Source organism: Rattus norvegicus, chromosome 8 (genome assembly GCF_036323735.1).
Source record: "Rattus norvegicus strain BN/NHsdMcwi chromosome 8, GRCr8, whole genome shotgun sequence".
NCBI lineage: Eukaryota > Metazoa > Chordata > Mammalia > Rodentia > Muridae > Rattus > Rattus norvegicus.
This window is the reverse complement of record NC_086026.1, coordinates 39,303,391-39,591,748: the sequence shown is the minus strand read 5'-3', so window position 1 is coordinate 39,591,748 and position 288,358 is coordinate 39,303,391. Positions and strand designations below refer to the sequence as shown.

Sequence of the window (288,358 nt, the reverse complement as noted above, 5' to 3'; positions counted from 1 at the left end):
ACTTTCTTTGGTCTGTAAAGGTTCTGGGAAAGTCCACTGTCTGAACTTTCAGAATTCTTGCTAAAGTGAATGCATCCCGACCGAGCCTTTCTGATAGGAATATCAGTCTTGACATTATAAAACTGCTGAGGTTCGATACCAGCTCAGTTCATATGTAACTGACTGCAAACCAAGGATCAAACTTCTCCAATCACAATCACCACCACCACCACCACCACCACCACCACCACCACCACCACCACCACCACCATCAAACAAGACTTTCGGGGGAAATAATCTGCTAGGTTTTTTTTTCTGGTTTAAAAGTTCCATGATTTCTGTCTCTTTCTAGAAAAAAAATGTGAAATGTTCTATCTGCTGGCCTAAAAGTCAAAAGAGAGAAGCCTAAGTTATATGCAGACAAGCCTGGGGTGCCTAGCTGTACCGTGTAGGAGGAAGACACTTTAGAAGGAAACACATTTCATTTTTTCTGCCTGATATGGTTATCTCTAAGGCTGGCACCCATGCAAACAAGATGAGGGTGCAGAGGAAGGGGAGGGGGGGACACGTTTCCAAATGTCAAATGTTGAGCGAGGGCTTTGAGCTCTGACAATTGAGGCTTCCGGTAACTTTGGTCTCCACCTTTGTGGAGAGAGAGAGAGACAAGGAGGGGTAAGAAGGAGAAAGTTGAACATGTTCCTAACAATGAGACAATTATCATGTAGGTCTGAGGCAAAGATCAGGCCCATGATACCTGACTTACTTGCAAGTAATCTGGGACTCTCCCCTTACTATGTCTTTAAGAAAATCCCTGGTTAGAACTCTGAAGTGAACCTGAACTTTAGACCATGTGATTCTCCCGTGTGGCTCTTACATAAAGTTGGCACACCTAACGGGAATTCTGCCAACACAGGATGAGAGCATTTGGAAGCTTCTATCTTCAGGGACCGTATACCTGTTTGAAGGACGTAAGACACCTGAAGGAAATAACAATATGATTTGATTATTTAAAAAAAAAGATGTAGGGTAAATGGTTCATGCAGGCCATGGCAAAATTGTATGAAGGTCAATCGATAGAAAATGCATCTGTAAACTATGGTGTAGGAAGGATCATCACTGGGGTAGAAATGAATGTTAAGTTCATGAGTTTACACACACACACACACACACACACACACACACACACACAATCTATGTACAAGTTTTGAAGAAGAAAATAAGTTTTTAAAAAAATCACAATTGCTTCTTACCTACCCTTTTTTTTCTACATGTGTCACTAAACAAGTACATAACACCGACTATCTGTCCTACATCTCCACAGTACAAACCAGTATAAGGCCCTCCAAGTTCTTTCCAGTATGAAGTCTAACCACTGAATACAGGAAATCAGCAAGATGGCAACTCCATTGTAAATGAGGGCTCCCTGCTTTGTGAGCCTGGGCATGTCAACTAATACTTGAAGCAGACAAGTGAATGTAATTTTTCTGTTAAACCTAGCACCACATGTCCTTTGGCAGGGTCAAGAGCACCATGCCCAGAGAACTTTTAATCCTGCAGTCACAGCCTGAAGTTGTCTGGAACTTCTCCATCAAGTGAGCAAACTCAGAGGGTTGTGACTATGTCAGAGAAGAAAAGCCAGCACTCACAGGGGACAGGGATGTCACGAAGGCAGGGAAGCACATTGCACCACAGAAGAAAAGCTTGCTGGGAATTGAGCTACTGAAGGAATTTGGGGAGGAAGGGCTGCAGTTGAGAGCAGCACGGGCTGTTTATAAGTGTTTTGGTCTGTGACACCAGGATTCGAGGAAACTGACTCTGCCAAACTCTGAGAGGGAAAAAGAAGATTCCCAAGCATTTCCCTTGGAAATCACCTCTGAGTGAGCACCAGGCTCTTCTAGAATCTGCACTGCCACTCATGTACACTGCAGAGGTAAGAGGTGAAGTGTGGCTCTGATGGAAAATACAGAAGAGACCACCTATGACTATTCTTCAGCCTGCGCTAATCAGCCAACTGGACTACACCCAGTGTCCCATCCTGTACATTTACAAAGACATCCCCTTCCCCTAGACAGGAACAGAAACCACTAGTGAATGCTGGAAATGGGGCTTTCCTATGTACTTCACAGCCCCTAATATATGCCTCGAACAGGCAAGTGTAGAAACTACAGAAAAACCTACCTCTGCTCTGGCTGGGCTGCTGGTGGGGCATCAAATAATGACAGACACTTGGTTCTTCAGGTCTATCCTGTTCTCTGTCCTACCTTATAACCTCCCAACTCCAGACAAAAAGATAGACAGACAGACAGATGTCTGTGGCAAATGGAGAACAGATTTACTCTCTAGAGGGAGAATGTACCAAGATGGGGGTAGAGTGGGGGTTCTCCAGATCCTACAACTCTGTTCAGAGAGGTAGAATCACCTGGGGACCATGGCATCTTGGAACATCCAGAAATGAGTTCTCTAACTAAGGGGCAATAGAAGCCATTCCTGGGTACTCCATATGTCCTCCCCCAGGGGTGGGGGTGGGGCACATGCTAGTCACACTAAACTTATCTTGCTCCTTTGTCTCCTACCTCATGCCCACCCTGCCTGCCCCCAGCTGTCCTCGTCCTCAGGAGCCAGCTGCAGCGTGTAGGAGAACCAGGCCCTGTCACGGCTGTCTCTAGTGTGTTATTGTTAGTGTTACGTTACAAATCCTGTTTCCATGCCAGGGTCCCTCGGGGGTCATAACCAGAAGAGGCCGTGACCCTGTCAATAAACAGTACCCCAATCCTTAATGTAACCAGCTTGCTTTCACTGCATCTTTTCCACGGCTTTATGGTTGCTCTCCTAGGTTGAATCACTTCAGCAAGGGCTCTTGGAAGCATAAGAAAGTTTAGATGCTGATCATTGTGGCAGGAGGGAGTCAAAATGGGGGATGTCTTGTGTCTCTTCAAAGTTACCCACTGAACAGAACAGGGTTTCTTAGAACAATTAGTTCAGTCAGGTTGCTTTGTGTGCCTCCTGGCCAAGGTTCTAGTTTCCTTGGAAGATTACCCTCTACAGAGGTCTGAGCTGGTGTGTCAGACAGTGTGTGAGGTGTGTGTGTAGGAATGGAACAAATACGAAAAGGAGTGTGGTATACCATGGCCTAAACCACAGCTCTGGGATATGTGCTTTACTGCAGCCCACTCACAATCATTTTCTACAATTTTTCTTCTCAGAGCAGAGGCAGGTGATAGATAATGGGTGTGAAAAAGAACAGAGAAGACAGCCTGGTCTATCTTATGCCAGAAAAGCAGATCCTACTGACACACAGGTGCCAGAGAAGAGAAAGAACACAGGGCAGTCTGATTGGAACCATGCATGGAAGAACAGTTTTCTTTCCTCTGCCTTACATCTCTCAGCCATACACCTCAGAAGTCCCAACACCCATCTCTGGACCTCTGGTGCTGCCACTTGTCATACACAGATCTCTTGGCTAGACCTAAAAATCAAAACATTCTCAAGTATATACCATTGGGACCGTAGAACTGACAGATGGGAGAAATAGTTGTAGGCTCTTTGATACAGTTTCAGAGTTAGCCCCTCTGGACTTGGGTGTATGGTGGAGATGAGAGCATATGAGGCAACTGAGGTACATGGGCCATATTCTTTCCACAGAGTTCACTAGAGCAATTACAGAGCGGAAAGGAGACTTCCTGATGGAGACTTCAAGCTCTCTATGTAAGGAAATGAGGAGGTGGAGAGATGGCCATTGGTTAGGTGTTCTTGTAGCTCTTCCAGAGGATCCAAGTTCAGTTCTCAGCACCTACATTAGGTAACCCAGAACTGCTTTTAGGAATGTTGCATGAGCTCATGCATGCACACACACACAAACACACACACACACACACACACACACACACACACAGAGAGAGAGAAATGAATGAATGAATGAATGAATGAATGAATGAATCTTTAAAATAAATAGTAAATAGGAAACAGACATGGATGAGAAAAGTGTTTGTCTACGGTCACAAACTCATCTCTTGGTCCTGTAAAAAAATGTGTCATAGACTAGAGAAAAGGGTCACCAACAGAAAGGACAACAGAGCTAAAAGAGGAGACAGGAAGCTTGGGGTTTGAGTTGGCCCAGTTCGTAAGAGCACTTGTTGCTCCCATAGTAGAGCCAGGTTGAATTCCTAGTACCCATCGACACCCATGGCTCACAACCATCTTTAACGCCAGTTCCATGGGACCCAAGACCCTCTTCTGACTTCTGCAGACACCAGGAAAACACGTGATCCATCCACGTAGGCAAAACTCCCCATGCACAGAAGATTAAATAAATAAATCTAAATCAAGGAAAAGTTTAACAGGAAAGAGAATGCCCAAAGGAGAATTTCCATCTCCATTCTGAGTCTTCCTAAAACACTTAGGATCATAGCAGAAGGAGCAACTTTGATTAAGTGAGATCCATGATCTTGGGCCTGCGGCTACCAGAAGGAAGACCTGGGACATGCACATGTGTTGCCTGACATATTCTCAGGATGCACATCACTACTTCCCTAGCATAATGACTCAATATCTCTTTATGGAGTAAGCAGAGAGGCCTGGCTGGTCTACCCTGGCCAAGGCCTAAGATGACAATGGAGTAAGGTGGGTGGAGTCTTTTTAAAAGGCCTCCAGCCCCAGTCACAGATTGTCCTGCTCATAAGGTTTGGCCTTACACAAATTGCATTTTATAGACTCCTTTGAAAGAAGAGACTTTTGCCCAAAGTCACTCCGTTCTTTGATAATGGAGCTGGGATCAAATTCCAGTCACCTCTGTCCTTGTCTACAGACACGACATTCTCAAGTCTCGTTCCCCAACACTTTGCTTGGGTCAGAACAACTAGCTCAAGTTTTGTGAAATAGTGGCACTTCTCACAACGTAAACCCTGTCCCAGGTTCATACCCTTTACGGGTATTATCACTGGTCTTACATCCAGTCAGTGAGGTAGTGCCGGCATTATGTCAGCTCACTGGTAACCACTGAGACAGAATGGAGAGGCAGCCTTTGTTTGTGCCTGTCACCTGTTATAGCTTTCCTCGGCCCCACTTCACAGCAATCTGAAGCTAGAAAGGTGTAGTTAGTAGGCCAGAGACTTCTAAGAATTCGCCTGGGCGCCCCAAAAAGGGAACGTGATCAGGGAGAAAACAAAGATCCACACAGAGCAAGAGGCTCCTGCTCCAGCCTCAAGAGTCAGGAGAGGCTGAGCTCAGCCTCAGATACAGCCTCTCCCTGTGCTTTGCCTTTCTGCAGGGGGAGAGAGAGGAGGGGTGCCTTTCTTGTCCCTGGGTGTGCAGAAGGCTTGCGTGTGTTTGTTTAGAGCAAAGCCTATACTTAACTGCTGCAAGTGAAACAAGATTTTATAAATAGATGTGAGCATGAATGGTTTTTATGATTAGCTTGTTTTCAGTCTCTATGCTTGACCGGTGTCTGTGTTCAGCTAAGTAAATATTTCTATGGTGATCGTGTACACAATACAATGGCCATTATTTAATGTTAATACAAGTACCATATGGGAGGTCTTATCGTGCTAGAGCTCCAAAGCATAATAAAAGCAGATAACACTTGATAGGCAAGGGTGGGCCTTGTTGTGCAGTTAGCTTGATAAGACATCTGCTCTTGCAAATGTTGGCTATGCAAGGATTGAGGCGGGCAGGGATGAGTCTCCTGGGGGAACTTTGTGACCAGATCAGATGGCCATTTTATTCACTTGGTGACCTTGGATAAGTCTCTAGACTGATTGTTTAAACATCTACGCATCCCTTTCCCAATCCCTGGGCTGCTGCATGCCTCTCAGGAGACTAATGGAGATTAATTAACACCTGGCAGCAGCTCCAAGCGCTATCTTTAGAACAAAGCATCAAGGAAGGGTGGGGCCGAAAAGCCTGCCTCGTGCATTGAAGCACGCCAGCAAACAGAAGGGAGGGAGTCCAGCACGATATTTCTTTTTCATTTGTAACTGGAAATTTGAGAAAATTGGAGGTTTCCTGAGATTAGTAAAAACAAACTTGTCAGAGAACAAAGGCTCTTAGGAATCCGTTAGGTTGCAAACCTGGCCAGCGTCTTTTCACTCAGGCGGTTGTGGGGGACAGCTGTGATTGTACACGGCCTGAAGCTGGAATCAGCCTTCTCTGCTGAGGAGCAGTTGAGGATGGCAGAGCTTTCGACACTGTGGACAGAGAGAGTTTCTCTTCTCCAACCCGCCTCAGTCCTCCACTTTGCCTTTGCATCTTAACCTAAAGACACTGCAGGACTCAGGGTGCTAAGCTGCCCACATTCTGTTTATCTATCGCCTGGCGTCGTGTTAAGATGAAAATGTCCCATTCTAGACCTTACTCCTTTGTGGTAAGGTGTTGTAATGAAAGACTATCGGCAACCAAAATCTTAGTAACTGCTTTACGTGTTCTGTAGATAAAATGTTTCCACACTCAGGATCCCCGTGGCCTCATTGACACGGTAGGAGGGGATTTCGGCATCTCCAGTTTAAGGATGAGCAGACAGTCGTGAAGAGGTTCTTGACCATGTGAGGAGATGGTGCGGAGCAAGAATCCAATCCCGTGTCTTGAAGCCCAGTGCTGATGGAGACTGTCTTTATTAAAGAAAAATGGAGACATAGCCCAGATCAAGGAACTTTTCTGGCTTGCTCCAATGAACTCTAGATTAAGTTAAAGTTCCTATGCATTGTTTCTTTTCCTTCTGGAAATGGTGTTATTCTAGGAGCCCCCCCACTTCATCTCCCTCACCCATCTGGCATTTATTGGCATGAAAACAGACTCTTACCTTGTCTCCTTTATAACTGGGGAGGAAGCTCAGCAGAGGAGAGAAAATCACAATGACTGGCAAAGGCTGATAAGGGAGATTTGAACTCCCAACTGTGTTATCCAACACAACAGGGTTATTTCCATGTTACTTACTAGTGTCACTGTCCATGCTGGGACAGTATGTTTTTTCAGGATATTTGGAATGGCCACTAGGCAACTATTGGTTAATGTGAGTTGAAAAGGGAATTACATGAATGGAGGTGGGTAGATGACTAAGTTGACCCATTGTTCTATCTCATAGTGTGGCTTTAAAGACCAAGTTTGCATGTTCCAGGCAATGTCACAGGCTAGTCTGTGCCCTAAAAGGCATCCCTCCTCATCCAGAGCCGAGAATCAGGGAAAGCACTTTGTCTGATGCAAGGGACCAGCTTTAACTGCCCCGGAGCATGGGGTGAGGGGTGGGAGCTCTAGGTGTAGTGAATACACATGTGTTTGTATGCTTGTGGTCTACTCTTTAGCCTCCAAGAGAGGATGAGGGGGGTGCTAAAGCAGGGTATTCACAGAACAGGCTGAATAGTGAGAACTCTGTTGCTGATTCCAGCTCAGTTCTTTTTCAGCCCAACTGCCATGCATGTTTCTTATTACTCTGTGGATTTGTGTTGTATCGATGGGTGGGAAAAGGCTGGTGGGGGAATAATCATGTAAGTGAAAGCAATGAGTCTCTGGTGTCCTCTACCAATTTCCCAGAGTCTTTGCTAATGCCTCAGGGCCTCCGGGGCTTAGAATTACAGCTTTCAGTAAATACTTCTGAAGTTATTCTCAGAGTGAAGCAGCCCCTAGTCCTTCACGGAGCCATATAGCCAAACAAGGCTCAGAATAAGGAATTAACTACAGTGGGAGATGTGTGTGCTGAACGAAGGCTAGCAGAGTTCCCATCAATTGCAAGCATTCACTGACTTCCAACTCATGGCTCTGCTAGGAGCCACTTTTGACAAAGAAGGAAACAGAACCTAGGCGACTCAGGAACTTCCAAGGTCACACAGTTCATCCAGAGGGGAGTTGGGACGAGACCTAGGCAGCAAGAGCTTCACCCAGCTAAGTGTTGCCTCTTTAGGAAGCCAGGAGTGGAAAGAGGGTTTTGACAGTGTCCAGGAATGTAACAGGAGCATGGAGATGATGGGAGTTGGTATGAGGATATTTGGGGACATATAAAAGCAGAGGGAAAGGTAGCCAGAGAGGCCAGTGGAGAGCCAGAAGCCACTGCTTGAAAAGGGTTTTGTATTTTGTTATTTTTACCAAGATATTTCAGTCCGTTTTTCTTAAAAATAATATATTCCTTTGAGGCTATTTTTCCTCTTTATGAGCTATAATGTTTACTTAAATCTTTAGGATGTAAATATGCCTTGGGGTGATACTGCTCTGACCTGATTCTAAACATTATGCAAAATGACTGTCATCGTGTTAACCAAGTTTAAAGATCTAATCAATTACTTCCTCTAAGTCGTCTTTCTTGTTTTTCATTAGTGACAGTTCTGAAATAACTAGGTAGATATCATTTCTTAAACTTCAGCCACATTTCATAGTAAACTAAAAGAAGAAAGAGGTTCATATACGTAGATAGACTGCGGATAGAGAATTCCATGAACTTTTCCAAGGGCAATATTAAGAGAATTCTAACAAGGATATGCAAGGAAAGTTCAAACATATGGAAAGAAGGAAGGAAAGAGAAGGGGAGGGAGGGAGGAAGACAGGGGGAAAGGAGGAGGAAGAAGAAGAAAGAAAGGACAGAAGGAAGGAAGGAAGGAAGGAAGGAAGGAAGGAAGGAAGGGAGGGAGGGAGGGAGGGAGGGAGGGAGGGAGGGAGGGAGGGAGGTAGACTGAAGAGATGGCTCAGCAGTTAAGAGGGCTTAAGGATTTTTCAGAGTCTTTCGGTTGGGTTCTCAGCACCAAATCAAACAGCTCACAACAGACTATAACTTGATGAACAGCACGCAACCGTGTACACAGACAATATATGCATATATATGTATAAGGCATACATATATAATCTTGCCATGAATAATATCAAATATTTAAATAACATACACAAATACTGGGCTACACTTCCACTGAATTACCAAGTTACAGAACAGCACCAGACAATGTGAGCTCATCCTTTAAAACAAGATAGATGTCTATGTGTGCAAGTAGTGTGTTCAATGACTAGTGAAGAAAATCACAGACCGACGGGCTGCGGAGAGAATGTGGGCTCCTGAAACACTACTTGACCAGATGGCTAAGATGCTTACTGTATCTTCACTTGCATATACTGTGTACATGTTTAAGAATAAAATAGGAAACCAGTCTTAAAGATTGATATTTCAGAGATTGGCATTGGGGTGTCTCCACAGTTGAATGGAAGTTGGGCCTGCTTTACCGTTACAACTGATTCTTCAGGTTCAATTCTCACTGGACTTCCTCCAATGCTCTTGCAGATCAGGACTTTTGAGAAGATCACTCTTGCTGGGCAACTTTAGTCTTTGTTTTCCTGTTTCTGTTCATAACCTAACCTTAGAAATCTATGCTATTATTGACATGTGTACTCGCCTTCCTTTTTGAAGGTGCTTCATGCTGTGGATTATCTTCCTGTTGCTCTGTGATATCAGTTCAATGCCGTGACTTAGAAAGGTACCTTTCCAGGGTGACTCACTCCAACAATTCTATCCTGACTATGAGCACCTCAGGAGGTGCTGTTAGGTCTACAGAAATCTAAAAGCTGGAAAGCAGGCAGTCCAGGTCACACTTCTGTCCCATACTGTTGCCAATTTCTTATAAAAAGCCTATTTGCTTTACTCTTAACAAAGTGTAACAAGCTAGGAGAGAGAGAGAGAGAGAGAGAGAGAGAGAGAGAGAGAGAGAGAGAGAGAGAGAGGCAGAAATGGTATTGGATATAGGTAGAATTCTAACCTAGATCAATACCAGATATATGGAAAAAATGCTCAGAAAGCAGGGTGTGGCTGTGTTTGCACATAATCATAATTTCACAACTAAAAATCAACCCACATAAGTCTGTTAAAATCTATATGGAGCTGTGGATTTCCTGTTTTAGGAAGGAGTGAGTTCCAGATGCTCCAGGGATTGTTTTAAGTACAGGACGACTTCATTTCTCTCTCCTCTTCTCCTCTCTCTCTCTCTCTCTCTCTCTCTCTCTCTCTCTCTCTCTCTCTCTCTCTCTCTCATAGTCACATATAGGGTTGCAGACTTCATGTGGGATGGGACCTCCTGAACCCTTTCAGACAGGGCCGGCGCCACCTGCTGTGACAATTTTTGAGAAGACTAGAAAACCAGGTTAGTGTTTTCCACCAGTGTCTCTGTCTCTTACATACATGATGATGATCAGTATCTTGTTGCCCTAGAGACTGTCAGGCCTGGCATCTCTGTTTATCTGCAGAATGTTCTCAGTGGTTTCTAAAAACAGGTGTGGCCTGGTTAAACAGAGCACAGCCACAAAAAAAAATTTTTTTTGAAGTTGATTTGACACTGGTGGCTTTTACCAACTTTCCAAATGTCACTCAATCTCCCTCAGGGTCTATTTGCCAAAGAGGCTGGTAAATGACTTACCTGGTTGTTTTGTTCTATGTTTTAAGAGATGCAATACTAGATAGACAAAAAGCTTTCTAAGCCCCAAACTGCAGGGCATGGTGATAAGTGACTTGTGTTGTATATTGACAACAAGTTCTGGTTCCCTCGCTGGTGGTGTGGCTTCTGAGGTAAACTACAGGAAGAAAACCAGGTCTCATTGGGTGGTAAGCTACAGAGCCAGCCAAGGGTGCTGATAGCATCAGGAGACTGGCAGACAAAGGTTTTCTGGCCCAAAATTCATGGGCCACGACAGCATCACAGGCCCCTTCACATTGGGGTAAATTAAGCAGCAAAAGTAAGACACACCCTATCATACTCCAAACATCTCCCCAAAATTCAGGGAAGACAAGTGCCCTCTGAAGAAAATCCTGAAAACCAGTGGATATGAAAGCCATAAAGAAACTGGTTATTTTGCTAAGGATGAACTAATTTAAAGCGGTCGAAGACCTGACTGCAAATGCTGAGAGAATGTGAATGAACAGGAACTACAGTCGTCAGAGTTCCAGAGTGCAGATCCAGGTCAGCTAGATGGACTGGCAGCAAAGGATTTGGTACCTTGAAGGCAAGTCCTTTAGAGGGGAGCTCTAATTGCTTCATCCAGACCATTCAAATCCCAGAGCAGGAGCCCAAGCCAGAGCACTGCTTGTCAACCCTGCTGTGAAAGGGTTTCTGTACCAGGAGGGATACAGGGTATGAGATCTCTGAGGTCCCTCCCAAACGTAAGATGCTATCTGTCTAATTAATTGCCAGTCACACTCTGGTACTGTCATGGGCTCTCATCTAGACATCAATGAAATTGGGATTCCTTTCTCCCTGTTAGATCATTGAGACACTTTCCGTCTTGATGTCAGCAAAAACTGTGATGGTGGACAGAGAACTCCTGTATCTCCATTCTGATGAATTAGTGTCCCGGACAGATCCTTAGTTTAGGAGACAAGAGGCCTATTGGAATTGAATGTTACTTAATACCTTGTGAAATTGATCAGGTGCCCATTTATGCCTGTTTCCTTGAAAAAAAATAATTTTCATTTTTTTCCTGAGTAGTTGAATTTTTTGTTTGTTTGTTTTGGTGTGGGGAGTTGGTTTTATGTTTATCGTGAAATTTCAAATAGATCTTGGAAAACAAATTAACCCTTTCTAAAAAAAGATTTACTTTTATTTTAGGCGTATGTGTGAGTGTCTACATATACGTATGGACATCACATGTATCCCTTAGTGCCCTCAGAAGATGAAGAGGGGGTCAAATCCCTGGAAATACAAATGGTTGTGGCCTACCACATGGGGGCTGACAATAGAACCCAGGTCTTCTGCAAAAGAATAAGTGCTCTTAGCCACTGAACCATGTCATAGGTCCCTTGGTTAGCCAACATTCCTTGGGTCTGTCTTGTTCGTAAGAATTAAAACTATACCATTTGGTTTGAGAGCTCAATGGTAGGTGTTTGTCTATCATTGTAAGTAAGAAAATGTTCGTTCTCCACCCATTAGATGAGACTTTGCCTCAGGACCAGAATTCCTTGCTCTCCCAGCAGTGCTGCAGAAAGATCAATGGTGGAGGAGAAGGCCTTTTCGACTCTACACCTACAACTGAAGACAAAGCACAGGGAAAGCAGAGGAAAAACTCCCAGCTCAAGGTTGGCATAAGATGACCAACTACGCAAGCAGCGAGGGTAAGAACACAGGCATGGGTCAGAACATTCTCATGGTCATGCTCTCAAGTGCCACACTTGTATTATTTATGCTGATTAACTTTAATGACTTGGCTTTTCCCTAAAAAAAAAAAAATGTTCATAGAGTCTCTCCAACACCAAGCAACACAAAGTGACTCCCCTAGAACAAGACACAGAAGTTTACAGACTGAGGAACAGTGGCGCTTCTAACACCTTTGTGACAAATAAAACTCATGACCACAGTACGCTTGATACTTCACTGTTAGGCTAGGGCATTTCTTCACAGTGTTTGAGGCTCTGTGTTCTGTTTTCCCTAAGCAGAATCAAAGAAGGTAGAGGCAGCCACAGAACTGCGCTCTATTTTCAAAGGTGCAGTGAAAATGTTACACTTCTAAACTGTGGCAACAAGACACACCCTGAAGAAAGAGAGCTTCGCTTCTTCACAAGAAAACAGAAACCGAGATAGCTTGTGATAATCTCCTACATATCAAGAAAAATGTGGCCCGACCTTTAAAAGCCATGCCGAGGTGAGCAGGACTGCTACTTAACACAGCATGGAGTTCTACTAAAGGGTCCTCCCACTGTCATCTGCCCTTGATACTTCCAGCTTCAAGAGAATTCTTGTGGCCATTGTCTTAAGACCCAGTTCTTTAGAAATTACAAGTCATTTGAGTCCATTACTGTTAACCCCAATGTTCAGGTCAAATATCAGCTTTGTGTGCAGGACGAGAGTCACTGGAGACCCAGCCTTTGTGGAAAGCAGTGTTTTCTTTCACTACAGAGGTTTCTCACACAGTGGCCGGGTGACATAGAGGAGTAGGAGCTGCTGACAAAATGCTGGGGAAGTCGCATCATGTGGGAAGCTGCCCGGGTCACCCATGTGTGGATGCAATATGGTAGGAAAATAGAACCCTTTACAATTTTGAGACTTCCTTACAGGGTGGTGCACTCATAGGGTGAGGGGAGAGCTGTCGTGCTGACACTGTCAAGCCTGTTTCTAGATTAGAGTAGAAATGGAAGGCTGCATGATCATGGCTCTGCAAAGCGATCTTGAGCAGGGTATCTGGACTTGCAATGACTTTAAACACCATTTCTCCACACACACAGGCTCCTCACCTCTCTTCTCCCCTCTACTCCTCTCCTCTCCCTTCCTCTCCTCTCCCCTCCCCTCTGCTCCTTCCCTTCTCTCCTGTCTTCACTCCTTCCCTTCTCTCCCCTCCCCACCTCTTTCCCCCCTTCCTCTCCTTTCCCTTCCTTTCTTCTCCTCTCCTATCTTCACCTCTTCCTTCTCCTTCTCGCCTCTCCCCTCTCCTCCCCTCCTCTCCTCTTTCCTCCTTTCCTCTCCTCTCCATCTTCACCTTTCCCCTCCTTTCCTCTCCTCTCCTGTTTCCTCCTCTTTCCTTCCTCCCCTCTTCCCGTTCTCTAGTCTTCCAGTCTTCCTTTTCTTTGCTTTTCTCTTTCCATCTCTCATTCTTATATTCTCTCTCCCCTTTCTTTCTTTCTTTCTTTCTTTCATTCATTCTTTCATTCTCCTCCTTCTGCTCCTCCTCCTTATCCTCCTCCTCCTGCTTCTCTTCCTCCTCCTCCTCCTTCTCCCCCCTTTCTCCTTCATATGAGCTAAATAGCAAAAGCACACAGCTTGGGGCCTTGCTGCCAAATCAAAGTCATTCTGGCGGGCATGGCATCTAACAGTTATCTATTTAGTACCATGCTTGCCAGTGTCTTTCTGTCAACATTCCTGTAGCAAGATACATACAGGACACTGTAAGGAAACCGTACAATTCTTGTGTATGGCACAGTGTTGGTCACACTGTAAATCGCACAGATTGCCACTTCTTTCCCCGCTGGCCTATCAACTCATGGATAAGAAAGACATACGTATTAAGTTCCTGTTGCTCTGCCCAGTGCTCTGCGGTATGCAGAAAACGTAGTGGTGACTAAGACAGATGCTCTGGTATGGTCAAGTGACAGCATCAAATAAGACAAATATCAAGAAATGAGTCATAGACACATCAGATATTTGGTATACACTGACAAACAGACTACCAGAGTGCACAATAACATCATGCAAGAAAGAAAGAAAGAAAGAAAGAAAGAAAGAAAGAAAGGAAGACAGACAGACAGACAGACAGACAGAAAGAAAGAAAGAAAGGAAGGAAGGAAGGAAGGAAGGAAGGAAGGAAGGAAGGAAGAAAGAAAGAAAGAAAGAAAGAAAGAAAGAAAGAAAGAAAGAAAGAAAGAGAGGTTAGAATTAGAATTTGGCTTCATACTGAAGCTCAACAGCACCAGTTACCAAGGGATAATTGATAAGGATTGAGAAAAAGCTCATATTCAGGGAATTCTCTATGTAACTGGGCAGACAGAGTGCTATACAGAAAACAACATGGCAGCAGCTAAACTAGTCATAAATACACCATGGCAAGAGCAAAGTGACAAAGAGAAGAACTGTCTGGCATGGTGAAGGAGCAATGAGCCACTCTGTGAATGCCTTGGCTGGCATAGAAAGAGGCTTGGAGACACAGGTAGAAGAAACAAAGGAAGGTTTTGGGTTTTCAACCAAGAGATTTCATTGTCTAGGAAAGACTGCTGTTAGTCATCAAAAAATGGCTTTCATTTTGCAAATTGCATCAACACAGATGTTGACAAGTTTTGATCAAATGTACTATCTAGACGCGGGGGGGGGGGGCTTCAAACTTTAAGCCCCTGAAAGAATGTTTTATTCAGCACTTCCGGGGAACTGGGGGTGGAGGGTGCTTACAAGCACAGAATCACAATCAAGTGCCTGTGCATCAGATGGACAAATGGGGAAGTAAAGAGACTGGGGCTCTCGGCAAGGAGGTTTATGAAAGTGGTTAGACATGGGCCAGTTTAGACATGGGTGGCACCCCTGACAGTCAATACTAAATAATCCAAAGCCACCAGCCTTTGCTTTGCTTGCAAGCTAAAGAAAGGAAGGCGAGGTAGTGTGAGTTGTAGATTAGAGTCACATCTTATGCCTAAAGCCCTGCGCAGGGGATGAAGCTGGGGCCTTTTCTGACCAAAGGCTAAAACTGCTCTTCTGGGCTTGGCTTATGGACCTATGGAAGTATGGATGTCCTAGTAGTACAAGACCACTCTTGTATTCCCACCACCCCTCACGAATTTTTCAGATGGTCTATTTACTCTGCTACTCTTGTAGGATAAACACTCCCCATCTCCCCTCAGACAGCTGCCCCCAGAAGTACTGGAGGCCACAAAGCCTACAAACACTTACAAAGTGGCATGCCTTAGTCCCAAGGAAGTCTCCAAGTGGCTAATCACCTGCCTCTTTCCCCTTCCTTTACTTTGCCTCAACAGACCTGTCAGTAGCTTACTGCTGCCAAGAGGGCCTGGAAACAGTGCTCTCTGCTCTTTTTCCTTAAAACTTGAAATATTTTTGCCCTTCATCGTTATCAACTGGGGCTGTGTGTGTGTGTGTGTGTGTGTGTGTGTGTGTGTGTGTGTGTGTGTCTGTGTGTATGTGTGTGAAGTAAGTTATATGACACTGCTTCCAAAGAACCTGTGACATACTAGAGATGGGTCTAGAAATGGGAGAGAGGTGAAGTAAAGAAGCCAGAAGAATCTGGAGTCTTTTTGCCTCAGCTGTACCCTGGGCATTGGCCCCTGGGTTCTTTGGCAACTCTATACCACTTTCATCCAAGACACCAGCATGGCCCTTCACTACCCCAGAGCAATTCCCACCAAGGCATGAGGAAAGGAAGCACAAGTGAAGTGGAGGTTTGGCAGAGACTGTCTGTCTCAGCAATATAACCATAGTAGGTGTGAATATGGATGTGACCTCCCGCTTGCTGGGGCTGAAGCTCTCTTCTTCCCTTCCTCTTATCACTGGCCAAGGAGAGTCGATGTGTGCAACTCTGAGGGAGACTGTGTTGGGACACAACTGTCACATACTGCTGAGTGTAATCTCAAGCTGCAAAGCCTCTCCTCCAGAAGGGATGGACACGCTCTTCTCATCGTAGGCAGTGGCAGAAAACAATGGGAGAAGCACCCCAAATGATGGAAAGGGGAACAAACTGAGTCCTCCTGGGAACACAGAGGATATCCAAGGACATCCTATGGGAAAGGAGAGAGCTCAGGCAAACATTTGCTTAACCTCCCTGTCTCCAGAGGGACAGATGGATGGTTAACTGAATGACTGTTTAATGACTGTTTACAAGAAGATGATAGCAGAAAACAGCTCCTCAACCCTTGCCTCAGAACAAGCACTTCACTGCAGCCTTGGGACAACTGCACTTTCATGGGCACGCTATGGTTTGGCTCAGTCCAGGCTATCTAAGGAGGTCAGATGTCCCTCCCTTTGCTTAGATCTCATTGGTTCCCAGCATCTTCCATCAGGATGTTAGCTAATGGGGCTTTGTCTTGGCCTATCTCCTTTCAGGAATTCTTCCTACAAGTCTTAAGCACATTTAACTAAAATACATCTGTTTTCTTTGACTTAATCTTCCTCTCCCCCAGAAGGGTTCATGAGCCTCTACTTTCTGTGGGTATCTCTCTGCCCTGACTTCTTTTTAAGTAATCTGCTCTGGTTGGCCAGATCCAGTATTTGCATTCCCATCACTACATGGCCCTAAGGGATTCACTTCTAAGTCTTCCTTTGGGTATCCTGGGATGAACATTCCATGAGCTAGCTTGAGTTCTCACAAAAAGTAGGCAGCCTGGAATCATTGTGGTTAAAAGATAGTTGAACTAGAGACACATATGGTATCTATTCAACTTATAAAAATTAGCAAGAAGACAAGAAGAAGAAGAAGAAGAAGAAGAAGAAGAAGAAGAAGAAGAAGAAGAAGAAGAAGAAGAAGAAGAAGTTGTGAAAAATGTTCGTCTTTATTTACTACCATCTGGGCATGCTCTGAAGATGTGCTCAGCCACTTGCACTCAGTAGGAGCTATTTGCATAGTAGGGTTTAGAAAATGATGCCAACAAGATGACCAGTGATCAAGAAATGTGCTGTGGTAATTCCTGTGGCCCTCAGTCGAAGAACAATTGGGAAGTGAAAAAGCTAGGAAACACAACCATTGTTCCATAAACAAAAGGAACATATATCATCTCTTAGCAAAGACATTCACCATGGGCCACATGGGGTACCTCCCCATGCAGTAGGGGAGAAGAGCAGCAATCTAACAGGAAAAGGGCCAGCACCTGAGCCTTAGTGTCACACTGCCAAGGCTTGAGCCAAAACCCAGGCTTGCAGTGCCCTGATTTGAAGCAAGTCATTGGAGAGCTCTGTGTCTTAGCTGACTTCTTTACATAATAATAATATTAATGGTACTTGTGTCATGGGGTGGTTGTGAGGGTTATATAGGATGACATATTTAGAATAGAGTTGCACAATAGTTATAATTCAATAAATTTTGGCCATCATGCTTACATTAAGCTGACCAACAAGATTTCTTATTTAAGAGGAATTCTCTATAATGAAATCTACAGCTCAAGGACATTATTTTCTGCTTTAACTTTAAACAAATTAAAACTTCAAAGGAAATCTTAATATAAAAGTCTTTTAACTCCCTGTCCTTTATTCTGCTAGGTTCTGAAGAAGGAACCTAGATAATTCCTTTCCAAGTTTCTCAGATTAGGTTAGATTAAATGTGACCTACACAGACACAAATTAAAAGCCCTGTGACTGAACAACTTCTAAAGAACCCTAAGCAGCTGATGAGTGGTTTTGAGGCGGGGGCACAGTGGAACCATTTGTCAGTGAGAGTACTGACTGATAACTGCCCCTTGTCCTCTATTCACTTTCAAACAGAATATAAGATGTTGTAACAAATAGAATGGAAGCCACAGAGCAGTATGGATTCTAAATAGTCAGGAGCAATATAAACCTAGGCAGCTAACTCTCCCCTCAACGTCTTCTGCGATGCTTTCTCCTGGTCCTTCTTTGTCTTGTTAGCATTTGTGTTTGCACACCACCTGGCTATACAAGTCTTCCAAGGGCCTCTTTTCTTAGGCCTTGACATGAGATGAACATTCAGTCCCTCCACTCGAGAGTCCCAGAGCCTAGATGGACCTGTATATCTCATTATGAAGAATCTTTAGCCTGAGATCCTGGTATATACATCATGACTTTGAACTGAAATTTCCAAAACAAGACCACACTATCTCACCCATAACACTATATGATCTAAGCAAACCTTGCTGTCTCAGTGGGAAGATAATTATTTACCACACCTTTAATATCCTCTGTTCTCCTTCACCTCTCAATATTTTTTATTTAGCACTTATCACTATTTAATGTAGACACTATTAAATGTGTTTGCCTAGGTTATTGTCTGTCTCCCATAAAAGAATAATAGGTCCATGAAGGAAGACAAAAATGACTATTCTGTTCACAACTCAAAACAAAGTCTTACCGAACTACCTTTTGCCAAGTGTTAATGGAAAAACAAACAACCAATTTCAATAGATCCCCATTGATCTTAGGATAAAAAGCAAACTTGTGAGCATGGCTTACAAGTACCCATGGCTCCCATGCTAAATATCAACATGGTTTAGTGGAACCATGTCCACTCACACCAGACAGATACACTTAAATTCACTACATGGACCATCCGCAGATGAAACCTTCACACAAATAGAGAAGTTCTCTGCCTTACGGGACATTCTTCTACTGCCTCCTTCAATGTTGATGGGAAAACAGACACAGCACCTCAGACCTAACCAGTCTAATTTAATGCATTCATAATATATGATATGTCTTATGTGTTATATGTTATGTGTTGCATATTGTATATTGTGTTATGTGTTATGTGTTATATGTTATGTATCATGTATTATATATTATATACTATATATGCTGCTTATTCTCCTATGATGCTCATATGTCACTAAGAGGGATAGATCCCAAATAGTTATAAAATATACTGGCAAATCAAGATGTTATGGAGTCATAGAATACACAATTATATTGGACCTCATATGTGCACTCTCTCACCAACCACACTATCATTGCGCACCACATCACTGTGTATGTTTATCCTGCAAATATGTAATCAGTGCCCACCCTGTAGATACAAAGCCCCAGGAGCAAAGAAACTGTGAGGGCTTCACTCATCTTTGCACTCACAACCCTTAGCCCTTGGTTCGCCTAATATCTTAAAAGAAGAGATAACTTTATGCGGCCATTACCTTTTCTTACTTCAAGTCAAAGCACCCAAGACCATGATTTTCATAGAATTTTATCAATAGGAGGAGGAGTCTCTAACCAAGCTTCAGGGAGAAGTAAAATGGCAGTGATTTCTAAAACAAGAAATTATTTTTAGAAGTGGAGTTCCTGCCTTGACATCTATTTCACTTCCTAAGATTTTGATTTAGCCCTCCTCATAATTTACAAGTACACTGGTCAATGTGTCTGTCAACATTAGTGGTTCTCAACCTCCCTAAGGCTGCAACACTTTAATACAGCTCCTCACGCAGTGACCCTATAACCATGAAATTATTTTCCTCGCTACTTAATAACTTTAACTTAGCTACTATTGGGAATTTTAGTGTAAATATTATTAGAATTCGAGGTTTGCCAAAAGGGTCATGATCCACAGGTTGAGAAACACTGGTCTACATTCTCTCTCTCTCTCTCTCTCTCTCTCTCTCTCTCTCTCTCTCTCTCTCTCTCTCTCTGTAGTTTCATGGGGGAGAACATATGGGATTTTTGTTCACAACTTAAAATCACAGTGCTTAGAACAGCTCAGAACAGTGGGAATTTAGTGGGCATTTGTTATTAAATAGGATCGCTAAACTCAGCCCTAGTAGGCACATCAAACTGAGATGAGATTATCTTTTGAGCAAAACCATATGAAAAATCAAGAACTTTTTCTGATGTTATTCGTTTTCTGAACCCGTAACTGGCCACATGCAGTTATTAAACACTAAACTGTGGCTAGCACAAAAATGTACACTACATACCAAATACACGCTGGGTTTCAAAGAATTAGAATAAAAAAGAATATACAATACTTTATGAAGATTTTATAGTGGTTTCATACTGAAATGATAATATTCTATATGTTCTAGGTTAGATATGATCAATTATTATAATTTATAATTAAATATTTCCTTCTTAATGAAACCTTTTCCTGAGACTACTAGGAACTTTTAAAAGTTCTATTCATAGCTTACATTTCTACTGGAGACAGTTCTGAAATATAATTTTCTAATGCTTCAAACCATTTCTTTAAGAAAATGTTAGGCTGCAGATCAAAGCCCAAATACCTTAATGTTTAATCATCTTTGAAAGAATTCCTACTATTTGTATATAAGGATGAGATTTTTAAAAATAAATCTTCTTAGGCATAAAATAAATGTTGACGGAACACACGGAACCCTAAGCTCAGATGGTAATAAAAGACTTCATACTTCTTTATTCTGTAGCAGAGAAGTTTGCTTGGATTTTCTCAATTTTGAACTCAATGACTAGACTCACCTGGTTTTGTCTTCAGCTTGGCATTATTCTTTATGCTTAAAGTTATATCCCTCCCAAAATAATACATATAACCATGCTTTTGCCTTTTTTTATTCTTTTCCCATGGTATTAGAGATCAAGTCTAGGGCTTTGTGAATGGTAGATAAGCATTTTATCATTGAGACACCTTCCCAGCCATCTTGTAACATTTTGTTTGGAGATGAGGTCTCATTGTGTTGCTGAAGCAGGTGTTGGGTTCACTTTGTAGCCTAAGCAAGCCTTGCACTTGCTATCCTCCTGCTCCAGCCTCCAGATTGGCTAGAACAGCAGGCCTGTTCCACCAACTCTGGCTACCATGTGGCTTCTTCCACTTTACAGTCTGAGAGTAAAAAATATTTTCTAATGGGTTTAATCACTTTTAAAATACGGATCAAATTAAAAAATTCCATCTGAACAAATGTATCCATGGCCTAGTGAGCACCCATGAATTTAGTTTGGAGGTATTATACATAACCCTTCAGTGGGATCTCAAGAAGATTGCATACTGAACCTTATCTTTGAGGAGAAGGCATGTAGCTGTTGATTTCAACATCATATGATAAGTTCAAATTATCTGATAAAGAGATGTAATGGGTGCAATTGATAAACCAAGGAAAGGAAGCAGATCTAGCGCTCTCTCTCTCTCTCTCTCTCTCTCTCTCTCTCTCTCTCTCTCTCTCTCTGTCTGCATGTGTGTGTGCGTGTGTGCATGCGTGTGTGTGTGCATTTGTGTGTGTGTATTTGTGTGTGTGTGCGTGCGTGTTGCGTGAGCGTGTGTGCATGCGTGTGTGTGTATGTGTGTGTATTTGTGTGTGTGTGTGTATTTGTGTGTGTGTGTGCACGAGCGCGCACGCTTAGGTGAAGCAATGGGAGAGATAATCAGGAGGAACTGTTGTAGTATCTTTAAGGGCAGCGCTATTGGTTGCTTAATAATTAGATCTTTATGTCTCATCACCATCTACAACAGAAACACTGAGTTTGAAAGTGTTCACTTCTCCCTTATCTGGACTTTCACTATAACAGTCCCCACTCTGATCGTGCTAGTAAGGTATAATGACATCATAAAGATAAAAAACCATAATGAAGATTTTCTGTGTTCCTCTCCTTTCTAAAAAACCTGTCACTCAGAACTAAAAACATTAAAATTTAAAAAAAGCCCCTGAAGACCCTCTCCTTGACTAAAATGACATGACTGATCCTGTCAGGCAATGGTCTTTCTCTCTTCTTTGAATTACCAGAAGAGCTGAATGGTTTCCTGAGATGGTCTCCAGGCTCCCTGCAGCATTCTATTGGGATTCACCCTTACAGGAGATGGAAGGCCTTTTAGTAAAGCAAAAAGAGAGGCCAGGCTTTTTTAAATAACACGACAAACTTCCAATTTTATCATATATGTATTTGGTATTAAATGTTTGTAGAAATTTCTTCAACCAGGAAGCAGTTTCTGGGTTCTGCACAGATTAGAACCAAAAGTTAAAATTCACCTTCCTCTGTAAAGTGGAGATAAACGGGAGAAAGAATAACAGCTATACTAACCTTGATGGTTTTTATCAAGCAGATGATTAGGAAGCAACCGTGTTAAGTGTGGAGCTTATATTCTTGGCTTGGATTCAGTACTTGATGTAGCAAAAACTAATAAATAAGGACTGATGAGTTGACTCAATGGATAAAGGCATCTGTCCCCATGCCTGACAAGCCATGTGGTGGGAAGATAGAACGGACTCCACGAGTTGTCCTTTGATCTCCACATGTGCACCTGGGTATGCCCGCACATGTGTGCACACACACCATTGAAGTAAAATGCAGTAAAATATTTTAAAATGTAACTGTTGCATATTTGAATAAATGTACATGATATTAAAATATCGTTTCATGTTTACAAACATTATTGAATAACTCATTCGATCTTAAAATTACCTCCTTGACTAAAGAATAAATTCATAAAATTCATTTATAACTTGGAATAGCAAAAGAGATAAGAAGACAAGTTCTTAATCTGATGAATGAACTGTAGATAACCCCTCAGATTCCTGTAATTACCTTGACTGCTCAGAAACCCAGGCAATGCGAATGCTCAAACTAACTTCACCAACGTCTGCGCCTGTGTCTTAGAGGTGTGTTCTACAGATTTCAGAGAATATTCCTACTGGCTGCTTATTGAGAATGCTTCTAGCCTATTGACAATTCTAAGGTACCAAACAAGAAACTCTTGTATTCATTTTGCCCAACTTTTCCTAAATGTAGGCATCCACAGAACCTACCTCTGCCTGATAACTTTTATCCCAGAGCACATGAAGTCAAAACATGAGTAACGCTCAGTTATGGTTGGTTTCTTTCTTCTCCTTGTCAAGGTTATTTTTGCTTTTCTTCTTTATATATATCTACTTATGATGCATAAATTACAACACAAACAACAAACTGCATATAAGTCTGTGGGTGTGTGTGTGTGTATGTGTGTGTGTGTGTATGTGTGTGTGTGTGTGTGTGTGTGTGTGTGTGCGCGCGCGCGCGCGCGCGCGCGTGTCTCCACACACAGAGGGGATTGGAGAGAGAAGGGGTCAGTTTTTCCTCTGCAGCTCTTTTCTTGTCCCAGTGGCTATCTTTGTGTATTGTTCTGTGTGCATATTTGTTAAAAGTCGGGTCACCGTTTCAGTTAGCCTGCCCCACTATGGGTCCCCAGTTGTTCCTGGCAGAACTGTACATGAGCAAGAGCCTTCTAGGGAAAACCCAAAGTCTTTCAGGAAGTGGTCTGTGATGGCGAGCTATAGTAACTGATGAGTTTCCCTCTGAGTCAGGGATACCACAAGGGGGTCCCCAGGAGTTGACATCTCTCAGAGAAGATAAAAAGAGCTTCTGAGACTGAGGTCATGACTGCCTCTCCTGTAGCTAGGGAACCTGAAGATTAATAGAATACCAACCTCATTCGAGTCCTGGTCCTCTGCTCTCTGAACACCGACCGAGCAGCTCCTCACTGCTGCATGTGTCTGGAGCACCTTTGGTCTTGGTCTTTGGTTCCACTCCTTTAACATGAACAACAGGCCCTCAGATGGCATCTCCTTATCATGGAGGTACTCCTTGGACACATTTTATATCCTGTGAAAATACTGAGCTAAAAATATTTTGCAGAGCATCATCTGCCTGGAGCAACAGTAGCCAACCCTTCTCCCATATCAGAAGACCCTTAGTTTCCTCTTCCACTATCTTCAGGCATACACTCCTCTAAGATACCCGTGATGCCTTACAGGAAATTAATATGGCTGTGTTGAGGCTAGACCTCATGATTTCTGTCAAACTCATGAACAAAATAATTATAAAATGAAATAGGTGTGCTTATGCCTGGCATTTCTCCTATAAGTGGTGTATATCTAAAGTAAGAATCTAGTGACGGCCATGTCCATCTTCATGGTCTAGTAAAGCCTAGGAAATGTGTGGTCCTTAATAAAAAAAATGAGTTAAGTTAATAACGAAGTAAAATTCACAGCAGCCTCTTGAGAAACTACGGAGATTGGTGTGTTACTTGGGCAAGAAAAAAAAAATCCAGGATGTTAACTAATTGGGTCACCCACTGCCACCCAAAGAAATGCTTCCTCAAGAGAAATACACATCTTGCCCAGAAAAGCCAAAGTGTGAATCTTCTGACCTGCACTAACGGCAGTACACAGTAGAGACCACCTGAATGAGCAGGTCCTAGGGTCTGGAACTCTAAAGGGCCTTGTTAAGTGACATAAGCCATATCCCAAAGGACAAATATTGTAATAATCTACCTAGATAAGGTACTCAGATGAGTAATTCAATGTGTACAGGAAGAGAAGAGAATGGCTGTTAGTTACCAAGCACTGTGTAGATGGGTAGACTTGGGAGTTGGTATTTCATGAACACAGAGTTGTTTTAGTGTGGGGATGTGAATAGTTCCGCAGATGATGATGTTGGTGGCTGCACACTATCATGCATTAGTGCCACTGACTAAGATCCTGTAAAAGGGTAAGGTAGTAAATTTAATTTCATGTGTAATTTAAAACTTACAGAAAGAGGACTGCAAAGAAGGCCTTAGAGAGTGCATGATGCTGCACAATACTGAGTACCAGCATTTAATCCCTGACAAGAAGGTGACAAACAAAGGTCCCAGCATTAACCCCAAAGGTTCTGACACTCTCATCTGACATCTGAATGTGCATGCATATGCACCCACATCCACCGGTGCACAGGCACTCACACCCAAATACTAATAAATGACTAAATGTCCTTTTAAAATTTGAGATAAATAGTTAAGGGTCAAGTTTAAATACCATATTCTAAATCTAGTATTTGCAATTTCTTTACAAATATAAATTTATTTCCCCCTAATAGCAGGATTTAACACAGCACACACACACGCACACACACACACACACACACACACACACACACACACATACACACACACACCAGAGAGACAGAGACAGACATACAGACACACAGAGAGAACAAGAAAAACACATTCCTGGATTTCACACTAAACTTTTGGGATCTGGGACACTGGCAAGTGACCAAGATGCCACATTTTAAGATATGTAAAATTTAAGAACTACTAGGTTTAAATCATGCCTAATGATTGGTTATTTTTAATTACTGTCTTCCTGTTTTGACAAATGGTTGAATAAAGGCTAAGTAAAAATTCTCAGAACCATCTTTTAATGCAGAATCTGCCTGATCACCATGCCCGCTCTGATCAGATTTCTGATCCCAACATGGGCCACTAGCATTGTATCTAACTCCAGAATGAATGGTGTTGAGGTAACCATTTTTCCTAACTCTCACCTCTACTCCCATCCCCTTGCACCTCTCTGTTGTGTAAAAAGGCTCTAACCCTTGGAAATTGAGTGCACTGACTGGGTCATGACCAGGCTTATTTTTCTCTCTTTCTCTGTCACTTCCAGTGACCCCTCTAGCAAGGGTCACAGCCAGATTTGAAACTAAATACAAGAACAAGAAGCAGGAAAGGGTGACAAGGGCATCAGGCTATAAACCCTTCTTGTCCCAATGCTACACACAATAAAAAGAAAGGGCAGGCCTGCATCCCACATCATGGAAGCCTAGGGACTTGGCGGTCAGCAAGCCTTGATCACCTGGGAGCCCAAAGCACTTTGGCTCCCATGCTTCCATTCTCCGTTTGCAAAGTGTAAAAAATGGAAGAGAAGCATTCTTAGGGCTTCCCTGCCCTTGGCAGTCTGCAATCCCACAGGGTAAAGCCATCATCCTACCCTAAAATGATCTCTGTAGTCAGCATCATCTGAATTATAGTTCCGTTAGCAAAAGATTTGAAAATAAAGGATCTGGCAAAAGGTTGACTCAAGCAATGTTTCTGCAATCAAGAGAGGTCATCAACTCTTCCAAACCTCCAAGACAAAGGGATGTTGAGTGGGAAAAGGCATCAGTGTATATGAGAGCCTGCCAAGGGACATGTGTTGAGCATTCTGCAGTGTGTATACAAATGTTCTGTCCCCTGTCATGTAAGGTACATTAAGGAAAAGGAAATTATGCTAAAGTTAGGTATTCAGAGAAGATACCCGAGAGCATGATTGTGGCCCCGGGGTCTCTTCTCCCTTTTTCTCCTGAACAGTAATTATTCACACGTGGGTCAAGAAAAATGTTCCACTAGAAAACATGAATCAGTTGGTCCAATCTCTATTTTAAAACTCAAGGCCACAGAGTTTGGGGGTGGGGAGCAAACATTCGTGCTGCTCAAACCTGGAAGAATGAACAATGAATAAGTCTTGAAAGTATTCATCCAACAGTGTTAATGAGGTCCAGCACAGAATCAGCATCTTTAACTGAACAAGAAAAATGGCCAACTGAGAGCTAACCCATAGAGGTCAAGGGAGCACACAGGAAACGAAAGCAGTGGAAACGTTTCAGGGTGAGGGATTCCTTTTTGCCAGGATGCTCTTTGGAATGGACCCCTAGAGTTAGTGGTATCCTTAAAGTTCAAGTTCCCACTGCCTGGAAGCCATGAGCCAACTCAGATGTTGCTAGTCCTCCTGCTGCCTTACTCCCCTTTTGGAATTGGATGATCACTCTGCTAGTTTTGTGGAAACTAAATGTCATATCCATTTCTGTGATGACTGCTGGATTTGTCTGTAATGTCAGTGAGGGCCAGGGAGTATTTAAACAGCTAATCACAGGGTACTCTCAGGTATACCATATTTCTCTCATTCTAAGAACCAAAGTCATTTTTAAAAGCTCATATAGAAGCAACTACCTGTGGCTAAAAATAGAAAGGCCAAGGCTGGTGAGAGATTGGTAGCTGGAGGATGTGAGTCCTTAGCACTTTCTGAGAAAGCAATGGCTATGACCTCCCAGTCTGAGCAGGCTCTGAGAGGAGAGAGTTCAACTCACAGTCTGAGAACATGGACAACAAAAACCCTGAGGTGGGAAATGAGCTTTAGAATTACCCAGCAAACACCTCTGAACTTTGCTTTTCAGATAAGATGAGGCAGCGTGGACCAATACATCACAGCTGGCCACCATCCCACACCAGCTCTGCTCCTTTGCTGCCCAGTGAATCTGGGAAAGCAACTTAAAGCCTTCAGTTCTCCATCTAAAATATGAAACTTAGCAATAACTCCTTAACCTAGTTAAGAGAACTAGTTGGGATGACGCAAGTATTCCATAAAACCATTTCTGTATACCTTCTTCTGCTTGCCTATGACAATTTCTGTTTCTCAATATCTTTCTGTAAACAAAATGAACAGCTTCTGGGTATGAATAGATGTCTTTCAGAGAGTTCAAGAAAAAATAACAACCCCCCCCCCATCATGGCACCTTTCTTTCTCATGGTCACATTGTTGACTTTGGTGAGTGTCCTTGATCCAAGTAATTTTCTCTTTCTCAACTCTATTTCATACTTTGTTGAAGAACTTCTCAGATCATCTGAGATTCTAGAAAGGGGTCCATAAACCTGTGGCATTGACTGTTGATTGGGTGTGTCAGTTGAATTTACTGACTATTATTCTGGTGATGAAGATTAGACTCAGATAATCCCTGCACACAAATCAGTTACTAAATCCTCCCATCAATGGTTGCTTGCTTTCTTTGAGTCACAAGGAATCATTGGGTGATGAACAGATAGTGGAAAAGCCTATCAGACATACTGTCCCACTACCTGGGCTGTTAGTTTGGAAGGTAACCTTGTATGACCCTGCTCCAATGAACTGAGGCGCAATGATGGCACAATTGTCAGAGCAGAGAAATGACCAGAGAATATATGGGTCAGAGCCTTGGAACAAAAAAATTGGGTGTGAATTCTCATTCTTATAAAGTTAGGACTGGGGAATCATCAGGTTACAGGGTACAGTGGTAAGATTCTGGAAAGCAAGATTTTCTAGGTCTGTGTCTATTTCTGAAAACTCAACAGGACCACTCCCCATTCAGGTCAGCCCTCCTTGGAAGTAGGGTATAGGAAAGGATGGCAGCTCCAGTGAACCCCTGTAGCAGAAGGATGTCAAGATAGTCTTCTGCCCAGCACCAGAGCGGAGTATGTCAGACCACTTGCAGCTCTACTGTTTGATCTTATCACGCTGCTGCAGAGGTGAAGTGTGGATGGAAGGAGTTCGTGTCTGTTCATCGTTGTGGTTGCCCCCAAGCGGAGCCAACAAAGTAACACTTGAAGCCATTTTTGCAGAGAACTGCAAAAACAAGCAGAGGCTTGGAGCTAGTCAGTGGTTCCACTGCAGTTCAAGAAAACACCCACAGAGCGGTAGAGGCAGCTGCAGAATCACCACAGAACTAAGCAACACACCAAAGGCAAAAGCACACACCCCCACTACAGCTTAAACAAACGGGCTGGAGCAAGGGCTCCCATGTCAGAAAAAAGGCAGCAAATTCTTTCATTGTGTGAACATGAATTCCTTTAAGAGGTTTGCCTTCTACAAAGAATCATCAGTTATCTGCCACCTAACAGAAGATCGAAGGCCAATAGGGATGTTGCAGGTGGAACAACTCTCTACTTCTTTGAGGAGGGCACTTTTGAAATGAGAAAAGGGAAAAAAAATTCTAGCGCTCAGAGCTTGAAACTGAGAGTTTCTACTTCAGAGAAGTACAAATGATTTCTCTCTAAAGAGGCAACAGAAGTCCGAATTGGGGTTCTGTTGGAGTCCATAGACACTTTTAAATAGGCAAGAATTGTTAGTAGTCAGGATCATTTTTGCGTGCAAGCAAAACATTTCTCTTCCCCTTCAAGGTGGGATGGCAAGTCTTGGGTTGATCACACAAACATTCAAACACCTAAACAGAGGTATGTCACAGTCTCTCGGTGCAGCCAGCTATTGGACAGGAGCTCATGGGTGCAAATACATTGCTCCTAGGCTTTAATACTAAGCACAGGGAATCAACATTAAAGAAATGGTCACTGAAAGATGAACTATGACTGGTGTTCAGAAGAGACAGTGTATGGTGAGCCAGGCGTCCAGCCAGATTTCTAGTCAGCAGAACATGTCTATCTCACCTATACAATTTAATCGTTTCAGTAAACACCTTGCCTGAAATATTGTAGAACTGTGTACATCCAGTTGAAATATGATTCTTTTTAGAGGGTAAAACTTTTAAAGGAGCTTAAGGCTGTTAACACGTCCATCGTAAGTAGAAGTAAAAGATTTATCAGGAGATTATTTTAATAGCTACATTCTCTTTTCTAAAATAGAATATTAATAGGCTTCATGCTGTCTACTTTCTTCTGTGAGATCCCCTATCATTAAGCCTGGAGACACAAAAACTCTTACATTCATTGGATGGGACACATCCAGCTACAGCAGACGCCTCCAATGTCATTGTCCAGAAATCAAGTGAAAATTTTGCTATAGCAAACTCTGTTCACAGGGATCTGCAGCAGGACCTGAGGTCTGTCTCCTCTAAAGCTTTTCTACACAAGGAAGATGGTGGAAATCTTCGGAGCACATCGTGAGTAGCTAAGTCTTGAGGAAGCAATCAAGCTGCACATGTTTCATTCAGTCAGTACTCTTACATTCAACATAAATATTGTCACTGTCATATTGCCTTCCCTTATGACTTAATACTCCCTTTATTAAAAAAAAAATGAGAAAGTAGCTTGAGAAACAAACAGTTCAGTGGTTAAGACCACTTGGTGCCTTTACTGAAGCCTAGAGTTTGTTCCCGGCACTCAGGTCAGGTGGCTTACAATTGACTCAAGTTCTGGGCAATCTGATACTCTCCTCCAGCACTCAGACAACACACACACACACACACACACACACACACACACACACACTTTCATCTTTGAAAAAGTTTACATGTTGAAGATGCACAGCTTATCAGGTGACAATAAGAATCTTGAACCCCACACTGGCCTTGTCAGTGGTTTCATTGTGTTAGATGACTTATGCATACATTAACATAAGTCACAGGACAAAGAACTTTTCAACATTCTGAGGTGGTCAAGAACATTCCTAGACCAAGGTACCATTCTCTTTTCTCTTCCAACATATTGTTGTTTCCCTCAATATCCTTGCCAGGCAGCCCCTGGGCATTTTGAGCCTGTCGTTGGCTCTTCTCATATGACATTCATCACCAAAATGAAATCCAACACCAGAATTATCATTCTAGCAAGAAGATAATGAAGTCTATTTAACCTTTGCACTCTTGGCTGATAATTCCCTCTACTCCTCATAAAGTCTGTGGCTTCCCCTGAAGGGTAGACTCGTATAATACCAGTCATGCTGGGGTAATAGCTAGGCTGTCCTTTTCACTGTATGAGTTTGTTTCTAGCCTATATTCATGAACCTTTTATACAAATTGAATGTCCAAAAGTGAGTTTGAAGATAGTACCTAGACTCCCTCCATGTCAGAACATAAGGAGAATCAAAGGCAGGGATGAATGAGGCAAGAAGAATTCTGACCTCAGATACAGACCTGTATCCACTCTCAGGGCATAACTGATGTCTCCCCAGGTCAGCAAAAGGTTCATGCCATTAACACTTCGTTTTCTTTTTTATCCTGCTTGGAATTAAGTCTGTCACTTTACCTAATTCTCTCATGGTAAGAAGCTTTCAGTGCCAGCGATGTGTGATTGGCGGCCTGATTACTGGCATGTGGGAGCAGCTGCAATCCTCACTGTCCCCTGAGTGGAGTGGGGACTTCCTGAGGACATAGGCAAAAGGAGGTTGACACATAAAGAAACAGAAGCAGTAGTTCTTCATGACATCACTCCTTGACCTGACTCAGACACAAACCTTATGACTAAGAGACTAAGTCCAATGGCAGACACAGTTGTCCAGTCAGGATGTAAGTATTTTATGAGCATTTTTCTATACTCACTAAACCATTCCACATTTCAGGAGAAAGTACTCAAAAAAAGATGAGGCTCAGTCAAGAGAGCATGTAGGAGACCTAGAATTCAAAGGGAGAGTTAGCTAAAGTCCAGATGCCTTAACGGAAGACAGTCAGGCTCTACCTGCTTCTACCCCCAGCAGGCTGTGGGGACTTGCACTCGTTTGAATTGGTTCCCAGTTTCCTGATTAGAACCTAAAAGAAATGAGTTCTTGGTGAAGCTATGATTTTAGTAATTTTGTGTGATGAAAAGCTTCCCATCTTCTGAGGAAACTGCATTTCTTCCAGTCCTTTACTTCCAGGCCATTGCTGGTTTGATAATCTCTCAACATGACGCTTTTTGGAGAATGTGACATTAACTTCTCCAAAAATGCATTACGTCATTAGCAAATGCATTCTGTCTCCTTATGGGACCCAATTATGCACGTTTACAAAATTTGGAACTAGCATGGTAACCAAGATATGGGGCGACTTTGTCTTCTCCAATTCATTTCACTCAGTATCAACTTGTCTGCTTACAGCAAACTAGCTTAAGAAACATATCATAATTAGACAGTGTGTCATTTTATTCTTACTTTAACGTGTGTGTGTGTGTGTGTGTGTGTGTGTGTGTGTGTGTGTACATTGTTTTTTGGGTTTTTTTGCCATTTGATTTGAGACAGGATGCCTTTGATGAGCTTGGCACTTACCAATTTGGCTAGACGTATCTGCCAGTGAGCCCAACAGATGCTTCTGACTCTGCACACACACGCCCAGACTGCTGCTGGGATTCCTGCGGTGTATGTACCCTGTGTTCTGCTTTCTTACATGGGTTCTGGTGGACGGAACTCAGGTCCTTATTTTGCACAGCAAGCACTTTACCAACTAAGTCATCTCCCCAGCCTTCATTTTTAGTTTCTAACAGCAGAGCTGTTTAATGTTTTGTCTACTCTAAATCATTGAATTTTCATAACAATACAATAATAGAAATCAGTTTCTCCAAATTACGAATAAAGAAGATAAACTGGAACTCTTTAAACTACTTTCCAAACACTGTGTTTCTCCTCTAGTGGAGGCAGTATTTGAATCCAGATGTGACTCTTAGTGTTCAGTCCTAGATATCTGCCAGGGCTTGTGTATGGAAATGTATCAATGATATCTAAATACTAGCTTCAAGAACAGTTATGTGGAGCTTATAAAATGTTAATCTTTCAGCCTGGAGAGCAATAAACAAACATTATTGACTTCCTACAGAGAAGAATGTTCAGATCGACACCATGGGATTGAGAGATAAATGCTACAGAATGGAAACAAAGAACAGTGATGAAGTATTTGGGTGAACCCAGGCAAGACATTTCTGCAATTAAGTTATCAAAGCCAAATTCCTGTTATTCCTTTTGGAACCTGCTTATGAAGCAGATATGGACTGGAAGGCAGACTGGTCCCTATTGTTGTTCTGCCGGCTTGCTTGTGTTGGGTCAGCATGTTAGTTCCCCCTACCTCTGCAAAGGCTAAGAACCACTTTTGGAATCAGGACAGGAAGTACACCCCCATCTTAAACCCTTTACTTTCTGGAGAAGTCATGGGTGGTGAAGATGCTTCCTACCACTCTCTCAGAAGTAAGAGTCACTTAAGCATTGTTTCATAATCAGTGGAGTAGTTGTCCTGTGAACCTCTGCCCCTTACAAGTGAAAGAGCTGTTTGAGACAGAGCTCACTAGCCTCATGCCGTCACAGTCTCAAGCAAGCAAATCTGTCACCTTCCTGTATTATCTACAAATGGTGTTTGTTTCCTTTGACGTATATTCTTACACTTGGGGAGGGAGGCATTTCTCGAAAAACAATATTGTTGAATATACCAATTCCCTGCCCCCAGTCACCCTTTCTGTTTCCTTTTCAAGGCTCCAGGAATTGCTAAATGGCATATCCTGGACAACCAACGCTCTTCAGCTAAAAATACCAGAGGGTGAGCTTATCTCGAACAATGCTTCCTCTCCAGGGGGCTCATAGACATTATCTCATTTATCCTTAAAAACACCTTATGAGGTAGGACATGGTCAAAGAACTGGATCCCAGAAATGTAAGGAAGCTTTAAGACAAAAGGTCGTTGGTGGAGCTGACAGAAAGCTCAGATGCATAACTTCCAACCTGTAGAATCCATTCAGCAATGACTTGACTCTAGGAACCCAGAGACCCCTTATAAAACACATATAAAACAAGACTTCTGGCATATAGAAGAAGGTCAATCAGCGGGAATTGGAAACCCAAAGCTATTTCTTCAGGTTAAGAATGGTTCAGTTTGTATCTATAACAAACTGGAGAGCCTTGATCATCTCCTCAAATCGCCCGATCCCCCTCCTAACTTCATCTGCTAACATGGCTTCCTGTCTCACCTCTATAAACTGATATTTGACAACTGACTATTTGTCTCAGCAGAACTGAATATATATATCACTCCTGTCATATGTGTTGGTGATATATACTTCAAAAACAGATTCTGTAACCAAAAGAATGGATTATTTTTGCCATTCTGTACATTGTGCTATATTCCTTTTCTTATGACTTGGTCCCATGCCCAAACCTGGGAGGGCTTCCTGGCCCTCTTAGATACATATGCAAATTATGTCACTGACTTAAATGTCTCCTGAGTGTGCTTCATTTTCTTCCCACCCATACTCATGCTCAAGGAGATGAAACTTGGAAGCATGAACTGATGAGCTCCCTCCTCACTGGCTGCCAGATGTTTTAGCAGGAGGTTAAGAGGAGAGAAGAGAGTATGTTGTGAGCTTTACCTTATTTCTTCCCTGTAGGGTATTTATGACTGAGTCCTGGCCATAACTCGAGTTCCACCAAACATTCCTTCAAACATGGCTCTGTCTGGGTTTTTAGTAAGCATCACTTCCTGATGGCCACCAGCCTGGAAGTTTTAAAGAATCCTGCTGCTACTGTTGCCAATTCTTCTGTAGTCCCTACTACATGTATTAAAGCCACAACACACTCTGTAAATAGTTCCTACGTTAAACTTGATGCAGCACCTAGATAGAATGGATTCCATTGGTCCTAGTTCGCTTTTCTGATCCTGTAATAAAACCATGATCGGATGCACCTCAGGGAAGAAAAGAAAGTTTATTTCATCTTACAAGATACAGCCTGTCGTTGAGGGAAGCTCAAAGAAAGAACCTGGAAACACAAACAGGATCAGAAGCCATGGAGGAATGCTGCTTACTAGCTTGTTCTCTCGCTCTAGCTCAGCAACCTTTCTAATAGAGCCCAGAACTACCTGTCTAGGAAGGGGACTTCCCACAGTGGTGTGGGTTCTCCTACATCAACAACAATCAAGAAAATCTTCCACAGATATGCCCATAGGCCAAATGGACAGAGACAAGTCTTCAATTTGGATTCCCTCTTCCCTACTGCGGCACGTTGACAAAATTAGTCTTTACACTTTGTCTGTCTACTAAGGGTGCTCAAACTAATAGAGTTCCTGATTGCTGTTGCTTTCTTGCCTTTCAGAGATTTCTTTCCTTGCATTATATGTGTACAGTTGTTTGCATATGTGTATATATGTGCACCATGTATATGCTTGGGGCCTATGGAGGTCAGAAGAAGGCTTCAGATCCTTGGGAACTAGAATTGCAGCTGTTTGTAAACCACCACATGGGTGCTGGGAACTGAACATGGATTCCCTGTAAGAGCAGCAAGTGCTCTTAACACTTAACCGTCTTCCTCCAGTTCAGATAACATTTGTATTTTAAACCCTCAGTATATGTGACCTTGATTACTAAGTTACTTCCAAATATCTCCCCCTGTAGTCACCTAGTCATTGTATACATTGTCCACATGCCCTGTCTAAAATAGAAGTGTATCAATCTTGGACAAATGCCTTCAGGTCCCCAGAGATAATGAACATATCCTTGATTGGTATGCCTTTGTCTGTCAGTCTTTTTGGATTAATCTTCCATCTCTGCTTCCAGGATATCCTCAATAAATATTTACTATATGAATGAGTATTGAATGGGACTTTTGATTTTTAAGTGAACACAACTATTTACTTACACGACTTTCCTTTTGGTTAAAGTATAGTTTGGGTTACCCTGAAAGAACTCTCCTGAAGAAACCATAGGGATGCAAACAGTTCAGTGTAGGGCGATTTAACTTGGGCACACTTGTTGTCTTCAGTCACAGTGAAAACTGAGCTCGAAAGCAGAGCCTTGCACAAATCTCAGGTTCAGTCCCTGATTTCTCAACTAGTCCCGTGACTGTGACTCTTGGGAAACTTGCTTCAGATTCTGTGTCTCAGGGTACCAATTAATAAAGTGTAGACAATAAAAATCCAAGTTATGAGTTCACTGCAAGGATTAAAAGATTTAGAACATAGAAAATACAGCTACTGATATATGACCTATGAGAGGGGATGGAGAGAGGCAGGCAGTATTTCTTAACCAAACCTAGGTTCACAGCATCCAACAAGGCTGCCTTTTTATAGTTTTCATAGTTTTATCTTTTGATCATAGGTGTCTCTCTGCAAATCTTCTAGTATCAAAAACATGACAATGTGGATCATTTGAGCCTCTGGGTCCTCACATGAAGGTTTCAATGCCTATACCCAATACCATGAAGGAACTTTATGCATTATCTTCTTTTCCCTTTAATGGTTTTTCAGAAGCCAGGATATAATAGATAGATAATAGAAAATAGAGCCATATAGATAGATGGATAGGCTATAGGTAGGTAGGTAGATAGGTAGATAGATAGATAGATAGATAGATAGATAGATAGATAGATAGATAGATAGATAGCTGGGAGATTCCCATGCCTTCATGTTATCATACTTCAAATTGTTGAGTGTTTTTAGACAACTTCACTGTGCTTTTAAAAAACTTGTAAGATATAATTGTACCCCCAGATCTTTGATTTTTTTTTGAAGACTCATATTTTTATTCTGAGGGAATAATAGAGAGATCTAAATTTGAAATTTCAACTTTATACTTACCAAGGTTTTAATGACCAAATTGGTTATTAAATATAGATTCTCTTAAAATTCTTGAAAAAGAAAGTCTTCTCATTTTAGAATTTAAAGAATTCTATCAAGAAAAACTACCTTTGCAAAATTAGTGAAAATTCTAATCTTTTACATTGTTTTCAATCTTTTTAAATGAACATGTATATTTACAGTTGAGAAGATATACATCCAGTTTTATGTTTTGATTTCCCATATTTTCAAAGAACAGCCACTGATACAAATTATACATTACATACATATATATGTATGTAATACTTTAAATGTATACATATAATGCATAATTTGTAATGAAATACTTTAAAACAGTATGTGGTAGATGGTACATACAACATTCAATCTGATAGTGTACAATAACTTACACAATATATATTCACATATAACCTATGTTTTGTGATTAAAATTATTCTACTTTGTAAATACCTAGAAGGATTAAACATTGTATTTGATTTCAGTGTGATCACATATGCTCCAGGGACAAATATAAGCATATGCTTGCTTCCTTAACCCAGCTAGCATGTCGAGATAAAACATGAATATCCAATATTCCACAGACATGGGCTGCCTGGACAAAGAATAAAAAGGAAGTAGGGTCTTTTGTGGAATCTCACTGTTCCTAGAAGCTTAAGATTCCATCGGTACCTATGTGTTGAGTAGAAACTGAGTCTAAAAGATCGAGGTAGTCTATTCGTAGGAAGAATAGGGACTACATAAATATTGTAGGTTCTTTATAAAGCTGTACAAATACCTACTTGCTCATCCGCTTAACCAACATGGGATTTTACGCTGGAGAAGCAGTCAATCATCCCACCTTGATTTGTTGCCTCTTCTGTACTCTTCACAGTCTCAGCTTACTTATAAGAATACATTTATGACTTAATAATGTAGCTCCCAATAGGCAAATAAGAATGACCTCTCTTTCTGTTCGTATACATCCATTCACTAAATGGATCCAGGGAGATGACACTGGACCCTTAGCCTGATTTCTGCAGATCCTCTGTCTTGCCTTCACTGGGGTTCCAAGACAAAGAATATGGCCAAATAGCCCTTTCCCCCATGGCATGGACTAGCTTCCTCTAAGCCAGCGACATAGAGACCGTTGACACGTAGAAACCAGGGAGAGGCTCTTGAAGGAACAATAGCCCATACAGTAAACTATTTACACACCCCACCATCTTCTGTTGTGGCTACTGAGTCACATGGCAACTTGTATTGTTTAATTTGCAACCTCCCACCTCCCTCAGCTACCCTCACAGCTCCCTGCTCAGTTCTTGTCACTGATAGAATCATTCAGGTCCACTCTGCCCCCCACGCCTGCTGCCTGCCTTCATCATTTCCCCTATTGTTTGCCGGCTGGCCCTGACCCCTGTATTTATGAAGGCCACTTCCTGCTGCATCATTGTGTGCTCTGTAGCTGTCAGCTCCCCACATTTCCTGACAATGGGGTGTAGGGGGGGTTAACAACTCCAATCCAGCTCCCAACTTCCTCCATGTCCTGTTTACCACACTCTGCAAGCATCTCTCCAGCCGCTCCTCAAGCTGAATCCATCAGCTCTGATTCATTCCAGCAAGCGCTTTGGTGAGAGCCAGCAGGGTCCAGTCTAAAGGTCTGTCTGCATTCAAACATCCCTGAGAACAAAGGGCCCCCATGTGATCAGTGTGTGCCTAGATTGACTGTGGATTCTATGTTAAAGCCAAAGATACTGGCTTTGAGAGTCAGAGCCCATCCTTTCTTTGGTTCTCAGTATGCAGAAAGTCTAATAATTGCAATTTCCACATCTCCCCATAGATTCACAGAGGTTGGCAAGCTGGAAGTGGGTAATGTGAGAACAACCATAAGTAAAATAAAAGCTTGCCCTAGTGGGTAAATATCTAGAAGGGCAAGCATAGCCTTCACAGAACCATAGCATTTGTGTGTCTCCTAAGAGGTCTTTCCTTTCCATCTCTGACTTGCTCTCCGTAAAAGATCACCTTCTGTGGGAGCACCGTGCCTCACTCCTGTGGGAGCACAGTACCTCAGCTCTCACACATTAGTGAACAGAGAGAAGAGTAGCTTTGTGCATCTGCTTCTGACATCTCTCATTGCTTTCAAACTTAACTTCACAGACACCCCCTTGCACATCCACATTCGAGAGGATAAGGTGAAGCTCAGGGCGATAGAAAAATTTGTTGGCAGTGGGATCCTGCTCCTAACAACGCTGGAGCTTTTAGGCTTATCATGTCTGCCTCCTTTAGCTACCAAGGTCTTTTATTCTCTCAGTCAGTACTATAATTTGCCTTGTTTCCTCATCTCTTTTCACCCATCATTCATTTTCTTAGGAACCTACTGGACTACAACTATCAAAATCATGCACCCCATTTGGAAGGAAGAGTGTATTATTAATTCCTCAAGACACACATCGGGTATGGACTCTTGGAAGGTTCAGTCTACCTGGATATGATCCCTGTGAAGTCAGGTACTAGCCCAGGGCACTGTCTATGAGGTTCAGTTGTCTCACTACAGAATTCTAGCTGTTCTGCACTGTTTGTTATTGTGGTCAGTACTCTGTTCTGAGTGGAGAACAAAAGCAGAAGGCGGCTAGAATCACCAGCACATCTGTCAGCACTGCCCTCATGCCTTAATTTTGCTTTGGCAAACCCATACTTTCCTCTAGCATCTGGATATCAATGGCCAGGCACCTTGGCCCCTCTCTCTGTCCCTGTCCTTGGGCTCAAAGACTGAGTACACTATGTGTTTGGCCTGAGTTACATGTTCCTCCCAGTGCGACAGTCCCCACCCTTGCCCTCTCACCCAGCAAGCATCCTGTTTCATTCTGTTGCTGCTCCAGACTGCAGAGTTCCCAGCAGGTGATGGGCCAGACTCAGGACCAGTGACAGGGTGAGTAATGCACAGGGCAGTCAGTAGGTCAAAGGGCAGCTGTTCCTAGGATTGCATCTCTTTAGATGAGGAGGCCCAGGAACTGTGATCACCCTGTGGAATTAGTCCCCAGAGCTGATGGGCAAGATAAAGCACATTAGCAAGACGTGCCCTCTTTGATTTTATGCTACGGGGCAAAAGCTTGCCCAGAGGACCTAAATTCTCTCTCTTAAGGCTGCCCCATGCGAAACAATCAGCCTTATCAGCATCACAGTCATCAAGTAACTCTAGAATGTACCTAAGGGGGACCAGGAAAACTTTCCTTTTATGAATGAGCAAACAGTGACACATCTTCCATTATCTACCACAGTGGTTGGCATTTAAAATGCCTTCGCATATGTTCCTAATAGAGATAGAATTGTAATAATGAAAAAACTTGAAGGGTGTATGCTAAGAATTGAGCAGATATTATAGACAGAGGTAATAACCTGTCAAAGGGCCAAGAAGAAGACAATCTTACATGTGCATAAGACTGTATGATAGGCAGCACACAAGAAACATATTTTTGGGTAAAATCTAGATCAATGTGGGCTGGAGAGTTATGCTACAGAGCAAAGCCCTCATCCAGATGATACTGAATCTGTTAAAGGGTCCATAAAAACTGATAAAGGCACTAATGAGGTGACACAATAAAGAAGTACTCTGGATCCCAGTGAGAAGAGAATTGAAGGGAGACGAAGATGGCAATGGAAGTTTGAAGCCTCCTATGCTTTCATTGATTGATGCTTCCTTCCATCATTGTGCGTCCAACAGGCATCAGAAACTGAATCTGGCACCGTGTCCACCTGCAGTTATGGCTATTACTATATTATTATTGTTATATTATGGCTGCAGATGAGTAGCTGCTGGTCTCGGCCATTCTTCTATTCCACAGTCACAGTGGTCTACAAGGCTGCCACAGGTCCCAGCAATTCAATGGGTATTATTCCTACAGAGTAAGACAAATGGTAAAATGCATCAGACAATTTCATGGACTGATAAACAATACTACAGGCTATTTCCCGACATTGATTAACCAGGATTCCATGGAAAGTAAAGGAAGGACCCAAGACTTGATTTCAGAACTGCATCCTCAGCATGGTGCAGTCTCCATGCACTTTAGGGTAGAACCGAGCCTGAACTGAGATATCTCAGTAAAGAAGTGTTGAAGAAAACAGAAGACTGGATTCAAGAGAATCGTGATGTTAGAATCTACAAAACATGTTTAATATTCTATCACTGCTGTGGACCATAAGCTGTAGATGCATAAGAAGACGATGACTCTTACAGACATCTTAGGGGCTTTGAGACTTGAATTCCCTGTTATGTATGCATCTATTGCCCTCTCGACTTACATCCCCTAAGTATTCACTTTGCCTTGCGTAGGCAGTACATTTTCCTGAATGAAAATAAACACATAGCTCCTACATTTAGTTTAGTCACAGAAAAGTGAAGAGATAAACAAACAAAAGAAAAACTAAAGTGTCCCTTTTGAGTGCCTACCTACGTCAGCCGTGTACTTCAGTGCAATGTGACAGCAAATAGCAAATACCACAATGTTCCCATTTGCAGCTAGATTTGGCAGAGAATGACAACAGCATGTGTGAGTCTGAAGAGGCTTCAGATTATGTTGAGACACAAGAATGAGAAGGCCTATGAGACCTGGGGGCTGCAGACATTTATACTCTATAAAAACACATGTCGGAGTGGGGTGGGTGGTGTAAGCCTTTAAACCCAGCAGAAGCAGAGGCAAGGGGAGCTCTGTCACTTTGACCCATTTAAGGCCATCCAATGATACATGGTGAACCCCTGATTTAAACAAAAAAAAATGCCAGAGGTTTTATATTACTTATGAAAAATGCTCGGGGCCAAAGTTACTATTTGCTTGTATATAGTGAGATACCTGGGGCTACAATGTCATATAAGTATGTACACATAGCCCAGATGAAATTGTATTCAGAATTCTAGTGTACTTGCTTGTTTTTCTATTTATGTGGGGACCCTGAGGATTGAACTTGAGGCCATGAATATGCTAAGCATACACTCTACCACAAACCCGGATACCCAGCCCTCAGAGCACTTATGTGTTGATAGGAACCTACTACAGGAGATCATACGCAGATTTTTGTGTCTGTGGCATCTTAGAGAGACAAAGAGTTTTTTTAATTTTGGAGCCTTACTCATTCATGGGTTTTGGATGCCATGTGTAACTGTACCTGAAATTCAAATGTCGTTCTTGGGTAAAGAGAAAGGCAATTGATCTTACTGATCTGATTTTCTGCTTTTTAGGGGGAAAAAAAACAGCTAAGTATAGGATTCATCAGGAGAGCTCACAAGCTAATCATTAGAATTGTCCTTAAAGTAGATTGTCCCCACCCTTCTTAGTGGAGGTGAATTTTTATTCTTTCAGGAATGCATTTAACTCTGGGAGACAGCCTAAACCTCAGAAAAAGCCAAAGAGCACGCTCAATGGATAACGGTCATGGAAATTTTCTTATGGATAGGTATTGAACAAAATGACTTTTCTTCTTTAAAAGTTATATATGGCAAAATATTTTTGTTACTGCTTTCTCATGGGGAGGTGAAATTCTGAGAGGTAAGGGGATTTTTCCACTACGTCATATGAAGATTCTGAAATAAAGCTTAGAACAGAATCTAGGATCTTTTCTCAACCACTTTATAGTTCTCTTCCTTTCCAAGACTGTAAAATGCAGTTCGTACTTCAAACCAGTGGCAGTGCCTTTTTTAAATTCTTCTCATGGTATAGATACCCTATATGGTTCACAGAAAAACTTTGCAAATTCTTAGTCACTGAGAATAAGCAAAGGCATTTAACTTCACTAATCATTAGGAGACATAATACTAAAACACAGTGAAATACCATCTCCCTTTAAAATGGCTAATATAATAGACACCAGAGACGTAAGGCATGACAAGTATTGCTGAGGATACACAGAAGTCTGTACACAGCTGGAGGGAATGCAGTCTGGTGTAGACACTGTAAAAGACAATATGAACTTTTCCTTAAAGATTAAATAAAGAACTGTGTGCTACCCATTAATCTCATCTCTGGGTACACATCTAAAGGAAACCAAGTCTGAATCTCAAGGAGACATCTGCATGCCTATGTTCACTTCATAATGTTCATAATAACAAGAAAGATAAACAACCCAATTGCCTAAGAAAATTTAGAAACACTTGATTGGATAAATACATAATCTTATGTACTTGGGTACTTATATGAACACTGTGCTTTCAAAAGCATTTGGTCTCAGATAACAAATTATGGTCCTAGCTAACTTGAGGGACTAATGCAGGAGGACCACTTGAGCCCAGGAAATCAAGACTAGACTAGAGAACATAGCAAGACTCAACTTTAAGAACAAAATTGTTATGTACACACACAAACACACACACACACACACACACACACACACACACACACACACACACACTGCACAGTAGTAGGAATGACAGTCAAATTTAGCCATGTATAAAAGAAAACCTCTCATCATCAACAACCCGAGAAACAAGGGTGTCATGGTTAGAGACAGAGAAATGCTGTATGATTTCACTTACTTGTAAAATAGAACTTTATAATTCAGTATATGGAATTCTAAATTCCTAAATTCCTAGCGAATGTATTTGATGAGTCTTTTAGGCCTTGGCTGTGTTGCCTGCAACCAGGCCCAACTCTTTCCTTTAGCTAGTTGGTTAATGTAAAACCACCCAACTTCAAAACCAGTCCGAGTCTACCTACAATATTGAATTATTCATGGTGGGCCCAGGCAGTATATACAACTCACATTTCCTTTTGAAGACTTCTACATTTTATCCCCATATGGATTTTTGGAAGCATGTGAACCCTTATCAAGAATTCATTTATTTTGCTTTTGAAAACAAAGAGATTGTCCCCCGCCAGAGCACTGGGAAGAATGTGAGATGGGAAATCAACTGCTGGAAAGAAACAAAACTCCAGACAGGGGAGAAAATGGCGGAAGTGGGAAGGGCCACCAGCTAAATTCTGCTCCCTTTCAGCCTGAGACTGCCTCCCTACTCCAAGGCTATATGTCCTCCAGCAGGGATCAATGGGCACATTTCCATATCAAAGACGCGAACTGCAGAGGTTCCCAGGGAGAGATCTAAGCAACCAAAGTCCAGAGCCTTGGCACATGTTTAGCAAAAAAATCTTTAAGATCTTCTGGCAGGCTAGACCTCATTTTTCTCATCCCCAGTCATCTACCGGCCTGCTCACTAACCACTCCTGTAGTGTATTTCATTCTTTCCCTGTAAGAGGCTTGCCCATCCCTGTGCATGCTCAGGGCATGGGTGGTAGGACATGGACATGGTGATCATACACGGTGGTAGTTTTGTAAGCTCACAGTACAAATGTGCGCATGTGAAAAGCACCAGGGAAGGCATTTTTGTTCCATCCTTCAGATCCCCCAAAGAAACCCCCTGAACTTATGACCCTTCCAAAAGCTTTCCTTCTTCCAACCTCATCCAGGCATCACAAAAGCTGGAGGGCCCGGCAGGAACCCCAGCATGTGACAAGCAAAGCAGAGATGTTCTGAGGGTTCAGGTGTGAGCTGAGTGAGGCTTGGCCCAACAAATGGCTTAGCCTTGTGGAAGACATAACAATGCACTTTTCAATCAAGTTGCCTGGGTGGAGCACACCACCAGCTTCAGGAAGTCCCCTGTCCAGAGCTATTCATTAGCTGGAGCTGTGCAAATAATTTGCTTTCCATGTGCCCCATAACCTCTCTAGGCTGAGAGCCCAGCCAGGGGCTGCAGGAGGGACCTTCAGAGGCACTGTGGCAGTTCAGACATTGCCATAGCAACTGAAGGCTTTATTTATTGTACTGAGAAGAACAAATCAACAACCAGCTGTCCTTTAGACAATAGGGTCACGTCACTGGAAGCCTCTGTGCCTCAGGTGACAAACCCATTCCTGGTTCTTTTCAGCTTCCCCACACAGCCTTTTGGAGAAGGTGGCCCTGCAGGTTGTCCAGGTCAGGCCTTGTGAGTGACAATGCAGGGCTGCAGCTGTCTCTGCAGATGTTTCCTGGACTGAGCCCAGCAAGGCTGGAGACACAAGGTTTGACAGTAGGAGGCCCAGAGGAACAATAAGCAGCCTGAATTCAGCTTTCGTGGCCCTCTCATAGAATGAGAGCCAGGCACACTGAAAAAGGTGCCTTGGAACACAAGTTCCTAAGATGGCTGTTATTTTGGTTTGAGAAAGAACATGGAGATTAGAAAGGACGGCGGGCATTGGAAAGCATCGTGGTGATGACTGAGGAGAAACAGAAAAACAAAACAGGACATTTTCTTCTCCGATTTACCATTCAGGACCCAAACTGCTGACCTGATGTCTTACCTTCCCAGGCTTTTCCCAGTCACTCCTGTTTATGCAAGACTCTCCTCCTTACAGTAATGTGTTACAGCCAAATCAGTGGGGTTACAAATGCTCACAGGGTCTCTACCCTAGGTCAGGCAGCATCCCAGCCATTCTATATATTAACGTAGTCACTTGGCAAAACAACTCCAAGAAGGACTTGTACAGTCTTTATTTCATGGGCAATGACAGGATATTAAGTGGCACAAGGCCTATGTTTAAACCCCCAATGTTTGGACCAGGGAGTTACTTATTATCTTATTACACTTTATCTTTCACTAATTGATTAAATGATTGATTAATTAATTAATCTTTTTTCTTAAATTGACAAACTAATCTGTTAAGTACTCGAGATATAAGAAAAATTCAAAGCCGCCTTAAGTATAGACTCTAGGTCTTTACAAGCTCCAAATGCATAAAAATGTGCCCTGTGAGGAAAACAAAGGTTTGCACTGTAACTAATGGAGGCTCTAGGAGCTCTGTCATGGACTCTGTGAGGAACTTGACACTTCACTTAGAGTTTAGGGGGAGTAAAATCAGCATAACATTGTAAACATATGCATGCTTCAACATAGCCGAACTTATTTACAGAGAGAGATTTCCCAGATGGATGATTGTGACATGGGTATTCATGGAACACTAGAACATGTGAACAGAAGTGACACAGGCCAGAAAATGAAGATTATTTGGTTTGGGGTGAATCTGTAGATAAAAGGGACTTGTGAGAAGTATTCTAATAGAAGAACAATACCAGAAATCCATTTTCAATGCATGCTATGTTTACCAGGGAAGGAAGAGAAGAAATGGGGTCTGCAGGTGACAATCACAGAGCAGGTAAGAAATGTCAAGTTCAACTAGACTTCGATGTCACTGGGGTAGGGCACTCATGCAGACACACAGCAGTGCTGACACACAAAAAATTTGGACATTCTGTATGAACCCATGGAGGAAGTGGGTCAGCCAAAGGCTGGAGAGAGCAAAGACATGGTATGAAACTAGCTGGGAGAATGGAAGGTAGACTTACACAGGTAGTTCTGAGTCCGAGCCTGAGATACATGTATCTGTGTAAAAGCAGGGCCCTGAAAACCTTAGGCTAGAGCATGGGGGGTGGGTTCAAATGTCACCCAGGAGACTGAAAGCTCATCTGTCCAATGGTGGCCTTTAGAATGGGATAAGGAGGCAGAAGAGACATAAAACAAAGTGCAGTGTAGTTTTATTATAAAAGAAAAAGAGTGTGGATACAGACTTCCCTGAAGGTATCCAGTGTCTCTGACCTGCCTACAATGCCTGAGACCTCAGCCTGGTCCAGAATAGGAATATGGTAAACACTTATGGAAAGAATAAAGCCCTGTATATTCAGGGGACATTAGGAAAGTGGTGGCTTGCACAGTTGACTAAACTCTAAATCCTGCCCTTGTACAATCTATAAGGGATAAACAGTACAAATATGTTTTTCTCTCAAGAAGCATAGGAGGTACGCTAAAGTAGAATCTGAATTCCCCCACATATCATGGCACCTTTGAAATTCCTAACCATGGAAACTTCTTCCAGTCCCGGCAGAGACAGAACTGAATATTGAATGACTTCATGTATGTTTTTCTTCCCCTGGCGACTCTCAGCTCTGAAAAAGTCAACAAAAGTCCCTTGAGAAAACTCCATGGATAAGGTGCTTGCCACCCAACCATGCTACCTATGTTTACTCCCCAAACTCCTATAGCATAGGGACAGAGATGACTCCTGCAAGCTGACCTCTGAGTTGCACCTGCAGATGATTACTTACCCATTCACCCTTTCACATACATAAACTTCCATAGTAAATCATAAACACACACGTGATTTCAGTAAGCTTAAAGCAGAAATATTGACCTCTTCGTCCTGCCCACATCTTATTTATAAATTGGGACAGAAGTGTCATCTCCAACCTTTCAAGAAAACATTAAAAAAAAAAAGGCTCTCACTAGTTAGCCTTAGATGGCCTGAAACTTATAATATAGAACAAGAGTCACAAAGATCTGCTTGCCTCTGACTCCTGAGGGCTAACATAAATTTATAAAGCACACACCTCTGTGCCTGGTTCCCAGAAACATCTTTTGAGATTCTGTGGCCAGATAATATTAGATGCTGTGCTAAATGACATAATTATAAGGATAAATGCTTTATACTTTAAATTAAAATTAAACCTTTTTTAAATCTCAAGAATCATGTCGGAGAATTGCTTAGATTAACTGCAGGTTAGAGGAGGGAGGGAGTTCCCCAAGTTCTGTTCCAACTTCCCCAAGTCACTGCGACTAAGTAGGAATTCGGTGCATAGACATCTGACACAGGCTAAAATTCAGCCCTAGCCAAAAGAAGGCACTGGGCAGTGGACTAATTTCCTTTTAAGTTTTCATGTCAGTTCTGTAAGATCTATGTGGGCCAACGTGCTGAGGGTGCAGTGGTTTTGCGCTCGTGGTTCTGTGTAGATTGAAGGACGGCTGAAGAGATAAACAGAGAGACCAAGAGGGCGTCACCACAAATACCTGCATTTGCTTCTTCTCCTCGAAATTCTGCACCTCGTAGTGGCTCTTCTGATCTCTCGCTGGTCCCTTTCAAAGACTTAGACTTGCACCTTTACCCAATTCTCAAACCGGGATGCTGAAAATCCATGCCCCGCCCCCCAAAAAACAATTCATTTTGCTATTTGATTTCATCTTTGTTATCGTTTTCTGATACTGTCTTTGTGTTTCCCATTCTCCTGCTTAGTCTGTGATGAAATTGTCTCACCTCAGGCTTAGCTAATAGGGGAAATGTTGAAATGTACTGTTTTCTGGGGAATGTAGTGCTCAGATATAGATTAGCTTCTTTGGTTTTAGTTTTCAGACCCAAAGTGAGATCAAATGTCTTGAATAGGATCATGCTGCAGCTAAGGATCTGCAACAGGAAGTGTAATCTCTGACCACCACATGCTAGGATGGACTATGGGGGGAAAAGTTACCTCCTTATTCTCTTCAGCTTGGATAAGATACCGAGTCACAGGGTAAGAGGTGGCAAAGAGAAGTTTCCGAATAGGAATTAGTGTTATTTTTTGCAAATGCAGACAAGAAGGGGAAGAAGAGAATTCAGAAATGTACTCTCCAGTCCACACATCTGTTTCATGAATGGTAATCACAGGGCCTCACGTCTACTCTTCTGCACACCCTTTTTTTTTTTACACTAGATGCACTAAACTCCCCAAACCAGTAATGTAGACTAATCCTGAAATCGTTTGGCCCTGGTTATTAGTCTTCACATCTAATCAATTTCATCAAAAGATTCATAATCAGCTCTAAGTCTGCTCCAGAAATCAAGCATAAACATCTCTCATATGAAAATGAGTAACACCAGATGGAAACCCTGACCCTGATGATTTTAGATATGTAATCTGTGAATACAATGGCATGATCAAAATAAGTAATCATATATTACAGCTGAAGAATCATTTTTTGTAAAGCTACCCAGCTCTATGAGTAAAGAAAGTAAAATCTGTTCTTCCAGGAGGAGACTAGAAAGTATTTTCATTTGCACCCTTGTTGGAGTCTTAGGTTCAAGCCAGACCTTAAAGTGAAGATCTCTGACCTCGCCATCACTAGCACGCTGACTGTAATCTAAGTGGCATTCACAGTTCCTCTTTATGTAAGCATCTCTTTCACACTTTCAATGACATTTTGTCAAAGGCAAGGCACCAAATGTATGGAGAACTGAGCTGCAGTGTATTTCCTGAGTGCTCCTTTCTTGCCTGGCACATGTGCTCTTCTCTGAGGCACACAGCAATGCTGTGGGTTCTAAATGAGAAGAAGACACATCCATTCCAACCTACCATTGATTATACAAGAACCTAGAGAAAATAACGTGATTTAACACACTTCTGTGATTAAAATGATGGTTGTAGTCCAGCATCTCATATGCTAACATCAGATTCATTAGTCAAAAGTGTTTTCGTGTGTGTGTGTGTGTGTGTGTGTGTGTGTGTGTGTTGTACTTTTTTTCAGGCAGGGTCTCACTATGTAACCCAAACTGATTCGTTTGTGCTTCCAATCGACTACCTTAGCTTCCCAGATGCTGGTGGCATCACAGGGATGTGCCACAAAGCCTGCCGATTCTGTTCTTTTAACTAAATGGATGCCTTTCTAGACTATTCTCTCAAAACACTTACTTTGATATTCACTGGAACCCTACTGAGATTCAAGCTCAAACAACAAACTGGGACAGAAAGTTAAGACCTGATGCTATGCTCTGGTTTTCTCAAATGCTGCCAACTAAAATCGTCATGTACTACGTGATTTTTCTTGACATTCATCTTCAAATACCTACAATAATCTTTTCCCACAGGCATTTCCACAGGGCATAAATAAATAAATAAATAAATAAATAAATAAATATGGTTCCACTAAGTCATGTGCATGAAGTCACATATCTAATGACCAGAGTGAAATTCAAATAGGATATTTCAGCTTGAAAAGTCCACAGGGGACAGGGAGATGCTATGAGTCTATGAGAACAACCTTGGATCCAGGTCACATCAAATATTTCAACTTCCAGAGAGAGTGACCCTGAATAATTAGCCTGAATTTGTAACACCCGGAAAAGCCTGAGAGGGTAGCATTGGGAAAGCAAACACATTCAGAAATAACTTCATCAAACACTTTGATGAGTAAGATGCCCGGCTTAGAAAATCCTATCACAGCCCTGCAGAAAGGGATGGCTATCCAGCAGGCGATGATTGGTGCTCTTTCATAAATGCACCACGCAACCTACTACCCCACCGAACTTCCCAGCAAAGTGAAACTAGCCAGTGAGTTATGGGAGAGTTCTGTGCATGAGGCTGTTATTTTCCTAACCATACTTTTCAATACAATTCAGTTTTGCTGAAGGAAGAAATAAACCCTCAGAAACACAATAGTAATACAACAAAATGCATTGGACAGTCCAAGCTTGCCTAAGGGTAGAGCCACTCCAGAACAAGTTCTCCTGTGAAGGAGAGCAGGCTCCTGTCTACTCCAGTGACCTTCTATACCAGACCTAGCCTCCAAGTTGCCAGAGCAAAGAAAGAGTGTCAAGTGAGATCTCTGTAGAACTTCAGCCTAGAAGGATATATATATCCTAGAGGATATCCTCTGTCTCCCATCAGTAAACACACATCCTCCTCAATACATGAGGCTGTAGAACTCACCAGTATCTGAAAACATAGAAGTATCTTTTTCTACACTTCTTTCTAAAGGACAATCATCTCATCATCAATACATCCTTAAAGCAAATATATGATTTTCCTTTCAGGGTCATTCTTTACCTACCAACCTAAAATATGTATTTTTGAATCCTACTCAGGAGAAGTACATGGCTCTATAGCCATACCACAGGATCACCTAAGACAGTCAACTATCACAGTATTTAAGGCCAAGAATGAGGACTGCCTCTCTCTTGCACGGCAGCTGCTTATTAATTATCAGATCCGATATGGACTACAATCCTGCCCTTTTCATAAAACATTTCCAATGCCGCCAGTTCAACTCTTGCATTTAACGGATATAACCCTAATTAGCATTTCCTTTATAATGCCTAATAATAGACTTATTTGTGTCTGCTTCTCTCTATTAGATTTAAAAGAAACCTCCAGACAAGAATTACAATTTATGTATCTGCAGATCTCCTTTGATACCTGCGCTGAATGAGTCAATGTCTACAGCACCGGGAATCATCAGTTCTTCTTGTAATCAGGAAATAGCCTCATCGTGGGGACTTAGAGAAACATGAAGACTATGATTCCATAGAAATCTAAAAGAGGGGAAGAGAAAAGTGTTTTAAAAGACCATTCTTGAAGACACAAGTGTGCATGGCTGAGAACAAATAACAAGCTCTTTCCATTTACAGAAAGAAGGCAGCACGAGCCCAAACGAAATAGCATGTACCAAATGTCAGAACTCACACATGAACATGAAGGAGTTTTCTGAGCCGGAATTAGTCAGTTAAATACTAGTAGGTGGCTTTGTGGGATGCCTCAACATCCTTTAGTATATATCGCTTAAAAATATCCTCCGTCCCACAATTAACAGCACTAATTTCTGTAATTTAATAACCAGATTTCCTGTGCTTTGTGATATGTCTTCAGATTTCATTCCTCCAGATCTCAGAGTGAACTTGCAGTTTAAGTACAGCTCTGTATTGATCAAAAGTGACCAGAAAGGCCACAGAGTAAGTACGTAGCAGTGCTACTGTCAAAGAGAAAAACAGAGAGAGGGGGGCAGAGGGAAGTAGTCAATTGCCAGTATGTGAAAACCCAAACTGGAAAGCACATTGGCCTACTGGGGGAGGGGATTCTTGAACTAGAATTAGGCAGCAAGGTAATAACTGCTATGAGGAGCTGTGAGCCCATATCCAGCCTTAAATGTCCTGACCCCAAAGGGCAGGATGAGTGGGGAGAGACAGGAGTAGAGAGGGCCTCTATAGTCTCTCAAAACCTGTTCTAGTCACTGTATCACAGGAAACACAGCAATGTTTTCTTTGCAGGTCTTTTTCTCTTTGTCAAACACGTGACTCTGGCATGTGAAAACAATTGGCCATAGCCGTATTCTAGCAAATCTTAGTTTGAGAGAAAGTAGGTCTCCATTTAGCCTGCATGCTGAAGTGTGCTCTGGGAAATTCCAAGTTCTGCAAAAGAACTAGGTTTTTCTATGCCATTGGCTTTTCTTTTCTTTTCTTTCTTTTTTTTTTTTCTTTTTCTCGGAGCTGGGAACCGAACCCAGGGCCTCGCGCTTGCTAGGCAAGCGCTCTACCACTGAGCTAAATCCCCAACCCTCATTGGCTTTTCATCGCTATGTACTATGAGAAATCTGGTGGATGGATATAGCAGAAAGCTTCAGGAGACCTGAGCTAGCTGAGAAGGGTAAAGGCCCCTCACACCTCAACCCGTTGGTCTCAGGATGGCATGCCCTGAAGGCTGACTCCTCCCCATGCTGGTCAGGTTAAGTTTGCTAACATCCACCAAAGACCCAGAGCCTTGGAGTTGAAATCGTTAAATGGAAATGGTGAGAACAAAATTTCTTTTAAAGATACCTCATTTTGCAGATGAGGAAACAGGGCCCCAGAAGAAAGAAACTTAGAATCAGGCAACTACCTAGTGCTGCGTGTCAGCTTAAACGCGTTGGTAATTTGTTTTATTATGCTCTCTTACAGTGACTGCAGTTTGGCTCTTCCTCTCCTGAGAAGCTGCTCTCCAGAGTGCCACAGCAGTGAGGCGAAGTGGATGGGACACCCTGCAACCTGGGCACAACAGGTTATCCGGGCTTTTAAATCCCTAGTAGAACAGTAGAGCCAGTGTAACAATGTGACAATCGAAAGGCTTAAATCCTTGGGTTTGTTGTTGTTGTTTGTTTGTTGTTTCCTTGCCTTTGCTTAGCTTCTCATAAACATATCACCCAGCATGCATAAAACACAAACCATTCTGTTTAAGTGCACGATGGAGTACATAGGTCTTCAGAGGCTTTTATTTTCCGATTTGAAGCTTACGCTCTGTGTTTCATCCGTGATTTGAGCTACTCCACACCTTTCCTTAACTGCCGGTAAACGTAGGAAACAGAGACGAGAGAGCACAATCTCACCTCATTTCAGAAAGGATTCACTGGAGCACAGCGTTTCATATGGAGCGTTCCCATCTGCAGAAGATGGCGGGACATAGAAGCTAGACCGCACTTTCCACTTCTGGGTTAGTGTTTTGGATTTCTCAAACCAATGAACCTCCACGGGTGTGGAGGAGGCCAGACTGGAGAGTTGCCCTCCGCATGTGGGCATGAGAGAACATACTGCGGCCTGTGGGATCTTAAGAGCAATAGGAACGTGATGGAAACAGGCTGTGTTCTATTATCACCACTGCACAGGCAACTGTAGTCAATGCTGGTGATAAAATACACCTTCTGGTGGAGTCTTCTCGCCCTGACCTCTCCCACTCATGCGTACACCACTAGACCTCAGATAGATGGAGATGCTTTTTCTTTACTATTTTAGGTTAAAGTTCCACCTATTAATATTATATGCATGGAAAAAAATCATATAATATAAACTATTCCAAATTGTTTTCCCTGTTACAATGTATTTATAGAGAGAGAAATTTCATTATTCCTTGCTTCCCATATCTTATGGGTATTCCTTAAAGCCTTTAGAGATATTTATTTGAGCAATCAACAGATACCGAAATAAAGACAGACTTAAATATATTAAACAGCAAACATTGCTAAATTCCTTTACTAGTAGGAACAGGATTGCCAGATATTCAGAAGTTCCCTAAACAGGACAACTGTCATGTCTCTTGAGATTTTATATCTACACACAGACTACAATCGAAATAGAATATGAGGGGCTGGAGAGATGGCTCAGCGGTTAAGAGCACTGATTGCTCTTCCAGAGGTCCTGAGTTCAATTCCCAGCACCCACATGGTGGCTCACAACCATCTGTAATGGGATCTGATGCCCTCTGCTGGTGTGTCTGAAGACAGCTGCAGTGTACTTAAACATAATAAATAAATAATTAAAAAAAAGAAATAGAATATGATAATATATTGGATTAACTTCTCAACTTTAAAGCTGAACTAATGAAGAAGGATTGTTTATACTCAACAGGTAGGATTAAACCAAAAGGGAACTAAACTAGCTCTGGTGGGGCAGGGCTCTCTTTCCATCTACTCAAGAAACTGAGGCAGGAGCCTCACAAACTCAAAAGCTACTAAAATTTATTAACAATGTTCCATTTCCTTGGTCTGAGAAGTCATCCTTAATTACAATTATATATTAAGTTATGATTTTAAAATGGCAGTGTTTTAAAAAGAAGAAGAAAATAAAATTCCCTTCAAAGGTCATTGCAAAGGTAATAAATGTAAAGAAAACATACAATATGTTTGCTACTGGTATTAAATCAAGAGTAGTGGCTAACATCAGCCAACTCTGGGATCTATTTCAGATACAAAGCTGGACTCCATCGATGCCCCTCATCAGCTCTAGGGTCCCTACTACATGAATGAAATTGCAGACAATGAAGAACCTGGACATATAACATTTTACAGGTAAGTATCTATTTGTTATCCACAAGAAGGGATTAAAAACAATGAGTGATAATGAAGTCACACACGCATATTAATGTACTGCAACAAAAGTTATTTTAAAAATAAGAACTGTATTTTCCATTAAATGTTTTCAAGTCATGATTGATGATGGGTAACTGGAAACCCTAGACAATAAAAACTCAGACGGGGGAGCCTTTGCATGTGACCGTGAACGAGGAAGGAGGTTTCCCATTATGAGGAGACATGGGCTATAAACCCTTCTCCCACTCAGTCTGCAGCTACAGTACTTCTGCTTAGTTGACATCTGAGCGACACTTATTTGGCACAGGTATCATTTTTTTCTTCATCCATAGCTCATATTTATTCCATGATTGACTTATTTGGTGTAGAAGTCATTCTAGGGACTTGATCACCTGATGACACTTCCTGTTCCCCTCATTTTTCTCAAGGGGTTTGGAGAAGTCATTCAGATCACATCCTGAGTCATGAAAAGCTAGAACAAAACATAATTTGAACCAATCTGTGGAGAGAGGTGGAAAGAAAATGTCAGGAGAAATCAGGCAGGCATTGACCTTTCTTTCTAGGCCACCCTCTTCTCTGAACTGTCACATTAAGACTTCAGTCACTGATGAATCCAGAGTAATTCTGCTACCCAATACTTTTCTACCTATATTGAATGGAGGCCAAGAAATGTTACCTTCATTCATCCAATTATATGTTGTGTTCCTAGCCCAAGGCCGCAGTTCCATTCCTTCATTTCAGCTGTTTGCTGATTCTCTTGTCTATTGATCTCCATGCCCCTCTGATAACTGCACTCCAAACCCAGCCTTATCTCCTGGCTCTGTAAGCAGATGGGGTTTATCACTTGAATTGGTCAACAACAGCCCTGTGGGCAGAGCCTAAAACTCTACCTAAGCCTATCCAGCAGAAACAGGAGGGTTATCTGAAGAGCACACAAGGTCTCTATCCATCCAAAGATTCACCCAGTCTTCCCTTCGCCCAGAAAACCAAAGTTGCAGGCCAGTTAGCTAGTTCAAAGCCCTCTCCTCAAGAACGTGTTTAATCTAGGAAGCCATGAAGCAGCCAGCTATCTGTAGCGGCAGGAATCTAGGAACATCTGGGTTGCATCCCAAGCTGCCAATCTTTCTAACTTATTAATAACAGAAAGGGCTGACCAAAAAACTGCATAAAAGGTTATCAGCTGCTCTTCTCTCCTCCCGAGCATCTTTGCAATTGCCCTGATTGATGCCAGATTGCCTGGCAAGGAACACAATGACTATTTTTAGTTTGCCTTCTATCTGAAGGACTTTTATTTCTGCTTGTGAACCTTTATAAATATTTAAAAGAGAAAAAAAGGCATGAATGGAAGAACATGTGGCCTCGTGGATACTTATCAAAGATGTCTGCAGAAATTATCAGTGTGTGTGTGTGTGCGTGTGTGTGTGTGTGTGTGTGTGTGTGTGTGTGTGTGTAGCTGGGGTGTTATCTAGAGTTACAGGGATGCATGTGCATGAATAGAGAAAACATGCAAAGCCTTGGAAAGAACTTCAAAGCCTAAGAGAAACCAAGGCTAATAAGGTACAAACTCAAACTCTATCCAAGTTCCTCACCACATTCAGCTTTTTTTTTTCCCTCCACACATAGACCAGACATGCTTACCTTCTCCCTCCTGAAAAGTGGAAATATTAAGTGGAGAAGTCTTAGGTCTTCAAATGATTGATAACTCCCTTTAATCAGAATCAAGAAGGCATTGCCTCCTCTTAGAATGCCATGCATACAGCGAAGGAAGGACTAACGCCCAAAGCTACATGTGCTCTTGGGTAGACTCATTCTGAAATTCTTATGATCTTCACCCAAAGTTCTTCCTTTATTTCAGAAGAATCTGGCATGTCTTCTCTTTTGTTTTCTCATAAAGCACATTAAAAAGTCAATTCAGCAAGTGTTTCCTGAGTGTCTGCTACGCTAAATACCAATCCTGGCCCATGGGGAAGAAAGGAGATCTAGAGAGAAACAGATTCTGTGGTACACACATGGAAAATATTCTCTCTCTCTCTCTCTCTCTCTCTCTCTCTCTCTCTCTCTCTCTCTCTCTCTCTCTCTCTCTGTCTCTTGCCACTACTTCAAAAGGCTGAAGTTCCTTCCAGAGAGGAGCCTTAATGGATTTGGGTTTTAATTGAGATTTCATCCAATTTACCTGTATCCACAAAACTGCTAATTATGTGCATCTCACACAGCCAGAAAGGAAGGGGCCATCCGCAAATCTCTGTAATAATTCCCTAAATGCTATTTCTTGAGCAACCGCTAAGCTAGGTCTTGAGAATAATTCAAAAGAACCCCAGCACCCCAGCCAGGGTGCCAGCTGTTGCAGAATTTACAGTCCAGCTAGGAACTACAGGCAAAGAAAAAAATATTTGTCAACCTAATAGGCATGCCAGGGTGTGAGAGCCTGGAAGTACGAAAGAGAAATTGGAGCAAGCCAACGACTGTGTTCCCTTTCACTGATCTCAGCGTGCCTCTGCGGGAGGCTACAAATAAGACTTCTATAGGTGCCTCAAGTAGATGACAGCATCCTTAAAACATTCTCCTACCCACCATCCCCTACTACGTTCCTGTCAATCATCCTGGAGGATGTGTAGACCCAGCTTCAAATCTCAGATCCCTTTCTTCATTGCCCCAAGTCTGTAGCACGTTCCTCTAGGACACCCATTGGACAGGCATGTTCAGCTGAGGGTGCTGGTGGAACCTCATGTCCCCTGATGAATCTCACTTTCTGTCTAGACCCCCAGCCTCTCCCTCTCGGTTCTTGGCCCTTGCAAAGAAAGTCACATGAGTGATGAGTTGTGGATGTCAGCTAGACCCCAGGGGTACAAGTGGAATATGGTTTCAATGCTTCAAAGGAATCCATGTACATTGCCCTGGCTTTTGAATAAACTTCTGCTCATGTGGGCAGAATGCTACTCATTCTCTGTGAGCACTGAAGGAACACTGAAAGAGGCCTAAGTATTTGATTGTTTCCAACTCTCCCCTGAAATATATTAAACATCCTGTACCCCAGGGTATCTGTCCTGCCTTTTCTTTTTCCTCCCCCACACATAAAGCTTTCAATAAAGCTTTGAGGTTCTTCAAATTATCCTACTTCCTTATCACCCCAAATTCCAATATTTCTAACCAAATTTTCTCTTATAACACATCTTTGGGGGTTCTTCTCTAATAACCACATACCATAACAACAGATTATTGCCTAGCAAGTTTCCTCCTAGAGTGCCTGAACTTTGAGTAGCACGAATTCATTCTTTAAACAGATATTGCTGAGCACCTACCTTACTGCTGGGTCCTGAGATGGGATCTTCTCAGACCTATCCCCCAACTCATGGGAACAGTTTGATAGAAGCCATGTCTTTTGTGTTAGAAGACTGAGAACTTACCTAGTCTACCAGGTATATTTTGATACCATGCTATGAAATCATCATCATCACCACCACCACTGCCACCACCACCACCACCACCACCACCACCACCACCACCACTGTCATCATCATCATCATCACCACCACTGTCGTCATAGTCATCGTCGTCATAGTCATCGTCGTCGTCGTCATCATCATCATCATCAGTCATCATCATCAGTCACCATCGTCATCATCAGTCACCATCATCATCATCACCACCACCATTTTCAGTTTATTTTTTGCTTTTTGATATGAGGTCATGCACTGTAAGCTGGTCTTGAGCTCTGGATCTCCCTGCTTCTACTTTGCAAGTGTTAAAGTCATGGGCATGTGTCGCCATATTTGGCTTTGAATTACTTTAGAAACGCCTGATGGACCTAAGCTGACAGGGAGAAGACCTGAATGTAGAGAATTGAATTCTGTGAAAAGGATAGAGGTAACTTTAATTAAATGGGTCCCTTGCAGTGTTATAATTCCTTTCTAGAGTGGAAAGCTTTAGTCCTAAGGTTGAGAACAAACTCTGATGTCTAAGTTTCCCTTAGGGAGCCCAGATAAGGATGTAATCTATTCTGTGGGCCTTGCCCTCTCTCCCCCTTTGGCCCGTGATTCTTAGCATTGCAGAAATATTACTCCCTGAAATAGACTGACCTTTAAAAAAGTAACCAAAATCACACATTCCAGCTGAGGACAATGAACTCGATGTTTTTAAAAAAGTGTAAGTTTCTGTGCCAACATAATGAACTTGTTGGCTACTCCCCTGTTCTCTCAGTTTTCAGATAAACAAAAACATGACTTTCAAACATTGCTTGAATTAAAAACACTTTGTGGGGCTTTTTCTTTTCCTTTCTACCTTAGTCAAATATTAGTGAAGGTTTATGAAGTATACAGATAAGGATCACCCAAATTTCATTTTTTTTTTACCTTAGAATCATGACAATGTCACCAAAGATGGTAAGTACCCTTGGTAAAACGTAACGTCTATGGGGATAAATGCAGAAATAAAAAACACAAAGTCCTTTGCTGTGAGTTAGAGTCACCAATTTCTTACAAATACCAACAGTGCCTCACTATTTACTGAATACGGTGGTTATTTTATATTAGCAGCTCAGGAAAATGGGGTGGGTATTAGTTATTATCGTTCCACTGTCTATACCACATAAATACATAATAAGAATCAGAAAAATAATAGAGTCTGAGTTACCAAAGGACAAAGATTCAGGAGAGCTACATGATCTCGCAGACACTCTCCTGGCCACCATCAGAACTTGTTTTAGTAAGCAGGCAAGCCAAGATTTAAACCATACCAGCCCTTAAAACAAAATTCAGCCAGTACACTCCAGTCATGGGTCAATATTCTAAAATCTTGGCAGGGCTAACATTATTTACTCTGCATGGGAGTCTATGATGTAAGCTCCGTCAGAGGTAAACAACCAAAGAGCATGATACACAAACATGAGAAAATTGCCTGGAATCTTAGGATAACTGAACAAAGTCCCGAGTAATTTGACACCAGAGTTTATGTTCCTACATACCGGAAGACATTTTCTCCACCCTGTTAGCTTCCGTCTCTCATCTCAACAGTCTCCTGTGGAAGACAGGTACGTGTCTACTTCACTGACTTCTTTAGAAAGTTAGAAGCAACAGCTATCTAGTTCCTAGTAAAATGTATGGTGCACAGATATGCTCCAAAATTGCTAATGTTACCAGCATGTGTGACCCCCAGGATGTGCCAGTGCAGGATCTCTTATGGACACACACGAAGGGGACAATGTGTTAGCTTCATAAAATTAGCTATCCCCTAATATAACATGCAAAGATTTCCCTGTCTCCCTGCATACATGTGAGTGTGCAGTTGTCATCTGGAACTCTTAAAAATGTTCATGTTCTTCCAATGCATCACTATTAGATCATCTTGAAAAATAATTACATGCTTTCGGAATTACTGCCAATCATAATTGCCAAAATAATCCGATTGAGAAGCAAATAGGAGGTTAGTAAAACAGGAGTCTAGGTATGTCTGTGAGGATGTTTTCAGAGACTGGATCATGAGTACTCTGGTTGAATGGATGCTTTAATCCACATATAGACTTTGGATCTAAATAGCCTGTTTCCTAATTAAGTTCACACTGGCCAACAGCGGGATCGCATAAGCCACTTTGTGCCTGGCTACATTGGACAGTCTTTTGGGATACTTTGAATCCTGGTGTCACTTGCCTTGTCTGAGTCCAGAGCTGATGCCAGGACAGTTCGCAGGAGATGGGAGGTGGGTCATAGAGGATGCTGCCGCCTCACAGAACAAGGACACAGCAAGATGGGGCTACACCTGGTACTCGAAGCGTCACACCATCGGAAGACAGCATAGGCATCTGATGTCAATTTGCACGAGGTTTGCAAGAAGTGCGGACTAGCCCAGTGCTGTTTTAAGTGAGGAGGTGGGGGTTAGGACTCAAACGGTCTTGGTGAGGAGATCTCCTAGTCGCCCAGCTGAACAGTAAACAATGATATATAAACAGCGTGAAGCTGCGTGAAGCTGTGTTCGCGGCCACCTCTGCACCTGCGTTCTCACCTTGCCTCGTCTATTTCTGCTTCTCTGCCACCTCTTCTGTCACTCCTTCAGAAAAGCAGCTGAGTTTAATACATTTGGTGAAAATAATGAGATGTCCTGACCAAAGGAAGCTAAGACATCTCCTTGAATGAAGGCTCAGTGGCCCTCAGAAGGTTGTAAGGAAGCTTTTATTCTTTTTCTTTCTCTGTCTTTTATTTCTTTCTGACTGTCTTTTATTTTTACTTTTTTTACTAGCTAATTATTTTATTTATATACACCCCAAATGTTGCCCTTCCAGCCCCCAGCAGAGTTCTTATCCTCATGCCTCCTCCCCTTCTCCTCTGAGAGGATAGAGCCCTCTGGCATTCCCTGACCCTGAGTTCATACGCTTAGGCTCATCCTCTCCCACTGAGGCCAGACAAGGTAGTTCTCTGCTACACGTGTGCCGGGGTGCCTCAGACCAGCCCATGCATGCCTTTGGTTGGTGGCTCAGTTTCTGGGAGCTCCAAGGTGTCCCAGTTAGTGGGCACTGTTGGTCTTCTTATGGGGTTGCCATCCCCTTCAGCTCCTTCAATCCTTCCCCTAACTCTTCCATAGGGGTCCCTGACCTCTATCCAATGCTTGGCTATGATATTTGTATCTCTTTCAGTCAGCTGCTGATAAAGCCTCTCAGAGGACAGCCATGCTAGGCTCCTCTCTGCAAGAACAACATAGCATCAGCAATTGTTCCAGGGATTGGTGCTCAGCCATGGGATGGATCTTGCAAGGAAGCTCTAGAGAAATGTGCCCCTAAACTGTACTGCCATTGCACAGTTCACTCGAGCCTTTCCACTCCCATACTTAAATGGAAAATTCTGAGTGAATACATTTACGTAACTCTGTCTGCCGTGATCTCCTGGGTTATTGAAATCATCTGTAAACTCTCCAGGGAAGGACCCAGTGTTATGATTGTATTCTTAGATGGCATATAGGTTTTAATGTTTTGGGCCTCTGCTCTTACTACCTTTCTTTCTTAAGAATGTTTTTATTCATTTTATGCATGTGAGCACACTGTAGCTGTCTTCAGACACACCAAAAGAGGGCATCAGATCCCATTACAGATGGTTGTGAGCCACCATGTGGTTGCTGGGAATTGAACTCAGGACCTCTGGAAGAGCAGTCAGTGCTCTTAACCACTGAGCCATCTCTCCAGTCCCATATCTTATTATCTAATCAAGAATCTCATATATGTTCTTTACATATGATTTTCCAATTTGTTTTTTTTAATCTTATCGCAATAGATCTATCAACCTCAGTGGTAGAATTCAGAAAGACATTTGCATTCAAGTGTGTCAGGTTCACTGGCCATCTCTACCCCCAAACCATCACTTTCTCTTTCTTTCCACTCCACCAGTCCTCTTCTTCAAGATATTCCACCCTACTTTAATGTCATAGGTACACAAGTAATTTCATTTTTACATTACATATAACATATAATATAGGCTCTACATATAAAAGAAAACCTCTGATATTTGTCTTTCTGAGCCTGGCTACTTGTTTAATATGATCTCCAGTTCTAGCCATCTTCCTGTAGATAGCACAATTCCATTCTTCTTTATGGCTGCATGAAACTCTATTATGCATAATATATATGCACACATATATATGTATATGTTCTGATACACACACACACACACACAATACACAAATGTATTGAAAGGAGCAATCAGAGCTCCTTTCAAAAACTCCTTGCCTGTGCCTCTATCTCAAAATATATTTTATATATACATTTGTGTATTGGTAGACACCTAGGCTAATTCCATAACTGAGTACTGTGAGAAATGCTACTAGAAATATTGTATGTAGGCATCTCTATAGTATACTGACTTAGATTCCTTTAGCTACAGACCTAGGTATGGTATATATGCATCTCACCGTAGTGTATATTTTTTTTGTTTTTGTTTGTTTGTTTGTTTTTGTCTGGTTTTTTTTGTTTGTTTGTTTTGTTTTGTTTTTTGAGGAACTTTTGTGGTCGTTTCCGTAGAGCTGTAGGAGAGCACATCCCCACCACAGTGAACAGGGTTCCTCTCTGCTGATAGCTTTGCCAGCATTTGCTCTCACCGCGTTTTCCTGGTTGGCAGACCTTATGACTGTGATTTGATGGACTGCTAATGCAGTTTGAGCTCACATTTCCTTGATGGCTAAGGACAGTGAATATTTTTTTTATTTTTATTGGCCATCTGTACTTCATATTGTGGGGAATTGCTGTTCGTCTCATTAGCTCATTTACTGTTTGGATGGTTGGTGGGGGTGTTGTTTGTTTAATTCTTTGTATATTCTAGATGTTACTCTTGTAGAAGATCTGTACCTAACAAATACATTTCTCACCCCCCATCCCAGGCAGTCTTCACCTGGCTGACTATTTCCTTTCCTCTGTAGAAGCTTTCATTCACTTTCTGAAATTTTATTTGTCAGCCTTCTCATTGTTTCCTGAGCAATCAGAGCTCCTTTCAAAAAGTCCTTGCCTGTGCCTCTATCTCAAAATGTTTCCCTGTGGTTTTTTTCCCAATGCTTTCAGTTTCATGTCTAACATTAAAGTATTTTGCCCATTTTTAATAGTCTTTGTTGGAAAGAGAGCTGGGGGGCCAAGTTTGAGTCTCTGACATGTGGGGCTGGAAAGATGGCTCAGCCTTTAAAGGCTAGGCTCACAACCAAATACGTAAGAGTCTCTGACATGTGACTCTCCATTTTCCCCAGCATCACTGACTGAGGTTTTCACTCCTCTGTTATATATTTTAGGCCCCTTTGCCACCTGTAGCTGTAAGGGTTCCTTTTTGGGGTCTGTTTTTCTAGGTCACTCATCCATAGGCCAGTACCCTGCTATTTTGGTAGTATTCAGTATATTTGTAAGTATAATTTAGACTTCAGCCTTGTGATACTGCCACCATTTTTACCTGTCTCCCCAGGATTTCATTGTCTAATTAGAGTCTTTTGTGCTCCTATGTGAATTTTTGGACGTTTTGTGTGAAACATTTCAATGAAGTGGGGTGTTTGCATGGTAGTTTGGTATCGGTCAGGTAGCTGAAAATTTCACAAATTTAATTCAGTCTCTTCATGAATAAGGAGAGTTTTTCTATCTTCTAGTGTTTTCCTCGGTTTTTTTTTCCTTGTGTATTTTCAGTTGTTCACGGTAGATTTCTTTTAATTCTTAGGTTAGGTTTATTCGTGTGTATTTCCTTCCTGGTGGAAGTGAGATTGTTCTCAGTTGACTTGTTATTAGTATGTAGAAAAGCTGCTGGTTCTATATCAGCTGTGTATCTTGCTGTTTTACTGAGAGGATCCATCAGGTCTGGGGATTTCTGCTTCTTGTGGATCTCTCGGCTACAAGGTCATATCACCTGTAAATCTTTTACTGATGAGTCTTACACCTCTAGCTAAGGCGTCAAGCGCCATATTCAATACGTAGAATGTTTTCAGAAGAAATGCTCTGAGTTCTCTCCATTCGCTGTGGTAGCTATAACTTTGCCATGTGTAGCCCTCAGTAAACTGTGGCATGTTCTTTCTACCCTTAGTTTCATCAGAGGTTTTATGACAAAGGGATTTTGGTCTTTACCAAAGGCCATTTCTGCATCTATTGAGATAATTATACTATGTTACATTTATTGATTTCTATGTGTTGGATAACAATCCAAACTTTAATAGTGGTGTTGAGTATTAGGGAATTGCCAGGGGAGTCAGCTAGAAAACAAGTTTGATTTTAGTATAAAACTTCACAGAAGGCTGAGGAGAGATGTTAAGTAAAAATTCCAAGCATTTCAAAGGAACGCCTACCTACTCTCTCACAGTTGTGCTGTGACCTGGCACTCAAGATGCCTAGAAAGAGTCATGGTACCTATGTCTCTAAGGGGTTAGTCCTACTGATTATCATTCCCAAAGTCTCTGCATCAAGGCTATCTTGTGACCTATTTCTCTAAAATCTCTACAGTGACAAGTTTTCTTCTCTTGAAATCCTAACTCCAAGGATCTTGCCATATCTTTCATTGTATTCTTCTGTGTTATTTATATCAGTACTGTTTTGGTCATGTTACCTTCTGCTCTTGGTCATCACAGGTGACTAAAGATATCTTCTGTCTCATTGAACCTGCCACTTGATACTTCTAATCCCTAACCCTTAGCCTGGATATTGAGAGCAACGATTTATCAAATTGAAGTCCTGCTAACTATACATCCATTACACTGCCGAGTTCAAATGTCACCTCCACCAATTACCAGAATCCTTGCATGAAGACTAAATGAGCATCTTGAAAGACCTATCTCAAGAGAAAACTGAACAAGAAATGAAGGCTTTGGGAGTAAAAAGACTGAGAATATCAAAGTTTAATGCAATGCTAACCTCTTGAATGTCCCTACAAACCAGGCACAACATGGTCTTGTGTGAGACCTCTGTGAACATAGTGAGTCTTTCACAGTGCTAAAATGAAGAAGGCTTAATAAAGAGGTCTAGATATTGGCATAGTTATCAGGATGCATCCCTGGCTATATATATATATATATATATATATATATATATATATATATATATTTGTATTTGTGTGTGTGTGTATGTATGGACCATGGTGAGTGGGAAGACAGATTGGGAAAGATCCAATTATTATCATAAAAATTATCCATGGATGAAAACCATCAGAGTAAAATGTGGTAAGACAAGATCCAGGCCCAAGCAAAAGGCATTAAAAATTATTCTCCAAACCCAGGCTTTGAACAAGAGCCTCAAAAATAAGCTTGTCCCCTCTTCACTCAACAGCCTACAAATCTCACAAAAGCTCCCCTCATCACATCCTCACGTAACTTCTATCCCCTGGTAAATCATGAATAAGATGTAGAAGCAGCTACTGTAGAGTGCAGAAAAAACTTATGCACACTGACAAACTCTCCTTTCAAGGCAACACGGTCCAGACAATAAAGATTGCTTCGCTATAACTACCTTCCCTTATCTGCCTCACTTGTTTTCTTCTTCCTCTTTCCTTCACTTTGCACCATGATTTCCCAAATTCCATTTTCATACCCTATAGCTTTATCAAAAAGCAAACTGCTAGGTACACAACCTCATACTATTTTTGGTGACTTGCAAACTCTAGCAAAACTTTTAACATAATGAAGATACATAAATGCTACAATGAGATCGTGCTCTGAATATCATGAAAGAAGTAATCGGTGTAAAGTTAAGAAATGATTTGAAGAAGCTTAGCAGAACGCCCATAATTCCAGAACGTGGGAGGATGAGACAGGGTGATTCCCATGAGTATGAGGCAAGGTTGGGTTGCGCGCTGAGTTACTGGCTAGTTAGAAAGTGAGACCCAGTTTGACCTCATGTTGACTTCTGTGCAGTCGGTATGGGCAGAATAGCTCACAGTGCATTTAACATAGTATAAATGCTGGCACCATAGCAGATATATGCACAGTGTGACTTCTGATCACGACTCCAGAATGTGTGGGAACCATGAAGTTCTAAGCACCTTGGACAGTTCCTTTGCATGCCTTTCTACCCCAGGACTCTGCCCTTTGGGATACATCTCTGGAACTCCTGCCACACAGGTCTTAAGTTTCGTGTATCAGAAAATACCTCAGTTGTCACCTAGCAAAACAACTTTCTGGGTAGGTCAAAGTCTGACATCCGGGGTGAGCAACCATCCCAGACCACTTTCTACTTCAGGATAAAAATACTCAGGTCTCCTAGAGCTAGTTACGAAGATTGATGAAACTACTCTTAATAATTATTTTTAAGAGTTTGCTCCTCAGGACATAAAACAAAGTAAGAGACTTTACACACATGCATTTGCCAAGGCTATTTTCCTGTATCTCTCTTTTCACAAACATAAGCAAGAACTGTAAATGGGACACATTCCCAGTGTTCAGGTTGGGTTATAGTTATTTGTCTCTTCTTTTGTTGTTTTTCTCACACCAGGATGACAATTGTTGGTATGCAAAGATGTCAGAGAACCAATGGCTCCAACAGCAACCCCGTGTTCCAGGGGAACAAAGGAGACCACAGTTACAGTCCCCTAAAACATTAGCCTGGCAGACTCTTAGGCTAAGTCAGAGAAAATTCTGCCAACAAGCTTGTGCTTAACTTTAGGTCTTTGTGAAGAAATGGCAAATAACTCAGCTGCGATATCTTTAAAGTTTCTGTCCTTTGAACTAAAATTATTTTCGTTGACAAACATTTTTATAAAGTCAAACTCTTCGGCTAGCAGGTTCTTACTTAAACATTTTAAGGTGGTTCACAAAACACAACAGTTTAACAATTGTAAGTTGTCCCAACTCTATTCCAGTCTGGCAGGAAATATAAATACATTCCACTACAAGCGGATGGACAAGGCCCAGGGTTTGATCCTCAGGACAGAAAACAAAATAAAAATAAATACAGGATGAAAGTTTCTTCAAAAGAATCCTACCACGTGGATGACTCCAAGGAGTCCAGTGTATCTTCCAGACACAACAGAACTATGCACATATTAACTCACAGACACTGTGACGGTACTCACAAAATCTATACATAAGTTCAAGCTAGGAAAATCTCCCAAATGGAGGAGGGAAAGTGGGCACAAGGCCCATCCCTAACTGAAAAGCTATTTGCAATAGGTATCTGCGCAGAGGGGGACACTAGGTTTTTCTTCAATGGCACTGTACTGGGTTTGTCAGCTCTACTCTAGGGCAAGCATCATGCTCAGAGTAGTTGAGCAACACAAAAAGGACTCACTCTCTCTCTCTCTCTCTCTCTCTCTCTCTCTCTCTCTCTCTCTCTCATTATTACTTTTGTTTCGAGAAAGAGAACAAACATGAAATTGAGTGGATAGGGAATTGAGAGGATTTGGGAGAGAAAATAATATGTTGAAAATATATTTGATGAATGTTAAAATAAATTAATTTTAAATGTAATTAATAAAATAATCTCACCAAAGGTTGGCACGTTTCAAGCTTCCCGGAGTTTGGGAATAAACAGTTTCTGTTTTAGCTCCTGGTCTCCAGTGAGCGGTTGTTCTTGGTTTCTATTCCACACCAGTTCTTCTCTGCTTCAGTGGATTTTTATGACCTTTCTCCTTACAGATTCTCTTTTGTGGTGATTGTAAGTTTCTAAATTTCTAAAAGCTTAAATGTGTTAAACCATTAATCATGTAAAACTAATAGAAAATTTCCAATTGATCCTACCTAATTCCACTGAAAAGAACTTACTTAAGTAAATTTCAGAGGGCATTTAGATCAACTTATGTGAAACTGAAACATTTGCAACATTCAGTTGATGGCACAGAGCACAGATAGCCCTCCATATTTATTGCTCTTCTTATATGTAGAATCAAGTTCATTGTTTCAGCTAAACCTATTTTTAAAATTATAAATTTTGTAAGATTCTTATCAATTGGTATAGTGTGTTTGTTCAAATGAAAAAATAAATAATGAATTTGTCACCTGAGTTCCATATACATTTCTAATCTACTCATGTCTATTTATTGGGAGTTGCTTATACCATGATATATAACTGCTCATTTATATAATTATTTCAAAACATTTAATTTCGTCTCATGTGTAGAACACTTTTAACTACTTACATTATTCAAAATAAAATGAAAAAACTTCATTTCGTTTTCCACGAATGGGCTTTCAAAGCTGTACTTGATTCTGTGAATGGAGGGAAAAACTAAACATTTTTAGTGCTATTTTCATGGAATTTCCATTTAAAACATCTGAATAAGCCTCTTTCAACCAGAGTCCTCTAAAGAGAATTTAGTTCTAACACTCAAAGCCATCCATTGTATGCATTTGCGACAGATAAACTGTCTCCTCTACATCAAGAAAGGTGTTAACTGGTTGCTGTCTGTGCTAGGATTGAGAATTCTCTCTCTCTCTCTCTCTCTCTCTCTCTCTCTCTCTCTCTCTCTCTCTCTCTGTGTGTGTGTGTGTGTGTGTGTGTGTGTCTGTCTGTCTGTCTGTCTGTCAGTCTGTCTGTCTGTCTGTCAAGCCTTAGTGTACCAATACAAAATTAGCATGTTTTTGCGGTGAATGAATATTTTTTTCTCTAAAAGGACAGAACAAAAGCAGGCATTGTTTCAGTTCTTATTTTAAGTCCAGAAGAAAACTTGAAATGAAAAAAAATCACCCCAAAGAACAATCATTCTTAATGTCCTCAGAAAGTCATGCACCTCACAGATCCTGACTCATTGCCCTCAGGAACAAGCTCCTTCAAGTAACTGTTATTTTTCCCCGCGCTTGCTGCTGCTTCTTCGGCAGACTTGTGGGGGTTTCTATGTGACCACATGGGAGCACTGCAGTCTCCAGGGCATGTGGTCACTGTGAACAAACATTTCACTTAGGACACACACATCACCAACTTGCTACTTAGATTTTTATTCAAGGCACTTGGACTCACTTTGAACTTATTTCTTCCAAGAGGAATTATTGCCACTCTTGAAACAATAAATAATGTCTGTGGACCTAGACTCCATAGCTAGTAACAAAATCATCAGAACATAGCATTTATAACCTCCCACTTCTTTCTCCAGCCAGGAAGATTTATCTGTTTCCCACACATCTAACAGAGCACTTTTGACACTGGTACTGCTGATTTAAGACCTGGCAGCTTGATGCATCTCTCTGGACGTGGCATGGACAAATCATGACTGATTGGTGACTCAAGTGCTTTGAAGGGCAGCAAGTCCAATGTCTTTCTAGTTCCACCTAAGACTCCAAAGGATTAATTCTTATGCTTCATATACATGAACATGCTTCTGGTCAGTGAGCATCTACCAATCTTCTCTGGGGAAGGAGTCGTTTCTTAATGAGTTTCATTTGGAAAGAGTGACTTGGGGTTGGGGATTTAGCTCAGTGGTAGAGTGCTTGCCTAGCAAGTGCAAGGCCCTGGGTTCAGTCCCCAGCTCCGAAAAGAAAAAAGAAAAAAAAAGAGTGACTTATCTATACATCGAGATGAAACCTCTGTTGACTACAGTTAAGACTCACATTAGAGGAGATCCCATCAATGTCTTGTCTAGCAAACTCAATCTGACAGATAAGACTAATGGTTTAATGCAACTGTTACTATTAGAGAATGAAAATTCTGGAGCAAATACAGAGGAAGATGTACTCTATGTAATAGACAAAGTAACACTGCAATAGAACACTGCAGCATGCAAACGAGACACAATGAATAACCCACTCTAAAGCAAACATTTTGCCATACTCTTGTGTAGGACAACCCCAGACACACACACAAACTGAGGCTCACGGAACATTGTAGATAGAGGCAGAAAGACTGTAAGAGCTGGAGGATAGGGAAGAACATGAAAGGCGGTCTTCTGGGATTCATATAACTACTATAGTCACTATGGTGGTTATGGTGCAAGACCTGCACAAGATCGAGCCAGTCAAAGCTCCAATGTGAATGGAAGGGCTTATGGTGTTCCACCAATAAAGTGGGAGTATTTATTGGAGCTGATTGCTACTGAGGAGGAAGAATTATTATTCTATAAGGTTGGGGCCACTGGTAGGTTGCATATGCCTCCATGGATAGTCCCTTACTCATGCCCACATGGACAGTACTAATTGAGTTTGGTGGGGAATTGTATCTTTAAAAGAAGAAGATAACATGAAGTTTGAAGAGAGATGTGTTGTGGGGATCTTGAGGTAGTTGAGGAAGGGAGTTGATAGATATGATCATATTTCAGTATATACATGTATAAAATTCACAGAGAGGGAAGATTTTATGTGTTTAGGTTTTTACATTACGATGTTCCATAAAGACGATGGGTTTATTTACACTATCAGAAAATCTGCATCAGTAATCCTTATGTTCTGCTCCCGTCCACGATTCAGAAGTCATCACGTTGAAGCTGGGAAGTAATATGAATTTTTGGAAGAACAATAAACGTAAAACAGTAGGACTATCTACACATTTCAGAAGAAGGCTCAGGGCAGGGAGGACGGAGAGTGGTGGAAATGACAGGAAGCGCTCTGCTTTAAGTCTGTGCCTAGAATCTTAGAAAATGGATTTTTTTCCTGGAAATATTCTCAAGATGCGGATGCATGCAGAAACTGAAAGAGGAATCCAGAGGTTCATAGAGGATACCAGTAATTTGTTTGGCACTTCACAAAGTGAGAAACAGAATTGAAAACTGAATGGGACTGATTAGAGGAGAGAAGAAAGAAAAGCAAGAACAGATTCTCTGAGGAGAGCGGGCCTTGCCCTGAGGTGTACCAGTCACGCACTTAAAACTTTTTAACATCCAAACCCTGTTTAACACATGCTAACGCTCCAGCTGGATATGATTTTCAACCCTTCTCTTAATTTTTCTCAGGTGCCGAACTTGGTAGGACTCAGCTACATGAAGCACAGATTATGGTGGAGGCTGTCCCACTCCATGCTTTATGGCAACAGCGAGCTAGATAAGAAATGATCTTATTTTAATTTGGGATGGCAGGCCACATGGAGGGTTGCTGATCTTGGAGCTAAGATTCCTGACAGTCCTTTTACAAGCTGACTGTGGCAACAGAGGGATCCCTGCCCTTAGATGAAAGGGAAGCTTGGGGCAATTAAACTTGGAGGTGAAATATCTGTTTTATTTTCCTTAAACTAGAACAAGGCCAAAATCAGCAGACAGTTTCTATTTCAATACCTGTTTCCCTAGATAGCTCTCATGGAAGGAAAAAGAAGGCAGAGTCCTGGGAGTCTTTGATTAATGTGGAAGGCACTAAAACACCTATAGATGCAGGATGGGGAAGGACTGGACTCAGGAAGGGAGAGTCTGCCTGGGAACTGTGGAAAAGGAATTGTGTTTAAAAGATTTATTTTTGCTTCTTGCTGAGGTCTATGTGACTGAAACTCAGTCTTGATTCTTTTAAAAAATCCTCCTGCTGTTTTTCTGCTTGTTCAGAGCTGGGTGTTTGAGAGATATTTAGACTCTGCAAACAAAAATAAACAGAAGGGTAAAGTTTCATGTCTGGATTTTCTTTTTAAAGAAATATTTTTGGAAGTTATATATCCGAGTGACTTCAAAGCACATGGTAATCCCTCTGTTGGTATTTCATTGGGTTTTGCAATTCTGACTTAATCTAAATGAACTCCAGTTTGCTGTGTTTATGTATCTAGTTCGGTATGCTGGCAGTGAAGCATCCTCATCTGAATGAGCAGAGGAAATGCATTTCCACGGATGTCTTTCAGGATTGAGGGAAGACGGGAGGGGCTCCTCTTGCCCTGGATGTTAGTGGTTTGCTTCTTGCTAACCAGACACAACAGTGGCAGTTAATCTGTTAGTGGACAAGTTTGCTTTGATTAGAACTGAGTAACCATAAGGAGGCCTAGCCCTGCTAAAAATGAGGAGGCTGAAAGGTCAAGGGGGTGGGATTCACTAAAAGTCATACAGACAGGTGGTAACAGCACACTGCTTAGCCTAAGGAAGGTAGGTTTAGGAGTAATTACTCCCTACCTTTCCCCTTAAAGGTCCTCTCTGTAAAGCTTCTCTTTCGTTCCTATGAAGGTCAGAACATTGAACGACATCCTTTTGTCAGCAGAATCCAGGTAGCATGCAAAAGACCACTGCCCCATTAATTCTACAACGGTCTTTTATCAACCATTTCAAACTCCAAAATGCTCTGAAGCTCAAAGACCTTTTTAATGGATAACCGAACTTCTTGACGCAGACCAATGCAAGTTTACTTAGGAGGCTTCGGTCTTCATCGCTGTTCGTTATGCGTATTAATCAAATATTGATACGTTTATCTAAAGCATATGTCTCTGGGTCCCACCAGGGCATAATATGATGCCATAAAACATACACAGTATTTTCAGATTCGCAATATTCCAAGTTACAAAAGACATCTGCCAATTTTGGATTTTGAATAAGAAAATTATGGACACATATATTAAATCAGGTGCTTTCAGAACCTTGGAAAAATTCAAAACATGGTTTGTAGTATGAAAGTACCATATCCAACTATAATTTGAGTCCTTCAGCAAGGTGGAAAGTCCACTTTGAACGGCAGTGTCTTCTATTCGTGCAGATCATGTGTTCTATGCCCTAAGAACAGCAACAGCAACAACAACAAAAACAGAGTGTTTTCTGAGGAATCTTCAGGGTCATTCTTTCCAAGAGCTGAAAAGGCCCCTGTCCTAGATCCAGAAGGAATTACTGTGCTGCCCCCACCCACGAAAACTCAAGAACAAATGGAACCCAGCAAAGACACAAAGCTAAGAATCATCCTAGTGTAAAACATCCACAGAAATCTACAAAAGGATGGGTAGCTGAGATGGGCCCGAAAATGATTGCCAAATTCTCGTATACTCTTCCCTGTTCTGGGATGGCTACCATGTTCACTGGCCTAGGAAATGTTTTGGAAAATCCTCCACAAACAGCACCAAAGGTAACAGTTTTGCTCATTTGACCATAACAACTGTTCTTTCCAGAAGCCCCTTATAACATCTTCATATTCCTTTCCATTTCCACCTAACAAGGACATTGTTTGCTAACAGGGACCAGGGCTGGCCACTCTGGGTTCTTTGTATTCTCAAGTTGGATGACAGAGAAGAAAGATCATTGAGGAAACTGGATCATGGAAGAAAGATGGCAGACAATTGAGGAAGAATGGTGTTTGGGGGCTGGAAGGAGGCAGTTTTAGGGGTTATGAGGAGGCAGTATTTGAGGCTTTCTGATGCAGTCACTTAGGAGTCTCTTCAAATGCTTAATCTGGTATCCTAAGCCATTATAGCTTGTGCTCTCTCATTGTTGTATAACTGTCACCAGTATACAGACGCAGAATATGTATCCTCCTAAGCTGACCCTCTGGTCCCTTTACACAACTCCTCCTTCTGCCCCCTTTTTGGCCTGGGAAACTACTGTTCCATTTTCCTTCTCTAGGAATCTGACTACTCCAATGGAATCGTACGGTGCTTGCTCACTAGGGACTGTCAGAGTTCACTTGACATACTGCCCTCAAAATGCATCCACAGTCTACCATGGGTCAATTTCCTTCTTTCTTAAGTTGAGTGATATTTGATTGTGTGTGAACCACATCTTACTTATTCACTCATAGTTTGATGATGGACTTCTGGGTTGCCTCCTCCACCTTTCAGCTACCCTGCGTATTGCTGTGGTTAATATGGGTGTAAATACTAGCCCTACTTTTCATTCTTCAGACCTCATACTTCAGAGCAGAGAGCTGCATGACCTAACCATTTTGTCTTTTGTTTTTTGAGTAACCACCATTTAGCCCCAGTTGTACTTTGCTACCAATAGACCGTAAGGGTTTCTACTTCTCTAAATTCACACTAACACTTGTTGCGAGTCTTTGTGTGTGTGTGTGTGTGTGTGTGTGTGTGTGTGTGTGTGTGTGTGTGGTGCATTTGTTAAAATTCTACAGAGAAATATCCATGAAAGTCTTTGCCTTGTTTTGTATTCAAACTGTCTGATTTTTGATGTTCTTGCGTTGTAAGATATAACAAATTAAGACAATTTTTTTTTCTTCCTAACTGCTCAAATGTTCCAAGTTTTCTAAGACCTAACACCCATTGAAGATCCTTATTTGCCTCTGGACCATCTGTAAAACCACTGTGCAAGCTTAAAATTAACTAGTTAATTAATTAACTAATTGATGTTTATCATCTAGCTAGGTGCATTTATTGACACACTTGGGCCTCCCCTAACTGGATTTTCAACCATTTTTTTTTTCAACAAATACTTATTTGGCACTGACTATGTATCTTAGTGATCTTGAGTATTAAGAGGTACATCATAATGAGCAAAGCTTTCTTTGGAATTGAGATGTGTGGAGAGATAGAAAAGGAGGGAGAAGTTGTTATTTTAGAATCACAGGGTTCTGTGAGGAAAGAATATCAGGAAGTGTTAATAGGAAGCAAAAAGACCTGAGGCAAGAGACTGCTTTGCCTCTTTGATAAGCAGAAAAGACTAGTGTGGCTGGGATCCTGCTATGGGCATTACCTGAGTAGGTGGAAACAGAGAGATAGGTATAATTTTTGTTGTTGTTGTTGTTGTTGTCGTCGTCGTTGTTGCTGTTCCAAAGAAAGAATATTAACTGTAGACAACAGAAGCATAGTCAGATTTATGTTTCTACTCAGTAGATAGGATTCCTAGTCTGGCAAAAAGTATTTAGTAGTACGCTTTCAACTACCAAATAAACATGTGACTTTTCCTGACTTTTCAAGCAGACTCTAAATTCCTTGAAATCTAAATCTACTTACCAGTCCCAAATTTCTACCACTGAGTACTGAAATGGATTTAAATACATTGAATAGATAATTAGGCTTTGCAATTTCGTGGTATGTGTAAGGTGTCATTATTTGAAAGGTGAGAAGTCTGACTAACAAGTGAGGATGTATTTATTCCACACTAACCCAGGTCTTGGTTGACACTGAGAACCGTGTCCTGAACACAGTGTTCTTGTGGATCCTGGTTTCACCACATCACTCAACAAGGTCTTGATGGGTTCTTTCCCGGTGCCAGGTGCTGGGTGAAACTCAGCCCCCACTGTGCTGTGAGTAAAACCAACAATGATTCCTCTGCTATACAACCTCATAGCTTCTGCTCTTTACCGTGTTACAATGTAACACTTTCTCTAACACCAAGTAGCTATAGTCTAGTCAGCATAAAGAGGAAGAATGTAAAGTATCTTCTCAAATGGAAGCAGATATAGCAAGCAAAATCAATGTGCTTCCTAGGAGCATATGCTCTCCTGTTTCCTGAGTCTGCCCTCTACACGTGCATGGTGCTCAGAAAGATACAATCCCAGAGAATGAGACACACCCAGAGGTCAAGGGCCTGGTGGACATCTCCAGTACAATGCTCACTATCCTTTTAATCTCTCACCCTTGAAACCTTCCTGCTAGCTTCAGGGAATTTTGCATTCCCAACCTTGAGCGCTCTTTCTTTCCTTTGGGATCCCGCCCATCTAGCAGTTCATTCTGACTACTCTGACAGAAAAACCACAGGCTGTGCTTAAACCACTAACATTCATTTTCTCATGGTTCTGAAGAATAGACCATGAACAATATGCCAGTAATGCAGTTGAAGTAGGAGCTGCCTTCACCATTGGGTAAAAGGCTAGTTTCTTTCTCATTAGTCCTCCATGACTGGAGGAAGGGAGAAAGCTATCTTGGTGTCTTTTCTCGTAAGGATGCTACTCTGGTTTGATGAATCTCTACCTTCAGGATATCAATTAGTCATAATGACTTCCTTAGGGGCCTTATCTTCAATAGTTAGTCCACCAGACTTAGGGCTTCAATATCATTACATCACATCACAACATGCCACGTCATGCCACATCACATGATCTCACATCACATCACACCACTTCACACTTTCTTGGCAAAACTGGAATTAGTCTGAAACCCCTCTAGTGAGTAAGTCTTTTTCCAGGCTCAACGATAGAGTTGTTTTCATAGCCTATGAATCTATTATGTATGAGATCTGCTTGCCAACTAAAATCAGCAGTCTGAAAGAGGGAATCAGATCTTAGATTTTTTCATTAGAAGCGACTATGACCTGGTAGTGTGATGGACAGATGAACGCAAAACTCAGGGTCATCCAAGGAATGAAGGAATAAACTGTCACTGTCTCTCCAGCCTTCCTCCAGGGTGATACTCTATACGATAGCCTATATCCCTATGGAGTCTATAGGAAAGAACGAGAACACCTTCCTGTGAAGAAATACTCTCTAACACTATGACAGTGCAAAGCCCTCCATCCAGTACTCGTGACTGCTTTTCTGTCCTTCTGAAGAAAACATCAAAGCGAGGCAAGCCAACTGAGCACACAGGAGTCAGCTTCTCACACCCCCCTGGTGCCTCAGACAGCAAACGCCAGACTGAATCTCCCTTCTGAGCCATGCGGGTAATGTGGCCATTTATAGATAGAAGCAGGAGATTACGACTGTTGAAAGGGGAGGGTTTTACGCTCTTCGTTTGATCCCTGCCTGGCACTCTCCAGAACTGCCATGTGCCCCACACCTGATAAATACTCGTTTAGAAATGGCAAAGAAAAGAATTGAAACTCATAAATTTACCCCCCCCCAGCCTTTTTATGGATCCAAAGGATAATTAAAACCATGCTCTTGCTTTGCAAATGAAGCCTCCTCTTTCTGGCAGTCCCATTTCCAATGAACTTGAGGGCAGTGTCAGTGCAAAGGGCGGCTTGGGTTGATGTTATCCAGACTGTGAAGGAGCAGCCTCAGGCCTCAAGGATCTTGGGGTGTATGTGCACCACCCAGGGCTGCTGTCATGAACTGGGACCTCTACAGAGTTCTGCCACGTGCTTTGAACTTGGTTAATGCACCGTGCTAATGAGGCACTGGACAAGATTTAGTTCTTTCCAGAGGAAAACCCCACAACTTTTATTATGTGTCTATAATTTGTTGCCCCAAACTTAAGCAACCGCTTTTCAGTTATTCACAGAGTGATCCTGAAAAGTATATGAGTGCCGGAAATAAAGGTCCCAAATATTTTATAGCCCTTTAAATGAACAGCCATAAAGGCTGTACACTATCAGGGAGAATGCGTGAAACATAACTGTATGTGGAAAATTCATGCTGCAAAACGTGGCCACATCAGGACGACAGAAGGTAAATATGAATCATGTTTGCAGTGTCTTTCTAACTAGCAAGTGGTTTGTGTGCACGTGGTTGAGATAAGGAATAATGAAAACGCATTGAGATGAATATCCCCACCCCCTGCCCATCAAACCTCAGTCCCTGCCCTTCCCCAAAGCAAACACACTCTTTGGGGGTATTTATCAAGACATACTATGCTTTGTACTATAGCACATAATTTGTTCCTTTTATGCATTACATTTTAAAATTCTCTGTATGATGGATTAAGACTTAGGCCATATAACCTCATCCTAAACCCAGCGTCGTGGTACTAGAAACTAGGTCCTTTATTCTTAACATTTTAATAATTATGTGCTATGATTATTATTATATTTCATAGATATTGATTTTTTTCCATCAACTAAAGACAGTGCTTTTGATTCCTCAGTTGTCTATCCTGCAAGGTCAGCATAGCACCATACAGGTTTCCCTCCCCCTACCTTCTACATCCCAGCGCGGTACATAGACACTTCCACACTGTCAAAATTGATGGCAGTTACAGCTCATCCAATAATGAGCTTCTATATTTAACCTGAGTCTAGAAATTGAAAGACAACCAAGGATATCTATTATTGTACACAATGGAATTCGCCAGAATTTTCATATTATAACACTTTATATATTACCAAAATTCTTGGAAGTCATACTTTACTTTGTTTATAATGATGTGAATGATAATTTAAATAACACTACACTACTTTGATACTGTTTCAGAGTGGAAAAAGAGAAAATTTTCAGGTAACAAAAACCCTCCCCTATGTAAAACATTTAATCACTTTTTTTCCTAATTAGATCAAAACTACATATATAATCAGGGACCAGTCATATCTGGCTGCTATATACTGGTCTATGAAATTAAAAAGAAAGACTAACTTTCACAACCACTGTTCCTAAGAATATCATATGTTAGATTCACTTTCAATGCACAAATGGCTCCTGCTACTTTAATTCATATATCCATGGTAGACGGAGTGGGACCATCTGAGGTATTTGAAACTGGAGTTAGGGAACTTGCTGTGCTCTCTCACAGCTCATGTTTCTTTGAACCAACACACCATCCTTCCTCATCAACTAATATTACCCTGCCTTGGTCTCTGCTCTCCATAGTTGGACTTTACCTCCATTTACAGCTATCTACACGTATGCATATATATGTCCTAGACTAGGATCTGGATATAAGGAGAGACAAGCGGCATTTTTCTTATATAACATTGATTTTCTCCATTTCATTCTTCTTTTTTTTTTTTTTAGTTCTTTTTTTTTTTTCGGAGCTGGGGACCGAACCCAGGGCCTTTCGCTTTCTAGGCAAGCGCTCTACCACTGAGCCAAATCCCCAACCCCATTTCATTCTTCTTATTATAATATAAAATTTGTGCCTTAACTTGCCTTCTTTGAATTCTTATCTAGGTTTCTCCCAGACAGCCTCTCTGTCCAGCTCCGTGAGGGCTGTCCCCCCAGCAACTGTGTAGTGTCCCTTTGGGCCTCTCTCCTTTCCAGGATTGGTACCCACATGCCTCACCTGCTTTGCTACAGTGCATCTTCCCCTGTCTCTGTCACAAAGCTCTACACTTGCTGTAGCATTCAACCCATCTGCTGGTCAAGTCATAATGGTAAAGCTGTCTTTTCTGTTACTGCTAACTGGTTGAAGAAGGGGTGTATTGTCTACTCTAGACCATGAGGCATATGGGAATTTTTCCTAAAGGCTCTCTAGTGAAATCTTTAAAAAAAGAACTCATGAGAGAGATGTTCTTCACTCTTCTGATCATTATTATTATTTCTGTAGGTGACAATTTCATACAGAAGCAACTAAATAATGTAAAAATGTTAATACAAGAACCATGCATCCCACCAACCACTGACAACTTAAAACAGAGGTGATCTACCTGAGTTAACTTTACAGTTCTCCAAATCTAGATCTGTTGCTACCTGAGATAATGAGTTGAGTAAGAAGTTTCTGCATCATGTTAGAAGACATTCTATCCAATGTCTTTTAAACAGGTATTTCTTCAAGACCCTCAAATGAGTGGGAATAAAAGAAATTTTCCAAGTTCCTAAAAGTAAGGGTGGGGTTAGGGAGATTGATCAGTAGGTAAAGTACTTGCCAAACATGCATGGGGTGGGGTTAACACTGCTCATGACAGTCCTACAATCTCAGAACTCAGGAGGAGGACACAGGGGATTGCTAAAACAAGCTGGGGAGCCAGACTAGGCAAATGATTGAGTTCAGGATTTAGCCAGAGACCCGACCTCAATAAATGAACTGGAGAGAAATCAAGAAATACAGTAAATGCTACATCAGGTTTTTACATGCACCCACATGTAGCCCCCCACATATATGTGTGACACTCATGTGAAGACATATGCACAAAATAAATTTAAAAAAAAGTCCTTTACCAAAACAATCCAGTGATAGTTCAGTTGGGTATAGAACTGCTTTAATGGTTTCTATGTTCTTTTTCATAGAGCAACTCAATCTTTCTTTCTCTCTCTCTTAAAATATGTTCCTTCCAATTAAATTTTATAGGATCTTTTTTACCATGTACTTAAGCATAACTTTTATTCCTTTATGATGCTAGAGAGTATTTCAAATGGGATCTATTATATGCTTCAGATAACTATTAATTCAATTGCTGTTTTAGTGCTTGTTGAGCATCAACAATGTACCAGGTTCCAGGCAGTCTGCTAGGAAATAGACAAATAATACACAAAATGTAAGGTCTGCTCTAAAGATCTCTTCCTAGTGAGGAATCAAGGGGGAGGGAATCCCAGCCGTAAAGTATACTATAAAGAAGAGAGTCTCAGGATAAAACTTTCAGATTTTACTCCCAGGTCTTCTTAACTACTGATTAACTCATAGTAATGTAATTTAAGCCCCATGAGTCTCAATTTTCTCAAAATTAGAGCAAAGATAAAGAATAGTGATATCTTCCTTAAAATATCACTATGGGTGTTTAATAAGACAGTTCACTCCAAAAATAAAGAAGTGAAAGGCTAATGGAAGCCGGGCTCTGTGAAGGAAGCTGAAATGGGAAAATCACTTCACCCTAAGCATCAAGACCAAACTGGACAATATAATGAGACCTCGCCTCAATCAGTAAATAATTTCTGAAGTTCTGGGCACAGTGTTACACTCTGTAGTCCCTGAATTGGGAGGCTAAAGGAGGAGGACCTTGTGTTTGAGCCCAGTTATATAGTAAGCTATATAGAAAGACTTTGTCTCAAGATTAAAATAAAGCATCCTAGTTGAACATGGGTTTTAGCAATGGTGAGACTTTCTTTCAAGGAATCCTTGCTGTAGCTAGTATTTGACTTTACTTATTTGGGTATTTATCCTTATTCTAAAGACTTAGCTTCAAAGTACAATTTCAGGTATTTATTTACTTTGGATCTTTTTCATGGACTTTACATAACTCATTGAACCTCTTTTGTATCCCACGCATGCCTGTTTTAGGAAGATCTTGGAAGTTCTGGCATCATTTATATTGCTAGACTTTCTTTTGAAATTAACTATCTATTAAATCTATTTGCCGTTTCTCTCAAATATAGAGATGTAAGCACTATTTTTTGTTCTATTGTTATTGATATATACACTGGCACACTGAAACACATATGAAAATACCCTTTTGCTAAATATCTATATGACTTCGAATATATCTACCTAGATCTTAAAACTATCTACCTACATTAACTGCCTCTATTCCAAATAATATAAGCTTTGTAAGCTAGATATGTATGGTATGTGAGTGTGTGCGTGCGTGCGTGTGTGTGTGTATCAGTCTGCTGTCTGTTGTGTGGTGGGAGGGTGGTACATGGGTACAGGGGGAATGTTGTATATACAACTTACAAATTCTGACCCTCTTCTGAGTCATTCTTAACACAAATATTAGTAAGATATATTATAAATCATGTCTTCTAATATTCATATGTGGATGTCCTAACATTAGTACACCATAATGTTTGAAGATAAGATCTTTAAACAATCAATTAAATTAAAATGAAGCCACTGAGGTGGAGTCTAATCCAGTATCTTAAGAGAAGGAAATGTGAACACATGGATGGCAGATATGTGTGCAGAACAACCTTCTGAGGACAAGGCAATGAAAACACAGCCATCAAAGGCCAAGGGGACCCACCTAGATGTTCTTCCCCCACTGTCCAGGTTGGAAACCAATCTTGCAAGTATAGTGACCTTTGACTTCTATACTCTAGACATGTAAGAAAAAAATGTCTACTGTTTAGCCCACCTAATTTTGTTATTGTAACCTAGAATATAAAAATGCCAACGCATGCACACACACGTGCACACACACACACACACACACACACATTTACACACAAAATTGTATTCACTCTCATTCACTTTTTTTTAATTTCCCATAGGAGGGTTAGGATTTTGATAGCAAGAAAAAAAAAGTAAAAGAGAGAAAAAGAATTGGAATTCTGTGTTTGATATTCAGAAAGAAAATGGTGAGTCTTTTTAGAACAACAAACCTGAAAGCTGGGTAGGCTTTAAGAGGGTAGAAGTGGGGGGTTGGGGATTTAGCTCAGTGGTAGAGCGCTTGCCTAGCAAGCTCAAGACCCTGGGTTAGGTCCTCAGCTCCAGAAAACAAAACAAAACAAAACAAAAAAGAGGGGAGAAGTGCTTCTCATCTAAAAGGTCCTGTTGGTACATCGGTGCTTGAACAACACAAATGAAGTAGAACATATACAAATTGTGTTCTAAAAAAGGTATTTAGGAAAGAAAAGAAGGCAGAAACAAAAACTAAACAATTTTAAAGCAAACAAACATAAACCAAAAACAAAAGGCAGACGTCTCACCCCCTTTCTGTTTTTAGAAAAGAAAGGGAAGGAAGATAAATCAGTTGCAATTGATCTTGGAGAGACAGATGGCTCAGCAGTTAAGAGGACTTAACTCTCTTAACACTCTTACAGTGGACCCAAGTTCAATTCCAGCACCCACCATCAGAAGGTTTATAACCATATCATTTCCAGAGATATGATGCCCTCTTCTGGCCTCCACAGGCACCTGCACTTATGTGCACATATCCCTACATAGACACACAGATACATATGCACATAATTTCAAGAAATAAAAATAATCTTAAAAGAAAAGTCAGTCCTTATTTTCAGTCATAACCTCTGAAATTGAACTTTGAACAGGACATGAGTGGCCTGGATGAAACACCTGGGTAGACAGGACAGACTCCAAAATCACAGAAGCTGCTGACCTACTTCCTATTTTCTGAGAGACTGGCAAGTTTCCCAACAAGGCTAGGCTGACAAAGATTTGCCACCACATCCAGTTCATATGTCTTCAGGCTTCCAGGCTACTCAACCTACCTCTTCACCTCCTTTGCTTCTCACTGTGTGGACCCACGAGTCCAGCACCAATGGATCTGCTGTAGGCTTGAGCCATTCTCTCCATAATATGGTACTACTCAGTAGTTAAGAAGACCTGGGAGTAAAATCTGAAAGTTTCATCCTGAGACTCTCTTCTTTATAGTGTTCTTTACGGCTGGGATTCCCTCCCCCTTAATTCCTCACTAGGAAGAGATCTTTAGAGCAGACCTTACATTTGGTGTATTGTTTGTCTATTTCCTAGTAGACTGCCTGGAACCAGGTACATTGTTGATGCTCAACAAGCACTAAAACAGCAATTGAATTAATAGTTATGTGAAGGATATAATAGATCCCATTTGTAATACTCTCTAGCATCATAAAGGAATAAAAGTTATGCTTAAGTACATGGTAAAAAAGATCCTATAAAATTTAATTGGAAGGGACATATTTTAAGAGAGAGAGAAAGAAAGATTGAGTTGCTCTATGAAAAAGAACACAGAAAACATTAAAGCAGTTCTATACCCAACTGAACTATCATTGGATTGTTTTGGTAAAGGACTTTTTTAAAATTTATTTTGTGTATATGTGTGGGACATATGTGTATGTGTTTTCACACGAGTGTCACATATATATGTGGAGGGGACTACATGTGGGTGAATGTGCATGTAAAGGCCTGAGGTTGACATTTACTGCTCCATGGTACTTACTCTGAGAAAATGAGTCTCCTTGAAAGTAGCCCAACCCTGGTGTGATGATTTGAATATGCTTGGCCCAGTTGATGGCACTGTTAGGAGGTGTGGCCTTGTTGGAATAGGTGTAGCCTTGTTGGAGAAGGTATGCCACCACTGGGGTGGGCAATGAGTCCCTCCTCCTAACAACATGAGAGCCAGTCTTCCTCTAGCAGTCTCCAGATGAAGATGTAGAACTCTCAGCTCCTTCTCCACCATGCCTGCCTGGACACTGCCATGCTCCCACCTTGGTGATACTGGTCTGATCCTTTGAACCTGTAAGCCAGACCCTATTAAATGGTGTCCTTTTAAGAGTTGCCTTGGTCATGGTGTGTCTGTTCCCAACAATAAAACCCTAAGACACCTGGTCATGGCCTCATTGTACTCTGAGTTCTGTTTCTTTGTCTAATTTCAGCCTTAATTCTAGTTTAGGACAAAGTTCAATTATAGAGGGAAGTGCAGTGTTTGATGCAATTACGTTCCTTATGCCCAATGCACAGGTATCTGCATTCCCTTCTCTCTTCTTCTTTTTTAAAGATTTTTTTTTATTTTATGTGTATGAGTGCTTGCGTATATATGTGTGTGTGTGTGTGTGTGTGTGTGTGTGTGTGTGTGTGTGTGTGTGTGCGCATGCATCATGTGTGCATCTTGTGCCTGAAGAGACTAGAAGAGGGGGTAGACCCCTTGAAATTGAAATTACAGATTGTTGTGAGCTGGCATGGGTAGAATATGTCATTTCCTTACTTCTTTGTAGTTGCCTTCGAATGAAGATATTCTCCAGAAGAGCAGAGTCCAGGAACACACAGTAAACCACATATATATCCATACACATACATACATAAATTATTCTTTCCCATAGTCAGGATGTGCATACACCATAATACACAATAATACATGTACCTGGCACATAATGAACAGGAAAGTTCGTGATATAAACAAACACAGCTACAGTCTCATGAGATAATAGGTATAGTCTGGTGTTGATAATATACTATACCTCACATGGACAAATTCTCCACAGACTTTCACAAATACTAGAGCAGTCATAATAATACTGAAACCTGTCTGACCCTGTCTGCCACACTGACAGTCACACTGACTGCCACCCTGACTGTCACACTGTCTGTCACCCTGATTGCCACCCTGACTGCCATACTGACTGCCACCCTGACTGCCACACTGACTGCCACCCTGACTGCCACACTGACTGCCACGCTGACTGCCCTGCTGGCCCAGCTGCATTTGTGAACATCAGTCAGACACATATTTCCTTTCCCACTGCTCCCCCATCCCGTTTTATAGCCTTGTTTGGATTTGAGTTCTGGTGTGAATATCAGAACTGTTTAGCTTCTCCGTGAACCAGAGACCTATCTCAGTGACCCCTACTGCTTACCTGCAGTCATACCCTGCCCTTCTTATCTACAGCACTGTGTTTTTGATCTCTGTGATACTGGCCATATTTTCCCATAGGTCCCTGAATGAGAAAAACAGCTCAAACAGTGAAAAGTGATCCGAGTTCAGCACACTCTCCCTGACAGGCCCTGCTGGCTACAGCAGACAGCATGTGTGTCCACAAGCTGGATACTTTCCCTCTTTAAAGCCCTAGCCTTCATGCCTGCCTTGCCTGGCTTATGTGTCACAAACACACTCCATCCCCATTCACATCTCCCATTCACCCTTCTCTCCTACAGTGCATTAATTCATACAAAATACATATTAACCATCTGTGAGACTGGATGCTGAGGACAGAAAGGCACACACTAACAATCCTTTCATTGTTGCTGCCTGCCCAGACTGAACGCCATCCCCTCTGCACAGCCTCAAGTGTCTGTAGCAGGCACCCTTTGCTTCCCGCCTTCCGTGGCTGTATTCCTCTGTTTCATGGTTTAGCTCGTAATCATCTCCTGCACAATGTGCGTAAGGTGCGCATTACTTCTAAAATGAAAGACCGCATCCTTTATTTCTGAAATACTTCCTTAATACCCCTAATATAACCACAGAGGAGTCCCGAACCTATTCACTCAGTACTTCTTTGTCGTGAATTTTATTGTTGTTTTTCGATACAGACTTCTGGCTGGCCTTGGAGCTCACCATGCAGACCAAGACATCTGCTTCCTGTGTCTAAAGGTGAGCATCTGTATGCATTCACAGCATCTTTCTTTTCCTGTTGTTGTTGTTTAATATGAGTTATTTGGGATGAAGGTTGTTTCGGTCTCAAATAAAAGCTCTTCAGGAAAGAAGAGGAAGAAAACTGTACTCTATCTCTTTTGCTATAAACAATCCAAATTGTCCCATCAACTCCGACCCAAATGGTTGGAAGCTTGGAGAGCAGAGTTGACCATAGGGAAAATAGCAGCTGACAGTGTCCACGTCAGGAAGCTTCTTCTCTGGGCTCTGCCAATTTGAAGAGCTATTGCATCTAGCAGGTTAAGTTCTTTTACTACGCATGCGCACTAACATTCCAAGACCCGGAGGTCAGGATAAGCACACGTGAGGGGTCAACTGTCACTTGAGAATGACAAGAGCAAATCAGGCTGGTGGAAGCTGGGCAGGGGCAGGACCAGGGTATTCGGGATCTGGTCAAGCTTCAGAGAGGCCTGGAGGGGGGGTGGGCAAAAGAAAGGAGGTCTCTCTCTTCCCTGACCCAGAGTGGGAATGAGGTGAAAGGAGAGAACCCTGGGCCAAGGCAGTGACCCAGAAGACCCGAGCAGAAGTAAAAACAGATGCGAAACAGAAGCTGTCAATATCCGGGGGGACATGGGGTCTGCCCTGAAGGAGATGACCCCAAGTACGATGCACTGTTGTTGATGTGTCTTGACTGGGACTGGCACTCAACAATTAAAGCTGGACAGCCACAGGCGTGGAGAGCTGCCCAGAGCACACAAAACACTTTGTCCCTTTAAATGAACAGGGAAAAGGAGCGCACCCTGTCGAGCCTGGAGGAGTGACCCTTCCCATAACTCATCCACTTGACACACAGATACCACACTCATTACCCATGCCAAGTCTCAGAAGCTTGAGTTATGTAAGACACACTCTTTGTCCTCAGGTTGCACACTAATCAGCCACCCCAGTGCTGATCCAAGAACTCAGTCACAGGCTCCTTTATGCAGATGACAGTAAATGCTGGAGCAGGGGCCTGGTGGCTCTGCTAAGGGAACCAAAGCAACCTGACCTCAGACCCAGATGATCCCAACACTTAAATAGCATGCTCACAGGCCACTGACTCTGGGCAGTAGGAAGGCATTGGCTGACTGCTAAGAGCCAGGAGGATACCTCTGAAGCACCAGCAGCACTTCATTTTCAAATTCTCTTTCTTATACCAACCCACACCGCCATTCCTGGGCTGGCCTACTCTCAACTCAGTGTTCCTCTTTTATTTTTTCCTTAACCCAGATGTGACTATTGATTCTCAGGGTCCCCAGGAGACACCCCAACTCCCATGCCAAAAACAGCAGAGTATTCCTTGGCTGGGATTTAGAGGGATCTGAATGGGGCGCCTTATTTAAAATACGTATTTCCAAAGCACTGGCTCATAATTACTATGTTATGTCCCCCATTATAAAGAAGAGGAAATTGAGGTTAACAGAGATTAAGTAACTAAACGATCCAAAGTCACTAAACAATCAACTAACAAAGCTAATTATCAAGTGGAGGTTAGCTCTCAGGCCTCCACCTGTGGGCACACTCCATTCCCCTTAGGACTGCTTTGCTCCCTGTGGCAATCTGATACAGATAAGGTGAAATACCTACGGAAAATCACCTCTGTGGAACCTTCGTGAACTTCTTTTGCTCCGAGGAGCTATTCTTTACTGCCGAGAACCTTCCTTGTTTGTTAGACTATACTGGCGAAGTGTCTCTGAACACACCGTGTTGTCTTTTTTGTGTGACTATCCATTTCCCCATTCTAAGGTTTTTGTAAATTTTTGTCTGTATTTTTTTCTACCTTGGGATCTAGTCCCAAGTCATATACACTACAAAGGCTTAATAAATGTTTCTGGAATCCAGATTTCTTTCGCTCCAAATCTCAGGTACTTTCCACTCCAGTAGATTTCCTTCCTATTCTCTACAACTCCCCAAAATTTGAGCTAGATCAAGTAGAAAACCTTATCTATAGGACATGTATGTTGAAATCGCTACCACTCTGGGTGGTACCAAAGTCCGTATTTTCTAGCACCTCCATATTGAAAAAGTTCAATTTATAAATTGAGCATACTAACAATAATAACTAATAATAAAATAAGACAATAATATCAGTAGACTGATAGGAGTTATATAAAATATATGAACTCATTGTTTACTTCTGGAAATTTTCCATTTAATAGTTGTGGACCTTGCTTAATATAAGTAACAAAAATCAAAAAGTCAAGTGTGGATAAGGAATGACTCCTGAATTGATTTTTACAGACTTCACTCATGAGACCAAAGTTACACATTCTCTCCAGAATCTCCATTAACACATGGGCCCTTAAGTAAAAATGTAATGTCATACACTGTACATCGAATATGTTCTGTATTATTTGCTTTGATGACTAGCTTTAAGGTCCAAAATGACACAAAATTCTCAGCCTCCCATGAATCCTGCAGCAGAGCAAAGAGGGGTGAGGAGAAAGTGCCTCACTTCTCCCTACTGCTACGCTGATCCTAAGTTCCGGCTCCATCTACCAGCCTACAATGTAAAGAGCAGTCCCTTGGTCATGCTTGAAGCCTATGAGCTGTATATGATTAACATCCCCCACCCCAAGGCACACACCCTAGAAAGATGCCCGGGGAAACCCTAGAAATGCACCGCTGCTCATTTGGCCAAGGAAATCCGGGATCACAAGTACCCAAAGTGCCACTTAGAAAATGTGACTGGCCTGAGTTCCCGGAAGTTCCCGGAAGTTAATCAGACCTGGTTCTGGAAAACAACACCCCGTTGCCAACGCTGGGGTGGCGCTCATTTCCCCTTCCTTTTAGTTCAAACAAAAGCCAACTTGATTTGGAAATGACCACCAGAGTATGGCTTCCATTCTTCCTTCATTTATGATGAAGCTGAATTCTTTCAACTGCCCAGTTCCTGTCGCCAAAGATGAGGCAACGCACAATCCAGCCCGCTTGTCGTGAGGGCTAAGTGAGGAGAAAGCTGGTTAGTGGTCTCTCTCCATCCTTGTTGCTGAGATAGTAGATACGAGGAGGGAGAGAGTTTCAGGTGCCAACAGCCTGGGCCAGCAGTCTGGTTTTCCACTGTTTTCCCTGATAAAAGAAAGGTGGGTGGGTGCAATGGGGAAAACCATATGTTTTTATCCTTGCCAGAGAGTTTCCATTTGATTTGGGGGCAAGAGGCAAAGAAAACACTAGGAACCTAGTCGTCCACATGGTAAAAAGCAGTTTGTGCAGGGCTCTGGGTATTCTTTGATGCTGCCTCCAAGTTTAAAAAGAAAGACCCCCCCTCTCTGACAAATTATATAAAGTTCGAGAGAGTGCTTCTTGACATAGGCTGCAAACAAGGCCAGCAGTGACAGGAGACAGCAGACACGGGGCTGGGTGTGGGCTCTGCCTCACTCTGCCTGGACTCTTGTCTAGAGCAAACAAGCCAGGTCATGGGAGAGATACATCCAAAACAAATAGGAATGAAAGCCATGAGCTGTGTGCTCCCAGAAAGCACTTGTCCCCTGAACACTCTCTCTAAACCTCAAACACACCAGGCTCCCAGTTGTGATCCCATTGTGATTCCCATTGTGTTACATTATTAGATTCACTGGTTTTTAATGTAGTTGGAGGCTTTCAGTAGTCAAACTCCTAAGGCCTTACATCTGGGAGCCACTTGGGTCAGATAGTGACTACTGGGATCTCAGAGGTTGTTTCCCTTCTCTCGTACACAGCAGCAAATAAAGGATATTTGCGGAGTGTTCCCTGTGGTCTCGGTCATATGCAAACATTCTAAGTCAGCACATAAATGTGAGAAGATTAAAACAGAAACATGAAGGATTTCATAAGATGATTGCATGGCTGTTCGGTTGTGCCTTTCTTTCCTGTGGTGGGTCCTTTGGTTCAGCATTGTTCTGGTGCGTAGTGAGTACCGTTCCCATTGCTATAGCTCTCTCAGACAGAGGACATTGGCACCCACATGATAACAGCCAAGGTTCGTCATGTCCTCCTTTAACAACTGTGTGTGTGTCTTCATCTGTCTCATGGATATGTGAAGTATTAATTACACATGCTCCTGTTTCTCAGAACATGGGATTCTTTTTCCTCTAGCGGTGGACCTGATTTTCAGGAAAACTGGTCAGCGGCAGCCTTCCATTTCTGCTGAAGTTCTTGCTCTCTGGTCTTGACACAAACAGAATCTGGAGAAGATGGGAACTGGAAGAATTGATTGAAAAGTAATGGTGTCTTGGTCCCTAGACCAGGCCAGTTTGGAGTTTGGTGGCATATTTCTTAGATAAATTTTCTTCAAAACAATTTAAAATGTTAATTTCATTTACTGAGTCCTAAACTATCTTGTATCTTGTGTCTATGACATATCACAGAGAGGCGGGATCGTTCATAGTAAAGAAACTGAGATTTCGCTTCAGTCTGGAAAATATGAATTATATTTCTCCATTAGATAATAAAACTATATCCAGGAGAAATAGCTTAACCCAGAAACAGAGAGGCAGCAACATCTAATCTGTATTAAGAGGGAAAATAATTAGCTTTGTTTTTGGCCAAGCCATAGCCTATAAGAAAATATAGATATTTTTGCTCATTACGCAACCCCCCCAACCTAACCTAAAATATTTAAAAATTGTGTTTTCTATCTCTTGTCCTTGTTTTCTGTTCCTCCTTCCAAAATGTCTTATTATGTGTGCACATGCATGTGTGTGCGTGCGTGCACACACAGACACACACACACACACCACAAACACACACACACACACAGACACTACTTGGTGGTATTTACTAGCCCTGTGTATAATGTTCTTTCGCTGTATTAAGAGATAAGTTTCCTGAGGAGAGAGGTCAGCAAGCATCTCTGATCCAACTATAAACTGCAGTCTCGGGCAGCTTCAAGCACAAGCATAAACTTAATAAATATTTGGTCTGTGGAGGGAATGAGATCAGTGGGTGGGATGTGGCATTGTATATGTAAACCTTTCCCTTGGGCATCTTAGACTTTTACTCACAACTTTATCCCCAAATATACAGAAAACATGGGAAGATGCGATGACTCCTTGTCTAAATTCAAGGGCATAGGAAGAAAAATAAGAAACATGGAGTGTCTACTGAGTACTTACAGTTTCTTTACATGCATTTCATCTTATTTACCTTCTCAGGTAAATTAGTAAAGATACTGAGCTATATTTTATTTGCCTGAAGTAGATAAGTACCGCACACTCATCAAGAAAACCTAGGTTCAGAAAGGTGTGGTTGCTTCATGAGACACACAGCTGCCATGGCTGCAGCACCTTTGCTGGCTCAGGCTCAGACCTTGCCTCTGATGTGTCCGAAGAATCTGAGTCATCTTTCATTGTACTAAAATGAAATTCCAAAAGTTCTCAGTGAAAATGAAAGGTTTGTAACTCCATTCACAAGAACAGAGAGAGAGAGAGAGAGAGAGAGAGAGAGAGGAGAGAGAGAAAACTTCCTCTGACCAATGGAAAAATAATCTTAAGCTCTGCTTGCTGGCAAAGGGCCCACTAGTGTGGGCCAGGCTGTGAAAGAGAAGGAGACAGATTCTCATGGAAAGCAACCTCTCCACCCACTCATATTTGTATTTCTCTGAGGTTAACCCAGGGCCCCGCCACTGCCGCCTGCACATCACTCTGGTGACTGTTCCCACCACTAGCACACAGATAGGGGAGGGCGGAGGCATTAGAATCTTATCACCCCTATTAAAAGATAAAGCCCCCAAGTCAACCCGTATCAATAGAAGCTTCATGCACACCCGTCGGAGCTTACAAGGGAAGCAGACAGCATGTTTCTGATCATGGTTCAAGTGGGATCCAGGCAGCGTTTGCCTAGCCAGCATGGCCTTGAGAGAGGTAATTAAAACCAGAGCACTCTGCTTTGTTTTGATATTAGCCAGACCTTCTTTTGAGGAAATATATGGTAATAAAATGGATGAAATGGTGGGGTAAAAAAAATGAAATTAACATCCTTTTTCAAAGTGAACCAAGCGCTTTGTGGAAATCGTTGTTTCTTCTTCATAGATGGTTTACAGCCAATTTGTGATCACAGTCCATTGTTGCTTGTCTCTCGTTCATTCACTCATTCATTCATTCACTCACTCATTCTGTGAGCAGTTTAGAATGCCTGCCAAAAATCATCCTGCATTAAACACTTAAATATAAACCCAAATTAAACACAGCCTTTTTTCCTGAGGACAGGAGAGGACAAAGGCAGCAAGGGAGAACCATTCTGGACAGAGAATAGCCAACCCCTCAAGCTTCAGCGCATACCACAGGGATCCTTTTCTGCGCGTGTGCATTTAGTTCTACAATCACCTTCTCGGCTCAGCCTTTTCTCTTGCCAACAAGTTGTATCTTCGTTTTCTGCTTCTGATAGAAGCCTCCTATTCTGCCTTCTCCTCCCATCTAGCTCTTACCCATCCTTTGAGACTCCCTGGCATCCATTAACTCAAAAGCCAACAATCATATCTTCCCCCTCTATGACTCATCTGCTACCCCATCCCAGTGATTCTCACAGTTCCAAAGATTTTATATGATGTAGCAATTTTCTGTACACTTTTCCTTCTCTTCTGCTACATCAAGAAAGCTAAGGAGGGAATGGAATGTGTTACAATTGTTTTGAAGCCTAGCACAGTACATAACCTAGTGGGTATTCAATGAATGTGAGGGAAAGGGCCTGTTTTTGTGTAAGGTATAATAGATACAGTTGAGGAGGAGGAGGAGGTCTGCTCAGAAAAAGAGGAATGGAAAAAGCTAGAGAAGCCCTCAAAGAATAGACTACTGATCTGAATCTTGAAGAATTAGCATTAAAAATTCAGTTTTCTCCAACAGAGTCTCATTGGAGAAACAAACTACTCTTAAGGGTAGGCCCTATGCCCAGAAGATGGCCAATGCAAAACAAATCCAACAGAATCTTTACGGGTATTTTTTCTCAAATATAGTGCCAAGACTTCTTTTTCCAACCTTACAGATTCTTTGAGTGTATATCAAGGTTTCCATTTTTGTATTTCCATGGGGTTCCTATGTGTGTGAACGAGTGTGTCTCTGTGTTTATGTTTCTCATGGTCTTTCTTTGGCTCCCTTTCTTCTTTTAGTTTGTTTAGTTCTAATCTGACTTGTTTGTTTTTGTTTTATCTTATTTTATTATTATTCCTTAGATGCCTGTTTGTTTTCTAAAGAGAGACAGAAAGGGTGTGGATCCAGAGGCAAGACAGGGTGGGAAAGAACTGTGGATGAGTTGGGCGATGGGCAACCATAAGCAGAATATATTGTATGGGGAATAAATCTGTTTTCAATAAAAGAAAAATAGATTGAAAAAAGTAAATTAAAAGAAGTCAGAAAGTGTTTGGATGACATTTCTGGCCATGTTCTGAGGTTAATGCTGCTATCAACCTTTATCAGAGATGCTCTGTTTCACAGGGAGCGGTGATTAATACAGAGACTCAACAATTCACAAAGCATGGAGAATCAATGGTTGTGCAACTCTTTCTCTAAATAGAGCACCTCTCTCTCCCTCTCCCACCACAAGGCTTAGAGATCAGTGTAGAAGAGGCAATCGAAAGGCTGGGAGAACCAGTGGTTAGGGAGAATTGCTACTAAACTGTCTTCAGGGCATTATACCATGGCACTCATGAACACGCTGCAACTACAGTTACCTGGAAAAGACTTGCACGTAGTTCTAGCAGTGACCATCTCACCATACATGGAGGAGGAACTTATGAGGGACCCATCAATCACTGAAGAACTTACTAAGCCACACCCCTCATTGAAGAACTTAATAGGCCCCACTCCTCATTGGAGAGTTTACTAGGCCCCACCCCTCACTCAAGAGCTATGAGTTTAAAAGAAAAGGAGAGAGCTAAATAATAGAGGGATAGTTGAGGGAAAAGGTTGCCACAGGAGAGGCAGGGAGAGAGATGGTAACTAATAAGAGCGTAAAAATGCCCCAAACTCAGTATGCACATAGATGAAATTTTCAAAGGAAAAATAAAAATGTAATACACACTATTAAATTATTTATAAGTAGTGACTTTGTATATGGCACAAATTGAAGAAGAAGGAATTTTCAGACAAAGGAACCAGCAGAGGCGATGACAAAAAGAAGATATGAGCACTCAGAGGATAGTCAGGCTAATCACATAGCTGATCTGATGTGTCAAGTTGTCTGGGTTATTTCTGGATATGCCTGTGTTATTATTTCTGTGTATGAGAGTGCTTCTGGGAAAGACTGACATATGATTCAGTAGACTGAAGAATATCCACCCTCACCAATGATCCAGGAATCATCTCACTGGGGGATTCCATAGAATGAAAGGGCAAAGGAAAGACCAATCACTCTTTCCTTTGCCACTGAAGTATTCAATTCCTCCTGTGCATGGAAATCAGAATCCCAGATGCTCCGGCCTTTGGACCTTGAGACCTGGCTAGGGACTCCTACTCTCATTTCCACCCAAAACCTCGGGACTTCAGAGTCAGATAAGTTTCACAGGTCTCTAGTTTGCACAAGGCAGATGATAGTGTGCCCACTGATCTCCACATTTCCCATTGCTTTTCTTTCTTGGGAGATGTCTGAGTCAAAGATACAAGTCATCAAACGGTTAAACATCCAAAAATGAGGATGAAGCAGACACAGGAGTTGACCAGTTGTTTTTGCTGATATATTATTTATTCAAAATGGTCTATTTCAAAGCCTTGCGAAGTGACACATCTTTCTCAGGCTTGCCTCTTGTTCTCAAACACAATCCCTTTGATAGAGGAAAAGGCCACATGAAACATACACCAAGGTCACAATCAGTAAATGTCATGAAAAATGGATATCCTTTCAAGAGAGATGTGGGTCTCTCTGCCCTGTTAGTGAAGAACCATTAGACAAACAAATCCTTGGGGAAAGGGTGGAGGTGTCTGACTAGGCACTGTCCCTTAATGTGGTGACCACTGATGGACAGCAGCCAGCTGCGAGCAGAAGCTCAGGTCTAGAGAGAACAAATGCTTACACTCAATTTGAACTCTGCAGGGACATGCAGCTCCCTGTATTGTCATAGACTCTGCTAGTCACATTTTTTCTTTTCTTTTTTTCTCCAATGGCTGGACTTTCGCTATGGGCTTTCTTTGTTCATTTCTCACTCAGTCTTCTGGTAATGAGTGCTCAACGTAATGGTGGCATTCTAGCATCTTGAAAACTAATGAGGATAAATAATCATATGTTTATAAGAGATTAGTTTCAGGAATAATCATGGAAATGGATGTAAACAAGACCATAGTGAGATACTATTTCCCTCCCACTCAGATACTGGAAAAAGAAATTTAGATACTGTGTTTTGGTGAGGGGGTAGAGAAACTGTAGCCATCATTCATCATTAATGGGAATACAAACTGGGGTAAATAATTTGGGAAAGTCTACATGTTCCTCAAAAGTGTTAGTATATTTGTAAAACAATCCAGCAATTCCACTCATAGATAAATCCCTAAGAGAAGTAAAAATCTAGAGAAGAAATTCAGAAGCCTAGTAAAGTTAAGGAGCTTACACTAAGCCTAGAGATATATAGGAAAAACTTTGGGTAATAGCAAACACACACATATATGCATGTAGGTGTGTGTTCATGTACATACACACACATATGCAGCTGAATGCACTTATACATGCACACACACATACACTCATGCAGGTGCATGCTCATGCACACGCATGCAAGTGAATGCATATGCACATGCGTGTGTGCCCACATACACACACACACACACATGCTCCTGTATATGCACACACACAAACAAAACCTACTCTCATTTCTCAGATATTTTGTTTACATTATACTACATCGATGTCATAATAAGTAGTTTTCTAGAGCCTGCATAAGGATCTGCAGTATGACAAACCACCATACAAACTATCACCAAAGCCTTAGAGTAGATATTAAAGTTGTGAGTAGCATAAGAAATTTCATTCAAAACTTTCAAATTGTTTTCTTCCAAAAGCACTATTAAAGAAATAGCTGTGTTTACCTCAGAAAAGATGGGAACTTTAAGAAATGTTTTATATGATTATCTGTGTGGCTTCAAACAATTCTGGTCTAAGTTCTATAGACGGGGAAGATAAAAATCGTTCAGCAGTCAGTGCTGATTACACTCAAATCTTGCCTCGGCACATGGACCACTGAATGAAGCACATACCTAAATTTGATTGGTTGACTCCAAATGATGTCATTTCTATGAATCAAAGCTAAGAATCCCTGAATGAACCCAGGTACAATGACACATGCCATTAATTCCAACACTAGAAAGGCAGAAGCAGGTGAATCTCCATGAGTTCAAGGCCGTCCCGGTCTACATGGTGAGTTCCAAACCAGCTAAGGATATAGAATGAGAACCTGTCTCAAAGCAAACAAGCAAACAAACAAAAAAGGATTACAAAAGACTCCAGGCAGCAAGTTCAAAGCCAGTCAAAAGAGCACTTTGAAGAACTGACTCCCTGGTATCCTAAGATCCCAGACAGCTCCCAGAGCAGCCTGCTTCCCTTAGGATGACATGTGTCTTAGATTTTCCATTGGACCTATTTATACATATTCCTGAAGAATATTTATTGTAGTGTCCTGTCTTCTAGTCAGAAGGTTTCTGCTTTGAACAGTGAGTTATAAAATGGTTATCCTAACCACATGGACTATGTCTCACATTTAGCATTGAAGACACAATGAGCAATTTTCACACATAGCCTGTGCTCAATTTTTAACAGAGAGTGTTAGGCAAACCCAGTTCCATTCTAGAAAAGGCATTGTCATCCAAGCACCAAAAATCTGGGTTACTCCAAGCTTCAGTCCAATGCAGACCCTGGATGATATTAGAAAAAATATTTAGCTTCTTTACACTATATACATATACACACTAACCAAGCAATGGAAATATTTGTTTGGGCCTCACAAGGTAATAAATAATAATCCATTAAGCCATTAGGTCAGGGTATTGAGTAGGAACTGAGTAAATAATTAAGGACTAGTAGGATGATAACAGATAAGTTGCCTCTAATTTTCACCTATTTCTCATCGTGTTTGAACTGATTCAAATGAATTGGAACTGCATGCTATACGTGTTTGTGTGTGTGTGTGTGTGTGTGTGTGTGTGTGTGTGTGTGTGTGTGTTTCAATGCACAAAGACTGGTTCTAATAGCACAGACCAAAGAAAAATGATTTTGTACATTGCAGCTACCACTGAGTCCATGTAAAATGCCACCATAAAAATTTACATTTAGCATAATGTATATACTTGGCTAATGTTTTATGTATACACACACAAAACACACAAATACATACATACACTTCACTGGCTATTAGGTTTTTGGTTTTGGATGTCATCGGTTGCATAACCAAATCTAGACTCAATTAACCTTTATCATATATTGTGTATATCTCAGCGTCTGGGCTGGATAAATGATTATGTCATTAAATCTTCATTACAATCCGGTGTACTGAATATTCTTATTGTCTTCATGCAGGTGAACTAATTAAATTTAGGAATAAGACAAATTACCCAATGACACAGAAATCCTAAAAAATAAAAACTCAGTCAATCAAACTCAGTCAATCTTGAACTCCAAGCCAACATTACAACATTACAAGTTCACTGTTTAACAAGCTATGCCAGCCACGCGGCTGCTGAGAACAGCAACTACAGCGATGAGCTAGCCACCAGATGGACCATGCGTCCTTTTCATATTGAAATAGTTAAACCTCTTGTAAGAATGCCCTGTAATAAAAAGATGCTTTCTTCTCTGTGTACCATTCTATTGCAGAGCTTCAGAAGTCTGAGTCTATTTTTAATTCTTTATGTTTTTCTGGTGGGTGGATTCCTGCATAATTAAAAGAAGAAAACCAGGGGGGAAAAGAAGGGAAATATTCCCTGGAATTTCTTTCATGCTCTGTTCCCAGCCCGTGTGTGTATTTCTTGGTGTTTTTAAAAGGTTGCATTGACTCAGCATCAGGCCAGCCAACTCCGTGACAGCTCATCTCTGGTTTCTATTAACTGTGATTAATGCCAGGGATTGTGTTTATGCTCTGAGTCTACACACCAGTTAGGGGCTCAGGGAATTCGGTTCCGGCTTGTATAAAAAAAGTATGGGGGTGGGATGTGTGGACCAGAAGGAGCCAAGCAGGAGAAGCCAGAGCTTTGGAACTTGTACTAGCTGTGATGGGAAGGGGGATGAGCAGCGGGAGGAGGGATACCTCAAGCCTGGATTCCCAGTGGAAACTGTATCCTTCCCTGCTCTTGATGCCTGCCAGACTCTATCCTGGACACTCTTAAAAATTGATAGAAGTATGAGCTGAAAGCTGTGCCCTTGCCAGATCAGCAGGAGGTCACCACAATCATTCAATTAATGAATAAATCCATCTGCAATCTAAGGGGTCCTTAGAATCAACACTCAGAGTGGGGGGATAGGGTGTTAGGGGATAAATGAATTGTCAAGAGACTGCTTGGAAGGCCATCAAGACTGTGATTGTTTTCTGGGGACTGGCCCAGTCCATGATTTATTTAATAATTAAATCTCGAGGTTGGCATAGACATTGAAGGTCACCTAGTCAAGCTTCCACTCCATGTTCGAGTGTGTTGTATCACATCTCACCAAAAATCATGTCTGGTTAATTACAGGCATGAAGGTCTCATTACTTCCTAAGGTATCCCAGTGAATTTTTAAAGCAGCTCTATTTGACAAACCATTACTCATGCCTTCAGTAAGTGATTATTAAAAGCTAAGTGCCCAAGCTCTGTTCTAGACCCTAAAAAAAAAAAAAAAACCAATAAGCAGACAACAAACTCCCCTGTTCTTTAGGTGTTTCCACTCGTCACATTAAGTCCAGAATAGCTCTCACTCTCATTTATCCCCATTGAGTTGCTTATGACCTTCTGGGTTCTCTCAGTGGCTTCCTGATGCCATTCTGCTCATTATTGTATGTCTGTAATTGTGATCATTATTGTCTCATGTAAGTATCAAAGGCCATGAATGACAGGACCTTTTCTGTGCTGTCTTTTCATCTCCTCCAATCTTCCTTAGCTACCTGGTTTTGAGGTTCTTGTCTACATTGGCGTGTGTGTGTGTGTGTGTGTGTGTGTGTGTGTGTGTGTGTGTGTGTGTGTGTAAGCATACAGTCGTTTGTTGATGATGATCTTTTAATGAGACACTCAGAAACTAGTAAGATCTTCCACATGAGTTCTGCCCATCACAGAACACAGCGTAAGTTTCAGTGCCTGCTCCAATTCTCAGGTGTCCAATAGTGCAATCCCCGTTTACCGTATCATTCTGACACTGCCCATTACTATTGCCATAGGGGGCTCTCTACTTGTTTTTCAAAACCAGTAATGCTAAAATACACATACAAATCAGAAAGATTAGCTGACCATAGGCAAACCATGGTTGAGAGGGTCTTGGAAGGAAAGATTGGCAGTCACTTGAAGAGGTGAACGTTCTACCATCCTGAAGAGCACAATTGTGCGCAGAGCCCAGCAGTGTTATCCAATGAGCAAAAGGTCAAGGGTCCTCATGAAGATGTGAAGTTTGAGCTTCAGCCAATGGGTTTGGAGAAAATGAGGCAAAGGCAACTGTACCTGCCACAGAGTCTGTGATAATTAAGCTTACTGCATCTTGAGTGTCATTTGCAATCAGCCCCTCTATATCCATGGCTTCCATCTCCACTAATGGGGACGGAAAATACATCAATATGTCCATAAAAGCCTAGTTTGTACTGAACGTGTGTGGATGTTTTTATTTTCATCCTTTTTTAAACCATATCCCATAACAACTATTTACATAGCACTTATATTAGATATTTCAAGGAATCTTTAAGTGGGACAAAGCATGCAAGACAAGAGAATTGTGTAAAGCACATGCAGATACTATTGCGTTTTCCATAAGGGAATTGAGCATCCATGTATTTTGCTACCAACTGAAGACCCTGAACTAAATCTCCAGACACATCAAGGGACAACTGCACAGAACTTTATTTAATCTTCATCACCATTTGAAGGTTCTGGAATAACTTAATTTTGTGGGGTGAACAGATATAATACAAGGAGTAATGTCTTGATGTTCAGACGTATTTACAGTTAAAATAATACAGTTTTATGCAATCGAAAGCCAATGTACCTGACCACAATCATCATCTGATTTCCCATCTTCCTTAGTAAAAGCTAGTAATGTTCTTTGAGAGAAAGAGACACATATCTACACAAACAATTACTCCTCCCAAATGCTCTTGGGAAAGTTCATGGCTGAGCAAGCTTTAAAATAAGCCAAAAAGAAGGAGGGTTGCTCAAAATGTCCATTTATTCTGGAGCCACCCATCCTTCAGGTTCTGGGGAATAGCTCTGCTTTCTAGGATCCTGACATGAAAGGTCCTTCTGATTCCAATCTGTAGAATGATGATCAGATCAACCTCAGAATCAATGGAAGCTAGAAAGATGGCTCCGTGGGTGAGGGCATATGCTGTGTGTATGAGCACAAGGACCTGAGTTAGAATCCCAGCACCCATGTAAATATCTGGGTGTGGTCCACTTGCCTTAGCACTGCAACCCCAGCACTGTAGAGGGCAGACATGGCAGGAGCACTGGGGCATCGGGCCACCAGCCTAACTCCATGGGGAGATCCTATCCCAGAGGAATATGATGGAGCATGGTAGAATGGGTGTGATAGTTGGCTTTAATGTGAATGTGGAGAATGACCTGAGTAAGGAGATGTGTCTAAAGGATGCCCTAAATGGCTTTCATTGATGTGGGAGAATCCAGCATGGGTATGGATGGTGTTTTTTGGTGGGTGTGGCAAAAGAAAGGAGACTCCTCTTCTGCTCAGTCTGCTTTCCCTTCCTGCAGAGTTGACTTTCAGTGTCGCTGCCGCTACTGCTGATTCCTTTATTAATACCAGGACTAACATCTCCAGGCGTCCATCATTGGCCAAGAACAAGCAGCTCCCCTGAAACCTTTCAGGGTTTGGTACCGGATTGGAAATGTCTGTGGCTATCAGTTCGTTGCTCTCCAGTATGAGGCAGTCACTGTGGAAATACTCCACACGCTGTGGCACCCAACCCCAGGGACCAAGTATTGATGGGGTTCTCAGCATCTCAAGCATGAGACAACTTGTTACTATCTTAATGTATGATAAATTAATAAATTATATCTTATTGTTTTGTTCTTTTAAGAAACCTTGACTAATATAGCTGGACATCCAATGTCTCCCCTGACCTGTATCCTCCATGTATGTACACAGGAATGGACAACTATACACCATACTCATACATAAGCATACAGAACCCATGAATACACACAGAAACACACAAAGTCAAATGGGGTTGAGCTTGACAATGAATACTATTCTTCTGACTTCTTTTCTATTACTCACACAGCAGTTCATTGAATTCTGTCAATTGTCTGACTCTGTGACATGTTTTCTATAGTTTGTACACATGAAGAATGTGGGCTACTGCCTGGGAGGCTTCTCATCCAGCTTATTCTTCATTTAGGCTCCCCAGCTTCCTTTGAGATCTCAGGGTGTTCTGTATAAGACCACATGAAAGGACTGTTCCCTGCCCAGTCACAGGAAGTCCTAAGTTGTTACCTTTGACCTTATAGAGCCCGTCACTGAAGCCTGCACACTGTGAGTCAGTACTTAAGGAAAATGAAGTTTCCCAATCTTGCACTGTAAATTGTAAATACAAAAAAACATCATCCTTCTTGCTTTCTGTGTATGGAGGGATGTTTCTTTCTCTTTCTTTATCTCGTTATTCATGAAAATTCATTTTCCCTTCATTTTTATCATATTGTTTCTGTCTCTATCCCTCCTTCCTATACTCACCGTGAATTTACATGGAAATAATTAGACCGTATAACATAAATCAGAATTATTCATTTTCTGGAAGCTATGTATGTGGTTTACCAAAATGTCCTATGACCAATTCACTGGGTGTCCCTGTATATTTTGGCTGGATATATAACACTAGGTTTTTCTAGCACTTCTAATTTTGGATCAATTTTCCACCTTTTCTCCTTTATATCTAGTTAAGTGTAACATTCAAGGACTTTTCTTAATGTGTATCCATTGAAATATATCGCCTTCAGAAAGCTAGAGTATTAAAGGGAATGTGGCTCTGAATTAAAAACATGCACCCAAAGACTTGGTACCATAGATACTGACATGTCTAGTAGTTTTATATTTGGGGGCAAAACATGAAATGGAGAATAGATCTTAAGGTGTTGATCTGTCATTGTCAAAGTTCCAAAACATAATAATAAGGTGGATTAAATACAACTCCTATAGAAGTCTGTATCCACTAACTCATAAATTTACTCATAGAATCAATGTGTCTTTCCACTTGAAATTCCTCCAACTTAGGTTTTGATTAGATGTCATAACTATCTTGAAGATAACAACTCTTGAAACCCTTGTTTTACTTCAAGAGGCAGCCCCTCACAGAGGATGAGATAGGCAAGCGGAACACACAGCAGAGCCCCAAATCTGATGATTCCTGGGAGGATCTCTCAGTCATGGCAGACCTGCGGATGATCTTAGGGCAGAAGATGGGCATCTTCCCGGTTTCATCAGAGCTCAGAATGTCTGGGAAGTACAGCCCATGGTGACAGCAGGGAAGGACAGTAATTAAATAAGTCACAGAGGTCATTACCCTGACTTTCTCCAGAACCACACCTGTGATCTACAGGACTCCAGTTTACTACAAGGGGGGAAATGGGAAGACCAAGAAGATATACTATGCTATATGAGAGATGGACAAAGGACAAGAAAAGGGACTTTCAAAGCCACTTCTGGATAGATGTGACAGAGAAAGGGGGGTCTTAAAAGATCAGTGGATTTTAGAACTGTGCATAATGGAGGAGGTCAATTCATGCAGGAAGGGACTAAAGAACATGCAGTGTCTGAAGGGTTAAGGCACATGCAGAGGATTTAGAAGATGAGATGACCAAGTAAACATCATTTCATATACCACATTAACGTTTTTTAATTTTATTCAGTATGCATTTTTTTTATTAACTTGAGTATTTCTTATATACATTTCAAGTGTTATTCCCTTTCCCGGTTTCCGGGCAAAATCCCCCTCCCCCCTCCCCTTCCTTATGGGTGTTCCCCTCCCAACCCTCCCCCCATTGCCGCCCTCCCCCCATAGTCTAGTTCACTGGGGGTTCAGTCTTAGCAGGACCCAGGGCTTCCCCTTCCACTGGTGCTCTTACTAGGATATTCATTGCTACCTATGGGGTCAGAGTCCAGGGTCAGTCCATATATAGTCTTTAGGTAGTGGCTTAGTCCCTGGAAGCTCTGGTTGCTTGACATTGTTGTACTTTTGGGGTCTCGAGCCCCTTCAAGCTCTTCCAGTTCTTTCTCTGATTCCTTCAACGGGGGACCTATTCTCAGCTCAGTGGTTTGCTGCTGGCATTCGCCTCTGTATTTGCTGTATTCTGGCTGTGTCTCTCAGGAGCGATCTACATCCGGCTCCTGTCGGTCTGCACTTCTTTGCTTCATCCATCTTGTCCAATTGGGTGGCTGTATATGTATGGGCCACCTGTGGGGCAGGCTCTGAATGGGTGTTCCTTCAGTCTCTGTTTTAATCTTTGCCTCTCCCTTCCCAGCCAAGGGTATTCTTTTTCCTCATTTAAAGAAGGAGTGAAGCATTCACATTTTGATCATCCGTCTTAGATCCTAGTTAGGGATCTAGGGTAATTCAAGCATTTGGGCTAATAGCCACTTATCAATGAGTGCATACCATGTATGTCTTTCTGTGATTGGGTTAGCTCACTCAGGATGATATTTTCCAGTTCCAACCATTTGCCTACGAATTTCATAGACTCGTTGTTTTTGATAGCTGAGTAATATTCCATTGTGTAGATGTACCACATTTTCTGTATTCATTCCTCTGTTGAAGGGCATCTCGGTTCTTTCCATTTTCTGGCTATTATAAATAAGGCTGCGATGAACATAGTGGAGCACGTGTCTCTTTTATATGTTGAGGCATCTTTTGGGTATATGCCCAAGAGAGGTATAGCTGGATCCTCAGGCAGTTCAATGTCCAATTTTCTGAGGAACCTCCAGACTGATTTCCAGAATGGTTGTACCAGTCTGCAACCCCACCAACAATGGAGGAGTGTTCCTCTTTCTCCACATCCTCGCCAGCATCTGCTGTCACCTGAGTTTTTGATCTTAGCCATTCTCACTGGTGTGAGGTGAAATCTCAGGGTTGTTTTGATTTGCATTTCCCTTATGACTAAAGATGTTGAACATTTCTTTAGGTGTTTCTCAGCCATTCGGCATTCCTCAGCTGTGAATTCTTTGTTTAGCTCTGAACCCCATTTTTTAATAGGGTTATTTGTTTCCCTGCGGTCTAACTTCTTGAGTTCTTTGTATATTTTGGATATAAGGCCTCTATCTGTTGTAGGATTGGTAAAGATCTTTTCCCAATCTGTTGGTTGCCGTTTTGTCCTAACCACCGTGTCCTTTGCCTTACAGAAGCTTTGCAGTTTTATGAGATCCCATTTGTCGATTCTTGATCTTAGAGCATAAGCCATTGGTGTTTTGTTCAGGAAATTTTTTCCAGTGCCCATGTGTTCCAGATGCTTCCCTAGTTTTTCTTCTATTAGTTTGAGTGTGTCTGGTTTGATGTGGAGGTCCTTGATCCATTTGGACTTAAGCTTTGTACAGGGTGATAAGCATGGATCGATCTGCATTCTTCTACATGTTGCCCTCCAGTTGAACCAGCACCATTTACTGAAAATGCTATCTTTTTTCCATTGGATGGTTTTGGCTCCTTTGTCAAAAATCAAGTGACCATAGGTGTGTGGGTTCATTTCTGGGTCTTCAATTCTATTCCATTGGTCTATCTGTCTGTCTCTGTACCAATACCATGCAGTTTTTATCACTATTGCTCTGTAATACTGCTTGAGTTCAGGGATAGTGATTCCCCCTGAAGTCCTTTTATTGTTGAGGATAGCTTTAGCTATCCTGGGTTTTTTGTTATTCCAGATGAATTTGCAAATTGTTCTGTCTAACTCTTTGAAGAATTGGATTGGTATTTTGATGGGGATTGCATTGAATCTGTAGATTGCTTTTGGTAAAATGGCCATTTTTACTATATTAATCCTGCCAATCCATGAGCATGGGAGATCTTTCCATCTTCTGAGGTCTTCTTCAATTTCTTTCCTCAGTGTCTTGAAGTTCTTATTGTACAGATCTTTTACTTGCTTGGTTAAAGTCACACCGAGGTACTTTATATTATTTGGGTCTATTATGAAGGGTGTCGTTTCCCTAATTTCTTTCTCGGCTTGTTTCTCTTTTGTATAGAGGAAGGCAACTGATTTATTTGAGTTAATTTTATACCCAGCCACTTTGCTGAAGTTGTTTATCAGCTTTAGTAGTTCTCTGGTGGAACTTTTGGGATCACTTAAATATACTATCATGTCATCTGCAAATAGTGATATTTTGACTTCTTCTTTTCCGATCTGTATCCCCTTGATCTCCTTTTGTTGTCTGATTGCTCTGGCTAGAACTTCAAGAACTATATTGAATAAGTAGGGAGAGAGTGGGCAGCCTTGTCTAGTCCCTGATTTTAGTGGGATTGCTTCGAGTTTCTCTCCATTTAGTTTAATGTTAGCAACTGGTTTGCTGTATATGGCTTTTACTATGTTTAGGTATGGGCCTTGAATTCCTATTCTTTCCAGGACTTTTATCATGAAGGGGTGTTGAATTTTGTCAAATGCTTTCTCAGCATCTAATGAAATGATCATGTGGTTTTGTTCTTTCAGTTTGTTTATATGATGGATCACGTTGATGGTTTTCCGTATATTAAACCATCCCTGCATGCCTGGGATGAAGCCTACTTGATCATGGTGGATGATTGTTTTGATGTGCTCTTGAATTCGGTTTGCCAGAATTTTATTGAGTATTTTTGCGTCGATATTCATAAGGGAAATTGGTCTGAAGTTCTCTTTCTTTGTTGTGTCTTTGTGTGGTTTAGGTATAAGAGTAATTGTGGCTTCGTAGAAGGAATTCGGTAGTGCTCCATCTGTTTCAATTTTGTGGAATAGTTTGGATAATATTGGTATGAGGTCTTCTATGAAGGTTTGATAGAATTCTGCACTAAACCCGTCTGGACCTGGGCTCTTTTTGGTTGGAAGACCTTTAATGACTGCTTCTATTTCCTTAGGAGTTATGGGGTTGTTTAACTGGTTTATCTGTTCCTGATTTAACTTCGATACCTGGTATCTGTCTAGGAAATTGTCCATTTCCTGAAGATTTTCAAATTTTGTTGAATATAGGTTTTTATAGTAAGATCTGATGATTTTTTGAATTTCCTCTGAATCTGTAGTTATGTCTCCCTTTTCATTTCTAATTTTGTTAATTTGGACACACTCTCTGTGTCCTCTCGTTAGTCTGGCTAAGGGTTTATCTATCTTGTTGATTTTCTCAAAGAACCAACTTTTGGTTCTGTTGATTCTTTCTATGGTCCTTTTTGTTTCTACTTGGTTGATTTCAGCTCTGAGTTTGATTATTTCCTGCCTTCTACTCCTCCTGGGTGTATTTGCTTCTTTTTGTTCTAGAGCTTTTAGGTGTGCTGTCAAGCTGCTGACATATGCTCTTTCCTGTTTCTTTCTGCAGGCACTCAGCGCTATGAGTTTTCCTCTTAGCACAGCTTTCATTGTGTCCCATAAGTTTGGGTATGTTGTATCTTCATTTTCATTAAATTCTAAAAAGTTTTTAATTTCTTTCTTTATTTCTTCCTTGACCAGGTTATCATTGAGTAGAGCATTGTTCAATTTCCACGTATATGTGGGCATTCTTCCCTTATTGTTATTGAAGACCAGTTTTAGGCCGTGGTGGTCCGATAGCATGCATGGGATTATTTCTATCTTTCTGTACCTGTTGAGGCCCGTTTTTTGACCAATTATATGGTCAATTTTGGAGAAAGTACCATGAGGAGCTGAGAAGAAGGTATATCCTTTTGCTTTAGGATAGAATGTTCTATAAATATCCGTTAAGTCCATTTGGCTCATGACTTCTCTTAGTCTGTCGACATCACTGTTTAATTTCTGTTTCCATGATCTGTCCATTGATGAGAGTGGGGTGTTGAAGTCTCCCACTATTATTGTGTGAGGTGCAATGTGTGTTTTGAGCTTTAGTAAGGTTTCTTTTACGTATGTAGGTGCCCTTGTATTTGGGGCATAGATATTTAGGATTGAGAGTTCATCTTGGTGGATTTTTCCTTTGATGAATATGAAGTGTCCTTCCTTATCTTTTTTGATGACTTTTAGTTGGAAATTGATTTTATTTGATATTAGAATGGCTACTCCAGCTTGCTTCTTCTGACCATTTGCTTGGAAAGTTGTTTTCCAGCCTTTCACTCTGAGGTAGTGTCTGTCTTTGTCTCTGAGGTGTGTTTCCTGTAGGCAGCAGAATGCAGGGTCCTCATTGCGTATCCAGTTTGTTAATCTATGTCTTTTTATTGGGGAGTTGAGGCCATTGATATTGAGAGATATTAAGGAATAGTGATTATTGCTTCCCTTTATATTCCTATTTGGATGTGAGGTTATGTTTGTGTGCTTTCATTCTCTTTGTTTTGTTGCCAAGACGATTAGTTTCTTGCTTCTTCTAGGGTATAGCTTGCCTCCTTATGTTGGGCTTTACCATTTATTATCCTTTGTAGTGCTGGATTTGTAGAAAGATATTGTGTAAATTTGGTTTTGTCATGGAATATCTTGGTTTCTCCATCAATGTTAATTGAGAGTTTTGCTGGATACAGTAACCTGGGCTGGCATTTGTGTTCTCTTAGGGTCTGTATGACATCAGTCCAGGATCTTCTGGCCTTCATAGTTTCTGGCGAGAAGTCTGGTGTGATTCTGATAGGTCTCCCTTTATATGTTACTTGACCTTTTTCCCTTACTGCTTTTAATATTCTTTCTTTATTTTGTGCGTTTGGTGTTTTGACAATTATGTGACGGGAGGTGTTTCTTTTCTGGTCCAATCTATTTGGAGTTCTGTAGGCTTCTTGTATGTCTATGGGTATCTCTTTTTTTAGGTTAGGGAAGTTTTCTTCTATGATTTTGTTGAAGATATTTACTGGTCCTTTGAGCTGGGAGTCTTCACTCTCTTCTATACCTATTATCCTTAGGTTTGATCTTCTCATTGAGTCCTGGATTTCCTGTATGTTTTGGACCAGTAGCTTTTTCCGCTTTACATTATCTTTGACAGTTGAGTCAATGATTTCTATGGAATCTTCTGCTCCTGAGATTCTCTCTTCCATCTCTTGAATTCTGTTGGTGAGGCTTGTATCTACAGCTCCTTGTCTCTTCTTTTGGTTTTCTATATCCAGGGTTGTTTCCATGTGTTCTTTCTTGATTGCTTCTATTTCCATTTTTAATTCCTTCAACTGTTTGATTGTGTTTTCCTGGAATTCTTTCAGGGATTTTTGCGATTCCTCTCTGTAGGCTTTTACTTGTTTATTAATATTTTCCTGTGCTTCCCTAAGTGTGTTCATGTCTTTCTTGAAGTCCTCCAGCATCATGATCAAATATGATTTTGTAACTAGATCTTGCTTTTCTGGTGTGTTTGGATATTCCATGTTTGTTTTGGTGGGAGAATTGGGCTCCGATGATGGCATGTAGTCTTGGTTTCTGTTGCTTGGGTTCCTGCGCTTGCCTCTCGCCATCAGATTATCTCTAGTGTTACTTTGTTCTGCTATTTCTGACAGTGGCTAGACTGTCCTATAAGCCTGTGTGACAGGAGTGCTGTAGACCTGTTTTCCTCTCTTTCAGTCAGTTATGGGGACAGAGTGTTCTGCTTTCTGGCGTGTAGTTTTTCCTCTCTACAGGTCTTCAGCTGTTCCTGTGGGCCTGTGTCTTGAGTTCACCAGGCAGCTTTCTTGCAGCAGAAAATTTGGTCTTACCTGTGGTCCCGAGGCTCAGGTTCGCTCGTGGGGTGCTGCCCACGGGCTCTCTGCAGCGGCAGCAACCAGGAAGACCTGTGCCGCCCCTTCCGGGAACTTCAGTGCACCAGGGTTCCAGATGGTCTTTGGCTTTTTCCTCTGGCGTCCGAGATGTGTGTGCAGGGAGCAGCCACTTCTGGTTTCCCAGGCTTGTCTGCCTCTCTGAAGGTTTAGCTCTCCCTCCCACGGGATTTGGGTGCAGAGACCAGTATGCATTTTTTAAGTACACTAATTTCATTGGCTTTCATTCTATTACTTTCTTTGTATGTGTAGGGTGTTTTGCCTGCATGCATTTCTGTGCACTACATATGTGTGTGGTGCTTTCAGAAACACAAAGAGGTGGTCAGAGTTACAGACAGCTCTGAGGCACCATTTGCATGCTGGGAATTGAACCCAGGTCCTCTGCAGGACCATACAGTGCTTTTAACTGCTTAGCCATCTCTCCGGCCCCAAAGGTATGAATTTTTAATAATCTTCCTATAAAGGAAATATACAGACTTGGAAATGTAAGTCTTATTCTTCCTTTTAGGTTGCTAGGATGGTGAGACTATGCTTCATGGTTCCATGTCTTCAGAACATCAAGGACAGAGTCTGATTTAGGGAAAACCAACAGTAAAATCCAGCAACCATGGGTCTCAGCAACTTGGAGAGAATAAAAAGGAGCGTCCAGCCTTGACAACTAGTGTGGAAGAGGCAGATACAGAGGCAAAAACAGACGTGGGGCTGGGGAGATGGTTCAGCAGTTAAGAATGCTTCAGTGTGAGAACCTGAGTGGGTCCCCAGGACCCACAAAAATGCCAAGTGAATATGTCCATCTCTCTGTAATTTCAGTCTTGGAAAGTTGAGACAGGAACCCTGGAGTAGGCTAGTTAGAGAGACTAGACATACTGAAGAACTCTGTGGAGACTCTGCCTCAATGAATACTGTGGAAAAGCTTTCAGGCATGATTCTGGAAATCAGCCTTGTGACCTATGAATGCATACAAACACTCAAACATATGGAAGCCTGTATGCATACACTGCACACCACAAAGGCACTGGACATGCGCACACACACACACACACACACACACACACACACACACACACACAAAGAGAGAGAGAGAGAGAGAGAGAGAGAGAGAGAGAGAGAGAGAGAGAGAAGAGTTCAATGTCATTAATAAAACGATAGCATTACTCACTGGATGCTTGGAAGCATGGAGGGGCACTAAATATTTATGCTCAATAAATAGTTGTGGTCTAAGTGTGTGGGAGTGTTTGGGGCTCCAAAGCTGGCATGAGACACATAAATAAGGAGTGTGATATTGAAGAGACCACCTAGACTCACTGCATTTATGAGAGCCCTTGACCCTGCTGATGTTTAGCTGCATGATTCTAAGCTAGTAAAACTTCTCACAATGTTTTGTTTTGTTTTGTTTTACAACGTTGGGAGTTAAATGACCATACTTTCTAAGTTTAAATTTTGATGAACTTGAAGCCGAGCACTTAGTTCTTCCTCTGTTCTGTTCTTTTCCTATTGTGTCCTGGAATGTAGGGAGGGTCCTAAAAACTTCTCAGCCCTGAGTCCCTCTTTCACTGAACAGAAAGGTGAACTCAGACTGGTCACCTGCCACAGCCTCATCATCATACTCTAGCTATACAGAGACTCTGCCCTCCGGGGCGGGGGCTTCTCAAAAAGCTTGCCTAGACAGCTAAGCCACATTTCCACTCCTCCTGTTTTATAAGAGAAAGAGACTTCTGTGCTATGTCTCCTGTTATCTGGTCCGTTTTAAAAATGAGTCTAGAATAGCCAAAACCTCCCTCCAGGGGAAGCCCTCATGCACTATTTTAATTGTGTGATGGATGGAGCCCTGCTGAACTGCCCTCATAAATCAACCGAGAGTGTTTCATATTTCAGGGTAGAAGACAAATTCAGAGACAGGAGAAACATCACCTTAAAGGACAGAAAGGGAAAGGGGGAGATCAGAATGAAGAGTCAGAAAAAGAGGCTTAAGGTTTGAACTGGGAAAGAGAGAGAAAGAGAGAGAGAAAGAGAGAGAGAGAGAGAGAGAGAGAGAGAGAGAGAGAGAGAAGACAGACATAGAAACTTCTCTTTTTCAGAGCCTGGTTATTGTTGGCAAGCCTAGAGTTTCTGCTGGGAGGACCTCCCATGATGTCCAGCAGAAAAAAAAAAAAATAAAAAGGATGAGAATATGCTGGTGTTTTCTTTTTAATTAGGGTTATTTATAGGGTTGAGATTGCTATGTTTGTGTGTGTGCTTTTTACTTCCCAGTGGTCACTGTCAGCTCTTTTGGTCTCCTCCTCACAGAAACAGAAACACAACCTCCTCACTTCTGGTGAGAGCATCCCCAGAGAAGTCAGCAGCTCCTGCTGAGTCAGGTGGACATTGAGCTGAGTCTTAAGAAGCAAAATCCTGGGACCCTTCCCACCCACCCCACTTATGACTCAGGCGAGAGTGAATTGCTGACCTGTCTTGGATGCCCCTGTGAAGGAAGTCTCTGGAGAAGGTCTGTACCGTGATCCAGGAATCTCAAGAGACGGGGCAAAGACTGCAAATGAGTCTCCCAGAGAAGCAGCAGAGTCTGGGAGCCAACGGAAACACCTGTGAGCAAAGCTACCCACAGCTGTCTCCTCTCAGGTCCTCCAGATTTAGAGGAAGGAAAGAGGAAGCCCTGGGGGTTGCAGTTGACTACCAGGAACTTAGAAGCACAGGCTGTGTCCCAACTCTGTTGTAGGGAAGGCCTAGGCAAGTTGCTGTTTTTCACCCTGCAGGCTGGTCTCTTTAGTGGTAAGATAAAGTAGCATGGACCCGTGACCATCAGGAGAACTCAGCATTCTGTGACTTGGGGAGATCTGTAAGGAGGACACTGCCTCTAATGCTATTTCTTCCAACCATCCTCAACCCAGGCTATACATTTCCCAGAAGTCTTCTGTCCTGCAGCCTTGGGAATGGTGCGTGCTTCTAAGCACAGGGAGAGTGGAGGTAATGGTGCATTGTGCTTCTGCTCTGCTCACAGAAACACCAAGCTGGAGGACATTGCAGAAAAGGATATGCTCTGGAACAGATACCCTGAGACACCTCTGTCCATTGGCTAACAAGTAATACTTTCTCTTGCATCAAAGAATAAGGAAAGTGAAGAAAAACCAAAACGAAACTCAAATTGTTACAATAATTGGCAGATTTTGAGGGTATGATAGACAAGGCTTAATGTTTAATGGCTTCTTCCAAATGAGAAGATTTGGTTGTTGGTCACTCCCCAGTCTCTGGCAAAATACTTTGCCACCAAACTATTAGGATAAGAATCATAAAGAAAGGAATGAGAAGGTGTGTGATTCCCACTCATGCAAGAGTCCTGGGGTCCAGATATCATAATAGCTTCTTATCCACACCACAGTCTCAATCACCTGCCCACTTAACAGCCTCTAAATGCCAAGGGGAAAAGTAAAACCAATGGCGGATGGTCAGAGGGGAAAGGATCTTCAGAAATTCTTGAGAGGTGGAGAAAGGGGAGGGATGAAAGGAAATTCCCACAGGAAAAAATGCTCCACTTGGAATGGATGGGCCAAGTAATCTCGTGCCCTGTGGAGACCCTCACACCAAGTGACCCTTGTCACTTCCCCCTTTGCGATTCCCACCATGCCTTTCTTGTGTGGCTCTGCAGTACCTCTTAGCTTGTATACCCTCCATTCTGTTTCTGAGCAATAACTTTATAAAGCAGACTGTATATATAGTCTGTGTACTGTTCTCACTACTGTGCCAACTACGGGCAGAACTTCACTCTGTTTCCTTTGAGCTCTTCAGAAGAAAAAGGATATAATAGTGGCAGACTATGTATCCAGAGATCATGCACCAGCAGCTGAATGTTCTGGTGTGAAACGAGGCTGAGAAGAAGTTGTGGAAGGCTGAGAAGAAGCTTAGTCTGGTCATATGAACTATATGTATATCCTGTGTGAGGTAAGGATAAGCCCCTAGATTCCCCATGTTATTCCCTGGAACTTGGTCTGTGCCTATCTGCTTGCTTCGGGATCTCGATAACCTGGTTGTCATTCCCATATGCTGAGAAAGCCATTCGGGAAGTTGTTGTCCATTTCCCAGCTCGTGCAATCATCAATTTGCAAAACCAAAGCCCATCCTACCCTGCCCCACCAGATTTTATCTGACCCCAAACAATTAAGGGACCCACACTGGTCATTTGCATGGCATTTTGGATTCCCCCAAAGTAAGATGGAAATAAAATCCTTCATCTTTGAAAGATTAGCTCAAATAACCTCACAGTGATTTTTCAGCCCTGTTAGTCCATAGAATGCTTACAAATCCCTTCACTAGACACTAGACAAGGCCATTAATGATATAGCTGACAAGAAATTATTCAAAGGAATTCGGTACTAAAACTCTGGAATTTGACCCAAATTTGAACAGTGGACAGCCTGATTTCATCTAAGTCCGGCCTCATGTTTTTCTGATTCTCCTTCAGTTAGCCTGATAGGAGATATTTTTGTTTAGAGCAATGGATGGAAGAGAGTTGCTTTATTCCACAAAGCCAAGCAAGTCACTTATACATTTAGAGACCCCCGTTTCAGGAGCCCTATGACCATGGGCGTCTACATACAACACTAACAGTCCAAGCAGAGATCTAGCAGACATAGGTACAGGGACCAGATGTCTCCTTTGCCTTCCCCTATCTATGAAGAGTTCTAGAGTGTGCCCTGAGACATTTCATCCCTAAGACCCCTGTTTATATTTTCTACAGTTGACTCCACAGAAACTGGGTGTTCCAGCCACAGCTCCCTATTTCTGACGCAGACTTCTAGTAATGTACATTCTTCCTTTTTCTCTTTGCCCAGGATTTCCTATATTTCTAAATCAGCAGCTGTCCACATCTGGCATCACCAAGATTTTCTTGATTTGTCACCGCCTAGTCTTCTAGAAGATGACGGATTCTGCCAATTCTAATGATGCCCCTCATTTTTTCTATCTTCGCTTTAGAAAAAAAATGACAAATGGCTTTTGTTAACTCTACTTTAGCCAGAAAATCCATTGCACGAATTAATGTCATTCCACTGTGTCTCCATAATGCTCCAGTCTGATTTCACGTCACCAAGATGTCACTCTTTGGTCCTTAGCTTCTTTCCTTCAGAGCTACCATCTCTGTTTGATCGGTCACCTTCTGTCCATGGTTGCTTTCAGACTCCACAGAGGGGTGAGGCAAAGAATTAAATGAGTTTCCCATTAGCTTCCCATTCTCTAAACTGTCTAACTTTACCTCGCTCCCAAGAGAGACTTAAACCAAACAACCGGGCTGTGATTCAGCCTCTAACCTCATGTTTTGTGACATTATGACTGCCCGAGACACTGTACACTCATTTTTTTCTATTCTTAACATAAATACTAAACTGTTGCTTAGATCTGGGCCCGCATCCAACCATTGATAGATAAAGAAGTTACTTGAAAGATATGTGAGTCAACCTCTAGTAGAAGATGATAACATTATTTCTCAGCATGTAAGTCATATCCCCTTCCCACCAGCTACAATTATATTAATAATCTCTGGTAAGTGAGATAACTTATAACGCTCAGCTTACTTCAAGAAAAAAAAATAGTAGATATGCCTACAGTAAAATAATATGTTTTGGAGTAGCAATACCTTTGAAATTATAATGGAACATTGTCCATGGAAAGCTACAGTCATGTGAGTGAATTTCTTTAATCTTTACTTACATTTATTCCCCCTTTATGTCACCACTTGATCCCTAGGGCCACCTCACAGTGACCTACTATCACTTACAAAACCAGATATGATCTGGTATCTGTCTATATCTGCAACATCGTCTGCTGTTCTTCAGCTCTTGGTCATATTTTTAACATGGTGACTTGACCTAAAATATAAAATGCCCTTCCCTACCACAATCCCTAACAACCTTCACACATGGTCTTGCTTTCACCCAGAGGACTCTACATCCTCCTGAAATTTTAAGATATCGTTGACTCAATAAGATGCCTTATTTCTTCAAAGAAGCTCCTCTCGGACCACAGGTGGACTCACAGGTTAACGCACATCTCTAGCCTTGTCTCCCTGTACTGAACTGATTATTTCTTAAGAGACTTACCCCATCTTTTCCAGAGAAGTATCCACCCACTTTTAGATTTCATGTCTTATTTAGGTGGGGCTCTATGTGATACAGTTATTGGCATAGAGATGCTTTCATGACTCAATCATACCTTGTTTGTGAATGCTGGAATGAAGATTTCACAGTCTTTTCTTTCCACCTTAGAGATGAGACCTAAAATCTGGGTCTATCAAGTCTCCTGAAGCTTTCTGAAAATAGTGAATACCCCATAGTACAGAGCAATGATGTGGAGAAAGAGAACCCATAGCCAGACAACAGTGTGGTTCACTGCCACTGCCTGATGAGGCCAAGGACATCAACTTGTTATGGGTGTAAGCGAGCAAAGGTCTCCTTTTTTAAAATTTAACTTAATGCAGTTTGGTTTTCTTCCCACTGCACAAGTCCGTGTGAGGGTCTGTATTTTCTTGCATTTGGCAAGTACCCTGGGGTAAGCATTTGTTCAATTTATGTCTTGTGCTCCAGAATGTCTCACTGACTCTCCCATTTCTAGGGCAGTGTAAACACATTGTAAAGTGTCACTGAACACTTCTGAGTAAAGGCAAGGTGAAGGGATGGGTTACTCTGAGATTCCAATAGCCAACAAGTGTTTCCATTCCAACGGCCTGGCTAAGTATGAGTCTTGTTCTGCAACTTGTGGTGGATGTGATGCTCTGTCTTTGGAAGGGTTGACATTTTCAATTTTGCTGCACTCGCTCACCTCAAGATGTGTAACATATCTGGGTTTGCCTTGTTGTTGGTCCAACTCAGTCGGTTCTAAGCTAAGGCAGCTTAGAAAAAACAGGAGTACTATTGAGATCTCCCTCTGAACTGGTCTTTTCAAGGAATAAGTAAGAATTTAAATTAAGAACATTAAAAGCAACCTATAGCTGATCAGTCTTGGTGGGGTCTCAGTTGTAGGCTTAAGGCTGCAAAATTCAGCAACTCTAAATATTATAGGGTTTTGACCTTAAACTGGGGCCTGTTTTCCTATAGTTCTACGGTTGGCTTTTAACTAGCACAGGCAGCAAAAGCAGAAGGCCTTAGAGGAAAACCATATGGAGTTTTGACCTTTGTGGGCCACTGTAGTTTATGGGAGTTTTGTTCACAGGTGAATAGCTTTTCCTAGCACTCACAAACCTCAACACAATGACAGATAAAACAGGATGTGGGGTTGACTTGTTAAACATATGTGATCTGTGTTCAGTCTGACAAGGATTTGATCAAAGGAAAAAGCCAATAGTGGGCTGTAGGCACCATGGCTGTAAGGGAAGAGAAGGGGCATACAGAACAATTATTCACTGGTCCAACTGAGTTTCTAAGTGGAGAACGTAAATATAGATGTTAAACTTCAAATGTCCTTACTGACTGTGTGTGCCACAGAACATACTGTCTAGTGCCTACTTTTAGACTAGAAGTCACAGACAATCTTACATCAAACATACATAATTCTGTCCATTGTTGCTACTGTTTTGAAGGAATTTTACATCCAAGAGAAGGAAATGTGGCTGGAATAATGTTGAATTAATGTTACCTACGGATGCTAGAGTCACCTTCATTAATGATGAAGTTTAGAAAAATAATTTCAGACTTTGGAGTCATTTAAGCTGTGCTCATGCCCTGCCCCTTTCACCCAAAAAAAGAATAGCATTTCAGGAAACAAAGAAGAAGAAAAGAACATTGAATATTAGAATGACAGAGATGAAAAAGACATGAAATTAGTGTTAAACTGGCTGCTAGAAGAGGACTTAAAATATTTGTATTACAAAATGCTTGCAGGCACCTAGAGAATGCAAGGTCAGGGAAGAGCTGACCAGTTGGTATCCCAAACTACACGGTCATCTATGAAAACATACATATAAATAACATCATTCAGACTAAGCTGGTTTCACCTAGGAATATGTGTATATATACATATATGTCATCATATACTTACACATATCCATACATATTATACATTATATATAAATTCTATGCATGCACATTTCATACATATATATTGTATACGCATACATTATGTACACATATATCATATATACACACATAACATACATCTACATATGCATTATATATTACATATATATTATGCATACTATATATACATATGCACATTCATAAAAAAGAGTTCATGCATGTGAAGGACAAGGAGAGATATATGAGAGTTCCTGGAGGGAAGAAGAGGAAGGGAGAAATGTAGTAATTATATTATAATGTCAAAAATAAAAAAGACGTTTGCTGTCTAGTAATGAAGTCTGTGTGTAAAGTCCAAGAGGACTTCAGAGAAGGGAAACATGATGTGCTTGGATCAAATAAACAGGAAAGAGCAAGGAAGTACTTCTTAATTTTTGTAAAGAGGGGAAAAAGACAAAAATGGGGTGACATTTCCTGTCACTATCATAGGAGAACATTCTTGAGAGACTCTTCCAAGGAGTCTCCAGTTTTCTTGGAGAATTCAACTTGCCTTTCACAACGCCATTAGCATGGGGACATCAGGCTGAGTTGGGTAGTTTGATCCAGTAAAAAAGATAATCCCCAAGGCAATAGCTTTGTTGTGCTGGAGGCAAAGGGTAATTCATTGTCTATTCTAATTGTTCTTTAATGCCTTGAATACATCTGGCTCCTCAAACAAGTCCCCTTTGAGCTGCTTCACCATGTAGCATGGACCTTCAATAATGAAATAACATAGATTCAAAAGGGCATCTCTGTGTATGTGAGTGGGAACCGTGCTCAAGTTCTGGAAGTTATTCCTTTATAGTTTTGGAGGTCCCATGGAGGTGCAGCATAGCTCAGCCTTACAGATTGCATAAGATGCATAAGAATGCATCTGATGGATTGTTTAAGGTCAGGAATGTATTCTCTGGGTTTCCAGAATGATTCCGAAATGTCATCTACACGTGTTATATATAAACTTCACCTGTCCTGACTTTTTTTTCCCAATTAGTTTTTTTTTTCCTTTTATTAATCCAGTGGGCCAGCTTTGGTTCTGGGTGTGCTCTGTGTATGGGGAACTGGCATTGTTATCCAATCACTTGTTGATCTCTACAGTGAAAATGCAATGGAGAACCCGATCTGTTAATTTTTGCTTTTCCCTTTATCCACAAATAAATGTGTGTTTCCTGCAGAGAGAGTCAAATCTATGAGATCTGGGTACAGTGAATAGCTGTGGACTTATTTGAATTCAGGCTAATGTTCAAGAACCAAAGTTGTATAAGTTAAAAATAAATAAAAACAAACAAGTATATGAGCTTTTTCCTTTCAACTCTTGCAATATATTTTTAAAAATCAATAAAAATGGGACATGATTAATGGTACACTATCCAACCAAAAATACATGGGATTATGTCATTTTCAGCAACACAGATGTAACTGGACATTATGTTAAGTATTTGGGCCAGATATAAAGACAGATACACCAAGTTCTTACTTATACATGGAAGTTTAATATTTGACCTCCAAGAGAAGAATAGAATAATGCTTACCAGAGTCTTTGATTGAGAGGGACAGAGAGTAACTTTACAAGTACAGGAGTACAAGTGGATATGAGAAATAATCTTTAGTATTGTCTACACTATAAAAATAGCTGTGGCTAATTATAATTCTTTAACACAGCTAGTAGAGAGGAGTTTTGAATGTTCATGATAAATTTCTGAGCTGATGGGCCAGTTACCCTAAACTGGTTCTTATACATTTGTCTACATGTTCTGAACCATTTTATCATATTTCATAAATTGAATATTTTCACACATACATAAAATAGGTAGAGTCTTTTAAAATAAAGAAGTTTCACCGAATTGCTTTACATAAATCAAATAGTTCACAAAACTTAGAGTATTTTTCTAGGAAATTAAGACCAGAATAAATATACTCATAAGTGAATAAAGCATCCTATTTGTCAAAACTGACAGCTTGGAAGTCTGTCCACATTAAAGTTCAAGTTTACATAATTAAAGTGAATATTTAAGTAGGTCAATTTAGTCATTTTGCTTGAAGATTACCTATAAAATTCCCCTAATCGTAATAATATCAAGTATAATTCAAAGACATATCTTATTTCCACGAGACCTTAGCACTACCTGAAATTATTCTAATAGCTCACTTACTTATCAAATTAGCTAACGTTACTCCCATGGAATCACTAATCATAAAAATTATTAAATGTGGATTTGGTTAAATGCATAGGTACATTTTTAATATATTTATAATGTTTCAGGTTTTGAAACTGCCAGGATCCATACTTGACTCTGTGTGTGTGTGTGTGTGTGTGTGTGTGTGTGTGTGTGTGTGTGTGTGTGTATAGTGTGTGTGTGTATAGTGTGTGTGTGTGTGTGTGTGTGTGTGTAGTGTGTGGTGTGTAGTGTGGTGTGTGTGTGTTTATGTGTGTGTGTATGTGTGTGTGTGTGTGTGTAGGTGAACTTTAGTTTCATGTTAGTTTCATGTTTTTGCATGTCATGAAGTAATAATATTTCCAAGTCAGGTGAATGAACATGTTTTTTCCTATTTTCTAAGGATATAAAAGGGTCTGTGCTGTCCAATTTTATCTGACCTTGAACCAAGCTGGAGTCATCTGGGAAGGGGGAACCTCAGCTGAGAAAATACCCCTTCCTACCAGATTGGCCTGCGAACAAGCCTGTAGTACACTGTCTTGACTGATGGTTGATAGAGGAGGGCCCAGCATGGTGCTGCCCCCTGGGCTGGTGACCTTGGGTTCTCTAAGAAACCAAGTTGAGTAGGCTATGAGACCCAAGCCAATAAGCAGCATAGTCCCCCACAGACTCTGCATCAACTCCCTCCTCCAAGATCCTGTCCTTTCCTCAGTGACGCTCTGGTACCTGGGAGTATAAGATTAAATAAATGATTTTCTCCACAAGTTGCTTTATCACAGTAATAAAAACCCTCACTGAGATAATGTTGCATTCAGTTCTAGCAGGTACTGTGGTATGTGTCTCGTCCTTACAAGTCTACTGAAACACGCACTATGCATGCACAATTATCAATTAGGTCCGTTAGCCCTATGAATATCAAAGGTGGTTAATTTACTTGTAAGTTGTAGCTGCTATTGCTGATCAATACTATGCTGGCACGCACAGTGACTACTTTCTGAAGTAGACTGTGTTTATTTCAGTGTTTCACTGTCAGTGTAAATAATATACAGTTAAGCTATATGAGTGTGTAAGAGTCGTCCAAATATCAACAGGAAATGGTCTGTACAAAGAGATATTTGTTTTCTGTTTGTATTCATCATACAACATCAGAATGGACTGACTAAATAACTCTGCCGTTAAGAGTCCTTGCTCTGTCATGAAACTCAAGAGGGATGACCAAAATGCGAATGCTTCACTCCTTCTTTAAAAGGGGAACAAGAATACCCTTGGCAGGGAATAGGGAGGCACAGTTTAGAACAGAGGCAGAAGGAACACCCATTCAGAGCCTGCCCCACATGTGGCCCATACATATACAGCCACCCAATTAGATAAGATGGATGAAGCAAAGAAGTGCAGGCAGACAGGAACCGGATGTAGATCTCTCCTGAGAGACACAGCCAGAATACAGCACATACAGAGGCGAATGCCAGCAGCAAACCACTGAACTGAGATCGGGACCCCTGTTGAAGGAATCAGAGAAAGAACTAGAAGAGCTTGAAGGGGCTCAAGACCCCATATGAACAATAATGCCAACCAACCAGAGCTTCCAGGGACTAAGCCACTACCCAAAGACTATACATGGACTGACCCTGGACTCTGACCTCATAGGTAGTAATGAATAGCCTAGTAAGAGCACCAGTGGTAGGGGAAGCCCTGGGTCCTGCCAAGACTGAACCCCCAGTGAATGTGATTGTTGGGGGGAGGGCGGTAATGGGGGGAGGATGGGGAGGGGAACACTAATATAGAAGGGGAAGGGGCGGGGTTAGGGTGATGTTGGCCTGGAAACCGGGCAAGGGAATAACGCTCGAAATGTAAATAAGAAAATGTAAATAAAAAAATTAAAAAAAAACATAATTTCTGGGGTCGGAATCAGAATTGTTTGGAACAACAGAATCATGGAAGCACTTTTAATAATCTCTGTTATTTCTGTTGAAGACAGAGCCTAAGCAGTACAATTGGAGCGGGATATCATCTGAAATGATAAGAAATGAAAGAAAGTGAATAACAATCGAAATGTAAATAAGAAATACTCAAGTTAATAAAGATAACAAAAAAAAAAGGAGTCCTTGCTCTGTAAATGTGAGGACCTGAGGTTAAATCCCCAGAACCCACATAAAAAATCTGGATGTATAGTGTGAGCATCAGAATCTTGCCTCTCCCATGGAGAGACAGAAGATAGAGACAGAAGAGTTCCTGAAAGCTTGAAGGCCTGCTAGCCCATCAGATAGATAAAAAGGATCTTTCTCTATCAATAGTAAGGACTGAATCCACAAGTTCCACAAGTAGGTCACTGCATGCAGCATGGATTCCCACACTCAAGTACATGAATGCCCATGCAAGCACATATGTGCATACACATTAGCAAAATTCATGACAATAGAACTGAGCTAAACTGAGCTCACTGGCTTTTCCAGAACATGACAGAAGCGAGTGGAAGCAAATCTCAGATGTATAACAGGAACTGATATACTGACAACATTGTAGGATTGTGACAAATTAATTTTATGTCTTGTTTTAAATTATTATAAATTTTAATCTGAGAAAAGAATAAAATATTTTAAAACCTTAATGAAGTTTGACACTTTGCTACACAGTATGTTCATAAAGTAATTGTTATAAGAGAAAGGTATCAAATATTGGGTCCCATAAAAACTCGAATCTGGCTTTCATTGTTAAATTGTGATTGATCTTGAAGTACCTAGTTGACTCTTAGCATTGGTTAGCAAATGTTGTTAGTTAGTTAGTTAGTTAGTTAGTTAGTTAGTTAGTTAGTTAGCGTTTAACAACCTAAGCGATCTCCTCACAGAGCAGCCACTCACTTTATCAAAGCAAAATTGTTCTATGCTTTGATGTGCTGAATGTTTTCTTCCTTTTCTTTTTGACTGATAAAAATAGACAAGATAATTCGTAGACTGGTTTCTTCTGTGATTACTAATAGCTTTGCCATGATGCCAAATGATAGGCAGGCAGAATAAGGAGCACCAGAGTAGGTATACACGGAACACTTCTCGTTCCACAAGTCTCCATGTGGTCCTAGAGGTTACAGTCTCCATTCTGTAGGCTTAGCAGGCGGAGACTTGGGGGGAAACTCAGTCTTTCTCCTCAGACTTACACTGAAGGGATATGACCTTGGCTCACTGTTGTGAGCAATCTGATTTATTATTTATAAGCAGTCCTCATCCAAAAAAATACCCTCAGAGAAATGTCCAGGATTAAGCTTGACCAAATATCCAGTCAGCAGGAGCCAGACAAATTGATCTACACAGTCAGCCACTCGCTAATGTTTTCAGGCTTCAGGGGACTTGTTCTCCTCTGATGCCTTTGAATTTGTTTTCCAACATCATACGCCAAATTTGACACGAGAAAAAAAAAGTTGTACCAAAACTATCTAAGGAAATTTCCCAAAAAGTTCTATCCAATTTTGAATGTTTTTCTTTTGTGTTATTTAAAAAATATATACTGGAAGTTAATAGGTGTGTTTGTTATGGGCTGTGCTTAATTAGTCAGTGGCATTTCTAGAGCCGCGTGTGAGGTGATATGGGATAGAATGGTAATTATACATAGGACAGTGTTATCAAAATAAGTGTCAAGCTAGACATGGCAGTCCAGGTCTAAAATCCCAGCAGAGGGGAGCTTAGACAAGAGGACAAGGAGCTTAAAGCCACCTTGGCATACATAAACCAAGAAATACCCAACCAGAAACTCTTCCTTTTATGGAAGACATTCCTGGAAGTTCCCAGGTGAGCGGGACATTCTTGCCCTCACCAGAAATTCTAACCAGACCTTCAGAGAATTGTTGCCTATTATCCCCAACAGAGACTTTTATCTCCTGTTTGATGTCACTGTTAATTCTAACAAATTAGTCACACAATCCATAGCTCATTTGATCTCATCTACAAATGTGTTCCTCTTTCCAGTGATAACTTACTAGAGGGCTGGGTTTCTTTCTTGTCCTTAACCAAGGAGAGTGACTATTTTTATGAAAGAACTGAAGCAGAGTTTATAAGTGTTGATGTGTTAAGAAGTCGACCCTCACAAACACTGGCTTCAGAACATAGCACTCACAAAATTTAGTTGTGAGCCTACCGTGGGCCTGGGTGGAGATTTTCAGAAATTGCCTTTGTTCCAAAGCAGATGATTTCATGAGCACAGACCTTTTATCTAACAGCACGGGAAGTGATTACCTGGACAGAATGAACTGATATGAGAGATTTCCCTGTAGCTGTTTATATCATATACGACTTACCTTTTAATATTTAATATTTTGCTAGAAGTGAAAGGATCTTTTTTTTCTCTTTGTGGGATACCTGAAAAAATTTCAGTTTAGTAAATTATGTCTCTGCAAGCTAAACTTAAACATACAAATGGCAGGAGAGTCTCAATGAGGATTCAGAAATGTCTCTAAAACGTTGAAGGCCACTTGGTCTCTGTCACAGCTTGGCCAGCTCTGATTAATGAACACACAGACTGAGTACCTCCAAGTTCAAAACAACAAAATCATAAATTCTTTGAAATCCACAATTTGAGAGAGGCTCTGACAACACCATAAATAGAAAACTGCAGGCTTTTAAATGTTGTTGAATGCACTAAGTCATTCTAAATATTGTATAAAATTATCTTGTAGTAAGTACATATGGTGTGTGTGTAGAATATAATTAATTTTGTGTTTATATTTGGTGCTCATCCCCATGACATTTAACTAAGCATATAAAAATATTCTAAATCTGAAAATTATGACATACAAAATATTTTCAATATATTAGATAGCACACTTCAAACCCGTGGCTAAGTAAATATAATAATGAGTAGTATATCAAAATGTGAAAATAAGTATAGATCATATGTCAGTGGATAACCATGGTTGTGTTTCAATAAAACTTTATTTACAAAAAGGAAGCGCCAAGTCCGATTTGACCTGGTTATCCAGTTTGTCAACAACTGACCTAAATCATCCTGAAGTTTCTCTATCAATTGTCCTAGAATCTTAATTATTCCAGAAGCAAACTTGTTTCTAATTTATTCCAGGCATTCACTTTTTAAAAGTGATTTTTAAAGGCTCTTTCACAGGGTGAAACATTTCTTTTTCCTGTCTAATTGGATGTTTTATCTCCAGCAAAGACCAGCCACCCTCCATGCAAGTTAGAATTAATTAGCAGAGAAACATAGGAGTCAGACAGGTGGGATCAAAATGCCAGCGTTATTACAGATAGAATCATCTGTGGCGAGTGCAGCTGTTTGCAGTCAAGTGGGCTTGCAAATACTTCATCGTGAATTAGGCAGACCTGCTCATCCAGTCACACCCACATCTGGACACAGGCTTCACCATGTGGAGCCGTGTCTACGAAAGAAAGACAGAACGCAAAGAACAAGAATACGTTCTGCAGGACTGTCTCAGAAAAGGCGGAAGGAGGGGGATGAGTCATGGACAGCATGGCTTATTTCCCAAGTTATCAATCAGAGGAAAAGCATTCCCCTTTCCTTCGGGAGGTTTGGGTTAAGAAACGGAGAGTGTTTCTGTGTTCAAGATTTGTCCATCATGGAATAGAAACCAGGAAAAACATGAAAGGCTTATCTTCAACCTCCACAGAATTTGGTCCTACAACCTTCTGATCAAAATAGTTAGTGGTCCTTCATCCCTTTAAAGCCCCATTCTGATGTCTCAGCCTGGCATGAAGGATGCCCTATTGTCAGAATCTAGCCTGTTCCTCCCTCTGCTGATTCCTTCTCCTGGCTAAGGGAGTCATTCAGTCAGATGCTCCTCAGGTCACCACCTCCTTGTTGCTCCATGTCCCTGCTGTTACGTCCACCTGGAAGGTACCCCTCAGTTTTCTTCTTTAATTTATATCTACCATTTTGGGCTTGGCCCCATGGTGAAATCTCTAATCCCTCTGTTTCTCAAGGTCTTTGGTCTTAAACACTCAAGACATTTAGGCTCTGACCTTCTCACCAGGCGTTTAGAGTTTATGTTGCTAATAAATTTGTACAACTGTTCACTTTTAACACATTCTTATTTATTTATGTTTTATGTACATTAGTTTTTTGACTGCATGTGTGTCTGTGTGATGGTGTCCGATCCTCTGGAACAAGAATTACAGACAGTTGTGAGCTGCTATGCGGGTGCTGGGAATTGAACCCTGGTCCTCAGCCTGTGCTTTTAACAGATGAGTCATCTCTCTAGTCTGCACAATTATATCCTATCCAGAGGTTTATATTTATATCAATTTATATATAAAATATATATTATATGCTAATTTATATATTTGTTAATTCTTTGTAGTTCAGAAATATTTAATGTTATTCTCAAAGCAACTAGCACTAGGATTAATAACAGAAGTGCTCAAACATTTGCTCTCCCATAATGTTTCAAAATAAGCTATTAATTACAACACTAAGGATTTCTCAGAATCCTGCAGATCAGTGAAAGTTAACAAGAGCAGGCTCCATTCACAATCATCATCCCGGAAACTCCACAAAATCAGCTTTTGGGTGGGTTGTCCCTATCCTGTTGAATTGCAGATGTGCTGGCTTCCCCATCACATCTTCTCTGTGACAATCTCTGACCCCCAGGTTACTGACCTGCAGAAATAGTGCTGGGCTACTCAGGGGCTCTGCTTCCCATCCACGAATCTACAGAGTCTTTGGTAATAATGCCAAAGCTGTTTGGAACTTGGCAGAGAGCACAGATGACGTCAAATTGTGTGATTCCATACAATGCCACTATCAGCCACTCAGGAACACTATTATTTTTATTCTTCCTTCAGGAGTTCAGTGCAGATGTGAAGCCTCCCTGACGAAAGGCCTTTGTGAGTCTGAGAAGAACTCTGTACGGTCACATGAAGCTGGGTCTACGTTCATTTTCCTAATGGTCAAGAATGTTGAGTGCCCTACAATGCATAGGACCATTCTGGACACTGAAACATTACCTTCCTCAGCAAGTGGTTGTGCATGTTGGCCCAGACATTCCTGTGGATGGAAACTGAAATTATTTGAGCCCCATACTTAATTCCATTTACATAAAAAAACACCCAGGACATGATTTTTGTATGTTGTACAGCTTGGTGCAGTTGGAATTTTCTGTAAGTATGACTGCTGTGTAAATCGTGGGAAAGATATAATTTGTCCTGTATGGAATTTTCTAAACTGCATTAATCATTTTGAAAAATCATCCTGTCAGTGGCTACCATTTCCATACCCACTATGACACACCCATCGGCTGTGGACTTGCGACCTCAAGCATTTCTTCTGAGAAGCATGTTCAAGGAACTTCTTGAAGTGGCTTGAAGTGACTCTTCCCCCTGTACTCTGTGCAATCCTAGTCACACATCTCAGCTTCATCTACAATTTTCATTCACACACCCATGCCCCCACTTTTAAAGTGTGAACAACTTCTGAACTAGGATTATGACTTTGCCAGTTATATCTTAAGAATCTTGGGAGTCTTTTGGACAACCCTCATCAACAACTCAAAAGAGGGTTTCTTATGCCCAGTGTTGAGGTTTTTGTTAGATAGTCTATGGCTCTTGGGGGAAGCATTATGAGCCCAGATGGGAAAATGTCATGTAAATTTTAAGTTCATAAGCTTTTAACTCTACACAAAGAACTACAGGCAACTAAGGAAGGTTGAGAGTGGACGAAAAGTCTTCCCCAGAGAAGAGCACATCAACTAGCTATCCAATAACCAATGATCAGGCCTGAAAACATACATTCATGTAACCCATGGTTTTGTCAGGGGGAAAAAAAAGAGAAAAAGTTGGAGCCTTCATCTGAAAGAATGTTTTAAGCCAAGAAGGCTTAGGGTTACCAAACTCTCCCCAGGTGGTTATAATGTGCAACCAAACCAGACTGAAACTCTGTAGTCAGACAGAAGGAAAACCAAGGAAACCATTTTGCTATTGACCCCATCATAGACACTCATAGCTGAATTAGTTTGCCTGTGCATAGTGGGTAACGCAAAAATGTATGAATGGAGTGGTTGAGTGAATTCATGAAAAAAGGAGTGAATTAGTGAAAGAATGGATAAAGTATACCTCCTGTAAAGATTTAGGGTCTATGGAGAAAGCACCTGCTTTCTGATGACAGTTCTGTCACTCACTAGAGGGGTGACTGACCACATTATGTCATTGTCTCAGTGAGCCCTAGGCTCTTCATCTGCAAAGAGGAGACAACAGCACAGTCCCAGCCATGTTCTAGTAGAAAAACTGTTGTGGTAACCACCCTGGACACTTAGTGTCAGGCTGGGCAACTGAAAAGCACTCGGTCAATATCCAATGCCAGTCTCAGAGTGGGCACTGTAAGATATCCTGTACTGAGTTCTCCTTCTCCTCATTATCCCAGAAGCAAGCTCCATCCTAATCCCAGCCCTGCTCTGTGGCCAGCCCTGTGCTCATGTGGTAGCGATTAAGCCAAAGCCCAAACTGGGACCAGATATCGTTCAATCTTTCTTGGCTTGCCATCGATCCTCCTCAGGTCTGCCTGATGCTGTCATCTGGCTTCAGCTCATCTGGGGGAGGACTGGGAGAGGCCAGACAGCAGTGAATCTTGCTGTCTGCTCGCACATGTTCACAGTCTAGAGGAGATCAGGAAGAGCCCCTGTGGGGGTGGAGAATGTAGAGCTTGGTAGCAAGCAGAGTCTGATGTGCTTACACTGTCTCTCAGCAGAGAGCAAAGCCTAGGCTTGTCCAGCAGAATCCTGTGAAACTTTTAGGTAAAACCACAAATGAAACAGAGGGTGTTGGATCCTAGGACAGGGCTGCATGGGTCCTTCTAGAGAGCAAGGGAGAGCTCAGTTCTCAAGAGAGAAGTGAACTTGTAGTGTAATTGGGGGTTAGGGGCAGGGAATGCCCATTAAATTAAATAACGTATTTTAAGAATGCCTATAAAGAAGACAGACTAGAACCAATCCAGAGCAGAGACACAGCTTGTTCTTGAATGGTGAAATAAGAGCGTCATGTGGGTCAGGAGATCTCCCCGTGTTCCAAATGAATCAGTGAATTGCTTTGTGTGCTACCCTTCGATTCTGGAGAACCAACCCCAATATCTCTACTTAGAAACAGTACATACTGTATGTCCCTAAAAATGCTGCCTCAAAAGCTAGACTTGCCCTTTCCTTTAGGCAGCCTTCCTCTGGTATAAGAGATGAGTTGAATGTTAAGAAAATCACTTAGGGGTTGGGGATTTAGTCCATGGTAGAGCACTTGCCTAGCAAGCAGAAGGCCCTGGGTTCAGTCCCCAGCTCCGAAAAAAAAAGAAAAAGAAAAAAAAGAAAAAGAAAAGAAAATCACTTAGTAGGGCAGACTCAGCCATTTAGTTCAAGTTTGTCATCTGTGCAATGAAGAAGAAGGCAGGTCAGTCCTTATCGGGGTCATATTCAAAGACTAAACGTTGAGTCCCTAAAACCACAGACAGAGCTGAACCCTGTATGCAAGCCCTGTTGTACTGCCAGGGTCTGATAACCATGATGACTGTCCAGTAACGGGATGGCAGCCTATACAGCATGGATACATTGGGCAAAGGAAAAATTCATGACCCAGGGCAGGAGCTAAATCAGCAGGGGGATCCTACTTAGCACTTGATTAGCATTTAAATGTGTTTATTTCTAGAATTTTCCACCTTCTATTTCTGAATCATGGATAACTGAAACTGGGGAAGAAATAGAGGCATAAAAAGAAGGGACAAGGAATGAAATGATGAGAAAAAGGGGAAGCTGAATGATAAAAAGAACCCTGCGGGCATTTGAACTCACCTTCGTGTAATTAGCATATCAGGTCTCTGACTGAAGCCAGTAGTGGTTATGTAAGCAGCCTGCTCATCTCCCCTACCCGCAGCTGTGTGATTTGGGGCAGGCTCCCCTCTGAGAGTTTCTCATCCGTCACTGGGCAGCAATGCATGCCTTACACAGCCGGCATGCAGGTAGACACCCATCCAGAAATCATACCACACAAGCCCAAGAACAAGCGTGAGCTCCACATCCAATTCTTCCCAGGAGCCAATCAGATGCAATCTCAAGCCATTCTGTGTAAGTCAGAAGCTCCTCCCTATCCCGCAGACAAGCTCACCTGCTCTCCCTGGCCTCATCTGCACTTTGCGCCATCGTCCTCATGTGCTGGGACTTGCACAGGTACTCTTCGTCTGCCCTCAGAGGCGACACCCCAGAGGGACAGGTGGGTCAGGTGTGTTCTCTTTGCTCTGTTCACACCTGGCAAGCATCAGGCAACCCAGAGACTTGGACATGAATAAATAAAACAACAACTGGATTCTTTAATTAGTGCTCCAAAGGAAACATGGTTCTAAGGAAAGGCAAATAAATGGATGTTATAGTTAATGTGCAGAAGGAAGGTCAAAGACTGGTCTCCGTGGATCTCTCGCTGATATAACATCAGTTAATGATTTTCCCTCTGAGCTGGCTTTTCTGTGTCTAAGTGGAAAGAATATACCCTCTACCAAGTTTCCCTAAAATGCCTATTTGATGGACAGGTTTTAACCATGGAAACATATTTGCTTCCAGCGTAATAAATCACCACATAAAGAGGAAATGTTGGCATCGCTTTTTTAAATAACAGCACTTTATTACCTGCATGACACCATGATAGGAAAAATGTCTCCTTGGTGTGGAAGAAAGCAGAACACTCTCCTGAGATCCACAGCCAAGTTCAAACTGGCTGGTTTGTCCTGCCCCTGCCCAGCAGGCCCTTTCCACTAGATTAGCACAATTCTCAGAGCTACCCAGGATACCATACGGTGTGGCTCTAACTTGCCAGTCCACCCTCTCAAGCAGGATGTCCTGGCATAACCAGCCTGGACCCAGCCCAGACCGAGTGATGAGATACAGAGCCTGTCGCCGCCGGGTGAAGCGGGTGAAGCGGCATTTGCGTCAGGAGTTGTCACTTTCTGGCAGTTGCCTGGTGACCCTCATGGAAAATGAGATGTGGCAGGCCACACCACAGAAACCACTCCCTCGGCTGGCCAGCTTGTTGGAAAGCCAAGTGCCATGGGAGAGAGGGATGCCCCAGAAGAGCTGTCCCCGAGGCACTTTTTTGTGTGGAGGTGGGTACAGAGATGGGAAGAAAGGTTTGGGGAAACGAGGGCTGCTCACGAAGGCAGGGTAGGCCCAGCTCCATAGTTAATAATTATCCCCCACTTCAATGTTAGGAAACACATGCCCACATTCCACCAGCGGATGGTAACCCACAGCTCCCAAAACACATAAAGATGTGTTCAAAGTTGTTTGAATTGCTGTCCCAGGCTGCTTCCAGTGATGGCAGTTATCACAGAAGGGAAAGGCTAGGCACACAGGGGTGAAACCATGGCCCAGTGGAAGGAGGCATTCCTGAGACAGGAAGGTTTGTGTGTGTGTGTGTGGGGGGGGGGGGCAATGTGGCTGTAGAAAAGATTCCAGAAGGGGAGTGAGATGGTGATTGATTGGGAAAATAGATAGTAAGTCTTGTCAGTGGAAAAACAAGGCATGTACTTCAAAGAAACAGGGCAGTAGGCACAAGCTAAAATGTTAGATGATCAGAAGTGTGCAGAGGCCCTGTAAGCGAGACAAGCTGTTACACCTCTCCCTCCTGTCCCATTTAATCCATAGAGTGCTATAACAGTGTCTGAAGGTGTCAGTGCGCTTGATTCAGAGACAAAGACATCCATGCTCAGAGAGACTAAAGAACTTGTCTTGAGACTACACAGCGACACAAAGCCAAGACCAAATCCTAGTCCTGCGATTTCAAGTCTAAGGGCCCTTCTACTCACGTTCTTGCAGGAAGACTTGCCCACCACCATCCACACCATCTTTGGTAGTCTACTCTTTCCCTATACCACTCATGGACTTATATGGAACTGTTCAACAAAAGATGCTCCAAATGCCTACCCTTCCAGAGTCTCCATCACGGCTCCTGCCAGACTTAGAAGAAGCACAGCCTTCGTGCCATTCCTTTCTGCTCCATTCAAATGCTTGAGTATATGTCAGTAATCTCTTCAATCCCATCAATGGCTAGTGCTTGTCCAACTCAACTATGAAGTTATGAAAATTAATGATGTAACCATATGAAAATCATGTATTTGCATGAAAAACTTGGTTTTAAATATTTCAGTGGGGTTATGATCAGCACTTACATAATGACCCACGACTACCGAAGAAGGTGGAGATCACAGCCCAAGTGGATCTCATTCAGAAGAGGAGTGGGGAGCCCCTCCCAGAGCCCAGCCCTCCCCATATGCCTCCAGGACTTAGATTTGGAGCAGTCCTTGGGTTTCTGGGTGCTTCATTTCACTTGTCCTTGGCTGAAGGCAGCTTCCTGTTTCTAAGGAAAGATGGGTTGGATGTCTCAGGAGGTCCTTTGGACAGCAGATCCTGCTGGCCTCAGACCTGTCAAGAGAAGCCTGGAGTGGGGGAAGGGTAACTAGCCATCTGGGGAGGATTTGTCCTCATTAACCCTCTCCAACCCAAAGAGTTCCTGGGGCTCCCACTGCTAAGTGATTACAAATATTTGTGAGATCGGATGAAAAATGATGTTTACATCTGGACCAAATAGGCACAAGCTATTTGGAGAACATCTGGATTTGTTAAGCCTAAATAAAAGTCAGATAGGACAAGGGTCACAGAAAGGGACCCCCTGAACACTGCACAGAGACTCAGCTAGGGTTCTATGCACAGCTCTGCCTTCCTGCTTCCAGCCCTGATTCTCACCAATCATTTTTCCAGTGGTATCATGGGCTATTGCCATGGAGACAGCTGTTGTGGCAAACAGAAGTGTCCCATCTTTGCCCTATGGCTTGCAAACTGTGGCAGAATGTGGACAGAAGGCATGGCATGGCCACAGCCCTCAGAGAAACACTCTGAGGACACACTCAATGGAAATGGAAAACCCCAGAGGAGAACCGATCAGGCACTGACTTCTGAAGCAGCCAGCTCCAGCCAGCTCTCCAAGCCTAAGGCAAGGAATGGCTCCTGCCCCCCACACCCCATCCCTGCACCTTGGAAACCAGCCTCCAGCAGTGGTGGAGTCCTCTGTAGCCCTGCTCGCTGGTAAGCCACAATTACCAGCATCATTCCTTGCAGTGGTTTACAAAGGCTTTGGGTGGAAAGAAGACTGAAGTTCTATGAGCTGAGCACCAGCTTTGGAATCTCAGCTACTTGGGTTCAAATCCTAGTTCCACAGTTCATGGCATTCTGATTTTGCACCAAAGCTATGCAGACTGTAAAATACCAGTGAACTCATTAAAAACTCCCCATTAGATCACTTGTTTCATCCTCTGTAGATAGGACCTCATTTATACTCTTACCTAACTCAATATTTCTCTGCCAGTGGCCAAAGGGCTGCTTTAAGAGTAGAATTCTATCACTGCTTCTTGGTTGAAAACACCCAGTGGGTTTCTACTGGGAATAAAATCTACCCACATCATCTCTTGGCCCTAGCACCCATGGTCCACTCACAACCCCCCACCCCAACCCCACCAAGGCCCTTGTGGCCTTAGCTTTGACTCCACTTTGTCATCTCTTACAGGGGGCATTCCTTCTATGTCACAAAAGTCACCTTCTCAGAAGAGAGACACCCGTCTGAAACTTCTACCTTTCCCTCCCAATGTTCAATTCTATCCTGTACAAGATTTTCTCTGTAGTATTTACTAATTCCTAAAGTTATCTTCATTGTTTTCATATTTTTTGGCCTCTCCAGGAAGAGAGTTCCATGTTTGTTTATGGAGTTTCTCTAGCAGTCCCTAACAGATAATAGGCACTACATGACTGTGTGATATGGATGTCTGTATGTTTCTTAAGGTATTTAATTCAGTGCCTGTTAAGTAAGCATTCATTGTTAAGTAACAGTGCACTGCATCTTTGACCATAATCATGCTCATCATCTACATTTGATTAGTCCAGTGCAATTCATGGAGCATCCTGACATGCGTCACATGAGACTTGAGTAGCTGGTGTTCAAAATGATGAGCACTGATTTGGGGGGTTGCTATTGTTGCTGTTATTCTTGTTTTGTTTGTGTGTATATGTGTGCTCGCACCCATGCTTGTATGTATGCACATTGAAGAGGGACTTATGTAGGGCCAGAGGACTATGTTGTAAGTCTTCCTCAATCCTTTTCCACCACCAATTCTGCGTTGTTTTGTTTTGTTTTTTGTTTTGTTTTTGTTTTTGTTTTATTTTGTTTTGTTTTTTTGGTTTTTTTTTTTTTTTGATACAGTGTCTCTCATTAACCTGAAGTTTAGCATTTGCCAGGATGACCGGCCAGCAAGATCCATCAACCTGCCTGTCTCTGCCTCCCCAGTGCTGGAATTGCAGTGCCCAGATTTGGCATTCATAATTTTGATTAGCAGATGAGGGAATTGGCAACTTGAACTATAAACCAGGTCTTTGAAAAAGACCAAGACTCCGTATGACTCTACACTGGGGTACATGGAGTTTCTAAGCAGAAAACAGACATTCCTGTGTACTTTAGGAGTCCCTTGGAGAGTGTGGCAAGCAAGGTCCTACCCAAGTTTTGTGGCCCACAGAGGAAGCAAAGCCACTAGGTTCCTTCAGGCCTGAACTGCCTGGAGCTTTGTGCAGCACTGTTTCAGATTCCTGCCATCTCCACTGAGGTATCTTCCAGTGGGAGGCAGAGTCCCTCCACTAAGCTGCTTCCCCTCATGTATATAAGTCCCTGTCCCCTAGCCAAAATTTTGTTGGAAGTTATAGAGAAGATACGTCAATAATACCTTCCCCTAAAATTCAGAGCTTGCTACGGTGAGAGGTTTTAGAACACACCAACATGATCATTTTCCTCTCTTTCTTCCTAAGAGTCAACAAGGACTCTTCCTGCAAGTGCTAAGTGTAGCACGTGGTCCAGAAGGGCCACTTCTACAGCCCTCAGGCACACTGGGAGAAGGGATCTTTCCCTGTCCAGAGTCCACACTTTGAATGCAATGAAGATTATCAGGTCCCTGCACATGGGTAGTCCCTTAGGAGGTATTTTGTAGGGGTCTCAGGATATGGAGACAGGGTCTCAGTCCATCTAGTTGAGCTGTGTGGTTCTAGGATATCCTCTTCAGTTGCCTTGGAGAATTTACATGTCCTCAGTCATGTGTACTTTGGTCTCTCCATCACACATGTACAAGTGAGTGGACCAGTGGAAGAGATTGAGTTACCCGTAATCTCCTCTCTCTCTCTGTCTTGGATTTACTCAGAGGTCACATTCTGGGAGTCTTGGGAATATTCATACTCTTTTACACATTTCTGTTGGGCAACAGTATCCAGATCCACCCTTTCCCTTTCTCACCCACATCCAGCCACAGATGTGGGATTCACGTAGTTTTGCCAGCAGCTATTCTTGGGATGATGGAAGAAAGTTACAAAGCACCCAGCTTCTGGAGAACTCCCCACGTGGGACTCTAAGCACCGATTGTGTTTCCTAGTTCCAGTAGCTAGGAGTTACCAAATGTTACTTCAAGGAGGCTGGGAGCTCTGTTAACTTATGTCCTAAGATGTCTCTAGAGAAGCAGGAAGCACATGGGATGAGGACAACTTAGTCAGTCAGTCTAGATATTAGTAAACTCAGCCACTTATTAGTGGTGTGGATTTGAGCACGTTGTTTACCTGGCTCCTTTGCCTACATGTAAAGTGGGGAATGATTTTAAAAAAGAACATCCCCCCTCTTCAGTCTCTTAAGGAATAAATGGCTCCGTTTATGACAGACAATCAGGACAGTGCGTAGCACACAGCAAGATCTTCACGTAGGTTAGATGTCATTACTGCTGTTCTTTTCACTGTTCTCACTCAGTTGATTGTACAACACAGTTGAATTCAACAGTTTGTGTGTGCATCTCTGTCAAGTCTGTGGTCAATATCATCCCCAAATTCAGTCTGCTTTAGCTCTCTGGTATGACTCATTCTAAAGAAAACCACGGGCAGGTATAATAAGTTGTCCCAATAACAAAGTTTTATTCTACAAAAAGCTTTGGGAACAATTTCTAGACCTTTCATAATTTGAATTGATTCCTTTTTGATGGCAATCCTCAGCTTTATCCATAGCAGGGATGGAGGCTGCCTGTTCCAGTCAGCGTGGACACACAGCTCTTTATATCTCTTCAGACTCTACCATCAGACGCTGCCCATGTGTGTCCAGTGTATTCCCATAGTAGTTGCACAAACAAATTTATTCTTTATGTTACATAGAAGTTTGAGTGGACTGGAGACATGGTTCAGGAGGTAAAATCATTTAACACCAAACCTGATGACTGGAGTTTGATGCCCAGAATCTACGTGGTAGAAGGAGAGAAAAGACTGCTACAAATTATCCTCTAACTTCTACCCATGTCCCCTGACATCACACACACACACACACACACACACACACACACGCACGCACGCACGCATGCACGCACGCACGCACGCATGCACGCATGCATGCACACAGAGACACACAGACACACACACACTCTCTCCACACACACACACACACACACACACACACACACACACACACTTTTTAATGGAAGTTTTAGAATAAATATAAAAAGGAGAATGTCCTACCTCAGTATCCAGAGCACATGTCGAGAAGACTCTTGTAGAATGAGAAGCTGGAGTCCTTATTTGTCAGAACCGGTTTCCATTTCAAATAATCTGCTAGTCTCATAAACCCTCACCGTTTTCTGGAAACTACATTTCCCAGGATGTTGGGCAGGACACAGAAACCCTTTTCATATCATGTGAGTCTTCAATTTGCTCTGTTAAATTGGGTCAATGCACTAATGGAAATATCCCTAGACTGAAAATGGGTTCTATGCTCACACAAGGATTTAAAAGGGCCAAGAAACACAGGAGAGCAGAAACACTACTCAAAGCCAAGCCCCACACCTTAAAGGCCCACCCCCAAAGATCCCACACCTTCCAAAAGAACCAGCACAGCCTCAAGTACCAGTAAAAGAAACTCTTCTAAAAATGATCAAGTTCATAACAGAGAGCTGTTATTTCCCCTAACAACTATCATGATAAACCCCATCTAGTCCTAGCACAGGGTCTATCGAGTTATAAAATCTGAACCAAGAGCTGAGTGCTAAGCGAGCTATGAAAAGCTTGGCACCTGGGAGCTCAGGCACTCTCCCATCTTAACAGATTCCTCTGTAATTTTCTTGTCCTATGGAACCGTACCTCCTACTCTGGCAGTCCCTGAATGCAGGACACCAAAGTAACATGGTTAAATAGGGAGCAACTTAAAAACATCATTATCGAGAAATTCAATTTTACCACCAACCCCACCAAAGCCATCTAGAAGATGGCATTTCCTAACACTTAATTTTTGTGCTCTCATGGCCTCCCTTGCCTAGCACAGCTCCAGGGTGGCCACACTGCCAAGTCATTTGGGCGTCTGCTTCCAGATCCTGTTTACTTTCATGTGAGGTCCGTGGGTGGCAAATCCAGAGTGGGAGACTTGGGCCTGATCTGGGCCTTACAGACTTTCTCATGGATGGAGAACAGCCTTGTGTTTAGTGGGAATAGGCAGTGTATGAGGAAATCTGCCAGGCTCGGCCACTTGTCTCTCTGACTTTATCAGGAGCCAGGAGGAAGGCTCTTAGCCAGCACCTTGGCAAAGACAGACACTGCACATAGGCACTCACACACTCACTTATGCATGCTCTCATACTCCCCACCCCCTGGCTCTCCACGCATTACACAGAGATACCCCAAGCCAGGATTTCTTTTTCAGCCCTCACTAGCCTCCGCTAGACTTGGCTTTTCCAGTGAAAAATGAGCCCTAAAGCCCTAGAGCCTTCTCAGTGATTTACCGAGAACGTTGCTTCCACATGTTTTCCCTGCTGCAGCCAACCCCAAGAGTCAGAGGGAGGAAGAAGAAGAAAATCATAAATGGATAGTCAGATGGGAAACAGATGTCCTGAGCCTCCCCTGGAAGGAAACTCTGGCCCTGAGATTAGAAGTCTGGGGCCCCAAGGAACAGTTCCTGGCTCGACCTACATTTCCCCACCCCCAACTCTCATTCCACCTGTGTCATCCTGGCCCCCGGCCAAGTAGGTATCTACCTGCCTGGCTCTTTTGTCTCTGATTTTACCAAAACCAGTGAATGATGGGCAATCTCATGCAGGCACATGCTAGATACAGCTACTTCGGTCACGTTGCTGGGATGGTGGAGGGAAGTAAGATGTAGTGTCAAGAGGACACGTCTGTTGAAGGACTGAAGTCTGGTACCGTACACGCTTTGACCTACACCTACCCATAATGTCAGGAGCACATAGTGGAATGACACCTTTTTCCATAACCAGGGCCAAAAGAGAGAGGAAGAGACCGGGGATGCATGATGCCTTTGATGTCACCCCTGTAATGGCCTGAGCGCCTCCTGTTAGCCCAGCTTCTGAAGATTACACCACCTCCCTGTCGTGTATACTTGGTGCTTGATCCTTTGGGACAATCCAGATGTGAACTATACCAATGTGTCTTCTAAAAAAGCATTAAAAGCCAGGATTGGTGGCTCACCATGTGGTCCCGGGACTCAAGCTGAGAGGAGAGTCACTGAAAGTCTAAGGCCAGCATAGGGTACAATGGGGAGTAAAACCCATCTCCAAAAGGTTTTAAAAATAATTAAACATGTAGTTTGCACTTAGTAAATAATTAAACATGTAGTTTGCACTTAGTATGTATTCGGCAAAATATAAAACTCCGTGATTACTCAACAAACTAGTTTGCTTTTTTCTTTTGTTTTTTTTTTTAATCAAAATTTAGAACTGCTTGTGGCTGGCAAGTAATCACAAATGTGGTGTCTTGGGTGTTAAAGCAGACACTTCGTCTTTTCCAGACACTCAAACTGGACTCTGGGAGCCCACACAGGCCCTCCAACCTCCCTTATGCCCTATCTCCGCACCAACCACTACATCCTCCAAGTTCTTCTGCTCTTGGATCTAGTGGGTCTCTCTTCTTGTCCCTCATCCAGTCACTTCTGACATAGACTCTTTACAGCCCATGTCAGGCCTCCAACCTTTTCCCACACCCCAAAGTTCGCCTTGTCATTAATGGGTACATTGTTTGTTCAGCACTCAATTCTTTTGAAAGTTTCAACTCACTGTACCGTGGAAAACTAAAATTCCTTAACATCACAGAGCTGTCTGTGCTCTGACTCTTATTTTCCCACCCAATCCCCACCGTGGGTCTTCTCGGTCCAGAGGAGACACATTCTTCTAAGGAAATCTCATACTACAACTGTAGTAGCCCTGTGCTTCATGTTAGGAGCTCCTGTTTGCTGCCTACAGCACACTTCTACTTCTTCAATAGCAGAGAGAGAGAGAGAGAGAGAGAGAGAGAGAGAGAGAGAGAGAAAGTGTTTCTGTCTCTCTGTGTTCTCTCTCTGTCTCTCTGTCTCTCTCCCTCCTCTGTGTTTCTCTCTCTGTCTCTCTGTCTCTCTGTCTCTCTGTCTCTCTGTCTCTCTCTCTCTCTCTCTCTCTCTCTCTCTCTGTGTGTGTGTGTGTGTGTGTGTGTGTGTGTGTGTGTGTGTGAGCTGTTTTACTTTTCAGAGACCCATGTATCCCTTGCTGGTCTCAAACTCCTCACCATATACTTGAGATTGACCCTCATCTTCAGGTCCTCTCGTTGCTACCTCCTAAGTGCTAGGATTCTAGCTGTATGTCACCATGCTTACTTGGTGTGTTGATGAGGACCAAAATCAGGGTTTTGTATTTCCTAGGTGTGCACTCTATCAAACGAGCTACACCAGCTGAGCCTCTACTAAGGGACCTCCCATCACCTCTGCTGTGACTTACAGACTCTCCTCATTCTACCCTTTTCAGTCATTTGTACCCTTCCCCTATCACCATGGATAACAGGGAAAAGTTTCCAGGGACCAGACCTTCCCCGGCTTCAGTTTTTATCTTGGCCTCTTAAAAGAAAACCAAAAATTAAAGCAGATGTGGAAACCAAAATATTAACCTTAATCTAATAAGAATGTATTTATTTGATCGGGGAAGCAGACAAGAGAACTTTCCTCATGATGACACAGAATTTAGCTAACATACTTCCCAGGAAGACTTGGGTAGATTGCATCATATTCCTCCTGGGAGTTCTACACTAGTATGCAAATAGGGGCATGGATTAACAGAAAGGATCATGAATCCATTCAGTAGGACTCATCTTCTGATGTAAAACTCCCTAATGTTCCTCCTTGGAGGGTAGCCAAAGATGGGCAGAGAGGGGCTGGGTTGTTCCAATGATGATTCCTTCTTCCTTAAACAACAAGAGGAAAGAAGGTCTTGTCTTTCTCCTATGAACATGTCTGTATTATCACTTCTGGTACTGTGACAGGACCTTCTCCTTGACACCAACAAGAATAAAGGCAACTTAAATGCAAAAATTACGCTTTTATTACCTAACACAACTATAGTCAAATAATTTCAATACAACACAAAGTAGGTGGTCAAGATCTTCGCTCAGTGAGGAAGAGTAAAGTACCAAGTTCTGTTTGCTTGACAAGGAGCTAATAGATCAGAAATAGAAGAAAAGAGCAGCTCTCTGCTCCCAGACCCTGTGAGAGAGAGACCCAACCGCCTGGTCAGGTGGGCACTCCTGAGGCTGCAGAGCGGAAGAGACCACCAACACTGCTCACCCCTGCCCACATCCCTGGCCCAAGAGGAAACCGTATAAGGCCTCTGGGCTCCCGTGGGGGAGGGCCCAGGAGCGGCAGGACCCCTGCCTGAGACACCGCCGGAACCTGAAAGAAACAGACCAGATAAACAGTTCTCTGCACCCAAATCCCGTGGGAGGGAGAGCTAAACCTTCAGAGAGGCAGACAAGCCTGGGAAACCAGAAGAGACTGCTCTCTGCACACACATCTAAGACGCCAGAGGAAAAAGCCAAAGACCATCTGGAACCCTGGTGCACTGAAGCTCCCGGAAGGGGCGGCACAGGTCTTCCTGGTTGCTGCCGCTGCAGAGAGCCCGTGGGCAGCACCCCACGAGCGAACTTGAGCCTCGGGACCACAGGTAAGACCAACTTTTCTGCTGCAAGAAAGCTGCCTGGTGAACTCAAGACACAGGCCCACAGGAACAGCTGAAGACCTGTAGAGAGGAAAAACTACACGCCCGAAAGCAGAACACTCTGTTCCCATAACTGGGTGAAAGAAAACAGGAAAACAGGTCTACAGCACTCCTTTCACACAGGCTTATAGGACAGTCTAGCCACTGTCAGAAATAGCAGAACAAAGTAACACTAGAGATAATCTGATGGCGAGAGGCAAGCGCAGGAACACAAGCAACAGAAACCAAGACTACTTGGCATCATCGGAGCCCAATTCTCCCACCAAAACAAACATGGAATATCCAAACAGACCAGAAAAGCAAGATCTAGTTTCAAAATCATATTTGATCATGATGCTGGAGGACTTCAAGAAAGATGTGAAGAACTCCCTTAGGGAAACACAGGAAAATATTAATAAACAAGTAGAAGCCTACAGAGAGGAATCGCAAAAATCCCTGAAAGAATTCCAGGAAAACACAATCAAACAGTTGAAGGAATTAAAAATGGAAATAGAAGCAATCAAGAAAGAACACATGAAAACAACCCTGGATATAGAAAACCAAAAGAAGAGACAAGGAGCTGTAGATACAAGCTTCACCAACAGAATACAAGAGATGGAAGAGAGAATCTCAGGAGCAGAAGATTCCATAGAAATCATTGACTCAACTGTCAAAGATAATGTAAAGCGGAAAAAGCTACTGGTCCAAAACATACAGGAAATCCAGGACTCAATGAGAAGATCAAACCTAAGGATAATAGGTATAGAAGAGAGTGAAGACTCCCAGCTCAAAGGACCAGTAAATATCTTCAACAAAATCATAGAAGAAAACTTCCCTAATCTAAAAAAAGAGATACCCATAGGCATACAAGAAGCCTACAGAACTCCAAATAGATTGGACCAGAAAAGAAACACCTCCCGTCACATAATAGTCAAAACACCAAACGCACAAAATAAAGAAAGAATATTAAAAGCAGTAAGGGAAAAAGGTCAAGTAACATATAAAGGCAGACCTATCAGAATCACACCAGACTTCTCGCCAGAAACTATGAAGGCCAGAAGATCCTGGACTGATGTCATACAGACCCTAAGAGAACACAAATGCCAGCCCAGGTTACTGTATCCTGCAAAACTCTCAATTAACATAGATGGAGAAACCAAGATATTCCATGACAAAACCAAATTTACACAATATCTTTCTACAAATCCAGCACTACAAAGGATAATAAATGGTAAAGCCCAACATAAGGAGGCAAGCTATAACCTAGAAGAAGCAAGAAACTAATCGTCTTGGCAACAAAACAAAGAGAATGAAAGCACACAAACATAACCTCACATCCAAATATGAATATAAAGGGAAACAATAATCACTATTCCTTAATATCTCTCAATATCAATGGCCTCAACTCCCCAATAAAAAGAGATAGATTAACAAACTGGATACGCAACGAGGACCCTGCATTCTGCTGCCTACAGGAAACACACCTCAGAGACAAAGACAGACATTACCTCAGAGTGAAAGGCTGGAAAACAATTTTCCAAGCAAATGGTCAGAAGAAGCAAGCTGGAGTAGCCATTCTAATATCAAATAAAATCAATTTTCAATTAAAAGTCATCAAAAAAGATAAGGAAGGACACTTCATATTCATCAAAGGAAAAATCCACCAAGATGAACTCTCAATCCTAAATATCTATGCCCCAAATACAAGGGCACCTACATACATAAAAGAAACCTGGGGCTGGGGATTTAGCTCAGTGGTAGAGCGCTTACCTAGGAAGCCCAAGGCCCTGGGTTCGGTCCCCAGCTCCGAAAAAAAGAACCAAAAAAAAAAAAAAAGAAAAGAAACCTTACTAAAGCTCAAAACACACATTGCACCTCACACAATAATAGTGGGAGATTTCAACACCCCACTCTCATCAATGGACAGATCATGGAAACAGAAATTGAACAGAGATGTAGACAGACTAAGAGAAGTCATGAGCCAAATGGACTTAACGGATATTTATAGAACATTCTATCTTAAAGCAAAAGGATATACCTTCTTCTCAGCTCCTCATGGTACTTTCTCCAAAATTGACCATATAATTGGTCAAAAAACGGGCCTCAACAGGTACAGAAAGATAGAAATAATCCCATGCGTGCTATCGGACCACCACGGCCTAAAACTGGTCTTCAATAACAATCAAGGAAGAATGCCCACATACACTTGGAAATTGAACAATGCTCTACTCAATGATAACCTGGTCAAGGAAGAAATAAAGAAAGAAATTAAAAACTTTTTAGAATTTAATGAAAATGAAGGTACAACATACCCAAACTTATGGGACACAATGAAAGCTGTGCTAAGAGGAAAACTCATAGCGCTGAGTGCCTGCAGAAAGAAACAGGAAAGAGCATATGTCAGCAGCTTGACAGCACACCTAAAAGCTCTAGAACAAAAAGAAGCACATACACCCAGGAGGAGTAGAAGGCAGGAAATAATCAAACTCAGAGCTGAAATCAACCAAGTAGAAACAAAAAGGACCATAGAACGAATCAACAGAACCAAAAGTTGGTTCTTTGAGAAAATCAACAAGATAGATAAACCCTTAGCCAGACTAACGAGAGGACACAGAGAGTGCATCCAAATTAACAAAATCAGAAATGAAAAGGGAGACATAACAACAGATTCAGAGGAAATTCAAAAAATCATCAGATCTTACTATAAAAACCTATATACAACAAAACTTGAAAATCTTCAGGAAATGGATAATTTCCTAGACAGATACCAGGTACCGAAGTTAAATCAGGAACAGATAAACCAGTTGAACAACCCCATAACTCCTAAGGAAATAGAAGCAGTCATTAAAGGTCTCCCAACCAAAAAGAGCCCAGGTCCAGACGGGTTTAGTGCAGAATTCTACCAAACCTTCATAGAAGACCTCATACCAATATTATCCAAACTATTCCACAAAATTGAAACAGATGGATCACTACCGAATACCTTCTACGAAGCCACAATTACTCTTATACCTAAACCACACAAAGACACAACAAAGAAAGAGAACTTCAGACCAATTTCCCTTATGAATATCGATGCAAAAATACTCAACAAAATTCTGGCAAACCGAATCCAAGAGCACATCAAAACAATCATCCACCATGACCAAGTAGGCTTCATCCCAGGCATGCAGGGATGGTTTAATATACGGAAAACCATCAACGTGATCAATTATATAAACAAACTGAAAGAACAAAACCACATGATCATTTCATTAGACGCTGAGAAAGCATTTGACAAAATTCAACACCCCTTCATGATAAAAGTCCTGGAGAGAATAGGAATTCAAGGCCCATACCTGAACATAGTAAAAGCCATATACAGCAAACCAGTTGCTAACATTAAACTAAATGGAGAGAAACTCGAAGCAATCCCACTAAAATCAGGGACTAGACAAGGCTGCCCACTCTCTCCCTACTTATTCAATATAGTTCTTGAAGTTCTAGCCAGAGCAATCAGACAACAAAAGGAGGTCAAGGGGATACAGATCGGAAAAGAAGAAGTCAAAATATCATTGTTTGCAGATGATATGATAGTGTATTTAAGTGATCCCAAAAGTTCCACCAGAGAACTACTAAAGCTGATGAACAACTTCAGCAAAGTGGCTGGGTATAAAATTAACTCAAATAAATCAGTAGCCTTCCTCTACACAAAAGAGAAACAAGCCGAGAAAGAAATTAGGGAAACGACACCCTTCATAATAGACCCAAATAATATAAAGTACCTCGGTGTGACTTTAACCAAGCAAGTAAAAGATCTGTACAATAAGAACTACAAGACACTGAAGAAGGAAATTGAAGAAGACCTCAGAAGATGGAAAGATCTCCCATGCTCATGGATTGGCAGGATTAATATAGTAAAAATGGCCATTTTACCAAAAGCAATCTACAGATTCAATGCAATCCCCATCAAAATACCAATCCAATTCTTCAAAGAGTTAGACAGAACAATTTGCAAATTCATCTGGAATAACAAAAAACCCAGGATAGCTAAAGCTATCCTCAACAATAAAAGGACTTCAGGGGGAATCACTATCCCTGAACTCAAGCAGTATTACAGAGCAATAGTGATAAAAACTGCATGGTATTGGTACAGAGACAGACAGATTGACCAATGGAATAGAATTGAAGACCCAGAAATGAACCCACACACCTATGGTCACTTGATTTTTGACAAAGGAGCCAAAACCATCAAATGGAAAAAAGATAGCATTTTCAGCAAATGGTGCTGGTTCAACTGGAGGTCAACATGTAGAAGAATGCAGATCGATCCATGCTTATCACCCTGTACAAAGCTTAAGTCCAAGTGGATCAAGGACCTCCACATCAAACCAGACACACTCAAACTAATAGAAGAAAAACTAGGGAAGCATCTGGAACACATGGGCACTGGAAAAAATTTCCTAAACAAAACACCAATGGCTTACGCTCTAAGATCAAGAATCGACAAATGGGATCTCATAAAACTACAAAGCTTCTGTAAGGAAAAAGGACACGGTGGTTAGGACAAAACGGCAACCAACAGATTGGGAAAAGATCTTTACCAATCCTACAACAGATAGAGGCCTTATATCCAAAATATACAAAGAACTCAAGAAGTTAGACCGCAGGGAAACAAATAACCCTATTAAAAAATGGGGTTCAGAGCTAAACAAAGAATTCACAGCTGAGGAATGCCGAATGGCTGAGAAACACCTAAAGAAATGTTCAACATCTTTAGTCATAAGGGAAATGCAAATCAAAACAACCCTGAGATTTCACCTCACACCAGTGAGAATGGCTAAGATCAAAAACTCAGGGGACAACAGATGCTGGCGAGGATGTGGAGGAAGAGGAACACTCCTCCATTGTTGGTGGGATTGCAAACTGGTACAACCATTCTGGAAATCAGTCTGGAGAATCCTCAGAAAATTGGACATTGAACTGCCTGAGGATCCAGCTATACCTCTCTTGGGCATATACCCAAAAGATGCCCCAACATATAAAAAAGACACGTGCTCCACTATGTTCATTGCAGCCTTATTTATAATAGCCAGAAGCTGGAAAGAACCCAGATGCCCTTCAACAGAGGAATGGATACAGAAAATGTGGTACATCTACACAATGGAATATTACTCAGCTATCAAAAACAACGACTTTATGAAATTCGTAGGCAAATGGTTGGAACTGGAAAACATCATCCTGAGTGAGCTAACCCAATCACAGAAAGACATACATGGTATGCACTCATTGATAGGTGGCTATTAGCCCAAATGCTTGAATTACCCTAGATGCCTAGAGCAAATGAAACTCAAGACGGATGATCAAAATGTGAATGCTTCACTCCTTCTTTAAATGAGGAAAAAGAATACCCTTGGCAGTGAAGAGAGAGGCAAAGATTAAAACAGAGACTGAAGGAACACCCATTCAGAGTCTGCCCCACATGTGGCCCATACATATATAGCCACCCAATTAGACAAGATGGATGAAGCAAAGAAGTGCAGACCGACAGGAGCCGGATGTAGATCGCTCCTAAGAGACACAGCCAGAATACAGCAAATACAGAGGCGAATGCCAGCAGCAAACCACTGAACTGAGAATAGGTCCCCCGTTGAAGGAATCAGAGAAAGAACTGGAAGAGCTTGAAGGGGCTCGAGACTCCATATGTACAACAATGCCAAGCAACCAGAGCTTCCAGGGACTAAGCCCCTACCCAAAGACTATACATGGACTGACCCTGGACTCTGACCTCATAGGTAGCAATGCATATCCTAGTAAGAGCACCAGTGGAAGGGGAAGCCCTGGGTCCTGCTAAGACTGAACCCCCAGTGAACTAGACTGGTGGGGGGAGGGCGGCAATGGGGGGAGGGTTGGGAGGGGAACACCCATAAGGAAGGGGAGGGGGGAGGGGTATGTTTGCCCGGATACCGGGAAAGGGAATAACACTTGAAATGTATATAAGAAATACTCAAGTTAATAAAAAAAAAAAAAAGAAAGAAAGAAATAGAAGAAAAGTAAAGACCCAGGGAAGGAGATGCATAAGAAAGTATGCTTGGGCAAGGTGTTGGCAAAGGAGCAAATTCTTACCACACAGAGAGAAGTGAGCTCAGGCTACACCATCCTCGCACACAAAGGAGACACTTTCTATAGTCTAGGCCAATGGTGGCTGCAGTTTCAGAGACCTGGAAGCATGCGACTGTGTAGCAAGTGACTAGGTAAAGGGACTTCTTCATGAAAGGAGTTCACAATGTGAGGGAAGAGGCAGATTGACCCTGGTGTTTTTGTTTTTGTAGTTGTTATTGCTATTGTTGGGTTTTGGGGGGTTCTTGCTTGTTTTGGTTTTTTGGGTTTTTTGAGGAGTTTGTTGTTTGCTTTTATTTATTTTTTTTGACTGAGAACAGTTCACTAAGACCACCAGAAAGCCAACCAGCCAGAAGAGTGACTTTACTTGAGCTTAAATTTTTCCTTGAGTTTACTTTGTTAATGCAGTAGAAATGATATTTCAAGCTAACAGGAAACCTCTCGAGGCCTGTGCACTGACTCGTCATGGCCCCAAAATCGTGCCCAGTAAGAGCATTCAGACTCATATCAGGAGAGACACTTGCTGTTGCTGTCACTAAGGCAACAAGGAGCTAGAGGCTGTAAGTCTGAACATCATGGGGAATCCCTGGTTGCCTGCTTGGGTGATGAAGACTTTATGTCTGGGACAGCAGCACAAATTTCCACTCAGAGGGAAGTCAAGAAGGTGGAGCACTTCCTTTCTCATCTGTTATATTTTCATTTTTTACCTTTTTTTCCACAATAGTGTAAAATGAAATTTACAACACAAAATGAAACCTTATTTACTCCCCTCCCTGGGGGCATCTGTTAACTCTCAAGTTCACCAAAATAGTGCTAAATATAACCAAATACTGAGTCCTGATACCATTTGCATTTCTTTCTATGATGGTTGAGTTTTGTACATTGTGTCATAGTCACATCCAGAATTTTTCTCCTAAAGCCTCCTTTTGGGGGAACAAAGAGGAGCCCATAGATAGTCATAGTCCACATTTCTGCTGTGGTCATTCCTATGTTTTCCTAAGAAGGTATCTGTCCCACCAAATCCATTTGCAATTGGAGATAGAATATTAGTGGAGTAAATATGAAATCAGAACTTGAGTGAAGAGCCCCCATTGTTGTCATCATCTGGAAGAAATAACGGAAATGGACAGAGAGCAAAGTGGGGAAAAGGATGCCATGTGCATTGATGAAAACCCACAGGAGACTAGACAGAGCAAGGGAGGGAAAGCAGGAGCCATGTTTACGTCTCAACATCTGTGTCACTATTATCGCAAGACTTATGCTTCTGGGCCTCGAGAATTCATAGCCCATAGAGGAAAACTTACTACTGCTACATTTTCCTGAAGCAATGCCACTTCTGTGTTCTGAATCCTTGCAACCACAGAAATTTTAGATCTCAAAAAAGTTTCCTTTCTGCAATAGATGGAGACTATTAGAGAGTCATAACTGTTCAAAACAACAGTGATGACGGGGTGCTGAAATCCAGTTGTTACTGCTGCCACCCAATTCCTACATCAAAGTTCAGATGTCCTGACAGAAGTGGGAGTGGGCAGAAAGACGGTGATAGCCAGAGGACAAGTATGCTTGTTTCAAGGTATACTTGCAGATATGACGGAGAAGTCACACCCATGAAGTCTCACCATTCTGTTTGCCTAAACAAGATCTACATAATAACAATACAAGCTGACATGCAAGCATGGATAGCCATAGAAATTGGACAAGGTCCATGGCTAAAGAGCTGCAGACTAGCAATGGCTACTGAGAGCAGAAGGTGTTTTCTCTGAGCATGATCTCCTTACCAGGTTATCCATTCCCGAGTGCTTAGCCCCAAATACATACATACAAGCAACACTAAAGAGACTCAGTAGTGTGTGCATGTGTACATGTGTGTGTGAGTGTGTGCCCATGCACATCTGTGCATTAAAATAGTAATTTTAAAGTAAGTCATGAGTATGAAAGGGACATGTTAGGGGACTGGACACATTGGAGTGGAGAAGGGATAATATGATATAAATAGAGGACACAGCATGAGATGCTAACAAAAAAGATTCACGTTAATGACTTAGTAAGTGTTTCTATTGCTGTGAGAAAACAACAGGGCCAAAAGCAAGTTGGGGAGTAAAGGATTTATTTCTACCTCATAGCCTGAGGCTATGAGGGAACTCGAAGCAGGAACCTGGGGCAAAAACTGGAGCAGCAATCATGGAGGAATGCTGTCATGACTTCTTCCTCATGGCTTGCTCTTCCTGATTTCTTATACAACTTAGGATCACCTATCTAGGGTTGGAACCACCCATATCAATCACCCACTACTCGCTACCCAGTGAGTTTCGCCCATCCACACTAACCATCAATCAAGAAAATATACTTCTTACCCAAGCCTGGGAGGGGAATTCTCTTAATTGAGGTTCTGTTTTCCAGAACGACTCTAGCTTAGGTCAAGTTGGCATAAACCTAGCCAGCCCAGTTGCTGACATACAAAAAAGCTAGGACAAAAATGCTAAATGCTTATGAAATATGTGTTCTCCTCTTGAAAGGTGGTGCCAGCTATTACACTCTGAGACCACCCAAACTTAGAACAAAGCAGTCATGCCTGTAAAAAGGGGGACAGGACAGGGGTAGAGTTTAAAAATGAGGTGTTCAACTTTAGGAAGTAAAAGACATAATATTAATCCACCTCCAAAATTTTATTTATCTAAATATTCCTGTAGAAAGACTTGGATCATGTAACGGGTTAGAAGAAAGAAATTAACTTAGTAACATCTGCTCGCATACACCCTGGGTAGAAATGGAGAACATTTGAGGATAAAATACCGCAATGAGCATGAAGATTGTCGGGTACATGACCTTTGACCCAGTAGAGTAGTCAGTGCAGGAAGTAACCTCTGCTCTGAACAGTGCCTTCCCACTTAGAGGAGAAGCCTGCCGTTCTGGGGGGTAGATGTCTTTTCCCAGACACAGACGTACGGTTGGGGTTGGGCACTTTTAAACTGTCACCAAAAGAGGGAGAGTCATGCTCTTGCTATGCAGCTGTACCCATGATGCATGAACTGTGACTGCCCTGAGGCCACGTGGCCTCTCATTTGTAACAAGAACAACATTGGAAGTGAGCCTGCAGGGAGAAGAAAGAGCGGGACAGAATCTCAAAAGCAGAAACAAAAAGTAGAAAGGAAGGCTCCGTGGCTTTCCAGTCCCGAGGTTTGGAGCTTCCACAGGCCAGCTGCCTTCTTACACAATACAGGGGTGGGCTCCTCGGCTCTGAATCCTCCAAGTTACTCCTTTACTCTAGAAGAACACTAGCTATTTCTTACTACTTACTTACTTTTATGATTTAGCCTCAGGTGGATACAGACATTCAAATTTATGTCTGTAAAGTATGTATGTTTGTATGTATGTATGTATTTATGTATGTGTGAGTGTATGAGTGTACAAACAAAGTATCTATGTAAAGAAAATATACAACATGGAGTTGGAATGTGGCTGCCAACCATCAGGTACCTGACACTGTGGATTCACTAAATCCTAACAGCACCAACAGGTTATTACTACTGCTAGTACATTTTTACTTAATATTTAGTTTGCACTGAAAGGTCTCATGCTTTGCTCACCGCACCTCAACATAACCCTCATGGAGCCCACACTAAGGGTGTTTTATTTTAAGATGATCGTGTAAGGGTTGGTGCTTTTCAAGTAGCAGAAATAAAAAGAAAAATCTAACTCTCACTCTTTTGATTTTTACCAGCAGAGCCAAGTCTTATACATGGAAATGTTCAAGAGAGTCACCCAGCAAGTGTAGCTTGAGACATGTAATGTAAGCCGAATGCTCAGAGATCCTTTTCTCACTGCTGAATTTGACAGAAAGCATCAGATAGGAAACACCTAGGTCAAGTTTAGGTCAAGTTATTTATGACATGAAAATGAAAGGAAACATGATTTTCAACAAATTCTACATAAGTTATTAGCCCAGACTGGATGCAGCTTGACTACAGGCACAAAGATGTGGTTTAGCTCTCTGTAAATAACAGCATATAGCCAAGATGATTTTGGTTGTTACAAAGTTTCCCTTCTTGGTTAAAGGGAAGCTTGGTGACTAACTTGGACCCCTTTTTTCCCCTGCCTTGGGCTGCTTCCCCACCCATGGGGATCATTGCCACCCAACATAAGACCATTTCCTTGACTAAGCCCTTACTACTTGTGAAAGGTTTGAGGCAAGGACCCAAAAGCAAGGCAGATTTTTCATTCTCATAAGCTTGTGTGCAAATCTGAGCAAATGCTGGCATGGTAACAGTTCTCCCAGAACTAAGAACACAGCCCGTGACTGTATTGACTTTGGGAATGCCAAAACTCAGAGCTAGAAGCGTTCAGTTCTTAGAATTTTCTAACTGCATGAAAGCATAAGATCTTCCTCATTGCCCTAAAATTGCTACTCAGTATATAGTTGCCATTATTTATTATAAAGGTCATTCTATCAGCTGAGGCTAGATTTATAAACCATCATACTTATTGATTTTCCAAAACTCTTTGTTTGTTGCTGTTATTTTTGCACTCGAGTGGCTGATACAAATACCATACAAATAAGATGATATCACATTACAGGCTGTACACCTCACTACTCTAAGAAAAATAAAGGTAATAGTTTACTATCATCACATTAAATGAGTGTATTTCCTTTCATTGCTAGGTACCAGCCTAGTGCCACTGTTTTTTGATGGTATATCAAATAAGACAAGCTCATCACCAAGAGTCTACCATAGTTTGGATTGTACAGGCCATATCTGAAAATTATCAATAGCTTTATTTACTGTAATAAAAGAAAAAAGGGAAATGGAAGGAACGAGTGCCAGTTATTATGTGCATATTGTGTGTTTATGATAAGAATCTTAGAGAATATTTCTAGAACTGAGATGGCTGTAGGGTACCGACTCATCATCTAAAACTGACTTTATGCTTATATCCTACTTGTGAATAAAAAGCAATATATTCCAAAGTTCTATGTATAGTGCTACCACAAAACATAAAGAATATAATCATAAGCAAAGTGCCCAGGAATTCACACTGAAAAGAGTAAAATATTCCTCTGAAAACTTCAAAGAGAAGAATAGATGGTAAGGTAAGCCATGTTTGCGGGTGACAAGAACAAATATTGCAAAGATAGTGATTCCAGACCAATCGTTAGATCTACTGCTCTGCTCAACCAAATCCCACTGTGGAGATTTCTACACAATCTAAAATTAGTGTGAAAGAAAAGGAACAAAGCCATGCTCACTTTCAAAGGAAACCATGCACAGAAAGGTCAGGCTTACCCTGTCTACTCGTGGACTAGGGTAAACAATGTGGTTTGGAGATGGTGGCAAGTCCTTGAGAGGATCATGTAGGTGAATGGACTCGAATAAAATTCAGGGCTCAGAAATAGACCCATATTTTTCCAAATGTACTTTGATGAGTATTCCAAAGCAATAAGATGGGAAATTCATTTCAACAAATAATAGGTCAACTATCAAACATAACTGCAAAAAGTTAAGTTTGGCCAGCATCCGGTGGCAGGACAGAACTCAAATGAATCCCAGACCTGAATGGAAAACAGAACACTACCAAATTTATTTTTACTAAACAAAGGGCAAGTTTGGGGTTAGAGAAAATTTCTGACACAACACCAAAAATCTAAGCCATAGAAGGGGGGAAAGTAGTTACTCCCCACCCCCAAATCTATTCCTCAAAAGACACCATTGTGAAGATGAGAGGTAGGCTGACACAGGATACTCTGACACTGGGCTGCGTGTCTGCGGTTCTCATTTGTTGCAGGTTGAGACAAGAGTATTATGATTTTAAGGCCACCCTGGGCAACAATTATCAGACTGGTGTGTGTGTGTGTGTGTGTGTGTGTGTGTGTGTGTGTGTGTGTGTGTGTGGTGTGTGCGCGCGCGAGGGGGAGGAGAGGGAGAGGGGGAGAGAGAGAGGGAGAGGGAGAAGGAATTCAGTTCAGAACATATTCAACCTCTTATATTTGATCAAAATGAACAGACAAAATCTGTAATAACAACATACGTCTAATTCAAAAATGCCTCAAGGACTTCAAAACTTAGAGGATGACAAACACGATCAAATCAAAAATGGTAGAAGACTTAGGAACTGTATTAGTCAGCTGTGTGTTGCTACAACGAAATTCCTAATGCACTTCATTGTGAAGAGAAACGATTTGTTTAATTCACCATTCTGCAAGTCCAAGATTAGGCAACCCCACGGCTTTTGTCATCTGGTGACGCAGTGAGTGCATCCTAGCAGGAGCCTGGGACGGAGCAGCTTCGAGTCAGGGAACAACAGTAAGAATGGGAACTGGGAAGACACAGCACCTTTCAGAGACATCTCACAGGCCTCGCCTCCCTAAACCAACCTGCTACCAAGCCTTCAATATGGGGACCTATTGAGAACACTCATCCAAACCATAGCAGACAGAAGAATACTTGCAAATCTCCCACCAGTTTCTAAAGAAATGTCAACTAGCATTAGTCATTGGGGAGATGGAACTTAAAACCACAAAGTTTTCCCATCATTTTCATTAGGGTGCCTAAATGAAAGCAGGTCTTATCAGTGTTAGCAAGGCAAAGAGACAAGTGGAGCTCTCAAACATTGCTGGTCACAATGTAGCTTAGACCATCCATAGAAAAGGGCTTAAAGCTTCTTAAAAGACAACTGTACAGTCCTGCTCGTGAATGGCACAACTTGTTTATAACAACAACAACAAAAAAGACAAATCCCAACACAGAAATATCCTATAAGTTAGCCCCTCAAAATAGTCATTGTCATCAAAAACAAGAAAACCAGCTCGTTTAGCAGGCAAAAGTGCTTGCAGCCAAGCCTGACATCTTAAGTTCGATTCCCCAAGATTCACAAGGTGGAAAAAGAGAGCCATCTACTCCATGTTGTCCTACTCACCTGCTGTGCCACACATGTGCCCTCTCAGTCACATGAATAAATTGTTAAGAATTTAAACTGGAGAATCCTAAGCAATTAGCACCACTATGAGAAGGTAGGGGAACAGGCAATGAGGTGATCTAGCTAGGAACCTGGGACAAAAAAGAACATTAAGTGAAAACTGAGGATAGAACATCTCAGGTATCAATAATGTATCAGCATTGGTTCATTAATTATTGATTCATAAGAGGGTAAATAACTGGTTATAAAAGAAAAAGATGTGTGGGCTATTAGTACTATCATTCATCTTTCATATAAGATTTAAAATTATTCCAAAAAATGAAAAATCAATGTAATAACATAAGCTGAAATTTCTGCACATACCTGCACATACACATGCACATAAGCTACACACATACTTACACAGTATTAGCAAATAAGTAAACATATAAGTAGTTGCTGTATAGCCACCCAAATGATGAAAAGAGCAAACTGTGGGTAGGATAATATTAGCTGTTCTAATGCAAGTGCATCTCACATCATCACACTAAGGGAAAGCAGAAGACTGAATGGTGCAAAATTAACTTATACAAATTCCTTGATCATTCAAAGCCCTCCCCTTTCAGAAGCCAGATGATGAGTTGCTGAATACAGGTGAGGAGGAGAATCTGGAGAATGGGAGTGGGAGGTGGCTAATTGCATCGGGCTCACACAAACTCTGGGATCGTGGGTGTCCTTAGCTTTAGTATAGTAGAGTGAAGGCTGCAGAGTTTACACTGAGCCAGACCCTACCGAAGGGCAATTATAATTTGTACGTTTTGTTGCATGTTAAATATACTTCAATGTAGTGCCTTGGTTTTTACTTTAAAGGAAGCAAAAAAGAAAAGAGCTGTTTAGATGCAAAGCAATGATGGAAAGGTGCCCGTGCTTGCTTTCGTGACAGCGACTTTGACCCTTACTCTTTGTATGTCATTCTAAGTCTAGAGCAGTGGAAGACAAAGTAAAATTCAGAATTAAGTAGGATCATTTAGAACCATTCTTAAACAAGGGAGGGGGAAATCCGTGCTCTCCATTGTAAACAGAGGATCGGCTGAGATCCACGGTCTGTAAACAATTTACTTTGAGAAATTACTTTTTTCCTTGTAGTGGTTATGAGTTTCCTGGCCATTCACGTTCTAATCCCATGACCTCAAAAGTCAGGAAAATAAGAGCATATTTTGTTGCTACTGGGAATAGAGAAGTTTGTGGCCCCGGGATGACTCAGGCTTGTGGTCCTGATTTTGTTAGCACAGGACATGAAGCAGTTGAGCTCATTGGCCAGTGGAAACATTACAAAGGAACTGGACTGAGGCAAAACTATGGTAAATCTCAGCTGTGCATGTGTGTGAAATGTATAACTAACCCAGCTTTCATGAATGTGAAAGCTAGCCCACCACCACTGTCGATATAAACATTTAATCAACTCCAAAGGCTTGACTTTTGTCATCTTTAACTCCTCCATGGTCTTTTTGCATTTCATCATCATCATCATCATCATCATCATCATCATCATCATCATCGTGTTGTGGATGGGAGAAGTGGAAGGGACCCTTGCCATGACATGGGTCCTGTGGAGGACGGAGGCCAACTCTGTGATGTCATTTCTCTCCTTCTGTCTTTAGATGGGTTCAGGGTTGCCGGGTTGGTGATTTTACCCACAAGGCCATTTTGCTGTTGAGTTTTATTTTTCAGCAATCCAATATCACCCACTTTGTTTTGAGGAGGTGGACCCCTTTGTGTCCAATATGGCCCTGAATATACCTGGCTCTTCAATGTCTTCTATTTACTCCATGTTACTTTTCCCCATCTGTCTGGTTGTGGTTCTGTTTCAATCGGTTTTCACTAACATCGTCGTGCTGAACAGTTCACGCGTACTGTCAAACCCTAATTAGAGCCCACCCTGTGCTTGATGCTGGAACTCTGTGCTCCTGTTTCTATACATGTTACTTCCGCCTGTGTAATAAGCCTAAACTGCCTGCTCTCCTGTTTGCTTTAAACAACCTGTTGTCTTTTAAAGGGATTTAAGTACGAAGAAAATGTTTACTTAAATAATCGCTGTTTCCAAGGCTCTTATTCCTCATGTATATCCTCACTCCCATCTGCTGTCAATCTTTGCCTGAAGGACAGCCTTTACAGTTTCCTACCGTGCCTGTCTGCCAATGCTGAAGTCTTTCAACAATCACCACCCAAATCAGCCTTCCTTTTAGTTTTTGAGAGATATTTTCACAAGATACAGAATTCCAAATTGATATCTTCTCACTGCTATTGTTGTACACTCTTTCCTTGCTGACTTGTTTCTGCTGAGAAATTATTCTCCTAGCCTCTGTATATGACGTACCTTTTTCTATAGCTAAGCATGTACTTGTGCATGTGTGCCACAGAGCCCTTGTGGAGTTCAGAGTTTTGCTCTGTGAGGTTGGTTCACCTTTATGTGAGTCCTGAGGATCAAACTTAGGCTGTTAGGCCTATACAGCAAGTACCTTCACCCTCTGAGCCCCTATGTGATACTTTTGTTTTTTGTTTTACTTTTGATTTTACATTTATTTATTCTAGAGATTGGGAGATAGCATACATGTGCTTGAGAGCACATGCAGATGTCAGAGAACAACTTGGAGCCACTCTTTCTTTTTTTCTGTCAGTCTTGGAAAACAAACTCCGGTCACTTGGCTTGAGACCAAGCACCCTTGTCCACTGAGCCATCTTCCTGCCCCCCCCTTTTGATTCATTGGTTGGTTGGTTGACTGGTTGGTTGGTTGGTTGGTTGGTTGGTTGGTTAGTTGACTGGTTGGTTGGTTGATTGGTTGGTTGGTTGGTTGGTTGGTTGGCTGGTTGGTTGGTTGGTTGGTTGACTGGTTGGTTGGTTGGTTGACTGGTTGGTCGGTTGACTGGTTGGTTGGTTGATTGGTTGGGTTTTTGTTTGTTTGCTTTTGCTTTTGTTATGTTTTCAAGAGAGGTTTCTCTGTATAACCCTGGATACCCTGGAACATTTGCTGTAAACCAGGATAGTCTACAAGTCAGAGATCCACCTGCCTCTGCCTCCAAGTACTGGGATTAAAGCTGTGCATCACCCCTACACAGCTTCTTAAACACACAGAGTTACTGAAATCTTTTGATGACTTTATTGCTAACACTTCATTTGTGGCATTTCTCAGAAGTTTTTAGGTATGTCATGCAATGTGGACTTTCTGGATATTTTTTCATTCCTAAAAATATTCCTGAGTTTACATGGACACAGTGTGGCTTCTTTGGATCTTGTTTTGAAGATAATAGAACCAGAATGGAATGACACTGGTTGGGAGCTAATTTCACTCCACTACTGATGCAGAACCTTTCCACACTTTCTCCAGTGAGGTGTGACTTGTGCAGTCCGTGAGCAGGCCAAATAGCCTTTGAGAACAGCACTCACTCACTGTCAGACTGTAGGAGGTAGATCTGGGGACTTGTGGAGTGTCCCTTATACCAACATACTTATCAAAACACATCAAGCTGGTGGACTTGTTGCTTTTAGGTCCTTTTGATGGTAGAGAGATCACATCATAGAAGGCAAAATAAAAAGTCACTCACTCACCTTCTGGTTGACAAAGAAAACAGAACAACAGGATAAAACCAGGAACCCCAAATCTCTCAGGGTGGTCCATTTCCAATGTCCTAAAACTCGCTACCGGAGGTTATACCACCTCCCAGTTGTAGATAAGAAGCCACTGAAATGTGACCTTTAGAAAACATTTATGACTCAAATTGTACTATTTGTCTTCTTAATTGCATATATTTAATGAAACTACTTTATTTTATTTAATGAATCTACCTTATAGAGTGGATGTAAGAGAGAAAGCTAATATGTAATGAGCATTTGCTATTAAATTTTAAAGTTTGCTTTATTACATTATCTTATTTGGGCAACATATCGACTCTGTAAATTTAAGTACCACCTCCTTGTCTGCAAGAGGAAAATGGTAGGTTCTGTGTATCAAGCTAGCCCAGTTTGCTCTTAGGGCGGAGACACTGGCATTACTATGTTATTGGTAACTAAGGCTTCATTCTTTAAATAGGCAGAGTCCTAATGCCTGTGCCATGGGCTACAAGGATTTCATCTGAGCCTGAAGGAAGACTGATACAAAAAGAGAGACTCAGACAAAATGGGAAAGAGTGAGGCTCCTGCAGGCCAAGTGTAGTAAGTGAGGAATGTGCGGCTACTTGCGTATACCCTGGAGGCAGGTTGTAAAAACAAGGGTTACTTTGTCCTCAGATATGGGAACAATGTGGGAGACCAGGGTCAAGGATGTCAGGTTACAGAATGGAGTGAACATCTTGCCTTTATCAGCCCCTCTAGTTCAGGCAAGTCTGGCTCACAGGTCGGTCACTCTTCTGGCAAAGACTGTGGGTCTTTGGGAGGGGGGTTCACCCACAGAGCACCGAGCAGAACTGCCTCCCGGGAGGGCCTTCAGATCATATCCTCCAGCTGCAGCAGCTCAAAGTCACCTTTGCTCAAGGCTGCTTCTGTGTGAACGAATCGTCTCTAACATCCACAATGCTGGGGATGTTCCTAGTGCAGTAGAAGGCTAACTTACCTCTTTCCCCTCACCCAGGGTACAGCTGAAAGGGGAGGGTGTCACTAGGGTTAAGACTTGCCTGTAAAATTCTGTTTAAAGTGAAAGATTCCGTGAGCAACTTTCCACCCTACCCTGCCCAACCCCTGTGTGTAAACTGGCCTTCTCAGTTAGTGTATGACTTTTACCAGAGAAGACAAATCCCTATCTGAGCAACAATGTGGACAAGATGTGTTTGGGATGAAGGCTGTGGTTTTTGCACTTGGATGGTATCATCATCCTCAATTTCTATCACTGTGCGTGGACTGAAGTCAAGAAAAGGAATTAAAAGAAATAAAATCTATTCTCACCTCACTCCAACCTCAAATGCATGGTGACCTTTTCTTTATTTTTAAGAAAAAAGGGAATAAGGAAGGAAAGGGGGAGAAGAAGGAAAGGGGAAGAGAAGAAGAGCAGAGGGGAGGGAGAGGAAAGGAAGGTTTTTTTGAGCTGGACTCTGGACTAAAACCAGAGTATAACAACTTATTGCAAACATGTTAGGAAGTCTCCAAGAAGCGCTCTCTCTCTCTCTCTCTCTCTCTCTCTCTCTCTCTCTCACACACACACACACACACACACACACACACACACACACACACAAAGGCATGCCTCCTCTCATCATAGGACCAAGCACAGTGTATCAATGGCATTTCACAGCCTAAGAGCCACAGCTGGATTTTGGAGAAATAGCAATCCCATCTATAGCACATGACCTTTCCCAGAATCTCAGCAGAAGCCTCTGATCCTCTTTGATAGACATGTGAGTTTTGGTGCCCTTGTCCTTTTGGGGAAACTGAAGCTTATGGAAATCTTCTCAAAAACCACATTTTAAACTGAGTATGTAGAGTCTATTTGAGTAGTAGAGTCAGAATTGATTTCTGATCTCTCAATGGTTGCACGTGTTGAGCTGTTCCCAACACAACCAGAAATCTTCAGGGTCTCTAAGAAGTAGACAAATATGTCAAATATTTTTTCACATTAGTAATTGCTTTCCATTGCTATGACAAAATAATTTTGGCAAAACAGTACATGCAAAGTAAGTTATATTTTGGCTCATGGTTTCTGAGTTTTCAGCCCATCAGAGTGGGAGACTATGGCAGAACAGAACAGTTCACAGTAACTAGGGGACAGAGGGTGGAGGGAGAAGACAAGAGAAGAGGTGGAAGGGGGAATATGTACCTGTGTTCTAATCTTTCTCAACTACCCTCTTTTATTCTACCAGGTTCCCAGCCTATGGGATGGTACCAGCCACACTGAAAGCAATGTGACCGCCTCCCATCCCCTTATCACAGACATAGCAAGACCTCTGCTTACTTATCTTCTGGTCACCTGCCCATCCAATCGGGTTATCAATCAAGATTGATTAACACAACAGTCAACAGTGATCTCTGACTGTCTCTGACAATATTTTCCCTTTGGTAAGTCTCTTTATGAGCCATCTTCAATGCACATACAAAATTATTTATTTATTTATTTATTTATTTACAACTTACACACGCCAATCATTGTCAGATAGCATTCTCAACACATACTCTAGAGCATGTCATCAATAATGACAATGGATATTGTGGTAACATGAACAAAAATTGTCCCCATGGGCTCATATATTTGAATGCTTAGTTATCAAGGAGTGGCACTACTTAAGAGGGATTAGGAGGTGTGGACTTGTGAGAAGAAATGTGTTGCTTTTGGTGGGCTTTGAAGTTCCAAAAGCCCAAGCCAGTCCCAGTGTCTTGCCCTTCCTGACGCCCTTAGATTCAGATGTAGAACTAATAACTACTTCTCTATAACTATGTGTGCGTGTAAGCTACCGTGCTGTCTGTTGGGATGACAGTGGACTATACCTGTGAAACTGTAAGCCAATTAATTATTTCCTTTGTAAGAGTTGCCCTGGTCATGGAGCCTCTTCACGGCAATAAAACACTGACTAAAACAGATATGAATCACATGTAGGAAAGTTCTGATAATTTGGAAAGGGTTTGGGCTAAATCTTGTCAATGTAGTTAAGTCGTTGTCAATTTTACTTTCAATACATTGACGACAATTTGTTTCAGGGACAGAAAAGAAGACTCTAGAGTTTTTTCCTCATATTCTTGTGTTTGAATTGTGCATGGTGTCTATACTCTATGCTTTCATTGCTGAAGACATGCAAGCGATGTGCCCATTTCCTGAAGATTATCTGGGTAAAGTTACCTCATCTGGTTTGTAAATCTACTCATTGTATCTATAGAAACCTAAGAACATTGTAATATACTGAAAAGAGAAACAAGGGCACCAGTGTAGGCCCCCACCCACACAGTCATGATTCCCACTTTCCCTCAGGATACTTTGAATATGCAAATGACCCAGACAGACAGAGTAAGGGAGAAGTGATATGTGTTTTCAGTATGAGTAAAGGAAGGGTCTTTTCTAGTGTTACATTAGAAGTGAACTTAAATAGAAGTTCTACTGGTTTTCTCCATGATGGTTGGATTGAACACCTCCTCTTTTGGTGCTATTCCTGAAGGAGACCCTACTTAGACACAGGGCACCATAGGTAAGATAAGGAGAGCAAGCCAGTGAAGGCTTGGAGTGACAGAGGGAAAGAGATGAGAACAGAAAGGCACCTCCTCAAGAGGACCACTGTGTGCTCTGAGTCCTGGGAGAGAAGCAAGATTTGAAGGATCCACACCACACTATGCAGAGAATGGGTGGTCCCCATACAGAGATTACAGATCCCCAGCCTTGGTCTTGGGCTTCAATCCTCTTGAGCCCCGGTGCTTCTGAAGCCATCCTCCTAAATTCTTGAGTACCAGGATAAATGAAAACACTCCCTGGAGCACAATGAGCCCTTACGGTTTGTTTTCCAAGATGTAAAAGAAAGGCATTTCAGCCCTTCCGCAGATAAAAATAACTTGCCGTTGATTTTGAAACCCCTTTCATTTGTCTCCCACAGCCCAGTGCCATACAATGGCACTTTGTGTACGAGCCTTTGGAGTGGGCCAACTACCCCCTTTCCCTCTGCCTGCCAACAGCAGGAGGCCAGCAGAGGCCTTGGAGCCCTGTGCCATAGTGGGAGAAGACTTTGGGCTGCCCAACGTTGCTGTTGGCCATCATTCAGAAGGCCTGGCTGGGCGGGAGGAGCCTAGGGAAGAAAACAAATAGAGCCAGCAGTAGTGGAAAGTGCTGAGTCCCAGAGTTGGCAGGCACACTGCTGGGAGCTGCTCTGCCCACCTGCAGCTGCGGTGACCCGCTGAAGGCCTGGGTGCCTGTGGCCATGCCCAACGCCTATGAGGAGGAGTCAGACCCTCATCTCTCTACAGAAAGGCCTTCTGGAGTTCACATGCCATAAATAAGGGAAAACATTGCTGTCCAAAGGAAGAGAAGGCTTCTGAAGCATACCTTCTTATACATTGACCAATGTAAAAGTACCTTGGGGGTAGCTCTCATTCCACATCCAGAGCCAACATGGACCAGATGGCAACCACCAAATCACCCCTGTGAGGTCATTATAATTTGTCCTATTTCAGAAATGAAGAAAGTAGGGTACAGAGAACATAAGCAGCGTGTCTGGTCACACAGCTCACAAAGAAAAGGAAAAGATGAGCTGGATTTAAAACCTCTGTGGAGCAGCTTCAGAGTGCCTACCCTCCAATGCAAAGCCTCCTTGCTTTCACTTCTCAATATTCGTCTCTAGAAATGCAAGGGGTAAGACACAAAAAGAAGAAAGGCAAGATGGAGAATAAACAGAATGGATTTAAAAAGAAGAAGAGAAATCACCAAGGACTAGAATAGGCCAGTCTCTAAAAGCAGTAGGCTCCTACTGAGAAGGAGCACTTCGAGGTTAAGTGCAGATATGGGAGAGCCTCTGTTTTGGAGGGAAGAGACAACAGTGCTGGACAGAGACTCCTCCTCTTCCTTATGTCCCCAGTAGGATTCTGGGAAGGTGCTTGTGTTCACTTGCCCAACATGGCTGGGCAGCTCTCTGTATGACTGGAGGAGCAGAAACTTAAGCTAAGATGTGAATGCTAACCTTCTACTCTTCCAATTACAGCCTTGGTAGAGAAGGCACTGAGGCTGATGAGGGGTAGTGGTTCCCTTACAATGAGGAGAAACAGCCAATTCTGAGTTGATTCTTTGTCGGGTACACTTAAAGGGTCAAGTTTTTAACCTTTGTTAGACTTATAGAATGATCTTAAAGTCAACTCTTTGGCCAGTCACCATCAAGCAATGTGACTGAAATCTCCTTAACTCTTAGGATGTGATCATAGGGCTGGGCCTTACCTGTTTTTTCCAGATCTAAAATCCTTATCCTGGTGAAACTGGGACCCAAGGAGAAGGGTGATGCTGGCATCTTTAGGTGTTTACAGTCCACCTTGTATGGATAGAGTCCTACAAGAGTGCCTACCACCTCCATAGTAGCCCATTACCAGAGCATGCATCCCACAACCTCAGTGGCTTTCTGGTTGTGCCCATCTCTCTTCAGATGAGCCAACTAGGTTTCCAGCCCACCTCCTTCCTCCAGGTTGTCCCCTCTGATCTGCTATTTAGAGTCAGAGTGACTTTTCTAAGCACAAGGCAGGACCTGTGGCTAAGCCAGCAGCACAAGTCCCAAGAGTCTACCTTGTGCTTCACAGGCCCACCCCACAGGATTATCTCCTGCCCATCTCTTTGTGACCCCAATTCTGCTTCTGCAGCTTCTCCACTGTCCTTCTGAGTTCTGGTTTCTCTCACAGGTTGTATGTTTTCTCTGTACCTCACCTTCTTCTATTCCCGCCTGCCTGGCTTCATCTTCACCCACAGACGGACCTCTTCAGGTTCTTGTTCTTGCTAACAAGCCGCTGTGTCAGTCTCATTGGAGAGAGATTCCCATTCATTCCTTAGGTGACCTCAGCTTTTAGCAGAGTATTGAATCCATCACAGCTAATACAAACAATAATGAGGACCAACACCAAATCCTTTAGGGAGGAGCTTAAGCCAGGATGCATCACCTGGAAATTGGATGAGAGTAATCCAAGTAGAGAAGAGGGACATGCGAAGACATGGAGAAAATAGGGTTTGCACTCTTGTACCAGTTCTGTCACCAATAGGATGATTGTCGAGGAACACACGTCATATATTCCCCCTGCACTGTCAAATGATGAGTGCCTGGTTGAAATGGTTGTATAATGTCAACTTAAGGCAATATGGATTCAAAAACTGTAGAATCTTAGACTTCCAGCATTTTGTTCCTCCACCATCATTCTTCTAGGAGTGTCTAACCTACAGTCCACAGTCCAAATGTACCATAAAATAGTTATGAATGTGTCACCAAAAATTTTAAGTTTAAAACATTGTAAGATTGGGGGACGAATTTTTGTAATTTGATTTTTATTGTTTTTATAATGTGATTGACCGTGACCTTTGTGGACAAAATGGTTGTGATGAAATTGGAGATTGGACACCCCTGAATGGCTTAGCCATGGTTGTGTTTCCCAAAGAGACCTTCCAACACACTAATGAAGGAGAAAGGAGCTGCCAGAAAGAGCTAGCCAGGATGATTAGAGGACACTAGGATGCTCCCAGATTCCCTCGGTCATGTGGTTCCCCTTTGGTTTTAATCCTGTCTTTATTGTCTTGGCTCCAGAATTTGGATTATCACATACAGCAGCAAAGGGAAGACTACTGGAATTTGTAGTCGGAGTTCTAATATGGAATTTCAAGGAGGCTAAACGTACAGGTTCCTACACATGTGCCGCCAGTATCATGTGAGTGGCACACTCACACTCTCCTCTAGTGCTCTGTGATCGGGCATAAAAGAGGGATTGAATTCCTGGGGCACCAAGGCACTGGTATGATTCACTGTTGTGAAGATTTGTCTTTGGAGAAAGCAGGTACCTGCATAAATGTCCGCTACTACAAACACCAGCCATTGTCTATCATATCTATTTAAGATGCAAATATACTAGTGTACAAAATACATACAGAAGTGTCTACACGTCTCCAATTAAAAGACCACATTTTGGGCGTATTGTGCACGTTATTTGTGAAATTTCTATTAACAGGGAAGTCAGAAATTTTGAAACAAGGCTGACCTAAAATGTAGCATGAGAGAGAGAGACAGGCTCTCAATTCAGTCATTGTTAGGGACTGGCTTGGGGTTGGACTGTGTTGTTTCCTTCCTTCCTCCTTCCCTCATTTTGCATCATCGAGACATTGTGTACGGTAGATAAGTGCTCAGTCATCGTTGAGTAACATCCCCAGCTCTGTTATTAGGTCTTGAACTTTCTGTCTCAGAGATCTGTGAGGCCAGCTACCATTCTTATGAACACTGCACCATTCCCAAAGTCCACTGAAAGTGCCTATTGCCTGCCATCTCCCCACCAGAGTTTGCAGGAGTCTTGCATCAACAAGGCAATCTCAGACCAAGCTATTTGTTAACCACTGGTGTAGATGTCTGAAGACTGGTGCCATTTCTTCAAATATCAACGCTCTCTTGTTACTTCCAGGTACACCTTGGGAACGGCTCTTGAAGAATCAGTTGTAGTCTCACCTTTGCCTACACAAACGTTACAGTTGCCTGCTCCTGCTGTACAGTGGCTCACATGCAGTGGCTTGAACTGATAGTGTGTCAGGCAGAGGGCACAGAGGAGACACTGGCCATCTCTTGACCTTAGTAATTACCACAAGTGGCTGCTGAAATTTTCCTGGACTCTTTACGTCTTATCACAGGGAGTGACCAGAGACAACCCAACATCAAAGCTCCAGGCAGTGTGGTGATTAGGCATATCAGGGTCTGAATGACAGAGAGGAGAGATTAGACAGACCTGTAAACTCCCTGCAGGCTTTGGGAACTGGGAGCATGTCACAAGACCTGGCCATTATAGATTTCCTCTTGTTGCTGTGAGCAGATGCTCACTGTTGTCATGACTTTGGACGTCAGCACATAGAGATATGCAGGCCATTGAAGAGTGGCTTTCCCAGGACAGACATATTTATCAGGAAAATGGAAACAAAGGAGGGGACCAGGACATAAAGTAAAACAGGAAACAGCATTGATCCAAAGGCAGAGGACAGGTCCGTTTCATCCCCTGACCTGGGTTCTGAGCTCCCAATTAAAGCGTGTGACCCCAATTTAGCCCTGAGATTTTTCTCCAGTTGATCAGCAACTGCTATAATTAGACCTCTGGAATGACTGCCTTATTAACAGCAGGCACCAAGAAAGTGTTTTGTTTTGTTTCTTCTTGTTTTTCATTGCTTTTAGAACCGGGTGGGTTTTTATAACATGGAGGGATCCCTTCGGGTGGTTCGCAACCAACAGTAAGCTCAGCCAATGTGGGACAGGCCCCAAGTGGCTAGGGTTGGTTCTAGAGCCAGCTCCCAGGTGAGTCAAGGATCCTCCCAATATGAAACAGAGAAGAGCCTCTGTATAAGCAGACCACATTACCAACCACCTCCAGGGGTGGACTCTACCAAAAAAAAGGAGAGGCCAGAGAGGATTTTGAAGTTTGAAAAGCAACCTTGCTAAAAAGGAGACTTTGTCCCCTTCCATGTTTAGCGGATGAAGTGTACCTCTTAGTACCAGGATTGTGGCTCCCACAGATGGTGAGCCACCACCCTGTGACCTCAAAGGAAGTCTTTTAAGTTCTACAGCAAGCACAGGGCATAATGGAAAAACAAGGGATTAGCAGTCCGATGGCTCTCTGATGAGCCTGATGACCTTTGGTATTCTCTTCCACTAGAGTTTCGTGAATTCAGTAAGCTTCATGTTAAGTAAACATGAACTGAGAATGGATGTCAATGTAAGAACCATAGACTCACATTCTACAAGAAACAGGCATGCATGCAAATGAATGGGGCCAGCCTACTGGGGATGAATTAGGAGATTCTTATTCATCCAGGAAAGTGAACCTATTCAGTGGCATGGCATATGTCAACAGGCTGCCCATTTGGGCCCTGTAAGTGGGTTCCAAATGACCCACCTCAGAGATGGGATCACCAGCTTACTGTTCTCTCCCTTATTTCACCCCAAACTCAGACCGCAATCTCTTTTTAGGTTAAAATAGTTACAATTCACTATGTTTGAAAGCTTTGGTGTGGTATGGATAGGATTTTAATCTCTCATCCAAAGATTGGCGGGCTAGAAGTTTGATCCCTCATGTAGTAGTGGAGCCTTTTAGAGATGGGGTCTGGTGGAGAGTGGTTAGGTCAGGGGGACATGGCCTCCAAGGGGATTCATGCTGGTTTTGAAAACTGACTAGGTTCTCTTGAGAGTTCTTATAAAAATATTAAGCCAGGTTCCCGAATCCCTGTGGCTTCCTATCTCATCAGGTAGGGTCTCTGTCTACACCCACCCAACACAATGCTACCACCATCAGGTCCTCACCAGAGGTCAGATACAGAGGGCCACTAATTTTGGACTCCAAAATTCTGAGCTAAAGAAAATGCTTTTCTCTGTTACTTTCCTTGGTTGTGTTCTTATAGCTACAGAAAACTGATCCACACGCATCAGCTTATCGCAGGAAGGAAGCATGGTCAGTGCTCCGTTTGGGGAATTGGCTATAATTAATTTTATGGCAAAAAGGATTCAAAACACTTGGCGCATCTTATTTGCTACCTTCTGAAAGCATGTGAAATCTCTGTAGCCACGTCTTCTTCTAAATAACTCTTTTCTCTGGTTCCTTACCTCACCCATCCTTCCCAATTCCTGCAATGGTGACTATATTACTGCCATTTCCCTCCATGATGGCTTCCATCCAGAGGCTCATTGGTGTCATTTAGAGAGCACCAAAGCCCAATGGCCTGAAAATTCCCCCATTGGATATGTGGCTTCTAGTTGCAGAGAGAAAGGACTAAGCTGACTTCCTTCACAGGTGCTGTTTACTGTGGCCTGCATGCAGTCAGATACCCTGAGAGAGAGCATCAACTTGGGAGCATTTTTTTGTCCAAAGCTTTGACTAAAGCTGGAACCCATTCTCTGAATGGTTTATTCAGGGACAGAAGATCTCAGTTGTGGCTTCAGGTTGGCGAGGGAGTAGGGGCTCACCTCCTCAAAAAAAAAAAAATCTGTCCATGAGTAGTCACAGCTTCACCAGATTCCCAAGACCAAAGCTATTCTCCTGGCCAGCTGGGCTCTCTGACCACTAGACCACACAGTCCGTGTTTAAAGTGTGCTCAGCAAACCTCAAGTTCCAGGACTGAAGAAGCAGATTTTCCAAAAACAGAGTTCTCTTTGTGAACAATTCAGCAAAAATTCTCTTTCCAGCTGTGAGTTGGGATTCATGTTGCAAATGTTGGTGTTAATTAAAAACATCCACCTTCCACAGTTTCAACAAGAAAGAGCGGCATACAGAATGCAGCCCTAAGCATTCCTCTCCCCAAACACTTGGAAGTATGTGTTCTACTCATGACACAGGTTGGAGGGGTTCTAACAGATATTACCCTTTCCCATTCCTACCTCCAGTGGAAAAATTGGGGTCAAAGAGACAGATAAGAGGAGTTCTAATTTCCAAAGAGCACAGCTTTCTTCAGAAGAAACCAAACATCACAGTCTGTCTATATAAATATCGAGAACTGTATCTAGCTGGACTCCAATCAATGGCTACCCATTGAGTCATCAATATTTTTCTTCACGTGGATCTTGGTCCTTCAAGTATGAACATTGAGGTTTGACAAGACAGGGGCCATCAGCAAAGGCTGAGTCAAGCAATACAATTAATCAACAGGACACCAATCCCATGTCCCTATATCCCTAAGCAATCTTTATTAGACAATCTATTAGACTACAGTATATAAATGATCTAAATGACACCAAGCTGGAGGATCTGAAGAACTAAACTGTATTTCTTTTGTGCTTTTTCTCTGATTGATTAATTTCTCGTAATTTCCCCCATGATATAGACAGGAAAGAATCAAGCCAGAGGCACCTCGTTATGAATGAATTTCTTTGTCTCTTTAATTTCACACAGTTTAAAATACAATATGAAATCAGGCTACAGTATATAAAAAACTTTCCAGCAAAATGATGTGCCAGCATCAGCTACTAAAAGAAACAAACAAAAAACTCCCCCATAAGAATTTTTTTGCATTTGTTTTTTTTTTAAAAACAAAACATTTAAGACACTTACATGGCTACATCTCTAAGCTACCTCAGTTCTGATTCTTTTTTTTAAAAAAAAAGCACCTGCTTTTCCTTTTTAAATCTCGCTTTTAAATTTTCAGCATTTAAAAAATATAAATTATGTGAAAATACAAGCTGGAAAATAGTCAAACACAATATAACATCTTTTACACCCCAATAATTCTCCGCTTAAAAAAAAGTATCCTTAAAAAAAATTCAATTAACTGAGGCAGTATTCCTGATAGAGATAATTTCATTTTAACATATATACTTCATATATGTATTTGTATACATATACTTGTGGTTCCTTGAAACTTCTTTGGAATGTACGTAAGAGTTCAACAAATTTATAGAGACCCCCCGACAGAGAAAGCGGCATGCACAGCATGGCTAGAAGAGAGAAGGTGTGATTTCACCATGAAGGTTAATGCTTTAAAACCCAGAGTGTTGATCTCCAAAGTGAGGAAGAGTGTCTCTGATCTAGAGTGCTTCCACTGGTTTCCATGGCCGCAACGGTCAGAGCTCTATGCAGGGAGCATCCTTATTCCCCTGAGGCTCTGAGCCAAAAGCCAACCGCACAGGTTAAAGCATCTCTCTGGGAAAACAATGGAGCCACCCAGCTGGATCAGATGTGCTCATCCTTCCTCTGAAGTGAACGTGTTTTTGTAGAGCATCAATGCAGCAATGCCGCTACATTTCCAGTGTATAAACCACCCGCCACTCTTCCTGGGATGGTCTCTGGCCTTTGGACAGCATGGGAAAGAGCGTCTGGCCAGATGGACCACCAAGCTGACTAATATCCTATCTACAAATCCTGAAAGTGGTGGACCTGGGGAGAAGCAAGTCAGCAAGCTGAGCCGTGTGGGAGGCACTTTCTTACGTCTTATCTGCTACTGGCTGCAGGCGGTAGGCTCTCGAGAGGGGCGTTTTCAGCATGAACTGAATAGGGGCAAGGACGACGACTTGGGGAAGTGATTTTTTTTTTATTTAAGCCCTGTTGCAAAGAGCGAGAAATGACATCAGCCCTGGCTGTATGTACTCTTTCGCCGTTATGGAAATGTGGACAGACTTAAGTAGAAAAGTCAGTACTATTTCAGCTGCAGGCTTATACAAATGTACACACACACACACACACACACACACACACACACACACACACACACACACACACACACTGCCAGTGCCCAACAAAGATCACATAATATAAGAGAAAAACAACATAATCCAAATGATCCCACCTAACACTCCCTGAGCAGCTCCTAAATACTTTGAGAGCTTCATTAAGGCACCTGCATTTGTTAAGATCAAAACATAGAGCTGGGATGTTTTGCCTTTGCTTCCCGGTGGGGATGCTCCAATCGGTCAGTACAGAACACCCATGGACAAGTTATGTTCGCAGGAATTCAGAGTCTTCAAGGGAATCTGGGAGTCAGCCATCAACTCTCATGAAGATGATACCAGGTAGTTACAATCCCCGAAGGGTGAGCCTGGAGAGGTCCACCTCAACCAACTGCCTCTTTTCTCTCATGGAAGTCCACTGTCGCTGTCTCAACTAGGCGTGGTAAACAGTGGGAGGGATTCTAATGATACCAGGCATGTTTCCTTACTTTGTTTTTACCCACAATGCCTTACTTTCCAGTCTCCTCTCTCAACTGGCAGGAAGATGGCTGCCTCGATTAAGTCTTTGAATTTAAACTTTGAGGAAAGTAAAACTATACCTCACTGTCACGGGCCACCTTATTCTCCGTACTTAGCTCCTGCCGTTGTATTCCCTCCATCAAGTTTTCCTCTCATCCGCAGCTGACTTTCGCTTAACCTCTGCCGAGGTAGCAACAGGTCAAGCTCGAAGTCCCAGTGCTCTCTACCACTTCATCTGCAAACAGCCTCACCTGAAATCCTACCTGACGAGCTCCAATTCTTCAAAGGAAAGCCTCTTCCCAAAGGAGGCCATGTCCCATGCTCCTGAAATAGCCTCCTCGTTTCCATGCTCTCTGAACCCTAGAAAGTCTGTACTCTTTGATTTGTGCTGTGATGTCTGAAATTACACTTTCATTCACCTATCAGGAAACATTACATTCCACTCTACTGATTAGTAAGGTGGGGAGGGGCAGCAATGTGGTGAACTGGGGAAATAAGCCATAGAGGAGAAATTGTACAATGTTAGTTTGGAACGGCATGCATTTAGGCCTTAAGATCCGAGGGGTAATGCCCATGCAAACAGCATTTAGTTTGAGTCTTCTATGTTTCGGGTAGCGATTTAACCAAAAACCAGGTTCAACTTCCTCCTTCGATTTCTTTTCCAAGACTTAAACAGTGCACCTATGCTGACAACAGTTCCAAAGCAGAGCTGCAAAAATACATTCAGTGCAAAGACTTAATGCCCCTTAACTAACACTAAGCCCACAGCCTGACAGTAAGTAAAAGGACTGGAAATGTTGTTTTACAAACCGCAGGTGGAATTCACACAGTTCCCTGGTCCCCAAATCAGCATTCACGTCCTTTAGCTGTAAGAGTTCGGGGGTCTCTGTTCTCAGTACAGACTTGGATTTTTCCATGGGGTCTATATAAACAGCTGCCTTTCATTGTGGGAGACTCCTCAGCCAGCAAATTACAACGAACTCACAATACTGCAATACTGAGACCACCTTAGAGCTTAAGACGATTTTTTTTAAGAAAAAAAATACTGGCACAGAATTTAATAAAATAAACTTCAACAATAAAAACAGTTTTGGATCCCTTCCATTAAAGTCCATCTTTGTTTCAAAAAAAGTAGAAAGGTTAATAAATTCTTGCGTTTAGTCATCCCCTGAAGAAACTGTTTTCCTCCCACCCACCAACGCTGACTGACTTTCATCTTAACGTGACAATTCCTCCTGCTAGTCGATCCACAACTCAAGATGAACTCTTTCCTTTGATTGCAAACAGAATACTGGACACATAAACCTTTTCCTCTGTAAGTCAAGTCCGCTCGGCTTCTGAGAAGACCCTCTCGCTCCTGAAAAATCTCCTCAGGAACTTCTTGCCCCACCCACCCCACAGGTCCTGACTTTCCCTTTCCGGCCTTGCCAATGGCCAATGGAATGTGGCTGCAACTCCCTTAGCTCCCACCCCTGAATGTGAAAAATGAGTTCTGGAAAATAAAACATAGAATAACAATTAAAAATTAAGAGTCCAACCAACACGGGTTGTTCTTTGAAAGGTCTCAGCGGGGTCCCCCCCAGCCCCTTCCGTGTCCGTTACTCATCAGCATCCGGCTTCACATCCAGCATGGCATGCAGCTCCTCTGGGGTGTATCCCAGCAGGCTCTGTAGGTCGCAGACAAAGCGGTACACGTAGCGCTTGCCCGCCGTCTTGTGGATGATATTTTTGTCGTAATAGTAGCGAAGGCCGCGGCTCAGTTTCTCATAATTCATCTTAGGCTTGTTTTTCCTCTTTCCCCATCTCCTGGCCACCTGTCATAAAGAATAAAATTAAATACAAGTGGGTAAACGCCTGGAGGATTCTATCAGAACACATGTCAATACGTATCTTCACATTCATCACGAGGGTCAAACAGGATGCTCAGAAACTGTGTGTGTGTGTGTGTGTGTGTGTGTGTGTGTGTGTGTGTGTGTGTGCGTTTCTGACTTCTTCCCTCTAATTTTCATTTTCGAATTGTTTATAACTTTACATTGAATGTACACTTAGGCGCCACGGGCATTCAGAGATTATTTCAAAAGATGTAGACAGTGCAATGCAACATTGTCATACAGTTATGCATTGTGTAATGATCGGGCCAGGCTAACTGGCAGGTCTTCAATCACAGACATTTACCATTATGTTCTGGGGACCATGCAAAATAACTCACATTAGCAATTCTGAAATATCCGATTAATGTTCTGTAGCCACCCTACAGTGCCCCAGAAATCCCAGAGTTGTCTCTTCCTGTAACTGCATTCTGGGGTTCATTAACCAGTGTCCCTCCATCCCTTGACCCTCCTCCTGGCCATGCTTTGAAGAGTCACTACTTCATCTTCTTTGTCTGTGGAACCAGCAATTCAGTCTCTACATATAGGTGAGAACACGTGTGTCTTTTGGAGCCCAGAGTACTCCTCTCAATAAAACAATGTCCCTATCCCAGACACATTATTGCAGTAGAACTTCTACGTTCTAGTTTCCAGGGGTCGGACTCGGTTTAATTGTCCAAACTGATGAAAACATGGTGATTCTGAACTCCCCCGGGGACACCGTTAAAATGCTTGGTTTTGATGGAAAACCAAGAGCCGCAGGACAGACATCCCTCTGGCCCACATTCTAAGCAGGTATCCTGCATTTGAAAGCCCAGAACTGGATAGGAAGGCGAAGCCGTGAGGAGAGCACTGGAACCTCTGCACCCACCAGTGGAAAGCATCGTTTCTGGACCAGGATGGAGACACATTCTCATATCTGCCGGAAGAGTGATCCCCTCTCTCATATATGAAAGGATGGAAAAAATCAGAGTGAATGCATCTTTCTCGGATGGACAGAGCGGGGACTAGACAGAGGGTAAGTCACAGGTGAGGCCCCTACTGAGGAAGGACCCACTATGTACCAGGAACTTATATACACATCAGCGTACACACTTTCCGGTCTGCCCGTGATGGAACAGAAGCTCAGGCCGGCTGCATCCCTTGTTCTAGGCCACACAAGCAGCAAAAGCAGCAGAGCTGAGCTACAAATCCGGACCCACAGCATCACAATCCCAGCGTTTTCTCTCACCCTTTCTCAAGCCAGGACTCCCAGGTCCCTCATTCCTTACCTCATCTGGGTCGGAAAGCTTGAATTCCCAGCCGTCTCCTGTCCAGCTGATAAAAGACTGACAAGACTTATCAGTGAGTAATTCCAGAAGAAACTGCCACAGCTGGATCGGCCCACTTCCTGGAAGCACAAGGCACAAGGCTCATTAACAAAACACACTGGAGGCTCACAGCAGCTCATCCCACTATGTGGCAGCCCTCATTCCCCCTCCCAGCCTGTCTAGACGGGAGAAAACTCAGGCAAGCACAAATGCTGGAGTCAGTACTCTGAGCTCAGAGAAAGTAAAGATTTTCCTTCCAAAAAAAAAAAAAAAAAAAAAAAAAAGTCACACGGGATAATATACCATTTTTCTGTTTTTATTAATTTCCAGGCCAGTCTCCTTTAATTGCTGTGTTCTTTTAATTCCAGAGTTTTCTGGAAAGAAAACACAGAGTCCATCTTCACACGTGTTCTAATTTTGTTTGTCTCTTTGTTCTGAGAGAAGGATTCACTACGCAGCCCTGGCTGGCCCAGAACTTGTAGATCAGGTTGGCCTGACACTCAGAGATCCACCTGCTCATGTCTCCCTGGCGCCCAAGGAGTTTAGTCTCTTCTTAGCACATACGAGCTTTGTGCAGTAAAGGAGCCAGCACTTCCTCACCACCCTGAGGATGTACCTGAAGTTCTGTGAAGCCACGTTGGCAAGATACAGAGTGAAAAATAAAAGCACTCGTCAAATGCTTTCTAAGCAAATGAATTATTTGAAGAAATGACCCAGAGGGCTGTAACGCTCTACCCATCTGTGGAAATCCACTTAGTGCTCAACTCAAATACATGTTCAGATTTCTCCAGAGTCGAGCTACTTCTGCCTGTCTGAGCACAGGAAGCTAACGTTGGCAAAGGAGAGACCCACTGAGAAGCCATTCGTGGTGACCTAGGAGCTAAGAAAGCAAACCGCTCTTGAGAAATGGACTGCAACAGCTCCAATATCAAGTATAAGTTTCCTGATGGTGCACAGAAGTCTCACCCATCCCTGATGGACACAGAAAAGAAGGCACGAGTTCTATGCTCGCTCTGTCTGTATTACCACTACGGACTTCAAAGATGAGAGAACTCCTAACACAAAACCAATAGGGAGCCACTATTCACTGTGGCCTTAGCTAAACACCAACGCTCTATTCTCTGCTTGTGTCTTCTCGGCGACTCAATGGATAGAGCTGTTCTTAGTCTGTCAGTTTCTACCACTCTTCAGCAGAAAAACAACAACAACAAAAGCGCAATGTACAGCACAGCTATCTAACTTGGGTAAAGCCATTCAGATGAGAGACAATAGCTGGGTTGGGACCTCAGATTCTTCAGTACTGCTGCCCAAACCAAAAGGCATGGACCTAATTAAATTGCCGCCTGGTTGCAGTGGCTCAAGTGCTAAATGGATCTGGCTTTCAGGAGCCATGTCCCTTGCTTCTCACAGTAGTGACAGATTCTTGAGGAACACAACCTCAACCTACCCCAACAAGTCAGAAGGCCCCCTGCAGTGGCTAGCTTTATGCTATTAGAACCTCTCTCATGCTGTCTTAAAACTTTTCTCTCGGGGCTGGGATTTAGCTCAGTGGTAGAGCGCTTACCTAGGAAGCGCAAGGCCCTGGGTTCGGTCCCCAGCTCCGAAAAAAAAGAACCACAAAAAAAAAAAAAAAAACTTTTCTCTCAGAGATAGGCTAATCTATTAAGCTGAGGAGAGGGATGGAAAGATGAAACAAGGAGGCAGGTCCTAGTTATTGACAGGCAGGTAGCAACCATGTTTGTAGCTTCCTTGAGAAGATGCGGGAGTACAGCACAGGCTGGGACAGAAAAAAATAAGTGGGCTTCAAAATCATACTTCCAGCACGAGCTCGGGGGATGGAAGCAATTTTCCTGCAGTGTTACCTAAACTTCAATGCCAAAGAATGCACCATAGCCTATGCACATCTGCCCACTGACGTCTGAATATGGCTGGGGAGAAGGGGACCCTAACCTGAAAAGCTTTTTTTCCTTCATGTTATTTTTCCTGTGTTCAGAGGAAATAAAAAATAAATGTTAATCTGGAAACTGCTAATCCACCTCCTAGGATCAACTATTCTTGCCATCTTTTATTCTAGATAAACCAGAGAGAAGAAGGGAAGAAACAGGGAGAGAAGGTACCTAAGGCAAGCAGAGGGGCTTGAAAGTTAAGATGTGTCCCTGGTTCGCTGAGCGGTAATATCAGCTCAGGTCTCCTTCCTGGGACTCTCGCAGGGTAGCTGGCCTGTGTGTCCCTGACAGCCCACGGTGCTAACATACATCTGCATGTGGTCCCAGCATTCAAGAGGCCGAGAAGTCAAGGCCATGCTGGTCTATACAGTGAGACTCCTCCCCTACCCAACCCAAAGAGGGGATAAGAACCTACACACTGTTGTACCCAAGGAGACATTTCCATGGTTGGTCCTGACCTTTACACACCACCCTTCTGTTGGACAGAGCAGCAGAAGGAGGAAGGGTATGGAACTGTGGCTTCTGGGTTATCTCTTTCCTGGATGGTATCACAAGGACCCTGTTCCTACAGCAACATGTCAGCCTGACTTCACTTCTGGAAAGCCACGGCCACAGTGAGACACAAGCATTGAAGGCAGCTCTGGGGTTGCCATGCTTACTGGCTTTGCATATCTGCCAGCCACATCCATGTCCACGCCCCAGACTCATGAATGAGACTTGCAGTCCCAGTTACTGGTCTCCTGAGGCCATTTCTCAACTGCTTAGCATAGACCTGGTTCACACCCCCGGGGCTCCAGACTCCTTCCTTTGCCCTTGCTCCAACATGCTCTGAAATTTCAAAGCTTCTTCAATTCTCCATCCTTGGTCCTGCCCCCATCCACCTACCCAAATGGATTGTGGTTCCAGTGAACCTCTGTCGCCCAGAGCAGAAGCTGGTACTAAGAATAGCGCCAGTCATGGGAAAGGGGAGCTCACATGTTAAATGTGACTCACAATGGCAGGCCTGTCTGGGGCCCCAAGGCAGTCAACGGTGCCCTTCACCATGCTGCCCCTCGGTGTCACACATCAGGAATCCAGTCGCATCATTGGGAAACTATGTTGCTCCAGTGGAGCTCAGAGCCACAACAACAGAAGGGTCCCTGTTAGAAGGAGGTCTTCCAAGGCGGGGCATGAAGGAGCATAGGACACACACCCACAAGCCCAGCTCCCATCTTGCTCCCATCTCCTGAGTAAACTTCATACCCTTCTGTTCTTCTCAGCCACCCCAGCGAGGGAATTTCCTGACAGCTTTTCCTTCTCAACCTCAAGATGAGAGGAAAATTCTTATACAGTGCTGGCAGTCCTAGCTTGCAAAGCACAACCCAGACTTGAAAGAAGTGCATGGAGCAGCCTGGGCCAAGAGACAACACCAAAACCACTGCCCTCCAGGGGACCCTAGAGAGGCCACAAATCAGAGGCAGCCTCACATAAATCCCTGCTCATCCGGGTCATATTTTATGTTCCTTGTCTTTACCTAGAAATTGCAAGACTTCACGTCTATGTCAATGACTGAATATTGGCATCTCCTGTGTTCTGGTCACCGACTCTGAGGCTAAAAGTTGAAGTAAGCTAGGAATAAACCTTATTAAAGTGTGTGTGGGCACGTGCATGAATGTCTGTCTTGATTGGTTATGGCTTTCTGGTTGTTTTTGGTTGTTGGTGTTTACAGAATTGAGTAGGCAAGTTTTCTAAGACCGAGCCATGCCCTCAACTATGAATTACCTATTCACATAAGCATGCATGTATTTTGAGACAGACTCTCAGTACAGTTGCCCAGGTTGGCCTTGAACTTGTAAATCTCCTGCCTCAACACCCTGAGTAGTTGAGATTAGAGGCTTGTGCTAGCAAGACCAACTATGGCAACCCAACAGTGTCACCATCATCGTGTGTGTGTGTGTGTGTGTGTGTGTGTGTGTGTGTGTGTGTGTGTGTGTTTTCCAGACTTGCAGAATACCTGCCCATGTCTGTGATCTCAAAGCTGGCATGCAGCAGAGTATTAAACATCATGCTCTTCTACCCCATCTGCATTTACACTTCAAACACAGTTTACATCTTTCACCCAGGCCCTGGTAAGAGGCTAACACAAGACATGAGTTCATACAGATGGAGTCACCATTAGACAGCTGTTGTCCTGGCAGACTGTTCATATTTTCACTATGGCTTCTTTCTAAACTACCCCTCTAGAAACCTCTCTGGGGGTGTGGGGGGTGTGGAGGGGGTAGCATATGCAGAGGAAAGGAGATGACCTCAGGTGTCTGAGAGAAGCCACCCACCTGTGCACTGGCTGGCCAGAGAGCTCCAGGAGTCTTCCCGTCCTTTCCCTCCCAGGACTGAGTTTTCAGAAGTTCACCAACATGCCATGCTTTTTAGGTAGGTGCAGAGATCTGAGGACCAAACTCCATTCCCCATATTTGGGACGCAAGCACATTGCCAGCTGAGCCATCTGCCCATTCCCCCAGCCACGTTCACTGTGGTTCCTAGCACCAAGACTTGATGGTTTGCTCAAGGCCCATCAGTCTCATGATTGGAATATATGCTTCCCCCGGGAAAGTCTCTGTTCTCATTCCTGAAGCCTAGACAACACCTGATCGGCACACATCTCCCGGCTAACAATTCTAACACTGTGTGTTTTATCAAATGCCTTATCATATCTGTGGTGCCAGGCACGATACCTCAACATTTAATGGATGCGTTTGCCAAAACCATTATCCTCCAGGGCAGGTCGGGGGAGGAAGCATACAGGTTTGAAAGGTGCCAAAAGGCCTCTCTCTATTAAATTATCTTTGGGACCAAAATATGGATGACACCCAGGCTATGCTTCACCAACATGCTCCTCAAATAAAGCAGCCACACCTCTTGTCCTTAGGGGGTTCATGCTGCTCTAAGAAACTGAAGTCCTACAGTTCTACTCTCAAATTCAAATTGAATACCTCAGTGTGGATAGGATGGCGTATTTATTTTAACCTATGAAACTCTCATGGTTGGTCACCCTTGCAACGGGGCTGACTCTGCCCTGAGACACATCTGGCAGGTGGCCCTGAAACAGCGAATAAGCCTGGCTTGCCCCTCCCTTCTAGCCAGGTGTCTCTGCCCACAGCCAACGGTGACAGCAAAAACAGAACACCGGAGTCCGGAAATGACCCGTCTGCTCAGCATAGCCTGCCATTTTATACCCGGGGGAGCACCTGTCTCTGAGATGGGGTAGGTGATTCCCGAGTCTTAGTTCACCCTTCTAAGTCATTTACAAACAACCCCAGAACCTTACTGTTTCCATGAAGTCATGGCGTTGAGGGATAATTAAACAGAAATCACCCAACAGTTTCTGGCTGTGTATCAGACTCAGCCCGAAGCTGCAGCAGGGCCTGTTCGAGGATGATACTGCTCTGTAGCTTGACCCTTAAGGCCTGGAAAGAACTTAGAAAAGAAAGAGCAAAGACCGTCTGATATTCACCTCAGTTCTATGCCTAGAGCTGTCACGTCCTGCTTCTTCTGAGTTAGGGCTTTCTGGTGCCACTATGGTATCCCACCTCACCACTAACATGGCCCAAATATGGTGCGCTCTACAGCCTTCCCACAATGCCTTGGCTTAGTAAGTCCCTGCTACCCTATACTCTATGAATATGGTCCTGTGTGGAAGACTCCAAATCAAGCGTAGTGAATGAAATATAAGCTCTACTAATGAAACTATTAAAGCTATACTTGCTAACCACAGTGGTGGAAAATAATATAGAAACCTACAAAGTCACACACACACACACACACACACACACACACACACACACACACACGAATGCATGCACACATATATACACATAAAGCCTGCATGCATAGATGGTGACCCCTACAGAACTTTGATTTTTAATTTTTTCCTGGTTCAAATTGAAATACAATGCAAGTCAAACTCCCTGGGCTTTGTTTTCCTATTCCTAAAATGGAATAATAATTCTACTTCTCTTTAATTTACAGATATGTCCTAGAGAAACACGGCAGACATAAGCAAGAGCAAGGGAACGTGAAGAATGAATGTCAGAGCCGTGCAGACTGGGAAAAACACTGGAGTCATGCAGAAGAGGCGTTTGTCAAAACAGAATTCTCAAAGAAATGCCTGCGAATTCCCTAGATAAAATTTAGTAACGCTTCCAAGAATGAAATTGACCTTTCATGTGGCAACCTTCAGAAAAGTATAAAGTTGGAGATTTTTAAAAAAAAATTCAATGACATCTATGATAATTTTTAAAATATCTTAACAGAATAACCACTGACGATTCTGTTAAAGTTCAGAATGAGAATGAAACCCATCCTCTAATTAAGAGTGGGTACGCACCGTAAGAGGTAGCAAAGTGAACGACTTTGCAAGTGAACACATTAGGAACCCTCCTGGCTTAGGGAAAATTGGGTCACAGACAGACTTAGATCCTCTTTCCCACATGGTAGGTTTTCTCTAATCATTAATGTTCTGGCCAAGCCCTCCCCACAACCCCGCTACCGTCCCCGGTGTTTGCACAATCGTGGCTCTACATGGTCTATGAGTACTGAGAAGTGGGGTGCTTTGCCTAGCCACCAGGCAAGCTGGCCACTAGGTCAAGTGAGCAGCAAGTGGCCACCCGGGGTGCCCCACCTGGCACTGTGTTTACTGAGACTCGGTGGGCTAGTGTGGCTTGGATTGGAGACGACAGTTACACAGTTTTCATGTGTGAGCAAAGACCTTTGTTTCTGCCGAGGCTCTGCACACCTGCGTGCATTCAAGTGTCCACAAGTGGGGGTGGGTAGCCCCAGGCAGAAGAAGACCGCCCCATTCTCTTAAAGGGGCTGCCTCCATTTATAATGTAAAGTTTAGATGAAGCCTCTTTCCTCTCAGCCCACCATAGATGTGCAGTTCAGCTTAACATGCACAAGAGTTTGCGCTGATGAGTGAGCCTCGAGTCAGGAAGTGGGTTTCTTTACAGCCTTTTCCTCCTGGTGTTTTCTAGGGAACAAACCTTTTAAGAAGTCACCAGAGATAGCTCAGCCGAGGTCAGGGTTAAGGAGTACGAACTGTGTTATAAACCAATGTCCTCTTGTTTTTCCCCAACCTATGTAGATACCTTAAAGGAAACACATTGCTCTGACAGCCAGGCAAGCAGGAGAGAGGATGAGTTGACTGATTAGTAAGAGTATGGACCCAAGACTCCAGACGCTATAAGTAACTCTGGCAGTCCAGCTCTGGGAGGAGTTAGTTTTGGGGGAGAGGGTCCTCTGCATTTTAGGGATGAAAAGCATTGCCGGTCGGGAGGACATATCGTGTGCATCAGTCTGTACTGACTCTGACAGGCACGCAGCCAACAACTAGTTTATGAGCATCTTTCATGTCGGGGATTATAACTAGATTGGGGTGGAACATGAATATTAGCAACAGCATGGGGCTATAGGAAAAAAAAAAAAAAAAACCTTCTTGGTTCACCGTAATGCAAAAAGCTGAAAGTGTCCTGCCTACGCCTTTGAGGAACTGGGGCCAGAGGAGGAGGCTGGAGAGGCCTTCACAAGAAACTGCTCCACTCTGTCTGAATGTCAAACTCCTCCACAGAGCTGTGTCCTGCCACCTCTTAAATACCTCGGGTACAACCCTCCTCTCGGTCTAAACTTTCGAATTCAGTCATCCTAGGAGAACTTTCACTCTCTTTATCACCAGGGAGATGTGAGTCACACCGTTGGGTTCATTACACCCAACATTATGCACAGAACCCCCGAAGGCCTATGGTGGGCCACTGGGACCATGGACACACATGATCCTGAGTAGTGTCTTCCACTGGGCAGGCAGGGAAGCCATGCTAGTTTAAGATGCCACTTTTGTGTGCCGGGTCCAATGTGGCTGTCACACTAACTGCTGCTCAGGTGTCCTGCTACAGGGGACATTAAAGGCCTCCTCCGCCATGTCCCTATCAAGGCCAGGACTGCTGGGGACTTACAGTCGGGGACAGAGCTGTAATACAGTCCTGCTTCCACTAGGCAACTGTGGCCCAGCTTGGCTGAACTATTTCAGAGGCTGAGACGCAGACAGAACAGAGGAACGTCCTACCCAAACCTCCTTGGGTCCAGGCTCACAGCATGTCGTGGAGGCTTCTCTGCCTCCCCCTATTCCTTCCATGTCTTTGGAGATACTCCCACACACATTGTTTGCATAGCAGGCCATTCCTTTTTATCTGCTGCTCACCATGTTGGATGTTTTCCTAATTGTTAGCTAGACAACGTGCAAAACCTTGGGAAGCCTCTTATGCGCCCTGTGGCTTTAGTCTAGACATTTCCCTCCCCCTCAAAATCAACCCCACACTTATAAAAATGAGAAAAGCAGAAGCTTCCGCATATGGCTTTGGTGGGAAATTAACAATATTACTATCTGAAAGGGTCCAGGACACAGTAGGTGCTGGTAAACATGGAGCACACTGGGCTGCATGTTGGATGGGGCCTAACTAACATTAAAGATCTTGCTTTGCCCCCATAGATTCTGTAAGTGAAACATATCTCCTGACCTGGAAGAACTAGAATCATACTGCAAAGAACGAAAAAGTTGGAATTAATATGGGGCAGGAATGACCATACTTCCTAGGTGCCCAGCACCATTCTGCATGGCTCTACGAATTCACTTATCCGCACGTGCTTATGAGATGGGATCCATTTGTTACCTCAATTTTCAGACAAGGAAAACGGGGCACAGGGTTGTGAAATTTCCCAATATAACACAGCTTGGTGGTTGCAGAAGCCAAGTCTGTGCCCATGCCCTCTACAGGTTATAGCCTCATGGTAGAGCACCTCAGAGCAGCCAGCCCCTCGAGTGGCTAAATTGACTTCACTGTGAAGTCATGCTTGAATGGCAGATGTCACTGAAGCCATGGTGGCATCAAGTGAATCTCACTTTGGACCTGTGCACGGGAAGAGGGGTGCTCTTCTGGAATTGGGCCTCTGTGCTGAGCGGTGGTTTCTCCACAGCAGAGACAGAAGAGTGAAAAAGAGACCCCACTGGGCAGAGCTGGAGAATCTGGGGCGTGTCAGAGGCAAGAGGGCCTTTCTAAGCCCACCGCTTAAGGACAGCCAGGCTTGGGCTGATGTCTCACAAGCACACTGGCTACACTTGGCTCAATGGAAACTTCCTGCTTCAAAGGCAGAAAAGGTGGAGCTGCACACTGGAGTCAGAGTGGCATTCCCAAGCAGACACCACCCAATCCCCTCATGCATAACGAGAGTTGGTTAAAGGAACAGCGACCCCCAAATTGTGAGACTCCGAGACTTCTCTAAATCAGACAGGGGAGCTCTTCCCAGAACAGAGAGCCAACCTGTTAATCCAAACTACAGGCAGGTCTCAGAGAGGTGCGAATACCCCAGGGGTATTTCTCCACAGACTGGAAAGCAAGTGCAAAGACAGTGTGTGCAGTACTAGCTCAAGGCTCCGAGGAAACGCCACCAACCCTGGCCTTCAAAACTATGAGGATAAATAGGGAACCGCTCTTCCCATAAAATGTTAAGCCAGTCAGAAACAAAAAGTTAACAACCCTGTGTGGCCAAAGCCTCCAACCATAGGAATTCCTCTGCTGGTGGAGAATGATTAACTGTTGCACCACACCAACCAGTTAAGAGACAGGAGCTACGAAATGGTTCTTCAGGCTGCAGAGAGCCGCTCTCCTCCCACCTTCGTCCATTTTCCTCCCTGATACTCCAAAGCGATTCTCCATTGACCTACTGCTAACCAACCCAGGGCTCTACTAAGACACTCAAAGTCACCCTCAGAAGCCCCTGGGACCTGCCGTAGACTGCATAGTGGCGAGAATCAGTCCCTCAGGCCTCAGGGCTACTGTTGGGCAGGAAGATTCCATCCACTTTCCTGCAGCCACCTCGGCTCAAGAAGGAAAATGGTCTGCATCCTTCTTGTTCTTAGTTTCCTTCTTCCCTATGGAGGCAATGCCCAGGGACACTCTACACTCACACCACACTGCCCCCGGCAAGACTAGGAGTTAGCTCCAACCTTGCCAGGCCAAAGGAGCTCAGGTAAGTCGTTACGTAGCATCCCCGGCTTCTAGAAATAAGGCTCAGTGCTCAGTGTTTGCAGCCAGGGTCTCCCCCTATCCTGACAGGTTGGCCTATCTCAATGCTGGCCTCCTCTCATTGTCGTATGCCAGCAGGGTTTGCTTGGAGAGATTACATCAAGAGCCCAACTCAGGGTAACATGGTAGAGAGCTCCACCTTTCCTAACCTATGTTTGGAATATCTGAAATCTATACAGATGCGTGCTACATTACAAACTTAGCAACCCATCTCCCTTTTCCTCATTGCTAGCTAGGGCCCATCGAGAGCTCCCCAACACTGTCACCATCTTCTGCCCTAGTACACGCAGATTAGTTCGCAACTCAGTTTTCTTCAGAAGACTGTGGGTGTAGGTGCTATTCCAAAATCACAGGCCATGTCCTGAACTGAGTGGCTCGGCAGACCTTCCTTTTGTCACCAACTTGTTTATTTTCTCAAATGTGTCTTAACAGTAGCTTTAGGTTCCTGAACCCTAAAACTCAACTACAATAAGACCTCGGGGTTGTGATTTTGACCTGGAGATTTGTGGGATTTTAGACTGACCTTCCTCTCATCTGTGAAATGGACAGAATAGCATTCATTCTGACAGAAGGCAATTTATGAGAACCCACAGGGGGATGTCTTGAGGCTGCTATTCCTCTTAGTATGATTCCTGTTAGTGTGGATTTCTCTCTCTCTCTCTCTCTCTCTCTCTCTCTCTCTCTCTCTCTCTCTCTCTCTCTCTCTTTCACACACACACACACACACACACACACACACACGTACACACAAAACTCAGTGAGAGAGGGGGAGGTCGAGAGAGAATATCAAACATTCTTTTAAAACGATCATTGATGAATGACTTAAGGTATAGAGTCTTTCCAGGCTCTGGGTGAAAAGAAGACTTTCTTCCTTCATAGTTACAGCTTAGTGGGTGACAATATACCCAGACATGAATTACCAGTAGGTCACCTGCAGTAGAATGGGCCTTTATTGGTAACCGTGACTAGGAAGATGGAAAAAAGTTCATTGATGGTGATTCACAGGCCAAGAACTCTGGACTGAAGTCAAAAGCAGCTCTTGCCCTTCCCCCTTCCCCTCAGTCACATGTATGGAGTGTTAATTAGTGACAAGAGGCCACTGGGTCATAATCCCTCTGCGTAGGACATGGAGATACTCAAGGAGTGTCCTCATTCCTTAACATGAAGAGCAGATGGTGCATTCAAGCAAGGCATACAGCACTTAAAATTCATTGAGGAACTACCTCCTTGCAGAACAAAACTACCTGACCTCGGATGAAGCGTGTTCTTTATGCTTAGTTTTACCATCTCTAAAATGGGGCCAGATGGACAGGGAGGAAAGGAGACTACTATTTCATAATCCAGTATAGTATTTCATCCCTACACCCAAATATATTAATTGAACAAGTGAATGTCACACATTGTGCTCGACACAGGGGGAAAGGACCCATAGTCATAACAAATTGACTATCTCAGCATGTGAGCACACACTGAGTGCTTAGCGTTTTTCTAAGGTCTAAAGGGAATACAGGAAACAGTGGGCCGGCGGCTCTCTGTGTTGTAATTTGAAGGATTGAGAATGCATCTATGAACAAGAGAAAGCAGAGCTTTGCGATTGTACGGTCTGATAACCGGAAACAGTAAGGTAAGGAGGTACATTCTGGAGGAAGCCAACATTGCACTTGATGTATTCTTCACTCAGCGAACAGGCAGGCTTTCAAGACATGTTATCTGCCCCCACATCTCGACCTAATTTAACAAGTTGCCATGGGAGCCCTGCTAAGGTTGATGCAATTTTCTTATCTTTGAAGGAAGAATGTAACTGTGCGAGAGAATGTGAAAATTCCGTTTCTAGCTAACTGATTTCCACACTTACAGTGCAGTAACTAAGCTATCACAGGAAGGAGGAGAGTGTATTCCTGTGGAGGCAGTAAGGACAGAAACCTCAGCCCCTCATCTAGAGATGTAGAAGATGCCTCCTCTTCCTCAGCTAGGTACATCTAAATACACGAATGCAGTCCAGGCCAGGCAGTCATGGTAAGCACATGCATGCAATCCAGGCCAGGCAATCATGGTAAGCACATGTATGCAGTCCAGACCAGGCAGCCATGGTAAGCACATGTATGCAGTCCAGGCCAGGCAGCCATGGTAAGCACATGTATGTAGGTAGTCCAGACCAGGCAGTCATGGTAAGCATGTGCATGCAGTCCAGGCCAGGCAGTTATGGTAAGTACATGTAGGTAGGTAGTCCAGGCCAGGCAGCCCTGGTGCAGAAGTCTGAGTGCCCGTAGTATAGGTCACACACAAGCTACAGCAATTGAATTTGGGGACATAAAAGGGATCAGAACCAGAGACAGAAAGCTAGTGCACTGTTTATACACAAACAATGTTTACGTCAAAAGCACTGCCAACAGTTACAGAGTGATCTCCACTTTTCAAAGTGCTTTTCAAATGTCAGCTCATCCTAACACGCTTGCATAATGCTAGACATGCATTTGCAGACACTCTAGCTGTCCCCTCAGGTAAGAGGCAGGACAGATGCGTTCCTTCTCTTGTTCATCTGTTTCTGAGAAGGGGCCACCAAGCCACAGGCTCAGAGAACCTGGAGTGGAGGCAGGAAGTGTTCCCCGAGGACAAGAGCTCATGGGAAAAACCGCCAAAATTCGGTGTGCTATCTATGACATGCATAACAAATCCCTACTTTCATTTGGACCACAGCAACAAGAGATTGTAATTCAAATCTAAGGACATTCAGAATAAACTGGGTAAGATGGCCTGGGGGGGGGGGGAGTGCGTCTTATTCTTACCCAGTTAGTGCTCATTTGCTGACATAATCAATTTATTACAAGTAGGAGTTTCTTCTCACCATGTCTAGCACAATGTCTAGCACTCATTTAATTAATCGATTTGGTTCAACTGCATTTCACACATCTCCCACTGTCAGGATAAGGGTGAACAGTTCTACTTCACTAAAGTAGAAAAAGGTACAAGGTAAATTTGCCTAAAATCACACAGTGTGTTAGAGCTGGGAGGGAGCTCAGAGAACTTCTGGTTTCTGGTCTATTGTTCTCACCACTATTTGAGTCTGAAAAAGTTAAGCCCATAATTGTAAAGAGACGGAATCTAAATGTGGACATGTCTTCATTTTTCTTATTCCAATTGGAATAGCTTAGTCTTTGAGAAAGTAAAGTGATGATCCCTTTCCCATCTCCTCTCCTCTCCTCTCCTCCCTGGCTGTTTTAATCCCTTATCCCATGGGGAGAAGGAGGGAGAGAAGACTGGAAGGTAGGAGAGAGGCAGGCAGGGAGAGAGGGACAGAACCTATCAAACGACTTTCATACCAGAATACCGTCAGTCATCTGCGCATTACCCCTGCCTTCCTCTTCCCCTCAGAGCAGTCCTCTCCCCTCCCTCCGCTCTCTCATTGCATCCAGGTGGAGGAGTCGAGTCTCAATGTCAAACTCTCCCACTCTTCTACACTTTGAAAGACTTCTTGTACTGTTTCTCATCTTCAAGGAAAATGAGTAATCTCCCAATAATCTGCTCTCCAGAGAGAGGAAAAGATCCTCTTGAAATGTACCAAGTCCCTCCTACTAATATCCTCAAAATAAAAGACATTTAGATACTTCAAAAAAAAGAAAGAAAGAAAGAAAAAGAAGGGTCTTCAAGTTTGTCTTTTCCTCATGAGTCTACATATGGTCCTTGCTGTCACTCCCAGTCACAGATGTATTTCCTGGGCACTCTTTGATACAGTGACTCCTCTAGCTAGGGTCTTTGTGGAATGCGACCCAGAGAATATATTCTTGATCTAGGAAGGAGGGGTAATTTCTCTACATGTATAAATTTCGCTCTTAAAGATCAGTTAATTTTCAGAAAGATACCAAGACTACCCTAGCCCACTTGGGGAAAAAATCAGTTATGGCAGCAGAAACACCACGTCTGCTGCCCATCTTCCGTCACACAGAGCCCTCGCTGTCCAGCTGAAGACATCTTAAGAGGACGGCAGTTTAACATCTGGCTAAGGAAAGTTAACCTAGGCTCTTGACAACACTGCAGTCTTGCAGAGAGGATCTGACGCTTAGCATGCTTATTATTCAGTGTTTTTGATTTTTTCTCAAACTATTCCCAGTCTCCTGGGCTAAATGCACAGGAGCTGCTCCTCATCGGAGCAGGGAACGGCCTGGCTCTACTCTCAGCTCCTCTGTCGAGGCCCCAGCTTGGTGAACTTCGTCCATCCTCTGGGTTCCTTCTGAAATCACTACTACTCTAATTAAAGCTTTCACGCCTGGAAGAAAACCAATCATAAAGTGTAGCAGTGGTGGTGGTGGTGGTTTTGTTGTTGTTACTGCTATTGTAGCTGTTGTTGTTGTTGTTGTTGAGTGTTTTGCTATGGAAGCCCAGAATGGATCCGGATAGGGCTTAGAACACAGTTCCTAAATTCAAACAGCAACCATACTGTGAAACTCGCCAGCATGCAGGCCATTCAACTCCGCCTTTGAGAAAGCCAGCTTCTGGTTTTATATTTGAAAGGGTCTCCCCAGAGCAGGCAAGCAAAAGTCCCTCCATTCTACCCACAAGGCAGTTTCCAGAAACTCCCAGTCATCACAGGTCCCTTCCCCAGATATGAAAGAAATTCGAAAGTTAAATTCCCTATCACTTTTAAAAATGAGCCCTTGAGACAGAATGATACTATTGGCTTCCAAAAATCAGTGGCTTGAGACTAAAGACCCTTGAGAAACATCTACTCTTCACAAAAACAAGAAGGGGTGCCCTTGGGTCTCTGTGCCTTACACTTGACCCAGCCCACAGAAACATGCAATTAGCCACCTAGACAGGGGCTGGGTGCCTACCTGTGTAGCCAGCCAGGGCAGCAGCAGGAATGACAGGCTTGTCCTTGTTGAGGTCAGCACGGTCACGCACATAGTCCTTGAAGGTGCCCTTGGGCTTGTGGTTGGGCAGGGCAGCGGGATAGTCCTCGGAGTCGAAGCTGTCATAGGAGGGGACACGCTGCAGGCTGTTGAAAGATGACTGGCTGCTCCAGGACTGGGTGAGACGGTCACAACTATCGTAGCTCTCTATGCTCTCAAAAGAGTCCTGGCCCCCGAGTTTACCTGGAGGTAAAGGAGGAGGTAGGAAGAGGGCAGGGAAGAGGGGTTGGGAAAAAACAACTGTGAAATCCCTCTTATGGAGGACAGATTGCTAATCAGATCTGGAGAGGATGAAGGGGGAGAGGGCCCAGGGATACAGGAGTCCCGGAAGTCCTGAGTCTACACTGTGGGAAAGAATGTTGACCTGGCCATAACGTCAGAGCTGCTGCCACTGCCTGGCTTCTAGTTCCTAGCATGGTGACCAAAGTAAGGTTCTATTCCTCAGATCTGTCATGAGGACAGAACCTCAAGAACTCTAAAGCCAGAAATTTAGAAGCTTCGAGTGCTACTTGTCGTGAGATTTCTGGTTAATACATTAGATTTAATAAGTTAACAAGAAAAAAAATAGAACACTGTCAGATGGATTTTTTTTTTCAATTCCAGTCAATGAAATGATTTCAGAAGGCCCAATTTGGCAAAATACTTTGATCATAAGAAAAAAATATTCTATTAAACTAAGGGTAGATTGTCCTTCCTTGACCTTGGAATTAAAGCATTACCTTTTAGGTACTTTCTCTCCAAGTACTAACCCATTCCTTTATGACCTCTCAAATGGAGAAAAAAGTTATGGGGTGCCTTCAAGAACAGTAAAACAAAACCCAGCAAGGTTCAGTCGTTCTTGTCGGCAGTAAACCATATCAGTTACCCTCTGCAGTAGAGTTAAGAACCTGGAATTCATACTCCATGGGCAGGAGCAGCAGAAGGGATGGCTGAGGAGTGGAAGCCCAGAGCAGGGTCAGAAACCCTTCACTGGGTGAGTTGCTTAAGGCATTCTGAACCGACCACAGGATCATGCAAGCTCCCTCTTTTCCCAAACCAGGTTATGAACAGCTGCTGTGGTTGTGTGAGCACTCCTGGAGAAATCTCCATTGGCAAAAACACCATTGAAAGAGGGGGCTAACAAGGAGACGTCAAGAGGAAAATAAATACGTTGAAGATCCATGAAGGAACATTTGTTTTTATGTCCAGTGATCAGCTATTTCTCGGGCAGCTAGAGGAAGACCTCAGGAGATGGGATGGCCACTCCTACCCAACATGAGCCAAGAGATGGAAAGGTGTGAGAAAGGCGGCTGCAGAAACACCTTCAGATCAGTTCTCAATTGTGAGAAGCTGGCTAAACCCTCAAAGTCAGGTGTCTTATCCAACCACATATCAGTGTGCTTCTGGCTGTGGATTGGTTAAGAAAGTAATATTGACACGTAAGCAGCTGCCCAAACACAAGGGAAAGATATTGTTCTCGAAATTAAAAAAAAGAAAACCCAGATAAACAAGTACTTCTGCTCTGGACATTCTGCCCCGCTGCTCCCTCCTGTACTGCTAAAGACAGAAATGTCGTATCTCACTCTACCCTCTGCTCATTTGCTCAAAAGAAGGCAGCGCTCAGAAAGCAAGCCAGAGCCTGAGGAGTGAGTGACCCAGCCTGCACCACATTAGTGTCTTTCCATTACTAGTCACATTAAATGTCTCAAGAAAGCAGCCCCCACACGGAATGCCACAGCCTTCTAAGCAGAGCAGAAACTTCCCTAGTATCTCATGAAAGGTGTGTTCTCGTGCTAGCTATGAACTCTACCTGTCATTCCATTTCACTCTAGCACAAATACACCAAAAGCCTAAGAAAGAAAACCCATGTTTCCACGAAGGAAGGCCTGCCCTCAGAGTCACCCATATGTAGGTATTCTCTATGTCTCCGTCTCTTGCTATTTTTCTATCTCTTCAGCCATTTTCATATAGAGGGCTGGGAGCTGAAAGGGCTTCATTTATCCTAAGTGCTAAAGTAGGCGTCACTACTCTCTTGCAGCCTCACCAGATGCCACTCGGTTCAGACTGTGGTTTAGAGCAGAGTGAAGCTTTCGTTTTAGTTCTTATTTCACAACCCTGGAGCTGGAAGCCTTCATGGACGGGTATTTTTTTCCAAAACATTGACTTGAATCCAAAAGGATTAGACACTTGGTTCTGCTTCCCTGTTCAATCCGGGAGGCACGCATCCATTCCCCAAGACTAGCACTGACCATCTTTTCCAAGGAAGGCCTCTGCAACGTTCTTCCAAAGCTAACTGAGTCCACGGAACAGCACTCTGAACAGAAGGGTAGCCCCACAGCCACCCACAGAAAAGACTTACACAAAGACGGGCCTCAGAGCTCAAACAAGTGGGACAGAGAAGTACTTTGTATACTGTAACACAGAATCTGAATACTGCGATTATTAATAGTCAGCTAACAGTAATGTCTTCAGTCTAGACCAATCACAACAGTCAGAGTCAATGGCCCTTTGGCCGGACGTGTTACAGCACATTCTACCATGCAGCAAGCAGGCTTGCACAAGCTGCTCTTCCCCTTAAGTCTGTGACCTGAGCTTGGAGGAGGTGAACCACAGTAGAGCCACAAAGAAACACCTGACATCCTTCGGTAAGGATCAGTTTGGGTTTATAATCATTAGTTAGGGTTTGGAGGGGGGGTGAGGACCCAAGAACCAAGAAGAGACAAGGGAAAGAAAAGGCATTTCCACAAATGCAAAACCGGCCACAACTGTAAAACAATATGATTACAGATCTACACAGATTTACAACATAGCTGAACCCCAAACCCACAACTCGGTCTCCGTAAATTTACAGAAAGACAGCCCCACGAGGAAGAAAACAGTGCTAAGGTTTCAACCTGCTTAAGAAGAAGTGCACAGATGCATACGCTTGAGGGTATGTATTTAAATAGACACGTACCCAAAAATAAAGGACGGGCAGAAAGGGGAAGACAGACCCGGTCCCACCCATTCCCTTTGGTTTGAAACACAAACAACCTAGGAACGTAAGCGGGACAACCTGCGTTCTGGTGTTGCAGGGGCTTTCCCTGTACAAGGCTAGAGAGCCACCCTAAGGCTTGCTGGGAGCGAGCCTGAGCCTGAACAGTTGATGAGCAGAACAGTAGGGATGGCTCACGGTGGCCATGGGGTAACTCTCGCCCTTTTAGAGAGCACTGAGCAGGTAGCACAGGGACCCACCCACTCTGTGAGCAAGAATCACTACCCGTATCTCTTCCTGTCGTAATACTTTCCCACCAGGAAAGTCATGTCTAGGCTTTTCAGAAACTCGTGGGCTTTTCCTGGATGAAGAAGCTCTCCTTCTAACAGACTACACAGGCAATCAGAACACACTGCTTCTGGTCGTGAAATGTTCATGGCCTCGTCTTAAACATCAGGTGCTTTCTACCTTTGGGGCATCAGGTCAGCGAGACCTATTTTGAAACACTGACTTCACTGCCAGCTGCTGTTTTATCACTATTATAATAGCCTTGTCAACAAGAGTACCTTCTTTGGGAAGCCTTCTGGTCACCTTTTCCCCTGGCCTCCTAGCTAAATACATACTTTCACCACCCTGTTGATGAACAGTTCCAAATAAACCATTGGTTAACCATCTTGTATCTTCCCAGACCAAAGAAGTCCCAAGTGGCTACACGTTCCCAGGATGAGCAGCAAGGGTCATCTCAGGTACCTCTGTAAGAAACACACCAGGGCCTACAGTATGACCCAGGTGAACCCTGAAGGGAACGTCAAAGCACATGCCAAATTTCAAGAGGATTACGATCTCAGGCAAAAACTGTCTTTAAAAACCTGCGGCCTACCTTTCCAAAGCTACCTAGACGTAATCTGAAGGCAAGCCATTTTATCCTGATAATACGTTTGATGATAACTCCGCCATACCGAGTTCCATCATGGACCCCCGGTTCTTTGTCATCGGGTTGGGTAATTCTGAACTCCCATGGCAGACAGATCTTCATGTCTATACACTGTTTAAAACGAAAGGCTGAGGCTGATGGATGTGGGAGTAATAAGTAAGCAAAATGGGACCTGAACCATGAAGGAAATGAGGTACTTCTTGTACACCCAAGGAATCTGAAGGTAAATTGGACCTACCACGACTGGCTCTCCCCATGCACATGTTGTCTGGAGTTAACACTTCTTGCTTGATGGCAAAGTAGTCTGTCTGCAAGGTGTCTGTCTGGAGAGGGTCCCGGAGAATGACGGAAGGGTAGTCGTTCTCATACTTGAGGGACAGGAGTTCTTCCGAGCTGATGGGATGCAGCGTCTGATAGGACTCTGTGATGAAGCTGGGCTCTGAGAACTCTGAGGGAGGGACACACTGAGCATGCTCGATACCATAGCCTAGAGAAGGAGAGTGTTTACAATTGGAGACACTGGTGCCTTAAAGAAGTAAGTCCTACTACCTATCAAGGCCCCACCATGTGATGTGAGCTGACTCCCTTAAAAGAGAAGCGTGAATCCGGAGGACTTGGCTTCAACCTTGATGGCACAACTTGCTATCTGCAGCCCCTGATAAGGCACCTTCCCTTTGGGCCTTAATTTACTGGTCTATAAAATAAGGCTGATGAAGTTTCCCTCAGAGCACTGTGATGAAGAATAAATGAGGCTGTGTGTGTATATATGCACAGTGTCTGCAACATTTCAATAAACTCCAGATATGTAGCGAATGTAACTGTCGCCATTGGAGTAAAAACTATAATAAACCAGAAGATTAAAAAGAAAAAAAATCACACCTTTTTAACACTACCTTTGAAGTCAGGGTCATCAGAGAAGCCCAATGATCCTCTTTTTCTCTGGACACCTCTACAGGGTGCTAAGCTGTCACGCACTTTTAAAAAGTGCTTTCTACCATAGAATGTGACACTGCATGGAGCATGTGTGGGATCCAGAAGGATTCCATAGCAAATCCTATCCTCGTCAATAATAGGTAAAGAAAGCATATAAGTCAAAATCAAATCTGTAACCCAACCCTCTCCCAGTCACTAGAACACTGGGATTAAATAAGATCATAATCTGGCCAGGGTGTATTCCCTCCCAGTTGCAGGAACTCTGTAGACTGATAAGCACTCATACGAGCTTAATGCTTGTGCTTGGTGAAAAGTCATAAAATAAGTAACAAAAAGCAGAACATAATTAAGAAAATATTACTTTCTATGGGGTTATTAATAAAGCATCTGAGATCAACTAAGCCAGGGAGCCTTTCCAAGTTCTCGAACCATAAAGAGCCAAGAGACAGAGGAGAGTGGAAGACAGCACTTACTAATGAAGTAATCCGAGGTGTAACGGGATTCTGGGTAGGTAGGGTTGACTCCATTAACCTGATACGGTTTCACATCCTCTGTAAGAAACACACCAGAGAATAAAATAAAGATAGCATGCACGTGACAACTGACCTACGCGGATCTTACCCACAAGGACCCTGATAATCTCAACATTTTCTTTTATACGGAGTCTGCAAGCCCACAGCGGGAGTTGGTGTCTTGGTTGCCTGAACACAGCTTTATCTCAGGATGACATCAGAAAAGTATGGCTGAGTTTAGCATTTCAATAGCTGTGAAATGGGACTAGTCCACTTATCTTGGGAGGAAACCCATTGGGCAATCACTGAGGGTTGAGAAAAACCAGCAGCCCTCAGCCTTGGTATCTCGGTGTTTCCCTTCAGGGAACTGAATCTTCAGGCTCCAGTCTGGGGATGCCTCAAGGACCATGATCAGAACCTAGCATTTAAACCGATCAACTGAAAACCATTTCAGAACACATTGCAGTCTTTGGGCAAGTAGGTATTTGTATCTTCCACTTTTTCAGATATTTGGATTTTTTTTTTTTAATCTGCTTTTCTCTTTGTTCTTGGAATTCAAGTTCAGGCCCAGACAAGAAGCAGGACACTGGTAAGGTGACTCCGCTCAGTGAACCGTGAGAAGCAACACAGCCAAACTGCCTCGATGCCAACTTCCTTGCGACTCAGAAAGAAATAAAGAGAAAGTGTAGCGGGGAGCAGAACTGTCATGGTGGGCTCAGAGTACTCTGGCTACCCTAGAATCAAATGCCTGAGCTGCTGACTGCATTGCTTTGCAAAGATCAATTGTAAAGGGAGACTGCTGATACAGTTTTTCCTCAGGTATCTGCTAGCCTGCCGAGAGCAAAGGCTGATGGGAAAACAAGTTTATGCCTGTACTCAAAAAGAGGAAAAAAAAAGTTCCCAGTTGAGATAAAATGATTAAACTCTGCTTGAGTGGCTTATCAGATTAAAACATCCCCTGCACCTTTGGCCTACAGCTCCACCCCGAGCAGCTATGTTCTCTGGCTGCCATGCTGCTCAAGTGAGATCACAGAAAGGACGCTGTTCTGCCTACAAGCATCCTGATCATCCACTCAGAAAGGTGAATCCCCAGAAAGACAGTCTTACTGCCTCAAGCGATGGGACACCGGCTGGGGTGACAGAATTGCCTCCTCACACGGACTCAATTACACTGTACTGCACTTCAGTTCCCTGACGGTACTCCCCTGCATAGAAGCAGTCCACAGTCTAATCCTGTCTTAGTAGCAGTTCCCTGTGAACGCACATTAGCACAGCAAGAACACTGGGTGGGAAGTGAAATTAAAACAGACTTAGAAGTAAAGTTTAACGTGTTGATCACTAATTGAGGGTAATTCCGAGAAAGAAAATCTATTTGGCAGCCCTTCAGAATCAAGGATATGAATGGACCATGGCCAGTGACAGACTGAGAGTACCCCCAGCTCCTGGTACACCCACTGTGGGAATTCATTCTGAGTTCAGAGAAGCATTGTATTGACAGACTATGTTTGGTTTCATGGTCTGGTGCAACCTGCTGTTGTGTTCAGAAGGCAGCACCAAGCCAGCGCTTTGAGGAGTCTACCACATCTTTCTTTTCCTCTTACGAGCAGGTCACTCAAGTCAGTGCCTAGTGGGGTCAGCACCAGTACAGTTCCTAGAGCTGTTGTCCTGTCCTGAGTAGCAGCACCCAGAGAGACCCACCAAGTCCTTAAATGTGTTCATCCGCTGATCATTTTCAATGAGAAGCTGAGGCAAAGGAACGCACATCACATTCACGTGCCCAGAGGAATGGGACCTGGGTCTCTCCTCAGTCCTGAGACTGAGGCATACTCTTAAACAAAGGAAGGTCTTACGAGGAATGAGCTCTGTGCCCTACCCCCAGTGACTGTGCCTAGAGCTTGAGGCTGGTGACCACAGGGAAAGGGTGGGCCTGGTTACAGAGGGCAGCAGGCTTCTAGGCTTACAGTCAGCTGTAGGGCACTGCTGACTGCTGGTAACTGCAATTTATTTTAAGAAGAAATTTAGACAAATAAGCACAGAAACACCCAAGTTTGCCACCCGCTGCTGTTGCTATACTCAGCCGGTGCTACGGGACATGAGTCACTTGGTCCAAAAAGGTTAGAAGAGGCCAGTAGAGGAGGCTGTGTCATTAAAAGGTTGCAACACCACGTCCTGATATAACCCTAGCTTTGGCTCGGAGTGTAAAAGGTGTTCTACACCGCCATAATGCCAAACCAGCAACTGGCAGAGACATTTGTCGTGCTAATGAGCATGGAAAAGCTGTATTCTCCTGTTACCAGAGGATACGTCATAGATCAAGGGAGTATATGTTAAAGTTTCTGGAGTAGATAAAAACACCTGTTTCTTAAATCCAGATTTATTTAAGTCCAGGCACTGTTTATTCAAATAATGTATGGGTCTACAAAAATAACATGGAGTGTATACAGGAATCTAAAGTACAGTCTTGCTTAAAAATTAAAATATGAACTCCTAAGGCATAGAGGAGCCAGCATGTACTGAGCTCTTGCTTTGCACCAAACACATCCCCACAGACCATCTATGCCATGGCTGAACACCTACAGGCAAAAGCAAGAACATCCCACCATCCGGCCAGCTCTTCTCCTACTTTTAGAGAAATGCCCCCCTCCACTTCCCTACCCCATTGTTTCCACACATTTTACCTTTCTGCAGGATCTCTAGATGCTCCCACAGGATATCCCCCACAAAGTCTGGAGCCAGCTCGAGGAAGCATTCTTTACCCAGGGCACACAGTGCTGCTCCATTCATACAGAACTTCTGGAAGTCCACACCCTTCAGGCTGAACTCATTCACAGCCCACATCACCCAATCCCGGACATGGGTTTCTGTCCACTGCCGGGGGTCTGAGAAGAGAGAGGCCAAGTGAGGATACAGTGGGTCAGGCTGAGGGAAGGCAGGAAGAGATGGGACAGGGCTGAGGACGCTAGTGACTCTCACACCCAGGGAGCAGCATCTTGTCCAGGACCTCTCAGATTTCTTTCCCCATATCTAGCACCCCACTTGCCCTATTTTGTCAGATAGGAGGAGCTAAAGTCAGCCAAGAGTAATTCCCTGCTTTTTTTTTTTAAGACCAAGATTTCCACTGATCTCCTCTCTCACCCTTATCCCATTAAAAAAAAAAATTTAAAGCCCCCAGATAAGGGAATATGCCTTCTTTAAGGGCAATAATAACAGTGTAAAGTGTTTTCCACAAATTCTGCATGCCCCCGTCTGCTCTCAGCTCTGCGACACACTTGAGGATTTTATACTCGATTATTCTTATCTTAGCCACTTAGGTTTTACAATAATCCCAGCAATTAGTAATGACAAGCCATTCGAGTGTCATTATTTGTGACCACAGGCCCAGCTTTGAGTAGCAGTGATATCATGAAATCCTCATACCTGGCCTAAGGTTTGACAGAGCTGTATCTGTCAATGACACCAAAACGGTGCACGTAAGTGATGCCTGGACCAAAAGTAACTGCACAAGGTGCTGGAACACCCAGGGCTCAGAAGTCATTTTGCTCGCCTTCTGGTCCACAAAGGATGCTTGGGGTTGTGGTCCACTCAGGTTTGGAGTAGAGTTGTAAACAGAAGAAGAAGAAAAAATGCAAAGATGTATTCTAAGAATGTAACCAGCTCTTCGGTCTGGCCATGCTGGAAGTCTTTCATTTCCAGTTAGATGAGGTGTTATTTATAGACAGCCTTCCTTCAACTTTCTTAACAACAACATCAACGCAAAATGAAAAGCAAAATAAGGACAAGACACAGCTTGCCTACTCATGACTGCCCAGCAAATGTTCCTAGGGAAAGCTGACAATTCATAGTTCACTTTTTTATGATAACTCCAGACTCCATGGACTCAGTAAACCCTTTTAGATAGGAACGCCCAAAGTGCAAGCACACTTTGCCAAAGCACATGGAAGAGAACAGAGTCTAAATATAAAGCAGCCCAGCTCCCTGGGTTCATCCATGGTCACCCATACTGACTCTAAAGTCAGGTTCTCCAGACTTGCCTACGACCTGGAATTGTTAGAGGAGTTTACAAAATAAAGCTGTCAGTGACCGTTAGGATGACTTGAATTGGTCTGGGGCTTACTCCAGAAGCTCTCAAAGATCCAGAGATGCTGGTGTACAGACAGGTCGGGAGACACTGTCCTAGGACCACTGGCGATGACAAAGGAGTGGAGCATCTGTCCCCATGTCTCGTGGATTTCTGCAACTGCCCATCACAGATTCCACTGTGACTGATCTTACCCAGCCTAGCTACGGGGAGAGCAAATGAAGCTTCCCTAAGCATCCGTCTCGGCGTTCCTTTTTCCTACCATGTAAAGTATACCTTTGGGGATTCCCAGTCGCTGCTGCTCTTTTGTGAAACCACTGAAGGTAGCTTTCAGTGCCTGGGACATCATTTCTTTGCTGCTCGGAGTTAACAGTGGGACATCTGCGCATTCCATATCTGTCAGGGAAAACAAAGCAGCGTATGAAAAACAAAACTCGCACAAAGAAGGGAAGAGTGTGAACAGAGTGTGAAGAGAATGCAAACTGAGAAAGAACTGTGCTCACGTCTTCATCATCATCGCAGCAGGTAAAACTGAAGGGGGTTTCCACAGTACACTAAGCCCCTTTGGAAACAAAAACCAAAAAAGAAAAAAAACAAAAAAACAAAAAAACAAAAAAACAAACAAACAAACAAAAACAACCCTGTGTCTTGCTTACAACACTCTGCATCCTGGTGAGCAAAAATCCTTATTCTTCCTTCTGATTTCCACTACCCTCACCCTTCCCCCACATATCCAACTTATTCACTGAAACCATTTGAGCTATTACTACATAGTCTCGGTTACCTATAAAAAGAAGGACCAATATTCTTCACGCAACCCAGAATTACTTAGTGCCTGTAATGTGAATCGAGGGGAACAGAACAGAAATAGAAAAGACGGTGGATTGTGAACCTTGCGTTCAGTCATTCAAAATCTACAGGCGCAAATGCAATACCAATGGGGCTTCAAAAGAGAAGACGCCAAGAACAGGAACTGCTCTGCAGGAGAGGAAAGCCTTGTCTCTGGGAGAAGGATGGTGAGATCTGATGGACACTCAGAAATTAAGGAAGAAAACTACACTCCATCCTAGCTGTTCCCAGAGTGGCCTGCCCCAAGCCCCACCTGGAAATGATCAGATACAAATTTTCAATTTTCCTGGATGCCTATTGGAACAGAGTGCACGAGCCTGCTTTTCCACACAGAATCCAGTGGTGAGCCCCCAACTTAAGGAACACAATTTCTTGCACAGCATAAATAAAGGTCATGAGATCGGAGGTATGGGAAAGATGAATAGAGAGGATTTTCACCTCCTTGGTTAGGGTTACACCAAGAGTGTTTGTTTGTTTGTTTGTTTCGCTTCTGTTTGTTTGATTTGCTTCTGGTTTTTTTGTTTTTTTTGTTTTTTTTTTTTGTTTTTTTTTTTTTGGTTCTTTTTTTCGGAGCTGGGGACAGAACCCAGGGCCTTGCGCTTCCTAGGTAAGCGCTCTACCACTGAGCTAAATCCCCAGCCCCTTGTTTTGTTTTTTTGTTTGTTTGGTTTTTTTGTTTTGTTTTTGGGCTATTGTGAATGGAATTATTCCCCTGATTTCCTCCTCAGTGCCTTTGTCACTGATATATGAAAAGGCCACCGACTTTTTTGTGTAAGTTAATTTTGTATCCTACCACTTGGCAGAAACTAGCCGGTTGGGAATTTTCTGTTAGCGCACACTGTCGAGAGCCTGTAAACAGGGATACTTTGATTTCTTTTTCCTATTCTCTAGCAGAAGAGTCACTGTTACCACACACCTTCGTTGAGTGATAAAGAGAAATCCAGCTGAAACTGAGCTAGAAGCTCCCCTCCAGCTAATCTGCACAGTCTTAAAACGTGCTATGGAGACTTCTGGAGAAAAAGGCAAGAGTGCTCTTACACAGCTGTGACCCCTACAAGCTCCAAGAGTTCAGCCAGCAGATGTGCCGGCTTGCGCAATACTGGCACTTCCGTGGCAGGGGAGCCAACTGCTCTCTGCTTCTAAGGCCCATTCCACAGGACAGGATCCATGCCTGGTACATTAAGGCCTCTCAAAAACTCGGGGGTAACTGGATGCTATTGTTTAGCTGAACCGGCGGAGCACCCAACTGCCTTCTAAATATTTATGTTTATATTCGTCAACAAACGCTAATCCCATCTTTAATCAGAGAAGCGTCTTCTGCAGCCATGGTGGAAAAGGAGACTCGTAGCTAGCTGTACAAGGTGCTGAGGATACTCGGCCGAGGAGTGCTCAGCCCCAAACAAGCATCCCCTTAGAGGGGTTTACACTATCCCCTCTAAGGTGCAGGGAACAAAGCAGGGGAGGAACCAGAAATACAGTAAGAGCTAGAACAGGATACACAGAGAAGTGTTATAAAAGGCCCAGCCATTGCAATCCCAAACACACAGCAGCTATGGATGCCTGTACAGTTCTTCAGGAGAGTTAGCTCCCCTACAGCCCAGTGTGGACAAGAGAGGCTTAGGGAGCCCTGCCCTTCACTGTGAGTTACTCACTAACTTACAGATTCAGGGAGATGGGGTGTCACTGTTTTAACCGTGTACTCAGTGCTGACCCCTCCCCCCCCAGGCTCCAATGGATATTTCTAAACCAAAAGTCACACAGATGGCCCTGATAAAACTAATTGAGTCACCAAGTCAAAAACAAAAGTCACATCTAGGGAAGAAAATGGGGCAAGAGGTGACAAGAACAGTAAGAAGATAAGAGGAGGAACAATCAAAATACACACACACACACACACACACACACACACTCACACTCAGATACATATACATACATGAAGTTTTCATAGAACGAACTTAATTTCTAAAATTACAGAAAAGGGAAGAAATAAAACCTTGTAACATGTAAAAGAAAAAAGTAAAAGATGGACAGCTGCTGAATCGGAGTGATCGGGAGGGTAGCTCTTTGACGTGAGGTTCAAGAGTAAGTGGGAACATTAAGTAGGCCACCTTCTCCTGAGGAAAACAGAAAGCTGTTCTAGTTTAATCAGAGGGATGGCCTCCCTGCATTGTGCTCCAGGAGCCTGCCTTGGCTGGTTTATAAAGAGGGGTGTCGGTGAATATGAGTAGCTGTCGGGGCACGTTTAAGAAAGTGACAGCATTTGTTCACCCAGAGATGACAGTGGCTTTGACTACAAAAGTGGCAATGCTGAAAACATAGGCAGGCGAGCCTGAAGTGTGCACAGGAAGTCACAGTTTATGATTTACATGCGTGGGAAAGGACAGTGAGGCACTGAATCCTGAAGACCTGCCACTATCACCATTTGTCAGACCCCACTCAGTTATACCCTCCCACACTTACAGGCCCTGTTCCCAATATGAGTACATACACAGGGCCAACATCGACCATCTTCTGAACTCATCTTGGGTCAATCTCTACCCAGAGCTAATCCCACCTAGCTTTTCTGTGACTTTTTGAAGTGACTGCCTTCACTGCCCTAAATTTTAGAAGCCTGGACTGTCAATGTACCACATGCAGAAACTGATGTAAGATGACTAAGTTCCAGAAGAGAATACTACGTAAGTTCCTCTGCTAGCTTATTCCAAGCCTTGGCTACTTGAAAGGATGGAAAGAAGGAAGGGAGGGAGGGAGAAGGGGAGGGAGGGATGGGGGAGGGAGGAAAAAAGGGAAGAAGAAAGGAAGGAAAAAAAATCCCTGACCATATATAAGGGAAATAATGAAAATTAGTGACATCTGAGAAAAGGAGCCAATATATTCCCACTGAATGTCAAAATGAACAGAAGCGACACTGCACGGCAGAGAAAACTCCCAGCCATGCTGCCAGGGAGCAGCCCAGGGTCTGGGCCAGCCTAAGAAGATGGTTCACTGTGGCTGCTCTCCCAGTCCCTGCCAATGACAAGAAATCTCAAGTCCCCGAGTGTTTGGATTGCCCTGGGACATTCCAAACAAGTTCTAATGGAAGAATCATCAACATGCCCTCCAGGAAGGCTGACAAAATGATGGAAAATCCCAGATTTGGGAGTAAAAAAAATAAAATAAAACTAAGCTTGAGGAAGGGATGACTGTTGATTACATAACCTTCAAACAATGGCGTGATCATCAAATAGGTCACTAAGAAACACATCAGTGCTCTCCACTTGCCTTTATTTCAGCAAACTAAGAGTGGCTAAGTGATCTAGAATGTCGCTCCTTCAGAGCACATGTCAGTATTACTCTGGAGAATGAAGCCCCTTGGCTAAGTAGGGAGCGTGCCTTAGGAGCTCCCATCCAGATATCAATTCGGGAACTTGAACTGCAGGGGTTCTCCTTTGTGTCTTTGTCCCCCTCCATTAGATGAAAAACTCTATGAAAAGAACTTTCCTGGTAGTGGAAACTGGCTGGGGCCACGTGTGGAAAATGTAGGCCAACCCTAATGGAGTGTCGGTAGGGCTACTATAAACTGAGCCTGTGATGGAATTGGTGGGGCAGCCCAACGTCGCCTTCTTCTACACATGCAAGCTGGGGCCAAGTGAAGGCCTCGTGAGATGATAGCCAAGCAAGGACAGCGACAGGGAGCCTGGAAAGGAGGCTTCCCTGGGGCTGACTTCCGTCAACTCTAGAGCTCTCTGGTGTCTTGTCGGGCCAGCAGTGCTAAGGCAGATACTTTTCCGTGCTGATTTCTGCTTCCTGTCAGGGCAGCAAGCATCTCTAGAGTCCCACGAGCTCCCGCATGGAGGCATCTGGAACTACTTTGACTTGGCCACCTCTATGCCACCCCTAAAGTCCAGTCCACATGCAGCCACCTGCCTGGGTCTCTACTGCAGTGAGCACTGTGTGCTGGGTCTCCTGGGAAGATCCCCCAAGTCAGCTAGAGGAAACTGTTCCCACGTGTGAGACACTTGGGTTGGGCTGTGAGCTCTAGCAGATGACACTGTCACTGTCCTTGGAACCAAAGGGTGTGGAAAAGGAAAAGTCAGAAGTTTTCTGAATTGGTAAAGCTCGAGATTTAAACTTTTAAACTTTACATACGAGAACAGTTGGCTGGGCTTGTCTTTTCAGTGGAACAGACACGTCATTTAAAAATGACCAATAGCCATGCTCTGAAGTGGATATATCAAGCTTATACTTCAAAGTCCAATACAGAAAGGCCCCTCAGTATTATCTAGGACTGGGTAAGTTCTGGTAATTATTCACACCAATGACGACGGTGATGGTGATGACGATGATGAAATCATTAAGCAGAAGGAGAACCTGGCACGGTTTAGGCAAGCAGACATCACTGTGGTTCCTGTTTGCCTTACTACTTACTATAATACTTTGCATTACTACAGATAGCTTCTAATCTTAAGAGCAGCATCTGGACATGAATCAGGACCTCTGGGAGCATTAACTAACCTGCATTTCTTAGAAACCTACTGAGATTACCTCTGTGGTGATAATTACAATATCTTAAATTCAAATAGCATGGTGTCTCAAACTACAGAGAATCTAACTTAAGATACAGTATGCCAATCCGGAGACCCTCAACATAGTGCATGGAGTCATATACTAGACTTCTGTCTACTGATTTTTTTTTCTTGAGGACCCTACCTCTGCAATAACATTTATAGGACTTAACCTAGATATCTGAAAACACAGTGGTACAGAAGCCACTGAGGGGGAAAAAAAAGCAAGCAAACAAACAAAAACCATTCCAAGATGCACAGTGTAGAAGCAGGCAAGCCAGTTCTCCTGAAATCCACAGGTTTACTGAGCCAGCAGCATTCCGAAGGCAGAAAAACACCTGCCTGTGTTTCAGTGAGACCCAACCCCTAACAACCCCAAACCATTTCAAGTGAAATGTAAAAACAAGTGTTTCTATTCTATTTGTGTGTCAGTCAAAGTTAAGGGCTGTTAGGTTTCCAAGAACCCTTCAAAGGTGTCTTATGTGTCTTTCCTACCAGTCTTTGGAGTTCTCTGAAACAGAATTGCTCAGATCCACAGTGTTACAAAGAACTTGAATGTGGTAGCTTTTGCTTGAGAGGATGTTCAAGGCTTAGAGCCTTTCAAGTCCTTTCTCCTGTTGTTCTCGACAAATGATGTAGAAAAGACCACAGCACCTGGGACACACTGCTAAGACAGTGAGGAAAAAAGCTGGAGATAAGCGATCCCAGATGATCACCCAGTGTCCTGTGGATGCTACTCTGGGATAAAGTGTGTACTTGAGAATACTGCCAGTCCTGTGTTGAGTACTGTTATAAAGAGAGCAGTAGGAGGGGAGAAGGAAAACTGATGTATGGTTCACCAAAACCTTGTTCAAATACCTTTCCGCCCTATCCCTGGGGGACTGGAAAAGTGCTTCACAGGTCCCGTTTTACTAATAGAGAAAGCAGGACTCCAGAAGGGCTTAGCATACAGTCACAGAGTAAGAGGGAGTAACTAGGGCCAGAAGATAGCCTTCCACTTCTGAGATTCCAGCGTCTTCCTACTCAATTCCAGTACCAATGGGAACAGGCTGTATAAATCGAATTAAGAGAAGTAAAATTTCAGAGCTGAGAGGGACAAGATTTTTTTTTATGTTTCTGTTTGAAAAATACATAAATCTGAGCTATTTAAAAACTTTAAAATTATTCCAAGACTGTGCATTTCATATAGATAACCCCCAGAGGTAGGATCCGGAAACTGTTTACAGAATCTACTGCATCTCTGTTCCCTTCCTGGGATTAAGGTAAGGCTTCCTCCTTCCACACCAACGGAGCACAGGGGTTAACCAGCAGCCTGGCTCCTCCCGTCTGTGCTCACTCCTGACTCACCCGAATGGGTCAGTGTACATATAATAAGGCTAATTATGTACACAAAGATTTGCTGGCTTTTCCTCAGAGTAAACAGACACCAAGAAGAACCCTAATGGCTCAGAGAGAGAAGAAAAGAAGTGCCCAAGTACAGAGGTGGCGTTCTGAAGACAAGAAGGGGAGGAGACACGCATGTGGCCAGGCTGCCTTCTTTATCCAAATCTGGGGACTTTGCTATCACGTTCCACATTCGATAACTCAAGCTGGATACGTCACCTACTCAACTCATCTCTGGAAAATCCTGTCAAGAGGCAGCCACTCTCTCACCGGGTTTTACTATTTCTGGTAATTTTCACTCATAAGAGTGTAATGGACTCTTATTTCACCTGTTTCTCTCCCTCTCCCTCCTCTCTGAATCACACACACACACACACACACACACACACACACACACACAGAGAGAGAGAGAGAGAGAGAGAGACTATAAAGCTAATCCAAGCAACATGTTGTTTCACCTACTAAAATTGTATTGTCTTGAGGATTTTAGATAAATGTATGTTGTAGTATCAAAGCCTAAGAGATGGGCATACCTGATGCCAAAGAAAATGGGTCTTAAAATGATCTTGCCTGGCATTTACATCAAGGTCTACATCTCATTGATTGGCCCACTCGAACAACAAAACTCTGTCAAGGCAACAGACCTAGAAAATTGGCCCAGGGGAGCAGAGAAAAATGGCTTCAGATTAGAAGGAGAGAAAGTCAACCCGAGACTTCCATGCCCTACATGGGGAAGGCTGAGGTCATCCCTCTGCTTCCTAATGGCTCATGGCCTTGTGAACTCTCACCTGCAACCAAGAGCACACAAGGAAAGGCTGCCATTCTGACAAACACCACGAGAGCACTTTCAAAGGAGGGGCCATGTTCAAGTTGCCTAGGACAAGCCCCAGTATGGGAGAAGAACACAAGGAGAAAACTGGCTGCAGTTGAAGAGCTGAAAACCCTGGCTGCCGGAAGTTGCCGCTGGCTTCTAAAAGCACATCCCCCCAAAAAGTGGTCAACCATGCAAAAAGAATGGGAATCTCAAAAAAAGTGAGTACTGCCCTGTCTCACTCATGGACAGCAGAACAGGACAGAGTTAGGTGGAACGATACCTTCTGTTTCGCTCTTAAGCCCACTAACAGGCTCTAGGACCCTGGCAGACATAACTTCCATCCCAGAGGCAGGTGAATGCAGAGACAGACAGGAGGAGAGAGTTCTTCTGCAGAGCTGGCTCAGGTTTCAATAAAGAAGTGATGTGACAAAGCAATAAACAATAAACAGGCATCCACCTGGGGGCCACGCCGGGTCCACCCATTCCAACCACGCAGTGCAACATTGTTTCAAACAATGGAACAGCATGAGACGTGGAATGGACTCTGACCAAGTAGACAAACAGGCAGCCGAGAGTGAGTCCTTCTCCTCTTTTCAAACCTCTAGCTGGCAGCAGCCAGTAAAAACCAATCCAAAGAAGGTAGAAAGAAGCAGTACAGAAAATCCCCAATTCACCCTCCAGTGACCTGGCTGCCCAAAACATGTAAGCCAGTCTCAGATTACAGCATCTCTCTGTGCCAATGCACACAACCACCAGGGAACACACACAACGTGCCAACTCAAAGGTAGTTGCCTCTTCTCAGAGGGAAGCTGCCCTAGGACAAAAGAGGGGGTCTCCTAAAGGATAGAGAGTGTTCTAAGCTGCTCTGAGCCAGAGGAAGCAGTGTGCTGGGTCTGCCAGGCACATAGAACATCTGTAGGAAGTGACCTCAGACTTCCCCCTCCTTCCTTTCGCCCGTCCCCTGCTCCATCCCCCAAAAAGTTTTAACACATTATTACCACTGAGGTCCTGAGGATTTGGTGAGTCACCAGGCTCACACATGGTTCCAATGAGCCCTTGACCATTACATGGTAGGGAAGCAGGAAAAACAACTGAAAGCAGTTGTAATTCGGCAGCGCCAGAGTTCAGACCTGCCAGACAAAAGGGATTGCGGGCATGTTCCCAAATGTGTTCAGGCACCTGACATGCAAAAGCTATTTTTAATCACTGGATTTATTTCTTTCCGAGCCCCTCCACCATCCTCCACCTCAGCATATGTATAGGAAGGCACAGCAGGACCCAAATCAATTCCAGGTGTTCAGGGAAACCCAGAAAGACTCTTCCGTTCCAGGCTAGAGGCCAGAAGGCAGAACTGGCCCCTGGGCTCTGCAGCTCAATGCTCTTACTCGGTTCCCATGGACAGTTCAAGTCTCCCACCCAACACACCCAAGGAGGAAACGTGTGGATGAAGATGCCCTCCCTGCTAGACAGTCTTTGGAGTGTGCACCTTCTTTAGCAGACCCAGCAAGTGAAGGCCCAAGACATGGTCTGGAGGCAGAGATCCAACATCAGACACTTCGCTTTCCCCATTTTTGCAACTGTGTGCACTTGGGAGGCTGTCAGCTTCCTTCCCCCTGCTGTCCATGTAAGCATTGTAAATGGAACCCTACGTATTGTTTGTTGTGGCCCCAGTCCGATTAAGACACCACAGTCTATTGAGTATCTACCATGTCCATTAGACACGGGCGTTTTCAAATGCCTGTTCCATACTCTTCACTTCAGAGCACACCCCAGAGGGAAAGCAAGCTCGGAAAGTTGTTCTCACCTGAATCTCTCTCTCGACACCCACTGAAGGAACAGAGCAACTTCTTACTTATCTGCATCTTGTAGTCCAACCTGCTAGGGGAAAATCTTTTTGGTAGCTGTCATCTAAAATATGTTGGCCATGACAACACTTCACAGCTACACGGTATCCTGTAGATGTTTTTAGTTTTTTTTTTTTTAAAGCTTCCTATAAGCGCCACCTTAGAACCAATACGGAGCAAAGAAAAGGTGGAGTTTTGTATTCAAAACTCTTTCCTATATAGTGAGACTTTCTTAAACCCGAAATAGACTATACTAGTCACTTATGGGCCTTTAATGCAATGATTCTCCCACAGTTTAAAGGGCTTTTTGGAAGGCAAAGGGTACGGTTTAATGGCAGAAGGCATATATATATATATATTTACATATATATATATTTACATATATATATATTCATATATTCATTCTGGGTTCTAGCCCCACCACCCTGTGGCAGAGTTCTGCACAAAGACCACCTGGAGGGAATATGGAAGTCCTTAGATGAGTGCTTTCACCTACTTACAAGGTGCTTCACATACTTCAGAGCACTTCCAGCTAACCCATGACTATCTTCAGCTCTCATCACACCACTTTGCCTGCATGTGTCCAAAACGTCCCAGGACAGTGTGATCCCTTTGTCCTGATAAACACAGTACCAGGCCCTGGTCTCCATGGAAGCCCTAAGGAGATAAGCCCAGATCTGCTCCTAGCCATTCTGCACTGCTGATTCTTTCTCTGCCTTATACCTCCTGGCTCTCTCTGCAGGGATAGGACTGGAATCCAGGCATTGGGCAAACCAGTCAAGTGTCCTACTACCAAGCCCTACCCCCACCCTTATACCTTTGATATTGCTGATCTCGCCTTCAACTAAAACAAATGTTCCTGATGGGGTTAGAAGGCGCTTAGTAATAGCCTGACAGAATAATCCCAATCACAATGATGGAAACTGTCTGACCCTCTACATCTTGTTATTATCCCAGCAAGGTATGATGCTACTCCCAGTTTATTGCTTATGGCTTCCTGATGAGTCCTTACAACCTCACCAGCTGCCATCCCGAGAGGGTTATTAAAATAATCAACTTATTTTAATTTCATCGGCTTCCCACCTATAATTACCATCATAGCTTGTTAAGCAGAGTTTTACATTTCAGAAAGCATTTTCTCAAAAGTTTTAGTATTATTTCCTCCTCCACTCTTCAGGTGGGGCTCACAGAGGCTACCTTGGTTATTTCACCACCTTGCCTGCTTGGAAGCGATGTAACCAAACACTCAAGTCCAGGTCTTTAGACACAAACGATAGGGTATTCCCTCTCTGTGTCTGTTTGTAAACCTGCAAGCCTGAGAGGCAGAAAAGGCAGGCTGGCCACAAGGACGTAGGATGTTTCTCTCCAATTGTATACGAAGTTCTTTCTGGAGAAGGGTAGACCTCAGATTCAGGGATAGCACAAGGCAGATGCAACATGTGGTTCCAGGGGCCCCTGCGTCACTGCTCCACCACCACACAGCCTTCCCAAAAGTGACCTGCTCCCACTATTGGCTCAGAGCCTACCACAAGCATGAAGAAGGGAGGGGACTGAGGATCCCCACCCCCAGGAAAGAAAAGCCAGGAGAGGTAAAAGATGAAACATTTTCTCCACGGGCAAAGGAAAAATCTGGGCAAACAAACGGAGCAAGGCCGGTTTATTTAGGCTGGAAGAGGTAAAGTTTTCCTGCACTTTTGAACTGTTTTCTCAAGGCCTGCCTCTCCCTCCCACGCAGGAAACAAACACAGAGCCAGGCCTCTTCCAATGAGTGTTCAGTGGCTCAAAGCTAGCTGAGGAAGACGGTCTGAGAGAGCTGAGGTGGGGCCTGTCGGGGAAGAGAGAGCAGCAGAATAGGCAGAGGAGACAGCAAGGAGGACAGAGCCAGAACAGAGGCCGGAGGCCAAGTGGAAGGGACTAAGGAGACGCAACGATTCACTCCCAGAAAGGAATCTTTTCCATGAAGTTTGAAAGGAAATTGTCTCCCCGATTTCTTATTTATTTAAAAAATATATATAAATACATGTAAACCCCCTCAAAAAGGACAATTTTCCAGTGTGTGTTGGGGGGGTGGGGGGTGTTTGAGATGAAAGCCAGTCTTCAAAATCCCTCAGAGGAAGCCGAAACCCGGCGGTGTCTTAGTGCTACAGAAAGAAAAACAAAGTAGACATTCTTCCTGTGTTCTGAAGCTTTTTTATGCAGATGTGTTTTTCTTCTAATAAATAAATCTGGGCAGAGAAGGAAAATGCATATTCACACACATCCACACAGCACAACTGTCTGTATCCAAACCAGAAAAAAAAACGTGACACAGAATGAATAAGACCACGTTCCCAGTAGAGGATATGGAGGCACGTACCATAGCACCGCATGCAACAGACCGTTCACATATTTGGGACCTGAGCTTCTCGGACTGACAAAGGAGTGAAGAGCAAAGGAGAGGCAGAAAATCGCCATTCTTCTCTCAGCACGCTCCGGCTTGAGACACCCAGCTGTGCCCTTCTTTGTGAGCCTTTCATTTCACTCATAAGCCTTGATGGCTATGAGAAGAACTGGACACATGTTGTCAGAAGATGGCTGCTTAGAACCTAGCTCTATAGGTCAAAGCCCTGCACTGCAAATCCTTCAGCTAGCCGTTTTTCACCTTTTATCCTCCATGCTTGATAACCCCTCTGACCGGCTCTTAAAACTCCCCGTCTAATGCAATCAGTCACGGCGGCCTCTTGTTCCACCCAGAAGCAATCTTGCATGGCTGTACCCACAAAGGAGCATCATAGCCCTCCATGGGGAACGTCCAAGGAACAGGGTAAACCTTCTCCAGACAAACTCATGCGGAGCCAGTCCCACACCTACAGCCTGGCCTTTATTGGTTTATCTAGAGCAAATGTCACTGTTCTGAACCATAATTCCCCATGTAAAAATCTTTTTTCTTAATCCATCCTACTAGCTATCCATCTCAACCTTCCCGCCCTCGGCAACTTACTACCATGCTTTCTGCATCTTTCTCTACTGTGAGCCCCTCATGATAAAAAACACTAAAGAGGCAATGGCCAAGTACTGAGCCCCATGCTGTAACACCTCAGACCATGCATTACTCTGACACAGGCACATTAATCATGCCCCTGTGGGGACAGTTGTTCGACTCCTTACAAATCCTCCTGATTCTACTATCAACACATCCACCTATCTTTGTCTGGGCCACAAATATATCAAGGAAAGACTCAGACAAAAGCATTGCTGGCATCAAAATAGGAGGCTTATAACTCCCCTGATCCACACTGTAGGGCGATTCTCTCCTCTGATCTCTCCAAGCACCAGACAAGTGCAAATGAAAATAGCCAGGCCGAAATTCAGACTTCTGCACAGTTAAGAGAGATGGGGGGGGCAGGAGCGATGGCAGGGGAGGGGGGGTGGGGTGGGGGAGGTTAGGAGGGAGGCTTCAGCACCAGAAACAATGGGCAGCCAGAGAACAATGGTTACAGACAAAGTCTTGGTCTATTTATATCTGCCCCTGTGAGTCCCAGACAGGAGGAACTGGAAGTCTGCCCTGTATGCATAGCTCCAACTGGACCAGAGCTGGGAGGAAGATGAGGTCACCACAAAGGCTGCCTGCTGAGGAATGAACTATTCTTTTGCTCATACTGTTCCTTCTCAGTCGAATAGGTCTCTCTAGCCAAGGGCAGAACTTGCTTGCCCTCCATAGTCCCCTCTGAGGTTGGTAGACCTGAGAGGTAATGAAGGCCTCTTTCGGGGATGCCAAGGATAAATCAACCAAAGATAAGAGATCAATGCCATGGCTCCTAAGACAACAGTCTTATCGGGTCTGTTCACTACACATGGCTAGTGGCACTACAACAGAGCTCCTTCTGGTTAAGTTCCTTAGCTCACCCCTTGGAATTGAATGAAGGGACTACCACACAGGGCTGGGGGCGCATCTCGAGCTGAAAACACTTGTCCAGCAAGCGTTCTATCTGGGTTCAATCCAGCACCACTGTCGAGGAGAAAAGAGAGGCCAAGTGCTGACCATGCATGGACACAAAGAAAGATCCTTCCTTCCCTTTCATTGCTTCGTCTCCCCCTTTGGAATTTCATCTTTTCTCCTAACACGACTTCGTACTGTGATAATCAATTTCTTCCTTCCCTATTAGGTTTCTTATATTCTTACTCTTCCCTCGGGCTTAGTAAGACGGAAGCAGAAGGTCAGATTAGTCTGTGATAGACCACAACCTGCTGGTGCCAGAAGCAGGAGGTCAGATTAGTCTGTGATAGACCACAACCTGCTGGTGCCAGAAGCAGGAGGTCAGATTAGTCTGTGATAGACCACAACCTGCTGGTGCCAGAAGCAGGAGGTCAGATTAGTCTGTGATAGACCACAACCTGCTGGTGCCAGAAGCAGGAGGTCAGATTAGTCTGTGATAGACCACAACCTGCTGGTGCCAGAAGGAAGCCATAGGAAAAGAGACCCAGCGGTGGGTCCCTGTAGACTGTCACCCTGCTACCTGTCCACCTCATACGTGTGCCACCTGTCTCTTTGAAGACATCCAGGCAACCGATAGTCAGCAATGTCATGCACTGGGTTCAACCCTACAAGTCCTAAGCACAGACCCAGATTCGTCCCCCAAAATAACAACATTTGAGACATGATACAAAGATCCCCGTGGGGAAACGTCAGCTTTCTACTCCTGCCTCTGAATCTCCACTAGTGACTTCCTTCCCTGCTCCTGGAAAACCAACACTTAAATAAGCAAAAGGAAGCAGAAGTGAGGTAACGCTCCTGTCTCTCGTTTAAATAGGTGAGACTATGGAAGACGGACACATTCCCTCCCACGTTGAGAGGGAACTGGTGGCAAGCACTTAAATGTTTGATCATTTTAGAACTCAGGCAGGACATTGCTGGGGCCAACGGACCCTGTGAACGACAGTTAGTTACAGGTTACACTGCCTTCTTCCCCAGCCTCAGCCTCACTCATTTACAAGTGCATGAGGTAAAAATGCTTGCCCCCAGTTCAGAGTACCTGAAGGCACACTAATAAACCTGAACTGCCAAGACGGCTGAGACATCACGTGCCAGGCCGCACTAGCAAACGATGGAGTCGCTCAGTACATTGGGTGAAGACCACCTTAAAACACATCAGACAGTGGATGTTGGGAGTGGGAGCATGGAGCACCTGATCTGATCCAGTCTTTACTCAAACCCTGCTTCTTTAGTTTCTCTCCACCCATTTTTCCCTATGGGCAAAATAGCCCCTTCTTTCCAAAGGCTCTGCTGACTCATCCTAGTGCAATCCAAGAGAGCCACTCGGGAGTCACATGGTAGGAGCACATTCACAGCGTTCAGACCCAAGGCAAGGCTGAGTGACATCAGAGAAGATGTGAAAATTCCCACCTGTGGCTTGTTTGGCAAGTCCAGGACACAACCCTCCCCTCCCCTATCAGCCTTCAAACTTCGCCGCACACCAGCAAACAGCAGCCTTGCCTCAAACTGGAACGTCTGGAGTTTATAGCCTCAGACTTTATACGTTTGACGACTCATAGAATAAAGGCTCTACTCAGTCCTTTAGGCCCAATACGTATCTCTTAGGAGATAGACACCACCCACCCCAGGACCTGAGTTAGGCATTTAAGTAATAATTAAGAGTGGGTCCCTGCTAAAGTCTCCTGGGTTGCTAAGTATTTACTTAAGACCTAGAGAGAGAGACACTTGGAAGAGTTCGTGATTACTCTCCCTGTGGCATTAGGTTCCCCGCTAACCCTGCCATCTGCCCTTCTCCACAGTTGGTGCGGGGCTACCCGATCTATAACGTGAGTCCCTGTATCTCTTCAGCTTTGGCTGAGAAGAGTGAGCCATCACTCCATGCATTCTGCCCTCAGTCTTTATTTACCCTTCTCTTGCCTTCTTCCTCTATACACCTTCACTCTGGCTATGGAAAGCCTCATCTGCAGCCAAGAAGCAGAGAAGAATTCACAGAATTTGCTATAAAACCTTAACAACTCCTTGGAGGGAGGCTCTCCCGCCTGGCAGCCAGACGTAATTATAGGATGAATGAACGGGAAGCTGCCAGTGGAGGAGGAGTCCTGGAGCTGTGTCACTGGCCAAGGGTCCCACACTATTCCTGCAAGAGTTAGAAGTGCCGTTAGATGTCATCTACTTCCAACTTGACTTTTCCTAATGGGGAAAGGAAGCCCAGGAGGGGACCCACCTTTGCCTCACTAATTCAGGACCCTTTGACCCCCTGCCCAGGATTTTCCTCATCTATACCATGAGCTGGGAGCAAGAGGGTCCCCTCCATGTCTTTACTACAACCAAGCCCTGCAGCATCATTCTGGATCAACATTCCTCCCCCTAGTTCTCCAGAAACCCCAGGGGACAGCTACCCATAAAAGCCAACACATATGTAAATAGTATGACATATTATGGCTCCCTCTTCTACCTGTTTCCACTGTAGTTTACAAGAGCTGAGTGAAAACCACCAAAGTGTACACCCCCCCCCTCACCCCCAAGAGGGAGGTCCCTGTTGTGTGTCGGTGATCATTAAACAAGCAGAATTTGATGGCGTGACACTGCAATGCACACCAGCTCTGAAAACAGAGGGTGCCATTCTTATCAAACCAGGGCCAGGGAGGACATCAGTTAATGTCTGATCTACAGATCTGTATCTTAAAAACCACTGGGAGGAGAAGCGAGAGTCACTATGCCATTTGAAGCCTCTCCAACGTTATCATTTCAGTTCTGTGGTGCCCAAACAGAATGACCAAGGTACAATGAACGTCACAGAGACACGACACTATCTAGGACATAAAGTCCGAACTTGCGAAGCAAGCCGCCATCTGATGAATGAAGCTGTCTGTTTCATCCACGAAGGGCCTGAAGTCTTAGAGCAATTCAAGTACCTCTCATCCTAAAAGCAAACACATTTGGAGTGCTGAATCTACAGCTTTAAGAAGTCCTAGCTCTCTCCTAGTTGACATCTTTTAGCCTCACAGGTTTCTTCCTTCTGGGCCTCTTATAAGAACCCCATGCACCCAGACTTCAGTGTACTGGCAACCACACAGCTGCCTCAAAGTCTTGTCCATGCAGGCCCAGAGCATACAGCTCTGGGCACCTCTAACAACAAAGCCAGGAGGCTGACCCAGCGGCCAGGCAGACCCAATCTGCAGATCAATGGGCTAGACAGACAGATAAAGAGCAGAGAGAAAGTGATCAATGCTAAGGGGGCAGCAGCTGAAGCAGCTCTCTCCATCTGCCTGGCTGGGTCAGGTGGGGAAGAGAAGCCCGGATGCCCAGTCCTCATCCGATGTTAATAACTGGCTCTGCCTCATCAGGAAGCCATTAGGAACTTGCAGCCACCCCAGCCCAGGCTCCTTGGGCCGAACTGTCTGCATGCAGCTGGTGAGAGCGCTCATTACCTCCACCCAGCAAGAGTGGGGGGTTACTCCACTGAGAAGCTTAAGCAAGCCAGCCTGCAGAGTAGAGCGGAGAGCTTGAGTGCTGAGGAGAGGCAAGTAGAAAGTCGGCCCCTAGAGATGGGAAGATGGAGAACCCAAATCGGATGTGTGTGCTTTGCGCACTCCTTAGGACCTTGTCCTTACTGGACAGCATGCCTTTGTTCAACCGACACCAACTATAGGCTGTGGGTGTGCACAGAGCTTCTTTGGGGGACACTGAAAACATTTTGAAATGAGGCGCCTGTGATGATCACACAACTCTATCAATGCATTAAAAGCCACTGAACTCCTACAGCATGAACTCTAGAGAGATAAGCCAGCTACTAACTCACAGAGCAATGGGAAGACCTTGGTGACTGACAGCCAGAGACCCTCCATTTGGTAGGGGCTCCCACTCTAGTGGGACAAACCTGTACTGTTAAATATACAAAAAGTAATACATGCTCCCAACTCCAGAGCGGCCAAGACTTTGCAGTGAGACCGATGTGGCTGCATTCCAGACTCTTCAGGAAGGGGAATAGGAAGGAGACTGCAGACAGATGTCCTGGGATGGGAGGGGACCAAGGTGATGAATATGAAACCAATTACTGAGAAGGAAAGACAGAGGGAGGCTGGGGCCTCCAACACCCACCTCTGACACACGGAAATGCTTTGGGTGGCAGCTGGACTGTGTGTGCCTCCCTGAGACACTGTGGGAGAAGCTGGGCAAGGTCCATGTTCAGAACAGACACCTGGTGTCACTGGCTTCTGGGAACACTTATGTAGAGGCCCCAGATCCCTCTAATTTCCTAGGTCCTAACCACACCCAGAAGAGGCTTCCCAAGGCCCTCACTTAAAGACCCTCAGAGAGAAGTGTACCTTATACTCTGGCCCCTGCCCACTGGCTAAATGTTTTTCTCCTAACCCCTAGGATGTAATGAAAGAGGGATAAATACAACAGGATCTTGGGAAGACAGATGCTAACAGAACTCATCATCACAAACTGGGAACTGAGGCAGGCCCCGTCACAACACACTGACAACTGGGTCATTTGGGGAGATTTTTCAGAAAGGGGTAATGAGTTCTGTCCCCTGGAATGTCCCAACCCAACACTGATGGATTCCCTAGCCCTTACTCAGATGGCACAGGGCCCCCACCCTGGATAAGTGAATAAAGCATTGTAGAGAGCAGGAGAGGAAAGAGGAGTGGAGATCTGAGGGACAGGAATCTAGTGAGCTCCGGTTCTGGGGAACATACGAGATGAAATGTGGAGGAGAGAGAGGACAGAGGGAACATGCTGAAGAGGTAATTCTCTGAGCCCTACACACCCTCCAGTTGGGATGAGCCCTGTCTTGGCAGCAGGCTCATTGCTGCTTTATGGTATACTGAGTTAGTCACTGGATTAGCAAGCACATTTACACACACGGGCTTAGCCGTTTAAAGACACACGATCCCTTTTCCTAGTTGCTAGATCCTGGTTGTAAAATCCTCTGCTGCAATCAACTGCTGAAGGCCAGAGGTCCATGGGTTTTCAGGGAAAATCTGGCTGAGCCAGGGACAGTCCAACAGGCACCTGTTTGGGAACGGGAGGAAGAACCCTGGAGAAGGGTAGCAGGCTGCTTCGTGTCAGGTGGGTTCTCTTCCCAACCTTCACTCCCACACCTCTGGTGTTGCCTGTCTCAGCAGGTGACAAGGACATTTACTCGCCCCACTGAGGTTTCTAGTAGTAGTATTCCTCTTTAAGCCACATGGCTTAGGTCACCTCCCCAAAGAGAAGAGTTCCAGATCAAAATGAGTGCCTGGGGGGGTGGGGGGAGCATTCTAAGAAGCTTCCTTGCTGCAGTTGGAAGGACAGTGTCTGAAAATAAGGCTCTGGAGTTAAGAAACTCTGCCAACGCCTGAAGTCAGATAAGGTAAGTGTCTGAGGAGAGGGACTGGAAAATAATATAGCCAGCCACAGGGCCGTTCTACAGCACTTGGTTAAAGGGGTGTCAAGTGGAAAATTTTCTGTAACCAGGTTAACAGCAACCACAGTTTTAACAACCGCTGAAGTAGGAACGGTGTCAGCAGCAAAGTAAGATTGGTAAAGAATTCGGTGGGTCGAGACAATGGTGACACCATTTCCTGAGACCCTGTGGTGTGGTCTACAGAGAGGGGGGGAGGGAGAGAGAGAGAGAGAGAGAGAGAGAGAGAGAGAGAGAGAGAGAGAGAGAGAAAACGTATTTTAGAGGAATGATCTCTAATTCTTGCCACAGCCCTGGGTGTGCTTTCTTAAAGTCTTCGTGTAAAATCAGAAAAGCAGGGCTTGGGGAAGCTAAATCATTTGCCTTAGGACGGATGGACTAGTGAGTAACAAAGCAGTACTGAGTCCAGGGCTATCTCGCCTGCCTCTTCTGAGGAGTACGCTTCACCCACAGGCAGAGATCACTTGGTACTGGAAACCCTACACATGAACCCTTCTCTTTGATTAGTTCTATCTGCCAAATGGGAAGGGAGAATGGCTATGTAACCTAAGATCGTGATAGGCAACCAATGGCGTAACTAAATCCGCCTGAAAACTTAAGAAGCCGGCACTAGTGACTAAAGGAGATGAATCACATTTAGACTCTGTTGGGGCAGGAACTGAGGGGCACTCCACTGTGAGTAGCCTGTGTGGGAGGAGACAAGTGCATATCCTGCACCGGCCTCTGCTAACCCACGTACTACTTTGCTAGAACTGGGCTGAGTCGGAAACACACTGGAACTATTTCCCTACGGAGCAAGGGCAGTGTAGAGCAGAGCCTGGCTTCATCTTTACTCACTGCTCACTCACTGAGGAGTGAGGCAAGCCAGCAAGCTGTGACTGCTGACCAGAGCTCCCTGAAGCTACAACAACTCACCAGGGCCCAATCTCGCTGAGGCTCTGCCTCCGTTTTGTTCATTAAGCACCCAAAATCCGTCGGAGGCTCTGAATCTTCTACATCATTTCATCAGGCCATCCAATGCAGAAGATCCTGCTTAAGGACAGAACAGTCACCAGGATCCCCTCAGAGAGGCCCTAATAAAGTATCACTTTTTAAAAAGAAGGAGGGAGAAGGACTCCAGCTCTGACTCCTCCCACTGCCCCTCCTGCTGAAGGAGGTTAACTGCGGGTCCAGCGTGTAGATGTTGATTCATTCCGTGTGTGTTTATTTTTCTACAGACATTCCTGCTGCATCAAGTGGCCTCGAGGCCTAAACTTCTGTCCCCTCCCTGGAAAATTCTCAGGCATGGTTGAGCTCTCTCTTCATTCCTCGGTTTCCCAGTCCACAACAAGGTGTGTGGAGGGGGGACGGGGAGCACCAATTCTGTATGCATGTTTAGCTAGTGTGCTTTCATTCATCCATCTTGAACTTGAAAAATACATGCTAGGAATTACCCAAACCCATGGTATAGATTTATATACAACTGAATGGTTTTTTTTCTTCCTAACATTAATATTAATGAGGATCTTAAAAGAAAATACGACACGACACGGAGAATAGCATCCCAAGAATCAAGGTTTCTCCTAAGAGTGTGGCCAGGGTTTCTCTCCAAATGGGTGTTCTGTGTAGGCTGGGCTTTGTGACAATGCTCAAAATAAAGATTTGGGACTTTGCACCTCTATGGCCCTAAGCAAATTATTTGAAATTTTCTGAGATTCTGTTTCTTATATGAGAAAAAGAAAATGGGGATGAAACATTAACCTCACAGAGCTAGCCAACCAACGGATGTGAGTGCTTCTGTAAAGGTCCTTGTGAATTACCTGGTACATCCCCAGTAATCTGCAAACGCTACTTTATCTCATCCTTTGTGCCGCAGGTTACTGCTATGTCTATAACACAGGAGGAACACCCAACCATTTTGCAGAGTGTTTTATTTCTGTCAGGAGACACGGGGTGTGTGGTGGAACTCTTGGTCTACATGAAGTCAAGGATATGTTTCCTGGTCACATATCTGTGACTCACCTTGGAGAGTTCGTCGTATTGAGCATGAGGACTCTGCATCCGATCTCCCACTAATTAAACAACTCTCCCTGCATCAGCAGTGACTTGTCTCGAGCACTTTCTAAACATGAACTCATTAACTCTCCTACTCTCTCTCCCAAGGAATGACCGCTGACTCAGAGCAAACTCCTTCAAGAAGAATACAGAGACTATGAAAAGGTAACAAGGATCTGGAGGCCTGGAGTCAGAACAGACTAGGTATCCCAAATCGAATCTCGCATCGGGCCGCAGAAGGACACAAGATGACAACCTCTGTCAGCCAGCTCAGTGCACAGCAAAGGAACTGTTCAAGCCAGGGCAAGATAAGATCAAGGACTGACCCTTTAGGCCTGCCTTGAGCTACTTGTAAGTGGGAGGTTCTAAATCAGACAATGACCCTAGTTTGAAGACGAGAGTCCCCTTCTGGATGCAGTAGGATTTATTTTATATGTGTTCTAAAATTTTCCTGACAAGAACTGAGTGCCCAGACCCGCCCCCCCCCGAAAAAAAAATCCAAGCTTAAAACTCTTCTTGTGCTATAACCTGTTGTAGCACCCCCTGCTTCCCATCCTCACCGCCCCCTGCTCAGTCATCCAGGGAAACCCAGGGCACTGGTGGTCACTTAGGATTTGTATGCATTTGCAGGGAGACAGCAGCAGGCCCAAGGGAATACTCAGGCCAACAGTTTGTCATCTGGCTTGCTTCCAGCAAGAACAAAACAAGGAGAGGCAAGGGTGTTGATTTTTCTTAGGAAGAATAATTAGGGATCCGGTCCAATCTAACTAGTTCTGAGTGAACACACACACACACACACACACACACACACACACACACACACACCCCTATACCTGGTACCCCAATTTAAATGGTACGACTCTTTTACATGGAAAGAACACATCACGCAACTAGGCTGTCATTAGTTCTTGCATGCCTCTCGGGCACAGTTCTTTTATATACAATGTACTGTGATATTCCAATTTTTCTCCTGTTTTGTTTTTTAGAAGCCACCTCCAGCTGTCTGACTTTCCCTCTGCTCATCAAAATGGATCTCGCTTGACATAAACTGAGGCACAGAGGACTCAAGCAAAGCCCATTTCAGTTTAATATAGGAAAGCAGGCTGGGAGGAATTCTCTTAGGAATAAAAAGACAAAATAAAAAATCACACACAGAGAAACAACAACAACAACAGACCTTAAGGTCCAAAGCCAACCTCTCTCAGAAGAAAAGTGCCCAGTGCCCAGTGCCCAGTGCCCAGTGCCCAGTGCCCAGTGCCCAGTGTCCAGTGCCCAGTGCCCTAGGGAACAAGCCACTTTTCTTTTTGCTCCTGGTATCTTGGGCATCTCTGCCACTTTCCTAGATCCGACATGGAAAGGTCTGAGCAACCTGTTCAAAGCTCTCCAGTTAGCAATTATACAGGATCACTGACGATGGATATGGGAACATGTAGAGGAAGGGGACTTGCAGCAACCAAAAGGGGGTGGCCGCCTCGTTGACGTTTTACTCTCATGCTGGTGGTTATGTATGGCTCTTGTGGAGCCGCCCATCACACGAGAGAAATATTTAAGCTGGAGTGTCTAAACGGAGCGAGCCATCAGGACATCTGCCACACTCCAGCTGCGTGCCGTTCTAGCATCTCTTTGCTTGTAGCACTGAGAGAACAACTTGGCATCCCTTCTGTATACTCCCCTTGCCCACAAAAATACAGGCAACTCACGAGATCAGTGGGATCTCTGGTGGGCAAAGCCTCGTGCCCAACTAACACATTACCAGATTATGAGGCAGTGTTTAGGCAGACTGCTTAATACGCACAGCGGACCTCAGCGTCCCTCCAAATCCAACATCTAAGCACTTCAAAGACTGGGAGATATATATATATACACATATGTACATGTATACACACACACACACACACACACACACACACACACACAGAGAGAGAGAGAGAGAGAGAGAGAGAGAGAGAGAGAGAGAGAGGGGAGAGACAAACAATGGCACCAACATATAAAGATAGGTAGGAATTAGATCAGCCCTCTGGTAGGAACCCAATGGCAGTCTTCCTTGCTCCCTTACGAATCAACATGCTGCTGCACCTAGGCCCTTGTTCCCAAAGAAGGGGTAACTGTGACAGATCTTTCTCAAAACGCAGAAATAACATCAATAAAATGAGATCACGGATAACAAGTGTGCGTGGGTGACGCCACAGCCAGCCACAAAGGCAGCCTTTGAGAAGCGAGAGGGTCGCTGTTGACACACCAGCGCACAGTTAGAGCTTCCGGGATAGCTGGGAAGCCAAAGCAGGTGGCATCTTGTCTGCTCCCCTAACTCCACCAGGCAGGCCATTCCCACAGAGGGGTCAGCCTGTTGCTGCCCAGGAAGCATCTGTGAACAGCCCCACAAGCAGGCACGGGCCCTTCCCTCTGTGCAAACAGGCAGTGAGGACCTTGACTCACCAGGCTTGTCAGGAAGAGGTACTGAGGTGCCTCACAGCGCAGTACATTCCTGCTGCAGGAGGGGACTGTTTCTCAACAGAACAGAGCGACAAGAAGGAGCAGCTTCCATGAAATAAGTCATCACTCAGACCACATGGGCAGCTGTGAGGGCACAGCTGGGTTAGTTGCCCTGCCTACCAGCCTCCTAACCTACAGATCTCTTCCTCCAATTCGGACCCCTCCCTGGAGCTGCCTTCAGCTGGCCCTGTGGCCAACACTTATGCAGAAAAGGAAGTTGTTGTATACTGGAAGGCATGACTCCTGGCCCAACATTACCCTGAGACGACATATGCAGCAGTGATCACAGACAAGTGCGTGTTGCGGGCCAGGCACTTGCTAACAGTGGAGCGTATTACATGTGATCCTTGTGACCACTTTGCACAATTCCCAATACCTTTCTGTAAGCTGCCCTTTGCAGAGGGACCTAAAATTTCCCAGTGACTGAGTCAAATTATGGTTCTGTCCCCTTCTTAAATAGCAGTCTATGTTCTTTACCAGCCTTTACTGTTGCCCGAAGTCACAAAGCATCAGTGTTAACAGACGCCTTAGGTCATCATTTCTAGGTAAGTTATTTGACCAATTAAGAGAGTGAGATTCGAAATAAATGAAATATTTTTCCCAAAGTCATACAAGCAGGTACATTGATATGGCTAGAATCCTCCTGACAGTCAGAAAGTTGTCTCTGTCTCTGTCTCTCTGTCTTTCTCTCTGTCTCTGTCTCTCTCTGTCTCTCTCTGTCTCTCTCTCTGTCTCTCTCTGTCTCTCTCTGTCTCTCTCTGTCTCTCTCTGTCTCTCTCTGTCTCTCTCTGTCTCTCTCTGTCTCTCTCTCTCTCTCTCTCTCTCTCTCTCTCTCTGTTTCTCTCTCTCCCTACCCGCCCCTGTCTTTCTGTGTGTGTGTGTGTGTGTGTGTGTGTGTGTGTGTGTGTGTGTGTGTGTCCCTCCCCAAGCCCTCTCTGGTATTAAGCCTACAAAGTAAACCTTATATTTCATACGTAATACTTAATTCTGCTTTTATGATAGGTCCCTCTAGTCAGTCCTGATCATTCTCCATGGAATTCTGTGCATTAGTAGTATCTGGATGGTGTATGTAATACAACCTACGCACAATGTAGAGAATTAATATAAAGGTTGGGCAAAAATATCAAGAAAAGTAGGACTCAGTATACAAATCAGTCACACAGGAGGTTTCTGCACTGTAAACTCTCTGTAACAAATTTTGAAGAGTATAATTTAAAATCAGATCCATCATACATTTTTTTATTTTGAGTATGAATGCCAATGAATTATCTTAGGAAAGCGTGAGTTCCACTGACACACGTAAATCATTACTTTAGAAACAGGTACAAGGCCCCGGCACATAGTGGGAGCCCCTAAAGCCTTAAAAAATTCATTCGTGGGATCGCCAGCAACCAGGGAGCATATATAGGGGCTAAACCAAGCCCCCTGCACATTTGTAGTAAATGTGCAGCTTGGTCTCCCCATGGGTCCCCCAACAAGCAAAACATAGGCTGTCTCTGACTCTTCTCCGTCGTGTTAGAGCCCCTTCCCCTGCCTGGTTGCCTGGCTGGGCCTCAGTGGGAGAAGATGTGCCTAGTCTTGTTGAGATGAGATGTCCCAGGGTTGGGGGGGTGCCCAAGGTGGAGGGGGGGAAGGAAGGGAGGAAGGATTTGTAAGGAGGGGGGAAGGCTGTGATCAGAATGCAAAGAGAATAAAAGCAAATAAATAATCGAGAAAAAAATCATCTACAAACTTAAGTGCCTGAGTAAGTTATTTTCCACTTCTTACCTTAAAAAATATGCACCTGATTGATTCTGTCATGTTCTTTGAGGTTTAACGCCTATTCTGATAAACTGATACAGAGGTTTTAGCAACTAACAGTTATGAGTGGGAGGGAAAGTAATGCAAGAAGAAAAAAAAAAAAGCTCAGCCGTCCCAGACGCCTGCTCAGTGACATTGTTCTGTCCTTGAAACCACCATGCTCTTATTTTTTTTTTAAGTTTCGAAGTTTTATTATTTTAAATTATGTGTTTGTGATGAGAGTGTCCATGGGACTGGAGGATTCTACTGAGGCCAGAGGTACTGGGTCCTCCTAGAGACAGAGGTGCAGTCAGCTGTGAGCCACAGATATGGGTGCTGGGTACCTGGAATTCAGGTCCCTACAAGAGCAGTATGTGGTCAGAACACTGCCCATCTCTCCAGCCCCACCTCCCTAGTCTGAAACACAAAGGTCTTCCTGAGACTCCCTGTGTCTCTTAAATCCTGGCATCTAACAATTCTCTTCACTCTCTGTGAACGATACTTTTTCCTTCAACTCTTTTCTTTATTCCAAACTTGTAGAGTTCTCGTGTTGTTCTATATTAAAAGTAAATCCACTCCCCCTCCTCTTATGGCTCCTTCAAATGCCTCTAAGTGGCCTGTGATCTTCAGAAGGCTGGCCCAGAAAAGCATTCTATCCAAAACTACTGAAAAAGAACACTCATCAGGCACAGAAAACACTGAAAGCCTGGAACCATGCACAGCCTCATATCTGGCATGGGAAAAACAACATCTGGGTTCTCCTGACCAACCACAGATGCGTGAGGAGTTTACCGTGTTTGAAAATGGCATCACAAAGAGCAAGAACAGGCCCCAAGACTACCAGGCCACCTGAGACGAGAAGTCCTGGTCCAGTACAATGCTTGGTCCAGAGGAGGATGTTTTTAAATGCCTACAAAATACCACTTAAGTTCCTTTTAATCTTTCATTCTTTTATTACTTCTTTTGTATTCTTCCTGTCCTCCTTCCTTTTTATTTTTTTTTATTTTGTAGCCAAAGGGGTGTTGCAATTGAACCTACCATTCCTCCTTCCTGCACAGATGAGGGCTGGTGCAGTACTGTTTTCTTTTCATCCACTTTAACAACACCACACACACACACACACACACACACACACACACACACACACACACACATGATTTTCTTTTGCATTTTTTAAAATCTCAACATTATAAAAAACTCATCTTTGATTAAACACTAAAACAAAACAAAGTTCTATCTTGACTACTGTAATAATACTCCCTGCCCCCAGCTCAAAAGTTCATTGTTCTCACTCACATAATACTCCCCCTGCTCTTTTCTCTCTCTCTCTACATGCAAAATGTATACAGTTCCCCTGCAGAAGAACTCTGCAGAACATACTTCATGGCTTACCAGAGCTACCTGTGGCTACTAGGAAGTTTCAAGCACTCAATGTGTATTAGGTGGTGTCTTGAGTGCTAAGAAACATTAAGCTTTGTGTTGAAGACAAAATTAAAAGAATTACTTTTCACAATAGAGGGAAAACAGGAGACTCTTAATCTGCTGTTTCCTTATTGGATAATCAAACCCTTTAAATGGGCATTTGGCAGAGAACATTCTGGAGAACATTCTGGTCTACACTTGGCACCGGATTTCAGAGACCTTCTTCTGCTAGGAGAGTCCTACTTTAAGTTTTATTATTCTTGTATGATTATTACTAATACACACACCTCTGAGAGAGTCCTGTTTGGGTGGTTAAGTCCTGTCTATACTGTTCCACAATCTCAAATCCAACTGCCTAAAGATTACCTGTGACAACATTGTGTAGGCCAATTATTTTACACCTCCATGAAACAGAACAGAAAGGTCAAGAAAAGAGACACTGTGGGAATAGTATATGAACAGTTAAAAGGGGGGAACCAAGCACACCCAGGGTACAAGTGGCAGGACTGAGCACAGGCAGGAGCGACCGGAAAGAACCTTGATCCAGATGATCAAGATGGTCACAACAAATACCTTAGGCTCGGACTGCATTATGGTGACTGTGTCATAGGTCTCTGCACTTGAAATCAGGTCTTCTACAACCCTGTACTAGATACCGATTCCTTCTCCCTACAGAAGGACCACAGGCGAGTCAGTTGCAAGAAGAGCTAACCCAGACTTCCACCGTGTGGTCAAGTTAAAACAGTTTATTGGTGCAATCTGGGAAATACTGAAGTTTTATAAAGGGATATCCTCAACCCTTAAGAGATAAAAGGTAGCTACAGGATATGAGGAGTGGGGATGAGAGATCTGGGGACAGCGCTGACCTTTCTAACCCTGAGGGAAGCACAGTTTAACAGCTACAAACAGAAGGCAGATCTAAAACTCTGCAAACGCTGAGGCAAATGCTACCCCGGCTTCCACCCGAGCAGAGAAATGGACATAGTGCATCATTATGGAGCTAATAAATACAGCAGGCATCTGTCTGTTCATACACAAGTTCCTCTTTATGATGGCTGCAAGGATGCTAAGGACCTACAGAAACACCCCCATGATGTAATGGTAAAAGAATCGATACTGACCGTGGATAAGGGAGCAGAGTCTGTTTCTCCATTAGCCATGTGTTGAGGCTCATATCCTACTTTCCCTATAACTGTTCTACATGCCCTCACTCAGTAACTGCAATCAAAATAAATAAATTTTAGGGGCAAAGATAGAAGTTAGTGTGTGTGTGTGTGTGTGTGTGTGTGTGTGTGTGTGTGTGTCACAAAGGAAGTTATCCAGAGCCTTCTTATATAGCAGAAAATTAAGCCTTTGGTTTGCCAGTTGATATCTTTTATCATCCAAGCTTGAAACTGTGGATCCATGGCAGCCCCAGTGCCAATGGAGATAGCGTGGGTAGAAGCTCGAGGCTCTGGGTCTTGACGGTCCCACCAGAGACCAAGCCTAGAACCCCTGAAAGTCAGAGAAGCACAAGAACCCTGGTTCATCCTTCACCATCTGAGGTTGGGCTGACCGGAACCTTTAAGCTTCCTCTAAAGAATACACATCCGGACGGCCACGCCTGGGGACAACCTTTCGCCAAGCTATTCAGGGTGCTTGGATGACAGTTCAGCTCAGAGTATGGCACAGAGAAGCCCTGTATTCCCTGAACTTCCTAAGTGCCGGGCAGGCAGCATAGCCTTCTTCTGCAGACTGTGGTTTAGTTTCCAGAGTGGCTGAAAATAATGCAACACTTTTACTTCAGGTACCACACGCCTGCCTCGCCTCGCCGGCATCTTAAGTTGCTAAAGCGTGGACTTAGAAGAGGTGCGTGCTCTTATGACTATCCCGTTCTCCATCCAAAAAAAAAGTGAGGGAAAATGGAATGAATGATATTTCCTACAGAGTGAGAAAATCAAGTGTGCGCCAGTATGAGAGCATCGTAGACATACAAAGCAAACTCGATAGACACTTCAGAAACTCCCTACGACAGTTAGGTAACAGGAGTCCACCACGGACAAGCCCCTGGGACGCCACTGTCACAGCGACAGTTCTCATTCTGTCTGTAATTAAGTTGTCGCCTTTGCCAATGGAATTAGCCACTGTGCTGTGAAACAGGGATGTTCTTTCCTGGAAAATCCTGGCTGCTGCTAGCCGGGCTCTTGCTTTTGCAGAAACTGTGGTAGGGCCCAGAGCGAGCTAGCCTTGGGGAGGTTGACCACGGCTGCTTTGTCTCCTAGAGAGAGAAGATGTTCCTACAGGGTGGTCTGGCCTCTTTAAGAGGGGGTGGGGGGGGGACTAGCAACACAAACCAACCAAAAATGCCAGGAATGTAAGCTCTGCCAACCAAATAAATAAATAAAATGTAAAAAACTTCATAGTGACTGGACAAGACACATTTCTCAAGCCAGCAAGAAAGCCTCTACTTTTCCTTTAGTTAGGCAAATGTTCCCATTGTCCTTGGACTTGGTATATTCCCTACTCTTGAGGTATCAATGACAGGTTCTATCACCCAAAGGATTACACCAGCCTCTAGACCTTGCAGAGTGACAGTCAGACGTCCAGACACTCTGCGAGTAAACTGCTCCCCGGATTTGTTATCTAGAGCTAAGAATAAAGCCCCCCCGCCCCGGTGTGGGATTTCGGGACGGGTCTTTTTCTCCCTTGTTCTTTCCTTCCCAAGTAGTAGACTTGGGGGACATCTATAAACCAGCCATCAGATTCCCTACCACCCTTCCAAGGTCCCCTAAAGGTTCTATGCTGTTCAAGGTTTCTGCCGACTTGTTTCTTCGTTAACTGCTCAACAGACCCCTCATTACCGGGTCCAGCAATGAGTTAAGATTTTCCACATCTTCCGGTTTCACCTCTATCCCTTCACACATGCAGGAGCTGGAGCACAGGGTGATTATGGAGTCTGCCCAAAGTCACACAGCCACTGACTACAGATTCACACCCACACAAGCTGGCTCCACAGACCCTGTCTAAACCACTGGGCTATTTAGTCACTAACAGAGTGTGGTAACAAGGGATCTAGAAACACAGTCATAGGCAAAGGGGCAGCCAACAGCCCTCCCCTCTTCCTTCTTGACTGTATCGACACAAAGACCGTCTAAACTAAGAAAGGACAAAGCTTCTTCCCATTTCTATGGACAATCATGGTCTCTAGGGGATGGACACTCTCTATAAAGTAAGATGGGGGCCAGGGCTGGTCCTTTTAGTCTTATAAACGGGCAAAGAGTCAGGATGAAAACTCCCATTCTCCCATGGCCAATGTCTTCTCCTCACCGTAAAGGAAAGGAGAATGGGAAGGAAAGTAATGAAGAAGTGGCATTTGCTTGCGCACTCTGCCTTCGTAGCCTCAGCTCCTACTCAGAAGCCTCCATACCAGGAAGGAACCAGGAAGAAGTCAAGGCTGCCCTTGGTTTAAATCTTTATGAGACCCAAGAGAAGTGTGCAGTGGAGCGGTGTGCCCTACCTCGCACCTGCAAGGGAAACTGAATGCCCATGTCATCCTAGAGTGTATATTAATTTGCACTTGATGTTGTCAAAAAGGTCAGACTGCAAAATAAAAACCAGAGTGAGTAATGGTTCTTGGTCAAGTCCTAGCTACAGAGAGGCCAACAAATATTCCAGGTGTCCTGTCTCCAGTTTGGACCCTCAGACTTCCCACTTCATTTCTTTGATTCTAGGAATCTGGGGAGGGAACAGAAAGGAAGTTCTGGTTTAACCTCTGAGGTAACATCACCACACGACACAAGTTGTCTCCACTCGTGAGAAATGGAGCACTACAAAGAAAAGCCATGATGATAAACACTTCAGGTCCCAGTTGTGCACACGACCCCATGCTGCGAACAGTCAACCTTTGACACAGATGTCCTATATAACCTGATGGGCCAGGTAAAGGTCTACTTGACATCTACTTAATAGCCTTCTTTCTGTTAGCAAAAGATACCAGTCCTGGCTAGGGTTTCCTCCATCTCTGCACGGAAAAAAATTCTAAGTCTCCATGGAAGTTTCCTTGCTGAGCCAACAAAGGTAACTTGCAGTATCACTCACTGCATGTCCCTGACGAGTCAGAAACGGATTCATCTTCCTGCAGCCACTGGCTCCTTGCAAAATTTTGCCTAAGTGTCTTTAACTTTTCCGTGTGCCTCTAGCATATCATCTGGGGTATGGGTGCAATATTTGCATCAATGCAACTACAGTCCAGGAAAAAAATGCTTTAAAAAAGTTATAATAATAAATCGTTGCTGTTTATTTTGTCTAAGAAAGTATCAGATATATATAGATGATATATATTATATATAGATTAATACTATATTATATATATGTGTGTGTGTGTGTGTGTGTGTGTGTGTGTGTGTGTGTGTGTGTCATCCTGAATGGCAGAAGACAATTTCTTGGACCAAATGAAATTTTGTTGCTTTGTTGCCATGAAGTTCGGTGGCTTGGAAACTTTCCTCCTTTTAATTTTGAGAATGGATTTCACTATATCTTGAATACACTACGTAGCCCCCAGGTTCACTTCCAACTTGCATTCCTTGAACACCTTTTTGACTTTTTTTTTTTTAAAGCCACTGTAAAGTCACTTCAAATAGTGAAAATGGACTGCAGCAGAGGCCTGCCTAGCTCTATCTTACTGGTGGAGCAGCTCAATGAAGTTCCTCAGACACAGTTCGTTTTTTTTTTTTTTTCATCAATAACTGAAGTAATGGAATCAAATGCTTTCAAATCCCACATACTTGATATTAAATTACCAAAACACACGCTTCGGCTATTTGGTGTGATCTAAAACACGTGCGGCCAGGGGCTCGCTCTCACTCGCTGCCAGCCTGAAAGGTCCACTGTAGGTATGTGAACTGACAGAATACACATGATGTTTCCCAGATCCCAAATCTGTCTCTTCCCCATAAACATGCACAGCGCGTATAAACAAGCCATTCTTACGGAAAGGGCCTATTAGCTGAGTTCATATCCCTTCCCTGTGAGCTAGCCCTTCCCTTCTGCTGTATGTGGTTTCAATCCATCGTAACACAGAGAACTCCTGGCTCCCTCGAACACCCCAAAACAACCTTCGCGGCACCATTTCTATCTGTAGCCCTGGGTGCCTGAGACGTCTGCACAGCGCTAGGAGAGACCCCCAGCTCAGCCTGGCTCTGACTGCCACCACACTGTGACAAGCCCAGTTTTTGTACAGAGCAATCCTGCCCTTGAATATCAGGAGAGTCTCTGGAAGGGATGGGACCCAAATGCCTCTATTAACACTTTGAAGTACATCAGAATGTCAACACCTCATCTTGGCTTGTATGTAAAGTATAAAGAACAGGTTAAATATGCAGTTCTTCCTGGCAGAGGCAAGGATCAGGGACAGCAGCAACCCTTACGGCTAATCAGACCCAACAGAGGTCTGTGTCTTTGACAGCTGATTATTTTCCAAAACGTATCCCCTTCTCCCTGTATCTCTCTACATCCTTTCACCTCCCAAGTCACCTTTCCTTGAGACCAGTTTCCTTTCTAAAAGTAGGCACACTCCCTGACGCCCTGCTAGCTTCAGGAATCCTGAAGAGTTGACTCCATCTGTGGAACACTAAAATTCCCTTCTAAGACAAAATTCGATGTCTTTTCTCTCCCTCTCCTCTTCAAATCCTTTAAGCCTGCTAAATGAAACCATGAACCAAAGACACTAAGTCACATCTGGTTGGTGGATGCTTTTCTTCTTCGAGGACCTTTGGTATGGGAAGCCAAACTGAACGGGGAAGGAATCAGACTTTCCCAAAGTTTAAACAGATTCATTTTATTTCTCCTCCCACTACCTCCTCCTCAACCTAGAAAAGAGGGGTGAGACTCTAAGGTTCTTATGACAGGGGAGCTCAGGATACAAGTGCTGGAAGGCCAGGCAGCTAGCCAAATACCCTTTCAGCACTCCACAGGACCCTCCCATCAAGCTCCAGTACTGGGGAGACACAGTTGGGAGGGGCATGGGGGTGACCTGAGAGGCACTGTCAGGCCCCCTTGCTAACATTAAGGAATACTACCAGAAGGTTCTCGCTTATGTGGGAAAATTGAAACACCGGAATTGGGGCACTGGAAATTCTATAAGCTTTTTCCCATTAGTCACAAAAAACGCAGCTGTAAAAATAAATAGACCACCACCACCACCCCCAAAAAACCCAAGGGTCTCAGGCCACCAACAGTCTCCTGGTCTAGACATCCCGGGCTCCTGAGAGAGCAGCGCAGGCCAGAGGGGACACGGAGCTGGGGTGGGGGCCTCACTGTCGCCACTCACCCGGGGATGGGAAAAGCTCCAAATCCACTTTTTCTGTCTTGATGATGGTGAGAGTCGGCTTGAGATCGACGGCCGCCTTCATGGTGCCGGAGTTGAGGGGGCCGGCGGGATGAGAGCAAGTTTGCTGTAACTGTTGTTTTGCTTTTTAATAGGGATTTTGAACTCAGGGGAAGGGGACAGAGCGCAGCCCTAAAATCTCAAATTCCCGCTGATCGCCCGGCAGAAAGGTGCGCGCCCAGCCAGTCGGCGCGAAGTTGGCACTTGGCGGAGCAGAGAGCGCGCTTGGGTCCCAGCCTCGCCCGCGCCTCGCCCGCTCGCTCCTCTGTCCCGGGCGCTCGCTCACTCTCTCGGCTGGCCGGCGCTGGCGCAGTGAGGCTCGCCTCCGCTTTAGGGCGTTCCTCACCGAGCCCAGGCCCAGGATCCCAGCGCCTGCCCTGCCCACTCGACCGGGCGGCGGGGATGGGGCGGCGGGGCGGGGCCTAGCGCCTGCAGCCAATCATCACCCGCGTTCCAAAAGCGAAAGGAAGGGCGGGCGAGCCTGGCGGGGCGGCGCCGCTCCAGCTACTCTGCGCGCGCCGGGCCAGAGCCTCGGCCCACCGCTCCGGAGAATGGCTGGCGAGCGGGTCGCTGGCGTGCAGAGTCTCGGGAAAGTCCGTCTGATTCTGCACGCATTCTTAGAGGCTTGGTCACCCGCTGCGGCCCCGCTCCAGTAGCAGCATAGTTTTCCAAGTGCGTGTACATCATTCATTCACAAAGCTTGACACACAGGACATGAGGCGTGGGTGCGCAACGAGGGGCGCGTGCGGGGGGGCTTCCACAGCGGGGGGGGTCCTGCGAGGATTCCAGCCTAGACGTGACTCAGAATCCCACCCGTGGAATGGATGGGCAAGGCAAGGACAGCATTGCTGAACAGAAACCTCAATCGGCTTCACTAGCTCAGAACCATGCCTATTGAAGATCCCAAAGACTCAAAGTTCCAAAGCTCCTGGATTAGCCAAGGGAATCCAGAACTTGTAACTGTGTTTTAATTATTCTGTTTATATATATATATATATATATATATATATATATATATATATATATATATATATCAAGATGAGTGAGAATAACCGATAGATAATTTGCCGCTGATAGCCATTATACATCGAGATAGTTGGTATAAATGAACAAATCTTCCAAGGCATGGTACCGTAAGTGTAGCTGAAGCCAGCAAGGTATTGACATCTACCTTTGAATAAAAGACAACGTAATAAATCGTCCTGAGAGACCTCAGGGAAAGCTATTCTTAGTACTGTTTCCTGATTTCTAAGCATGTGTTGAACTGCTACCACTTGCCTGCAACTGTAACTTCTGCTCCAGTAAACTTATTCACACCTGCTGACTTTTAGCTAAGCATGTTTTGCCCCTTGGAGCCTTAGCAGTGTACGGGATTCCCAAAACAAATCAGGCGGGTGGGGTGGGGACAGCAATAGAGTGTCAATCTCTGGGTCTTGGTCACATCTCCCATCTCCACCCTTCTTGGGTGACCAGAGGAAAATATGTGTATGTGATAATCCTTGTTTTGTTTTGGTTTGGTTTTTTGAAAGAACAGACTGTTGCTGTCCAGCTGTGTTTCTGCAAGGTATGAGAAAACAATGCTGACCTCCAAATGACAAGAACAGACACTTCAGAGCCTGGGAAAAGCTTAAGGAACCAGCTGATGAATGAACTGTACGTTCACACGCCCAAATAAGCAGCAAGGAAAAGAATTTTGGACTATCATGTCTGTAGAATTGGACAAACTAAACAGTCTCTTTGGGGAATTTTCATTTTGATGTTGTAGTCTCATGAAAACGCTGGAGAGTTTTCAACTGTTTGCAAAAGCGGTTTCCTCAGATTTCCTCCTCCCTCACCCCCCTCCCCTCGGCCTCTTTCTCCACTAAACTAGTGCTTAGTTCCACGACCATTGACATGCAAGCATGTGGGACACTAAAAGAAGCCCACCACAATCCAGCATTTTCTACCCTGGCAGCAATGAGTGAACGTGTTCATTGTCATGCTTCCACGATGACCATCAAATGTTGGTCTTCCTGTTCCTAACCGTGTCCTGGAGTGCAGAAGCTCAAAATGTTCTAATGTCCAAATCAGAGGATGTGATTGGGACAATTCTGATGGCAAATATTCGAAACACCTGAGGTCCCATGTGTGCAGCAGGATCTGGTTGAAACTCCCCGTAGGATGAGAAGCACTAAGAGAGATCCGATTAAGATATGTATACATTTTGAGGACACCAATCCTCCGATCAGGACTGTCTGTCGCTCACTTAGTTAATGTTTGACAAGTAGAATTTGCATTCTCTTTATAACACAAGTGGACTTCCCCCAGGCATTCTTGCAGAGTTTAAAAACCGTTACTACGTTTTTTACCTATACATTTGACAAGTGGATTTTGCATTCACTTTAAAAACACAAGTGGATTTCCCCAGACATTCTTGCAGAGTTTAAAAACGTTACTATGTTTTTTTAACCTATCAAAAAAGATTATATGCTTTGCCCCAAGCACAGGGCATTCCAGACGTGCAATAACTATTTGTTGAGTGAAGCACTATCAGCTTACTGGTTGCTCTGGGCTTCTACTGGTATATAGCCTGTAAGGGACAGTGACCTAAGAGGTGTCAGTAACTCTGCAGTGAGAGCCGCCCTTTGTGTATCTGTGGTCCCCTTTGTTCCTTATGGTAAACTAGAACTCCTGTCCCCACCACTTCCTTTCATAGATGGTTCACCACCTTACCTACCAGCCAGAAAGTTTTGCCTTTCATATACCTGAGCACACCATTTCAAGATTGACAGTTTTTAAGGCGCTTGGCAGTGGGGGCGGGGAGGGAGAGAGTTTGCTTTCAACTGGGAGAAAACAGATTTGTATCTTTTTAGTAGTCCTTAGGCTCTAGTTAATTATATCTGATCATGGGTTGGGAGACCTTGCAGAACACGGATCTCGAGTCCCGAAAGGCACGAATGGCATCAGGACAAGAACCACCTTCATACAGGGATTTCCTTCACCACCAGGAACACATTACAAAAAATAATAATCTCCCTTTGTTCTTCCCTCAGTCCTGCTCGGAACTCATCAAGTGTATAAAACTACACATAATTTCAGAGGATCATGGAAGACCCAAGCGTCCTCTTCAGAAATTCTAGAATTCTCTGCATTTCAAACCTTTAAAAATAGGCCTTATCGACGGTAGGCACAAAAACACTCAGACCACTAACGACTGATGCCAAGCAAGCTCGTGACTCACAGATGTTAACTTACTGGTACAAATGTAAGATCAAAAAAAAAAAAAAAAAACGAAAAGCTCTCAAGCTCTCAGTTAACAACCTGTTTAAGCTGCACTTGTGGTCCCCTTTCGGTGTGAGAAAAAAACCTACAGTCCCTATCATACTCTGAAAAACACTTCAAAACCTGAACTCTATACCAAGAAGTTTCTATCTGTTAAGTTTAGTGCAAAAGCACAGGGGTAAGAAAAATACCCAGGGCCTCAGTATCTATCTATCGGCACCGAGCAGAAATAAAATTGAAAATCGGAGATAGGAGGGAAATTAAAATAACTATTACTTAAACTGTAATTCCAAACGGCCTTAGGGTCAGTTTAGAAGCTGAGCCAGAAAGCCAGGCGCTCAGAAGGTGGTGTTGATGACTGAAGGCTGGCTCTGTGACCACCCCAAAGCCATTTAACCTTTTTGGTGTCACAACCTCATCTCTGCTCCAGGGAATAAAGCCACCCCCTGGATCTTCCTAGCATGTAATAGACTCATTAGCTATTGTTCGAAGAGAACAATACACAATGGGCCGTAAGAGAGCTGAAGTTGGGGAGAAAGGGAGGAGGGTGGGAGGACTTGAAGGTCTATTTGGCCCAGAAAGCTCTGTAATAATGGAGACAGTGAGGAGTATGGGTTCAGAAGTAAGAATTGAATTTTTTACTTAACCAACTTAATCTGCTAAATTATGACTGGTAAATCACTTAATCCTGAAACCGGGTTCCCCGTGTTTGAAGCAGGCAAAACCCATGTTTCAAGATGATCAGCATGGTTAAGTGAGGCAACGCATACACAGTTTTAGCAGAATGTCTAGTGTAGGAATGTGTCCAATTAACAGCTAAGGATTATGATTGTCTTTAGGATCCAGAATTCAAGAGAATATGGGAGAGATCACTTTAAGGCTTTCTTTCTGGACATCTCTGTGGAGTAGATTAGATCCTCAGTTAATGGGATTGTCACCTGGGAGAGTAAGACAGCTATCGCACTGAATTTTAAAACCCAGCACCCTTCCATGTGTCTTGAATAGAGAATTACCCCAGCCATAGCCTTGCTCGAGAAATTCCAGCACGGGCTGAGGAATAAAAACTGTGGGTTTGTATTCGTCCTGCAAGTGAGAGAGAGGGTATTGTTCTAGAACCTACTGGAGCCAAAACCTCAGACCCTCATCACAACATGGTTCACAGAGATGGGGGTCTGGTAGCGATGTCCACGTACAGCCCTCCTAGTCACCAAAGGAGATAATCGAGTTTATCTTTGCCACACACACACAGAGCCCAATCCCACCTGCATCAGAACAGGTAGGTGACCAGGCAGCTTCGAAAAACCCAGCAAGGTTCTGTTCTGTGCCGTCCTGGGCAAGTACACTGCAGACTAACCACCCTCGTTCCCTGTGGGAGACAGCTTGGCATGGGCTGTAAGGAGAAAGGGGGTCTGGCTTGACTCCACTGCTGTCTGCAGTTTCTTAGGCTATAATTATGAGCCATTCAACTGCATCTGCAGCCCCAACAATGTGGGATGGATTGGCCTAATCCACAGACCAAGCGACATTAAAAAAAAAAAATCCATCAGTTTAGACATCACGTATTCTTCTCACAGCAAATCAGACTTGGCACAGACAGAGAAAGAAGAGGAGCTGCCGATCAAAACGGCAGCTCTCCGGAGCCTTCTTCACACCCAGGGTCAGCACGTTTCCTTGATCTCACTGAACATCTTTTCAGGACTACCATCGTTTTCTGGGACGGGAGAATGTAGATTATAGACTGCCCTGCAAGTGAGAGATCTTATTGTGTGGATCTCAATTTAAGTTCTTCTATGCTGGGTTCGTGGATGGAGGGATGAGCGCACTGGCACAGATGGCAGGAGAACTGGGTTCTTGAACAACAAGGCAGAAGCCCCTCACAACAGGCTTTTACCCTAGGGCAGCAGGATTCCATCCTAAACCTAGGGCTTCGGGGGGTTTCATCCCAGCAGATCTTAGCCCTGATCTTACCCAGATTTTTCTTTTAGGTAATAAAGACAATGCCGAACTTCAGAACAGATTTTCCAGTAGGTATGGCTTGAATTTTACCCTCAAATAATTTCATCGTGCTGTCTCCCCCCCACCCCACCCCCAACCTCCACCCACTTTAATTTTTAAATGCCAAGTCAGCACTCAAAAGACTTACATGGAGATGAAGAGGCAGGGATGTAGTGAGGGATTTTATATATTCATTCCTTTTGGGGAGTTGGAGGTCAAGCAAAAAAGCAGATAGTTGTAGAAGGAACAGCCCTGGCAGAAGGTGGGAGGTGCTAAAGGAATAGAAGGGGTCTTCTCTGGCAACAATGGAGAGGTTGAGCGGAGTCCAAGGGGTAGCAGTGTCACTGTGGGCTTATCTCCTAGATTTTCTGAGTTTTCTTGAGTTCCCAAGAACCCAGGATGAAATTAGCACCTGCTAATGAATCCAGGACTTCCACGAAGCCAACAACCACGGACCTAAGTAAGGGAGCTATGAGAGAAAGCCTCATACTGAAAGAGCCACAGAGGATTCGGGGTAGAATCTTAGGGGTCAGGGTAGTCCTTAGGCTGTCGCAGAAGATGACAGGGCATGTCGCACTCAAATGTACAGGGTATTTCTCGGGGTTTCTTTCCTCACATGGACATTTGCTGCAGGAAGGAATTTCCTCCTTAGAAACTTTATCTCCCCCCTACAGGACAACTCTTTTCTGTCCGGCACCTCAGGTGCCTACGAGGTATGTGCTGAAATACGCATGTCTTTCTCCTCCATTTTCATAACACCCTTTGTCATGGAGCTCAATAAATAATTATATGTCATCAATAAGCAGGCAACTTCCTGACATCTCAAATATGAACCCTTACAGAAAAAAAAATAAAACTAATTTGCTAGTTTTCTTTTGCCTAAAACTCAGACAAGGTTGTCCAAAATTTATATTAAAGAGCTAAGCAACTCTTTTTAACCAAAATGAACCTTATCGAATTTTGTTCAAATTAATTCTACTTATTCTGCGCATCCTCCCATCCCCGGAATATTTAAAATGCTGGCAAGGTCACTATATTCTCTTGATCTCTTTTCATCCCCGTTGTCATGCCTGTGGTTGACTGTGGAGAATGGACTTTGGCTCACCGCAGGGCAAGCTAAGTGTTTTCTTGTCAGTCTGGACTTTCTACACAGTGTGCTGCTTAGGTCTCAGACCCGCTCAGAAGCTACCTTGGGACTCTCTCAAACCGACTCTCCATTTCACACACCACTGTAAAGAGCAGAAGTATAGCAGATATATACATACATACATACATACATACATACATACATACATACATACGTACGTACGTACATATATGCATACTACTTGCAAGATGAAGAAAATGCATGCAATAGTTTCAAGTTTGCGAGTCTTTAGGAAAAAAAGGGGAAGCGCTGTTCACGCAGAGGTCTGCATCAAACGTTATCCATCTGCTATAAAGGTATCCCCAACATGGAGGAATGAAGGTATGGATGGGACATTAATAGGGATGTGAAGCAGGGTGGGAAGGGGAAAGACAGGTAAAGTCACTGAGCTACCAATGCCTAAAAGCAAGCAGAGGCATGGAGATGTGGCTACCCTCTTATGGAGAGGGAATCATAGTCACTGCATCTATTTGTCTCTCTGTGAGTAGATAATCAAGATGGACGGACAGAAAATTTGGCTAATCCTCAGCCATGGAAACCAAGAAATCCACGGCTCTTGATGGGAATCATGGATGAACACACGTTAGTTTTCATTTCTCTTTCCAGTACAGAAAAACTGAAAAATGATTCATACTGGGAACTTGGTACTAACCAGTAAACACATTTTGAGTACATTCCTGCAATCATCCACAGATATCTTGCTTACATTAAGCGCCTTTCCCTGAGTCCCAGGACAGTTTCATAATGAATTAATAGGAATACCAGTGTTATCGTAATTAACACTGATAACAGAGGAACTGGAACACACGTGCCACTTCAAATCTAGATGGTGTGTGTGTGTGTGTGTGTGTGTGTGTGTGTGTGTGTGTAGAATCTTACTTCCATGAATATGCAGAGAAATCAATCTGAAAAAATAGCTTCAGTGTGTCTGGTGTATCAGTATATCAGAATAACTACTCATATTGCTTTTTTAAAATATCCCGAGTACCTTCAAATATGGCACCCCTGTAAAACTGACAAATGGGAACCAGCCTCACTTTGCTAAGATCGCACTTCATGATGGCTACTCTGTCATGAAAGCTCAGAGTTGCAAAGTCCAGCTTAAGGGAAATGCAGGCAACCACTGGCTTCCTCCACACCAAGCCTCCGTTTCAGCATGGAATCAGAATGAGGTGGAAAGCAGTCATTGATATACAGCTCTGCTCAACTCTGGGGATTGGCTCCCACACACTCAAACTCCTTTTTCCTTGGAGACAGTAAAGAGAAGAGAAGCAAAGCCCATGTGTATGTCATGCAAGGATGTCCTGCATGTCAAGCTTATGAGGTCACATGTGTTCAAGAGCTTTGGGCTTAGAGTGATAAGGAGAAGAGAGGTAGAAAGAAAGAAGAAACCATCAAGAAGCTCATTCCTAGTGGAAATGCTTTTCATCAGGGATCTGAAACACATGTTCTCCCAGATTGGGAAACCAGCCTGAAAGAGTTCTTCACAAAGGGGCCTTGGGTGGGAAGCACCCCAAGGGACCCATTGGGAGAGGGAGGAGCTGGGTGGGGAGCAGGCAGCTGACTGGTAGGAAAGAACAAAAGGCAGCCAGCTCTAATGTGGCAGGTTCCCAGGAGAGAATCCTTTCCAGGAATTCTAAATAATGTTGAATATGTGTGTGTGTGTGTGTGTGTGTATATGTGTATGTGTATGTATATGTATATATGTGTGTGTATATATGTGTGTATGTGTATGTATATGTGTGTATATTATATGTATATATGTGTGTATGCATATGTATATATATGTGTGTGTATATGTATATATGTATGTATGTATATGTATATATGTGTGTATGTATATGTATATATGTGTGTGTATGTATATGTATATATTGTGTATGTATATGTATATATGTGTGTATGTATATGTATATATGTGTGTATGTATATGTATATGTGTGTATGTATATGTATATATATATGTATATGGAGAGAGGGAGAGAGAGAGAGAGAGAGAGAGAGAGAGAGAGAGAGAAAGACTATAGACTGTAGACACATTTCTTTCAGGAAGTCCACAATACTGAGAGAGACCAAATGGCTGGCAACAGCTATTCCTCATTCAGAAAGGACCCAGCACTCATGTAGATGCCTATGTTTTAGAGTTAATAATGCTTTCTTCCTCGGAGAACTCTTTTAAGTTGAACTGAACTCGGTTGTAGAGGTAAGGACACACTTCCAAAAGATGGCCCAGGTTTCACACACTCAGAACACTCAAGCTTTTTGCCAAGCATAACTTCGGTGTCCTCACGGTGTGGAACAAACTATTAGCCTCCAAGGCACCCAGCAGACAAAGAGGCGGAGTAGTAAGTGACAAGCAAGAGCATGGCTGTGACCTCTGTCACTTCTGGCCACTTATCTTCTGGCCTCAAGAAGCTTCAATTTCTTACCCCGTCAATGGAGAGGAGGAAAGCACTGAGTTCAGAGTTAAGTATGATACAATTTGTGTCCAGTGCACTATTCATATTGTGTCTGACAGGATGAGTAGCCAATAGCTCTCAGCTGTTGTTACCACCTTTACAACTTGGAATTGGTGCTAGAGTAGTAGCATAAACCTGCAGTCCTAGCACATGAGTGATGGAGCTTGGAGGACTGGGGCTGCGGTGTGGGGCTCAAAACCATCTTTAGTGTGAAGGTTAATGTTAATTGTCAATTTGACAGAATCTGGAATGGCCTGGAAAATAGACCTCTGGGTATGCCTCTAAGATATTATCTTGATTTCATTAATCGGGGTAGGGAAGATCTACCCACTGCGGGTGTTGCCATTCCCTGACTTGGTTCATGGACTGTGTGGGTGGAGGAAGGGAGCTGAGCAAAGGGGGCTTAGCGGCCAGGAGCAATCTTCACTCCCTGCATGTGCAGTGATGGGCTGATTCAACATCCAGTTGCCTTGACTTGCCCATCATGATAGACTGCACCTTGAACTCTGAGCAAAAGCAAACCCCTTTCAGCCTTAAGTTGCCTTTTACACACAAACAGGAAAAGAAACTAAGACAGTTGGTTACTTGGCAAAGTTTGAGGATTGCTTGGGCTATAGGAGACCCTGTCTTGCCCCATTCAGCTCCACCCATACCAGAATTGTGACTTTTGATTTAGTGAGCACAAATTTTTCAAAAACGTTAATCCAAATCATCACATCACAAACAGATCAGACCCTGGCATTCCTCTTGGTCTGTGCCTCTTACCATCAGACACAGGAGCAAAGACAATGTTAAGCAAATAAATCGGTCAAATCCTTGATACCGTTCCCTTGTAGATGTAAGACGTGGCTGAGAACTAGCTCACATACTCACAGCTGTACTACCAATTAACAGCAAGGACATGTTCATACCCTCAGGGCTCCTTACAAAACCAGGTCTTCTTGTCTTCAGTGGAAGATGTGATAGCCATGTGATAATTTTGTACAACTTGGAGAAAATCATATCTTCTTAAAGGAGCTGGCCTCAGCATTTATTCTACTTCCTGTTAATGTGGGAATGTATCAAAACTCATTTATAGCCCAGGACAGTGACAGAATTATAGATCTATGTAGCACCCCTGAAAGCCTGGTTTTGCCATCTGGATATACGATGACATTTTACTTGTTGGGGATGGCCACCTGTGTGGGCTAGTTGCCACCAAGGATCCTAGCAAAGGCTACTATACTCTACTCTTTAGGCTGCTATTGTGAACTGCCACTACCCCAAGTCACCCCCACCCCGCCCCAGGCAGCAACACAGATTTTCTATTTAGGGGGCTTCAGCTACATGATTTGCATTCTGGCATTACCATTGCCTGGTGCCCTGCCAACAAGGCTGGCGGTATGGGGCTCAACAACATCACCTCATTTGCCTACTCTAGCTTGGCAAGACCAGGGTCTTATTGTTGGGAAAGCAGAGTTAATTGGTATTTCTAAGGGTGTTTGGTTAACTCACACCACCTTAGCTCCCAGTTGGTAAAAGTGTAGCTTTGCCCTTTCCAAAGCCACAGCAAATGAATGATGGAGAAACACTCCAAAAGGCCACATGGCTGGGTCCTCTGGCTCGCCTTTTCTTTCTCTTCTTTTTCTTTCCAGTGACTTTGGGGAGGTTTGGGCACTGATCCTGCACACACAATACACTTCTTGTTCTGCTTTTCACTGCAGGGCAGCCGTGAATAGCTCTGTCTAAAATTATAAGTAGGGGCAGCCCCAGGCTGCAAGAGATCAGAGCTCTCATGCTGGGCTTCAACAAAGACCCTGCTCTTTCCCAACAATTAGCTGAGCAAAAAAGGACATCTATCTCCCTCTATTAAACCCACCACGTGCCTTCAAGTCAGCCCATTGTAAAGCTAATTAAATAACACGCCTCTCTCCCCATGCAGGTCTCCTGATTAGCTTCTCTCAGCCAGAAACTTCTGCAGGGAACCTAGAGATAGACAATCCAATCTTCTAATTCTCTGAAGCCCCACCCCCACATCACCAATTAGCCACAGCCCTTGAAAAGCCACCCTTATCAATACCAAGGAATCCATTCATGTCCCCATTTCCCTCATAGCTCACCCTCGTCACTCCCAGCTTGACAGCATAGACCAAACTGACATTCTTTCAAAAATAACTTATTCAGGAAGGCAGATGTTTCTAGTACAGTATGGTCTTTGGGGAGCCTCAACCTACATCTCAGTCAATGGAGTGAAGCATTTGGTGAAAAACGTTGACAGCCAAAGGCAGACGCAATCAAGGAATCTTGGGTAGCTGTCCCTTTCTACAGGGTGGCCTTGGACCTATGTAAAAGACAAGCGCAGCCTTCTGGGAAAGGCAGTCCTTACTCAGGAGAGCTGGGATACAAAGAAATATTGCCACCAGCTCTTGTTAAGCATATGTAGAAACAAATGCAGCACTCTAAGATTCTCTACTGCCAGAAAGCTAAGATCCAAGTGAAGGCTCAAATGTGGTCCCATTTTCCTTTCAATCTCATTTCTCCCTCCTTCTCACAGAGGGCCCTTGCTCTCTAGCTACCAACTCTGAACTTTTTGGAATCTAGGATTATATGCTTTTATGTACTTTTAGAAGTTTTAGTCTAGCTTCCCCACTGTGCTAACTAGATTGAGCAGCAAACATTTCCTTCCGGATTTGATTTCTAAGTCTTCCTTACTGAAATCAGTTGCTTCCTATGCTGGGCTCTGAAGACAAGCAGCCTCCAAGTGTGTACATGCAGGTTTCTGATGGAGTAATTGTTAGATTATTGAAGATAATCCAATAGATGAATGGATGCATGGATGCATGGACGGATTGATGGATGGATGGATGGATGGATGGATGGATGGATGGATGGATAGACAGATGGATGGATGGATGGGTGTGGATGGATGGATGGATGGATGGATGGATGGATGGATGAGTGGGTAGATGGAGGGATGGATGGATAGAGGGATATGAATGAATGGGTGGGTGGGTGGATGAGTGGGTGAGTAGATGGATAGATAGATGGGTGGGTGGGTAGATGGATAGATGGATGGGTGGATGGATGGATGGATGGATGGATGGATGGATGGATGGATAGACTAATGAGTGGGTGTGTAGGTGGGTGAGTAGGTGGGTGAATAGATAGATGGGTAGATGGATGATGGAACTATTTTTTTTTGCATATGGTCTGAGGTGGTTAGTCTACTATTAATTCAACATTACAACAGTTGGTCTTTATGCTTAGAAAGAGGACTAATATTTTACACCATGGTATCCCTACTTGAAATTGTCAGAACTCATTCATTCATTCATTCATTCATTCATTCTCTCTCTTTCTGTGTGTGTGTGTGTGTGTGTGTGTGTGTGTGTGTGTGTGTGTGTCCTCCCTCTCTGCTCCCCTCTCTTGGAAGGAGACTAGGATAGTCATGTAGCCCTAGAACTGAATTGTTTCATGCCAGTTTCTGGACTTAAATCTTCCTTCTTGCTTTCTTAGACTCAGAAGAGGGAAAAAAAAAACTTTCCTTCCAACAGTTGGGAGACTGAGGTAAGTAAGGATTGTCAAGAGGTTAATGACAGTGTCAGTGAGATGGCTTAATCACTAAAGGTACTTGCTGCCAAGCCATATGACCTGAGTTTGATTTCCAGGTCCCACACAGTTAAAGGACAGAACCAACTCCCACAAGCTGTCCTCAACCTTCTCACTGTGGCACATATGTACCCTCCCCACACATAGGCACTAAATAAGGCAAGAGACAAGAGACAGAAATAGCAAGGCCAGTGTAATCTATGGTGTAAGACAATGTCTCAAAATGGAAGGAGAAGGGGGAAGAGACAGAGGAGTGGGACAAGGAGGAGGGGGAGAGAAGAGGAAGGGAGAAAGGGGAGGGAAGGAAGACTACCTGTCAATCTTCTTAGATGTTCCACACAAGTGAGCAGGTGACTGTTTTATAAAGCTATATGCTGTATGTCTCTCAAGAAATAGTTATGGGGTTCAAACTCAGTAGCAGACAAGACATAAGGTAGATTTCTGAACTGTCAAATCCCCAAAATTCAAAAGCAGCCTCAGTAATTAAAGTAGTCTCACCTATAACACATAAGCTTTGCAGCAGAAGTCACTGTCTGGGAGGTCCTTGTATGCCTCTGGGACCATACATAACGGCATGCATGGCCCTTTTCTTTGCTTTCTCCCTAGCATCAGAGCTTCTAAAACTAAATGCTTTCTAACATGTTCCATAGAGTTCTATACATTCTATATAGACAACCATAAGCACTTGGAGAGTAAATAATGATATAATGGTGATGATGATGATGATGATGATGATGATGATGATGATGATGATGATAATAATAATAATAATAATAATAAATAAGCTTATAACATTGGACCCTAGACTAAGGGGGAAAACACCACCATTTGCTCTGCAATCCTTTATCCTGGCAAGCTTCCCTGGGTACTAAACGGAGTGCCTACTTTGTAATGATCACAATGGATTGGAAGCTTGAGATCAGTGTCTGTCTGGCAATGGGATCTTTTATTACTGCCCTCTATCTTCCCCTCTCAAAGGGTGCCTTAAGGAAAACTAATCCAAGACCTCTTAAACACGTTGAAAACAGGACCATGAATAAGACAAAGACATCTACATCTGCCTATAGATTTGTCTCCTGGAGTTAGGCATGAAAACAGCCACTGGGTATTGAGCCTGGGAAAATCAAACCTCCTAATGTATCAGAGATGTATCAAGTAGTCTGCGAGATACAAACTGTTGACAGCAAAGATAAACAGAAAGCATGGTTGAAAAAGAAGAATTATAAATGAGTGTACATGTACCATTGTATTAATGAAAACAAAATAATATGTGCCTATAATCAATGAAATTTAGTCAAACGGTTTAGAAGTTCAGAAGGAATATATACGTCAAGTCTGTACTATCAGAGTCATTGGATACAGGAACCAAATACATCGGATAACTGTGGTGTCGGCATTTAATTATGTGCATTAGAAATAACTGTTTTCTGAAAATAGCTGAAGTTTTCAGCAATGGTAAAGGGCATATCAGACAAGGCAAGACCTACAAGGGCCAGAGAGATGGCTCAGTGGTTAAGAACACTGACTGCCCTTCCAGAGGTCTTGAGTTCAAATCCCAGCAACCACATGGCGGCTCATAAATCATCTGTAATGAGATCTGATGCCTTCTTCTGCTGTGTCTGAAGACAGACACAGTGTTCTTATATAGAATAAATAAATAAATCTTAAAAAAAGAAGGCTCTCCTTAGGAGGAAGAAGTGCTCAGAATTTGCTAGAAGAGGTAGTGTGCTGACAGTTCTTGTCAATATATTTTAGTTATCAGGTTATTTAAGCAATGCTTCAGATGAAGCTAGCCATATAATTCTCTAAACAGGAGCCCTAACCAGGAAATACTCATTTCATGCTATCTTCAACTCTGATCACTCTAAAGACTTTATGGATCAAACCTTAGTACTAAATAGAAATAGGCATCTCTCCTTTCCTTTGATTGAAGTCACAGGGACTGTGCCTGCTCTAGCATGGATTTTCCAGCATGGCATTTCCGAGATAGCCAAGAGGAGAAGCATCTCAGCCTCTCCATATGTACTATTTCACACCACAAGTCAAGTGAGTCATCATTTTCCCACCAATAAAAAGTAAATAGGGGAGAAAAGAAGGCTCAGGGTGGCAAACAATGAGATTGGTAATCCACAGTCCCTACCCATCCTCCCTTAGAAATAAACGGAGTTGTCCTTGAGAGGTGGGTACAGTGACGTTCCACAGGATATGTCTGCCGGGGCTCAAGAGTGAACCAAGGGAGGCAAGAGCTCCCAGCTTCAGATTAAGAGAAGCAGAGGGAGGACTCAGATGTCTCCCCATAGGAACTAGGGGTGAGTGGACGCAGACATGAAATAAGTGTGCATCAGAGCTTTGGGGTCTGCTGTGTGACGCTGTGGCGGGAAAACGTTGGAAGAGGAGCAGCCAAAAAAAAAAAAAAAAAAGCCCTGTTCCTAATTGTTTCGTTCTTGTTTTACAGGCATTTAGAGATTCAGTAGTTAGTGTGCTCCAAGAGAAATTTGATAATGACAGAAAGGAGCTGCAAACACACCAATACTACATTCTGGGGGATGTCCCACCGCTGCTCTAAAGCTGTGCATCCCAATTCTTCCACCAAATCCGTCTGCAAGAAAGAAACTATTTTTTAAAAAAGGAACAACACAGAGAAGGGATTTAGGGGGCAAGTTCACATCCACTACTCATGGACAACTTCATTCTAGGAGACACTTCGACTTTCCTTAGACTCTTTATTCCTTCTCAATGCCCAGATTAAATATATTAGTCATATTAAACCTCTTGCCTGTGACAAACTTTGTAGGTCCAGGATGTTTGTCAGTGACTTCCTTTAAAATTCATCAATGAGCAAACAAGGAAATTGAAGAAGTGCCGATGTGTTTGTATGAAATACCTAAGATTGCCTCCAATAAGATTTACTGGCTGAATCATGAAAAAAGCAACCAGAGGTATTATACTTCAAAAGTATTCTGGCTTCATTGACTCCAAATATACTGGGGGGGGGGGGTGAAATGATATATTGTTTGCTTGGGTTTCACAGGAGGTGAGCCAAGGGCACCAATGGTCCTGTTTAGAGATGTGGAAATAGATGATCATATACAAAGCTAGAGCTGTACACTGTGCCTTCTTCACAAGTCCCTCTCGCCACCAACTTCCTGCTGCCTTGCCCTGTTTACTATGATACTCCATTCCTCAATACTAGGCTATGGATTCAGGCTGGCCTGAGACCTGCTGGAGAACCTGACGAATTACTTTAGCTATATAAAGATCAACTTACTCAGCTGTAAAGTGAAATTAAAAATAACTCCCAGGATTCAGTGTAAAATTCAAATAGGGTGATATATGTAAAATGTTAATGTTAACTATATCTGGCTGGATGTAAATAACATAAATGGTACCTTTTTTTTCAGGCTACATCCCCACAAACATACCTATCCACACAGTTTTGAACTCAAGCATCCTCGAATCCTAAAAATATTTATTGATCAGAAAGAGCGGTCTGCAGGTCATTCAAGACAAATAATAATTCACGTCCTAAATCAAAAGAGCAGTTCATAGACGTAGGTGGGCTATGTATTTAAAAGCTCTGTGCACACATGAATAGCCAGGCAAAGGGGAAATGATAGTGTGAGATGAACAGATTAAGTGTGTGCCTAAAAGATAAAATCTCTCATTTTCACATGGCCCACAGAAATCAATTCAAAACAATCGGAGACTTAAAGGGAGGAACTAAACTAGCACAGATCTGCAGGGAAAAATTGAAATAAGCAAATGTCCATAACGGTATAACTTTCACAGCACACACAAACAGATAAGTTGGGTTACATCAAAAACAAGATCCTTTTTTGTTGTGTGCCACAGGTTGCAACATCAGGAAAGACAGAGCCTGGCTGACATTGTGGGAAGAGACACTTGTAAATTATGTTGCTGGTGAGATATTTGCCTCAAGGCTACTCTACACAGAACTCCTAAAATTCAGTAGTCCAAAAGACAACCCAGTGGAAAAGTGGGTCAAGGATTTGAATAGATCAAGTCCCCACAGAAATTGTACAAGCGTCCAACGGGCACGTTTAAATATGCTCCGTGTTATTCATCTTAAGGAAATGCCAACCAAACCCACAAGGAAGTACTGCTTCCCATTCACCGTGAGGGCTCTAAGCCAAAAGACAGAAATGAGTATTGTTGAGGATACGGGGAAGGTGGAATCCTCCTGTATACCCGATGGTGTAAAAGTGGGCAGCCAATATAACTGATCGTCTGGCTATCCCCTAAATGGTTAAACAGAGATGACTGAGAAATTCTACCCCAGGTCTATACCCAAGAGAAATGAAAACATGTTCATGCAAAAATGTGCATATGAACGTTCACAGTAGTATTATTTATAGTAGCCACAAAGTGGAAACTACCCAAATGTCCATCAAAGGTTGGGCAAAAAAAAATTAAAATAAAAAAAAATAGTGTGGCACAGCCATCTAGTAGAAATGTGAATGAGTAGAAAGGAATAAAATATACTCTATAACGTGGATAAGCCTCGAGGACATCATGTTAAGGGAAAGAAGCCAGTCACAAAGGGCCACGTAGTGCAGTCCTCCATTTATAGATTGTAGTTAGATTCACAAAAACGGTCATGAAAGCAGCAATGACTGGCCAAGACTCGAAAAGATGAGGAACATGGGATGTTAACCCCTTCAGATGTCTTTTTAAAAGCACTAAGTGTTCTAAACTTCAATCCTGATGTCGGTTACACTCAACTATAGCTGTACTAAAAAATATTCTTAAAACATGTATTTTGCATATAACAAAGCCTCATGGGAAAGTATGGTGGCCTATAGGCAACATGTGTCTTGGGGCTGTTCCAGCTGGGAAATTCCAGGGAATAGTCCAGAACAAAGTCTATCCCTTGGTTAGTATTTAATATTTCATAAAGTTTGCTTTAGGTTTGCCCTCCCCACAAAAAAAAAACATGCATTTTAAAGGAGGCATTTGTTATATAACACACACACGTATATGTAAATAAGCTTACTGCGCACGCACGTGCGTGTGTGCGTGCATGCATGCAAGCTTGTCTTAATTGATTACTTAGAGAAAACCAAAACAACTTCAGTTTTCCAGAGGGGAAGACAAGAGAAATAAAAAGAGAATGGATTTCTCATCATCTAGAAAAATCTTCCCAGTGGGGTCTATGAACATCATCTTAAGACCATTTACTTAACCAAAGTTCAGTGGGAAAAAAAAGTCTAACATTTCCGTGACCTTCTAAACTTCCTAAGTGGCCTAGAGAGAGGCTGCCTGGGGAACTCCAAATGGAACCTAAAAATATTATCTTCTGGCTTTATAAACACCAGGAACACTAATGAAGTGAGGAGCAGCAGACCCGGGAGTGGACTATCTCATTCAGGTTGGGAGGCAGGAGGTGGGGGGTTGGGAGACCGAGCACATCCCTGAAGGTAGGCCAGAGGGCCAAGGGGGCCAGGGAGGTGAAAATTAACACTGGGTAGGGAGAAAAGAATAACAATGATCTAGGATACATAAAGCAGAGCCTCGGTGACCACTATTCTAAACACCAGTAAAACAAGCCCTTTGTGAGTCAGACTGTCCAAGTTTGGAGAGGTGGCTGCACCACAGTCAGTCTGGCTGGACCCCCACTCCCACTTCACTTGGAGGCCACCTGAAGAGTTACACCATGCGCTGGTCTCCCTTCTGTAGCATAAACATTCCCTCCTCCCTAGTGCTCATGTGACATTACCCAGCATGCCCATGTTCTCTATCAGGTCATGTCAAGACCTTGAGGTCTTCCAAGAGAGTCACTTTGCTCTCTAGCCCCAGCACCTCAGGGCAAATCCATGTAAATACATGGGAGAAGAAGGCATTCTCCCACCTCCTTCTTCTACTGGACTGCCCCTGAAGAAGTCAATAAATTCCTTCTGAAGCTACTTTGAGCCAGTTTTCTACACAAAAGAAACAAACAAACAAACAAAAAAAAAAAAAGCCACACCTGATGAACAGATTTAGATAGGATGGAGTCATTAAAGTGCCAATTTTCTAACCTGGTAATGATGCGCTCACCAAGCGAAACTTGCAGATTGAAAATTAGGCCACAGAAACAGGGAACATACTGTAAGATTAGCTGTCACCCAGGGGTCCATGTGTCACCCAGGTTCTCACAGAAAAACTCAGGGAAACACGTCCATGTGTCAAAGCTCATAAGATTTGACTGGATCGACTTTCTTACTCTTCTTTGATTTGTAAATCATCTTCAAAGAGGTACACTGTATTCACAAGTGGCTATTTTAAAAAGTAAAGCACACAGGCTACATGTGGATGGGAAATCTAATAGGCCAGGCAGAGAACATGGATTGGGTTAGAAACAACCAACCAGAACAGGTTCTCCCGACTCTCTCCTTCAAAACTTCTACTTGAGTTAAAGAGACAGCAAAGGTGGCATTTTCCATCTGCCCACTCTTCCATGGACACTGGGTTTCCCCGCTTGGAAGGCATTAAAGGAATGAATGACCAATGATGGGAAAGATGCGGAAGTTCGTTGCACACCCTTTTTGCCCTACACTCTTAAAACCAACACAACCAGCCTGTGTTTCCTTTTCACCTTGGAAGCAACTGAAGAACAGTAATAAGTGACTTTCCTTGTTGCTTGACAAGTAGTAAGTGATCAGTGATAAGTAATAAGTGACTTTCCTTTGTGTTTGATCTGCTCTTTGTGCCTCAGTTTCCCAAAACCCCCCATCAAGGTTTTAAAATTCACATCTTACAAAATAGAACCAGATAGATAATAGTAAAAACTTATTTCAACTCCTTCTGGAAAACAGTAATTTTTTTTAGTATAGAATAGAGTTTATACAGGGCATGGCAAGGGGAGTTGAGGGGATAGTACAGACAGAGAAAGTCAGAGGAAGAGAGAGAGAGAGAGAGAGAGAGAGAGAGAGAGAGAGAGAGAGAGAGGAGGAGGAGGAGGAGAGACAGCCATGAACATATGGAGAGAGAGGAGGAAGGGAATGGGGAGAGAAGGGACAGAGAGGGAAGAGAGGAAGGGAGCAAGAAGAGTAAGAGCAAAAGGAAAAACAAAAATCTTAAAAGGTATTTGAGAGGAAGAAGCTCACAAACCCCTTTAATAATTTCAAAGTCTGCTATCTTCCTAACATTTAAATTTTTCCCTCCATTTAACATCATCTTTTCCTGATGCTGTTTTTAAGGAGAGTTAATTTTATGCTCATCTTCAAATTAAATTGATATTATTTAGTTCCAGTTTATTGAATACTTGAGCTCAATTTTTGTAAAAAAAAATAAAGTTTTATAAAAAAAATTTTAGGTAAAAGTTACACAAGGGAAGATCTGTAAATATTTAACATCTTATTCTGTATTGTTCTGTAACGAAATACCCCCAAAAGCTAAGTAGTAAAGGAAAGAAAGAGGCTTATTGAGTACCCAGTTCAAAAGCAGGCAGGGCAATCACCAGTATCTACTCTGGTCTGGTGAGGTCCTCACAGGGAATGATGAAACAGCTGGGAGGAGTCTCATGTGACAAGACAGAAAAAGGAATCCAGGGAGCTGTTCTCCATTCAGAGGGACTTTTCAGGAGTTCCAGCACTCCCCTGAGAACAGCACAATTCCTGGTAAAGATCTAATGACTTCACTCTAGAGCCCTCTATAAGCCTCTATAAGTCTCAGCGTCCCAGAAGGGGCCCAGGTTCTAGTCCGTGGAACTTCGTGAACACTCAGAAATCCCATCCAAGGCACAGCAGTGGGTACAGCTTAGACGGCTCCAGACACTAAGGCTGAACATGCCCTCATTGTAGAATGCATACTAGATGCTAAAAACCTAAGAATGGCCTTTCTCCTTACCCGTGTATTTTATTTAAAAAAAAAAGGGGGGGGGACTCCTTTAGGTAAGAAAAAATAGAGAGCAAAACAAAAATTTTCCATCTTAAAACCTGTAAGTCAGAAAGGAGTTATGAAAGAGCAGATGGGAAAGCAATTGTTTACTGAGTGGGAAAAAAAACGGAATTCCCCTCCTCCATCACCGCCCCTGTAAGACTGAGAGCTGTAGGCAGCCCTGGGGAATGAGGGGAGTGTGCAAGCCGGAGCCCAGCCCTTCTCTCTGCCTTCCCCCAGCTCTGCTCTCAGACTATCAATTCTATTCTTCGCCAGACGCTCACTCCAGCTCCCAGCTCCAGAGCCGCAGCCCTCCATCACATTGAGTTTAAAATAAAGAAATGCATTTCCTAAAGAATTCACACACAAATAATCTCATTAGCCCAGTGTTTGCATTTATACAGCAGACATCTTCTGCCAGGAGGAGAGGCAGAAAAAAAAATCACTACGCTCACTCACGGGGAACAGCTGCAAGGAGAGAAATGGTATTTAATTCATTGTGAAATATTCAACAATGGCTACACTGCACTTTTAAAAGCCTTTTGATAGTAAAACCCACAGGGAACGGCCCATCCTGTGTGCTGAAAAGCAGCTTCCCCACAATTAGGCTCTTTATTCAGGTCTGAACATTCTGTGTAAACTTCAGCACGTGCTACGGACACTGTGGATGGCTTCAAGGGTATAACCTTTCAGAAACTTTGTATACTTTAGTCTTCTTCCAGGACTCTGCTCAGAAAGCTGTGCTGGGGCTAGCCGGGCTGAGGGAGAGTCCAGGGAGAGAGAAGCAAATGGAACTGGGTACTTAGGTGAAAAGGAAGAAAATCCTCTTGACCCCAGCAGAGTCGCAGCAAAGGGAAACCCATTCTCCACACAAGCCTTGCAAATTGCTGGGTTTATCCATGCCCTCAAGTAACCAATGTTGGGGAAGAAGAAAACCCAAATGGAGATCCAGAAATAATCGGGGACAGTGGCTCATTTCGCTGCTCCATCTCTGAGGTTTTCGTGTGTCTCTGGTTTGTAGGAAAGCAAGCTTGCATTGTTTTATCTTGGCAGGATAGGGACACAAGTCACCGAGAAGGAGGTGACAGTGAAGAGTGAATGTAGAAACTATCAGGGCACATAAAATTTATACAGTGATTGAGAGAATGGACCGTAGAGTAAGCAAATTCAGCTTAACCTCTCTCTCTCTCTCTCTCTCTCTCTCTCTCTCTCTCTCTCTCTCTTTCTCCCCCTCCCTCCTCCTCCTTCCTCTCTCTCTCTCTTTCTCTCTCTCTCTCTCTCTCTCTCTCTCTCTCTCTCTCCCCCTTCCTACAGTTTCTTCTTCCCTCCTTCTCTTCTTCTTCCCATCTTAGAACTACAGTTCAAGTTTTCATCCATGTTCAACTGGAATAATATCTTCCTAGGAGCCCGGCAAAGCAAACGCCATATGTGCCTGAACCTCAAGACCCTGGAGGTATAAAGACCAGCAACTCCCTCTCACACAGCTCTGGCAAAGGCCCAGCAACTCCCTCTCACACAGCTCTGGCAAAGGCATTCTCTGGAGTGATATTATTCCGACTCATTTTACCAGAGAAGAGGAAGGGATTGGCATATCTGATAGGTTTAATCAAGAAGCAAATAAGTCCAGGAATCTGCCAGGACAATCTGAAACCGTGTCAAAAGTCATGGGTCGAACAGACTCTAGTGGTTTTATTGTTCAGGAAAACTTAAAAGTCTGCATTTTCTGTTAAAGGGGCGAGGGGATGATGAAAGGCCTACATTCACCAGGTCCATTTGAAGTGATGAAGCATCCTTTTTGCTCTCCTTACTCTCCCTTGGGCTCTCCAGAACAGTCGACAGGCATATCTGATTCCAGATGCAGCCGCCCACTTTCATTATCAAAGTCTAATATTTGGCCTAGGATCATCAACCAGTCGTAAGTCTTGTTCCACTAGGAACATCTATCTAACATATCAATGAAAGTTGCGAACCCTAAAACAAGAATTAAGAGGTTGAAGTAGTAGGGTCCCGGTAGAGTAATCTAGACTCCATGTAGGGTAATCTCTCTCTAGAGTGGAGAGGTCTGCAAACTACCAGTTGTCTAAGTGAACTTGTAGCAAGAGCCCCTGGTCAGCGCCTTCAAGAAAAGCCAGAGATCAGACATGAGGGCTAGGACTCCAGGAGATGGTGTCTAGGCAGAGGCAGTGGACTGGGATTGTGTCACACCCAACAGATCTCCTGACACTGTTGCTGCTATATATTCTGACAGAGTGGGGAGAATGATCTAGACATTACTGCCACTGCACTTTCTCCCACTGTATAAGGGGAAGGTGGTGAGCTCAATCTATGACCCACTAGAGAGTAGAGAAGCTGACTCAAGATATATCCTGTGTAGCACAAAATAAAGCAGAAAGATGTGTCTGGACACTGGGCATGGCCATGATTCTTATCTCCAAGACAATGGGATGGAAACAGCTTCCAGATTTAAATGCAATCTCTGGGGATCGGCCAGAGAGCAGTGGAAGGGATTTGGAGGAAGGAAGTTGACAGCAGCAAATTCAGTGCTGTAAAACAAGATATACCTATCTGCTTCTGTGGGGCACAATGGAACCTCTTCCCCTTACTTTAAAAGATCCTAACTCCTCTGCAGGTCCAGGCCGTGCTGAGAAGCAGGAGAACGCGAAATTCTTGCGTGTAATAAAACTCATTTCTGACCCCCCCAAAAAAAAAAAAAACCTGTGAAAGCAGGTCTAAGACTTGGTAGAAGGTCTTCAGGGTTGCAGGAGATCCAGTAAAAGACCTGGGAAGTTAGGACCTGGTTCTATAGCTGTTTAAATCATGGATGTTTCTGTTTCCCAAGCACCATCTGACAAGGTCTTCAAGGAAGGGGTCCCGACTTGCAAAGCCAGTTGTCTGCTTTGGAGGCTGAAGTTTAAATCCCACCTGAAAGGATGAGTGGAGGTTGTGGAAATTTGTCTTATTTAGAGGCAAGAGTCCACAAAGGCCACATGTAAGTCTTAATACGATTTTTTTCAGGAATAGGAAGGCCAATCCCTATAAAAACACGCAGTGATGCAGAGAAGAGAGAGCCAGCCCTCCAGACAGTGAGATAGGGCAGGGTCTGAACTGAAAGGCAGAGGCCATGCACAGGGGCAAGTTCTGGGGGCCGAAGGCTGCCCACACATCAGGGAGAGGTGCTCTCTCCCATAGTGCAATTAGGCCTCCTGTTTGACCCCTGACTTCTGCCCCATGGGGTATTTACAGTCTCTGGACAAGCAGCTAGGGACCAAATGAAAGAAGATAGACTCTGAAGTAGGGAAAAGACTAGAACCAGAGAACTGAAAGGGAGAGAAATGGAGAGAAGGTAGGAGAGGGGAGAAAAGGAGGGATGGAGGGAGGGAGGCAGGCAAAGGAGCAGCTTTCCTAACAGCAAGGACTCTGCCGGCAGGGAGTGGTGCCCTCGCTTAACCCCCAACCTCCACCCCCAGCCTCTTACAATCCAAATCTAAGTTCAGAATCTCATCTGTTCCAACCGTCTATTTCTTAAGCAGATGTGCCACCACAAACCAAGGGGACAGCAGGCAGGTTAGGCAGGCCAGGCCTCTCCCCTCCCAGAGTCAGCAGTTGCAAGCCCCACTTGGGGCAGGCGGCTGGGGCACTGCCTGGCTGGCAGTGCCGGGGTTAACCCGGCAGCCCTGCGGAGCAAAGATTTCTGTTTTATTTCAGCGGGGGAAGTGTGTGCTGCCCGATTAGCTGGATGGTTTCCTCTTTTCCCATAACCTCCAGACCCCCACGGCCCAAGTGTTTACTCTCTGAAATAAAAAATCTGCTGGTGTTTTTCTTTTTGTGTGCTCGTGTATTTTGGGAGGATTGCAGAGGAGGAAGGCGGGGTCGGGGTGAGGGACCAGCCTGGGGAAGGGAGGGCGCAGCCTCCAGCTGCAGAAGCTGCAGCTCAAGAAAGCAACTTCTTAACGAGGGAGCTGGTCTCTTACTCTGGCGGCTATAAACACACTGAACATCTGGAGGCCAAGAGTCTCTCCCGGCCAGACGTGAGCACCACAGGCTGTCCCTGCCCCGCCGTCCCCACCCCCTCGGCTCTCACACCCCCTCTCAACTCAGCTCAGCTCCAGCCCTCTCACATCATCCACCCACCCGACCATTTCCATTCACAGAGATCCGCAGCGCCGGCTAACAGCCGGCCCGCGGGAGCCCAGAGGAGCCGAGCAGGCGACGCCAGCCAACTGTGGCCACCCCGCCCCCGCCCCTGTTCCAGAAGAGGGGGTCAAACTTCTAGAATCCAATAAGAACTTGGTGCCCCCGGGGACCTTTTCCCAACTCGGACTAAATATTTGCGGTTTGAAGAAGAGAACTCTCCCCTCCCCGCCCCCGCCCCTGCCCCCAACTCTCCAGAGCCTCCTGGGAGTTGCAGTGCAATGCTGTTACTTCCTTGACTTTTTGAGAAACAAGGAATTTATCTATCAGGTGGTTGGGTCTGCAGAAGGCTTGCGTGCTGATTGTCACTGTACTTGTCCTGCTGAGATGAGGCGGGCTCTTTCTGCACCTGGGTCTCCTTCCAGCACCTGAAGGGATTCATTCTCTCTCACACAGTCAAACCAAGGTCCTCCACCTTCCCTTGCAGCTCTCCAGTGAGTCCCAACCCCAAACCGCCTTGAGCTCTTCTTCCCAGGTGCCCCTCTCATTTTACAGGTGAAATGAGTTATAGTGCGCGTAATGTTGGCAAGTGTGAGAAACGTGTTAGATGTGATAGGGAGAGGGGAGAGGGAGGGGGAGGAAAAAGAGAGCGGGAGAGCAGGATGTGCCTTCGGCAATGAGAAAGTCGTCCAGAGTCATTAGATCAGAGTCAGGCAGCTTCTTTCTCTGGCTCCTTTAAATCCATCCTTGGACTGCGCTGTTTGGGAAAGGTGGCATTTATTTGCTATAGGACATGACCTTTTATGTCTTATACTATGGAACCAACGTAAGAACTCAAAAATAAGGGTAGGGACCTGCCTGTTAAAGACCGGAAACCCAAGAAACTTGTTAAAAAACGCCAGGGCATGATGCTGTGTTCTTGTGCTCCCCCCCCCCTCTCTCTCTGACACAGTTCTATTTAGAGTCAAACCCTTACACAAAAGGTTCAAGGAATCTGAATGTTAAATAGCGCACACTCAAAAGTTTCAAGGAGGCAGGAGACTAACAGAAGAGGTGTAGAACCCTGGTCTATAGGCAGCAGCCACCCACAGCTGGCCAGAGGGGCCACCTTCCCTTGCAGAGAAAGGCTCAGGTACACAGATACCTTGATATCCAAAAAACACAGGGTAAATGCAAACATTGAATCGACTGTGGTAAGTGGATTTGGGCTTACCTATGCCCTCTTATTCCAGTATGTACTTAAAGGCCCTCAGAGATGTAATGGGGTAGGTGTGTGAAAAGATTGTTCAGCCTCAAGTGTCCTGGAAACCTTCCTCTAGGGACCTCCCAGGGGCAGTTAGGCCTGGTCTTCTGTGAAAGATGAACGTTGAGACAGGACTGTAGTAGATAGCGTTTTCTGAGATAGCATAGCTGCCAAACCAGAGTCAGAGGAACCCAAGCTGCCCATCTCCCTTAGTGGTCAGACCCTATACAGAAAAGACAATTCTCTAGAATTAGGCTACATAGCCTGTTCCAGGCCAGCCAGGACTACATATAGACTGTTTCAAAAATAAGTAAATACTATAATAATAATAATAATAATAATAATAATAATAATAACAACAACAACAACAGATTAGTTATAAGGAACTGCCTTTTCAAAGTTTAGACTGTACCACATTGAGTTGGGAAAGCAAGAACATTCAATAAGATGTTGAGAATGGGGGCCCCTGAGAGGCTCCTCATTCAACTCACTGTAGACTACCGTAAGTCTTCTCTGACAGAAAGAGCCAAGCATTCTGTCTGGAACAGATTAGTCCAATATTGTAATATCCAACGTTATAACATCCAGGATACTCACAGGTTCACAGGCTTAGGATTGTTTTGAAGAACAAAGAACCTTTTTGCAAAAAAAAAAAAAAAAAAAGTGTTCTCAGAAAAGAAAAACGTGTCCTGAAGAAAGACGTGCAGCAGATGAGTTTGAAACTCAGGTTTTTAAGCCCTATGGCCATCCGACACAGTCAGCTGTAAGAACAAACCTGCTGTGAGCATAAACATTTCCAGGCAAGGTGAGTCTCCATTGAAGCCTTGCTGGCCTGTCTTCAACACTCTCAACACTTGAAAGCCAAACTGGAGGCTCTTGCTTTCCCGCTGACACATCCCACCTGGCTGTCCATGGCCCTTTCCAAACACTGCCCAGGTTTGATCCCTCCCAGCCGCTGGGCCAGATGACAAAGCCCTAGGAGAGACCATGAACCTGGCCTCTCAACATGTCTCCCACATGAACTTCTAAAGTTTATTTGGGAAAGACATTCTTCAATTCCACCATTCTATTAGTAAATTTGCTTTAGAAACTTTAAGTAGTGAAATCGAAGTCACCCCCTAATATTGCCAAGCCTGTGTCATACATAAGTGCAGTATTTCATATGGAAACCATTTGCTCTATCACAAAAAGTGTACACTCCCCTCTCACACAAATTTCTTTTTTTAAAAAGTTGCACGCAGGCAAGGACTGTGTCTTCTCTTTCCCCATCTGTCTTTAGGGCCCACCGTGTGCCACTACGGGGGTCAAATGAGTTCAACCAATCAGTGGGTCACTTTCTGACTCAACCCTTAGACATTTTTGGATTTCCAAAACGTACTTCACAGAGCAATGAGTCAAAAGGCACTTGAGGGCAATGATTTACAACAGCAAGCATGCACATCATGTTTACTGTATGCGGACATGCCTCAAGCTTCACAGATATGAACTGAGTGGCTCTCAGAGTGTGATTTCTGGACTTCTAGCAGCAGTAACAGGGGCAGCTCCTGGAAATGTATTAGGGAAAAAAAAAGAAACAAGAAAATATTCCTCAACCCTAACTCTGGAGCAGAGTCTTAAAGCCTGTGCTTTAGCGAATTCTGGGGTTTCTAGTCCAATGAATCCAGACCAAGAGTTAAATTTTTCCTCCTCCTCCCCTCCTCCTCCTCTTCCTCCGCCTCCTCCTTTTCCTCCTCCTCCTCTTCTTCCTCCTCTTTTTCCTTCTCCTCCTCTTTCTCTTCCTCCTCCTCCTTCTCTTCTTCCTCTTCCTCCTCCTTTCCCTCCTCCTTCTCCTCCTCCCCCACCTCCTCCTTGGGCTACTGCTGCTACCGCCACTCCGGCCACTTCCTGGGGAACAAGCTTTGAAAATCTCTCTGGTATATGAAGAAACTGAAGAATTGTGATCAACTTGCCCAAGGATCTACTACAAACCCAAATAATCCCCTTTAAGATACTGGGTTCCTCACTCTTGACCATCTCTACATTCTTTTCCAAACCATTGGGAAGTGGCAGGATTCTGCGTATGGAGTAAATAAAGGTTCTACCACACTCAGACACCAAAATATACCAAACTGCACCGCACAAGGAGAAAAGCAACGCCTGGTAGGTCAAACGAAGGAGCGCAGCAATGAGAGTGAAATTCTTTCTCCCCTATGCTCCGAGGCTTTGCTCTGCCTCCCAGCTTAAGCCGTTATTTGACATGGTTGTGTATTGATCAAAATGCCACTGTTAAAAATCAAGATGACTCAACCAATCCATCCCGGCACTTGAAAAATACCACCTGAAATGAAGACCAAGAGAAAAAAAAAAGATGCCCTTCTGGAAGGAGACCAGAGCACTGTGTTTTCTGATACAGGCTTTGATCATCAGTCACGATGACCCTAAGCAGGAGGCTGAGATCACATGTGGACGCTGGCAGCTATGGCTAAACTGTGGTCATGTTGTCTCCATGTGGAGTGGGGCCTCTGGTTTCTGACTTCTGATTCCCAGTAGAAGACAAGCTTTGCCTGACTCTAGGCAGGAGCGGGTTCCATTTCCAGACTTCCTGTTTTATCTGAGAATGGCTTGTATCAGCCCTGTCGCTTCTCTACAGGGCGGGCAGGAACTAGCTCTAACGCCTCACGACAGCAACATTTTAGAGACAGGGAGCAGAAACCTGACATGCACAATCATTCTTGTTATGGTGACGATGGAGAGGTGCTGAAGTTGAGGGACAGAGGAGAGGAAAGGAACAGAAAAGAGGCAGGGTCAGTGGGCTACACTCCAGGCAGACTATAAACAGTAACAGACATTACAGCCCTGGCTTGTGTAAGGCGCTCCATTGATTCACAAGATTCCCTGACAGAAGGATGACGAGAAGCTGAAACAGAAAGGGCCCATTCATTCATGCAGAACACCAGCCCTCGGCCCCTATTGGCTCTCCATAATGGCTCTGGGCTGATAGCAAGGAGGGGGCCATCGGGAGGGAGGAGGAGGTAAAAATGAAAGAAAATGATGACTGCAAGATCGCTGTGGAGCAATGTACAGCTGCACAGGCAATTGCATGCAAATGTGACTTCCCTTTTTAGCTGTAGTGAACGTCCTCAGAATGGCGTGTTTTTCTCTTTCACGCCATTTCTCCTCTCTTCCGGCCCTTGTCATTTTCCGGGCTCCCTGCTTCTTTGTCCCATTGTCACTCATCCTTCTTTTCCCAACACCATCTCTACCTCTACAAGCACCCATCTCCATTTTCTGTCAGTTCTACACATCTCAACGTTCCTCCTCTGTTCCTCTTAGCTTTCCTAGTTCCTGAGTCTCCCTTCCCCTTGTTGGCTGGGCTTTCACTATTTAAGCCTTAGCTTTATTTTCTTGGCCTCCCTTCTTCCATTCCTGTTCTCCTCCTCAGTCTCTCCCTCTGTAAATGAATGGGAACAATACTCTGATGAAGGCCACTATGGGGGGAGCGTGGCGTTCATGGTTGGCCCCTCCTGTCAGTATTCCAGTCACTGGCAGATGTGTAATCCTTGGAAAAGAAGTCCATTCATCCTTTCTGAGAGCACAGACGTGAGGCAGAGCAGGGGTGGGAAGTAGCCCTGAGTCGGAGGAGGGGAAGGAAACTGAAGTTATAAATAGGATGAAAGAAGATGGGACAGGGAAAAAAAAAACAAAACTGGAGTATTTTTTTCTCCCTTTCTTTAATTCAGCATATTTCCACAAAAAAATGTGCCACAGCTGGAGAAATCATTCATTCATCTACATCTTCATCTTCCTCCTTAAAAAACCTACAATAGCCTTCCAAAGGGCGACCCATCACTGAGGAGAACTGGACCACAGCCCAGAAAGAGTTCCTGCAGCTCCTACATCTGGACAGCTCACAAGGCAAAGGACAGACAGGGGAGAGGCTCAAGGTTCTTGCCAGATCTTTCCATCAGAGGGAGCCTGGGGAAGCGGGAGCTGTTCCTTCTATTTGCAAACAGATTCCCACCAACTGGTAGGGAGCCAGACCCCAGGGAAGCAGCCTATCATTCGAACTGCAGTGGCTGGCATATCAGGCCATTCTAAGGATGGTTATTATTCCTACCCCAAAGCCACAAGTCTAGGCAACCCGAGCTTCTGTCTTGGAACCATAAGCTATGGGAAAGGGTACTCCATCAAATGGCTTACAGTGGATCTTTACATCCTAAAGCTAAGAACATCGTGAGTTGTTTTGTGGTTCATGTATTTCACAGCAACTCTCCCTGGCTCTGAAGTCAAAACATTTTAACTTTTCAGAGTTTTGGCAAGAAGAACAATAAGATTATCACCCCTGCTTGCAATGATGGACCCTTCAGTTACGAAAGAGAAAGGCTTTTACCCATGGAAAGTTGGGCCACTCAGTGGTTGGCCATTCCCTCAGTTTTTGCTCCATGTTTGTCCCTGCACTACTTGTGGGTTGAAGGTTTGGGGGTGGGTTGGTACTTCAGTATCTATATTCCCCACTACTAGAAGTCACAAATAGTCACCCCCATAGACTCCCTGGGACCTCCCCCATCCCAGCTCTATGGTACAACCTAGAGATCTGCTCTCCCCACCCCTCACCTCAGAGGTGAAGGGAAGGTGGGAATGGAGGGAGGCATATGTGAGGGGGGAACCGGGAGGAGGGAAGGCTATGATCAGGATGTAAAGTGAACAAATAAATTAACTGATGTAAAGAATCAAAAATAAATTTAAGAAAGAAAGGCTATGTCTGTTAGGAAGAAAAACATTCTCACCTTGGGTTTATGGGCAAGTATGAGGAGACATTCGAATACAAATGAGATTCAACTTGTAACAAGAGGAGGTGTCATCAGAGTTGCACCCTAAGGCTTGTGGCACTGATGGTATTCCAGAATGGCACAAACCTAGGCATGACTACACGGGTCCTCTGCTTATATAGATGGGATCTCGTTTGTTCACAGTTTTAATGGCTCGATCGTTTCATATCCTCACATCTCCAGTCTTGAAGTCTAACCACTGTAGAGACACATCACCCTCCCAAACCCATCACCCTCTGAGTGCGATGGACACGCAGCTGAAATGTGCGTGATTATGCTTCGGACTGTTTTTAACCCTTGAAGGGACGAAGGTACCACAAAGGAGACGATGGCATAGATGTTACTTCCTCGGCAGATGATTGATGCCAGGCTGTCCCAGGACCTGCGAAGAACCTCTTACCCTGCCCTACCCACTAGAGCACACCCATGCAGGAAGAAGCAGTGTGCTTTGTATCTGCTGTGGGGTGAAGCGTGGGCTACAAAGTACATGTTTGTTTGATTTTCCCCCGCTATTTCACAGGCCACTTGCCATAAGTCAGAAGGACACTGAACGATCACAACAAAGCATTCCACTTAGTTCCCAGAAATTACCCCCAAGTCCATTCGGTTTCTCCTGTGTAATTCTTGTGAATGGCACATTCCGATATGTCGGAGCAATGGCATTTCTCATGCTAAGAATTTGACCGGGCAGAAAATTTGGACAGGTTTGGAGTAGTTTTGCTTATTGTCATCTGTATGTCACATATTTACAGACGCATCACATACATTACATTTTATATACGTCATTATAGCATGGTGTCAAGGACAACTGAATTTCACAGTAGTCCCAAACCCAAGTGTTACGTTTAGTATTTTCTTCAAACACTACTAAGTAAACAAAACCTAATGGGATTCAACCGAAATGGAAGTGAGTCCCTAAGACAGAACAACAGAACTCAGGTAACTGGGGGCTCTGGTTGGTCCTCAGGCAGACACTCAGGGCCCCTGGGGAGTCTCATCCCAGCTCAGGAGAGGGTGGCCTTGTAGCCAGCTAGTCAGGAAGGAGGAAGAGTGGGGGCTGGCACGGGGATGGGGAAGGGGTGTAGGAGAGAGCACAGATGACAGTGGAGAATGAAAGGAGATCCAGGACAAAGGAAAGAAGTTCCATTCGGGAGGGTGGCTAATGCACAGGCCTCTGTTTCCCCAGTTCTCAACGATGATGAGAAACCAACCGTTGACACCACTGAGACCGGAGGCAGCCCTTCTTGGGCCCACTGGGAGAGCCTCACCTTCCTGCTGGACATTATAGTAGCACAAAGTTACTGAGGCACAGACACGGGGCTTTCCATGAGGGAACAATGGCGTATTGCGGGGGTGCACCCCATGGGGGTGCTATTTCAGAGAACATGGCTCTCAGCAGATTTCCCTTGCCCTTCAACTCTCTCCTCATCCACAATATTTGTTTCTCTTCCTACCTGAACCGCAGTGTTCAAGGCCCGTAGGGACTTCCTGAGTGGCTGTCTCATCCCAGAGTGGGTAAAGAGGTCTTTGCTGATGATAACTGGACTGGAAACCGCAGGTCATCCGAGGATCCTCAAAACTGTTGATAGGCCCCTGCCTCTGTGGCCAGTGAAGAGAAAGGGGCACGGATTAAGAGAAAAACCTCTACATTTCAACCCTGTTGTAAGTATGACGTCACACCACCTAATCCCAGCTATGCAGGAACGGTCTACCAGCCAGAACCTACCGTCCATCCCCACACACTTTGCCCTCCAACTTTTCAGGGAATGAGAGGAACTTATCTAGACTATGACTTCATTTATTTCTATCCATACCTTCACATATTTGGGAAGCAGCTTTTATGACCTTCAAAAATATTCACAGTGAACAGCTGGGCAGAAATTTGACCATCTCAGACTTAACACAGTCTGGGCTTTTTCTACCAGCATTGTCTCCCTCTATAAAAACATCATAAAAGAATATTTTTACAGGACAGCCCAATGTCATAGAATAGGTGGTTACTGCCATTGGTAAAGGGCGGGGAATGGGATGGACCTATACCATAAAATCCACTTCGTTTGTCGTTAATTGGTAGGGGTGAGTTTTGATGACATAAGTTGCTGAGTAAGAACTATTTCCTGTACTGTTTGGAGATTTGTGCCACCTCCTTATTAGCTTTATTAGAGTCACAAAATATACAGTGTGAGAAAACCAAAAATTGCTATGTGGAAAACCACATTTCACAGATTTAAAAGTCTTATTCCTTGAAGGCAAATGGATTCAAACTGAAACCCGGGCTCTGCCACTTACTCATATGGGAATTCAGGTCTTCTCCTTAATATAAACATTAGCTTATCCTTTAATAAAATGGAAAGAATAAACCAAACTCATAATGTAGGAGAGCTGAGCGACTAGAGGGATTGCTGTGTGGCTAAGAGCACTTGTTGCTCTTCCAAAGAACCTGAGTTCAAGTCCCAGCCCCACCCCCAGAACCCCGCATAACCATCTGTAATTCCAGTGTCAGGGGATCCAATGCCCCTTCCTTCTGGCCTTCTTGGGTACTAGGCACTCACATGGTGCATAGAAATGCATTCAATCAAAACACCCATGCGCATAAAATAAAAATGAAAATTTAAAGTTGTGTAAGAAAATTACATATAAAGCAAAATTAAATGTAAAACATCGTGAATAAAATCATGCACTGATAAAAATGTATGTCACAAGTACTCTGTGCAAAACTCTGTCATTAGTACAAGGTAGATACTATATTAACATACGAAACAGCTGGGCATGGTGCACAGGCCGATAGCACCAGCCATTCAGGAGGCCGGAGGAGGAGAACATGGAGTTCAAGGTCTGTATGAGCTCTAGTAGGCTGGGGTAGAGGCATGGCTGCCTGGCTTGCAGCAAGTTCAAATAACTAAAGAGATCGTGCCTCGAAATAAAAATTTGAAGTTAAAATGAGTTGTTTGTCAAAAAAGATAATCCCTTTCCACTCTTAAAAAGGAACTGTGAGCTTCCCAAGGATGACGCCAATGGGCATGGCAAACGTGACGAGGGAAGGTCCACGAGGCAAAGAAACTAAGAACTAAGGAAAGCTGGGAGCAGGAGAGGTGGTATTCCCCAGGGAAGAGCACACAAATTAGCCATCTAGTGCTTGAAAACATGTCCACAAGTAACATTATATGTGCTGAATAGGTTATATTTAGGAATACATAAACATATATATACAGATATATACATATACATATGCATATACATACATATGCATACATGCATATACACATACATATATACATACATACATACAGGCATTTATGCAAGAACAACTAATGAGCAAAGGGACCATGAACCTGAAGGAGAGCAACAAGGGGTGTGTGGGCATATGAGAGGGTTTGGGGGAAGGAAAGTGAAGGGAGAAATGTTGTAATGATAGTATGATATCAAAAAATATTAAAAATTAACAAAAACAGAAAAAAGAAAGAGGGAGAGAGAGAGTACGTGAGCTAAAGGTGGTTCACTGAATGAAGGCGCTTGCCAACCAAGCCTGAGAACTTGAGTTCAATCCCCAGGACCTCGGGAGTAGGCAGAATCAACTCCAGAATGCTCGCTTCTGACTTCCACATGCCTGCCTTGGCATGAGTATATGGGCACCCACTACGCACACACATGCAATAATTAATTAATTAATTAATTAATTAATGAAAATATATAGATAAATGTTAGAAGAAGGAAGTGAAGGAGAGGAGGAGGAAGAAGAGGAGGAAGAGGAGAAAGAAGAGACAACTGTGGGGCTTAGGAGACAGTTCTGCGATAAACAACTTGCTGACACATGAGACAGCGGGAGTTTGGGTCCCCAGCACCCACATAAAAATCTGGACAGGCCACCTGCGGTCCCAGATCTCTGAAGACAGAGACGGAGGATCCTCCTGCAAGTTAGGTAGCCAAACCAGGCAACTTAACAAGCTCTGGTGGAGAAAGAGACATGGACTCAGTGGAGAGTGATGGAGGAAGCTGTCCAACGCCAGTCTCTGGCTTCCACACGCATACATTCATCAACACTCGAGAGAACATGCATACACGCACACGCACCACACATACATACACACACAACCAAAAAAAAAAAGAAGAGAAGAAACTGCCTTTCAGACATGTTCTCTTTGCCCCTGCCCTCAGTCAGGCTAGAAGACCGTTTTTTTAATAGTGAGACACGGTAGGTTTGCCCTTAACCACAAACATCTTCACTGGCGGGTGCTTCTGAGAAGCCCTTCACAGTTCTGTCATCCAAACACCTGCCCGTTTATTAGACATTTCACGAACCTACTCCATTGCCATTTCGTAGAGTATAAGAATGGCCTTATTACTCAACAGAACCACATCAACAGCTCCCATTCATTGTGAAACTGCCCCAGTTGAGGAGAAAGAAGCAGGTTACTAGCAGGTCAGAAATCTAGGTGGTACAGCCCCCGCCTCATTGTTTAAAGGGAACCACCTAAAATAAGCTGCCCCACAGTAGGGCTCATCACCTGCACCTTCCTTTCTTGACTGCCATGGAGATGCGTCAGTGAAATGTTTGAGCAGCACTGCCACAGTTGGAAGAAAAGCATCTGCCGGTTTCTCACTTGCTTATCCCCAAGTGATTGCTGAAAGAAACTGGCATGCACCACACACCTGCCCCATCCCAGCTGGGACGCTAGGTACCCTGTAAGTATGGCCATTTTGAATCCCCACCACCATCCTCTAAAGCTAGCAGAAGAGCAAGCTGACGCTTGTAGAAGGAAAATACATTGCCACAGGCCACCCTGCTCATAGAAAAATGGAGGCAGAAAACTAACCCAGTTCCGTTTGATTTCCAGCTGGCGCTTCTTCTGCTTGTACAACGTGAGGCTATACAGCTCAAAAACAGCTTGCTCAAAACTGGCTGTTAGAAATCAGGCATATGGGGTTGGGGATTTAGCTCAGTGGTAGAGCGCTTGCCTAGGAAGCGCAAGGCCCTGGGTTTGGTCCCCAGCTCCGGAAAAAAAAGAACCAAAAAAAAAAAAAAAAGAAATCAGGCATAGTAGCACTTACTTGTAACCCCAACACTTGGGAAGCTGAGGTAGAATGACTAGTTTGAGACTACACTGTATTACAGAGCAAGACTCGGTAAAAACTAATTCTATAATATGTATGTGTTTGGTGAATTGTGTCAATGTGAAGTCACAGAACAAATGGATAGTACACTTAGTCTATGCCAGGTATTATATGGGATACTAAGAATATAGCAGGAGCAAGAAATGAACCACACCCTTAGGAGCTGCGTAACAGCTTCTTCCTAAATTGAAACACTCCATCCTGCTGGGAAGCTCCTAAAGCAGAAAGGTAAAATATTCAAAATAGGTTCAGGAAGTCCCTGAAGCTGACTAGATTCACTAAACCCCTTCCTGCCAGAGAGTCCTCTCAGAGGACCGTAACAGAGCAGCAAAGAAGAATCTGAGACCATAATAGCTGCTTAGAAGAAGCAGAAACCAGGCAAACTGCCTAAAAGAGGTTTAGTCACTTGGAAGGGATATTCTCCAACCTGTTGAGCTGCCTGCAGGTTTTGTAGTATGCTCCAGGTTCCCAGCTTTTGTGAGCTGTCACCCATGCTGAAGTACGCTTTGGTGATACAGATGTCTTAGAGTCATTTTTGCTCCTGTAAGTAACCCCTCATCCATATTTCTGTTAGTAAATTCAATAAAGCTCATTATTTGATCAAGTTGGACTTTGGGGATATCCATATTTTTGTCTACCATGGGATGACTATCTAGGCTAATTAGATGTGTGCTTTGTCTCCCCAGGAAAAAAAAGTCACACAATGGGAGCTTACAGAAAAGTAAATAGGAGTTACATTGAGAAGGTGTGACAGTATTAATTAAGCACCAGAGAAGAGGAAAACTTTTAGTGACATTTTTGAGTCATTTAAATCCCAGGTATATGGATGCAGGGCTGATTCAGACATCTGCAGCAGCTGACTATGATTTGCCTCATGCTCTAGCAAAAGCATGGTTTTGCCACCTGCAGATAGTTTGTGCGATTGTGTGATGTTTGAAATTCTAGGAATTTTTCAGAGGACACTAAGAGGCCGGGTCAGTGGCTGTTGGTCATTCAGCAGAGTTGGTTGGGGTTTGTTAGTAGTAATTCTCAAAGAAAAAAAAAACAAAAATAAAGAAATTAGATTTGGTCTCTCTCTCTCTCTCTCTCTCTCTCTCTCTCTCTCTCTCTCTCTCCCCCTCCCTCCCTCCCTTTCCCCCTCTCCCTCTTCCTCTCCCTCTATCTTTTTTCTCTTCTATCTAGTGATAGAAGTTGAAAGCAGATAGATAAAGGGTAGGAAAAAAGAAAAAACCCACTGAGTAGCAAAGACCAACTACAGAAAGTAGCAGGGAAGTCTCTCTAGAGAGGGCAGACTAAGAAGAGAGCTATAGATGGATTGATATTGGGCATTGGTGAATGGCCAAGAAATCAAAAGGTAAAGAAGATGCTGGGCCCAAAGTTCAACACAGACACAACTACAGAGGGAGGAATGAACAAGGTTCAGGCAAGTCAGAGAAAGTGGGGACTTTCTCTGGTGGGGACAAACCTTGGAGAAAAGCATTATCTTGGGTGCCCTGCAATGAGTGTGATAAGTACAAATAATCAGACATTCTAGACAGAACCACTTCATGGTTCTAAGAAGGGTACGCTGGGTAGTAGAAGAAGGTGAAGAAGAGGGACAGTCAGTAGGAGTCCTCTGAATCTACATGGAGCCGAAGCAAGACCATAAATCTATACTGATCCAGGTGTCACTTTTACTTTCTAATTATTTAAATTTATTTCCATAATGATTTTCAACTGAGTTACGGGTTTTTTAAATTGTGGTAAGATAGACTTCGGATTAATTGTGGGCCTTGGGTACCTACCTCACACGAAGCCTCATTAATCTTGCCTAATCCAGCTGTGAAGTAAGACTTAGATTTGTGTCATCGCCAGGGATGAAGATAGAAAGGGAGGTGCAGCATTCTAGCGGAGGAATCGATATCCTTTCTTAAATGAGGCCAAGAAAGGAAAGATAAAAAGAAATCCACGATATGCAGAGTGAAACGCTGAGCGTTAGGGAATGTGTAAGGAAAGTGGGAAACAGTGTTTATTTGGGCTGTGTTTAGACAGAGGGGTGGCAGAGCAACTCAGTAGATAGAAGAGTCTCTCAGACAGGAAAGAGTGGCATTAGAGCTGCTTAGGTAAAGAGTCTAGTTTGAGCACAGATTCAAGGAAACTGGCAGGTAAAGCAAAAGGGGAAAAACTGGAAAATAGGGCTCTTTGAGCTCTTGTTTTCCTTGTCTTTCTACTATAAGGAAATGCCCAACAGAAACAACTCCAGGGTAGAAAATTGTATTTAACCTCGAAGTTTCACAGGGCCCCAGTCCACCACGTCAGGGAAAGCAAAGTCAAGCAGCTTAGTCTGGAGCATAGTAGTGCATCACGGTGACCATAGCAGCTGACCAAGAAGAACATAGGGTGGAATAGGGATGTTCTAGGACTATTCTTAGTCATTTCTTGTGCCGTCCAGGCCCCACCTCCTGAAGGCTTCATGGCTTTCAAAATCATAACCCAAGCTGGGGAACCAAGGCTCTAAAACATGAGCCTGTGGGAGATGGTTCAGATTCACAGGTCTGCAATGATGTGAGAAATAAGTATATAAAGCAAAGATACTATAGAAGAAAACAAAACAAGTGACTGCATACAGTGGTGGTAGCCAACAGCAGTGACTGCATACAGTTGTGGTGGCCAATGGCAGAGCTTAAACCTGAGAAGTGGTTTCTCAGTGTCCACTAAGAAAGAATGGGAACCATGTAGCTAGCCAAAGAATAATAGCCCACGAAGTATCTGCCATGTTCTATCACCCTTACTGTGAAGAACAACTCATTAAACATCTTTGCAGAGATGCATTATGGGAGAGCATCTAGGAGCCTGCTACCTAAAAGTCTCGCCTACATAACTCTGGAATCCAGTAGACCAAAGACACAACTTTATCACTACTGCAGTCTGAGGTCAGGTTACATGTACTGGCCATCTTCTCAGGGGACCAATCCACTCTTCTTACAGTGAAAGGCCCCCTGTCTCTACCCCCTCTCTGCTCCATGCACTGGTTCAGCTACTGTTTCTTCTCCCCTGCAGGCAGCTGTGTCTCCAGAGCCACCATTTCCCCTCCCCTCCTAGTCTTGCTACATCCCAAAGCCATTCTATGTGTTCATAGTCCCCAGAGTTCCCCAAAATTGAAAAGAAAGAATAGGGGAATATTTTCATAATAGCAAATCACAAATGTATGTTCACAGTGTCTCTGTGAACATGTGTGAGCTGTTCTTCTAGTACATCTCCAGCTTCAGCCCAACAGCCTTCAGGTTGCAGGTGTTCCCTCATTAACTCCCTCCTCCAACTCCCTCCTCCCTCTCCTTTCCCTGTGTCCATGTAGACATACTGCCTTTCCCTTGACTACTGAAGCCCAGGGTTTAGCCTCAAGTCATAAACATAGACGGCACAATAAACACTTCAAGATGTTTTTCGATCCACAATTCCAGTAGAGTCAGCACTGGGCAGGATGGACATTGTGATTTGTCATCTACGATAACTGCATTATGTTCTGGGAATGTCAGACACTCATAGGCTCTAGCACGAACACAGAGGCCTATAAAGCAGGAAGCTTGTGTATAAGTCCTGTTCCACCACCACAGAGCTGTATAACCTCTGGCCTGTCACTTGACCTCACTAAGCTTTTGCTTCCGGAGGAGGATAACTTGATGATCTGCAAGTTCCTTGCCAACTCAAACTCTCCATTTTGCTGACCTGAACACATTCCTTCTCCTGACCTTGTAACTGGCAATCTTCAGATCAACTGCCTTGGGACAGAAAAGCAAGTCCATGGGGCCAAATGTTGTCAGAGTCATAAAGTGTGTCCATGGCAGTGTCCCCGTCACAGATTAAGCCTTCACACTGTGTCCTTATGATTTCCAAAGCCATGCTCAAACAGTGTTTTCCTCCCATATAACCCACTATTCAGAAGGAAAAAAAGTGGGGCTTAGGCAGTTCCTGAGGTTGAGCAATTACTGGGCTCTCCTGTGGTGAAGATTATAAAATACTGCAATGTGTAAGATATCCCACAGGCTTCTAATAGATCCGGAAGTCTCTGGGTCTTACAAGATGCTGTGTAAGTCATCTTCCTTCTTCCTTTCTCTGACTGCCAAGCACGTCAGATAGAATTCTTTGGGCAGTGCTAAGGAAGAATTCTTATCAGGCTGTGCTCGGCTTTAGAAGGGTACAGGGGCATAGAGCTGATCCGTGGGCACGCTTGTCCTGCTCTGTAGGGAAGGGAAGCACAGCCAGTGTCCTCTGAGCTCTCCTGAGGGTGCCTGTGAAGGAGGGGGGCACACGAAGGGGTGGTAATAGCCATCAGGAGAGGCAGGAACATACAAAATAGCCTAGTCCCAGAGGGCAGTTTAATTTTAGACTCAAGGCCAGGAAATTCTTTTTGAAACAATGAGCTGTGACAGGGCTTGGGCCTTGGTGAAAGGGTAAGCTTGACCCTCTGAAGGCTTCTGGGAAACAAAAAGAAACAAGACAGAGGGCTGAGGGAGAGGAGTGGTATTCTTCAGTGGAGCTGCTTTGGGTTTCCCTGCAGACGCTGGGAAGAACATCACTTCACTCACATCCGACATCCACTGAGACCCAGTCCAACAGCATGAGCATGGTGGAGTTTTAAAACGTCCCTGAAGGTCTGAAGAAATTACTGTCTTGTTGAGAAGTCCTAGGTGAGATGGATGTCCTTTGTCAGCTTTGAATCCCAAGAGTCTCTATGTCCACGCTCACTCAGCCAGAAGCCCTTAAACTTGTGCAGGTACCATGGTGGGATGGCAGTTTCAGGGACCCCATGGTGTGAGGTGCACGGTAATGCTAACTTGGAGCCTTGGGGTAGAATCCAGTCAGGAGAACTTAGCAGCCAGGATAAATGACAGCCAATTTTGCAGTTTGCTCAGTGGTCTCTATTCTGGCTCTTTTCCGCGTCAGGGAAAGCCAAGTTTTCATAAATAAGGGGCATGAATAAAAGTCGGTTCTGAGTTTTTGTATGTCACCAAATAGTCTTTTGAAAAATGAATAGGGCACACACCTTAAATCCTAGTACTTGGGAGGCAGAGACAGGCCAATCTTTTATGAGTTTGAGGCCAGTCTGGTCTACAAAGTGAATACCAGACTCTACTTCAAACTAATAAACAAACAAACAAAGAAATGAATAAATAAGAATACTATAGTAAGGACTTTGTATGATTGTATGTTCCCTAGTCTTTTGTTGTTGTTGTTTTTGATAGTGATGATGGTGTTGTTTCCAAGACACAGTTTCACGGTGTAGCCCTAGCTATCCTGGAACTCTATCTGTAGACCAGGCTGGCCTCGAACACACAGAGATCCACCTTCCTCTGCCTCCTGAGTGTTGGAATTAAAAGCATGTGCCACCATTACCCCAAACCTATTTTTGAAATTTATTCACCAATATGATAACATTAAAAGGTAGGGCATCCATGAGGTGAGAAAGTCATTGGGGGGCACCTCACAGATGATATTAAGACCCTTTGACAGATAGCTTGAGTAGGTTCAGTCTTTCCCACCCTTCATTCTTGTAAGGACAGAACATTAATCTCCTCTAGAAGACACAGCAATGAGGTTCCATTCTGGAAGGAAAGAATGAGACCTCACAAGACCCAGAACCTATCAAGGCCTTGATCTTGAAATCTTCTTAGCTTCCAGGACTGTGGGGAATAACTTTATCTTTATAAGTTTCCTACTCTCATAAATTTAGTGAGAGCAATAAAAACAGATTTAAAAAGAGATTATGGTCACATTCTATGCTTTGCTGGTATTATGAAGTTGGGCAACTTATTTAACCATGTAGGGCTTTTGTGTCCAGATGTTGCAACATTCAACTTGTAGCCTGACTCTGAAATTATCTACTTTGTACTGGCTTACCCTAACAGCTCAGAAATATCAAGTTAAATAGATGGTAGAAAGACAGGCAGATGGGCAGATGGACAGGTGGACAGACACATAGGCAGATAGATGAGAGACAGAAACATAGATAAGTAATTACATATGTAATTATTATACTTCCATACTTTCCTAAGTGTAGAGCCACCATCATACCCAAGCAAGAAGAGAAAATCTTTTCTGATTTCTACTGAGAATCTGAATTTCTTTTGGGTGTTCCCCCTTTTCTAAATAAAGCATTAATGACAATTCCACATGATTCCCACAGACCCTGGGTAGCATCTATTTTGGCTTCACAGTAACAAGCATGGTGGCCAAACACACAGCACAGGACCAGCACATGATCACTCCATGAACACACCCAGAAGCTGGAATCCTGAAGCATGAATGGTAGACACGAGAAAGCTATCATCAGCCAGAGCCAAGGCTTATAAGAGAATTGTTGTCCAAGGAGGCCCAATTAAACCAAACTACTCTAGATAAGAGAACCAGGTTTGGTTACACAATAGAGCTGTAAACCACCAGTCCATGACAAGAGAAATTTCGATCTGGTGGCAAGAGGGCTCTTTCTCACTCAAGGGGACATGAAGCAAGGAGATTTCCTAAGAAGAATGTCACCACCTGAACCTCATCTTATTCTGATCACACCCTTGTAGAGACAAGTGAAAATCTTCTCTTCCCCACCCACGCCCCCCAGCCCATACAACAAGTATCTTCTTAACACAATTTAAGAACCCAAATAGAAAGTAAAGACTGAGCTCATCTTCATGCAGGCGCTCAACAAAAGTGTCCAACAGAAGCAGCCCTATGACTTTCAGGGAAGGTGACAGGGAAGGTGACATTCGCCTGTTTTACAGGCAGGGATGCCATGGTCAAGGGCATTAATAGTTTGCTCACTTTGGGGGCTTAAGGAATAGCAGACCAGGGTTTTCTGTCTCCACCCCTCATGTGCTTTTCATAGTGGCCTTCTACAAGTTGCTGTTATCATTCCAATTATCCTCTAAAACCCAAGTAAGAATTTACTCATTACAGTAAGCCACAGGGTGGAACCATCGATGCTGACGGACAGCAAAGGCTCAGCTGTCCTGTGCCAGTCAGTGCTGTTATTGCAAAGGCAGAATCCTGATGAGAAGAGCTGAGCTCAGGCCTCTTCCTAACCTCCCTCTCATGCTCGTCCACCCTCTTCACTCACTCTCTCACTCTACATCCTAAGACTGTGGATGTCATGTTATTGTGCACCATGTAAAGATTAGCCATGAATTTCTCAAATGCTGGTTTCTGGGTCCCCCGTATTTGATTGTAATCCTTATTTTGAGAAGCTCAATGTTGTGTAATTTCTCCCCCAATTATTCCCCGATTCGTCATAAAGAAGCTGACAAGCCAATGACTGAGCAAGGGAAGGAATATGGCTGGACTTCTCCCAGCCAGGGGAGGGAGAACAGAGAAAGAGAAAGTGGGGATTAGCTACTGAAAAAGGGTCTGGGAGACACACAAGAAAGCACTTGGAGCCCACAGAGCCAGATCAGTGCTAAAATGCAAATATCACTGGGATTCTGACTAGGTGGTAGCCCGATAATCTTGGAACATTAAAATATACTACTGTTGTGCCCTTAAAGCCTGTTAAATAACTATAATAATCCAGTCCCAGTTATTTGGGAGTGAGCTGGGTTAATAGGAAAACTGCAACAAACATTTATAAATTGCCACTGACATAAAATGACTCGATAATCTTTAGAATGCAATCCACTATATATAGCCCTATAGTTTTTGTCTTACCAGACTCTCACCTAAAAAGTGTAGGTTGTTGTTGTTGTTGTTGTTGTTCCGTTTTGTTTATTTGTTTATAAATTACACAATCTCAAAGGTTTTGTTTTAGGAGAAAATAAATCTAATCCGGGTGCACCTCACAGCTACCTAGGAGCACAAGCCCTCATCTTAACACCTGCTGTAATAGGACAGGAGGAAGGTGACTTCTCCTTCTACTACCTAGAGTATATGAAGACATAAACAAATTAGAGAGAGAGAGAGAGAGAGAGAGAGAGAGAGAGAGAGAGAGATACAGATATATAGTCTGTTGGCCAATACAACATAATGGAAGGAAAAAATACAATACACAAAAGAGGTCAGGCCAGTGGCAGAGACATGTAATTCTATCTATTTAATAGGTTGAGGGTGGAGGGTCACAAGGTCACAAGACTAGTATGGAAGATTCAGGGTCCCTGTCTCAGGTTTTTAAGAAGGTATAAAGATGGCTGAAGTTCTGTTGCTCAGAAGTAGAACACTTGCCTAGCATGCTTGAGCCCTAGGTTCAATCATCAGCACTGTATGAAAGAATGAAAGTTGAAGGAGAGGGGAGAGGAGGGAAGAGAGGGAAGAGAGACGATACAAAAGGAGATTTGCTAGATCTTGGAGAGATCGACAGGATTCGGAGTTAAGTTCAACACTTCTGAGATAGGGGCTGGAGAGACGGACGGTTCAGCAGTTAAGAGCACATGCTGCTCCTGCAGAAGACGTAGTTTCAGTTCCCGTCACCCAAATCAAGTGACTCACATCTTCCCATGGCTTCACCTCTAGAGGATTCAGCGAGGCTACACGCAATCACACACGCGTACACACCATCTTTAAAACAAAGAAACAAAACTGAGAGAGAGAGAGAGAGAGAGAGAGAGAGAGAGAGAGAGAGAGAGAGAGAGCTTGTGTGGGACTTCTTTTGGAAATGAAAGTAGCTGAACCTGATGGCTGGGATGCTGCTCTTTGGTACCACCAATTTAACGTTCAGCCACTGGGGCAGGCACACAAGTCCAATGAACACGGTCTAATTGCCTGAGCCAGTCAGTGGCTGATGGCCTCTCTCAGGTCCGTCTCAAGCCGACATGCAGTATGTACTCAGGCACATTCCATCTCCCGGATCCCTCAGTGATCACCTGTATGAAGTAGCCCTGATTCCGTATTGCTGTACTCAGCATAACACAATAGCCTTCAGACAAAGCCAAGACTTGTTTTCAAAAATCTTAGAAATTGTTTAAAGTAGGCGTGATGCGTGTGGCAGCCTGTATGGAGTCGGAGGACAACTTTATGGACCCAGATTTTCTTCCACCTTTAGGTGTGATCCAAAAACCTAACCCAGATCATCAGGCTTTGGCAGCAAGTACCCACTGAGCCATCTCCTGGAGAGAGAACATCTTGTGTATTGTTTGGATGCAACGCCTGTCAGTTAAAAAACCTATGGCCTGTAGGAAAGGGTAGAGTAGAAGTTGGAACATCCACCAGGTAGAAAGGATTCTGGAACAGAGCCAGGTGCGTGAGGGATTGCCAGGGAGGTTGCGAGAGGGATAGACACAAGATACCTAAGCAGAAGTAACCAACCTCGTGGCAGAATGTAAATTCCTATAAATGAGTTAAAGCTATTAGTAAGTTAGGGAACAAGTCTAGTTATGAGGCCTGGATATTTGTAAATGTATTTTAAATCTGAATTGTTATTCTGGAGAACTCAGGGCCAGGAGGAAAACAGACTGTTACAATCTCGCCAGCCTAGACTTCTTTTATAATGTACACTCCCGGATTTGTTTGTTCCTAAAGCTTTGTAGGACAGCTTCTGAATTTTTCCATTTGGAAAACATAGGCACCACATTTATAAAAGGAGTATGTTTGAACTGTGGTGAAAGAATGGGGACTGTTGGGCTGGAGAGATGGCTCAGTGGTTTAGAGCACTGACTGCTCTTCCAGAGGTCCTGAGTTCAATTCCCAGCAACCACATGGTAACTTGTAACCATCTGTAATGGGATCCGATGCCCTCTTCTGGTGTGTCTGAAGACAGTGACAGTGTACTCATATAAATAAAATAAATAAATCTTAAAAACAAAAAAGAATGGGGGCTCATCAATGTGATCACCCCACTCTCCAACAGGGATGTCCCCTAAACAGCCTTATCGAAAGGCATTTTGAATGTGGTTTTCATTCAGTCTCTTGGGTATCAGTACATTCCTTGTGGAACAGCATCCTGGGGAGCCCACCCTTTGGTTCTGGTTATACTGCTATGTGTCCCAAAGCCTGCAGATCTGAGAAGACGTGAGGGGGCAATTATTACCCCCCACCTTCTGTACAGCTCAAGGTGCTTCCTAGCATCCTGTCCACATGGGCATCCTCCAGACTTCCTCCTCGTCAGGAGGAACCCTGACATAACCCTGACCTTAAACATAGCCCAACCTAGGTTATATTTAGTCTAGCCCTCCCGTGGCTGTCCTCCTCCAGGTAGGCCAGCAGTGTGATGTGCAAAGGAGGAGAGGGCCAATGAGCCAGTGCTGGAGGGACTTCCAGAGCCCACAAGGGCCAGCCAGAATAGCATAACAGGAAAGAACACTTCCTTGGTCATGTGAAAGGGTCCCACACATCACCCACGAAAGTACCTGGAAGCTAAACCCCTCCCCCACAAAAGCCAGACAGCTTCCAAATGTGTTGTTTCTTTACCTCCTGCCTATGACATCACATCCTTCATTACTGTCTCTAGAGGAGCTGAGCTTACAAGCCAGAAGACTCCATGCCCTGCTTAGGACAGATTGGCCCTGAAGCAGAGAACATGAGTTCTCCATCAGTGGGCCATCACTTGAGAACTGCAGAGCTTTAACAACTGTGGATGATGGGGTTTCGTGGATGCCTCTAGTACAAGTGACCAGAGGATGCTAATGGGACTTCTAGTTCAAAATCTGGGACCCGGCTACCTGGTAATCTTGCAGCACCAGAAAATACTTGATTTTGAAAGATGCCTATTAAAATAATATGCTAAATGGAACCCCCTTGGGATGGAAACACTGTCTCACTTTTTAAAGGGGTGGTTTACAAGTCAAGCCAGCTTAGACCAATCCCGGCATGGCGTATGAGTTGACATCAAATGTGAGGCTGCATTTTTGACTGGAGGATAACCAACTCTAAAACCTGTGAATCATCGCTCTGGAGCTGTTGGGGTAGTGTAGGAACTTAGCTATCTACCGGGCCTCTTCCGACTAAGGGACAGAAGCACTTCCCCAAATTTGACAGCCAATTATGTCTCTAGATATTATGAAATATCTTTCTAAAACAAAAAACCTTCAATAACTCCAGGATTCGTAGATTTCTATTTTATATTCACATACAATGTAGATAATCTCATGATAGAACTCCTCTGAGATGTCCAGAGCTGAATTTCTGGCTTCCGTGTGTCTCCGGGGGCAAGAAGAAATGCATAGAGGCTGGATTGGGAAGGGAAGGAAGCAGGGAAGAGATCGTCACTCACCGCTATTGCAGGATGAGATGCAGAGTACGGGGAGGAGCCGCCCACCGTGGGATCCATATAATAGCTCATTCTGTTCACCACACCTGTGCAGGAGAAAACATTGGCTGAGTCTCTGGCTGCACATGGGGGTGGGGACAATAACCCCTGAAAGGCATCCAATCTTAGACCTAGGAATCTCTCCAGCAGCCATCCTGCTCATTTCTTTGTGAGGCAGAGAAGTGAACAGAATTCAGAAAGGTGGATGACCTATGCCAGCAACATGGTGAGATAGACCCTAGCCACAGTCAGCCCACATGGATTGCAGATCATGCCTGTGTGCTACAGACACTGCAGAAGGTGACAGGGTCTAAACCTTTTACAGGATTTCAGGAAGGGACTGAGTCTTGTGTGTCACCTTGAATAAGATGACATTCCGTGTTTTACCTCTCACCAACCCCACCCAGACCTGTCACACAACAAGAATTCCATATGGAGTGAATGGATTATTGATAAAAGAATATACAAAGACTGTCTTAGAGAAAGAAGAAAGGAAAACAATCTTCCATGAAGAGCCCCCCAACCCCAAGCACAGAGACAGACAGATACTCTCTAAATTCATCTCATAGCAAGAGAAGGGCCCAAAAAATAGTTCTTGTTGAGAGCTCTTATCTCTGTTGGGAGTCTGAATGGGAAGAATGTTCATGAAACATTCTGACTTAGAGGGATTTTCCAGCAAGCTACTGGTCACCAAGAAAATCGTTGATATATCAAACATTTCTGTTGAGTTGAGTGCTCTCCAGAGTGCAAAAGTTCACACACTTTCATAAATTCAATACTGCACATAAAAATATGCCTCTCTCAAGTGATTGAGAAGATTACATTCCTAGGCCTATCGTTCAGAGGCCACATTCCTATTGTTAGGAATTGACTTTTCATCCCCCCACCCCACCCCCCATTCATTCCTGTGTATACTTATATCAATCAACCCATTTCGAGAGAACATAGCAAGTACTGAGGTAGGCTTTATGTTCGTTCAGTCTGCAGTTCCAGTTCCCTCTGGTGACAGTGCCTGACAGCCAATGACATCACTACACTCACAGGGCTGTATTCACAGGGTAGGTTAAAAAGGCTGGGTAATGCACAATCCTACTCACTAAGGATTCAGGATCACCCCTGCGTCATCTAGCTGAACCGCAGCATCATCTGGGTGAGAAACTTGAGCTTTTGAGGCAGAACTTATCCTTGAGCTACAGGGTTTGCTTTGAAGCACTTTACCTTATTAAGATGCTTTTCCTCCTCAAAGTGCAATAGAGTCTAAATAGCATTAACAACAACAACAAAAAAAATAGTTAAAAATCAGTTATCTAAGATTTCTAGGTAGCTAGGCCATGCTAGTTAGGATTTCATTCTTGTTACTGCTGCAAAAAATGAAGCTAGGGGAGCTCCACAGTGGTAATACTGAATGTCTAAGAAAGATCAAGGATGGCCATCCAAGAACACTGCCACCAACTTTTGTCTGTCCAATGCTTTTGCTAAAATCACCGTGCTGCTCCATCACTCAGACTTTGAGCTGCACACAGAGCGTGGACTAGGAACTAGGTCTTCACAATGTGGACCAACATGGGCCGGTCCCCAGATGTTGTAGAGATGGTGTCCAGTTGCCCAATGGCCCCTTCATCACTGAAACGTTCGGTTTTGTTTTAATCTGAAAATTAAGTTCGAAGGTCTCAACAGATCACTCTCAAAATGTTCTGATCTATACAGGGATGAGACTTCAAAGCTGCGTTGAATACCGTCCACTGAAAATGGCTTACCATGATGAGATTGCCTGAGGGAAAGCCAGCAAGCCCTCCAGGGTCCTGCAGGATGGTTTGTACCTTCATACTGGAAGTGTCCAGGCACGAGGGAATGTTACTTCCTGGGAACCATTCGACCTTCTGGTTTCCCTCCAAAACCCATCAGGGATTCCCATGGTCCCTACAGGCCTGCTTTCTATCTCACAACCATATAGCAAGCTTTATTAGAAATCTATTTATTATTTCACTAATTACTCTTCTCCATCTATGGATGAAGTAATGTGCGAGACCCTCCTTGAGACTTACTAGTAAACAAAAGACAGATTCCTGACCTCCTGGCCCTTGGCTTCTAACAGACACAGGATAAGAAAGCTGAGAGAGACAGTGTATGGCTTCAGCAGTGGAGAAGAGAAATTCATTCACATGGAAATGCATCCTAATGTGGTCAGGGGTTTGACAAGAATATTGAAAACTCAAGCAGTGGTTGGTTCTATGGGGCACGGGGAATAGGAATTCATGGGAGATTGAAGAGAGAGCTTTAACCACACGGCCCTATGAATCCTTTGGACTCCCGCAGCAACAAAGGACTTCCATCCTTCCGCATGTGCAGTTCACATACACATCTGTACGAGGAAGAACTCTGTGAATTGGCAGTATCATGCTGGAGCCCAGCTCAAAGACAACAAGAGTTTCTGTCTGCCAGCCAGACAACACTCCCCTTCATAGCAACACACTTGGAAAAAGGTCCAGTGGAAACATGTTTTCTCTTCCAGTTGATGGAGGGAGGGAGGAAACCTCTGGCCGAACATCTGGTGCATTCTGTGCTGGACCATAGCACTGCAGCATGAATGACACTTCCCTTGGGGAAGAGCCCTTTGCCCGGGGAGGAAACTGAAAAGAGGGAGTTGCCAGGGATCTCAAGGGCTCCCATCACAGGAAATAACTCTGGGACAGAAACGGATTGCTGCTTTACTATTTTTTTGGAGAAAGAAAAAAAGAACCTGCCCCCTTTCCAACTTGCAGATTGTGACAAAGAACAGCTGCTGGAGACCTAACCCTTTCTGAAGATGCGAAAGGGCGCCCGCGCGTGCGTGCGTGCGTGCGTGCGTGCGTGCGTGCGTGCGTGCGTGCGCGCGCGCGCGTGTGTGTGTGTGTGTGTGTGTGTGTGTGTGTGTGTGTGTGTGTGTGTGTGTGTGTGTGTGTTCTTTCTCCCCTTGGCTTTTTGGCCAACAAGAACTCCCTCCCGGACATCTTGTCTTGGCTTTGCACATGTGTGTTACCTAAATAGAAAACAACTGTCTGATTTTAAGCCTTCCTCTCTGTAGTTGAGAAGCAGCCCTGAGACCTGTCTCAGGGTAGGAACATGTGGGAACACTGAATCACTCCGAGCTAAATTCTCTTTTCCTCAATGGAACCAACAGTATCCAATTAGCAGAATGGGTGCTTCCAAAGCGAGGCCGCTAACCACAGATTCCCCACCTTCTATACTCCCTCAGTGTCCACAACCCACAGAGCCCCGCTGTATCTACAACCTTCCACTCACCTTCTCCCTCCCGTGCCCTACTTTGGTTGAAATGATCCTGGGCGTGCCCTCTGCCCTTAGTTTTCTCAAGAACTGAGGCTTTGAGCGTACATCAGACTCCCGTGCCCCCGCCCCTGGCTCAGACGCTCTTCACCCAAGCAGGGGCTAGCTACTCCTTTCCAAGTCTCCCACGCATTATCTGCCTATTGTTTGCACGTTATCACACCGTTCTATCAACATCTGTTTCTGTTTATCACTCCCGCTCCACCCTCCACTAGTTGAAGGCTAGGTGCTCTGCCTCTCTCACTTGGCACGACGGAAACTCGATGTTTTAAAATCTGTGGGTGGGTGGGCCGATAAACGATGCTCATAAGACTGAGCATGGAAGAGATGGTCAGCTGGGAGTGCGTTTGTTTTTACAAAATCGGAGGCTCCGCATAGACTGCAGGTCTGGATAAGGACCACTTGAAATGGGCGTGCTCCAAGTCCATCTCTAAGCAGAAATTGCCTCGCCATGTCCGTGGCACTGCGTGTTTCATGTCGCCTTATCTATCAAACCTTTTCCCACTGCCCCATACAAGTAGGCACGCCAGGTCATTTTTCCCTCTGGAGCCCTTCCTCACTAGAATCCAAGCTCCCCAGAGAAGGATTTAATCTATCCCTCCATCTCACATCTCTGGGTTCCCGCTGAGTCTTACCACGGGACTGATATGCAAAGACCCGGCTGAGGATTAGCATCTAAGTTAGCAAACCTGCACACAGGTTTTGGCTCCCATTAGTCCCTTTAAGGAGGAGGTCTGAGATGCTCTGTCAGCTGGCCCAGTTAGATCTGACCCTACGACTTCACTCTTTCTTTCCCTGTGCCTCTCTTCCTTCTTCATCCTGAACCTTAGGGGCCAAGTAACATAGCAATATCAGAGAAGGGGGGAGGGGAGGAGAGAGGGGAGGAGGGAGGAAGAGAGAGAGAGAGAGGGGGGGGGGCAACAGTCTGGCCTATGAGAATGTCTCATATCCAATACACACCTCTTGAAAACTAGTTTTCCATTCACTTCTAGAAAGTGTTTGTCTTTGTAAAGTATACAGCAATGTCAAGTTCTATCTGGTCCAGGGTCTTGTAATTCTGCCTGGACCTGTAGGCCCACACCCTTCTCACTGCCCTCCTACTGTCCTACTGTCACTGTCTAGTGACAGTAATCACAAGCAACAGGGATGTGTGAGGTCAAAGCAACAGTAGAATAGGGACCCCGGGGAGAGAAGCCTTGCTCTGGGCTGAATCCTGTTCACACTGCTCTGTTCTGCCTGATCCTTGTCTGTAGATAATGAGACATCACTGGAGGGCTTTTCATTTTAAACGATTGGCTCATAGAGGAAATCTGTGCCCTTACCCAAACACCGCGCAGTAAACCACACTTGGTTTCCCCCAACCTTATTCCTCAAGCACTTAGAATTCTAGCACCAAAAAAAAAAAAAAAAAAAAAAAAAAAAAAAAAAAAAAAAAAAGACTGAGGCAGAAACATAGTGATTTCATGGCCAGCCTTGGCTACAGAGTGAGCTCCTATTTCAAAGTAAATAAACAATCTCTCCAAATGCTTAACACGGTAGCATGCATTTATTACAAATGTTTTTAAAACCTTTATACTCTGAAGTTATTTTTCCCTTAAAAAAAAACCTAAATTTGAAATAGAAAGTTCTGAAATTGGTGACTTCTTTTGATTTAAAGATGGCTTTCTGAAAGCTAGCAAACAATTTGACTTTTGAAAACTGGACTTTAAAAGTAATTTGTAATTCTGCCAGGACCTGCAGGCCCACACCCTTCTCAAAGGGATGTGTGAGGATGTGTGAGGATGTGTCCCAGTCTTTTGTTGTCCCTCATTTATATTTAGACATCAACTGTTACTTTTATGTTTGCTTAATGAGATGGTTCTTTTGAACTGTTCTGTGTTATTTCATAGTTAGTCCTGTTATTTTCTTCATCAACTTATAAATACCTAGATGTGGGAGGAAATAATTCATAAAAGCCTCGGATGGTTGTAAAAAAAAAAAAAAAGTCCCCTGCAATCCTACTATCCACTGACAATCGTCTTCATACACAGTCTTAATGTACTGTTTTATTTATGTTTTCATTGATATTTGACATGAGGCAACGTGTATTTTTCTATGTCAGTGAGTATTGTTCTCTCTTAAGACTGTAAATACATACAAATATTCTGTGTTTCATAACATACATTTAACCAACATTATATTGTTACTTCCATATTTTGAGATGGGGGTCTTTTTTATATATAGCCTAGGCTGGCCGGGACTTCCCTATATACCCCAGGTTAGCTAATATTGACAAAGAAAAGAAGTCTGTACATGTTCAAAGTTGATGTAACTTTTTCCTGGTTGGATGGACATAGGGGTCTGACTATGCCATACACATGGGTGTTGAACTGCATGGCCATCCTGATTTTTTCCTTTTGTGAATGACACTGAAGTCCAACAAACTATACTACTCTGCTATCACCTACCTTTGAGCCTGAAAGAGAGACCATGTCTTTTTAAATGGTGCGTACCAATCGTGCAACCTGCATTTGTTGACTGGGCAAAGGGACGTGTCAGAGAATATCCGAAAGGATGAAGATCTCTAGGATAAATTTTCTCACCACCTAATGGGGAGGGTGTCCATTTAAATACAACAGAGAAGGGGTTGGTATTAATCTCTTTAACGTACCACACTATTTCTTCTGTCTTTCTTCACTATATTGTAACTCCCACACACTGTCCACGGTATTTCTCCACTCATTTTTGTAAATACCTTCTTGAACTGCTAGCACTGTAAAAGCTACCACAGCCCTTAAGAGAGCTCATATGAAATAATAGAACATCCTGGGGGTAGGGGGAGGCAGATGTCCTTAACCTGTGTGTCAGGATTAGGGATTGCCTGGACCATCGAAAAAACACAGGTCATAATGGTAGCAAAATTACAGTTACGAAGGAGCAGTTCAAATAGTTTACGGTTGGAGGTCACCACAACACGAGGAGCTGTATTCAAGGGTCTCAGTGTTAGGGTGTTGAGAACCATTGAGAGACAGACAGTGAGTGGTTAGAGCTGAGGTCTCTCTGCCTCGCTCCTAAGATTAAGTGACTCTCATTTTCTTCATTAAGGATGCAGGGTCACAGTAGTAACTACCCTTTCCTGCTTTAAACGGTGGCTTTGACCAACAATGTTCTGAATGCCGTGTGCTACCCTCTCCTTCTGCATCTTCAACAGTCACCCATTCTTTTACAAAGCTCGGAGACAGCAAATACTAACTGCAGTATAACCAGTGTGTCTTCTCTCTCTCCCCTGTTACTGCTACCCTAACCCTCTCTGAAACAAAGGGACTCACACCCATCTACTCTTCTGCCTCCGAATTTTCTAATCGAGCTTGGCATTGTCAAGACCTATACGAATGACATATGCCTAATCTTTTTTATAATACTAAAATTATGCGTATATTCTTTTGTTCTTCAGAGAGACATAGCACACTAATGTCTTCTATAGAGGACTAAAGAGTGGTTTAAGGGGGCTAGAGAGATGGCTTGGTGGCTGAGTTGATAGACTTCTCACAGAGAACTTGAGTTCAGTTCTTAGCACCCATATCAGGTACCTTCCAACCTCCCCAACCTCCTATAAGTCATCCCTGAGGTATCTGACCCCTTTGCTGACCTCTGCAGATACTTGCCCCACCCCCAGCCACACATAAGCATATCATTTAAAAATAATTTCGTAATGGTGGTTTTACTCTAATACACTATGGAGCTAGGAAATAAGGAGTGCTTCATAGGTTGCTTTTGAATTTCATCCTGCATCGACACCCTGGAGCTGCCACGCTGTCATGATGAAAATTGACGACAGCAGACAGGAAGGGTCTGCTGAGCTCTGAGTGACCTCTAGGCCAGTGACAACTGTAGCTTCTGAAACACATCAGAAACTAGCAGTGTATTCCCCCCTAGTCACTCAGCTTGCATGTAGGAGCATGATACTGTTCTTCAATCCTGTGTGTAACCGTAAAAAGTAAGACATGAGTCCACTTGACCTTTGGATGCACTCCAGCACTGTGGCCAAGGTAGGTGACAACAATTGAATAAGGTTATTTTATACCTCAGACGTGAAAACAGAAAAGGAAGAGTCTGGAAGATGATGCTAAGTACTTCTTTCTTCTCCTCCATGGATGTATTAAAAGGTCAGGGTTAAACAGATCCTTGGCCAAGTCAACCCCAAAGAAGAATTGTAAGACAAAAATGTCAACTTTCACCCAGTGCTTGCTGCTAAAAGAAATTCTGCAAGAGCCTGGAGTCTTAAATAATTTCTTTTTAATCCGTGGTGTGGCCTACATTTACAATTTAGAATTTGAGTACTTGTTCCTCAGAAGTTCTCAACAAAAGAGAAAGGTCACAGAAAGACCGGGGGACTGGATCATTTTAAAACGTATGCCCCTAAAATGGAATTAAAAGACACCAGCCGACGCAAATCTCTCGAATCTGGCAAGCAACTTCTGGGACTATGTCTAATTGTGATTTTCATGGTGGGGTTTCATTTGTTTTATTGCCCAAATTCTAAGGCTCCAATTTCCCAATGTAATGCTAAACAGCTTGCTGGCATTCCACTACGAAAAGGGGTTTTGCAGAGTCAATGGATTTTCAACTCAGAAAAAATTAATCAAATCAGCTCATTTTTATTTCAATAAGCCAAGGCCAGAGAGCTGAGGTGCGAAGAAAAGCTTCAGAGTTGCAGATTGTGAGTGGACGAGGCTCACCTTCCTGAGTGTACCATCCGTTGTCTAGAATTTCTTAGTTTCACAGTCATAGTTTTCTTCAACCATACAACGAAGACAAGAGTACCAACCCTTTGAGGATTGCTGAGGGGGTATGTACAAAATATAAGTATTTAGCTGTTTTACCAACAGCACCTGACACTCACTGTTCGTGGTTTTAATATTATTATATTACCTTAGTACTAAATTTTACAGCTCAAGGTAGCAGAGGTCACCTATTTAAGAATGAGCTGTAGTGGTGCTTCTTGTCTTTAACCCCAGGATACAGAGACAGGAAGATCTCTGTGAATGCCAGGCAAGTACACAGTGAGACCTTGTCTGAGAGGGGGGGGGGGGCCTGGGTCAAGACCTAAAACCTCATAGTCTAAATCTTCACCTCTTTTTCTAAAAACTGACATTTAAGTCATCAAAAAATCCCTTTCATAATCATAGGCTGAATGCCCTTGGTAGAGAATTTGCACAAGGCAATGTTTTCAGCGAATGCTAGGCATCCTGTACCATTGCTATGCACACACCCAAGAAGCAAGCACACTCTTACAGGTCCAACAGAACTACGAAGACTTCAGGTGCGGTCATATAAACCAGGAACTACTGCAGATTCCTGAATTGAATACATATACACATGCATATACATACTGGTACACACACACATATACATGCACATGTACATATATTTATTATATATGTATACATGCCAGGCACATATATGTACATGTATATATGCCAGAATATGTGTATGTGTTTATATATGTACATTTGTATGTATATATGTGTATACATATATACATACATACACATATATATCAGAATGATGTGTATGAGGGTGTATGTACATATATAGATATATATGTATAGTCACCTTTTGAGAATATCTAACACTCATAACTACTGGCTATAAATGCAGGCAGGTTAGTAGGCTGCTCCAGAAAACATTGAAAAGGTTGATATTTGTCTAAGATGTCCATCTGTGTCGCTGTTCTTGCCTTTGGTTTGAGGCAGTGCCACCCAATGAAGTGCACAGGAATCTGAATCCCACAGTTCTGGTTACAAAGCAGCTCCCATGTGAACACAAAGCCACAAGTCTAAGGACCACACCCAGGAGCATACTGGACTCCTGATTGCACTTAGGAAAACTTTTACTGAGATGGGAACTTAGGGAGCAGAGTCACCTGGGAAACAGAAGCAAACGCTTCTACCCAAAGCTGTGTACCTTAGGCCCAAGGCACACCTGGCCAAAAAGAAATATACAGCTCGAGAGAGACTCTGAGTCTTCCGTTCCAAAGCATGGCCAAGACTTCTGTCTTCCCCAAGAAACACGGCTTGTCCTTTATCCTTTTATAACCTTAAGAAACCGAAGCCCCCAGGGTCCCTCAAGGCCAGGAATTCCAGGGCAAGGAGGGTAGGGAGACCTCCCTACAGGGGAGGCAGAGACTGGCAGCTGCTCTTGCCCCATCCACAAGACTCATCTAAGGACCACCACCCAGAGGTGCCGAAAGATGACTTTGAAGGTTGGCTTGCCCCAATTTTTAAAAGACACTCAAAAGCCTTTAGAAACCCTTCGAAATATTTCTGCAAATGTCTGTGCTCCTAAAATTAATTTTAAATAAAAGCAAACAAAAATTAAAAAAACACCCTATTTTCCCCATGAATGATAGACTCCTGAAGTCAATACTCAAAGTCTGCTTTACTTAGATCAAGAAGTGCTGACCCGGCTCTCTCTGGAGTTTCAGGAACCACGCCTACACTATGGATATATCAAATTCATCATCTTCTGCTCTAAGGAGAAAAACATATTATCTCAAACATCCCCCCACCGCCCGCTCAAGATACAGTTTTGTGTCACTTGAACTCAGAAAACATTCATAGAACGTATTAAAAGTGTTTTGTGTTTTCATTTTATTTTTTAGACTTTTCCCCCAGAATATTGTTTGCTAATGTAAATTATGTAAAATTTGAAGTGTATATGCATGCATTCTGTGCCCCTCACTAAACAAGACTGGAGACAGAGTAGAAGCTGGACTTAGTGACTGAGCAGGAAGGGTTTACTCACTTAGACGATCTGGACATGCAGTTTTCCTCCAGAGCCAGTATCTTCTTAAGCAATGAATAATTTACTCATTCTCTTTAGAACGTAGGCCCTCTCCACATTATCCTCCCAGAAACCTAGCAAAATCCAGGCCGCTTCTGTGCATCTTCGAATTTGGGCTTCCCGTTAATGAAGTCAGGAGCCCAGTAATCACACTCTCTAGGTTCTGGTCAGCTCTCACCAAGAGCTCACCCTACTGATTTAAATAAAGTGACCCATGCTGAACACCTCCTAGGAACACACTGAGTGACTGCCCAGAAAATCACATTGCTCTCCTCTCTTAGGTGGGTGACGCTTTCCTAGGGGTTGACTGGGTTAAAAGAGGTTGGAAGGCTACACCCTCGGTAGAGTTAAGGGGACCGAGGGGGCTCTCCAGTCTAAGTTTTCCCAGGATTAAAGGAACAGGAGTCGCTGTAAATGCCATTAAATTGCTGCCTCATATATTAATGTCATTCAGATACTAAATGCTTTCAATTTCCCGTGAAGAAGAAAGAGGGGGAGAAGAAGGAAGGGAGGGAGGGAGACCCAACTTCTGACATATACTCATCTCTTCTGCTTTTTGATGTAACTGAGGACTTTGAATACATGATTAGAAAAGGGTCATTGTCAGGGGGCTGCATCTCTGTTTACCAATAAGTGAAATCACAAAGCCCACACATAGAGGACATGGAAGCACAGCGGCGGTAGTATTGAGAGGATTTATTCTCGCAACAAGAGAGAGGAAGAAAGCCAGAAGGACTACATTTCATCATAGAAATGTTCGAAACTGTCAACTAAAAAAACATCACCAGGTTCAGCAGAACTGGAGTTTGGGGTGAGAAATGTACCAACACTCTGAGGCTGTGTGGGATCATAGGCAGAAATCTCCATGCCCAATTCCTGTCCCCACTACACTGTTTGCCTTAGCCCAGCTCCTCCAGAGGAACCTGCACCCACATACCCAATTTCTTCTACTATTACTTCAGCCTACTCTGGCCCTGTTGGCTCTTTTCTTTCTCAAAGCTCCATACTACTTAATTATAGACTCCCCTCTTTGTAAACAAGGCGGGGCACATAGAATCACCCATATTTTTTAAAAAATAAATAAATAAAGCACACCGTGTTCACTCAATAACATCTCCTCAGTCACAAAGACAGCCTCCCATAGAGTCCAAGCGCTCATTCACTTTCTTCTCTCCAAAATTCAGCTCTGACCCTCTTCGCTTTTGAACTTCATCATCCCTAGGAGTTTGAATGGGCAATTAGAGGCACAGGCTCTGCAGAGAATCCAAGGCCACAGACTTCAAGGTGCCGGGATTACCCCCACTTCAGCAGTCGAGGCTGTAGGTGTCCCAGTACCTCTGGTAACTAGCACCTGGGTATGAGGTGCCTACGAGGCAAAGAGCCCCTTCAGTATTCAGACTGTGTGCACCAAGTCCCCAGCAGTGGACCCAGGACGGAAGAAGGCTGGCAGGCTGATGCCTGCTGTTTGTCATTCCACTACTGATTGCGAAGTACAGAAGCTGTCGATTTACAATTAAAAGCAGTGTGCTTCAAATATTAATATTAATAACTACGATGCCCTAACACATGAAAAGACCATTTCATCTTCAAAGCACTTCTCATGAATTAACCCCTTACAACTCTCTGGCCTGGGTTCTGGGATAGCAGGTAAATGGGAGACACAGAGGCCACCCAGCTGCCCCAACGAGAGCAGAGCCTGCCAAACCAAAGGATTTCTTGCTAGATAAAAAAGGCAGTGAAGCAATCCAGACCCCAGCTGATGAAAGAGTTAAAAGTGTCGGTAATTTTACAAATCAAACGAAGTGGCCAGAGGTACCTTTCGGGATCTGGATTTCCTGTTGTTTCCCACCCAGTTCCATGCAGCATACAAAGTAGGAAGGAAAACTGCTTTGGGATGGAAAAAAAAAAAACAGAAGGGAACCTTACAATGGAATGTCATGATCTCGCCACCCAGCATCTCTGCACAGTTCACTTGCAGATAAGTCAGCTTTGAAAAGTGATTGCAGACGTCCTTACAGAAACAAGAAGCCACTTCCCTCCCCTCCCCGGTAGCACTATACAGCTTGGGGAAAGAAAGCCGAACTTCTGACCTGGAGAAACCTCCACAAACAACGACCCACAGAGCCTTAGAAAGAACTGGTGGGACACAAGTCACATAGAAGAAATGACCCAATAGGCTGGCTTTTTAGAAGGTCTTGGCAATGTCCCCTCTGTGAAAGCAATTTATTAAATTGCTGGTAAGAGGTGGGGCAGGGCAGATAGTACACTTCCTAAGGGTGGAAAAAAATAAGGGAAAAGAAATTTCCTAAGCTAAACTACAATTTTATTTCTCTGAAAGGGTTTGCAAGGGGTATTCAGAATTGTGAAATGACATTTGGAAGGATCTACAATGTGTGCTTTGGGGGGAGGAAGGTGACAAGAGTCTTGATTTTTAAGCTTATCTAATGAGAGCAGGGAATAGTTTTGAAAAAAATTATTGTTAAACAATGAGATACATGAATAAGCAAAGATGAGAGAGAGAGAGAGAGAGAGAGAGAGAGAGAGAGAGAGAGAGAGAGAGAGAGAGAGAGAGAGAGAGAGAGAGAGAAACAGCTGTATCCTGAAAGTTTCACAATTTACCCTTTAATTCATAAAATATGAGGGGAGGAAAAGTGGAAAGAAAGTTTCCAACAGAAACTCAGCCCTCACTTACTAATTTTCTGGAGAGACCGGTGAGGAATGGAGTGAGCTTCACTGAAGGTCTGTGGCTCTTTCCAGCTACTACCTGCGGGAATCCTGGGCTCCCCGGCTAAAGAGGATGCAGAGACCATAATACTCCTAATAGAGCTGCCGTCTGAAATGGGGGGTGTGGTCAAGCTAGGGAAGCAGAAGAGGCGGTATTCAGTCAGCCTCTGGCACCAAGGCAGCGGTCACCAGGGCAGGCACTGTGATCTAAAGTGGAGCTGTCGTGGCAGCGCCAAATTACACCTGATTAGTTTTATCCTTCTAGTGGTTCTTCAACGTAATATAACTGAGCTGGGGCAAAGTGCATAAGGGTGTCAAGGCAGAGAGAGAGAGAGAGAGAAAGAAGGAGGAGGAGGAGGAGGAGGAGGAGGAGGAGGAGGAGGAGGAGGAGGAGGAGGAAGAGGAGAGAAAATCAGAGAAGAGAAGAGAAGAGAAGAGAAGAAGAGAAGAGAAGAGAAGAGAAGAGAAGAGAAGAGAAGAGAAGAGAAGAGAAGAGAAGAGAAGAGAAGAGAAGAGAAGAGAAGTCCTTGGGATGCACCAGCTTGGTGCTTGCTCTACTGGACATGTGACTACTTTCTGCCCCACATGGGTTGATTTTCTCAATGGAGTTGTGTTCAGCTAGGCCAGAGATCCTGAGGTGGTGGG

General features: G+C 43.5%; 1 protein-coding gene and 2 long non-coding RNA genes across 7 annotated transcripts; 2 read left to right on the top strand and 1 right to left on the bottom strand.

Annotated features, from left to right (window-relative positions):
* The first annotated feature begins 58,075 nt into the window (after positions 1-58,075).
* Positions 58,076-118,873, top strand: LOC102552355 (uncharacterized). Of its 2 annotated transcripts, XR_593810.4 has the most exons (4): positions 58,076-58,237; positions 83,942-84,002; positions 109,288-110,934; positions 111,825-118,873. It is a non-coding gene; the product is annotated as an uncharacterized LOC102552355 (long non-coding RNA). The 2 variants fall into 2 exon arrangements; XR_005488036.2 differs by having other exon boundaries at positions 109,288-118,873.
* A 46,853-nt stretch (positions 118,874-165,726) lies between these two features.
* On the bottom strand, positions 165,727-287,813 carry Ets1 (ETS proto-oncogene 1, transcription factor). Of its 4 annotated transcripts, XM_017595451.3 has the most exons (10): positions 287,682-287,813; positions 274,805-274,887; positions 259,983-260,127; positions 195,383-195,502; positions 193,707-193,907; positions 190,990-191,067; positions 189,822-190,070; positions 185,619-185,879; positions 170,694-170,812; positions 165,727-169,368 (listed from the first exon to the last, which is right to left on the bottom strand). In XM_017595451.3, the coding sequence occupies exons 1-10, from the start codon at positions 287,797-287,799 to the stop codon at positions 169,153-169,155; spliced, it is 1,590 nt and encodes a 529-aa protein (XP_017450940.1). In that variant the 5' UTR covers positions 287,800-287,813; the 3' UTR covers positions 165,727-169,152. The 4 variants fall into 4 exon arrangements, with proteins under 4 accessions (XP_017450940.1, XP_038936718.1, NP_036687.1 ...); XM_039080790.2 differs by lacking the exon at positions 185,619-185,879; NM_012555.2 differs by lacking the exons at positions 259,983-260,127; positions 274,805-274,887; positions 287,682-287,813 and adding an exon at positions 227,962-228,322.
* LOC102552230 (uncharacterized) lies at positions 213,163-217,073 on the top strand. Its single transcript, XR_005488034.1, has 4 exons — positions 213,163-213,267; positions 215,144-215,257; positions 216,069-216,125; positions 216,947-217,073. It is a non-coding gene; the product is annotated as an uncharacterized LOC102552230 (long non-coding RNA).
* Positions 287,814-288,358: the final 545 nt, after the last annotated feature.

Excerpts from the sequence above, each read along its gene's own strand:
- Ets1 (XM_017595451.3), bottom strand. The coding sequence starts at position 287,799 with ATGGTCTCTGCATCCTCTTTAGCCGGGGAGCCCAGGATTCCCGCAGGT. Across the intron at positions 260,128-274,804 it reads CATCTCATCCTGCAATAGCG|AGGCAGGGGCCTATCAACAG; the intron begins GTGAGTGACGAT and ends CACTGGCCACAG. Across the intron at positions 193,908-195,382 it reads GCGACTGGGAATCCCCAAAG|ACCCCCGGCAGTGGACAGAA; the intron begins GTATACTTTACA and ends CTCTCTTCTCAG.